At 36.9% G+C, this 267,475-nt stretch overlaps 6 protein-coding genes across 9 annotated transcripts; 3 read left to right on the plus strand and 3 right to left on the minus strand.

Moving 5' to 3' along the window:
- Positions 1 to 6,821: 6,821 nt before the first annotated feature.
- Positions 6,822 to 132,952, minus strand: AFG2A (AAA ATPase AFG2A). Of its 3 annotated transcripts, none has more exons than XM_026698006.2 (16): positions 132,730 to 132,951; positions 130,420 to 130,544; positions 130,122 to 130,279; positions 129,834 to 129,892; positions 128,530 to 129,156; positions 127,738 to 127,867; positions 127,439 to 127,495; positions 126,019 to 126,142; positions 124,600 to 124,855; positions 111,242 to 111,396; positions 110,040 to 110,249; positions 106,028 to 106,081; positions 104,913 to 104,992; positions 94,115 to 94,241; positions 24,078 to 24,242; positions 6,822 to 7,920 (listed from the first exon to the last, which is right to left on the minus strand). In XM_026698006.2, exons 1-16 carry the CDS (start codon positions 132,860 to 132,862, stop codon positions 7,744 to 7,746), a joined length of 2,637 nt encoding a protein of 878 aa, XP_026553791.2. In that variant the 5' UTR covers positions 132,863 to 132,951; the 3' UTR covers positions 6,822 to 7,743. The 3 variants fall into 3 exon arrangements, 1 of the variants encoding a protein (XP_026553791.2); XR_015744127.1 differs by lacking the exon at positions 6,822 to 7,920 and adding an exon at positions 73,660 to 73,773 and having other exon boundaries at positions 24,133 to 24,242; positions 132,730 to 132,952; XR_015744128.1 differs by lacking the exons at positions 6,822 to 7,920; positions 24,078 to 24,242 and adding exons at positions 71,088 to 71,224; positions 73,660 to 73,773 and having other exon boundaries at positions 132,730 to 132,952.
- A 2,398-nt stretch (positions 132,953 to 135,350) lies between these two features.
- NUDT6 (nudix hydrolase 6) lies at positions 135,351 to 153,367 on the plus strand. Of its 2 annotated transcripts, XM_026698001.2 has the most exons (5): positions 135,351 to 135,617; positions 137,900 to 138,103; positions 144,524 to 144,579; positions 149,657 to 149,711; positions 152,235 to 153,367. In XM_026698001.2, exons 1-5 carry the CDS (start codon positions 135,386 to 135,388, stop codon positions 152,630 to 152,632), a joined length of 945 nt encoding a protein of 314 aa, XP_026553786.1. In that variant the 5' UTR covers positions 135,351 to 135,385; the 3' UTR covers positions 152,633 to 153,367. The 2 variants fall into 2 exon arrangements, with proteins under 2 accessions (XP_026553786.1, XP_026553787.1); XM_026698002.2 differs by lacking the exon at positions 137,900 to 138,103 and having other exon boundaries at positions 135,360 to 135,617.
- FGF2 (fibroblast growth factor 2) lies at positions 151,330 to 167,724 on the minus strand. The gene is made up of 3 exons (XM_026697837.2): positions 166,614 to 167,724; positions 154,363 to 154,466; positions 151,330 to 153,302 (listed from the first exon to the last, which is right to left on the minus strand). The coding sequence occupies exons 1-3, from the start codon at positions 166,795 to 166,797 to the stop codon at positions 153,117 to 153,119; spliced, it is 474 nt and encodes a 157-aa protein (XP_026553622.2). The 5' UTR covers positions 166,798 to 167,724; the 3' UTR covers positions 151,330 to 153,116.
- Positions 167,725 to 193,468: 25,744 nt separating this feature from the next.
- BBS12 (Bardet-Biedl syndrome 12) lies at positions 193,469 to 200,486 on the minus strand. Its single transcript, XM_087936173.1, has 2 exons — positions 200,347 to 200,486; positions 193,469 to 196,834 (listed from the first exon to the last, which is right to left on the minus strand). The coding sequence occupies exon 2, from the start codon at positions 196,819 to 196,821 to the stop codon at positions 194,683 to 194,685; it is 2,139 nt and encodes a 712-aa protein (XP_087792299.1). The 5' UTR covers positions 196,822 to 196,834; positions 200,347 to 200,486; the 3' UTR covers positions 193,469 to 194,682.
- An 81-nt stretch (positions 200,487 to 200,567) lies between these two features.
- Positions 200,568 to 208,811, plus strand: LOC113434700 (uncharacterized). The gene is made up of 5 exons (XM_026698003.2): positions 200,568 to 201,820; positions 203,015 to 203,170; positions 205,134 to 205,262; positions 205,354 to 205,491; positions 206,739 to 208,811. The coding sequence occupies exons 1-5, from the start codon at positions 201,818 to 201,820 to the stop codon at positions 206,826 to 206,828; spliced, it is 516 nt and encodes a 171-aa protein (XP_026553788.1). The 5' UTR covers positions 200,568 to 201,817; the 3' UTR covers positions 206,829 to 208,811.
- Positions 208,812 to 233,209: 24,398 nt separating this feature from the next.
- Positions 233,210 to 238,087, plus strand: IL21 (interleukin 21). The gene is made up of 5 exons (XM_087936836.1): positions 233,210 to 233,477; positions 233,627 to 233,662; positions 236,317 to 236,484; positions 237,664 to 237,741; positions 237,847 to 238,087. The coding sequence occupies exons 1-5, from the start codon at positions 233,343 to 233,345 to the stop codon at positions 237,898 to 237,900; spliced, it is 471 nt and encodes a 156-aa protein (XP_087792962.1). The 5' UTR covers positions 233,210 to 233,342; the 3' UTR covers positions 237,901 to 238,087.
- Positions 238,088 to 267,475: the final 29,388 nt, after the last annotated feature.

Below are 267,475 nucleotides of genomic sequence, written 5' to 3' on the forward strand. Positions count from 1 at the left end.
AAGGACATCTTCACCAATATAATTATATGCATATATACAGGAGTAAAATTTGTGGTGCTGCATAATTTTGCAATCTTAATTCTGATACACAGGTCTAGTAGTCATTTTTAATAAATCTGGAATAAAATAATATTTAATGCTATATTTGTAGTATTTGCTGGTAATCTGTATTTGTAGATTATACATGTTTTTTGTTTTTCAAAGGATTTATGTACACATTTGTTGCATTTATTGTTATATACAATTCAAAATAGGTGTTTTATAAAGTAAAATCTCCAATTAAATTTTATTAAGCTATTACTGATTTTATCATTGTATGGCACCCTTAAAATCTACTCTGTCAACCAGTTTTCCCCCAAATTCATGTGCTAAACAAACAAGTTTCTGTGAGGGCTCTTCTGAATAAGATTGCTTTGCATTTATTTATATAGCTTGTAATAACAATTCTCGAAATAGTCCAGGAAAAAAGAGCTAAAAGAAATTAAAAGGGGACAATATATCAAAACAGCATAAATAATAAAGTCTGTAAAAGTTTTAAAAAGTAACATACAAAAGGTTTGCAAAACCTAATAAAAAGTTTGAAAATTCATGTCTGGGGAGGACACATTGTTAGCATCATGATCTAAAGTTAAACATCATCTTTCAGCTCCCCATTTTTGTGGCCAAGTATGAAATTTTAGCAAGGCAATGGCAGAAGGATATCTGCATGAGTACCCTTACAAACTTCTCTTCCTCATCTTATAGCAAGAACAACTTAACCATGTTCAAGTATGCCATGTCCAGCTACTGTTGATCATTTTGCAAGGCTCTTTTGCTGAATATAATAGATGATATTTGGTCTATCACCAGTCCTCATGCTAAATAATTTTTTCTTTTCTCTCTTTCCTCTCTCCAGGTAAAGAAAAGAAACATTTTTTTCTGAAAGTTTGTAATCAGATTATCCAAAGTCTGAGTGAAAATTTGGTTCTGAATTATTTTGAATTATTGTATTTCAGCTTTCTGGAAATAGCTAAAGATGGAGCTTTTTTCAGGCTGTTTGGGTATTGATGCCAGGTTTTGGAGGGAATCATATCTAATCCATTTGTTATTTGTCATTGTGTGGCCTTTATGTGATCTCCTGAAAGTTTACTTATGATTGTAACAGGATATAAACTTGATTAGTAAATAATTGACAAATCATTCAAAATTCAGCTTAATGTAAAACATGCTACGGTACAAAATCGTATATAAAATGCTACTGTTAAGTATATATAGTGGTGATGTGGCATGATTATATAAGTTATACCAAGTTTCTTTCACCATATGTTATTGTTAGAAAATTAAAGAAAAATAATAGCAATCACAAGAGAACATTTGAGAACATTTCTTTGAACATCTCAAAAGTGCTTTTATTTTTAAGCACACATTTTCAAGAAATTTAGATTATCAGTCTGTCATTTTAAGATGCATTGTGTCATCCTGAATTGCAAAAATTGGTGAACGTAGTTGAGGACTGCCAATTTTAATGTACTTTGGTATATTGTGTAAATGATTAAAATAGCTGCCTCTGTTGATTACATTGATAAAAGTACAAAGAGAATCTATTAAAATTGATAAATAGAACATTGCTTTTAAAACAGCTGTAGCCAAAAATTTGTTCCTGAAGTAGAAACCACTTCTTGAATATAAGGAATATGATTTAAAAAGTAGAATTAACACTAATGCATTCCTCTTATATTCTCAAATTGTCCATTTACTTTTAAAGAACTGGATCTAAATCTTGCTAAAGAAGAACAAAATATAGAAGACTTCTTTGATGATGTAGACAATATCAGATGAGTAAAACCTGAAATATATTTCTAGTTCATTCAAACCATCCATTTACTGTATGAATGCATTAGTAAACTTGATTCAATGGAAAAGCCATAGTGGTAGCACAGAGGTTAGAAAAGCCATAGTGGTAGCACAGAGGTTAGAATGCAGTATTGCAGGCTAATTCTGATGACTGCCAGCAGTTTGTTCCTGACCAGCTCAAAGTTGAATCAGCCTTCCATCCTTCGGAGGCTGGTAAAAATGAAGACACAGATTGAAGACACAATATGCTGACTCTGTAAACCGCTTAGAGAGGGCTGTAAAGCACTATGAAGCTGTATATAAGTCTAAGTGCTATTGCTATTATTATTTATTTATATGAATTTAGGTGGCAGCCATCAGGTGAATAACAAAAATTAGAATACAATATAAATGCAATATATACTTTTAAAAAACACATAAATTAACACAAAGTTGGTCTCAAACTCACCTTTCACCAATAGTTTTAAATAGAAATTATGGCAATAAGGGTCCTTCAAATTCCTCGGCCTTATGCCATGTAGGGGTTTATAGGTTGAATTGCACCAAGAAACATCCTTGAAGCCAGTATAGCTTAGAGTCTTAGATCAAAAGTGTAATATAGGCAAAGCAAGACATTCCCATAATTGCCTATATCTCTGCATTCTGGCCCAACTGAAGTTTCTAGAAGTTATTCTAGAATGCCCATGTAGAGCACATTAAAATAATATACTTGAGAAGTCACCAAAAAATGAGAGTCCATGTACAGTGCTTCCTGATCTAGGATAAAAGGGAGCTTGTACACAATAGAAATGCTCCTATCTGCTCTTTGAGCAAGAGAATCTCCAAATTATGTAGCTGTTCTGACTGAAGTAGTGTAGTCCCATTCACTACTAAAACTAGAAAATTAGCAGATCCAGAGGCCCAACAACAAAACTACTGTATTTTGCTAGAGTTAACCCAAAGCCTGTTCATCTCAATCCAGATCCTCACTGCTTCCAAACACTAGGACCAAATCTGTACAGATCACTTGGCCAACAAGGGCCATATAGGTACAGCTGAATACACAGGCACAATCCAATCCAAAGTTCCATTAATTCTCTCATTCCAAGCAGCAACTAAGGCTTTAGCCCAAGTGTACACCAAATGTTTGGGAAAAACTCCAACTTTCCCCAAGCACTTGGAGCAGACTGTGGAATAGCTCTCACCATCTGCAGCAGAGAGCAATCCTAGAGTGCTCTAAAATACTTGGTAAGTGATCTAATCATAACAGTAAAGTGAGGGAGTCCTATTCCTCAACTTAAAATCATATTGCTTCTGCCCCAATAAAAGACCAGGTTTAATATGTGGTCACTGCTATGTGTCATGCTCTTGATTATCAGTATCGGACCTACTTGGTGGCCATGAGTTCCCGAACTGCTTGACTCTGTCTTAAGTCCCCTAAGATCATAAGTCTGGGAAAATCCCATGGCTACCTTGGCCACAGAATATAAGAGTTTAGGCAGGAAGGTTGCTATGCAGCAGGGTAATTGGTGCAGAAGCAACAAACTCTTCTAATTTCTAAAGCACAACTTAACAAACAGGAAGTTACATCCAGCCAACTGGGACAGTATTTCTAAATGCTACCAGAATCCTGAATGATCAGAGTAACTCCACCATCCCTGTCCCAGGATCTCAGCTAGTGCTACACCTAAAAACCAGATAGGCACATCTTTGAGACAGCACTACTACCTTGTACCTACCCAGGCCCCAATAATCCATGTTAACCCTGCCCTCATATCCATAACCATAGATGAGGGAGGCATTACTGGTAAACCTGGCATTCAACAGCAGCAGAGAGAAGCCTGGGCCTTCAAACATCAGTGACCAGGGTATAAGGCACAAGTACCAAAGGCCAGAAGACCAAATGTACCCATACTTCTTTCTATCCATCTATCCAGCCATTGATATTCCTTTTTGTCCTCCATCCCCTTCATTCACTATTACTTCAACCCTGCTTAGCCTTCTCCAGGATTGGCGAGTCCTTAGGCCATTGCACTGATTCTGTTTGTAGCACTCAGCAGATCCTATTGCCTTCCCCACTGCAACTTCCATTCATACACTCACACCTATCCAATTCCTCCTGCTCTCACCAAACCGCAACTGCTAGGAAACCACATCTCCCAAAGCAGAGACAGATCAGAGACATTTGCTTTTCCCTTATCTTATTCTCACTGAAGTCCAAGTAATGCACCAAATAAGCCCATTCTCTTCATTCAGTCTTATGCCATCCAGCCAAGAGCCTGCCAATTCAAAGTCTTCTGGGAGAGATGGAAAATCCCTCTAGCCAGGCAGCCATCCAAGGACAACAGAAAACACTTCTGGTCACCAAAGTTTTATTATAGAGATGAATAGGCAAGATAAGACACTTATTTTATACTTTATTAAAACTCTTTTTGTCTCCCTCACTTAGGAGAAATTACAAAAGCTGCTGGGATAATAAAATGGTTGACATTTTAGATTGGAATGACATTTCTACACCATAAAGCTATTTATTATTTCTTAAATATCAAATCAATTTATCAATTCTCCTGAATACCCTTCGTCCTTCGTTCCCTTTTCTTTGCTATTTTTCTGTATGCTTCTGTTCTAGATGATTATTTTCTCCGCTGTTTATCATAATTGCATAAAAATCATTGCTACTAAGTCAGCAATTGCATTGTCTCCCAGTTTTCTCTGGGAAAAGAGGAGAGGAGGGGGAAGAAATCTAACAAAGCATTCTGTGGTCAATTGTGTTATCAAGGCACTTGGCACTACCAGCTGATTCTGGCTTACTATTAATCTTTCAGGCAAATAAAACACTCCTTTGTAGTTAAATGCCTAACCAGCTACTACTATATTTTCACTTTACCTTACCAAAAGCATTTTTACAAAAACTACGTATAAAGCTTCAAACAGAATCAGTCTGTGCTAACTAGTTGGTTCCAATATTGCAACACTATTTAAATGCACATTATCCCAATTAAGCAATATTAAGTAGGCCTAGAAAACTTTATGAAGAAAAAATGAAGTTTTCTAGAACTGCTTAATCTTGCTTACATCTTAAATGCAAACTGAACTTAAATCTGGTGATTCAATTGCACATTCAGTTGTATACAAAACTTCAAGTATACCTGATCAAACTGTATGTTTCTATATATTCCTGACACAGAAGTTAACAACTTGCATATATATATATAATTAACATATATGAAAATCTGCATATAACTGCATATGATGATTTCTAAACTCATTTATGAACAAAGTATTGTGTATATTTGGCAGTTTTAAGTCTGTAAAGAATCTCAGTCTTCCAAGTCATGGTTGTTCCAAAGGTGCTTTTTCAGGAGGCAACTGGACTTTCTTGTTTTTTCCTGTGAAGATGTTTCGCTTCTCATCCAAGAAGCTTCTTCAGCTCTGACAGGATAATGGGGAATGGAAGGATTTCTATTCCTTGCAGACAGCTGGTAATCTGCATCCTTTAGAGCAGTGGTGACCAACCGGTGGGCTGCGCCCGACTGGTAGGCCGCAAGAAAATTTTGGTGGGCCACAGAGAATTCTCACTCCCAGAGCACCCCCACAAAGCAATTAATCCAGGCTGCACAGAAACACAAGGCTGCACCGCCCACATGGCCCACGGGAACCTTCCCTGCCCACTCACTCCTTACCCGGTAGACTTGCCTGCTAAATTGTTTTTTTCCTTTTTCTGACCATCATCTGTTCTGCTGTGCCAAGAGATTTAGATTAGCTAGGAAGCAAGAAATGGTTGGATTTCTTGCTTTCTACCTAGTCTTTAGATCTTCGGCTCAGCACAGCCGAACCTGCTTGCAAGCAATTTCAGTGCAGACTCATGGCAAGCAAATTTGAGAGACTGAGCTAGCTGATGGCAGATAGATAGATCACTGAATGATTCTTTGAGCAACTCAATCTGCCTGCTTTGCCTGATTTTGGGTAAAAGTTGCTCTTTTTTAAAATAAAAAATTCAATATTTACATGCATGGTGTGTTGTGAGTTAATTTTGTGAGTTTGCTTGCTAACAAATTTTATGAGTTTGCTTGCAAGCAAATTTTATGTGACAGACTGAGCTAGCCAATGACAGATAGATAGATCTCTGAATGAATCTGTGATTCTGTGAGCAACTCAATCTGCCTGCTTTGCCTGATTTTGGATAAAAGTTGCTCTTTATTTATACAAAATTCAATATTTATATAAATATTTATAATATTTACATACAAGCCATGCCCAGCCAGTCACATGACCACCAAGCCACACCCACAAATTAGGCCATGCCCACAGAACCAGTTAGTGGTCCCTGGGATCTAAAATTATGAGTGTGGTAGTTTGGTGGTCCCTGAGGTCCAAAAAGTTGGCGACCCCTGCTTTAGAGGGTAGTTGAAGTACTTGGAGGTTTATCTGTATCCTCAGGGTCACCTGAGTAGTGCTCCTGGTTCCTGTAGTCTGCAATTTTTTCCTCTGGAAATCCATTCCTACTCCCACACCATTCAAAGGTGTTCATCCCAAATTGTATAGCTAAAAGTCTGGAGCAGATAACCCAAGGGAGCTAATATATTGCTTCCTCCTCCTCCTTTCTCCATAATGATAATCCTGAGAGGTGAGTTGGTTTGAAAGAGAGTGACTGGCCCAAAGTCACTAAATTAACTTTCATGCCTAGGGCAGAACTAGAACTCATAAACTCTTAGTTTCTAGGCTGGTGCCTTAATCACCAGACCAAATAGGATATCTTGTATATTTAAAAGGATATCTGGAAAAGGGATCTGGAAATTATGGTCTAAGTAATGTAACTGTGGAAACAGAAGTAAGCATTATTTTTAAACTACTACCAAGAATCTGGAAAAGAAAACCTTTCACGAAGAACGATTATCATGGCTTCTGCAAATGTAAATTAAATTTTTACAATTATTTGACAAAGAGTTAACTATAATGGCAATCTGGTTCATATACTAAAGACCTGTAGAAATGAAGAAAGTAGCACATTTAAAAACAACCAGCTTTATTTGGCATATGTTTTTGTAAGCAGCAGCTATTCCTAATACAGTTGAATAGTCTTGAAAAAACTAACAGAACTATTTTGTTCCACAGTCTAACAAAAATTTCATCTACCCCATCTCCAGTATGGTAGATTGATATTCAATGTTTTCCAAATAGATTTTAATCAATTTGTTGAGACATCTTACACAATAACAACTTATGCAAGAACTAGAAAGGCAGAAAAAATTAGAAGGACATTATACAAATGGTTTAGAGAGCCATTTAAAACTAATTCTTTGAACTGGTTTAAAACATTATCTGAAATTAGGTATGATCTATGTTCATTGGTGATACAAATTTTTTTATACTGGGAAAAATAAACACTTATATAGAACTCCAAAACAATCCTTATAAATTGGAGAAGAATAGAAAACATTAAAATCCATTTTTAAACTGATATAATTTGAGAAAAGCATTTCATAGACAACCAAAAAACAACCTGTACTCTGTACATGACAGCTCTGAAAAAGGTAAGAAAATTTAGATTATATGAAACCTTTAGTTAGTGATAGTGATGATGGAGAAATGAATGAGTGCTACTATGGCACAGGTGTCAAGCTTACCATGTCACATTGCTGTCACGTGACATTTTGCGATGTTTTCCCCTTCATGGAGCTGGGGTGTGCATGGCCTGGATGTGACACATCTGGCCCCCAGGACGCCATTTTGACATTCCTGTGCTATGGGCAAGTTGCAGTATTATGATGTCATCAGAAGGGAGTGTAGGATTTTAAGCCATTCCTTCCAATCCATGTACACACACCTCTTTTGGCACGATGATGCACTAAAGAACATATTTCTTTGAAAAAAAATCCTACTTATTTTCTAGAAATGAAGTTGTGTACTTTACGTTTGTTAATCACTTTCTCACAGTGAATGCAATCCACTCCGCTGCTGATACTCTTCGTAAAATTTCTGTAGGGAATCTGGGATTCTAGGAGTCACAACAACCAAAGCTTGTTGAAAATGCTCTTTCATTATATATTTGGCCTCAATATCTTCTTGAAGTGCAAGGAGAGCAGCTTCTCTACAAACTGCAGTTATCTGTAAAAGAAAAGCACCAATTACTTTTTAAAAAAAGAATTTTGTTGGAATAATTTGTTGAGAATTAAAGGCAAGAAAGTCACAAATGCAACAGACTGTCATTTTTTGGCCTTCTTTTGTTGAACATCAGTAGAAAGAGTTCAGCTGCAATAATATTCAACAAATGATTAGAACAACAATGCACTCTGCTGTCAGAGCTCCATATACCATAACTTTTATGTATCCAAAATAAACATATGTCAAGATACTCAGTAAAAAAGCTGAGCAGCACATAATCCTAAATGTTCAAGAAATAAGTGAAAAACAAAGTTTGTAATAGTGATTTTCTTGTTTAAAATTTACCTGTGTATCACTCTCACACTCCAAAACAACATGAGAACAGATGGTTGGTTAAGAAATAAGAAATATAAATAATTAACTAAACAAAGAGACAAATAATTAAAATTCAAAGAAGAAAAAGTACAGAGAAAAGGCTGGAATCTTCAAGGTGACTTTAGAAGTTCAGGAAGCAGCCTCATGAAAACTTCCTTCCAAAGGTACATTACTACTGTGAAACGCATCGGTGGAATGAGTGATCATTATTTCAGAGTAGGAGAGAAAACAGTGATTGATACTGACTGCACCCTTATGGGCAGAAAAGAAAATGCCAGCTGAAATGCATTTGTGTCAGCCATTCAATGTTTGTTCCTTGTTTGTTCACTTGCTGAAAGGAGTTACACTGCTTCCACCAGACTAATGGCTGCCAAAATCATTTAGGAGCTTTCTAGGGGATTTAGCAAGTGTTTAGTAAAGGCTTCTGAAAAGGGAAAAATTTGGATGTCTTTGTCACGTTACTACAATATTCTGTTAGTACAATATTATGTTAATAATTTCTGTTAGCTCTGATCAGTGCTCTGATGCTGTGCATTTGAATTCTTTACAGCCCACTGCAGATCACTGAGGGAAGGAAAGAGGAAAATTGCGCACAGCTACCTTATAGGTAACATTTTGTCAATTCAGGGAAGGGAATCATTTCCACCTTAATTCTTATTTTTTAAAAGAAATACAATTTCTTGAAAAAAAAAATACTGGTTTTCTGGTACATTTTCCCAACAGCTGATTTATCATTTGGCACATTCTGCAACAGAACCCTCTCTCTCAGATATATAGCATAAAAAGAACAATAGCAGCCTAATTCAAATTTTAAATTAAAATGAATCTTATTATTGAAAACAGTAATTAAATATTAATAAAATAGATCATTACAGATGCCAACTGAAATCAGATTTGTGAAGCTCTGCTAAACCTATGGTAACTCCTCATTAGTTAACAATATCATTAAGATATGGCAGAAAGAACTTAAATGCACATTTCAAGACAACATTCTAAAAGAGTCACAAAGCAATGGGGTAGGAAGGAAGAATTAATATTTCAGTTTAAATGTATTTAGCCATATCCTGCATGTAGGATATTAAATAATTATATTTCATTACAAAATGAAAGAGTAAAATATTTTCCTATATGCTCAAATCCCTATTCATATAAATCTAGGTCAATTGATAATACTTATATCACTATCACAAGTGATTGCCATGTAATCTGTCTTAAAAATGAACACAATCATTTGTAAATTGGGCGGATATAGGGGATTTTTAATGTTTTGTCATTGGAGTTGGGCAGCTAATAAATTCAAAGGTATCAGTAAATATATAATCACTGTGTATTATACATGGATTACCAGCTAGCGTATGGGAGTGGTTTGAGGTTATTTGACTGAACTATGTAATATCATGTATACATATTTTGCTCAATAACAGGAACTTGACAACACATGACATAATCTGTATTCCTGAAAGAAAAGTATGCCCCTTGCTATAAAACTCTAATCCTTTTGGTGCAGTGTTGAACTCTGCCAATAAACTTATAAAGAAAAGCTATTTTTTTTCAAACAATACTTTGTAGAAAACAAAACAATATTTTTTTACAAATTTATTTTAAATTACAAACTGAAAATTAAAGAAACAGCAATCTTATTTTGGATTCTCACATGCATAATTTGTGGTTCTTCCTTCAATTCTAGTATTCTACTCATATACAGAATATATGAAAGGATTTTTTTGCCACAACACAATTGTCATGAGTATATAACAAAGGGGTCAGAAACACCAGTAAGGAGTTGTTCATTTATTTTACTTAATCCTAGGATACTTCTTAGCAATTTTGACTTCTGATTGATTTTAACCACTCAGATTCTAAAATTAATATTTAGAGGCAGGATTCAGTGTCAAACAGTTTCCCAGATGAAAACCTTCTCAAATATAGCTTATTTTATTGCATAAACCATAGGCTTATAGACCCAGGGCTAATTCTATAAATCAGATGAAGTGAATGGCCAATTCAAATGACCCTTTGTGATTTTCAGCAGTTAGTTTCTTCCAAAAAGCTGAGTCTCTTTCAGCTTTTGTGTATCTGAAGTACTAGGGAAAAAACTTTAAAGAACCTTGAGAAAGAGAAGGAAAGCAATGAGCTTCTGTGTTAAAATCTTAGGTATTTTTGTTTTAAGTAGCTTTGTTAATGCATCGTCTGCCAAGAACACCTGTTAGCCATTGAATTTAGTCCGGCTGCAGCTGGGGCTGAATGTGTGTACAGGGAACTGGCAGCCTGCTAGGCTGGTCTTAAATTGTGCTTCCTTTTTCCATGCTTTTCTTTCAAAGTTATCCCCTCCTCCCCGTAGATGGTTACAAGAGACTATGTGAGAAAGAGATTAGGGACCTGGAGCAGATTGGCATCCTGTGGTGGATAGTGAATAGTGCAAACGTGGAGCTTTCCTGGATGACAACTACCTGCAAGCCTAGGGCTAGCCTGTGGTATGCACCCTCCTAGGCACTTCTTAAAGCAGGATTAGGGAGTGGAAACTCCAACTTTCCCACTCAGCATGCAGGACTTTGAAAAGCTTCCAAAATGGAGCCCTATTAAAAAGAAAAAAAAGGAAACCCCAAGAGTCAAATCTTTTAAAAAGCATTTACTCCTTTTCCCTAACTTTCTGATGTGCAACTCCTACTAAACCAGTCCCATGGGCCAGCTTAAATCATAAATAAGGCCAACTCACAAAGACCAAAAGGCATCCTTGCATCAAAATATGAAGGCCACCAAGGAACAGTAACTGTAATTTATATCTCATTCACTATCTATGAAAACCTAAATAATTACAGAAAAAGATCAACTCTAATTTCTATTTTATTATAGTTTTCTATTTATAAATGCTCTGCTTATTTAAATCTTGAATAGATTCTACTAATCTTAGACTGACTTACAAATTAGCTTTTTCTCCTCTTCGGAGTGAGCATATAAATAAAAACTATAGCAAGTTAAAACTTTCAAAGCACAGCAAAAGCATAACTGAGACTCAATAGCCAATTCTTTTTTTGGGAGTAATACACCTATCTCCAAAAAGAAATAAATATGTAAATAAATATGAAAGAAAAAAATATGGAGAGGGAAGAGATAGAAATTTATTTCATCCTTCTTGAGTATTTTTTCCCCTTATTCTGCGAAGAATTAATTTAGGAACTGTCTTATTAAGAAAAGGAGTTCATTTATCAAAACATAAATTGTTCTAAAATTATGTGTAAAATATCTGGGAAGAAAAGTTTATACACAGTATCATTTATAAATAAGATCTTATACATAACTATCATTATTAATGCTGAAAACAAACAATATTTACTAGAACAATGTATCTTTCTATCTACAGTGAACACTGAAAACTGCCCAGAACCATTTGGAAGTGAATGGCTTATATATTACCATTTTTTAAAAAGTCACTATATGAGGGAGAATGTGGTTCCTTTCCCCCCACTATTGACTATCCTGCTTTTACAGAAATTAGTTGGTTAGTACCTAGCCTCTGTAAGGAGATAAGCCTTATGCGCCTGGGAGCCTAATAAGACTGGAAAGCCATTCTCTTTCCATTCACATTTCAAATGTGGGACTCCTATCCACCCAAGGAATTCTGGGCAGTCAACATAAATAAAACAACTTATGAAAATCCAATTTTAAAATGTGGAACGGAGGCCCCTAAAAATCAATTTAGCTCCATTAACATCTAAACCCATAGTCTCCCCAAAGGCTAATATTTGTTTATTTATTAAATTTGTTTGCCACCCAGCTCGTAACAAGGATTGAGTCAGGGAGGAGGCTGCTTCATATTACACAGATGGCACACCTCCTGGGTTCTTGGTAGGACCAAGAATATGTGCACCCTGCCAAATCTAGCAGATTGGCAGAACTATGGTATAAGCACTTTCACAAGTAAGTGGGATCTTGAACTGCCCACTCGTGGCATCTTGAACTGCCCACTGCAAGCCAACTCACATAGCACTAGTGTGACATGGGTTTTTGTTGTCAGTCCAATATTCTGTGTGTGTCACTGTATTTTAAAACAGCTAGAGTTTCCAATTGATGTTCAAGGACAACATCATTGCAACAGGCCAGGTGGATGGTGATTAAGGCATACGTGACTATGAACAGTTCTTCCCTATCAAGGAATTGATGCAACAAGCATCAAAAAGATGCCTAAAGTATCCCTGGAGACAGATAAACAATAATGTTAATCAGACATAAATAAAACCCTTTATTAGCACTTTGTGGCAATAAGACTGATAAAGCAAGCTTATTTCTCTGTTCTCAGTAGGTCCATAGATGGCCAGCCAGAGGTCCTCTTATGAGAAACCAAATCTCTTCTGAGGGAGCTCTTGCAGGGCTGCTGTCAGGACTATTCTAGGCATCTGTGAAATAAAGTCACTTGGCTTTGTCCTAAGTTGGACATGAGCTAGGCAGACTTATGTAAGGTCCTATGTAAATGATTGAGGTGTATTTTAGATTGCTTACGGGGAAGAGCTCGTCAGTTCTGAGAACAGAGTCCTTATTAATATAAACTCTGGCACCACTGTCCTGGATCTATATTTTTCCTAGTTGATTAAGGCAAGTAATTGAATCCAAGCAAAGATCAATGCTGTTTTGCAAGAGTGAGTGGTGCTTCCTACTTTGGTGGTACACTCCCTTTCAAAAGGCTATCCTTGAATGTAATGGTGATAGACAACTTTTGTCCAATCTCCAAGCTTTCCTTTTTATGGAGGTTGAAAGAGAGATAAGTACTCAGTTCTGGCAGGCCCTAGATGAAATAGATCAATTAGGTGTTTTGGGCTCCAAAAAGCTTACAGCTATTCAACTCACTATATCTCTTAATCACCATTTAGTGGTCATCTGATTTCTATAGTCTAATGAATTACCGTATATTGAAAACAGAATTAAATCTGTGCTGTACCAACTTACTTGGAACCAGTGCCTACATTTAACTACCGCAGTCCCAAATGATTTAGAGAATATCAAGACAGAATAGGTTGTATTTAAGGCTAATAACTGGGGCATCATTCCATATAAATCAGTGCAGTTCTTGATTGAGTTCATAAGTCCAGGAGGGAAAAATATGTTACTTTTTATTTAATTTTATGGCAACTAGAACACTACTATGATCTGTAAGATCAATAAGAAAATCCCTGAAGCTTATACAAGTTAAAACAAATGCAATATTTTATGTTTGTGTATCTGTGTCTGTGTGGATGCATACTAGATCAGATAAACTGCCATTAAAAAATTTTTAAAAAGAGGCTGGGAAGTTAGCGAAACCATCATAAAGCAGCTTAAATTAAGTGAATATTAAATGAAAAGAATATCTACCAGGAGAATAAATACTTGCATATGCATGCCTCCATTGTGGCTGGCTAAGTAACAATTTCAAAGCAGAGGCCCTAGGATAGTGATCAAACAGATTATATAGTTTCAGCTTGGCAAATATCTAGGATTTATTTAAATATCCATTTATATTTATGGTACCTGGTTTAAGTATATTATTTCTTATTTTTTTATACTGTTATACTAGACTCATATAGAAGGTGTTTTAAGATTTATTTGAATGGGGAAAAGTGTGTTATGTGGTAAATTGTCAGTTTGATGAACTCATGATATTTTCAGGACTATATGGACAACTGGGTATGTAAAAGTGCAAAAAGTCTCCTGAGTGACTATTTTAGTAATATAGTAACAAGGTATTTCGCAGTCATCAGTCATCATGCCAATATTTTACTGTTTTTGTTGCAAAGCAGATAGTTTTCTTCAGCCAAAGTATTAAAACTAAGCTTTGCTTTCTGAAAATAAAACATTTATATTTAAGAAGCATGTGCCATCTGTTTTTACTTTAAAAATTAAATGTATCAGCTATATTTTAAACATGTCTAACAATTTGTGAAAGTAAAAAAGCCTAGAGTGATTCAATATTAATAGTTTTTTGTTTTATTAAAGTGATAATAAACCTATTAACTAGGCTAAACCAATTGGACATATTTAGAATAATTAAACAAAGAAAAACATTAGCAAATGAAATTTCATTTGGAGAACAAAGTTATTAATAATAATATAACTTATACAAGGTGTTTCCTTCCATATAGAAGACTAGCTGGATACTTGTGCTTTGCAATGAAACTATGTGATCAGGCTATGCAGGAGCCCAGGCTTTCCTCCTTTCCTTTCCTTTCCTTTCCTTTCCTTTCCTTTCCTTTCCTTTCCTTTCCTTTCCTTTCCTTTCCTTTCCTTTCCTTTCCTTCCATCCATCCATCTATCTACCTAGTACAACTCTCCAACTGTTGTCCCAAAAGTGCTTTTTTACAGGAGGCAACTGGACTTTCTAGTTTTTTGTTGAAGATGTTTTGCTTCTCATCCAAGGAGCTTCTTCAGCTGTGACTGGATGGTGGGCAATAAAAATACTACAACCTTTGATCCCTAAGTAGCTTCCTATTTGGAAGTAGTTTGCATCCTTTTAGAGAGTCGTTGAGGCTACTTGGAGGTTTGTCTGTGTCCTCGGATCACCTGAGTGGCTGTGAAGTTACTAAGGTAACGGAATGCGAGGCAACTGGCAGTTGGAACAGAGTTCTTTTCAGGTGGGGAGAAGGAGTAAAACTCCTTAGCATCAGAGCATGTTAATAATATATGGAATACTAATGCACTAAAGGTCATTTCGAAAATCCTTTCTTAGTGAGCACCTAGAAGCCAAGAAGGACATATGTGCCAAATTTCAAGTTTGTAGTTTTATGAAGCTGGAAATTTCATGATGCTGCTTGAGTGGTATTTCACTTTTATATATATAGATTACTTAAGAAAATGGCTAGGAAAACCTAGCCCTTCTTCCTCTTGTTATTTTCCATTTAGCATACATTTCCTCACCATCATTATATGTTTAGGAAGTGTGAATGGCCATTGCTGTTGTCATACATTCTTGTAATGTTCCATTTCTGATGCAAATTGTTTAATTTTCCATTTCCTTTAATGCTCTATTTCACTGTCAATTCATATAATAAATAAGCAAGTGAAGAATAATTCAGATTTTTTTCAGCTCATTGGGAATATCTATGCAGTCATTTCTAGCTTTAGTAAAAGTAATTCACACCCATATGATTTTGACACCTAACATTGACATTTGGGATATATATAAATGATCACTGAGTGATCTTGGGTCAGACATACTCTTTCAGCCCTGGTAAGGAGACAATGGCAAACCACTTCCAAAAAAACTTGCCAAGAAAACTGCAGGGGCTAATCAGGGCAGTTGCCAGAAGTCAACACTGACTCATTGGCATAAAAAAAAAATTACAGCATTTGTGATCAGATATTCAGATATATCACATTTTTTCTAGAATTTTTTCTAACAACAACTGGAGAAAATGTATATGAAATAAGATTAGGGCAATGGTGCTAAGAAAATGTTTTTTTTAAAAATCATTGCCTCCTTCCACATGCCCAACATCTCATTTTATCTAAGTTACCTGAATTTTATACTTTTTAAATTGTTAATAAGTTTAAGGAAAAAGGATTTTAAATGGAAGAAAAGAAAATAAGAATGTCAAAACCTTATCCAACTTGACTCTAATAGCAGCTTCATTTTAAAGATACACATTATATCATCCTATTTCTGCTACCTTATCTAATTTGGCCCTGTGATCAATTCAAACTTTAACCTATAATAAATGCACACACCAATTATTTATGTAACAATTGATCATTAACAAGATATGAATTCTAGCATACCATATTTACTTAAATTTGAATGTTAAAATAGTTGCACAAAACCTAGGAGTTAAACTACGAATATTATGGTATCTGATTCTATAGATAAAAAGAATAATTCATATTTTCCTTTGTAATAAGTTTAGGGCATGTACTTTGAAAAATAAAGTCAACTACTCAATTCCATTAAATGCTGCATTCTGCTACTTATATGTTTTTATATGGAGAATTGACTGTAAAAATATAATTTTCTGTCATTGCAAATGAAACAACCAGGAGCATAATAGGATGTGTAAAATATAGATTCTAATTCTAATAACATAAGGAGGATTAACTGAAGATTCCAAGCATTTGTTCTCTGCCCATAACCAATCTCCACAGTGCATAAAGTATAGTATTGCTAGTGAGCTGTATACTGAAGTAGTTCCTTATAATTAATTGGCATTTAAAGATTTCTACTTAACTTAGAATAGAGCATCAACAGAAACAAGAGGTAATTTTTTGCCGCAATATTTGGTTTTTCGCTGTTTCTATTACTCTAATTTTCATGTTCTATATTTACATGTTTATTAATAGTCATTTTTTACTGTCCGTGGAGAAAATATATTGACCCTTGAATCATGTACAGGTAGATGAATGCACAATTCATCTAAGGATCTCTCCCATGTTCATGATCTTCCAAAAGCAGGTAAAAAGATAATTCAACTACATCATGCAATGATTTCATATAATCATTCTTCTGTAATTTTACTACATAGGAAGTTTGCAAACAGCATACAAATTCATTTAATGTCTTATGTACTTGATGCATAAGACATTAAATGAATTTTATGCAGAAACTTCTACACTGATTAAAATTGTTATGAATATGAATAACAAAGTTAATACCAGATATTATTGCAAGACGGAAGGATTAAAGATGTAGTTTAAGGAACAACAGATTGCTTCCAAAATCTGGTAGGTTATAGGGGGAAAAAGATGTTTTATCCATCTTACACATAATGATTTTCAGTTTATGGTTTCAAAAGTCACAATTCATAACTGACAAAGATGAATAAATGCTACTGAATATTGCACTAATAATGCACACTTGTCTGTTATCATAGTTCTAATATTAGGGTATACACATTTGCCTTTGCTAACAAATGTTATCAGGTCACTTAAGGAACACATTTTCTGCACAGATAGTACCTGTCAGAAACAATTCCAAATTATCTTCTTAACATTGGTAAGGTAACTTAATTAATTATGGATATTTATAATGTAGATGCTGATCATCTGAAAATACTTAAAAATACTTGGCAAACTTTTGGTTTTGTCTTCAAATCAGAAGCAAACAGGATGTGGAAGGTCTCAGAATGCTTTGTATTGTTAAAATATTTGAGGAATGAAATGCTAAACCTGTGTTATTTAAATACAAGTGTCAAGGACAGTGAGATAATATTATACTTCACATTGTCAATCAACAAAGTGAACCTGATTTGAAAAGACAGATACCTGAAATAACACAATAAGTTACAACTTTGCAAAATAGCACATCTATTTTACTAAAGAAGATAAAGTAAAAGTCAGTGATTATCATATCACTGGTTTACTTCATCTAGAATTATGACATTCTGAAAAATGTAAGTATTTACTGATCAAAATTCTGCTGCCAATAGTTTATAAGGGAGGATCCTTACTTGTGGTTATTCTGCACTGACAGATATGTGTGTATAAGCAGACATATTAATTTCAGATAGAATTGACAATATAGCTTTACAAAGTGGAATACAAGTAGTCCTTGATTTATGACCGGTCTCTTAATGACCCTGCAAAGTTATATAAGTCCTTCCAAAGTGATGGAATGTGCAGCTGGAATACGAAGGGGGAATTCTAGAAAAAGCATCACAATTTCCCACAGAGGAGGCAGGACATTCCAGACAGGAGCCCAAAATAAATGGAATGGAATTTGGGAGGGAGGAAGAGCTTTAGGAAAGCCACCCTAGAATCTCCCAGGGTATATCTATTAGATTAGAAGGTTACAGATAGTACTCGATTTACAATGACAATTGAGCCTCAAATTTCTGTTTGTTAAGACAGTTAAGTGAGTTTTGTCCTATTTTGTGACATTTTTGCCACAGTTGTTAAGTGAATCACTGCAGTTTCAAGTTAATAACACGGTTGGTAAGTGAATCTAGCTATCCCATTAACTTTGCTTATCAGAAGCAAAGGGTGATCACATGACCCTGGGAAACTGCAACTATCATAAATATGAAGCATTTTAATTTTGATCATGTGACCATGGGTATGATGCAACTGTCTTAAGTGTGCAAAGCGGTCATAAATCACTTTTTTCAGTGCCCTTGTAACTTCAAACAGTCACTAAATGAATGGGGGACTACCAGTATAGCTTAAGTCTAGTGAGATTTTGTCTCTCAGATATAAACAAATAGAGCTCTGGACTTATTTGGATTTCACTGTGTCATCTTTGGGCTTGGACCTGGCACCAAAATTTCTGACCGTTTTCAGAATTATGATGGCTGCACACACTCATGGGGTCATGTGCTCACATTTTGGGCACTCAGATCACTTTATCTCTACAATTTACAGAATTGATTGGTCAGCTGATGATTTTGGCCAACATGATACTATCAAAAATTTCTACATATAAATGATATAATGCAAATAAAAAACAAATGACATATCAAATACATCAATGTACTCAATAAGACCCTTGAAATCATTCAACATTAATTAAAATCTTTCTAGATATCTATTTTTATAGTCTCCATATTTTTACTTCTATCTTTGTTGTATTTAAATATCATCTGACATCAGTTTCAATTAACTGGCACAGAACTAGAAATGCAAGTAGGCAGCACAATGTGTTCCTGACTAAAATTGTTTGGAATAAACATCCTATCAAAATATGTCTTCAGGTAGATATAATTTAAATATACCTAATGCCAAGCAATTAAAAACTCAGTAGAATATGTATGTTGATATCCATGTAGCACTTTTTATGGGCAAAATTTTTAATAAGAAGTGACAAATAATAATTTCAATGTCCCAGGTTATTAAATTAGATTGCAAAAACAGAAGCAATAGAAATGCCACTTCAGTGACATTGAATTATGTAGCTAACAGCTATTTTCACTGGATTCAAAACTAAAGTAAAATATGAACAATAAAATGTATTAAAAAAATATAAGAGCCAGCACATTCTTCCCAATCTTTCTGATTTTACTGTTTTGGGGGGCACTCTCTTTTAGCTTTTGATTCCACTTCTTTTCCTTTTTCCTTAACTGGCTACAATCTCAATCACATAAAGGTTTTCCAAGCAAAAAGGTTTACCTAAACCAGATTTATATGGTGCAGGTTTCCACAAAGCAATATGTCATTTTAACATATTATAAATCACTAACTATTTAAGTTATATGTAGTAGATATCCAGTTTTAATTAAAGCTAAGCTGTGCAGTTGTAAATTGTGCAATCAGTAACTTTTGTAAAATTAAGAAGAAACACTGATAAAATTAGGCTAAGTTTATTTGCTACATATGTAGGCTTTGTTGAAATTGATATTTTAAACATTTCATTTCATTTTGGTATCCGATAACTAAAATTCTAAGGCTCTAATTGTTTATGAAGATTACAATCATAATAATAATTATAGTAATCTTCTTCAATAAATTTGTAACCAAATGGATGGATAACAGAACAAATTAGCCCAGACTTCTCACTGAAAGTACAAATGACCACTCTCAAATTTTATCCTACTAATGCTAGGAAATATGGTAGAAAGAGAAGAACACTACAAGGAATAGATGGCTTGACTCAATTTCAGTGGCAATGAGTGCACTGTTGCAAAAACTAAAAGTTCAAATTATGGATAACTATTCAAATTATGAATGGATCCTCAAGAAGAAATCCTAACTATGGGTCATAAGTTCCAACAACAACTTTGACACATAATAAATATATGTATATATTGATTACAATGGTGTATGTTTTATTATAATCTAATTTGATTAAATACTACAATTAATTTGTAAGAACAGGTTTCCTTAGAGCATATTTTTAAAACTAACCTGAAGAAACAAATCAATTTCAGTTCTCCAGAAGACTTTCTATTTCCTTCCAGAATTAAATTCCTAACTGCTTGTAAAAAGCAACATATTTTTTCTTTACCATAAGCCATTGCCAAGAAGAGAACAATAAAGAAGTATGGGCCTAGGGAAGATTGGAACAATGAAACAAACAAAATGTTAAAAAGTTATGATATTTATGTAGTTACTTAACCAAGCGCACCTAAATTACATTAAAATAACCAAAATATCTTTACAATTCCCAAGACATGTCACAAGTTTGGAGCATACCCCTAATGTTTGGAAGTTGAAAGTTGAAAATTTTGACATGCCCTTCGTGGAAAGAGAAAAGCGATGAGAAGCACAGCTGAGTGGCAGAAAGCTACTTTCTCTTTTTTGCAGGTGGTAAATGACAGTATGCAGTTTCCTCTCCCACATACTTTATATGTAATTTATATGTATATACACATCATACAATGACCAGCACAAGATGGTGAAAAACATCCATTTCTATTTCCTGTCCTTGCTCTCCATATATTAAAATGCAAATGAGGCATATTAAAGAAACAAGAAAGAAGATATGAAGAATATATGGAAACAAAGATTTATGTGTACACATCGGTTTCTATGTCTATATTTACACATGTGCATGTCATCTGCATGGAAAATATTGACTTTATCAACATTATGGGAAAAGAAGAATAACATTTCCAGGAGATATTTAGATAAACTATTAGTGTGCTGTTGTATTCACTGAACTGACGACAGTTCCCAATCCGGTCCGCATTTCTGGCGGGAGCGCCGATAGCTCCCATTGGTTGATGCCATTTGACAGCTGGCTATAAAAGGAGCTGTCAAACGGCATCAGCTGTTGCCGCCAGCTGACTGCCTGTTAGCCCCGGCAGCCGCGGCAACTCTTTATTCATTGAATAAAGCCTTTTCGGTGTGCCATCATTGGCTATGGAGGTAGAAAACTACAAATTCAAACTAAGTTTTCAAGACAGCTTGGTTATATCTCTGCACTTCAATGACTTCTTTGACTTTTAGATATGTGAAATGAATTTGATGCTTTTCATTGTAAGCCACTGAGTGGCTCTGGATAATCAGATGGGTACCATATAAATTTAATAAACAAATAAATAAATAAACAAATTTGAATTTAGGGGACTGCTCAGGAGTCACTTTGTAAGTCAACAGTCAAAGCTGAAGAAAGTTATTTCTTTTTAGCTAATCTATAAAATTATCCATTCGGTTATTTATTTATTACATCTATACACTGCCCATCTCACCTAAATAACTATGGTGGTCACATTGAACTGCATTTCTGAAAACATTTTTAGGTCATTTTTAGAATTCTCTTACTTTCTACTTTTATTAAGCATACTACTATAATGTTAATACAAAAAGAGTTAGGATATATAATATTCGTTTTTACATTATTGATCAGCAAGCATTCTTCTATTATGATAGCATGTTAAAAAATTAGCCTATAAAAATTATTTTAAAAGGAGAGATGCCTATATATTTCAGTCATACACAGTTATTTAATATGGCCAGTGCTTTTGATTTTATGATCATGCACCTACCTATACAGGCATTTTTTTTTCCAGAATTTGCATTACACTTAAATGGCTTACTATTTTTAATTATCAAAGCTATAGTTGATAGAAATGAATTTCACTTATGAAATTTGAAAAAAGAAACACTGTATTGATGAATAGGAAATAGATTTTAAATTATTCATTCTGGAATATTTAGGAAAGTTATACTTTAATTTCTTTGAAGGTATATACATATATAATAACTTGTATCCATTCTAAAAAATGCAAAATAACTTGTAATAGCATTCTCAAGCATTTACTATAGTGAGCAGCTAATCAGATACAACGTTCCACAAACTAGACAAGAGCATAGATTATTTTTCTTCCTAACATGCTGGAAATCTTTTCTCCTTTTAATGAGAAAAGAACAATAATCTTGACCCCCATCCTGATATAAACTAAGTCCAGTGCCACCTTGTGATAACCTATATAATGACATTTATTGAAATGTTTAATCGTGGATCAGGCAAATCAGTCAATTAAGCAGGAATCTAAATATTCGTAATTCAACTGGAAAGAGTACAAATAATTTTCAGGAGACTTTGGGGTACTATACCCTTTCTGCATTTTCCGACAATAAGCTTCCCTTAATAGGACAGTGTTTAAACTTTCTGTTAAGTATTTACAAATACATAATCAGAACATAAACAAAATGTTACAATTTTTCTTTTATCTTTATTTGTTTCAATAAGCATCCTTTTCTATTATTGTCTGGCTATAAATGTGATAATTCTCATACTGAATTGTTATAAAATACCCATAGTTCTTTTATTTACTAGAGCTTTACTTAGCTTACTAGATACTTTCCAAGTCATGATACACAATTATTCCATACACTGGATTGGAAATGCTGATTTGTCTTCTCATTAGCAATTCTGATAGTTTATACCTAATATCTGTCACACATAATTTTGAAAGACAATTTGTGGATAATTCTTTCTTAGATTTCGTCTAGGCATGCAGTGTGCTTCACTACCAGCTTGAAAGCAGGCTAAGATTAATACAGAAAAAATATGGCACATGTTCAGAGTGATTAGACTTCTGCCAAAATTGGTCAGTTTCAGCTGGTATGCCAAAATTAGTTTGCAACAGACAAAAATCAAGCAAGGAGAAATCTCATATATCCTGAACAAGTTTAAACAATAAATATATAATTTTTTTGGTTTAAATAATATACTAGCCTTTGTCAAAGACTGACAATTATCTTCCATGGAATGCTAATTTAAAGAGGTGTCTCTTAAAACCAGCCCTAACTTTTTTTCAGGTTTGCACAGAAGCTATAAAAGTGACAAGCTGTTTTAACAAAAATCAATGAAGTGCCGTGCTCCTGCTCACATGAAATCGGAAGCACTGCTTCTGAATTATTTTCAAAGTATGCATGGCCCTACTGCACATCTTTTTAAAAACAATAAAACTGCCAATATTCTTTTATTGAAATCATTAATACTGTTCTTGATCATTTTAGTTAGATGCTTTTAAGATTAAAATTTAAGAAAATTGGAATAGTGGTGCTACTTAGTTACACTCCTAATTTAAAGCCAGAACTGAAAAACATTTCTTTTCAGCATTGTATTGGAAAGAATTTAAAAAGGATGTCAGCTACTGAATTCAAATTTGTAAATCAGTGTGACTTTAAAGTATTTTAAATTAAGGGAAACATTGGAAACCAAAGTTAGAGTGTAACATTTAAAGTAGAAATAACTACAAAAGCTTCTAAAATACTTACACTTGGATATCTTATAATGCAAGTTGCATTTAAAAAAAGAAAATCAAATATTGGAAACCCTGAAAATAATAAAATATTCAAGTATTCAAATAATTATTAATTAAATTAGGAGGCTCTGGTTTAAAACATATATTCATTGATATAAAAATAAACAATGATTGTACTTTTTGTATGTGAAATGTTTAAACAAGGGTAAAAATTCTACGCTTGCAAAATACCAATGTTTAAAAATGTTTTAAGCTTTTTCTTTAGACATTTATTTTTATTTAGATTTTCCTTTGAAAAGAGATTACCCTTCTGTTATAGGCCTGCAACAGTCTGAAAACATAAATGTCAGTTATGCATAGCCCACTGAAGAATTTATGCAAAAACTATGGACACTACTATACACACTGAACTCACAGAACAAAGCATTGCATACATACAGCATTTTCATATTATGTTTCTAGTAACTGCTGTGTGGAAATGCTGTCCACATAAATGGCAGTTCCTCGAAGAGAATAGGAAAAACTGGAGTTATGCTGATTAAGATAAAATAGATTTTACAACAATTTTTTAATGCACAAATATCTGTTTAACTCATTGTATTACAAGGAAGAATACAATAAAGTACAAAGCATAACAGGTAATGATGAATTTGAAGTTTTCATTTAGAAAAATATTACCTCTGCTCCTGAATACTTTTCTGTTTGTATGACAAGCTCATCCAAATTGACCTCAGAAGATATTGGCATGTTGCAAAACTGAATTTTAAAGATTTCTCTGCGAGTGGCTTCATCAGGCAAAGGAACATATATAATTCTGTCGAATCGACCAGGTCGTATCAATGCCTATAGTAACAAAGTCAGATAGAAGACTTATTAATACATCAGAAAAGGTTAACAAATAAAATGAAAACATATACTATTTATGAAAGTAGTATTCACTTTAAAATAGATACTTCTGTAATATAATGTAGCTTAAACTCAAAATGATACAAAATAAAATATATAAAGGGTGTTATGTGTCTGGTGTTTGTCTGTTTGAACACTATAATAAAGCCCTAGAGTTCTATAGTTTCTTCATTTTTATCACTATCTATTTTATAGTCCCACCAGTTTTTACTTGCTGGCAAATTGTATTTTTTGCAGATATTCCAATGCATCGTCATTGCTTCTTTGTCATACTATTGGTATTGTATTAGTCTGCATAATCTTATTGTAGCAATTAGCAATAAGCAGTCCACTGTTTCTTCAGCTTCTTCTCAGAGGCAGCATTTTCTGCCTGTTGTTATCTTTTAAATTCCGGCTTTGTATGCACTTATTCTTAGGGCATGGTGTTATGCAGCCAGAATTAGTCCATCTCTTTCTTCAACTTTCCTGCCCTTAGTCATTGCCAGATCTTCTTATCTGTTTTGCCTGCTCTCTCTCTCCCCCCACCTCTCTCTCTGTGTAGAGTGACCATGTAATAGTTTTTGAATGTCTCATTTATGTTCCTCACTTGGTCTTTCTTATAGGCCAATTTGCATTCTTCAATAGCCAGTAATCCTTCATAGTATACTAGTTTCAATGCATCTTCTTCACTGTCCTTAGATATTCTTCAAATGTCCTTTTGGTTCTTTAGCTCCCTGGTAAACTTCACACCTACCCAAATTCCTTGGTAAATAGAGTCTGTCAATGTAACCGCATGCATAAAGGGCATAGTTCATTGTCATCATTTTTCTGATCTTGGTATCCAAGGCTTCTAGTTCTGCTTGACTTCAGTCTACTGTTCCAGATGTTTACCTAATGACTGGAACTGCCGAGGTGTTAAATTGCTTTGATGCTATTTCTTTCACATAGTTTGGGCTTTATGATATTTTAACTCAGATAATATATTCATTAGAAAATTTCTTTCTGACTTCAACATCAAGTATGCTTGATGTTGTTAGCTTGAAGGATGCCCAGCTATTTCTAGTAATGTTCTTCGTACATATTCTTGATGTTCTTCCTATAGGTCATCTTGATTACTTCAGTTTTCATTATTTTCCCCCTACTGGTGGTAAGTTAATGTGACACATTTGTTTAGTCCAAAGCCCACTGCAATATCTTGGCTAGATACGGTAGATAGACACTATCGATAGATAGTGTCGATTACTGCTTCCATTTAAGATGGTGTTTTTCTATACAGCTTCAGAGAGCCCATATAGAGAAGCTGAGATAGCCTGGCAAATATTTTTGATGTTTGGTAGCCATGGCCTGACTTGTTCAGTATTCCTTGTTCAGAGGAAACAATGCAATGACAAACATTCTGAGAAAACCATTAATGAGTCATTCTGTGAGATTTTAGAAAAGAATTCATTGCTTAAAAGGAACTAAAAATGGTTTATCAATATGTGCTAAATCATACCAAACCAAGTTGACATTTCTGGATATATTGACTGGTTTCACTGATCACAGAACAGTTACGGACACAGTGTACCTAGACCTCAGCAAAATATTTGACAAAATGTCCAGTGAGATTTCACTAGAGAAGATTAAAAATGTTGGCTTATAGGAAAAAAACCAGTTGAAATATAATATTGAAGAATAAATCAATTATTCTGAAGAACCTAGACAAAAGTTTCTACCAGTATATCACAGGGTTCAACATAGTTAAGCTAGGTGTTAGGAAATATAAATATCAGTTTTGCAAATGATATAAAAAATAGGGTGAATTTACTCTAGAGAAGAAAGGGTACACTTCCCAATTCAGAAGGCTTTTGAAGCCACTATTTATTAGACAGATCACAGAATGTTAGTTAAATTTTGAGTTCTACATATTCAACTACATACCATATTCCTAGTAGAAACTCTTATTTAATCCTTAGAATAACACCAAAATATGGCTATATTATTGGCTAACAAAGACCCTTTTCAATCATTAATATCTATGTAACAAAAATATTTTTCATTGTCATTACATTGACATTTAAAAAAAAGCTTGCATGCAGATTTAGACTTTCCAAATATATTTTCAGCTGGATGCATTTAAGCCACAGTATGTAACCCAAATTGTTTTTTATGCTCTACGTTTCCCTTAGGCAGTATAGTTTGAGTTCCAGTTGACTACAGATATTGCATGGTTGTCCTGGGCTCTCAGCCAATAAGACTTTTCCCAGCCTGATCATGTCAGTGAAAGTCATGCTGAAAAATAGTAGGAAGAAGCCTTCCTTCCTGCACAGCATTGATCAAGTTAACACCCTTCCTTGAGTTTCTTTAAAAAGGCCATTGTGAGCACTTTCAGGTGGAAAAAGAAATCTATATGGCATGTGAAGAGATGTCCTGTTATTTTTAAAACAAAAGCACACATATTTTTGTAAAGAAATTAAACAAGAAGAACAGTGTAGACACCCATCAGAATGTTTCCTTAAAGTCTCAAAAAGCTGGAAGATACAACTGCCAGTTCATTGTTCAGTCAGATCAGTTATATCAAGATGCTGCTTGGAATTCTTGAGCACCTTGGGCATTATCCAGTATCCCTCCAGAAATATGTTGGATTCCACCCCCCACCAGCAGCAGCAATAACATCTCTAAAAACTTATAGGAGAAAACCTGCAATTCAGTAGCAGAGCGTAAATGCTGTTCTAGTATGGTTGGGAAACTGGGTAATGAAATATCTGCAAGCAAACAACCAAGCTCAGAGAGTACCAAGAACTCCAGAGTTTAACAAGGAGTTACATGTATTCTCTTCTATTAGGGTACACTAAAGTCAACCCTTTGAGGCAGGCCAGGTAAACAACAGACACTGTGGAGATTCCAGGAATGCTGCATTATTGTTGTTGGTTTAATAACAGAACATTGAAATCTGTCCAAGTTTCTTTATTCATTGTATACTAAGGTTGGAGTTATTTTGAGTTTCTTTTTCATTATTTCTTGGACTGTGTAATCTCTTGCCTAAGTCCCTCCTTAACAGTAATTTCATACCTTAAGGTCAGCCCTAAATTCATTTATATCTGTTCACTTAAATTTCAATGGAATCTTGTTGAGAAGAGTCCTATTATCACATTTGCCCAAGAGCTCATCAACCTTCTATATAGGCCTGTTTAATTAGAGTCATAAATATATTTTATTCTTCTCAGTAATGTCCTGGCTGACAATTGAGAGCTATCCAAAAACTACATGCCATGAAAATCCACGACACAGCTGGAAATGTTATTTTCCTTTATCAAAACTCAATTGTCAGAATGTACCAGTTTATATTACCACCAGAGAAATAAACATAGAGATACATGTATTTTTAGTAGCTAAACAAACTAGTGCTGTTGTGCAAAATAGTGCTTAGCACCATGGATGGATAAGAATAGTCTGAATCTAAATTATGTCCCTGGAATTGCTATGAGAGCACTAAATTATAGCAAATCTGATCTTACAGATGAGACAGAACGTTAAGCATATGAGACCAAGAGGTAATGTTGAGAAATAATTATTCTAAATAGCAATAGTTATAAATTCTGTTTTTAAGAATCAGGCCTCACAACATTTCTATCATATCACACTTACTCAAGATCTGAAACGCTGTGCAAGCTGACAAGAAAAGACATGATGAATTTGACAGCAGGTGTTCAGGAATAATCTGCAATATCAAGTGGCAGTACTTTGTAAGGCACAGACAAGGCATAAACATTTATATGGATATTATCCAGAAAATTAATAAAGCAGAAAAGAAACTGATAGGTTGCAGTCCCAACAAGATTTGACAATTCAGGAGGAAAGGATATTTCTTTGAAGAGAATCCAGAAAGGTCAACTTACATGAGATGAATATGAATACTAACATATAAATTAAATATAGTTTTCTTTTGTAATGCATAAAATTTGACATCTGACTGGAAGGACAAACATCTAAAAAGTATGAATTTGGCTTGTCCCAATGTAACATAAAAATAATTTTTGTATCTGAATTCAACCTGGTGCTCTTCAGACTTCAATTCACATAATTCTATGTAAATACAACCTTTGACCAGTATGCAGGAAGCATGAAAACAGAGGATGTCAATTTGATGAGCACTATAAAAATTCACAGGGTGTATTTTTCCCCTCTCTCTTTTTTCTGTTATATTTACAGCAGTAAACAAAACTGCTCCCTTAAAGTTATCCTTTCAACAATAACGGAGTAAAGTGTTTTGGGCTAAAGGTAATTGCTAGCCAAAGTTGTCCAATCCACAGTTGAATAGAACTCTCACCGCACCCTCCTGCCCAGTCCAAATCTAATATATTAATTGTTATACCACATTTGTGCTCAAATGCTATAACCAACTGTTTTTCTCTTTGGCTCCAACTAGGAAGTTATAATTTATAGAATTGACACTTTTCTATCACAAGTTTTTAAATTTCTTACTGTGTTTTGGATTCTGAATTTAAAAGATGTTCAAAAGTTATCAATGCAATGTTTTTTTTAAAATCATCAGGACATTTTACTTCAATTTTAAAATGCTTCTTCAAATTACATGCAATAATTTTGAATATTTTGATTTTGATTTTAAATACATTTAAGAAACCACAGAGTTCCATTTAAAAAACAGATACTTATATGCAATTTAATCTGCTGCTGTTCCTTTACTTCAGTAATTTTTTTTTCAAAAAGCATAGCAGTGCATTACTAAAAACTGAAATGTCCTATTAATGTGCCCCTCTTGAATAAAATAGGCAAATTAATCCTAACTGATTTCCCTATATATTCTGGTTGTTTACCTCATCCTTTTTTACCTACTATTTTGCTGCTGATTTGCTGATGGACTAATCTTCAGGCAGGTACATTTACCTAAACATTTCCCATGCATTTTGTCATTAGAACAAGCACTTTGTTCTTCTGACCATCTTATCCCCAGGTCTTGAGCTTCTGACAAGCTGACAAGCCCTGTGTCTTAATCATACAACCATCACGCTGCCCCAGTATTATATCCTGGGAAGATTAAAAACATTTTTATTCTAGTGGATCAAATAAAATACTATATTTCAATATAAATTACACATTAAATTCTCTTAGCAGCTATAGTAAAATATCAGTATTTCAGTTCTAAATCTATGTACAGCTTACAACCACAGGTGAGCCCAAAATTTATGTTGCTAAGTGAAACATTTGTTAAGTGAATTTGGCCCCATTTTATGTTTATTCTTGCCATCATTGTTAAATGAATCACTGCACTATTAAGTTAGGAACTCGGTGGTTAAGTGAATCTGGCTTCTCCATTGACTTCGCTTGTCAGAAGATCGCAAAAGGAGATTACATGCCAGGACACTGCAACTGTCATAAATATGAGTAGTTGTCAAGCGTCTGAATTTTAATCATGTGATCTTGGAGTTGATGCAATGGTCATAATTGTGAAAAATTGTCATATGTCCCTTTTTTCAGTGCCGTCGTAACTTTGAACAGACACTAAATGAACTATTATAAGTTGAGGACTACCTGTAGTAACTGTGTCACTGAACACCTATATCACCCTTAGGGAGCACATAAAGTATAAACATACATTTAACTTTAAATGTAAAATACAGCTAGAAAATATTATTTGTAAAACTACAGCTACCAATTTGAGTGGATTTCTTCTCTTTTTTGTTTTCTAAAAATCTTAAAGGTTTATTTAGAAACTTCAGTTCCTATCTCCGAGAATTCCATATTGGAATTAGATTTCCTTGTCTCTCACCATACAGTTCATTTCATTTTTTATATAATAACTGATACTCTTCTATCAGTTACACTACAAATTGCCTTATTGAACTCTATCACATTCATTTTTATCTTTGATCATTCCTTCCAAATCACTGGGAAATCAGTGATTTAGCTACATTCTGATTTACCACCTTTTCATTTTCCTGATTAATATTTTGCAAGCTAAAGAATCTGACAGACAACTTTATTTCCCATGCTCCCCCAAGATATTCCCCATGCCAGGATCAGCAGACAGTTGTTTGACTATTACAATATATATATATATATGAAGGGTCCTTCCTAATGTGGATTCATTTAAGTATAAATTTAAGCAGAAGTGGGACACTTTCAGTCACATTTTGTATATAAACAGAAAAGTATCAAACAATACATGTTTATAATTTAAAAACCAAGCCAAATTAAGGGAGGGCTGGGTATCTGAATGAGTGCATACCAAATTAAACTGCCAAGTTTTTCATTTGTTTGTTTCAAAAAACTTAAGCTACCTGTTATAATATTGAGAAACTTATTAGGCCAGAAAATCAAATAATGTCCCTTCCATTCTCCATTACTCTCTTTTTACTCTTAAGCAACAAAGAAAAATGCTAGTTTAGTTAAGTTACTTTACAGGTTAGATGATACACTTTTAAAATGGGAACGCTATGCATTTTCCTTCATTATATATACATATAGACTATGTATTGTATAAGGACAGTGGCTAAGCATAGTGGGTCTTTAGACATATCTGATTGTACCATAGGCTTCCATTAACAAAAATAATATGTTTAGTTTAGTTTAGTTTATTGGCACTGCACCTCGTATAACAAAATTAAATACCATCTTCAGTGAACATTATGACTATGAAAATAAACACAAACACACATCCTTCACATTCTATACATTGAATTGAAAACCCAATATTGCATTAATATTGCACTATACAGCAGAATTCAATAGAGTTATTGCCCTGAGATAGAAGCTGTTTTTCAGCCTATTTGTCCTTGTTTTTATTATTCTGTACCATCTGCCAGATGGTAATAGTTTAAAAAAAGGGTTCCCAGGATGAGAGGGATCTTTGAGAATGTTTTGAACTTTCTTAAGGCAATGGGAGCTATAAAGCTCTTCCAAAGAGGGGAGAGGGCAACCAATGATCTTCTGGGCAATGACATTAATGCTCTGGAGTGCTGTCCTATCTGCCACTGTGCAATTGGCAAACCATACACAGGTGCAGTAAGTTAAGATACTCTATATGGTACAGCGGTAGAAGGTCACCAGCAGTTTTTCATTCAGTTGTTGTTTTCGGAGAAGTCTCAGATAGTATAATTTCTGCTGGGCCCTTTTGACCAGTGCTGCAATGTGAGCATCCCAGGTCAGGTCCTCTTTTATGGTAACACCCAGAAACTTAAAACTGGCCACTTGCTCCACTCGGTCTCCACTGATAAGCAAAGGCTGGATGTCTGATCTGTTCTTTCTATAGTCCACTATAAGCTCCTTGGTCTTATTGGTGTCTTATTGGTTTAAGTAGTCATTTTAATTTGGACCAACAATGCAAATATATTTTTTAAAAGTTCTCTACAACTGGAAGGATTTTTTAATGTTGTTTTGTATTAAAGGAAAACAAAGGCATTCAAAACATCACAAGAATATTGCAGAAACAACCATGTTGTTGATCACTACCTAAAATTACCATTTCATCTCATCTTAAACTGTCCTACCCTATAAGTCTGAAAAAACTTGTATAAGTCCTTAGGTTTAAAAATTGCAAATGTACAGGTAAAAAAAAAAAGCAAAAAAAACCCCAAACCAATCCAACTATGGGGACATAAGTGGTCAGTGCAATGCAGCAGTGGGATTCAATTTTTTTTACTACCAATTCTGTGGGCATGGCTTGGTGGGTGTGGCAGGGAAAAGATACTATAAAATCTCCAATCAAAGGTTGTATTTGACGGTTTTCCGAACTACTCAAAATTTCCGCTACCGGTTCTCCAGAACTGGTCAGAACCTGCTAAATACCATCTCTGGTGCAATGTATAAGGATATACATTTCCAGAGACTTATGATTCAGCTTCTTTTAAAGCAGCATGTCTTCTTAGCTAATTATCCTAAGCTGCTTCATTTTAATTAGCAGCAATTAACAGAGGAAAGAAATCCGAACTTGCAGTTCTTGAAACAAATCCATTCCTGACTTCTCAAAAATGATTTTAAGTATTTCAAATGAACTCAGTAGGGTGGAGTGAATCTATTAACAGCTAAATAACAAACTGTAAAAAAAAAACCCTTCATTTACATAACAAACTGAATCATCTAGTTTCCTTGCAAAGAAGTACTAAACCCCAGGAATTTGTTTTTTACACTTTTGAGATGGGGGGTTTAAAGAACCCCTCTGAGAGAAAGCAACAATTATATGTAATGAAACCTGGAACCAGACTTTTCTGGTAATTAATCACTCAGGAGCCGTTGCAATCCTGCAGGCAGTTTCTGACAGATTCTGAGTGCTTTACAGGAATCACCAAGGATAAGATGTGTCTGGGCTGGCTTTTGACAGGGACTGCTTGTATATAAAGTGCTGAAATTTTAGTAAAACAAAAAAGCTAAATGGATTCACAACATACAAGTACACAGATACATGTATGATTGCATATAAGAATTCTCATCCAATATTCTTAATTATAGAATACATACTTGTTAAGAATTATTAAACATTCTTTTATTCCTAGCAGCAAAGCACCATCATTTAACAAAGATACTTCCTGTTTTCAAGCAGTTGGGAAGGTATGACTTCCAACCCAAATACTTGGCTTGGCAAGCTCTTGCTGTGTTGATAGATGCTTTTATAACCACTTCATTCCACCTGAAATTTCAGTATAAAAGCATAGTCTTTGCCTTGTCTATACCTCGAGGGAGGGGAAAAAAAGAAGGAAAAGGAAGAAATACATCAACCACAGCATGATACTAAAGATTACGTTAGCTACAGCAATATGTGAAATCATAGCTGCAGAAATGAATTTTTTTGAATGAGAAAAATTACATCATTTATATGGAAAGAGCAAATAATATATTTGTATCATCTATATACTACCAAAACTCCAGTGGCTTTATTTATATGGAAAGAGCAAATAATATATTTGTATCATCTATATACTACCAAAACTCCTGTGTCTGCTTAATACTTTGTAACCTTTGAGCATAAGACAAAACTTGTCAACAAAGGAACCTCAAGTGGGCTGACTTACAGAATGCTTGGGACCATCTGCTCTCAAGGGAATGCAATTTGGGAAATACTTTGCCATTTCAGCACTGCAGGGCTGCTGCTGTTCAATGCTACCACCGTACCACTGCACTCAGGCATGGTCATGTGATCCCTGTTTTCAATATCCCTTGGCATTTTCTTACAAGTCAATGGGGAACCTGGAAAAAAGTCGTATGATGCTCCTTGCCACCTTCCTTTTTTTTTTTTCCCCCTTGTGGGAGGTTTGCAGGAAGAAAGCCACTGGAGAAATAGTGCACTGTCCCTGTGCCTCTGCACTCACATTTCACCAGCCATTTGCACACTCCCTTTCTCCTTTCCCATACTCTCCTCCTCCTCATTACAGCAACCATTTACCTGCCTGCTGGGAATGGGAGGAAGGCAAGGAAGCGAGGAAGGGAGGGAGAAAAAGGCAAGGAGAGAGAATAGATAAGGGAGAGAGGGAACCACTATCTGGTTGGGATGGGAAGGGAAGGGAAAAAGAGGAAGGAAAAAGATTTTAAAGACTCACTGGGGAAGCTAGCAAGAAATCATTCCTGCTCCCAACATTGGGAGCACTGACATTGTTGCCTATCAGTGTTCATTCCACTTTTCTGTTTGAGTAAGGAAATAGCTCTGAACTGATGATCAGATGGATCACGGGTTGTTCAGTGGTAAATAAAAATCTCAAAAATGCCTTGTATATATTGATTTTAGTCCTATATGGTTTGAATTAAAACACTCCATGATCAGTTCGGGCTTCCGCACATAAATACTATTCATCATCACTCTCTGTCTCTTTTTCTCTTAGAACCCCCCCCACTAATTTGTTAGAGCTTCCTATCACAAATCCTCTTCTATTAAAAATAGCATACATTATCAAAACAAAAGAGCCTTCTCTCTTCCCAAAATAAAATTGTTTGTCTCTCCATTCACCCCTTCTTAAGTCAACAGGCTTGTCCTACGAAATGCTGTGAGAAGATACTAACTGCATTTTTAAAACCCAGGTATAAATGTATCACCAAGTTTATATATTTTTTCAAAAATAGACATCATTCTTGACAGTTGATATGATTAATTTTATATGGCTTTCCTCTTTTTTATTTTTATTTTTTTCTGTTTATAAGAACAGAAGGAAAAAGTGTGGCCATTGCTTTTTCTGTTACTAATTAGAAGATACAGCTTACTATAGAGCTATCAATTTGCTTTTAAAAGAAGGAAGTGAATTTTTTATGACATTGCCAAATTTGGAATTTTAGGAGGATGTTTCACTTACCTCAAGAGTTATTTCAAAGTTTTGATGTACAAATTAGCAATTGGCATTCCCAAAGCAAGCTTAGGTTCTTATTAGCAAAAGTAAAAGAGATGTGAAGAGAATAAGATAATACGATTTCCTGACAAATTACTTGACTTAGGGCCTTTTCTGTTACTTTTTATTCTCTTGTAACAACTTTTTGAAAAACCCAATTCTGATTTAAGGTTTAAAATATTTACAGAAAAAACTCCTTTGATAGAAAGTCTGTAAAACAGGAATTTTTAAGATTTCAAACAGACCTTTAAAATACATTTTATTAAAGGACAGGTAAGCAGAGGTGGGATTCAAGTTTTTTAACAACCAGTTCTGTGGGCATGGCTTAGTTGGTGGGTGTGGCTTGCTGGTCATGTGACAGTGGGCATGGCCAAGTCAACATCACTCACATCAAGGGGTGCTTCTCCTCACCTGGCCTCTCATGACAGTGAGAGATGCTGTCTCTCACTGGGGATGCTGCAATGGTCGTAAGTGTGACAAATGGTCATAAGTCACTTTTTTTCAGTGCCATTGTAACTTTGAATGGTCACCAGTTTTAGATCAAAACTCAAAAAGGGAATGTAAACTCACATTTGAATGTCAATCTTTCTAGCTAGCCAAGAAGCCTTGCTGAATGTCACTCATCTTGGTTCCTTGTCATTAAAAGCTTCTTTCTGGCAGCTCTGCTTCATTATTCAATTATTTCTTCAAAGTGCTAACTCCAACAGGAGTATTTTATCCCAACAGTGTAAAAAGCTTAAAACAACCCTTCCCCTCTAAGAAAGTACCAGCAAAGGAAAAAAACCTCCTTCGGAGACAGTAAGTCTAGGCATACTGCCAAGAATGTAAGAAGGGTGGAAAAAAACAAAAGGAGATTTCTTCTAACAACCGGTTCTTCAAACTGCTTAGAAAGTTAACAACCGGTTCTAGCGAATAGGTGAGAACCTGTAGAATCCGACCCCTGCAGGTAAGTGTATGCACATTCACCAATACAAGTTAGCCCCTATAGAGGGAGGGAGGGAGGGAGGGAAGGAAGGAAGGAAGGAAGGAAGGAAGGAGAGAAACTTAAAAGTGGAACTCGCAGAAAGATGTGGGAGCTTTCTAATTTCTATTGTTTCCTTTGCTTGTGCTAAGCAATGATATGATTTAGTTTTGTTTGCTTTAGCAATATAGGCAATATACATGCCTATATTTACTGTAACCTTATGGTTCTCATAAAACTGCACCATCTTCCTATGCACAATATATGACTGTCATCTGTCATGCAATATATCATATTTTATTTCATAGACAAAACTGATGATCTATTTAACCACACGCTAAATGCAAAAGGAATTGCTAGAACTGCAACTGTGTATAATAATGGAGTTTTGAAATAATTTTGAACTTTGCATATGAGACTTTACAGCTAACCAAACAAGAGAAATAAATAGGATTTAAGCATTCATGGCATATCCATACCTTTAGGATTCGCATATTTTCAAAATTACTTATACTGCTTTGGAGATGAAAATAAACTTTGTCCTTTTAGGCAGTGGAAAGTGTATTTCCTTTACATGGTACTATACGGTAACTACTACTGACAGCCTTGTTCTTGAACATGCTCATCTACCACCACCACGGCTATCAGCAGCTGCGGAATTCAATTATTTTGTTTTTGTCTAGAAAGATCTTCCCTCTACTTTATAAGCCATAAATCTGTTGAAACACACCACTTTGGAACAATATCCATTCCAGACAATGAACATAGATATGTTTGAAAAGGAAGGGATTGGTTAACATATTCCTTATGATTACTTACCAAAACTTTAATAGACATTATAAAACGTTTTATAAAACAAAAGTAACATCCTATTTTACTATTTTTATTATGTATCTGAGACCTGAGATAACAGCCTACATAGCAACAAATTATAAAGTCTCAACTGAAAATCAATCAACAAATATTAAAGATGTGTCTAAGTAGAGTAAGGCTTACACCCCCATTTTAATAAAATCATTGTGATAATAGGCAGTTTCTAACTTACATCCAAAAATAAAAAAACACTTCCAAAATTATTGTTTAAACCCACCCACCCCCCAAAAAATACAATTTATTCCTCTATTACAAAGACAGGTCAAGGACACAATCGTGATATAAAAGTCATATTTCAGTAAGCTAGTTGTAGAAATTTCCACACTTAGGCTATTTTATCTTCTCTTTTTTTATAATGGGAGACAGATGAATATGTGCTTTTTATCTCGCAGGTAATATATTTATAAACAGGACAGTATGATTTATCCAAATGTTTATACCAGGTAAACATTGTACATATATTTTCAACTTTTTAAAGAATATAATATATGTGTAAAAAGTATGCCCTACAAGGAGACACTGAGGCAAGTATTTATAGTAAGTCTTTAAAAAGGCAATTTTGCAGGTTATTTGGTCACTCATTTATCTTATAACATACTTCCCCCCCTTCCTCCCCCCAAACACTTGAAAGAGTGTTAAAAATGGGGGAGGGTACCCAATGCTGAAGAAACTTCTTGGATGAGAAGCAAAACGTCTTCAAAGAAAAACCAGAAAATCCAGTTGCCTCTTGAAAAAGCACCTTTGAGACAACCATGACCTGGATGACTGAAAATCTCCATAGACATTGGGGGTGGGTGGAGAGTTACATAAAATACAGATGTTAAAAACAAATTTAATTGCATATAAAATTAATGAAAAATCATAAATTTAAGAGAAAAATATTTTCCAAACATGAGAATGATTCCAAATGCAACACCAGCAATGTCTATGTAGATTCTCAATCATGGTCATGGTTATCCCAAAGATGCTTTTCAAAAGGCAACTGGATTTTCTAAGTTTTTTTTCCCTGAAAATATTTTACTTCTCCTCCAAGAAGGGTCAAAATTGAAGAAGCTTCTTGAATGAGAAACAAAACATTTTCAGGGATAAAACTAAGAAAATCCAGTTGCCTTTTGAAAAGCATCTTTGGTACACCAGTAATTTTGGAGAAGGCCCACATGCCAGAGAGATGGGTATCTCCTTCAGATTTTAATAGCCAGAAAGAATAATAACAGGAAAGGTGGTATTTTCTTTAAAATAACAGTTCAAGTGTTTATTTTAATATACTTTACTTTATTACTGCACGAATACATCTCTATAGTTTTTGGGGCAATAATATAGATTATTTTTCTATTGCCTTCTCAATTATTTTTCAGTCTAGTCTACAGCCCTGCTACTTCCTGATTGTCTTTTCTCCCCGATACTAATAGAATGCACCCTGTTTAGTGTCTTCCTTTTTTTTTAAAGAGCAGCCAGGGTCGGCTGGATCTTGGTAAAATAATTGGCACTTCTTGGCCTCTTTATTTTGTACCAACAGCAACTTCTGGACATTTTCCAAGAGTATTGCAGTAATCAAATAGGATGCAACCAAGCTATGTATAATATGTATAATAATCATCAAATCAATCTATCTCAGGAAACTCATGGGTGCAAACCAGGTGTAATTATGTGAAAGTTACCATTCACTAGTTACCATCTACCAATTCAGTGACAGATAAAAATCAAGTACTGCAAATCTGCTCTTTCAATGGGAGCAAATCCAGTTCCAAATGCAGTCTGTTTTATTAAAAGCATTTCTATCTTTTCTAGATTTTGATGGCAACCTGTACCAACATTCTGGATTACCTCTTGCCAGTGGTTCCTGTAGATGTTGAAAGCAAAATGGAACCTTGTAGGGCATCTGAGGTTGATGACCTAGATGTCAAACACTTCCCTTTGTTGTATGTATTCAAATAGATTCTAGACAGGAAAGTTAATCTGGAACCAAGATTTGCATTCAATGGCCTAAATGGTTTTTTCTAACTTTGAAACAAAGTGGATGTCCCATTGGGTAAAGATTCCAACTGACTTCTCATTATAGACAACATTTGCACAAATAACATATAGTTATTTTTAGAAAAACTATCTCTGATTAAAAATTTCTCTGAGCGGAATGTGCACACCTGATTTAGGCAGTTTCTCCCCCGATGGTTAGTGAACATTTACTGAATTATCAAAATTATGAGCAATGCATAATTGTGAATAAAGCTAAGTATTATTAATAAATGTCTTTAACAGCCAGAAAGGTAGAGCTTGCTCCAAACAAACAATTGAGAAGATCATCTGAAAGATGAATTGACAGAACAATGCATATTCTCTCGATTTCTTTTATAAACACCTTGTTTAATCCTTTAAGGCAAGATGCGCAGCTTCACTGTCTGAACATGTTATATTCTAGATGCTTAAATGTCTTCCACAAATAAGAGCACTATAGGTTCATTTTGGCCACCTGACTACAGATTTAGAAGCAAGGACTGGGATACTAGCCAAATACTTTAAAAGTTGAATCCTGAACACATTAAAACATTTCCCACTGCTTATAAATAGCATTTGTATGTATAAAACACTTTTAAAATGTTCACATTGATTTAATTATTGCATTTTTAAAAACAGCATTTTTTTTCAGATCCAGTGAACCAGAACACTTTCCTAAATTTTAAATGTCATAGAATATAGGCTATGCTACTGAAATATATGTGGCACTTAGCCAGTATGAATATAGAAAGTTTCTCTTAATTCAAAGGGGCTGGAGCAAAATGAAAAACCCCAGTGCCCCAGCATAAAGTTTTATGAATCCTTGGTTAAAAGTAGATGTTAGTAGGAGGGATGCTAAGGAAGGAAATAACAGCAAACAACATGGACTTTTTTTAAGGAAAAAAAGGTTGAGTTTCTCTTATCTTTCCAAAAGGGCTTAAATTACCCCCCCCCTCCAAAATACAGCTACTCCTCAACTTATTATCACATCTGAACCCAAAATTCCTGTTGCTAAGCAAGACAGTTGTTAAGTTATTTTTGCTCCATTTTATGACTGGTCTTTCCACAATTGTTAAGTGAATCACTGCAATTGTTAAGCTAGTAACAGGTTGATAACGGAATCTGGCTTTCCCATTGACTTTGCCTGTCAGAAGGTCCCAAATGGTAGTCAAATGGTCCTGGGACACTGCAACTACCATAAGTACATGCCAGTTGCTGAATTTAAATCACACCATCATGGGGATGTTGTATCTATTGTACAATAGGTATTGAGGAGCATATCTGACATAAAAATTATCAAGAGTCATTTGGTACTTGTAATTTGAGCAAGTATGTTTCAAATATTCAGACATTACTATCTGAATTTGAAAAGTGATTTGAAAGAATCAAAATGTGTGAAAACAATATTTTATTATTCAGAGCTCCAATTTCTTCTAAAGTTGAGAGGCTGAAAAGTAACATTCAAATGGAACTTGGTGAAATCAGTGTAACAGAGTGCTACAATAAAAGTGTAATGAAGTTCATGTTTTAGATTTTTATTCTTGCCAAGGCATTTTGTTGAAATCATATTTAATGTAAAAATCTTAGCAATGTTTGGTGAATACCTTTGATGATTATTAAAACTTTACAAGAATAACAAATGAGCATTTATCATCCATATTGAAAACTGTGCTGTCACAAAATCTTATATCTAATATTGATAACAGTTTCAAAAATAGTTTCTGAGAACAATGCTAAATTTTTAACAAAGAATATTAAATTAATTTTCAATCTTTTGTAATGATAAATTTTGTAATGATTTGGAATTTATTCAAAATTGAAATATAAAATTGTACTCGTTATTTTGACTAGTTCCAATCTGATTTGTATGCAGATATAAATGTACATAATAAATTGAAAATAAAACAATTTTATTTTATAATTAAATATATATGTTTATATATTACATCTAGTCCTTGTCTGATGTTAATGTGTTGATGCAGCAATAAAAAATAAACATATGCTTTCTTTTTTAGTTATAATTTTTAACTAAAAATAACTAATTTAAAAATAACTTTGAAAGACAAAAAAATGCAAATTAAGAAAAAATTAACAAAAAAAGAAAACAAATAAACATGTGATTTTGTAATTAATACATGGTCCTCAAGGATCATTTTGTATAAATTAGTGACTCCTATTTGGGCTTACTATTTAATGTTCTTTTTGAGTTCAACATCACTGTTTTCCAGTATAGACAAGTATGTCACTTTATAATAGTAACATGATTATTTTCTAATTTATGATTATGTTTACATGGAAATCTGTAAATTCACTTACCCAGTTCCACTGTTGGAACTTGGCTTGGCTCTCTTACATGCATCTGTATATGTTTTTAGCAAAAGGCAAATTGTCCAAAAGTATTCCTGTCATCTTTCTCAACTTAAATCACCATATGAAATATGAATTTAACATTTAGTGCTTTATTGCAAAATTGTTTTAATCAAACCAGGAAAGTCAATGTTTATACATACAATACAGACATAAAATCTAGACCAGCAAAAGCAAAAACACGGGATATGTTATGACCAAATAAAATGAAATAAACATTTCTGTTGCTAAGCAAGACATTTGTCAAATGAGTTTTGCCCATTTTACAACTTTTTCTTGCCACAGCTGTCTCACTGCTCTTGTTAAGTTATTAACATGATTGTAAAGTGCATCTGACTTCTCCAATGCTTGTCAGAAGGCCACAAATCCTGGGACATTGTAACCATCATAAATATGAGTCAATTGCCAAGCAGTTAAATTTTGTTCATGTGACCACAGAGAAGCTGCAACAGCCATAAGTGTGGGAAAGCAGTCATAAGTCACTTTTTTCAGTGCTGTTATAACTTTGAACAATGACTAAACGAATGGTTATAAGTCAAGGACTAGCTGTAAGGCATCCAGAAAGTATCCATGATATCAATCACTCCAAGATGTTATCTCTCCAATTGATTTATTAGAAACAGATCTGGCATGTCAAAAGCAATTTCCCAAGTGAATTACACAAAATCCACCTTCTCTCCTCCCACTTCTACACTTCATAAATCACAAGAACCAATTAATGGCAACTGGAAATTCTTAATACGATATACAGAATAACCTTGAACTTTTCAACTCCACTAACTCTCAAAAAAAATGTGGCAGCTGAATTTCAAAGCTGACAGGTTTCCCCCCTTGAAAACTCCTCCTCCTAAAAGAAAAGAAAAAAAAAACACATACATGGGGTTAATACATTGTCCTTAACCCCTCCTCCCCCCATGAGGACCCTTCGGTTTGTTGGGAAAATCCTCATGGAATTGGTTAACCAATTGATCAGCATGAACATCCCAACTCTTTACCCAACTAGCATCTGAGAAGGGGTATCCTTTTCATAAGACCAAATATTGCAATTGGCCACAATGTAATCTAGAATCAATAATTTTTTGAATCTCATAATGTTTCCACATGTACCGTTAACAGTTTAGGGGGAGCGACTGGCAGTGGTCTTATCATCGATGTAATAGCTGGTTTTAGTAAGCTACAATGGAACACCGGATGAATTTTCCCCAATAGTCGAGGAAGACTTAATTGGAGAGTGACTGGATTGATTATCTTTGAAATTGGAAACGGACCCAAGAATTTTGCACCCAGCTTCTTATTGGCAGATTCAACCTAAGATACTTGGTCGACAAATATACTTTGTTCCCTACTTTAAAAGGCGGTTGAAGGGAACTATGTTTATCCGCCTGTTTTTTATAATTTTTTGCAGCTTCGGTCAAAGCTTTTTTTATATCTTCCCATCCTTTCTTTAATGAGTTCATCTATTCTGTTAGGGACATGGATGAGGGAGGTTGTCTAGGTAACTCTGGCATTGGGACAAAATCCATTCCAGTGTTGATTTGGAATGGGGCTAATCCCATGCTGCTATGTACTGCATTATTGTAAGCAACCTTGGCAAAAGGTAATAACTCAGCCCAATTTTCTTGTTGATAATTTACATAGCATCTAATGTATTGTTCAATCATGGTGTTAGCTCTCTCTACTGCTCCGTTACAAGCAGGATGGAAAGCTGAGGATAACCCTTGAGATGAACCAATGGATTTCAGAAATTCCCTCCAAAATTTTGCAGTAAATTGTGCCCTTCTGTCTGATATTATTCTATGAGGTACTCCATGTACTCTATAGATATGTTTCATGAACAGCTTTGCAAGTTTCTTCGCAGATGGAAGTCCTTTGCAGGCTATAAAATGGGCCTGTTTAGAGAATAAGTCAATTATAGTCCAAATGATCGTATTCCCTTCACTCTTAGGTAATTCAACAATAAAGCCCATTGCAATCTCTTCCTAAGGTTGGGTTGGTTCAGCAACTTGTTGCAAGAGGCCAGGGGGGTTTCCAGTTCTGTGTTTCATTGTGGCACAAATTGAGCAACTTTTTACATAGCCCTCGACATCAGGTTTCATTTTTGGCCACAGAACTGTCTTCTCAGTAAATGTAGGGTTTTTAGGAATTCGAAGTGGCCTCCCAGCCGGGAGTCGTGGCTATGCTTTAGTACCAGTGGTCTTAGGGTTGTGGGTACATAAAGCTTAGTTCCTTTCCAAGCTAGTCCATCATTCACTGTCAACTCACTTTGATGGTCCAGGAACCAAGGGTCGGTCAATAGGGCTGTTTTCAATTCTGTAGTTAGCTTATCTTCCAGGTGTTTGGGGTTGCAGTTGTCTTGGGCTCGAATGGTCACTTGGCCTGCCGATTGAGCTTCTGAAATTAAGGCTTGTACTATTTCCTCTCGGTGGCTGTTGAACTGAGGTTTTTTGGACAGAGCGTCTGCCAGTACGTTTTTCTCTCTGGGGATATATTTAATGTTAAAGTTGAATCATTTGAAATATTGGGCCCAGCGGACTTGTTTGGGCGATAATCTCCTAGGGGTCTTTAGAGCCTCGAGGTTCTTATGATCAGTCCATATCTCAAAGGCCTCTGATGCCCCTTCTAAAAAATGCCTCCAAGTCAACAAAGCCCATCGTACGGCAAATGCTTCTTTCTTCCAGACCACCAACCTTCGTTCTGTGTCTGTCAGCTTTTTAGACACAAAAGTGCAAAGCATTAGTCAGCCTTGAGAGTTCTTTTGCAGCAAAACATCTGCCACCGCTACATCACTTGCATCCGTTTGGACAATAAAAGCCTTGGTAGCATCTGGGTGCTGGAGGATGGGCTCAGCTGCAAAAAGTCACTTTAAGGCCTCAAAAGCTTTCTGACAGTCCATAGTCCAAGCCAGGGGTTGACTTGGCTTTGGTTTGGTGGGCGATGGGCCCGTTTTTAACAGCTCCATCAACAGGAGGGCAACTTCAGCAAAGGAAGGAATGAATTGTCTATAGAAGTTGGCAAACCCCAAGAAACTTTGAAGTTGTTTTCAGGTTCTGGGGGTTGCCAGTCCAGCACCGCTTTCACCATTCCAGGGTCCATTTCAATCCCCAGGTTGGATATTTGGTAGCCTAAGTAGTCTAACGACTCTTTGTGGAACTCGTATTTTGAGAGTTTCACATATAATTTGGCGGCTAGAAGTTTTTCTAGAACTTGTCGGATTAATTGAACATGTTCTTCCATGGTTTCGCTGAAGATAAGGATGTCATTCAGGTACACGAGGATCCCCTGGTAAAGGTGTGGGTGTAGAACCTCATTGATGAGCTGCATAAACACTGCAGGAGCCCCTTGGAGTACAAAAGGCATGACTTTGAATTGGAAGCTACCCAGAGGGCAGTTAAAAGCAGTTTTCCACTCATCTCCTTCTTTGATGTGGACCCGGTAATAAGCTTTTCTGAGATCTAGCTTGGTGAATATCTTGCCCTTCGACAGGTGGTCCAATAAGTCCTTCATAATGGTGAGAGGGTACATGTTTTTGATGCATTCGGCATTCACGCCTCTAAAGTCAACACACAATCTCAACCCGCCATCTTTCTTCTCCTTGAATAACGCACATAGTCTTGATTTGGCAGGCTCAATAAAACCTCGTTCCAAATTGCTGTCGATGTATTTCCTTAATTCAGTCATTTCAGCAGGCATCATGGAATACATATTTGGTTTTGGTAATATCGCCCCAGGCTCTACTTCTATGGTGCAATCAGTGGCTCGATGGGGAGGTAAGATATTACACTCTTCTTCACTGAATGCTTCAGCCAAGTCTTTGTATTGGTTGGGTACCTGGGGGTTATCTGGGAGAAGGTGGGATGCCATGCATGCTGGCTCAGGCTCTGGGTTCAAGTTGACTGGTGGCTTTGTAATGGGTGGAAGAGGGGGCAATGGGCCCGGTCCAATGAGGATATTTCTGAATCCATCCTCCCATTTGATCATCAGGGCCCATTTGTCTAGCCAAGCAAGTCCCAGTATGATTGATTCTGACATCCTGTGGGCCACTATGAAGCGTATGAGTTCGCGATGGGGGCCTAATTCCATCTTGATCAATTCAGTCATCTGAGTGGCTGCTCTCCCCAATTAAGTTTCCATCCACTTGCTCAAATCTGATTGGGCATTTTATCTGGTTAGTCTTTATGACGAATTGTTCAACAATGGGGAGTCCGATAAGGCATCTAGAACACCCAGTATAAATGGCAGCTTCTAACTCATTACACAGAATCCACCTTCTCTCCTCCCAGTCTACACTTCATAAATCACAAGATCCAATTAACTGCAACTGGAAATTCTTAATACGACATACAGAATAACCTTGAACTTTCAACTCCTCTAACTCTCAAAAAAAATGTGGCAGCTGAATTTCAAAGCTGACACTAGCTGTATGTTGTTCCTACAACACCTTGAATCTCCAAATACCTACGCAAGGCTCCTCTTTGTAGACTTCAGTTCAGCATTCAATACCATCAGTCCAGACATTCTTCTAAATAAATTAAACCAATTAGCGGTACCATAAGCTTCCTAACAGACAGGCAGCAGCAGGTGAAGCTAGGCAGAATCACACCTGATACCTGTACAATTAGCACAGCCTCCCCCCCCCAAGGCTGTGTGCTTTCTTCATTTCTCCCTATATACCAATGACTGCATCTCAAATGATCCATCTGTTAAAATATTGAAGTTTGCTGATGACACAACAGTGATTGGTCTCATTTGAGACGACGAATCTGCATGCAGACAGAAGGTTATACAACTTGCCTCGTGGTGTAACCGGAACAATTTGGAACTGAACACACTCAAAACCATAGAAATGGTGGTAGACTTTAGAAGAAACCCTCCCATACTACCACCTCTTACAATACTAGACAACACAGTATCAACAGCAGAGACCTTCAAATTTCTAGGTTCTACTATATCACATAACCTAAAATGGACATCTAACATCAAAAACATCATCAAAAAAACACAACAAAGAATGTTCTTTCTACATCAACTCAGAAAGCTCAAAAAGCCCTCAACACTGTTCAACTATTACAAAGTCTGCGCTACTATTACTGTTAATCTTCTCATCATTCCTTATCACCCATCCCCTCCCACTTGTGACTATATGACTGTAACTTTGTCACTTGTATCCTTACAATTTATATTGACTGTTTCCTAGTATGATTTAATTGCTTATTGTACCCTATGGCTATCGTTAAGTGTTGTACCTTATGATTCTTGACTCTTGACGAATGTATCTTTTCTTTTATGTATACTGAGAAAATTTGTACCGACAAATTTCTTGTGTGTCCAATCATGCTTGGCCAATAAAGAATTCTATTCTATTCTATTCTATTCTATTCTATTCTATTCTATTCTATTCTATTCTATTCTATTCTATTCTATTCTATTCCTTACTGACTTTTTCTGAGTTTTCTTTCTCTGGATTTAGATACTGTAATTTTGCATTATTCACTGGAATCAAACTTTACCTCAAAGCAGAACAAATTTTACAGGGGAACATTATTGTTCACGTTCTTTGAATTAATAAACTTATGCTTGTGTAATTTAAAGAATTCTGCCTCTGTAAGGCACCGATACATTATTAGAGTTCATAAAGAAATTTCATCCAATGACATAGAAACAGTTTGGTACATGAAACTTAAAACTCATTTTGTGAATGCATTTGTGCAAGGTTAACCACCTTTGGATTTAAACGTCTATTTTGATGTACTGAGGTTAACGCAGTTCATAATTTTTTGCTGGTAGCTTGGAAGGATGTCAACATTCATCTGCCTTTGCATAAGTATCAACTCTGTTGTGAGGGGGAAGAGATAATGGGTGTGGATTAATGTGGTGAGTCATATGAACACCCAAAGCAAAAGTGTTGAGTTTTTAAGAGGTATGTGAAGAATTACTCACCAAAGTAAAACAGATCTTTATGGCCAGCATCCTAAAAGATAGAAAGGACATGTAGCCAGTTTTTTAAAATGAGGGCATTGGATTACTAATGAAAAACAGCATTCAGCATTAGCATTAAGTTCTTGTATAGGTGTTTTTTTTAAAAAAAAAAAACTTTGGCAACATCCTTCCAGCAAAAAAATAGCTACCAGCAAAAAAGTAGTTTATAGATATGGCGTAACTACCTATAAATTTAAAAGAGCAAAAGCTGCAATCTAACATATTAATAGCAAATGTACTAAACCCTGAATAAAAATGCATTACACTGAAAAGATATTTATAAGATTATTAAATACTTTTTAAAGTGTATATTCAAATATTGTCAAAACTGGATAGCGTCATCTTGATGTCTTATCTAAAGAGAACTTTATCATCAATGAAAACATTTTCACCCACAAAATAAACATTTCAGATCACTTAATTAAACAAAATTCAAGACAAATGTTTTAATGGAGAAAAGTGTACTTTCCTTGCTCAACATATATAGCAGGGGTGTCAAACTCACGTCATCACGGAGGCATCACTTGACATATTGGGATTTTTTCCCACTTCGCTAAACCAGGTGGGGGCTGGGCCAGCATGTCATGTACCTGGCCCGCGGGCTGTGAGTTTGACACCCCCGATATATAGTGAAAAATGAATCTGCATCACCATAAGTACACTTGAGAATTTGAATTGTAACTATAGTATTTCATGAAAAATGGGTTTTATATACATATACATACATACAGTCAGTCAGACAGACAGACAGACAGACATATTCCAGGGTGAGTGTGTGGGTGTGGGTGTTCATATAGTGCTAGCAACAAGGATGAAAAATGGGTTTATACGTGTGTGTGGGTGTGTGTGCGTGTTCATGTAGTGCTTCCAACAAGAAGAAATCCTAACAGTTGCAAGTGGATTTTTGTACATTAGCTTATGTTTAAAAATCAAAGAAATTGATTTCTAACCTTAGATGATTAATTTCTAATGTTAGATAATTCCATTAGGATATATGGTAAAACACATATGATTTTATGGACACATATCATTAAAAAGCCCTGAGCTAATTAACATCATAGCATAATTTAAGTTTCAAGGTAAAACTTCAAAAAGAATTATAATAATTTTAATGCTTCTCATCTGGCATCATGCCTTTTGCAATTTCACAGAAGAAAAACAAACGGTTCTAATAACCTGCAGTACTTTCATGCTATTGGCTCAGCAAGACCTAACCCCATTCCTTTAGTAGGTAGAGGAAGACTGCACTGAAAGCCTTTTGCAAAACATTTACAATTTTGTCACTGAAATTCAATCCTTCATGAAACCAATTTTTAATCCTATTTTAAAAAAGAAATGAAGTTTACATATACAACAGTAGAATAGCCACACTAAAGAAATATATATGAATCTCTTTTTTTTTTTTGTATAGAGAACAATAACAATGAACTAAATGTTGAGAAATTCAGGACAACTATAATCAGTTTAATTTACTGCATACCGAGTACTGGACCTACCAGCACTGTATATAGAGTTTATCATCTACCTGAGCATACCCATTGAATAGAGCTATAAATTAAAAATACGATTCTAAGGGGAATAAAAGTTTCTACTTGACTCCAAATACAACAAAATTACAGATAATACAATTAATAAAAGTTACGAGCCATGATACTCAAAATTTAGTAAAAGCATACTTCTGAGCTCCTAGTTAATGCTTTTGGAGCAAAATGCTAATATGAACAAAGTTTTGTCGTAATCAGCTATAATGTCTATCATCCTCTTCATTCCTAGAATCTATTTTTAGATTTTAAAAAATTAAAAGATTTATAAAATGAAATATACAAACACACACCATATTACATCTGTTTTCCAAGTCTTGACAAAATTCCATTTATTTTTCTTACTTTTTTCTTTTTCTTCTTATACAGTTAAAAACTTTGGTCACCTCTCCCAGTCTTACATACTAAGCAACAAGAATTCTCAGGTGCCTGGAAGCCACAGAAGTCTGGCAACGTATTTGGCTCTGTTTTAAATATTATGCTGATTATACAAAGTACAGAGAACAAGTTCTACTTTGTAAATACAATTAACAACTCTTAAATACATACCATTGACACTCGAGTGTATTATTTTAAAAATGTATTCTTTAGGTTTTGGGGGTATTCTTAATGGATTTTTAAAGCCCATTTACCAAATAAGGGAATCTTTTTCACATCTTCACATATAACATGTGTAATAGAGTTTGTAAAGGAAGGTTAAGACTGTGAAATGTAAAAATCCACTTTTAAGCTTAAAACAATGGTTTAGAGATATAAACATCCTTATTTTCCGAAGGTGTCATTTGTAACTATGTATCATCACATACCAGTAAATAGCTAAAGCCTAAGCTACAATAAAGCAATAGTAGTTATACAATTATAGTGTTGGAAAAATTATTTGGGTCATAGAGTCCACCAAAACAGGCACAATCATACATTAAAAAGAAAACCCAACATGCACATTTGGCTGTTATGAAGGAATTCCAGATATAATTATGTATCAAAATCGGTTTATAATGAAATCAAAGTATAAATAATTTTGTGTTTTCTTTTTGTCTGTAATGGATAACAGCCTTCAAGACACTGTTCTTGGGAAGAAAGGATGCTTTCCGCCTATCCCTTATTTGGTTTGAGATTGCTTGTCTTATAAACTTGCATGAACTATTTTACAGAGAAATCCAAAAAAGGGTTGTTAAATGCTCCAGGTATCTCAGGGTGGGGAAGGCCATGGGGAGAGCCTAGTGATGAAACAGGCCACCTAAGACCTCCCAGACGCACTAAGATACCTCATGTCCCCCCCTCCCATCCTGCTGTGCTGGACTCGCTCGCCTTGGAAAGATCTGTGTCTTCTCTGCCGCAGTTTGTTTGCCTTTGAGGAAGAGGAGAGCAGGACGATTTCGTTCCTAGTGTCTGGTCAGCTGCCAAATATTTTTTGTGACAAGAGTGAAATGTTTTGGGGAGGCTTCATTTCATGCAACTTCAGGCACCCATCCGTTTTTGCAGAGAATAGGCTTCTGAAGTCACACGAGATCACATTCGGAACATTTCACTTCTGGCATGAAAAACATGTGCAAGTCGACCAGATGTTGGGAGTGAAATCGATCTGCTCTCCTCTCCCTCAAAGGCAAAAAAAATTGCGGCAGAGAGGAGACAGATCTTTGCGAGACAAATGAGTCCGGTGCAGATGGATGGGAGGGGAGAAGCAGTTGTGGGGAGAGGGGGGGAATAGGGTGAATGCTGCAGTGCCTCTGCATAAGGGTGAATGACTGCTGTGGTGCTGCAACATTTGTAATTTTGGGACTTCATCCTAAACACTTGGGGGGGGGGTCTTATCACATAACTTCAAACTGTCGCTAAATGTACTGTGGTAACTCGAGTATTACCTGTAACGATAATGAATCATGTCCTTCTTTCATACAGCGAAATTGACAGACTCCACTTATCAATGAACATAGGTTGACATGAATGTTGCAAGTACACCAGATGCTTGAAGAAGAAAAAGGACATTGAAGAATACCTGAAGGATAGTAGTGAAGATGCACTAAGCTAGTGCACTATTAAGGTTTACTACAAATCAGAAAAACCAAAAAGATCTACAAAAACAGACCAAAAGAAGATTAGAAAAGGAATGTACCAAGCCAAAAAATTACATGGCCAGTATACATAAACACACACACACACACACACACACACACAGACACACAAAAGTAGGCAAAACAAGTAACAACAAGACCTGGCAATCGCTAAGAGTAGGACAATTGAAGAAAGAGACAGATGTGCTAATTCTGGCTGCAGAAATAAAGACCAAGCCTTAAGAACAAATGCATACAAAGCCAGAATTGAAAAGACAGCAACAAACAGCAAGTGGCATCTATGTAAGGAAACTAAAGAAATAGTGGACAATCTAGTTAGCTGATGCAAGAAGATTGTGCAGGCTAACTAGAAACAATAGCATGATAAAGTAGTAACAATAGTACATGACAATATTTGCAAGAAATACCATTTACCTGCAAGGAAGTGCTAGTATCATCATAAAGTGGTAAAAATGAAGAACCTACAGTACTCTAGGGTTTTCTAATGCAAACACAAAAGCACCTGCCACATAATACCCTAGACTTAACAATAATTGATGAAAATAAAATTCCTGGTTTGTGGAAGAGAAAAGAATTGAAAAAATTACAAAATATTAAGACCACAACTTAAAATAAAATCCGTGGACAAAGAAAGCAAATGTAGTATCAATAGTAATGGTAAAGCCCCCAAACACCTGAAGCACCGTTTGAACACCATTGGCATTGACAAAGTCAATCAATTGCAAAATTTAGCTTTACTTGAGACAGCTTACATTCTGCAGCAATAGCTTTTGACACGATGAAATAACATGTCTATTCCAGGTCCTTGGGGAGGACTTGATAGGTAGATTAAAATGCCAAATCCAGTCTAAACATCTAGCTGACTGTACAAGCAACCATAATTATTATTTTGATATACCTTAACATTTGTTTAAATATTTTTGTAGACACATCACTGATTTAGTCTGGTATATCCCAAGTTATTTTTGGCTACTATCAAATAGGAATCCTTGATCCTAATCATGGGCATTTGATTTCTCCTTCCTATGTGAAGAACTTTGTTACGTTCATTTCACTCCTTTAACCTAGCTTTGCCATCCAATGTTGTGTCCTCTGGATGCGATATAGGGCCCGTTGTCCCACTTTAAATTCCAGAATGAGGAGGAAAGGAAAAGATGTTAGGTAGATGGAAAGGTAGGTTTTAGAGAAGCTCAGAATCCTAGCCTAAGAAATTTTTCTAACTGTCAAAATTGACAAATTTACGAACAAATATTTATTGTCAAGGTAAGGTAAATATCATCACCCTACATTTTATAATGTAAATTATTCCAAGTTGTTTTGCTGTAAGAACTGGGAGAATATTCTAAAGGGATTAATTTGAATTGTAATTTTAAAGGTACATGTTCATAACTTTTTAAAGATAATAACAAAAAGTTACTTTTTTGCTCAAACACACAAAAATTGGCTGTGGTTTTTATACATTCCCATGTTCCATCAAGTCATATTGTCATAGGTATTTGCAGCACCAATACGAAATCAAAAATATTAATTAATTTCAAAATGAGAAAAAGGTTTGGTAGTGACAATAAAACCTATAGTTCTTCTAAAACTCCCTGGATTATTGTGATTACATGCTGAAGAATAAAATTCTCATAATCAGGAAATTTCTCCTCACTTTCACTGAATCTTACTTTGGATCTATCTCTATAAGGAGTTTTCAACAAGAGGTATCTCCACATTTATAATTCTAAGTTAAACAGGGTGTTCTGTGTTCCTGATACTTTAAAGTTTTAATTTCTACCATAGTCAACTGCAACTATGAGCAGATTATAGTCTAACAGCTTCTGAGAGGCTTAATATTGCCAGCAAAGAGGTTTTTTAAATCATTAATACAGTAATCAAGAAAATATTCAGATGCAAAAAGGACATAGCATGTTTCTGCATATCCAGTAGCATTTATCTGAATTCAGCATACCTGTTCCTTTCTACAAAAAAGAGTTGCATCATGTAATATTTCCCTAATCATTATATCATAACTTAATTAACTACAGCACTGCAACACTGTTACATATGCCCTAAATTATCTTCCAACAATACAATCACATGAAACAAATACATCATATCCTAGATAAATATAGTTGGCTGAGAGAGTGAAGTGAATTACTAATACTTCCGGGTTTTAAAGAAGACAGCAACTGTATTCGGCTCACTTCCATGTCAGACTGGCTGTCGCCAGTAATACTGACAGGAAAACAAGCAAGATGTTTTTGGGGGAGATGCATAGCTAGACTGACAGAGCCAAGAAAAAAATAAACTAAAGCACTAGATTGGCCATAATCACTTTTCTGCCTTTTTAAAAAGTGTTGGTTCCAAAATATTCATTTTGTTTTCAACATTACCATGGATTTAGCAACTATATAAAGTTCCTAATATTTGTTCTTGATAAAACAGAGGACTATTTTAAATAAATTTTCAAGCTAATTCTTACTCATTTACCCTCCTTCATGTGTACTGATATTACTACATTCTTCGATGATATTCTTTATTGAAGAAACTATTATTTGGCAAAAGACAGAATGCTTCATTTTATTCATTTATTTTATGAAAAACATGCTCTAAGAACTATACTTTTAATGGAGGAATGTAACTTTTTATATCCTTGGTATAACAATTATCTTTTAGATCTTGGGGCTTAAGAGTTCAAATATTAAATATCCAGAGTTAGTTTATATTTTGCATTCTGCAATAGATGGATAGAAAATAGTGTTCATACAGCATCTAATTTTATTTTGTAAATCTATAAAATTATATTTTTCCAAACATAATTTTTGTTAAAAAAATTAATTAGAATAGTAAAAAGTAATACAAACTAAATTTAGAGAAAGATAATTGAATGGAAATAACGAATAAAAAGTACAAGAAAAGAGAAAAATATATAAAGAAGTGACTTCCAACCTTTATCTCAATATATATAAACAGATTTAATAACTTTTCACTTTCATAAGGTTAAACAAATCTCTCTTCATCCCAAACCTTATCTATAAGACCATAACATATTTCTTGATGTCAGAAAATCCCAATGAAGGACTACCTGAACATTACAACAGGTTACTTTAACCTTGAAAAAGACCAACTTTATATTACTTGCTTTTACTACTAACAGTCTTAATCTTTAATTAAATCAAGTGTTCCAAAGCCTCTAATAGCTTTAGAATAGTTAATAAGCTATTTATGAAAGTGATTAGAAAGTGAGATTTGTGTACTGAGTGTCCTTTAAAAGGCTCTGGCAAGGTTGCAAGCAAAATGGCTGATCCTATTATCTCCCATGCTGTTCTGCAGTTTCTTTCTGAGGAGTAGCTGTCCAGAGCACATGAGAATAATCTCCAGTCATCTCCTTATCCAGAGACGTTCAAGGAACTGGTCTATTCACTAGTTCCTTGGTCTTTACCATGATTATTGACTCTACTTTTGCAGAACTATCTTCAGTTTACCATGCCTTTCTCAGAAGTTCGTATTTCATTTTGTAAATCTTGACATAGCTAATGGCAAAATCCTTTGATACAATCAGCTCTGCAATTAATTGCACTGCATTTATCAGCTAGCTGAAGTTGTATTACAATATCCAGAGCAGATATATACCATAGATTCTATTGACCACTAGTTTTCATGAATGTATTACAAAACATAGAGTTGTACATAAAGAAATAAATAAGTTTTTTTTCCTGATTATGGAAAATCATAATGCTGAATATATTATGAGTTATTGCAATTCTTCATTCTTTGTATTTCTGGATTCTATCAAACTAGGTCTTTAGTACTATCATAGAATCTAGGGCTGAAAGTGGCCATGGAGTTCTTCTAGTCCAACCTTCTGCCCAAGGCAGAAATCCTTTTCCCTCCTGAACAAATGGTTATCCAACCTTTTCTTGAAAACCTCCAGCAATAGGGCACCCACAACTCCATTCTCACAGATGGAAGGAGGAAAGGGAAGGAGGGAGGAAGGAATATGAAAACTTGAGATGATGCTGGCAAGATTAAAATATTTTAAAAAGTAATCCCAATTTGAATAAATCATGAACAATGAATACAAAGATAATCCAAGTGGAAATAGCAAATTAAGATATAACAACGCTTAGGTATGGTTCATTAATTAACGTTTTAACATAACATCCAAGTAGCAAAAGCATTTTAGTAAGCTATTTTTTAAGCTTAACAGAGTTTATTAAAAATAGAATTTTGCTGGGGCTTGTTGGATTTCTATGTTGTTTTCAAATTGCAATGATCTTGTCGGTTTAAAAGCAAGTCATGTTGCCACATGAAATATTAATGTTCTCATTTTACATTGGTGAGCAAGTTTTATTCCAACATGCTACAACATGCTGTCCTTGTTCTGCAGGAGAAATGCTTCATTTTAAGATCAAGATTTGAAAGCAAAAGAAAAATGCTTAAGGTGGTTTCTGTATTCATGGGACACCCTAAAGCTACCTGACAACAGAAACTAGTTTCATTAACTTTTCAGTGTCACTAAAATCTCTGCTGAATGCTCTGAAAAAACTTCATTCAGAACAGATGATCTTACTAACAACTTCATAGCAGTTGTACATAATCATTTCCTTGCTACATATAAAAGGCAGGAGAAAATGACAAAGTAATAATTTCAGTTTTTAATCCCAGTGTATCCTAAAAATTGTAGTTCATTCCTAAGAATTATATAATTTGAAAAAGCTAAATCTTTAACAAGGGAGGCAGGGAGAGAGATTCACCTAGCAAATAAAATCTGTCATGTTAACTATAGAGGTCTTTGATATACAAATACAATTTCCAACTCATGCCAATATGAATACTCTCACACTTAATATTACACAAGATCGGAAGATGTGCAGAGACCCAGCCCAGAGAATTGCCAAGAATCGGACATGACTGAGTGGATAACATGATCAATTAGTAATTTAAACAAACATGTGAATTTGGGTAAAAGTGTCACACACAGAGCTCTCCCCTAAAACTATCTGCCACATTTCACTCTCTCCGTGTATAGTACAACTTTATGCAAAGAAAAAACTTCATATGTCTAGATGCTGGTTTAAAATAATCAGGCTCAATTATTTATTTATAATATTTATTTCCTGCCCATGGAGCCATAGTTGCCATGGAAGCTATAATTTCACAAGCAATGATAGAATCATCACTCAGAATATGGAAATTGAAGTTACCCAAGACCTAAAGCCCTAGAAATTCCAGTACCAGCTGCAAAATTGTCAACCTTACTAGATAGACCAGACAGGAAACACTAGAGATGAGTTATTTCTTTTTTTAAAAAAAAAACAAATTTTATTAATTTTACAATTAAAAAAAACAAATCTACAACATATACACAAATAACAAAGCCAAGAAAAAGGCCAGAAAAGGAGAAAGAAAGAAACACAGAAAGAGAGGAAAGAGAAAGAAAAAAGAGAAAAGAAAAAGAAAGAAAAAAGGAAAGGTGAACATTTAAAAACATTTTCCTTTTTGATCATGTATAAGATAAACTTAGTCGAGGGTAATTTAAATATAGATACCGATAAGACGTGCGTATACGATACAATTTAAGAAGAAAAGATCCTACAGACTGTCAAAAAAGATGAGTTATTTCAACTTTATTGTAAAGCTATGTCAAAAGAATCTTACAAATGTGAAAGTACAATTGTCATTCCCCTCCCCCTGCCACCCTCTGTCTCCATTATACCCTGAGAAAATAGGAAGGGTTTCTTCCTAACCTCTTGCTCTGCCCACTATCCAGCTGTGAACTATGCTGTGTCTAATCTGTCCATTTCCTTGGCAGCAACTCTTAGCCCATTCTATCAAGGCCTTTCCCACAAACCATTACAAAGATTAAGTAATTAATGGGTAGTTTCTGTTGGGCAGCTGTAATACATTATCAGAACCCCAAGTTTATCAAGATGCCAAAGTGCATCTTCACAAAGATGTTTTCATAACTGATCACATTCAGGCACAGCTAATAGGACCACAAGTTCTCCTCCTCCACTTGATAATGAAACTGTTGTAGGGTCTGAAAGTTGACCAGGTAGATTTCTGCCAAGACTATATTCCAGTTATTCCTAGCTAAATCTCAATAACACACTCCAGGTTTGTATATTTGTCTAACACCCGATAGGATGGATTTATTCCATAAAGATCTGGTGTTTGCCCAGAATTGGATATTAAGGTGCACAACAATTCTGGCATCTGAGGTCAGGACAGGGCAACAAGCTTAATAAAAATGATTGGCACGAATGCAGAGATATCCTTTCTCTTATAAGAGCCTATATTGCCCTGCCCTGCTATACCTCTCTCTGGCAATCACAGTATTAATTTCAATTCAATGAAAACTCCTAACTATACAGAAGTACCATAAATGCTTAGAGAAGGAAATAATAACCAAATTTTTGCTAACCAAATTGCTAACCAAAATTTTAAAAATGAACAAGGGCTTCTCTTTAGTTTTCGGGTTCAGTTGAACATAGTTTAAGTGAATACTCATCTTGAATAAAATTAGAAGGCATTGGATATACCAGCCATTAAATACAATACACATAATAGAAGACAGACTAGAATTTTAGAAAGTAAACTAAATAAATCTAAAACTGTGCAAGAAAGAGAATGTATTAGATTTTAAAATGTAAATTTATTTAGTTGATTTTTAAATATACCATACAATCAGAATGATCAGAGGCCAAAATAGAGATGTATAAATGTTTGTGCCCTTGCATATACTGTATGTCTCAAAACCTATAATATTGTTCATTTGTTTGTATTTTCATCTAGTTGAAAACAGTTGAATAGTTATTAACTATTCAAACCTGAGAATTTAATTATATATGACTGCACACTATACAACAGGGAGCTTAATAACCTGGCCTAGCAAATATCAAATATTGTCTGGAAAATATGAACATGTAACTCAACAATTGTATTCAGCTATTGGCTATAATTCATATTTATTTCATACATTTGTTTCTTAAATTTTTATTCCATTTACCAAGTGCTATCATATATTCACTGCAAAAATTGGAGTGATCGGTAGATAGGAACAAGGAGTTGGACTTCTGTATCTTTCTTTTCCAATCTCTGGCTGTTTGGATTTTTATAGCTGCAATATGGTAGAAATGTGCATGTACAGGAATCCAAAGTAGAAAAGTAGGACTTAGAGAGTGTGCTTTCTCTGTTGTGGCCCCCTCCTCTAGAACAGTATTTCCCCTCTTGAGACAAGTATGGTACCCTCTCTCCTATGCTCCTGGAAAGCTTTGAAAACCTGACTTCGATTCAGAGCCTGGAGTGGATGTTTATAATTTAAGACCTCTGCTTTGTTTTGTTGATAATATTTGATCAATATGTTTTTATTTTAAGATTCTAATGATGCAATGTGATATTGAAGACAGGAGATCAACATCAGCAAATATGGAAGGTCTGATAAAGGCAGAAGGAGAGGAAAGAAGCAATTTTACGATTCCTGTCATCTCTAAGTGGCTGTTATGATCCATCATACCTTTTGTGAGTGTGTCCCTCAAATGACATCAAAATTCCAGTATGACATGACAATGCATCACATTTTTCTGTTCACTGATACAGGGCCACATGGCTATATAATATTTATGTGCTAATTAGACTATTCCATAAACTGAATGTTCCAAAGAAATCCATATGGAAATCTGCCATTAACTGTCTAATGCAAGTTCCTACCATTGCAGCAAAACAACTGGGGTATTTTAAAGAATTGTTCTTTTATAGTAGTATTATTTTAAAAATGGTGTTTGAAGCAGAATAGTAATTATAAATCATATAATTAAATTGTGAAAAAATGTAAGACAAATTTGAGATTACTAAGTCTGTTGCAATCATCTCAAAGCAACTTGTTGGAAAAAACAAAAGCAATGTAAGGATAATGCCCAAAGTGCCATAATGTATGGTACTAAATGGCTCAGTTCAGATGATAGCTCACTCACAATTTAAATCAATGGTCAGAACTTTTGGGTTCCAGATGTGGCTGAACTATACAGGTAATCCTCAATGTACAACCATTCACTTAGTGCCCATTTGAAGCTACAATGGCAGTAAAAAACGTGATTTACAACCAGTCTTACGACTGCCATGGCATTCTCAAAGTCATCATTAAGCGAAAGAAATCAGGAAATCCATGCAGTTCAAATGAATATAGAAGTTTATGGCAAACTTAAGCTCTCTACAAGAATCTGAACTATTAACAGTCAATGCAAATTGGCAGTAGATATGAGTTAATGGAATTCAAGGTGGGCTGAACTTAGATCTCTTGTAGGCACAAAAAAACTTGAGACTGATAATGCGTTTGACTCTTCCGTCAGGCTCAGTCTGGTTATCTTCTACAGTCACATGATCAAAATGAAGTCATAAAATCGAGCGTGGCACATTTGACAACTGCCTTGCTTAACAATGGAAATTCCGGTATCAATTATGGTCATAAGTCAAGAACTACCTGTAATTCCAACTTCCGTCACCATGGTTATGGTAACTGATTGTGGAAGCTGTCGTTCAGTAACCACTCCGGCTCCAAACAGGATCTGTTACTTTATAGCAGATCCTTCACTGAATGGGGGGAGTAGGACTGGATCATCCTGTTTTATCCTACAGTACTGGAAAAGCAGAGGCAGCAAATCTTATTCAATTATCATTCAAATTGAAATTCTTCACTAGGAAAAAAAGATTAAATTATGAGTTTATTAATATGAGAAGGCACTGAACAACATTAAAGTTTAGAATTTTAAGAATGTTGCAAAGGTTGATCACATTATTCTGGGATGCTGCAACTGTTATAAATACAGGCTGGTTGCAAGCACCAGAATTGTGATCACTTAACCATGAGAATGTTGTGACTGCCATAAGTGGGAAAACTGGACAAAAGTAATATTTTTCAGGACCATGTAACTTCAAACAATTGCTAAACAAATGGTTATAAAGCAAAAATAAAAGCAAACAAAAAATAAAATCTCACTACTACCAAATAGGGAGGATGGTAGCTGCAAAAATAAAGATGAGCCAGAGATATTTTAAAAATGTACAAAAATGATTGTCCTATAAATGTCAATGTCCAAGAAAAAAATACTGAAAAGGAAGTCATGACTGCTGTGAGAAAGTTTAAACATTATAAAGGATAAAATTTAGGTGGTAAACTAGAGAAATGTTAAAATAATTTGCATTTGGAATCGCTATGAGAAATATTTAGCATGTCCATAAATGTTGTATCTTTGCCTGAGACTGTAACAACATTGTAAGCATTACTTTGGTATGCAAATTATTCCTGTTCACCAAGAACTTAAATCAACGTAAACAAATGTTATATTTATTTATTTATACTTCCTATTTCTTAACAGCCCATTTCCCTCAGATCTACAGATACATTGTATTATGTAGTAAAGAGTTTAGATATAAAAAATAATGTATCATAATGTATTCATGGTAGTTAGGAAAAGTGGAATAACAAATTTCAAGTTATTCTTAAATGCTGAAAAATTAGATTAAGTAAATTTGTGAAGCTTCCTTGAAATTCTATCAGTTAGGAAAATAGAGAAAAATTTTAGATATGAAAATGCTGAGAGAAAGGTAGAAAATAGTGTTTAATCTATTACAAGGAAGGAACATTTTGTTGAAAGGAGCAAAAATCACTATATGCAAGAACGAGTTTCTTCTCTTTATATTCAAACTAGAGAAAATGTAACTTAATAGTTTGAAAGAGAGACTAGGGTCAATCCCTGCTGTATTCTTCTGAAATAAGAAAAGTTTGAGGAACTACAAGTTTCAACTTCAATACCCAAAGAACTGAAGTTAAGGATTATAGAACACTTGAGGCATCATGGGAAACAAACATAGGCAGGAAATTTTTCATCCTTCCCTTCCATATAATTCTGAGCATTGTCCAAAACAGATCAAATTTGATTTCCAGCAATCCTAGCACTATTTTTATATCCTTGCATAATATCATTTGAAATCAGACAGGATGTTATCAAAGTAACCTGGCGATACATATTTTGAGTTTATATTAGGTGTTCAATATGACTGTCAGGTAGTTTACCACCATTCCTTAATCTCTAGACTATTAATTGTTTTTGTTCTAGAGGAGAGGCATAATTGGAACTTACAGGAATATCTTAAGTTAAAAAATCATCAGAGCTTTTATAGTGAAAAACTGATCACCACTGGGAATCGTGGATGCTTTGTGTAGTACATAATAATCAAGAAAATTGTACATTAACTTTTCTTTGTTCTTAATTTTAAAGGTTAGTTCTACGGTTGAATCCTACTGGAACTTGCTAATATTTAATTTTAAAAGTAAACCCCCACAATTGCAGCCAATCTTGTTTATAGCTAAAAATGCATGCATGAGAAATAAAAGCATCACAATAAGTTTGCATGGAATTTAAATATGTCAAAATAAACAGATTTGCTTATTCAATTAAAATATCACATTAAAAATGCCTGAGTAGAGGAAAAATAACAGGAATCAAACAGCATTGACCCTTAGAGATGTAAAATCAATTTGAACTATCAACCCTATCAAAGATATCTACTATCTTTCGCATTCACTCATTTGAGCAAAAAGAGGGATCTGATACAGTATTATCTTACACACCAATAAATTTAAAATCCAAAATCTTGGGATTGAACATACTATTTTACATCAAAGATTATTAAAATTGCTATTGATTCAAAATGATAAAATTGTTAATGATTTAGGAAGAAATGATGCACTTTCCTTCATAAGAATTTTCATTTAGAGTCAATACTCAAGTGACATTTTTTTTTAGAATAGAAGCCACATTTTTCCTTTGGAAGCTATTCTGGAGCTTTTTAATGTCATGAAGGCTTTTTATAAGCTTTGTAAGGAATTTCATAAAGTCTTCGGTCTACAGTTGTAAACCTTGGACCTATCAGTACACTATCATAGTAAATTTTGTATACTTGGAAGAGGCTGGACTCTATACTTATGATCTTTAATCATCAGTATTTCTGAATAGCATCAAGTGAAATTTCAGTGGCTTGAAAACTGCAAACTACTTGAATTTTCTTTTGAAACCACATATACACCTTTTTGTGTACGATCTATGAATTGTATAGCTACCAACAAACATACATCCTCTCTCATCACTACCATGTTAAGACTGAAGTTGTCACATCCATCACAGTATTTTTGCAGTATCTGTCAAAAAGCAAGGCATTTACTAACACTGAACAGGATTGGCTTAGTTAGGCCTTCAGCTAATGGAAGTACTGAATTGTAAACAGGTAGTGCTCTAGGACAGAACTTGTCAAAACAGCAGAATTTAAACAATGATATGCAAAAAGAAAATGAAAACCTAATCACTTGGAATTAACTCTAAACCATTTCAGAGATTTTTTTTCTCTCCAACAAAAAGAACTAACTTGAAAATTATTAATGCATAGGATATTTTACTGAAATATAGAGCTAATAATAGCTTTGAAGTTAAAGCTTATATGATATATAAATGCTATGAGTAGAAAACGGTATTGTAGTAATTTTTAAAATACTACAATATTTTTAAAATATTTTAAAAAGTCAAAGAGCATCTGACGCCTTGATATCAAAAATATATCCAAAAGACTTTCTATTTACCTTTTTCATATTTGATAATAAGAAAATATTTCTCAGATGATTCTGTATGATTTCCCAAATTTCTAAACAGGATTCCTTTAAAAAGTGGAGGGGAGACAGAGAGAGAGATCATGCAGGGGAAGATAGAATAGAATAAATAGAATAGAATAGAATAGAATAGAATAGAATAGAATAGAATAGAATAGAATAGAATAGAATAGAATTCTTTATTGGCCAAGCATGATTGGACACACAAGAAATTTGTCTTGGTATAAATATTCTCAGTATACATAAAAGAAAAGATACATTTGTCAAGAGTCAAGAATCATAAGGTACAACACTTAATGATAGTCACAGGGTACAATAAGCAATCAAATCATATTAGGAAACAGTCAATATAAATCGTAAGGATACAAGTGACAAAAGTTACAGTCATACAGTCACAAGTGGGAGGGGATGGATGATAAGATGTGATGAGAAGATTAACAGTAATAGTAGTACAGACTTTGTAAATAGTTGAACAGTATTTGTTTAGGAGAGTGATGGCGTGCGGGGAAAAACTGTCCTTGTGTCCAGTTGTTCTGGTGTGCAGTGCTCTATAGCATCATTTTGAGGGAAGGAGTTGAAACAGTTTATGTCCGGGATGTGAGGGGTCTGTAAATATTTTAACAGCCTTCTTTTTGACTCGTGCAGTATACAGGTCCTCGATTGAAGGCAGGTTGGTAGTAATCGTTTTTTCTGCAGTCCTAATTACTCTCTGAAGTCTGTGTCTGTCTTGTTGGGTTGCAGAACCAAACCAGACAGTTATAGAGATGCAGATGACAGACTCAATAATTCCTCTGTAGAACTGTATCAGCAGCTCCTTGGGCAGTTTGAGCTTTCTGAGTTGGCGCAGAAAGAACATTCTTTGTTGTGCTTTCTTGATGATATTTTTGATGTTAGGTGTCCATTTTAGGTCTTGTGACATGATAGAACCTAGAAATTTGAACCTAGAAATTTGAACCTAGAAATTTGAAAGTCTTTACTGTTGATACTGTGTTGTCTAATATTGTTAGAGGTGGTAGTATGGGAGGGTTTCTCCTAAAGTCTACCACCATTTTTACGGTTTTGAGTGTGTTCAGTTCCAGATTGTTCTGGTTACACCACAAGGCAAGTTGTATAACCTCCTGTCTGTATGCGGATTCGTCATTGTCTCAAATGAGACCAATCACGTATCATCTGAAAACTCAGTATTTTAACAGATGGATCGTTTGAGATGCAGTAATTGGTATATAGGGAAAAGAGAAGTGGAGAAAGCACACAGCTCTGTGCTAATTGTACAGGTATCAGATGTGATTCTGACTAGCTTCACCTGCTGTTTCCAGTCTGTTAGAAAGCTTATTATCCTCTTACAAGTGTGTTCAGGTACCCCTAGCTGGTTTAGTTTAGTTAGAAGAATGTCTGGAATTATGGTACTGAATGCTGTACTGAAGTCTACAAAGAGGACCCTTGCTTAGGTATTTGCAGATCCAAGGTGTTGTAGGATGAAGTGCAGAGCCATATTAACAGCATCATCTGTCAATCTATTTGCTCAGTATGCAAACTGCATGTGATCTAACAGCGGATCCGTGATGTTTTTTAGGCACTAGCCTTTCAAAGGTTTTCATAACTATAGATGTTAGAGCAACTGGTCTGTTTTTGAAAAAATAGTTAAGATCTAAGCTATCATGCTGGGTTAAAAGTATAGGAAATGAAATAATAATATTCTGTTTAATCAAAGATTACTATTACTGCATACTAATATGAATGAACTGTCTAAGAAACTGACATACAGAGTTGAAACAAAGAAACTTGACACGAGTAGCTAGGAACTGTTAAACTGTGAGTCCTAATCTACCTTCCATGGAGTAAATGCCTCAAGATCTTGAATATCAGCCATAAAGGACAATAGTATCACTATGAGATCATCACATTGCTGAATTTGTATTATATATAATTCTTCACTCTCTTGGGTTTTATAACTTTTTAAGTAAAAATTTATCTCTATTCTCTTTGGGGACGAGACAGGAGGAGATAATCGTATTTGCTTTTAGCAATAAAGTATAAAAGTCTACTTTAACATTAATTCCCTCAAGTGGTCTCTTGTATATGCCTTTAAAACATCCAGAATCAACTTCCAGTGGTGGTGCCATGCTGATGCAGTGCAGGGGAACGGAGCTCCATTCTTAAGGCCCGAATTTCATGATCGGTAGCCCAAAAGGGTGAAGTTGGATCCTGGAGGGACCGGCAATAGAGAGAAGAAGATTCAGAGGCATTGGGGTGAAATGTGACACCACTACCCCACTGCTGCAAGAAGAAATCCCAAAAGCCAACATGAAAGAGATTGGTCTTCATGATTTGATCCAGAGACGTGGCAGCCTGACCGATTAAAGCAGGAAGCAAAGAGCGGTGAAGCAACGCAAGTAACAGTGAGGAGTAGGACGAAGGAAAATACAAACTTCTTCTTGACATTTGAGAGACCTGTAGCTGTGGAGGAACAGGGAGAGAGGCTTGAATCGAGGCAGAGAGATAAGTGGCGATTTGGCAGTAGGGCGGCTAAGGCGGAAAAGAGTGAGTGAACAGTGACATTGAGAGATTTAGAGACCGAGGGAAAGGTGAAAGGAGAGGTGACAATCTTGAGTTTTTGGACAGTGTAACTGGCGGGTAAGAAGAAGTTTTTGGGGAAAAATATCTGATTGTTGGTGGTTGGTTGAGCAGTACAATATCAAGAAAGACTGGGTACAGCAAGAAATGAGAAGGAAATACGACCGGAAGGAGAAGTGAAAGTGACTGTGTGATTTAGAAGGAGACATCTTGAGAGTAAAAGAGACTGAATATTATTGACTACAGAACTTTTAAGTAAATCACTACATAATGGTGATTTAAAGATTTTATATTGAATGATAGAATGTTGTATTGAGTTTGACAAGATCTTGGGAATGATTGAAGTTCTATAATTATATTTGAACAGGGATAAAACAATATAAATCTGGAAAATTAATTTAAGAACTTTCTAATTGCTTTATGAGACTATTAATTAACTATTTTGTATAAGTAAATATTAATTATTAATTATAGATTATAATTTATAGATAAGACTTTATATTCTATACTGTATAATTACAAAGCTTAGCTAGAAGGCTATTAATTGATGTACTAGTGATCATTGATTATTGATTATATTGATTATAGAAAATACCCCATGATATAACATATCTATTGAAGAAGTTTTATTAATTAATTGTGATATACTATTAAGTATTTAATTACTATCAATAGATTATCAATTTAAAAGGTTGTAAGTATTATAGAGAAGTAGGAAGAGGAAAGTATTCAAACTAAATAGCACATTGGACAAGACAAGGAGCAATTTCAAGTGCATCACTCTATAGTAGATTGGAAGAGTCTCCTTAGGATTTTGAAAATGACAACAATGACAACCACGAAGATGAAAAAAAGACCACAGTGACAATATTTTCCCCATCAGGACAGAGGTCATTAGAAACCATGTTTGGTGCAGAGAAATCAGGATCTTCATTAAACTTAACTCATTCTTTGCATCAGTCTTCATGCAAAAAGAAACTATATCTCAACCCACCAAAAACATAACTGTAAAAGACAGACCAGAAATAAAAGTTAAAATAAGCAAAAAAAATAGTAAGAAAACACCTGTCTGATCTTGATGAAAACAAATCACCAGGGCTTGATGGATTACATCCCAGAGTTTTAAAGGAGCTGGCAGAGGTCATCTCAGAACCACTGCACCATATCTTTCAAAAATCCTGGAGCACTGGGGAATTACCAGAGGACTGGAAAAGAGCTGGTGTGGTTCCCATCTTCAAAAAAGGGGAAAAAAACAGACACAGGAAACTATAGACCAATCAGCCTAACATCAATACCTGGGAAGATACTAGAAAAAAACAGGTCTTCCAACATCTAGAAACAAGTAAAGTAGCAGTCAGAACAGGTTTGTTACAAACAGATTATGCCAAACCAATCTTATTTCATTCTTCAACATAGTGACTAAATTAGTAGACTAGTAAAATACTGTGGACATAATAAATTTAGATTTCAGCAAGGCATTTGATAAAGTAGACCACAACCTACTTCTTGGTATGGAGACTAAAACATATGAAAAATGGTTACAGGAACTGGCTATAGTGAAGAGAAGGACCAGGGGAGACACGATAGCAATCTTTCAATATTTGAGGGACTGCCATAGAGAAGAAGGGGCAAGCTATTTTCTAAAGACCTGAAGGCCAGACAAGGAATAATGGATGGAAACTGAACAAGGAGAGGTTTAACCTGGAAATAAGGATACACTTTCTGACAGTGAGAACAATCAACCAATGAAACAACTTGCCCTCGGAAGTTGTGGGAGTGTCATCACTTGAGATTTTCAAGAAGAGATTGGACTTCCATTTGTTAAAAATGGTGTAGGGTCTCCCGCTTGGGTGGGGGGTTGGACTAGATGACCTACAAGGTCCCTTCCAACTCTGATTATCTGATAAATCTGTTGAATACAAAAGATCTGGATAATTCGGCCAAAATACAACTTTCACTATTGGTACGAATAGCATAGTGCCATAGTCATTAAAGAAAACCATAAGAAATTTACTGTTAAGAGTTTTAATTATTATTTGTTGATGTTTGTGAACTTCAGTGTGGAACCTAAAGACTAAATAATAAATTACTCCAATCTATGGAGTTTGGGTGGGATTTCATCCTGAGAAGCTCCACTGCAGACACAAATACATTGTAAGATTTCAATTTGCTATGTTTAACACTACATATGTGTTTCATCATCAACTTGTATTGCCTTCAGGTGCCTATAAATTCCTCTGTCTTTCTATATAGCACTTGTCTATCAGACCATGTCATCAGTATTACTGGAGGCAAAGTCAGCCACACCTCTTCCTGAGACATAGACAACACAACAATTATCACAGTCACTGCTACTTTATTGTTTCATATCGGTTCATCACTAGCTATTTATCACTCATGCTTACTATAGAAATTACAAGCTTTCCTGGATGTTTGTTGGTTTACGCAATGTTTTAATATTTCTTATGATACGAAGGTAACTCAAACCCAGTTGGAGTATCCACTGTCAAATGTGTACTATATTAATTGTTAAGGAGTTCCAGTACAGTTCTCCAATAAACATTGGACATAATACAAACCTCAATTACAGACCAACATTTCTTGTTCATCTCCTTGAAACAAAATATTCAAATTATGTACAAATATTTGCTGGTTTAAAGCAAAGATATTACTTCTTACTAAGCAAAGAAATTATTTACTTCTCAATAATGTTAGGAAAATCCTGAGGCAAATAATACCACTGAAGCACCAAAAAAAAAAAAAACCCAAACCCTCAATTTGCATATTTACAAACTTTCCATAAAAGAATGGAAACTGTTGGACTAACAGGGTATGAACTTCAGCCACATTTTCATTCCAAAAATAACTTGATTTCATATTGCTTAATAAAAAGGATTATTAGTATATTGCATAACAGGGACATGAAAGAAACTCCCTTGGGTGTCCCCTGGGTAATGATGATGTTTTGCCTAATCCTTTCAGCCTGGAAGTGCCTTGAAAGGTGCTTCCAACACAAATGTAGTAGTAGCATATTGTAAACTAACTGGTCCAATATGTACTTATTATACTAGGTTATGTATGAACATTGACTTTAAATCTGTGCTTAATACCAGTGGTCCTCATTTAATGATTTATTGTTCAGTGCTGAATGAGTGGTACTTGACAATCAATCATCATAGTTCCCCCATGGTTATAGGATTGCAATTTGGTCACTCAGCAACTGGCCCACAATTACAACATTGCTGCATCCCACAGTAAACATGATCACACTGTGCAACTTTTGTAGCTGGTTTCTCATGCACAAAGTCATGGGGAAACCAGCAGGAAATTGGAAGTCAGAATTGCATGAAGTCCTGACTTAATGATTCCCATAATATATTCATTTACTATCAGCAAGTGGGACTACTGGAACTACTGTTGCTAACAGTACAATCATGTGGCATTGCACTTAACGATCATGTCATTTAATGACGGGATTCCTATCCCAATTTGTCAACACTAATTAAGGACTATCCATATGTTGCGACTTCTGCGAATTTCATTGGTTACTCTCTTTTAATTTTAATTTCAACTGAACCTCTGTGAGAAAGATCATAAGTAGTTATGCTTGAATGACAAGCTGATAAACAAACTTCCCACTTTTAAGGGGGGAGGGAATCATACTCAACTTAAATGGAACTATTTTTGGCAATTCTCAACATTTTTCAAATATACCTTGACACTTCTAAATATCAAGAAAAGATAGAAAGAATAACCACCAGTGAATGCAGAGGCCCACTTCTATGAAAAGGAGCTGTTTTTCTCTGAATTTTAAGAATCTGTAATAGCATTCCTGTAATAGCACTTATAACAATAGATCTTGGTGCCACTATTGTAGGAAAAGCTTAAAAGCAGAAATCAAATTAAATGGATGTAACATGGCAGGCCTAATAAAGTATAAAATATTAACCTTTTCTCAAGTTTAATTTAATTCCATCTAATTAAGAACTCACCAGCCACCTGTAAGTCTAGCTACCAATGTTTCTATAATCCTATATAAACAAGGTGCAACTCCCTCTGAGACATACACAAATACCACTAAACATTTTTAGCATTCCAGGAATTGGATCTTTTCCCCCCATCTCTCACAACATCCAACATTTTTTCCTAACTCCTACTTTCTCCTACTGTTGCATCTCACCTAAACGTGCACTTAAATAAACGTATATATTTTAGTTTACTTTGCCATTGTTTTCTCTCTACCAAAGCTTTGATATGGTTACCTAAGAAGGAAGAAATGATAAACCAATCAGAGAATAAAATATGGGAGCTGCTTGGTAGATACTTCCAAAACTACTGACAAATCATTTTCCACCCCATTATTAAACATAAATCTTCTTTCCCTTTAGAATCTGCATTTATAATCTCAACTTAAACAGAAATTAATTTAGTAGTAGTAAGTGGAACACAACCTATTGTGAAAATATTTAACTACCACTCATAATAACTTGCCTGGTTGGTACTCTTCCTCATTGAATCATACTGAAAAAAGAATAGGAAGGAAGAGCTGAAAGAAGCTATAGTGGTGCATTTCCACATGTGTAAAGCTACGTCTATGTCTTTCTATATTTGGGATAATGTGTTGGAATTAGCTATGACAAGCTACCTGAGAGTCTTTTTTATTTTAATATGATTTTTAGTGTAAAAAAAGATAAAACTGATATGAGCTAAACCTGAAGAAAAAGAAGCAAAAATGGAGAAAAGCAGAAGAGAAAGAAAAGAGATAGAAAGAACTGGCTTTCGATGTTCTTAGAGCACTTAAAAGAACAATTATATTTTAATCTTTTCATTTAAATCAATGTAAAGCAATAGCCAATATACATATAATATACAACATTGTAGATTTCTAGGTCACAGTTCTCATATTATGATTAGATAGTATACAATTGGGAAAAATATTGGGAAAATAAAGTATTTCTCACATGTATCTATATTAGTGCAAGTACTAATCAACACTATTGCAACACTAATTAGCGTTCTTTGCAAGTACCAAGTACTTAGTACTAAGTACTATGTCAAATCAAACTATATTTCTAGGCTATGTTCCAGTAATTCTCATGCCACAACAATAATATATGAAATTGAAATGCTGCAGTTTTAAAGATTCTAGTGTTTTACTGTCAGAATCTTGAGAACATGTGCTTTTTTGCACTCAAGTCAGAAGCACTGAAGTGCTCCCAGGTTGAAAAGATTAGCAGATGACATCATCATGACTCTGGGGACGTCAAGTGGGGGACTCCTCTCATGTCCTGGGCAGGAGCTGGAGTGAATGAGAACTCAACCCCGCTTTACAGCAGTTCTTGGGTCTCGAATGCAGGCTTGCTAAACTCTTGCCTAGCATTTGAACTACTCAAGTCTCCGTACTCCTTTGAGAATTATGGGTGCCCATATTGGGGGTACTATTCAGGGAGATAGTTTATCTACATAATAGTCACCATAGTAGAAGATAAATGGAAGTTGCCACTCTTCCACTTCTCCCTTCCTCCTCATGCCAATATTTAATTGCATCTCTGTTTTCTAGGGGGAGAAACAGCTTATTTCCAAATAAAGCACAAAGCTGCAATCACCCATTATTTTTATTTTCTAATAATGTTCACAGGGCCTATATGGGATTTACTTTCAAACAAACATGCTGTTAATTGTACTATTGTTTTGTAGCATGCCAGCTTCCTGTTATTATTGCTACACAAATTAATTAAATAGAAAATCAGATAATAATAGGAGTTATATTGTCTCAAAAATCTCCTCAAGCATAACTTGGACAGTCTCTGTTCTAACTATTGCATCACATTACTGTTAGTAAACAAAATGGAATTTAGTTCAAAACATATATGTTCAGTTAGTCTAGAATAAAAAAAATATTGGTGTAATGAAAAGACATTCTGTTTTGTTTAACCATTTTAAACTTTTCTGCTATAGAAATATTCCACAGGATCTATACTCTAGGAATGTGTGTGTGTGTGTGTGTGTGTGTGTGTGTGTGTGTGTTTGTGTGTGTAGTCGTGCATACATATATAAATATATGTCCAAGTTTGCTCTTTTATCCAATTCAAAGCAATACAAGAATTCCCATTAAATAGTTCTTGCCTTCAGATTCCCTGTAACTCTTTCCTGAGAATAATGCATTGGGATCCGAGGAATCTTTCTATTAATTTATAATTTTAAAGGAAACAATTATTGCAAAGCACATTTAATGCATAAAAATGACTATCAATTCCAAATGAAAAGATTGCTAAGATCAAAGCTAATATTATAAGGAAAGTGTTTTCTGAACATATAATTTCAAAACTATTTTTTAAATATCTATACTTTTTACTGGAAAACCAACAGGAAAAGCTAACTGTTTTTTTAATTTCCCTTCAAGTAAACAATCTGTTCTTAAATCACAACTATCATTTAAAACATACATAAGAAAGAGAGGCCACATCTTTCTAATTATGGACCTTGATAATTACCTGGTGGTTAGCAGAAGATCCATTCTCAATGCATCTTCCTGTGTCTCTCCCTTGATAATGTAATCTAATCTCTTGGCTATGCTTTCATCTGGCACCCAATACTGAATGCTGTTTATAAAACAACAATCTCATCCTGGGTAATGACAGGAACAAAGACAGCTTTTGTAATAATGCAGCACTTACTACTTCAAAAGTAGCTAAGTTGGTATAATTTAGCCGGCTTTTCTTTTCTTCATCTTCTTCTTTTTTAGTTTTTGAGTAGGAGACCTGATCTACATTGAGCCCTTTGCTATACAGTATAGAATTTACCACACTGTGGTGCAAATTATTAGTTATGTCAGTTAAAAGTATAAGAGGAAAGAAATTAAAAGGTACACATATTAAATACTCTAATATACCATTTGTAAGTAATCTATACAGCATGATTTTTAATCGTTAGAATTTTTATTAATTGATGTAATTCTTAATTATTCAGTCATCACTGTGGCAACAAAAAGTGATAAGTACATATTAAATAGTCATAAATTTCCTATTTGATTAGCCAGCAAACAAGAAACAAAAGTGTGGTTCTTTTTCTGGCCTACTTAAGATTCTAAACCAATGACAAAGAAGCATTGGTTTGCACAACATATGAAAAAAGCAGCATACTAAATAAAGCTGTTAGGTTTCATTATTCACATTGGATAATATGAATAACAATAAAAATTACTATTACTAAATTCATATAAATCATGATATTGCTATTCGATTATTGTACTTATTGTCACAATCCTAAGAATATTGGTGTTTACATATAATAAAACTGCCATATTAAAATTGCATAATTATAGTGTGATAAGGCCAGATATGTAATAGTTATTTATTCTAGATATCATGCATTACCACGAGCCTTCTGGTAGTTTCGGGCCAATTTTTGTTAAAGAGAGAAGTTATTTCATAGCATAAATAGCATCCTGAGCCTCTCTACCATATACCTTGTGGGAGACAAGTACAAACAGGAGTTTTTCTTACGACAAATAAGCACAGCAGATATATTCTGACTGAAGAAAATGGTTCTGAACATATTTTGTTGCCAAGCAACCATCATCTTGAATTTCAGTCAAAAGCTAACTGAAATCCTGTGCAGAGTTTACAGCACAGGTATAATATATTTAGGTTATTAATTTTTAATTACAACCATTCATTGTACTGTAGTAGCCATTTCATTTAAGTTTGGAATGTACTCAGAAAAATGGAAATTCCCAACATCCCATTGTTCTCATGAGAAGCCTATGCACATAACCTATTTATCCAACTTATATGCTAATATATATTTTTTGCGGGAAACTGAAGGAAAGAATATCAATGACCTGTGCTGTACTGATAATAATTCTGATAGCTGAAAATGCAAATGGCCTGCCAGCTGTAATGATGAAAGCCAATGAGTATAATAAAAAATAGAATGAATGTTAGATATAAAGGCAACCAAACTAATAAAAGTAAATACAGCAATGGCCTTAGAACTAACAATGAAAATATTAAAAATAATGAATTGTTTCATCAATCAGGACTGACTGAAGGAAATAGCAGTCAAATAAATACAATAGACTGTCATTTGGTATAGTAGTCATAAAGGTATTGGAAAGTAATCAGTTTGGTGTAGTGATTAAGGTGCTGGCCTAGAAACCAGGAGACTGTCAGTTCTAGTCCTGCCTTAGGCATGAAAGATTGGCTGGGTGTATTTGAGCTAGTTACTCTCTCTCAGCCAACTCACCACATAAGGTTGTTGTAGTGGGGAAAATAGGAGGCAGGAATATTGGGAATGTTCAACATTTTCAGTTATATTTAACTATATTTAAAAAGGCTGGACAAAAATCGAATGTGGAATGTGTCTATATCTACAGTCAAAGGTTTCCCCTGTGAAATTCAATAGAAGCAAGCTTAAGGAAGTACTGATGACTTTGAATTTTGTTATTGGAGAATAACATGTTCAGCCAAGAAAACAAATCCAGAGTTCTCACTTGTGGCACAAATGACTAGGCTAAAATTAATCTCATTTTGGAAATATTATGCAGATATACTATAGCATTCTTGTTATTTCTGGGAAATATGGAAGGAAATAGAAAAGGTCTGACTCCTGCAGCAAAATTAATGGATTCAATGACAGCACAGATAGGTGCTCTATTGGAATACAGGTAGTCCTTGACTTACAACAGTTCACTGAGTGACCGTTCAAAGTGTTCAACACTGAAAAAAGTGGCTTATGACCATTTTTCCTGCTTCTTCTATTTATGATCTTTGTAGCATCCCCATGCTCAAGTGATCAGAATTCAGATGCTTGGCAACTAGTTCATACTAATGATCGTTGCTGTGTCCCAAGGTTATGTGATCATCTTTTGCAACTTTTTGACAAGCAAAATCAATGGAGAAGCCATGTTCACTTAACAACTGTGTTATTAATTTATCAACTGCCGCGATTCACTTAATTATGACAAGAAAGGTCATAAAATGGGGACCACTCATTTATTAAATGTCTCACTTAGCAACAGACATTTGGGGCTCAATTATGGTCAGAAGCCGAGGACTTACCTGTATTAAAAGGACCAGACTGGGGACAGATGTTCTTGAAGACATTCTATCTATTTGGTCATCAATAGACAACAATGATTTGGTGGGACAATCAAACGAATACTAGAGAAGACTCTAGAAACAAAGGAAAGCTCTTCTAAGAATTAATAGTCCATATCTTTTGAGATATTTTGGCAAATAAATTCACAAGACCACAAGACAGAGAATTCCTGCTTGGAGAGCTTTCCTTTGAAATATATGCAAGTGTTTATCAATGCACAGATAAAGCACTGATAGGCACTTATTTTGGAAATAAAGCAATACTTATGATCAGCTTTATTTTACAGTGTCAACATAACAATTGAGAAGCTTAAGACTATTAATTTTACTATTGTAAGATATAAAATGTTGCTTGTATTATCTGTTTTTAAATCCCCGCAATTCATAATTCTCTTAGGCAGCTTGAAGAAAAAGACAGTTAATTCCTCCTTCTCTATTACCCCAAGTTCTGTGAGGAAGTTGTTATGACATAGAACAGATGTGAAATGTTGACTCAATTAAAATGCATAACTTCCATGAAATGCTTGTCACAAAGAAGCTCATTTATATTGTTTTCTGTCATGAAGATTGGCAGGAAGTTAACGGAACCATGCCACATGCAATTAATTGAGCACTTCACATCAAATATTCTTTGTGCTCCTTGAATGCAAAGCAAATACATGTGCACAGTAATTTGCCATTTCTTCTCTCTCTTTCTCTCCCTCCTTCCCACCCTCTCTCTCTCTCCCCCTTTCCGTCAGAGATGAAAATGATGATGAGGGATATCACAAAACAAACTAAAGACTACAGAGATGTAAGTGATACATTTTAGTTATGAATAATACCTGCAACAAATGTTTACAGTTGTGGAGAAAAATTTACAAATGGACTTCACATTTGGGATATAATCTTGAGTGCTTTTAACAGAAGAATGATTTAAGTAGCTGTATCTTCAATAAATTTGCTGTGCATAAACCATCCTTTCTAGTATAGCCACGCTAGATCCACAAATGAAATTTGTGGAGAAATAGTGCCTTTTTGGTGATTTTGCCTCATTTGTGACATTTCCAAGATTATTTATCAACAAGAAAATATACTTTTGTTTCTTCAGGTTTTAAACATGAAATTCATGGACACACATACAGATACAGAAAGAGAGAAAGAGATAGATCTGTTGTATTATAGGATTGTTTTCACTGTATTAACTCCATCTTTAGTTGAACCATTAAAAATTTGAACGACATGACTAAGCAAAAAAAGTAATGAATGGTAATACACAATTAATTACAGTAAAGGTATTTTTTTAACTTACTGCTTCTCTTTGTTGCATCAGTTGAAACTTACTGGAAGTTTAGTTATGTTTGGTTATCTTTCCAAAATCATATTTACAGGTGGCATAAAGAACACTGTAGGAAGAAGGAATCAGCAAAAAAAACCCACCAGCCTGTTCTTCCTAATAATAACCGGCTTCAATTCAGAAGGATTTTTTGATCACAAAGGATAAATTCTAGATTAACCAATTAAGCAACGAGGCTTACTGCATGATTACTTCTGAACTGGCTACCAATTCCGAAGATCTGATTAACTTTAATGACTGGTAGCCATCAATAGTCTTATTCTTCTATGAATTGTCTAAAGCAGGGGTGGTCCAACCTTGGCAAAGCTGGCTGAGGAATTCTGGGAGTTGAAGTCCACAAGTCTTAAAGTTGCCAAGGTTGGACACCCCGGTCTAAAGCCTATTATGCCTAATCTGGTGATAGTGAGTTTAATGGTTTCAATATGGATTATGTAGAGGTCCTGCATTTCCATTATCCTTTTTATTGGTAGACATTCAATATGCTAGTACAAGTAGCCCTTGACTTACAACAGTTCATTTAGTAATCATTCGAAGTTACAACAGCATTGAAAAAAGTGACTTATGACCATTTTTTCTCACTTATGACCACTATAGCATCTCCATGATCACATGATCAAAATCCAGCCACTTGACAACTGATTCATATTTATGATGGTGGCAGTGTCCTGGGTTATGTAATCACCTTTTGTAAGCCTTCTGACAACCCAAGTGAATGAGAAAGCCAGATACACTTAACAACCGCAGTGATTCACTTAACAACTGTGACAAAAAGGTCATAAAATGAATCAAAATTCATGTAACAAATGTCTCACTTAGCAACATAAATTTTGGGCTCCATTGTGGTTGTAAGACAAGAAATACCTGTAGTAGGAGGGGAAGTAATTTTGTTTGTTTATTCTACATCCGTGATGGCAAACCAATGGCACACATGTGCCGGAAGTAGCACACAAGCGGCATACATCTCCGGGCATGCTAGCTGTCACGTGTTCCTCTTCCAGGATCCGGTGCATGCATCTGTGCTGGCCAGTTGGTCTTCGCATTCACAGGAGCACCGGAAACCGGAAGAGCAACACCCTGGTGTACATGTGTGCACCAGGAAGCTGAGTTTCTGGTTTCCAGCACGCACATGCATGCTGGCCAGCTGGTCTTTGCACATGCATGCAGCCAGAAACTGGAAGAGCATGCATGTGTAGGAGCATTGGAAACCGGAAGAGCAGCTCCCCAGCATATACACACGCTCCCATTTCAGCACTTGGTGCTGAAAAGGTTCACCAACACAAGATAAAGAATTTGAAATTTTATATTAATGTTTTCATGATTAGCAACATAAGTAAATGTTATAATACATGTTTTCATTTCATTTTTAATTCAACACTGTTTATGTTTTTCAGAGTAATGTAAGATATGTTATCTTACAGTACTGAAATGAATATACATATTTTGGATTGTTTTGAGTTGAGATGCCTGCAACTAGCTGTATAATGCTATAATACGGCTTTGGAAAGATAGAAAACTATTGAATTAATAGGAAAAAAGTAGGCATTAATTTATTATTCTTAATCAGAAAGTCACAGATCATCTAAATGCAGTTCCTCCAAATACCCAGTTACAATCCTGTTATTTTCAATGATCACTGATCCTATACTTGGTCTACCCCAATCTGTTTATTCCCCAAGTATTTACATTAGTTGCATTCTAAATAGATAATTAGTCCAAGCACTTCCAGTGCATTCATTAAAGGAATGTGCAGGTCATCAAGCAGAGCTCATGGGTGGAGAAGATTCTAGGACGCCTAGTGAATGTGCAAGTCCACCTGCCTTAGGCTTCCCAAGGCCCGCCCCATTCTGAGATATCCCATGCTCCACTTCCCGTATCTTGGAAGTCTGTCACATGTGCCTACCACCCAGCTAGGGAGAAACATATGTGGAAAAAAAACATTGGGCACACTTGTCTTTCCTGGTTCTGCTGCTTCCTTCTTCCTGCCAAGGTGCCCCTATCTTTCTGGGGCAAAAAAAGGCCCAGTTCCTTATCCTTTTAGAGCTTTCTGCTTCAATCACTGGCCCTCAGGAGACTCCGAACCTCTTCTTGGTTCTTGCTAGGTTTTCAAAAATCAGATCCTGCATGCTTTGGGATGCGCTTCCTAAAGCCTTTCCCTTGCTTTGACCTCCTCCCTATTCCAGAAAGCTACATTTCTTCAATGAATGAAACAAAAAAGCATGGAAAGACAGACTTGTTGATCTTTCTCCCCCTTCCCTCTTCAGGTGCTAAAACTAAACTCTCTGCATCTACTCTCCAATGTCAATTCCTTTTAAAAACCTTATCTTGACTTCAGGCTGAAGAACAGAATAAAGGTAATAAGCAAGCAAAGAAAATCTTTCTGCAGCTTTTTTCCTGGAGGAGCTGAAGAGAAAAAAAAATCAGCACTCAAAAAGTTTAGCTAATACAGCATGACATGTGCACAGAAACTAGGTCCTTGCAAAGGTTTTTGCTATTCAACTGACTGCCTTTAAGAATCAGCTAGGTAGGACTTGCCAGAGTCCTAGCTGGGTCCTAAAGGCAGTCAGTCGAATAGCCAAAAAAAAAAAAAAGCCTTTTAGAGATGTCCTAGCTGCCTGCTTGCCAAGTTGGGAGGGGGGGGGTGTTTGCTGCAGAAATATTTTCTTTGCTTGCTTCATTCCCTGCCTTTACTCTTCCGCCTGGAGTCAAGGTAAGTAACTTACACATTTTGTCATCCTTTCTAGGCATGCAATAAATTTAGCAAATTAAGTTGTTAAAAGAGATAGAGATAGGAGGACAGAGGCAGGGAGCTTAGTTTCAGCACCTGATTGGGGAGGGGGAAGATCTGTGTTATTTATTCTGTATCACTTTTCTTCTGTGTACTTTGCTGTATTAAAAAATATTCATGCATTTTAAGAGGAGTCTTTGTATTTTTCCTCTAAAAAGATAACAAGACATAGTTCAAATATTTAACTTGGTTCTTCCTTAAAATTTAATTTGAACAAATATTTTAAAATTAAGTTTCACGTGCATGTTGTAGGGCAATCCACTATTTCTACAGACCTAATAAAATAAAATAAAAATATAAACCTAATAAAAAGTACAATTTGTATATTGACAGCCAAAGACAAAACAGACTGTTCTATCATAGCTTAACAAAGACAAAATTAGAATCACTCTTAAAATAAAAAAATGTTTTTCTATGTGTTAATATTTCCAAAATATTCATACACAGGAATATAGGTATTTGTAAATTGTTCTCCAGAGGGATGTTGATCTAATAGCAAAACTCTAATCCAAGAGTTCAGAGACAGAATGTAAGACTAGTATAGTTTTCAGTCCTATGCATTAGCCAATATTTGTTGAAGAGTTGAAGGAAAGGAGAGAAAGTTGAGGACAACTCTATTACATCACGTAGAAATAGTCTTAAACCTCACATCCTTTGCTGCAAGTGAAGAATCATTTGTCCATTTTTAAAGTATAAAAAACTGAAATAAACACTGACTTGATGCACAGTTCTTTAATTAATTATATTCTTTGGGGGTGCAATAGCTCAGCTGTTAAAGACACTGAGCTTGTGACAGCCTGGGTCCGAGACCCAAGTGCAGTGTAACAGAGTGAGCTCCCATTCCTGCCCCAGCTCCTGCCTATCCAGCAATTCAAAAGCAGGCAAATGTGAGTAGATTAATAGGTACCATTCAATGGGAAGGCACAGTATTCCATGCGCCTTTGGCATATAGTCATACTGGCCACAGGACCACAGAAAATGTATTTGGACAATGCTGGCTCCCTTGGCTAAGAAATGGAGATGAGCACTGCGCCCTGGAGTCGGACACGACTGGACAGGCAAAACTTTATCTTTTAGTATTATTTACTTTGCATCCTAATTTTTGTTATAGCTATTACTGTAATTAACTATGCTCACAAAGTGTCCGTTAAGTTGTCAGACTGAAATATTTAAAAAACTTAATGCAGAGAATTGAGAGCTCCTTAATAAATGTTCAGGATTAAACAACTTCTAATGTTCTATGCACATTTCACTTGCAAACACATTCAGGTTTCACTAACAACAGAAATCATGCATGTTTTAAAAACATATTTCATACCCTCAAATCATCACAAAAACATCACATGGAGTATAACTTACATTAAATAATTTATTCAATTTGTAATTGATTTGTTTATGTACCCAATTTTCCATATCAAGTTATGTTTCTGGTTTTACATAATTTACAAAATATAGGAAAAACATAAGAAAAAATATATAAATGCTATAGTGAACAGTATTCCCTCATTATGTTTTTTATATTGCTTTCAAACCCACATAATGAAAAAGAGAAAAACAAATATACAATGATCATTTCCAAAAAATATTCTTATGAGACTTTAAGGATATCATTTACAAAGTACAACCATTCCCTTCTTTAGAAGTGTCCCAATACATCATTCTGTTTGTATTTAGCTCAAGACATGAATGTACTTGCCTAGAATGTAAGTAAGGTATTTACACAAAGGGAGCTCTTCAGAAATTTATTATTGTGAACCCAAAATGGGAAGTACAGTAATGCCACCAGTAGATGTTAAATAACCCTTAGTGTAAACTGTGCTATTTAGTTTAATATGAATAACGTTAACTCTTAGGTATAACTTGATGAAATGCATGCAGTAAACAAACTGCATTTAATTCATTTGAATACCTATAAGATTTAGCACAGTTTTTTCTTCTAAATAGTTTATATGACCCAGCATCAGGACAGAAGTAAATTACTGATAAACAAACTGAAGAAAAATGAGTTCTGAGCTTGTACTAAGGATAAATATATAAGAACTGCAAGACTATCAGACTTACAGTACAAAACTATGTTATATATAATAAATTTTGTTAAATGTAGTATTTTGATTCTAACCCAGCTATAATTGGGTTAATGGTAGGGAATAATAAAACTATGATTATTCCAGTATGTATTTTACTAAGGCTTCTAGTGATAAACATTACACTGGGTGAAACCAGGCTCAATAGCAGTAACTCTGAGAGGGACCTTGGAGTCTTAGTAGACAACCAGCTAAATATGAGCCAGCAGTGTGCAGCAGCAGCCAAAAAAAGCTAATGCAATCCTAAGTTAACAGAAGGATACAATCAAGATCAAGTGAGACCATACTTAGAGTAGTACATCCAGTTTTGGTCACCATATTATAAAAAAGATGTTGAGACTGAGATAGCAGTCTTCCAATATTTGAGGGGCTGCCACAGAGAGGAAGGGGTCAATCTATTTTCTAAAGTGCCTGTAGGCCAGACAAGGAATAATGGATGGAAACTGAACAAGGAGAGATTTAACCTAGAAATAAGGAGAAACTTTCTGACAGTGAGAACCATCAACCAATGGAACAGCTTGCCTCTGGAAGTTGTTGGAGCGCCATCACTTGAGACCTTCAAGAAGAGATTGGATTGCCATTTGTCAGAAATAGTGTAGGGTCTCCTGCTTGGGCGGGGGGGTTGGACTAGATGACCTATAAGGTCCCTTCCAATTCTTTATCTGTTACATTATTGTATACTGTTTTCCTATTTCTAGTCCTAAGTAATAAATAACAATTCATTTCTATTTTAGCTATGTTCTCTTTGCATAAATCATTATTTAACCAGTTCACTCTAGCCATTTTCAACATCCGTATATGATAAGAATCAAGACAGTCTTAAGTCAAGGATTTATTTAATAACCACTAATTGACTATGCTGCCCTTTTCATATATATAATTATTTTGAGCTATGGGAAGCATCAGAAAACTTTCTATGCACATTACATCATCATTACTCTGAAAAAGCTTTATGTCAAAACAGGAGCTTAATAATATTAGCCCAATATTTTCATGATTATCCTCTCCTTCCAATGCTTGCATCTTGGAGAGAATTACAGTAAGACAAACATAATCACATATGCAGTCATGGTATACTCAATTTCAGTGAATTAAACTAAATACATACGGTACCAAGAATTAACTGATACTTTTACCAATTGCAGGAAGGATAAAATCTGATCTTAAGAATGAAGAAGTGATATTAGGAAAAATGACACAGTTTGAAATGTCTATGGAGATTCTCACTTATCCTGGTCATGGTTACCTCAAAGGTGCTTTTAAAAAAAGGTAACTGGACTTTTGTTTCCCTTGCAGATGTTTTACTTCTCATCCAAGAAGCTTCTTTAGTTCTCATGAACTGAAGAAGCTTCTTGGATGAGAAGCAGAATGTCTTCAAAGAAAAACAAAGTCCAGTTGCCTTTTGGAAAATAAAAGACTTTGGGGACAAAATTTGAAATGTTTATACAAAACCAATACCATTAGGGCACATATACAAAGTCCTAATCTGATAGGACACAGACAGAATAAATACAAAATTGTATAATGCAAAAATTTTAAAGGAATAGTAACAATGCTACAATAGGAAGAATTATGGATCAAATCCATCAAATTTCTTCCAAGGTACAATCTAAAAGAAAATTAGTACAAAATGTTTTTAAAATGGTACACAACTCTGGAATTGAGGATCCTGAGGAAAAGTGAACTAATACCTGCATTTTTCTCTGATCCACACATTGTGGCACATTGCAGCCAAAAGGCAGCTGAATCGACTGAGATCTAGACTGCTGACCTTTTCTGCACAGCTGATTTTTGTGAGTAGACCACAATTTTTGCAGCCATTTGTGAACAGCTGGGATTCACGAATTCTATCATGGTTTAATCAGTAAATGCAGTCTTTCATGATTCAAGGTTCAAACAAAACTCCTCTCTTTAATCACTTTGGAGCTTCATTTTTTAAAATTGCTTCTTTAAGATTGAAAAACCTTTGAAAGTCTACCTTTCGCTGGGGGAGTTTCCCTTCAATCCATTTAAAAAGAAGAAAAATTACATCTTCTTGGCATTCTTAACTATTTTTTTCAATTCTTTGCAATATTCAGGAAAGGATTGATTTTATTATTTTATTTATTATTAAATTTATTTACCATCTATCTCGCCACAGAGCTACTTTAGGTGGTTTACAACAATGAAAAGGAAGAAATTAAAAGAATGTAAACAAAATAGAAGTAAAATGATAGAACAATAAAGTATACAGTGAAAAGAAACAATGAGAATATCATATTGATATTGATCATATCATATTGATGACAATATAACAAAAAGATGGAGGGGTGGAGAGGCGAGCAGAAAGTGGAGGAGCTGAAATCTGCTATCAATTCAGCAGCCAACTCCAGCATGGAACTCTCTCCCATTCGGTCCCCAACCCAACCAGCAGAGCCCGGTCTTTAGGCTCCTGCATAAAGATAGAAGGTTGGGCAGATCTTAATTTAGAGGGTGGGGTGTTCCAAAGAGTGGGCACTGTGGCAGAGAAGGCTCTTCTTCTGGATCCCAATAATCTGAGTTCTTTGACCCATCGAATCCATAGTAGGCCCCTCAGTACAAGTAGAACAGGTTTGATTTAGACTCATCAGGTAGTCTATCTCTATGTCTCTCTAAGTCACGTCTACCACCTATTCTTCAAGCTGGGGAGGTAAGACTAGAGAACCCCTAAGATGCAGCCCTGTCCAGAACTAAGGATGACAAAAACTCAGATCTTGAGCCTTCATGCACCCAAAGCCAAGTCTGTTGTCCCACATCCAGGTCTGTATAACCTCCTGGCATCATGAGAAGGCACAAACAGCATTATTCAGATCTTCAGATATAGAGAAGTAGAGATGAGTATCATCAGCATATGGATCTCAACTCATGGTGATGGATCTCACCCAGTGGCTTCATGACCAGACGAAGACGTAAATGATTTTAGAATTCTTTCTGGAAACTTTGTAAATGCTAGGTCCTCAATAGAAAATAGGCTGATTGCAATTGTTGTTTTTTCTGTAGTCTTAACTATTTATTTAGTTGGTTAGTTTAGTCTGTCAAGCATGTATTAAAAGACAAGTATAAGTATGAACATAACATATACACATATAAGTATAAACAGGTATAAGTATATGCATAATACATGAGTGTGAATAAATGGGAACAGTAGGACAGGGACGGTAAGCATGCTGGTGCACGCCTCCTTACAGACCTCTTAGGAATGAAGTGAGGTCCACGGTAGACAGTTTAAGGTTACATTTTGTGGGGTTTGAGGATGTAACAATAGAGTCAGGAAGTGAGTTCCAGGCGTTGACCACCCTGTTGCTGAAGTCATATTTTCTGCAATCAAGTTTGGAGCGGTTTGAAGGCTGTGTGTTTTGTTTGGTTGCTGTGCCAATCAGACAGTTATAGAGGTGCAGATGGCAGCTTTAGCTGTAAAAGCTTTAACATTTGCATTTGTAAAATGCTAAAGCTTTTCTAAACGTTAAAGCTTTTACAGCTAAAGCTGCCATCTGTATCTCTATAACTGACTGATTTGGCACAGCAACTAAACAAGACAGACACAGACTTCAAAGGATAGTTAAGACTACAGAAAAAGCAATTGCTCCCAGCCTGCCTTCCATTGAGGACCAGTATACTGCATGGACCAGAAAGAGGACTGTGAAAAGATTTACAGACCAGACCCCTCATATCCTGGACACAAACTGATTCAACTTCTTCCCCCAAGACAACGCTATAGGGCCTTGCAGGCCAAAACAACTAGACACAAGGGCAGTTTCCCCCCCCCCCCATGCCATCAATCTGCTAAATAACTAATTCCTACATTACTTTCCTATGCCCTAGGACAGTGATTGCATGCCGAAAATGTGTGTGTGCGTGTGCACACACGTGCCTGCACCCATAATGCAATGCACGTGCACCCCCACCCCAACCCCTGCATGCACACCGCGTGCCTCTGCACATGCACGTGCAACTTGCACCGCGTGCCTCTGCACATGTGTGTGTGACCCCCCCAGCGTGCCCCGCCTCCTACACATGCGCATACATTTCCTACGCAGATGTCTGCCCCCACGCACATGCAGCAGATGCCCAACAATCAGCTGGCTGGCAGGGAGCACGTGCGCATGCACAGTAGCTCAGTTCTGGACAACAACTCGCGTGCCAACAGAAATGGCTCTGCGTGCCACTTGTGGCACGCATGCCATAGGTTTGCCATCATGGTGCCTTGGATATCAAACCACAGAGTAGGGCTATATTACTATTATCCTCACTTTTTCTATTACCTGTTCTTTTAGCATCTTATGAACTTGTTTGTACTTCTGATTTATATTTATTGCTTTATTTAGTATCTATGACTATCACTGAGTATTGTATCTTATGACTGTATTTTATGATTATCATGATATATCACTTGTTGCTGGCATATACATTGAGACTTATGATCCAGAGACAAAAGTTTGCAATTTTTAATTATGAAGAGAGGGATGAAGGGATTAACCTAATGGAAATGGGAACTATATACTTATGTTCTTAAGTATTTTGGTTAATTTTTACTGGAAATCATAGTTAATACTGACACTAACTTTTTCTCTTTGTCTTTAAAAGTGTAAGTTTTCTAAACATCAATGTTAATAATCTCCAATCAGACACTGTATAAATACCACTGTACTCAAATAATACAATGTACTTCTTATATTTTATATTAAGAGAATAAAACAATAAAAAGGAGGAAAACAGAAGTTTAATATAAAAAATATTTATCCGGCCACTTAATGGATGCATACTCATCTGAACATGCATAAATCCTGAGTACATTCTCATTTGAACATTAATAGGAAGAAATTAATAGAAAGAAAACTTGATTGTACTATGAAAAGCCAGCATTAATGATAGACCATTGTTTTATTTCAAGTATTTTAAATATCTCAAAAATTTTATTTATTAGTATTTTATTGATTAGATTTATATCATGTCTTTTAAACAAAGGTTCAAGGTGACATATATTGCATTCCCTTCTCCTGTTTAACCCCACAACAACAACCCTGAAAGTAGGTTAGGTTGGGAGAGAGTGACTGGCCCAAAGTCACTCATTGAACTTGTGTGGCTGAGGGTTGGTTAGAATCAGAGTCTTCTTACTTCTTAGTTCAATACCTTAACAACTATACCAAATTGGTGTTCCTTCTAATTCCTCAATATTTATTAATTAAATGTATGCAGGTAGCCTTCAACTTACAAACACTGGGTAATGGATAAGTGAGTTCTGTCCAATTTTACAACCTGTTTTTTTTGTTGTTGTTGCCATGATTGTTAATTGAATATTGTAGTTGCATTCACTTAATGTGAATCATGGGGTTATTAAGCAAATATGGTTTCCCCAATTGACTTTTCTTGTTGGAAGCTGGTGAGGAAAGTCACAAACACTGTAGCAATCACATCATCCCAGAACGCTGGAACTATTGTAAATATCTGCTGGTTGCCAAGCATCCTAATTTTGAGCATGTGACGATGAGAACGCTACAATGGTTATCAATGCAAAGACTAGTTGTAATTTTTTTTTCAATGCTATGGTAACTTTGAACAATCACTAAACAAATAGTGATAAATAAGCATGTATATCATTACCTATTTCTACACAAGGTTATGGGCAGTTCAATAATTGAAAAATAAAATACAAAAACATCAAACCAATACAATAAGTAAAAACTGTTGACTCTTCCCCAAGATCGCTACTGAATAGTAGGATTTTTTTTTTCCCTGCCAACAATCTGCTGGTTTTGCTGCCAAAGCTGTTTCTCTGAAAGTGCTTCTCTTTGGATTTGAGTGGAAGCACGTAAGAATAACCCAGGACAGATTTTAGATGGCCATGGACCCATCTGGAAAGGGGAGTCTTGAAGATTCCAGTTCCCTGTGGGAGTAGTTGGAAAATCACTGGTTATCCATTCATCTTCCTCTCAGTTCATTTTCTTAAGCATGTCTGAGCTTTTGAATTTTTGGTTTCACTTTTATTTTTGTCTTTAAAAGTTGACTGGGTGGCTGAATGCTGATTTCTTTTAACCCTCTGTTGGACTTTATCTGCTCTTTTTTTCTTTTTCCATTTTATTTATGTGGTAGTTTTGAAAAAGTTTTGCTTTTCCATAAGGAAATAGAGCATGTTCTTGGATAGTAAAAGTACTTTCATTTCATTTAAAATTATATTGAACTCTCACCACAGGGTTTCTGCATTTTATTAATTTGCAAAATATTTGAAACCTTTTTAAATTTTTTCTTTTAACTTTGAATCAAAATATCCAGAAAATATCTTTCCTGCTTCTTGATCTACTTCTTCAAATTGCTTCTGTGTTGTTTCTTCCCTTCTGTATCATTAAGTTATACAAGCAACAATGTATCATATTACAGAGCCGTGATGGCGAACCTTTGGCACACGTGCCACAAGTGGCAGGTAGTGCCATTTGTGGCGCCACGTGAGCCACAGGCAAGCTACCTCACTGAGCATGTGCGCACCTCACATCTGATTTTTGGCCTGTTTGAGGCCTTTTTCAGCCTCCCAGAGGCTTGAGGAAAGCCTTTGTAGGCCGAAAAATAGGGCATTTTGTCACTTCCTGTATTTCTGGAAATACCAGAAGTGACAAAACGGGCCCATTTTTTGGCTTGCAAAGCCTGCACCAGTTTTCCTCAAGCCTCTGGGAGGCCGAAAAAGGCCTCAAATGGGCCAAAAATCAGATGGGGGGCACAGTGCAGGTAAGGGAGCTGCAGGGGGATTGCATGTACATGTGCAAGGGGCGCAGGATGGGCGCATTGCCTTCTGGGTGCTCGCACAATTTTTGGCACAGGAGCCCAAAAAGGTTAGCCACCACTGCTATAGAGAGTAGAGTAGAGTAGAGTAGAGTAGAGTAGAGTAGACTAGTCTAGACTAGGCCAGTGATGGTGAACCTTTTCGGCACCAAGTGCCCAAACCAGAACTTGCGTGCATGCGTGTGCATGTGCGCATGCCAGAGCACCAGAAACCCGAAGACCAGCTGGCTGGTGCACACATGCCTGTTTTTTTCACTGTTTTTAGGACCATTTCCTGGGCCGTTATTGAAATACAGATGACAGACTCAATAATTCCTTTATAAAACTGTATCAATAGCTCCTGTGGTAGTCTGAACTTCCTAAGTTGATGCAGGAAGGACATTCTTTGTTGTGCTTTTTTTAATGATGTTTCTAATGTTATGTGATCATTTGGCAAACTGTAATCCTTAGTTGAATTTTTTAAAAAAGTTTTATGAAATGAATATTTGTGGAAAATATTTAGATTCATGTAGCTCTAGATAAATTAGATTCACAAAAGGACTGTAATTTGAAAGCAGCAGATGTTGGAAAAAAATATGGACAGTACAGACGTAGAACTAATTGAGTTGATTGCACACATCTCCCTGAAGTTCAAGCCTATATTATTTTACAACAGCAGAAACCTGACTAAGTGGAGAAGTGATAAATTGGTTTTCCTTATGACTGAGGGACATTGGGGAATGGATTTATATCACTTAGCTAAAAATCAATGTCATCTGAACTTTTTTGAGAAGATAGACCAAATTTGGAAATGAAATTAATTATATTTAATCAGACAATTGAAAGAGATGGCATTAAGAAACAAATATGGATATATTTACTGTTAACTCTTGGAACAAATTGGAATAGATAAATGCAGTGGTAAATTTTCTAAGAGTTGATTACAATAACAGTTTGTTAATGTTGCTTTTTATTGTTGTTCTTTTTGTAAGTTATTCTGTCATTAATATAGTTTATAGATGACAGATTAATAATGGAGAGATAATATGTGGATATGTGTTTGGTTTTTTTTCTTTTTTAATGCACTTTTTAAATGTCTTGTTTGTTTTGTGTCTTTTTTTAATTGGAGTTTTGTATTTTATCTTTATTTTAATAAAACAAAAATAGTAAAAATAAACAAAAACTGTTAAAGAAAATATAAATATAAAACCTTAAACAAATCCCAAGATCACAATTAATTGGAGACAAAATAAATACAATCTATATCAGAACTATCACATTCTTCATGTGATAAGGATAGGGGAAAAAGAAACACAAATTTAATTTACTAGATTTTTCCCACACATTAACATTTATCATTATCATAGAAATGCAGTTGTAGATTTAGTGATCCTATTCAAGTCTTTTGACTCTGTATTGTTTAGAATATTTATCTTAGAAAACAAAATAACTCTTCTGTAGTTACAACAAATGTGTGTATTTTCTTTCTCATGAAGAATGGACTTTTAAAATATAAAAACTGAACTTCAAACTTCAACATTCAAGCAAAAAACTGTGATATACTGCCTCAACAGCAAACATATCCTATAACTACTGTATATTGAAGTAATTTTAAAATATGTACATTTATCTGTTTGTAAATAAATACATAGAAATTTAACAAGCCTTGCCATTTTCCTTACTTTGTTTCAGTCTCCGTCTTAGAATTCTTGTCTATATGATATGCATAGTACATTGTAAACTAATACTAATTATACCAAAGCTTGGCTTGACTGCCATCTGCTGATATTAAAAGAACTTCTCCAATGCTCAAATCATTAAACTGGTTAATTCTTTAAAAAATGATATTTATTAATAACAAACAACAAAACAAAATACATGCAAACATGAATTGATTTTGCGCCTTGCTATTGTATTTATTGTGTAAGAAACAGCAAAGCCATTAAATAAAAAGGATATTTTGTGTTTGTGATTTTTCTTCACAGCAAATCTACTGTTACACTCAGTTTTATCTTAATAAACTGTATATTACATATGGGAAACCAGACCCAGCATGCCTTTCCAGGTTTTTTTTTTAAATAGAAATATGGAGTGCATGGAAAAACACAGAACAAACATTTTGGATTCTAGTTTAAGCTATTAAATCAAACATGCCTTTGCTTGCAGCTTTTTTCTGTTAAAAATAAACTGGCTTAATCTAATTAGGTCCACTGATACTGACAAAACCTTACTGTACAAATAAATCAATCTCTTTTACTTACTTCTTTAACTGTTGTTATGGGGCCCGCTTAGTAAGAAAAATGGTTACCGCATCAATATTTGCTTTCATTGTGTCACACTATCCTTTAAGGTAATTTGAGGAATCGAGGCCTTCTTTTTTCTCATACAATTTGAGAACAGAAAGGCAACTGCTTGTTTGGACTAAACATTAAATTCTGTTGAAATGAAAGTGCATTTAAGTTACTTAACAAGTGTGGAAACAGGCCCCTTTGCACCTCATGATTTGACAGAAATTGAAGGATTTTTTTTTTTAAAGGTAAGGTTAGTAAAAAATGTTCCAAGGGGAATGAATGCTTCTCATATACTGACTGATGAACACATGTTGTTGTTCCCATTTTTGCTTACACAGCCTATGTACTTGCTTATGAAGTAACGGAATTAGCCCTGCTTCAGCAGATAGACTAAAATGATATTTTTGCTCTGTAGACTTTTAGAAAACATGCATTAGAGATAAAAAAAGGGTGATACACATTATCTTTCCTGATATGCTCATTTTTCCTGAAATCAACAGGCTCTTTCTTAAATCTAGCCAAGTATAAGATGTTATCCATAACCTGTATATTTCAGAACCTGCAAGAAAAGACTATGAAATATCCATTCATGAATGAACAGAAGTGCACTTTACTCCAGGTAAACACCAGTGTGGGTTCACTTGTTTGTTTGTTCAGAAATGGATAATATTGTGACTGGAAACAATGCCTGGCCTGGTGGGAATTCTACTCCTTTGAAAGTAAAGGAAGATTTTACTCTGTCAATTGCAAATTTAATTCAAGGCTTCATATTCTTACATTGTGGGTATATATAATAGAAACAGCATGACATTTTAAAGACTCATCTAATGGTAGCATGTCTTTTTATTTGGAATTTCCTAAGAATTGAGCTTATAAAGCAACTATTATACATAATAGGCAAACATGTTTGTTGCACATAATTAATAATTAAAGCAAAATATTTAATGTTTCTGAAATTAAATTAAAAGTGAATACAGGCAGTTCTCGACATGCGACCATAATTGGGAACAGGATTTCTATAACTAAGCAAGATGGTTTCAAGTGAGTCATGCCTGATTTTACAACCTTTTTTGCCATGGTTGTTAAGTAAAGCATCACAGTTGTTAAGTGAATAATGAGGTCATTAAGTGAATCCAGCTTCCCCATTGATTTTGCCTACTGGAAGCCAGATGGGATTCAAAAATGGTAGTCACATCACGCTGCAACCATTGTAAATACATGTTTATTATCATTTACCAAACTGAACATGTGAATATGGAAATGCTAAGAGGACCGGCTATAAGTCCCTTTTTTCAGTGCCATCGTAACTTCAAATTGTTTCTAAATGAGGACTAGCTGTACTGCGTTTCTCCTAGGTGACTTTTTAAAAAGATCAGCAGAAAGCTTGTGAATCTATTAAAGCCAATTAATTTAAATTTATGAAAAGAAACGAAGAAAACATTTTAGGTATGATATATTTTAGGTAAGAAATTCAATTTTCAGTAGATAATGTTATTCCACATTCCTATTTTTAAGGAAATAAAATGGCTTTTGTATTCACCAACACCCCGCCCCCCCCAAAATCCCACATTCTTAAGTTTCAAATTCAAGTTGTTTAAAATAAATGGATTATTTTTTAAAAAAATGGAAAAAAAACCTTAACAAATAAAAATAAGTTTAACAAAAAATAATTAGCAAAATATAATTATTATCACCAACTTAAATATTCTTTGCACAGTCCTAACAATTTTATGACAACAAGTTGAAAATTTTTCCATTATAAAATTTTATTTATATAGGGGTTATAGACAACAGCATGACTATTTGTCTCAGTCTTGGTACAGCTGTGAAAAACGCAACCCAACAAGTTCATCTATGCCTTGTTTTGTCAAGCAAGTAATAAATCTTTAGTGAAAAATTCACAATGCTCCTCAAACTGTCACAAACTGGATTGTAAAGGGGAGCTAACTCAGGAGCCTCAAGGCTGATCTACCATTCTCAATATTTCCTGACAAATGAAGAGCTGGAAACAAAGAACATTTCAGCACACCTGGAAATATTTATTTACTGTATTTGGCATTTAAAAAAAATACTCTGCAGATTCCTTTGGAAATTCAAGTATCTTTATAAATGTCAGCTATAAAATCAATAAATTAAAAGCATGCAAAGGCAAATTTGCCACAATTCAGGAAAGTAAGTAAACTATTTAATGTGAAGTCTTTCATCCAAAATTAAAAGCTAATAATTTAATAAACCTAAGAGTTGGACACAACAGAATGGATATCATCATCATCATCATCATTTTTTTTAAGTAACTGTTTAATATTGCCAAAACATTATCCTAATACATCCCTTATTTTAAGTAAGGCAAGTTTTAACTATTTTCTTAACTGTGAAGTATTTTTAATTAAAATGAATTGCTTAATTCAATCACCATGATTAAAAAGTATGTTTCCCATCCCCATTCAAGGTACCAGATTTAAAAGTTAAGTTGGACCTAACCAGAAACGAATCTAATCTATATTCATACTACCAGGAGCCCAGAAGTAGGAGCATTTTCTGTTTGGATAGCCCAGCACATATCCCTAGATAGTGACAGTATTAACAAAGCTACAGATAACTTCATTTTGTTTTTTAATCTTATAATCTGTATAAATGGCTAGCTACCCTCTTGTCTATGTAAATTCCATTATATATGTAATGTGCAGAATATCACTTGAATAGAATACTATCCTGAATCTATATTCCTGAACCTAAAAATAATACATTCTTATTCTATTACATTTTTTCAAAATATAGCAACCAGTATTCTATACCAGTTTCCACATGGAGATAAATGTTAGCAGGTTTGTATTTAATCCCTTTCCTATCATGGAATTTGTTTTTTTCCCTCTAGGTCTATGATGGCGAACCTATGGCATGCGTGCTACAAGTGGCACACAGAGCCATTTGTGCCGACACGTGAGCCACAGGCAAACTTACCTCACCGTACATGCGCGCACCTCACAGCTGATTTTTCTGCTGATTTCAGGCCTTTTTCGGCCTCTGAGAGGGTTGCAAAAAGCCTCTGCAAGGCTTTTCAGGATGAATAGGCCCGTTTCGTCACTTCCTGTAATACCGGAAGTGACGAAACAGGCATATTATTTGTCTTGAAGAGCCTTGCAGAGGCTTTTTCCAAGCTTCTGGAAGGCCGAAAAAGGCCTCAAACCAGCCAAAAAAATCAGCTGTGAGGCAAAGTGCAGTTAAGGGGGTGGCGGGGGGTGGGGATTGTGCATGCATACTCATGGGGCGTGCACTGCATTCCAGGTGCTGGCACGAGAGTGCACGCGTGCTAACACGCATGCAATTTTTGGCACAGAAGCTCAAAAAGGCTAGCCACCACTGCCCTAGGCACTGCTTATTGAAATAGTATCGTCACTGAATTATCCACTATCACCACAAGTTTTTTCTTAGGTAACTATAGACAGCTCACACTCTATAGCAGGGGTGTCAAACTGGAGGGCCGGATCAGCATTGTAGTTCTCCACAGGCTGGTGAGATGGGATGGACGCCTCCTACAGCACTTTGCCAACCAAAATGGGGTATGGGAGGACCACGGATCCGGCCCATGGCCCTTGAGTTTGACACCCCTGCTCTATAGTATTATATGTGAAGTGAGAGCTTAGTCCTGGTATGCAACATTTTCTTTTTCTGATGATTACTGATCGTTTGTTCTATTTAAAGAAGTCTGTGATGACCCAGAGCTGGGCACGGAAACAATACAGCCAGAATGAAGACTTAACTCCCTTTTATTGTTCCAACTTCAAGTCCAGGAACAAAGCTCTAAACACATATCTCCAATAGTTCCTGGCTGCTATTAGTCCAGAGTAGCAGCACAGTTCTGAGAGTTTGGTTTCAGAGTCCTTGTCGCAGCACCACCCGCAGTATAACTGTGTCACTGCAACCTCGCACGTAGCCAGGCAGCATGGCAAACAAGACAAACAAGACAAAACACAGCAAAGTATCCGGATGTCGGTAACAGCACATGAGGTTTGTCCTGACAAATGCCCCTCCCAACAGTGTCACTTTAAATCTAATTCCCCAGGTGAGGGGCGGAGAACCCTCCTCCCGAGTTGTCAGGTTGCCCTGTGCTGATCCTACCTCCTCTCCATTCTTCATGCTCAGAGATCGGGGGGCAGGTGATTGCTCATAAGTGGAACTCTGTTGCTCCTCTGCTCCACTGCCTGCCCTATCCTCTCCTCTCACCTGATCCTCCTGTGCCCCCTCTCCCTCGCTGGTGACACTTCCCAGGCCCAAGGGACCCAGGACTGCCTCATCCTGGTCCTCTGGTCATTCCTCCATTGGCCCTAGCTCTGTTTCATTCCCAGACTCAGGCTCCAACGCAGTCACGACAAGATCCTTCTAAAGCAGGGGTATCAAACTGGTGGCCGCTGGGCAGATGCATCACGTGGAGGCTACACCTACCCCAGCTCCGCAAAGGGGAAAAAACATTACAATACATCATGTGACAACAATGTGACGTGGCAAGTTTGACACCCATATTCTAAAGCCTTACAATCACCTTTGATTTTCATCAGCCTGATAAATTTACCCTGATTATCTTCTGCATATCTCCTGCAATGATTGATGTAAACAATTCATTCAATTTCTCTACAATCTGCTGTGTAGATTGTTATTTGATGATTGACAATATTTTTTTATTATGTAAAGCTAATAAACTTGCTAAAACTTAGGAAAGCCTACATTTAAGCTCACTCTAACTAAAAAGGCAAAAATAGATTTTTATTTTGCCACTTTGGACTGAATAAATTTAAAGTTTAAAGAAAGAATATAATTTCACTTGTAAGAAAAGGTTTTCTTTTTTTCTTCTCATCAGTAGCAAGCTAGGTTCAGTTTTATTTGTTGCTTTTGAAATATAAGTCTAGGAGACAGTTCAAAACTTTAGAAGAGCAGGTAAAAGTGTGGAAGAAACTTAACTGTAAAGAAACTTAACTGTATTGATCTGCATGCAGATCAATAATCAATTAAAACATCATCCATGTCTTGGCTTGTTTAAAAATAATGAATTTTAATAAACATTTAAATTCTCCACTGCCTGTAATTCTAACAAAGTCAAATGATCATAAGTCATTATTTGGCACAAAAGTAGTAACGAGCCACAACCATCACTTACCTTGTCTATCATATCTGGCCGGTTTGTAGCTGCCAAAACTGTCACATCCTTTAACTGTTCAATCCCATCCATTTCGGTCAACAACTGTGCCAAGACACGGTTCGTAACATTCACAGAACTTGAAGTACTAATGAAAAAGAAACCCATAACAGTTTATATTAAAGCATTTAATACTAGAAATTTGTAAATTCTGTTCACATCAATTTGTCTAAGTTCAAATTGAAAGTTCTGTGGAGCAAGGGTCCCAGTTACATTACTTTAAAAAATATCTATACTTTGATGATGCTGGGATTCACTATTTTTTTTCTCAAAACTTTATGACCCAAGGATAAAAAGGAAAAAAAATCAAAGATTGTATCTTTCTAATCTACACCTGGAATACTGCAACCAATTTTGGACACCATAGCACAAAAACAATGTTGAAACTTTGGAAAAAGTTCAGGGAAAAGCAACTAAGATGATCAAAGGCCCAGAGACTAAAACATGAAGAATGGCTGTAGGATTTGGGTTTGGCTACTCTAAAGAAAAGAAGAATTAGGGGCAACATGATAGCAGTATTCCAGTATTTGAGGGGCTGCCACAAAGAAGAGGGAGGTCAAATTATTCTACAAAGCACCAGAAGGCAGGACAGAAACACTGGTTGGAAACTAACCAAAGAGAGAAGCAACCTGGAATTAAGGAAAAACTTTCTAACAGTGAAGACAATTAACCAATGGGACAGCTTGCTTTCAGAAATCGTGGGTATTCCATCACTAGAGGTTTTTAAGAAAAGACTAGACTTGTCTGAAATAGTATAGATTCTCCTGCTTGAGCTGGACTAGAAAGACCTCCAAGGTCTCTTACAGCTTCTATTCTATTCTATTCTATTCTATTCTAATCCTAAAAGACAAAACAAGAGAACATTTTTGCCGCAAAAATTGCTTTAACGCTATTTTTCAAACTTGGGATGCTACATCACAACACAGAAGTGTTTGTTCAGTCTTTAAGTCAGCATTTTTTCAAAACTAAACGACAGCATACTAGGCATTTGAAAACTATGCTTCCTTACTGTCAAAAATGCTTCTCTGAATCTCTACTTTGATTTTATTTTCAAACCCTGGCATACCATGAAGACATGGTAGACAACTCTCTGGTTCCTTCAACTTCTGAAGTACAAAGCTATCATTTGTTTTAAAAATGAAATTGTTATTACCAAAATTGAGTCCAAAATATGCAAGGGCTGAAACTCGTATGGAGTCATTTCAGTCCTCTAAAATTCCCAGTCAGTATGACTGCAAATATATCACAAACATCCCATATGCCTCTGTGTACTTACCCATACCTTTAATATTTCTGATTAAAGTACCTGCAAACATTGTATAATAGAATGGCTTGTTTAAAGCTTTATTTCTCAGGCCTCCTTATTGCAAAATAGTGAATTATAGTACACCGCTAAAGTTTCATTTGCAAGTTCACATTCCACAGATAAAAAAGCTAAGTGGTTTAGCTGTGCAGAAATGCCTATAGTCTTCTTTCACCTTCCGGTATTGCTATAATAAAATGCTTTCAGTATTTTTCAGTTGACTAGGTAAAATAAATATGCAAGGCATCGATACTTTGTTAAAAATTACAAACTTTTATTATATTTGTTTTATCAATTTCTTTTAATAATACAAATATTAATAAACTGTTTCCCCCCCAAAAAATTTCAACCTTTCCTTCAGGTGCAAGATTTCACAAGAAAATTTTTAAAAAAGAAAAAAATTGATACATTTAATGAAGAAGACTATATACATTTGGGTCCTGATATCTGCTTTTCCTGGATTAACTGCCCAATTATTGTGGTGCTCCACCTACCCCAAACTTTCCTGCCTGTTTAAGCACAAGTAATTCTAGGACCAGTCATTATATCACATAAAGTAACATTGCCAAGAAGCTCAACTCCTAGTGACCTCATAGACATAACCATGTAGGCTCTTGCCAACAATGCTGAAATGTTTGGGGAATATTCTTAATTATTGTGATTTACTTTTCTTTTTTCTTCCTTGTTTAGCTACAGTCCTGGCGATCTCCCATTTACATACAATACATACATACATTTGCAATTGTAGCATAGCAATTCGGTCTTCTATTCTGTTCAAACATTTCTCATAAATACTGCTTCTCACTAGCACCAGAAAATCTCACTAGACTTGGATAATATAGACAGACAGACAGACAGACAGACAGACAGACAGACAGACAGACATATATATCTATATATGTGCGTGTGTGTGGATGTGGATTTACATATACACATATAAATACATATGGAAAGCATGTCATATTTTGATGCATGAACAATACTATAGCTTTGATTATATTTTCCATAGCAATGGGGCTATCATCTGTATCAACCTCCCATTGGATCTTTTTTTACCTTTCCATTCAATTGTGTCTGATCCTTGCAAACTGTTTGGACAAGTCCCTGAAGATTTCTTAGAAAAGTTTTTTCAGAAATGGTTTGCCTGCTTCTTTGGGTTGAAAGTGACTAGCCCAAGGTCACCCTGATGGCTTTGTGCTTAAGGTGGGACTAGAACTCACAGCCTCTGAGTTTCTAGTCTGACCCCTTAACCCTTACACTAATCTGGCTACTCTTATAGAATAGATACTATTACAGATATGGCAGATACTATCAAGACACAGTAAAATTAATTCTTTTCACCCAACCACAGCCTAAGGGTCCTTAAGTCATTGAAAGATTTATAAAATAACTTGTATAAGTAAAATAATAAAACAGTTGTTGCAATTTTAGGAAGAAATGAAAGTAAGTTTAGTTCAAGGGTCTTCAAACTTGGCAAATTTAAGACTTGAGGGCTTCAACTCCCAGAATTCCTGAGCTAACATGACTGGAGGAGGAATTCTGGGAGTTGAAGTCCACAAGTCTTAAAGGTGTCAAGTTTGAAGACCCCTGGTTTAGTTCCTATTATCATTACAGATTGATCTAGATTGGGCCTGTGATAGCTTTTATACTAATATAAATAAAGTCTACAGCTTTACAGTTTAACTTTATGCAGCATTAATCTTAAAATGCAATTCTATCAAAAAGATTCTTAAACTGATTACTCAATAGTAAGTTCAGTGGGGTAAATATGTCTCTTAAGTAATCAACTCCAAAACTGAATGGTTCCCTTATTTTCCCAGTTGGCACTATTTACATGGATAACCTGATGCAAAAAAAAAAAAGTCTAGAAGAATTCAAGGAAGGATTCCCTCCAAAAGCTCTCTTGAACAACTGTTAAGTGGAGCTGAAAATTTTGAACAGGTGGATGGGGGTACAAGAGCAAAAAGACAAACACTTAGTCACAGAATTTGGTATTCAGATACTTATACATGTCAAACGTATACATTCTCAACGGGAACCAAATTAACAAAGATTATAGAAAAATCAATGAAAATTTAAACTAAGTAAAATAAAAATAATTTATTTTTTCTTGTTCATCGGTCAAGATCCTAAAATGCTATGTTACATGCATAATTTTAATTATATTCTATTTAATGTTTTATTAGCTTTTCCTCAAGGAGCTTTCTTACAATCCTTGGCTTTGTAAGGCTACTACTTTTACTGAAATCAAAATAAATTTCTTTATGTTCCTCCAAGCTGTCATTGATTCCCTTTAGGCATGGAAGTCAGCTGTCAGATTACACACCATATTTAGCATGACTCTTACAAGTAAACAAGCCTCTATGGCTTAACAGGATATCCTATAAAAATGCAGACAGATAGACATTTACAACAGGAGATTTCTCCACCAGCTGCTTCACAACTGCGTCAGCAGCATGTGTGTTCAGATGTTTGAGCTCTGAATAAACTGTTAATCTGCAGGATAAGATAGAAGCACATTTTTTCCATTTTCCCATGATTTTCTAGCAAGATTTTCAAGTTAAATCAGTCAATGCTTATTAAACATGCCTGGCTTTTTGACACAAGCATAAGCAAAGACCCAAATTATGTTGAACTTTCCAGTCTAATTTACAAAGCAGTAAGCAACTGAGCCATACTATTTCCGATTTATGAAATTTTGATGTCATCATCCAAGCTAAAAAGAAACAGCAATTGAGCAGACACTGATGCAAAATAATTTTATAACAAATTGATTACCTGACAAACCAGTATTCATGCAATATCCATACACACTTGTAGAACTTTCCAAGGAAAACAGTAAAAAACTTAGGAAAAAGTAATAATAACAAGTCCTTTAAAATGCAGAAGACTGTTGGTCCATGTTAATGAAATTACATAAAATTCTTCCATTAATGAGATGTATCAAATAATTTCCTATCTATTTTATATATCTGGCTTTTCAAGTTTATATTTATTTGTAACAATAAATTAAAAAAAAAATTGAGAATCAGATCTGGGTTTTTTTCTTTTTTAAATCGTAATGAATGTAGATTTTAACAAAGTTGCTGTTTTCCAATATACTTAAAACTCCTACTCAGATAATTTTTAAAAAAATGTTAATTTCTTTGAAAATGTAAGCAAACTAACATTGGCTGTACTTGATTTCTAATACAGGTTGAACCCTTTAAAAACTAAATTATTTACATTTTGTGCAAACTTTAATTATTAAAAGCCTTTATCTTGCTACTGGATTAAGTAGTAACTTAAGCAGAGAAGTATTCAGTATTTCTGTTTTTCTGAGGTAAAACACTTCTGAGGTGACACTTCTGAGGTAAAAACATTGCTAAAATTCAGGGATGGGATTCAACCGGTGTTACTACAGGTTCGGTGATTACGTTTTGCGCACTGTGTGCGCGTGTAATAAACCTTCACCTATGCCATCAGACAATTGATAAGCACTGTGCACGGGTGAAATAAAGGACAGGTAAGAGCCCAGGCAGGCAGGTGGGCCAAACAGCAGCAGACACAGAACCGGTTCGGTGTCTGCTGCTCTTCAGAGCTACCGGTTCTATAGAGCCGGGCAGAAACGGTAGCATCCCACCCCTGCTAAGATACCAAAGTCCTCTGCTCATCAATCCTCCCACAATAGTACCCCAATCACACTAAGAGAAAAAAAAAATTGTTCCTGACATTTGTGTCAAGGTTTCACATGGGGTGGGATTCAAGTTTTTAACAACCAGTTCTGTGGGAGTGGCTAAGTTGGTGAGCATGGCTTGGTGGTCATGTTATTGGCTGGACGTGGCCGACTCAATATCATTCACATCGAGGCACGCATCTCCTCACCTGGCCTCTCATGACTATGGGGATGCTGCAACAGTTGTGTGAAAAATGGTCATAAGTCACTTTTTTCAGTGCCATTGTAACTTTGAATAGTCACTCCACACAAGCAAAATACCAGCAAAGGAGGGGGAAAAAAACTCTAGAGAAGTTCCAGAGACAGGAAGTCTAGTCCTGCCAAGAATGTAATAAGGGTTAATGGTGAGGCAGTTTCTGCAAGCAACACCAGAATGTTTCCTTCCTGCCTTCCTTACAGGATTAGGCCAGTAATTTCTTCTAACAACCAGTTCTCCAAACTGCTTAGAATGTTAACAACCAGTTCTAGCGAATAGGTGCAAACTGGTAGAATCTCACTCCTAGTTTCACAGGATGAAAGTTTCACAGGATGAAAGCAAGGCAACATCACCAGATCAGGCTTTTCAGTCCATGTACCATGTTTGTAATTAATTGTCATACTATTTTATGTCCTTTTCCTCACAACTCCTATTGAAATATATCTTTGGCCAACTTAGGTTTCCCATGTATTTATTTTTAGAACTGTGTTTCCATAACAGCAACAAAATGTAGACATTTGTGAAGAAAGTAGCTAAGAACATGTTACCAAGCCTTGATTGTGGTGTAATTTTACAAATAACAATTTCCCTAGGTAAGGATATAAGATAAGGCTCCGACAATAACCTCTGAAACACCTTCCCTATCCCAAGACTAGACGTCAGTTAACCAGTTTGAAATACAAATCTAGTATGGTGCTTGCACACACGTTTTGTACAAGCACACAAAATAAGCCAATTGCGCAATGATGCATATGGACACTGGATCACAGTTTATATGTTATGTTCAAGGTGAAAACAATGCTGAAGTGATTTATCTCTGTCTGATATTTTATATCTCAAAAACCTGGCATTATAACAGGGGAGTGCAGTTTTTTTTATATCTATTATAAACTTCACTGTCCAGAAAAAACCATAGTTGACATGTCAAATAAGTAGACATTTCTAGCAATATAAGTTACTTGAGCTTGCAATAACAATTATGAATCTTAGAAGCATCTCAATAGGAATACAAACTCATTCAGAACCACAGCCACAAGTTTTCTAACTTTTCAGGACTCTGCTTCATTTTAAGTGCTTTATACACCTTGTCACCGAATCCAGACACTGACGTAGACATAAATAACTTCAAGATATTGAGAAATAAAACTGAATGAGATCAGGACATTGATGACACTTGTTGCTTAACTTCTTTCAATGACAGTATGTCATCCAATACTGCTTAGAGGTCATATTTTCAGGTTCTCAAATTAAAATCCCATGCAGTTAGATAAAACAATGTATATTAACATAAATAACAGTTCATATTGAAGTGTCCTAGTCTACATGATTTTTTTCCTCAAAATGTTTATATATTTATCATGATAGGTTTCAAAGAGCTCTATAGTAAGTTTTCATTGCATTATTTCCAGTAGCCCTTAACTACTCAGATAAACCCTGTAGAATGGCTAAGGTAAATTAAACCAGCTTCCATTCAATGTCGATAGTTAATTTTATTCCGTAGCAATCTCCAGCCTGGCATAATTGCTCAGAGCTCCACAGACCCTAGGAGAACTGAAATCAGTGGCCTATTCTGTTTTCTCATTGCACACATTATCAAGGATTCATTAGATCACTGGTTTTGGCCTCTAGAAATTTCCCCAAAACATTTAGAAATCATCAGATTTCATATGTTTTCTGGAGTGGACAATCTTAACATATCTTCCAGCCTTTTAAGTAGCAATGTCATAAAACCACACTTCACCAGATGATGGTACAACTGCAACTTAATCTAATATAATCAAATAGACCAATTTGCAGATTATTGTTTATTTAAAGAATTTCAGGTAATTTTTTTTTAAAAAAACTATGATAACAGAGAAAAATATTGCCGTAGTAATAATGATCTCTGAATTTAAATTTCTTTCTTTCTTTCCTTCTTTCTTTCTTTGTCATATTTAAGACCTGCCCTTCTCCCTCACAGAGGGATTCTGGGCAGTATACAATATTAAAAGTATGAAAAACAGTATATAAAATTTAAAAGAGGCAAGAGATGTTGAGAATTAATTAAAATGTGGGGGAAGGTTTTAGGGTCATCAATGAACCACACAGTTGTATGTTCATCTGCATGCCCCAACCAAGGGTATAAAACCATGGTTTTATGGCTAGGGGAGTGGGGGGGACCACTTCTCCTCTGGGAGGAGAATGTTCCACAGGCAGAAGCAATGGCAGAGAAGGTTCTTTTCCTAGTCCCAGGAATTCTTTGACTGACAGGGTCCGCAACACCTCTTTCCTGCCTGACCAGGTGGGATGAACTGAGGTAATGGGATGAAGCCAGGTCCATATGTTGAATGTATACATATTATATATGAGTACAGATGCTAATTAATTACATCTATACCTGAAATAGATAGGCTGGGTTATATAATTTTATAAAAAACCTAGCTCTCAAAGTGATAATCTCCAGCAAGGAGAGTGAAAGGGTTCAGTTACAGTGGCAGGAAAAGTACTGTTGGAAGACCTGAAAGACCAAATTATGGATAAATCATTATGGACACAATTTATCTATCTATGTGGATGCTAAAAGAGAAAAACAACTGGATGGAAACCAAAATCAGTCATTATTTTATTTTTTTGTCATTGTGCTATATTATCATATCAAAAGAAAGCATAAAGCTATTGCTTTTGGCTTAAAATGGAAAAGAGAATCCTTATATAATTTCAGGCCTTCAATAATGTACATCAAGGGGCTGGATTTTTCAGAATGGAATTTAACAGAAGAGTTCTCTCCAAACTTCTGCTCAAAACTGCTTATAAAAAACACAAAAGAACAAACATGTCTAATGCTGAAACTCCCCACAATTCTACATATATAAACAGCATCCTATTTCCAAAGCTCATATATATCCCAGTTTCAGCAAACAGACTGTCTGAACAGCATTTACACAGAGCCAGGCTCATTCATCACCTTCAAGTTTAATTACGAAGTAATTTCCTCTTGGCAGCCTTTACTGGTCAGTGGAATTAAGTTTTACATGGTCAGGATAACAAGGAATTAGAAGTACCCATAATTCTCTTCAGCTGTACAATTTGTTAAGATCTGAACCTTTGAAAAGGAAAGGATTTTTTTAGAAACAAACATTCCTTCTCGCATATAGTTGCATCTGGAACATTTATGTGGACATGATCTCAAGGGAGACTTTTATTCTGCAATTAAGTTTGAGAAAACACTGCTAAGGAAAGGAAACCTAATATTAGATGGAGCCACAAAGAAATGGAAAGGCATCCATTTCTCGAGCAGTACAGATTGTACCAGTTGTACACTTGAACTGTGGATTGGCCAGTCACATACAATATATGCCAGATATACCCCTATGTCTTATTAAATATTTTAACAAATATTTCTGCCAAACTGATTTTGTGGTAGTCAGCAGGAACAACCACAATGGAACAACCACTTGTACAATTCAGAACAAAACCTCTCATTTTATTTTTTCCAAACTTTTTTATTAAAATGTGCACATTTTGCATAATTCTGTTCTGCTGTGCTTTGTGGTACTTTTCTTAAATCAAAAGATTTCAAAATTAGAAATAGGCAATCTTAAAGAGCAGTTCCTAGAAGAATAACATCTAGGAATATCAGTCTTCCTATTAATTCCTCATGTTTCTTACACATGTTTTGCTATAAAAGTATTTAATGTGAACTAGAAGGGGGGAGGGTAACACCACTCTTTTTCATCTTGCAAGCCAATATGAAGAATAACTACATAGTGTACAGGTAGTCCTTGACTTACAACAGTCTATTTAGTGACCGTCTGAAGTTACAACATCTCTGAAAAAAGTCAGTTATGACCATTTTGTTTTTCTCTTGGGAGACTAGTGGGCTTCCTAGTTAGCCACTGTGAGAACAGATTGTTAGACTGAATGGGTCAGGGGCTTGTATTCTTATGTTCCATGTTCCTGGTCTGGATTTCTGGGGGGAGGGGGTGTATCCATTAAAACCAATAAACCTGATTTTAATTCAGTGAAGTAAATTCAGGGTGAATCAAGAAAAAAAATCAGAGTAATGTTAAGGCCATTACATTAGAGTCTCCAAAAGACTGACCACTTTTATTTTAGAATAGGTAACAAGAAGAAAGAAAGAAGAAATATGCAGCTGCTGGATTTATATTAGCATTATTCGTTTCACTACATACCTGATGCTTCAGTTACAAGTAAAATGCAAACAACTGCTTCATGAGTACATTTTTCTGTCCTGCATATCAATTTTATCCAGTCAACCAATCTATATTGCAAATACTTTTAAATGCTTTCACATGAGTAAATTATAAACAAGAGTTTAAAACAGGTATCATAGGAGAAAAATCTATGGATTATTTAATTTGACTGGTAGAGCAAAATGACTAAGAATAGTATGACAATGTTAACAGGTGTTTTCTTGAAAGTCTAAATCTGGTTATAGAAAAGGAAAGTGGATCTACAGAGGCTGCAATTCATTACTATCTTCAATACATTTTCAAATTCCTACTGTGGAAAATCAATCTGTAAAAACAGTCCATTTCCAATTAGTGCCTCATCTGGTTTCCTACACCATTCAATTTCAGATGAATGTTATGAAAAGCTTGTTATGCATTTTACCACCCATATGGTTGAAATTTAACAATAAAATGTTTACATCCTGCCCTGCTCTTTTCTATGCCCCCCACAACACAATTTACAGATGTCTTTAATGGAATACGACTTAACAAAGTCATATGTCACGTTTTATACCAGCTAGCAAAAGTTCTCATTTTTTCCTCCATTTTATGTCTAATTAGATAATAGGTCAAGAACATCCAGTACAAAACTTAGCATTTTAAATGAAGATATCAATGAGTATACTTTTTCATTTTTTTATTATACTAGTGAGCTTTAAATCTTGTGTTTCACTTAATATAAGTTTCAAATCTGATAATTTAGCTTTCATTGTGTCCAATTTTTCCTTTGTTCAAGTACATAATAAATAACTATACAGATTCAAATCACAATAATCCAGTTAAACAAAAACTCACTTTCCTACCAGGGCTAATTATTATAATTCAAAGTAACGCACATCTTTAGTACAAGTACTGTACTGACAGAAATTGGCTTGATTTCTCCTTTGCTGAGGTTTACTTGATCCGTTTTTCTCTAAAGTTCATATAGTTCTCATAGCAAACAGAAGGAAAAGGTGTAGAATGAATATATCTATCTTATTGTTATAAAACAACCAACTCCACGTAGAAAATTTGCTAACTAAACAGAATGACAAAATGTTTAATAAGGGTCTCCCCAAAACTCCTTGCTACAATAAAATTAGAAGCTGCCTTGTGGCTGTTCGTAAAAGAAAAGAAGTGTTAAGGTTTTTAATGGAAAGGATTTTGCAAGGTACTGCTACTCTAATCAATTTATTACTTTCAACAGCAGATTAAGAAAAGCCATTTTCTTATTCATAAATTATCTCTGCTTTCATGCAGAGAAAGCTATAGAACATGGAACTGGAAGTTTCATATAACTATGAAGTATGCTTTTTATAAATAATTTCTCTTACCTCCCCCGTTCTACAGCCAAGGCATCTAGTTCATCAAAGAACAATATGGATGGTGAAACAGCTCTGGCTTTCCTAAATATCTAAGGAAAAAAAACATGCATTAAGATGACCAAAAGAATCTTAATACTATGTTCTTACAGAGGCTTAACAGATCCATGTAATTTTAATTTACCTACCAATAACAGGATCAGCAATGGTTCTGATAGGTAATATTGTCCTGTATCTATTTGAGGATGCTGCGGGGAGAGGGGGTGTAAAATAGGCATACCCTTCTCTCTCATAATGCAACCCATGGTTAGTTTACCCATTCTATAAGTAAATATGAATTGTTATTAACTTATAAAAATAAAGTCCTACACTTAGGCAAGAAAAACCAAAAGTACACATGCAGACTGGGTAAAACCAGGCTCAATAGCAGTAACTGTGAGAGGGATCTTGGAGTCTTAGTGGACAACCAGCTAAATATGAGCCAGCAGTGTGCAGCAGCAGCCAAAAAAGCTAATGCAATCCTAAGTTGTATTAAAAGAGGGATATAATCAAGATCAAGGGAAGTACTAATACCACTCTATAAAGCCTTAGTAAGACCACACCTAGAGTACTGCATCCAGTTTTGTTCACCAAAGATGTTGAGACTCTAGAAAAAGTATGGAGAAGAGCAACTAGGATGATTAGGGGACTGGAGGCTAAAACATACAACAAACGGTTGCAGGAACTGGGCGTGGCTAGTCTAGTAAAGAGAAGGACCAGGGGAGACATGATAGAGGTCTTCCAATATTTGAAGGGCTGCCACAGAGAGGAAGGGGACAAGCTATTTTCCAAAGCACCTGTAGGCCAGACAAGGAATAATGGATGGAAACTGAACAAGGAGAGATTTAACCTGGAAATAAGGAGAAACTTTCTGACAGTAGAACAAGCAACCAATGGAACAGCTTGCCCTTGGAAGTTGTGGGAGCGCCATCACTTCAGACTTTCAAGAAAAGATTGGACTGCCATTTGCCAGAAATGGTGTAGGGTCTCCCGCTTGGGCGGGCGGTTGGACTAGATCACCTACAAGGTCCCTTCCAAGTCTGATTATCTGTTAAATCTGTTATACTGTTAAGTTTATTATACTTAACCTCTCTGACTGCACGTTCAGATTCCCCAACATATTTTTTCATCAATTCAGGTCCCTGCATGGAAAAAGAAAAACAAACAACTTTCAAGGATGTTTCCTTTACATCATACTTTCTCTTGAATGTTAAAAAAATAGCTTGAAGACAATTCTTGAAAGATTTTTGTTCATTATAAAATGCTTGAAGGTGCACGCTGTTCCCTGATCAATCAACCTAATTAGTTTGGATTTTCTGAATTTCCACTGTCTCTTAGATAATCTTAATTTTCTAGACTCAACGTGCCATCTATTACATATCCCTTGAGGCCTTTTTCTTCTATCACTGTCCAAGCTCTATTTTTATACCCTAAATTCAGGAAAAAGAATTGTACCACCTCTGCAATCAACACAGTAAGTAATATAACAATGTATTATATAAATATTAATTAGTCCTCTTCGGCTTTGTGATTGTGAAAAAAAGAGAAAGCAATTATTTGTACATATATCTTTTTATATGATCTACTATTTAGCTAAAGGATACACCACATTACTTTTGCAGGCTTGATAGTATACATGCAAACATCACTACTAAGGAAGATTCTAGAACAAATGACAAGTAATTAAACTGTATGCATGTTGAAAGCAATGTTCTGATTACAAGATGAAAAGCATGAATTGGTCAGACTAAATCAAAATTTAAAACGATTTTGATAGAGGTAGGCTCAAACCAGAATAATATATGACACCCTGATTTTATCACTTAGAATAAAGAAAAATACACAAATATAGGATGAAAAATACCCAGTTTGTTAATAGTACAGGTGAAAAGAAGCTTGGAATTATGTTCACAACAAACTGAAAATGAATCCACAGTAAAACCTGGGTCCTAAAAAGGGAAATTGTATTTTAGGTCACATCAATAGAAATACAGTTTTCAAATCATGGGAAATGATAGTTCTACTAACATTTATATTATTATTTTCAGTATCTGCTTTGGTCATACTTCAAGAAATACAGTACATATGGTTCTACATTTTAAGACAGATTCAGAGGAAATGGAAAGAAGTTTTGTAAGGAAAGATAGAGGGACCTGGGTATATGTAACCTTAAGAAAATTTATTCAGGACTAATATAATAGCAGTGTTCAAGTACCTAAAAGATTGTCACGGGATCCACAAAGTTAATTATAAGATCCTTTTTAAAAAAGATTTTATCTCCTGAATTTCATGTTACTTATTTAATAAAGAACAATTCATGAGGAACTGTCCAAAGAGCCTTTCAGAACATCAACCAATCTTCTTCCAGAAATGTAATGATCATTACTCATAAAGTCAAGACGCAGGATCTTCCCAAAACCATTAATCTATTTTAACTGCTGCAGCCAAGAAATAGCAAATTTAAACTGGAAAGCATTTTATTGTAATTGATCCAGATGACAACCAGAACTTAAGCCCATGTCAAGTGCAGTAAACCGCAAAGTTTCTGAAGAAAGATACAGGAAGTTAGCAAAGCCAAAGTGAAGTCAATAATCTGCCAACAGAATATATTTTGAAAGTACTGCTAATTGGAAAAAGAAAAGCTAACTGAAATGTCTCATATTTAAGAGGAAAAGAAAGACACAAGGAACATCTCCTACCAAAGCCTTTACCACAATTATACATGCTTGAAACATTGAAATACATTTCAAGCCGCTGCCTCTCTGCCTCATCTGCATAAATTTGTACTTTGAGATAAATCAAGTTTTAAAACCTACAAAGTTTAATATTACTTGACAGTCCTTTAGAAATACTAATTGTTTTACATGTCTCTTCTGAGAACCACACAGCTGACACATGAAGCAACATACTGCAAAAGGTTTTTTAAAATACACATGATACAACCAACCAGTAGTGGGGTTCAATTTTTTTTACTACCGGTTATGTGGGTGTGGCTTGTTTGGTGGGCGTGGCTTAGTGGTCATGTGACTGGATGGGCATGGCCAACTCAGCAAGATATGGCACCTTGCTGCAAATGACATCGAGTTGGCCACGCCCACTCAGTCACATGACCGATGTTGCAGAGACAGGGTGATTTCCTTCGTACCTTCCCCTCCCCTCCTCCGCCCTCGGGCTGACAAAAAAAAAAGCCCAACTAAAGATCACGACTGCCTGCCAAGTCTGCCTGCTGAATAGGTTTTGTTTTGGGGTGGTTTTTGTTTTGTTTTTTGTCAGAAGCCCCTCAAAGATAAATTTGCAACACCAAATCTTACTGTTGCGGTGCTGCCTGTTGCTGCTACAGGCGCTGCTGCGGCCGTCTGAGAGAGCAAAAGTAGCGGCGGCTGGGGCAACAGGTCTATGCGATGGCTTCTCCTGCAGTCCCTTCTTGGGTGACAGCCAGGGCTTTGGCACCTCCTCTTTTCCTCAGAGGCACAGTGTCTGCCTCCCTGCACACTCCTTGTGAAGAGACACACAGACCCGTCACTCCCACCACCATTACGTTTGCTCTTGGTTCTTGGCTTCTTCCATGGGGCCGCTCTTAAAGTTGACGTTTAAGTGTCCAGGGACATCTGCCTGCCTGTCCAGCACCCGCCGTCCCAGAGCACACTTTCTTTCTTCTCCTGGTGGATGCACCTCTTCCAGCCCGGCCAGCCAGCAGGTGAACACATGTCCTGGGGCTTCTCGCCCCCCTTGTCGCGAGATGCCTGCAGCTGCTATGCGCTTTTTTCCGTGCGGCTGCAGTCCAGCAGCTGCACGGAAAAAAGCACACCCTCTTCTATGTGCTGAGCCAGCAAGTCCGAACAGCTGGCGCATAGAACAGGGCAGTACTGGACCGTTGGAGAAACGGGGTGGAGCCAGAGATCAGTAGCCACCCCTTTCGCAGCGCAGAAATCCTCCCCGAATCGGCTGGTTAGTCTCCTCTTTCTCTGCCTGTTTTATATGGCCAAGGGGGAGGAGACCAGCTGGCCAAAGGAGCCGCTGCTGGAGGCAACTCTTTTTTGGCCTCCAGCTGCTTCTTTCAGGCAGAAATCCTCCTCCAACTGAGGATTTAACCTCTTTTATACTCTGAGCTAAGTTACTTTTTCTTATAATAAACATGTAGAAAAGAAATAAACATACTGATACTTTTCAAAAAAACCATTGGCAATTCAGCATTTGATTTTAGATTATATTTTGATTCTAATTTTGAAGACCTTAGTGGAAAGTTTTTTTCCCCCGTTACAATATTTTCAATATATAAATGAGAGCCAGTTTGATCTATTGGATAAGGCACTAGGCTAGAAACTCGAAGACTGCAAGTTCCAGCTGGGTGACTTTGGCCCAGTCCAGTCACTCTTTCATCCATAAGGCTTTGATGACAAGCTGCTCAGTCAATTCCCATTGCAACCAATGGATTAATATTTGGTTTATCTAAAAAAAGTGGGACCTGCATTTGTGTGGAAATGCTAGGAAGAAAATAAAAATAGCAACAACATCTTAAGGAACAGGAAACCATCTGGTGATTTGATGACGTAACTAGAAGAAACAAAGCTGACATCAATTTGATTCATAGCTTCAAAGTCCAAATCATTTAATAAAAAAACAAAGTAGCCGTGAAAGGTGTTATCTCAGCCCATTTTTATGGAACATGGTGAATTTAGGAATAAAAATTGAAACACTTTGACACCCAGTCTTTCTACTCTTATTCTGATTTTTTATTTCAAAAACAAATCATGCCATGAAAATTCAATCATTTTGGCACCAAATTCAACTTGAGGTGTTTTCAATTATTGCACTATTATATATTATAGCTATGAATAAGCCAGAAATTTAGCTAAGCAAATAATGTAACTTCTTTTTCTTCTTCTAAATGTACTATTCTTCCCTAGACTTTCAGTACAGACTAAGTTGATAAATCTTGAGAACAAAAAAATAAAACATTATAAACAAATATATAAAACAGGAAACTAAAGTAATTATTATACACTCAACATATATAGCAGGCTGATAATTGAAAAACACTAGATAAGTATTTTTATGGTATTTGATCACATCATGTTTAAGAACACAGCGATTACTAACCTTTATTGCCAAGAAGTTTAGACCACTTTCATGAGCCAAGGCCTTGGCAATCATGGTTTTAGAACATCCTGGTGGTCCATATAAGAGTACTCCTTTTGGCGGCTGAATGCCCATTCGAATGAAAGATTCAGGATGCTTCAGCGGCCATTCAACAGCTTGCTTTAATTTCAGTTTAACATCTTCCAGCCCTCCTATATCTGACCAGGATATCTATAATGCAAGTCACTTTAATTAATTCACTCACTGATTTTTGGTAGCTCCCATGTTCAGCAGCATAAATACCGCATTATCAAGCAGCTCCTAAGAGTTTAGTACTTAATTAGATCTATTTTAACACTGTCTTCGGATTACTTTTTATTGAATACACACACCACAATCAGTGCCAAATAGGATACAGTAATCAACCTTTATTTCTGGTAATACTGATGTAGTATTTCTTTAGAAAATCTTTCTCAAGTTTATTGTCCTATAAATGCGTAGGTCATTTTTAGGCTAAAGAAGGCAGTTATATAAATACAAGTGCTCAGTTCAGGGTCATCAAATGTTGTAACAAGAAGCTGTTCATTCATGGGAAATGCACAAGAAAAAAAAAACATAAATTTAAACTACCACAAGTATAACAGTCATTTGCACTCTCTTGTTGACAATGGTCAATCATTTGCATGGCTATATTATTATCTACTATAAAGATGTTTCTTTAGCTAAGCTGTATTCATGAAATTCATTCATCATGGATTGAAAGACTTTGCCGAAACAGTAATTTTTGTGTCCATGTGTGGATATATTTCTATTCTACCCATATGCCTGTCTTAAAATAGTCTATCCCTGCACATTCCACAAAAATAAAGAATGATATCAATGTACAATGTGCTAAATTTCCACCCTTGTGAGAAACTTATGATGTTGGAAAATATGCAAGGTTAATACTGACTATTCACTATTTTTTATCATGATGGATATTTTCATAGGCAAGCCTTCTTGACCTCCAGCTATATTGGAACTTCAACTGTAGAATATCCAAACAGCATAACTAGGAATTAAAGGAGTTATAGTTCCAATATATTCTGAAGATATAGAGAGGAAAGATATAAAGACCACTTTATCTACTTCTATGATCAGATGACTGCCTTTAAGCATGACTCTTTTTCTTATTCTCCAATCTCCAAATAATCATCTTAAAATATTGAATAGAGAAATCTTACTTTGGGTACATCAATTGTCACCTCTCTCATGGCACTGGGCCTGACATCGTTCATTGCTTGCAGGAAATCACTGTGATTAATAATTACAGATACAGATACATCATCATCCAGGAGATTCTCTTTCTTACGAAGTATTCTCCGCAAAGCATGCATTCCTGTATAAAGGACACAAAATGCCAAATAACGTATGGATTTATTACATTTCACAAATATTTAACAATACAGTAGTAAATGGTGTGCTGATTCACAACAGTAATAAAGATTGAACTGAATATAGTAAACACAAAATATGAGAAAGTAAGAGATTTCTCTCAATTAGATTCCATCAAGCATAAACAAATGAATGCTTTAGCATTTATAATAGTGATAGTCAACCTATGATACTCCAGATGCTATTGAATTGCATCTCCCTATCCCAGATTCTTCCATCACTAGTCCCCCTTTCCAAAATAACTAAAGGTGTCATACATTAAAATCACATCAGAAATGTCACAAAATCTCTAACTTTATCCTTAAGAACATGTTGAGGCATGTTGAGGCTGGTTGGTACACTTGTAAACAATGACTAGTTTGTATCTTAAACTAGTACTTATTTTTTTAAAAGTCTACCATCATCCCAAGTAAACATCCTTGAGACTATTTTCAAGCATTTCATAAAAAAAGGATTTAGACGGTTATTCATCTTCTTCCATAAGCCTGATTGGGAGAACAAGGGCATCCAAAAAAGGGGGGGAAAGATACCAATTCACTGTCCTCTTTCAACTTGACCAATTCACCAAATTACTTTAGACTAACCCACCAAATTAAACTTTGGGAAACAGCTTTGTACAATGAAGAAAATGGTTCTATATCTCTCAAATAAAATAATGTCTCATTTTCACATTAAGTTATTATACTGTAAGTACTAGAGACGTGATGGTGATCAGGGTTGCACAATATTTTTGTGATAAATGTAGCATATTAAAATATGTTAAAGTTACCCATTTAAAACAGTGGTTATATTCAATTGAAAAAAAACATTTATTTCAACATCTTTAACCATTTCTAATCCAAAAACATATCTTTAACCATTTCTAATCCAAAAAGAAGTTATTGATGAAATCTGATATGTAAAAGGAAACATGTAATGTCTTATTTTTCATGTCTTATTTGCTATTACCCAATATATCAGGGTTTTTTTAATCAGTTTGCTCTCAACCAATTAAAAATAAATAAATAAAGAAGCAGGACCATTTAGTAATTGTTCAAGCAGGCTAGAGCATGCCTTCCCCTTGTTTCCAAGCTAGATTCAAACTTAGAATATCTAACTAGATCTTTCTTCCACACTCCTCTGGCCCACCTGAACCTACTTCTTCCTTAAGATCTGGGGCACTCTGCTATATTGGAAGGTTATTCTAGGAAGAGAAAAGGGCATCCCTCCAAGTTCAGGCAACAGCATGTGGAGTAGTAGAGCTTTACTCCATTTTGTTTAGGGGATGCTTCAATCAGCTTAGTTTTACATCAGTGCAGTATTTGAGAAATGTGGGGGGAAATCTGCTTCTTTCTATGTAGTTAAAAGTTCAGCCCTACTATTCTCCACATGGACAATAAAGAAGTTGAAAAACGGAGATGGTTAGAACTGCTCAAAATAAAATCTGAAGTATATAAAGTACACATTTGCTCAAACCATTACGCAGTTCAGCATTTAAATGGAGCAATGTTTTTCAAAAAAAAAAACAGTAATAAAAGACAGATTGAAGCCAAAACTTTAATCCTTCCTGTTTCCTCTTGTTAGCATCATTTATTTCTGCTGCCCCCGCTGACCTTGACCTTAATCAGTGGTTGTGTTATTTCCAGGAATGGATCTAGTCAGTACTTTACCGAACACATAAATATATCTTCTTTTTCATTAAATGAGGAGGAAGAACTTGGTAATGTGTTTGCATATGTGAGAAGTATGTTCTAGTTGTAAGATAGAGCAAATCCTGAACAATGACCTCACCCTTTGATTAAAGCTGCATTCCAAAAATAGCAGGCATGTGTCCAACACAAAGGAAGTTTAAAAAACAGTTTGCCAGATTACATTTTGGATAAGACCCAGCTTTTATTCATGTACTGAAAGACAGCTTGAAGAACATGCCTATATATCAGGCAGCCCCTTTTTTTCCATCTCCTTAGTAGATAATCATGATCCCTTACCATTAACTATTGTGGTTCACTTTTCCAAAATCCTATTAAAAACAAAGAATTATAAAATATTTACAAATCAAGAGTTTAAATGAAATATACCCATACTTTAATTCATATAAAAAGTCCACATAGCTTATAAGAGGTAATCGAAGTTGGTTGTTGTATATTTTATATATATAATTTTGAATCTGACTCAGCATTTGACTTAATCAGAATGCTTAGTTTTCAAGAACGTATATTTATAGGACAATTTAGTGTTCAAGGAAGGGTATACAATTAGAAAACATAAAATAATTATATACCACCACTATTTTTAGCTAGTATTCAAAGTATAGTTATTAGTTTGAATACGATTAAATTTGTAGCATTGTTTTAGATGCGTACAGCTGGTCCTCAATTTACAACAGTTCATTTAGTGACCGTTCAAAATTCCAATGGCACTGAAAGTGATTTATGACCATTTTGCACACTTACAACTGTTGCAACATCTCCAGTCACGTGATCAAAATTCAGATGCTTGGCAACTGACTCATATTTATGATGGTTGTAGTGGCCTTGGGTCATGTGATCATCTTTTATGACTTTCTTATAAGCAAAGTCAATGGAGAAGCCAGATTCGCTTAACAACCATGTCACTAACTTAATAACTGCAGTGATTTGCTTAACAACTGTGGTACAAAAGGTCATAAAATGGAGAAACATTCACTTAACAAATGTTTCACTTAGCAGCAAAAAAATTGGGCTCAATTGTGGTAGTATGTTGAGGACTAACTATACCATGGTTTAGCTAAAGTAGAGGTGGGATCAAAATTTAGGCTTATGAGTGTAAAAAAGAAACCCTATAACTGGAATACGGTCTTATGTAGGGGTTGCCCAGGACAAAGGAACAACAAAGAGACCATTTTCAGAACCCACTGACGCAGAAAGATCTAAACAGATCTATCCCAATTCAACTGTGTGTGGGACGAAGGATAGCTATCAAACAAAGCTATTCTATCTCCTGTTCTCATCTCTACATATAATCTAATGTTTCCATACATACCTCTACTCAGAATGTGCTGTGTGTTGCAAGTACTTATCTTATTCTTTCCCTGCTCATGTAGAAGTAGGTCTGCGCATAGTTTTCCTCTCAGTTACATATGCAATAGAAGGTACAAATTCAAGGGCCTTTGGTCACTAACTTATCACAAGCTGAGAGGAACTTATTACAATATTTCAATTTTTAAACTTACCGTTATTTAACTACTTATTCTTTCCTTTCTTGCAATCACAGAATCTGGATTTAACAATTATATTTGTACAGCTGCAAAGAATGTTACATAAGAGAAGAAACTTTCCAGCATGTCAACCAGCATACAGCAGTTTCCTTTTTTAAAAAACTCCTTTTGAACCTCTTTTAGTCTACTTTTTAACTGGTGATTTTGGATCATAGGAGCAACAGAGGGCTAAATCCATTGTAAATGTGTCCTTAATGCTGATTTTCTGCTTAGCTTGCCAAAGAGTATATCTAATTATACTACATCCTCACCCAGTAATTTGCATTCATGAACTTTAACTTTATTTATTTATTTTTTGAACAGTTAGTGGCTCTAAAATGAATCAAAGCTAGTTAAAACTGATTTTGAGTGGTTATGTGAGTCAAATATATGAAGAATACATTATTGTAATGGTTACATTCTCTATGAGTGTTCTACCCAAACATCTGGAATGTACCACATGAGAAAAACCTAGTTTTTAATTTGTGGTTTTTCACCAAATTAATCAGTTACTCTGTTCTTCACAATTTTATAGATAAATTGTATTTTGTTAAATTTACAGGTGCTTAGATCTGGCCCATGGGACCACCCTGAAAACAGCGAAGGATTGGCCCACTGTGTCTCTGACAGAGAAAATTACAGAATTAACTAATTACAGAAAAAAGTAGTAATAATATTTATTAAATGTATATCCTATCCTTACTATCAAATCAATTCTAAATAAAGGCATTATAACTTATTTTGTACTTACTTCTTTATTTCATTATTTAATTCATAATCCAATTATCTAGACCCCGTTTCTTCTTGTTATATCACAAACACTTCTTTCCCTTGAATTCATTTTGTGACATATCCTACTTTTGCTTCCATATAATAAAATGGGTAGAAGTAGACTCTCATACAGTGATTTTTGATACTTTGAATAAGCATTCTTCCTTGCATTAGACTCTACCCAAACCGTAAATATTTTGACCATAATTTCTCTCCATTTCCCTGCTTCTTTTATCCAACCAGGCTCCCTTTGACTGGAGAGTTTTCAACTTTATTTTTCTCTATATATGCACTGTGAAATGCGGTTTTTCCTCTTTTTTCCTTTTTTTCCTTTTTGCATCATTCTATGTGATGTTTTTTCTCATTCTCAGCTTCCTTCATACTGTCATTTAACCAAGCCCTTTTTTTTCATATTTTTTATCAATGAAACTCCTTTTTGGCATTCTCTGACATAATTATTTTCACTTCACTGCATTCATTCTGTTTGGAGATTACCTAATCTTCTAAAATATATGCTCATATAGAGCTAGTACCTCTCTTTATTAAATAAGTCTGGTTTTGGTTGTTTCTTTCTCGTTCCTTTTTCTTTCACATCCATTTTTTTCTTATGATCAACACCAAATAAGGGTCTATCTAACTAGGTGGAACCGCTCATTACCTTTACATCTTTCATTAATTATCTCATCTTTACCATAAACAATCAACTCAACTGTACTCTTTGACTCATTATTTTCTCATATGTATACATGAACAGGCATATGCTTAAATCACTTCTTGAAACAAGAAGATATTTTTCTAAACAAATTCATGCCAAATAGTCACTATTCTGATTCATTCTTGGATCTCTGAATTGCCCAGCTACTTCTGCACTTTCATTTCATTCCTGAACATCAATTCATGCCACATAACAATATATCTTTTCTCTGCGGGTCACATTAATTCAGAGTATTGCACACTTTCTGAAAGAGTATTGCACACTTTCTGAAACACCAATTTATAACTTCTGGCATACTGTTCAGCCTTTTCCTTTGTAAATTTATAATTTTATTTTTCTACTTCATAAGGTATGCATCAACTTCATATCTTCTTCCCCTTTTCTCAAATTTTACGAACATACAACATATATAATTTTCTTTCAACTCATGTATTAATTTATACTTTTATTCATATACACCTCTTTTATTCCAAGTGTCTTCAATAAAAAAGGGTCCTAAATATTGATCTCCATTTCCAATAAATGGTTTTTGAACAACATCTTTAGTATTGTAAAAAAAGAATAGACCAGTTTATCATTGTTAATTCTACAATGATATATGCACCATTCCTTTTTAACTGTGAGAATACAAACAATTTGAGCACAATTGGGCCAATATGCTAGATCAGGGGTGTAAAACTTGCATGGTCACGGCAGCATCACATAATGTATCATGACATTTTCCCGTCACTAAACCGGGCATGGCCCTGGCCGGCACATGACACATCCGGCCCACAGGGCATGAGCTTGACACCCCTGGGCTAGATGCTTAATCAAATCCCAGTTTTACACCATGAAGGCTCACACTATTATCTGCAAGTTAGAGAATCTCTATTTTAAACAAACTTGTAAACTAACATACTGTTGCCCAGTTCCCACCAATCAGGAAGTATATAATATATGCTGATGACACAACAGTGATTGGTCTCATTCGAAACAACGATGAATCTGCATACAGACAGGAGGTTATACAACTTGTCTTATGGTGTAACCGGAACAATCTGAAACTACACACACTCAAAACTGTAGAAATGGTCGTAGACTTTAGAAAAAACCCTCCCATACTACCACCTCTTACAATACTAGACAATACAGTATCAACAGTATAGACTTTCCAATTTCTAGGTTCTACTATATCACATGACCTAAAATGGACATCTAACATCAAAAACATCATAAAAAAACACACAACAAAGAATGTTCTTTATGCGCCAACTCAGAAAGCTCAAACTGCCCAAGGAGCTGCTAATACAGTTCTACAGAGGAATTATTGAGTCTTTCATCTGTACCTCTATTACTGTCTGGTTTGGTTCTGCAACCCACAGGACAGACACAGACTTCAGAGGATAATTAGGACTGTAGAAAAAACAATTACTACCCACCTGCCTTCAATTGAGGACCTGTATCCTGCACGAGTCAAAAAGAGGGCTGTGAAAATATTTACAGACCCCTCACATCCTGGACATAAACTGTTTCAACTCCTTCCCTCAAAACGATGCTATAGAGCACTGCACACCAGAACAACTAGACACAAGAACAGTTTTTTCCCAAAAGCCATCACTCTGCTAAACAAATAATTCCCTCAACACTGTTCAACTATTTACAAAGTGTACACTATATTACTGTTAATCTTCTCATCACTCCTTATCACCCATCCCCTCCCACTTGTGATTGTAGGACTGTAACTTTGTTGCTTGTATCCTTACGATTTATATTGACTGTTTCCTAGTATGATTGATTGTTGATTGTACCTTATGACTATCATTAAGTGTTGTACATTATGATTCTTGATTCTTAACGAATGTACCTTTTCTTTATGTATACTGAGAGTATTTACACCAAGACAAATTCCTTGTGTCCAATCACACTTGGCCAATAAAGTATTCTATTCTATTCTATTCTATTCTATTCTATTCTATATGTTGACTCCATGAAGATATATTTGGAAATGTGATGAGATTTATTAGATAAATTTAAGATATGTTTACTATTTATGATGGGAAGGGATCTTTATTATATTATTTAAGTTTGTACATTAATTACAAAAGCAATATAAAATCGTTCCTGTTTGTATAAGTATAAGAATTTGTTCTTTGCAATCCGTACATTGCAAGTTGAACTGGATAAACTATTGGAAGGAGGAATGTGGAATTGTCAGGCTTTGTGAATGCTTAGTACCAGTATTTGCTGAAACATGCCTATTGGCCTAACGATGTTGTGCCAAGGCACAGGAAGCAGAAAATAATATTAATTTCATTTCAAATAAATGAAACTCCATTACATAAAAAGTTGTTTCCTCCTACAAGGGCTATCACATATGTTTGCTTTATTTTCAAGACAGTGTCAGTAAGATTATTATTCTTGACTTTAAAACTATTCACAGCTGCAAACCATGTGAAATAAAATGAAATAGTCCATCCGAAAATTTCAATAATTAGAATATAATTCTTTTGTTAAAAGTTGCGCAAGTATTAACTTTCTACTGAGGCAAAATATGCAAGTACTATGTCATCAATAATCAAATCATCCATTTAAAAAGTCTTTTTTTACAAACATATTTCTACAATTCTCTTATAATAGCCCTACATTCTATCCTTTTGAAGTATATCTTCTTCAACAGCTGTAGTTTTACTATAATTTGGTTTTTTAATTTGCTGTTTAAATATAGATATTTTATAGATATTTTAATAGGTATGATTGAGCAGGATATGATGTGTAGGCGCTGCCTCTCGGTCGCTACGACGATTATCATCAGTCGTTCTGTGAGGCGCTTAACTTCTGCGACGGAACTTTGCCAGCTTGGGCTGACAACCACGGCTATACCGCCGCGGTTTTCCTTACAGCTGGTGTATATGATCTTATAGCCGTCTATAGTCGTAGCCTTGTTGCCCTTCCAGCGAGTTTCCTGGAGGCAGCAGATGTCCAGCTTCCTGTCCCGCATGGCCCTGACGATCTCGGTCGAGCGTCCAGTCAGCGAATCCACGTTCCAGGTGGCCACCTTGAGCGTCTGGCAGTCCTCTGTTCCCCGCTTGCGTTTTCTCACACGGATCGGGTAATCTCCGTGCGCATCGGACCCGGACGCAGCCGCCATAGCTTTCTCACACGGTGCAGGTGCGCCGTGCTTTCCAGCGTGGACCATTTCGTTGATTTTTGGCGCAGGCCAATGGTCTCCTGCGCCCGTCGGTTCCCCCGAACGCGGTAGCATTGGGCGTGTGTTTTGTAGTGGACGTTTCCACCATGTTGATGCGGCAATTGAGTACTCCAGCCGGCCTGTCGCGTGGGCCTGTCGTCGGAGGGTCTGCTCTCAGTTACGGTCAGCGTTTGACGGCTTCGCGCATCCAGGGGACACCACTTGGAGGTGGCAGACCACTCGTCCCCCAACACATCTTGTCCGCCTACACCCCTCAGACCGGATGTCACGAGGAGGAGAAGGATACCTTCTGGGAACTGCTCGACATCCAACTCAGGCAGATCCCACACGAAGACGACATCATCATCTCGGGCGACCTGAATGGTCATGTAGGGCGGGACAAAAACGGACACCAGTGCCACGGTGGGCACGGCACAGGTGATACGAATGAGAATGGCCAGAGGATCCTGGACTTTGCCGACTCCCATGATATGACCATCACGAATACCTGCTTCATTAGGCGAGAATCTCAACTCCTCACCTATCATAGCAGAAACGGGAGCCACCACACACAGATCGACTACATCATCGCACGAAGAGCCGCTAAAACGTGCTCAACGCCAAGGTGTACCGCGCGAATCGAGCAGTCAGCACAGGCCGCTGATGGCGAAGATCAGGATCAGCAAGCCCAAGACCAAGATTGACAAAAGGAATGCAGACCAGCCACGAATCAAGTGGTGGAACCAGAAGAAGATGGCGGGACCCCTCTATCAAACCGGAGCAGTTCCTGCAGATGGTCGACGGGCCACAGGAAGCATGGTCCATGTTGAAGAGCACTGTTCACACTGCCGGCTGCCAACAGCTTGGTTGCACCAAGCCAGGACGGAGACGCATCGAACGAGATACATGGCTCTGGACACCGGAAGTACAAGATGCCGTACACCTGAAGAAACGGCTCTACAAGGCCTTTCTTCAGGACAAGACCAGCGAGAAGCTCTGCGAATACAAGGCTGCCAAAAAGGCAGCCAAGAAAGCAGTAGCGACAGCCAGAAGCTCCCACTACGATGACATCTATGAGAAGCTGAACACGCGAGAAGGCGAGAATGAGATCTACCGCCTAGCCAAAAGCAGACACAGGAAGACCCTGGACATTGACCAGTTTCATGGGATCAACGACGAAAGGTGAAATTTAATCGTGAACCCCAGAGACGCTGCCGAGAGGTGGCGGCAATACTTCGAGAAGATCTCTACCGAGGAGTTCCCACACCCACGAACCCCGCGAGGTGACCCGGTTGAAGGCCCAGTCTCAGGCATTTATGCCAGCGAGGTCACCGACGCCATCAAGGCCATGAAAAACGGTAAGGCAACAGGACCAGACGACATCCCTGCCGACTTCTGGAAAAAGGCACTACCGGGCTCGGCATTGTGGCTGTGCGAGCTGTTCAACAACATCGCCTCCACGGAAAAGTGCCACACGACTGGTACCGCAGCACCACTGTTCCGATCTGGAAGGGAAAGGGCAGCCCAGCGGACTGCTCCAACTACAGACCGGTCAGGTTACTGTCACACACTATGAAGATCTTCAACGTGTCCTTGATAAGCGCATTCGGGACATCGTCGACATCAGCGTCAACCAGGCCGGATTTATCAAGAACTGCGGCACCACCGACGCCATCTTCGGTGTGCGGATGCTGATGGAGGCTCACAGAGAGAAGAAAATCCCGCTCCACACCGCCTTCCTGGACTTGGAAAAGGCCTTCGACTGAGTCCCGCACGATCTCATCTGGTACGCACTGCGAGATCACGGCGTGCCTGAGCTGCTCGTACAATGGGTCCAACTCCTATACAGATGTCACAAAAGCCGTGTAAAAGCGGCAGCTGGGATATCAGAGGAGTTTAATATCACCGTCGGCGTACACCAGGGCTCTGCTCTCTCACCACTGCTGTTCATTCTGGTGATGGACACAATTACACACGACCTGTACACGCCCGCCCCATGGACGCTGCTCTACGCCGATGATGTGTTCCTGGCTAACCTGTGCAAGGCTGAACTCGAGCACCTAGTCCAACAGTGGCACGACCACCTCGAGCACTTCGGGCTCCGGCTGAACCTAAAGAAGTCCGAATACCTGACCACTGACAATGAAATGACAGGCTCCATCCACGTGAACGGGCAGGAGCTACCGCGCGCTCCACCTTCAAGTACCTGGGAACTATTCTTGGGGAAGAAGGCCTACTACAAACTGAGGTGGCAGCCAGGATCAACGCAGCGTGGGGCAAATGGAAGTCCGTCACGGGCATCCTCTGTGACAAGAAGATGCCGATGCGCCTGAAGGCGAAAATCTATAACTCTGTGGTGCGCCCGTGGCCATATACGGCGCAGAGTGCTGGCCGCGACCAAAGAAGTTGAAAGCAGACTCCAGATAATGGAGATGCGAATGCTCCGATGGTCAGTAGGCCTCACCCTACTCGATCGCGTCCAGGAACGAAGAAGTGCGTAGACGGTTCAACGTCGTGCCCATCCCCACGGTCATGAGGCAGTCCCGCTACGATGGTTCGCCACGTGAGCCGCGCCAAGGAAGAATCTATCATCAAATCTGCAATGAAGGTGACTGTCGGAGGAGTGAGACCGCGTGGTAGACCTAAGCAACGCTGGATGGACACGATCAAGGCCGATCTAGAGATCGCGAAGGCAGACCCGACATACGTGGTAGACAGAGAGGTGTGGAAGCAGTACTTAAGGACATTAGCGGACCTCGCCCGAGCGCGAGACAAACGCTGAAGAAAAAGAAGAAGAAGAAGAAGATTGAGCAGGATATGAAGTGCTAAAATTGTCCCCAACTAAATGATGACAATGATATTAATAATCATTTTTGTACCTATCTTCTTGCCAAAGTACCTTAGAAAAAGATTACAAACAATAAAGATAATCTTCAATTAAAAATTAAATAAAGCCAACAGTCCTACAACAAACTGTAACAATGCAAGATTTAAGTCAAAGTTCATTTAAAATGAAAACTACTAGGAAAAAACTATATTACTAAGAAAGTAACGCATAGTCAGAAAAAAAAGGATGAGGTATGAAGAGAGGAAAAAGAGAATTTATCAATGCCTGCTTCAAGTGAGGATTCATGGTGAATTAGATATCCTTGAAGTATAAGGGTGGCACTGTAACAGAAATTGGTTGCTAAATCATGAATTCTGGCTGGTACAGTCTTTCTGGAATACTTTTATTCCTACATAAAAATAATTAAAATGCCAAACCATACATATGGTACAACTTTGACCAACAGAAATATCTCTTCTTGAACACAAATATGCAAATGGCAGTATGATACATACATACATACATACATACATATATATATATAGTTTATTTAATTATAACAAAATTGTAAACGCTTAATCATAACTGGGGCAGAGCGAAGTGAAAGGAGGGACCTCTCTCATCCTTACTGCTGGGACTCAAAAGAAGCCACATGGTGTCTGGAGGCTGGGAAGGTCTAGAGGGGAGGAACTGGTTCCCCCTCAAATAGAAGAAAAACAGAGCCCCCCCAATCTGGTCCCCTGTCATTTCATATCTCCCCCTCTCACATTACCAGGGTCTCAGCCACTCTATGGCCAGCCATGCAGATGAGGCAATAATCACAGAATCCAAAGGAATAACAGTGGTTTATTCCATCACAGCTGTAGCAGTAGCAAGAAGCAGCGAGCATATGTAAGTAAAGTTAGTGCTGAGTGTTTATCGATCCCAGCATTCTATTTATCCCACCCGGTAATCGCCTCCCCACATCCGGCAGCCCTGCCGCACAGGTAGCCAGCATCCCACTCCTATTGGTGACAGCTAACTCAAGATACTCTTAATCTTACATGGGAAAAGACCCGAACACACCTAGTCCTACATACCTGTACCCGTGAAAATCTACGAGTATGTATGTATGTATGTATGGTATTCAGCTTTGTTCAAGTATTTTCCCTCATCGCTATAGTTGTGCTTTAAAAGTTGTAGCAGCGCTTTGGCAGAACCTCATCTGCCATCATCAGGCTTCTGTATATAGAGAAGCCTATTCAGAAGCCTGATGATGGCAGATGAGATTCTGCGAAACATTGCTACAACTTTAAAAGCACAACTATAATGACGTGGAAAATACCAACAAAGATGAATACCATACATATAAAATACCTGTGAAAACTTAAGAAAACAAATTTTATATACACACACACACACACACACACACACACACACACACACACACACACATATATATATGCATTTATATATATGTATATGTATATAATTTATATTTAATATAAATTTAATTTTTCATATTAAATATATTATCTTTTTTAAAAAAAATGGATTAGTGGTCCTCAGGATTTAAAAGTATGAGTTTGGTGGTCCCTGAGGCCCAAAAGGTTGGCGACCCCTGATATGAAAGGTTGTACAGATTTTATTTCTTGGAGTATGATGCACGTGAGAATACATTACTTAAAACTATCCTTAAAGAATTTACCTAGTGTAAGTTTTACTAATGATTTACTATTTTGCAGTATATAATATCCATGTGTTTTCAGACGTTATAATCATCCCAATTTTCCTACTTTTTAAAAATAGTCTTAATTCAGAGATTCCTTTTACATAAGAAACAGTTTTAAACGTATTTGCATGAAATCTTATTTCCTACCACTAGAGGTCAGTTCACTACAGCTGAAGTAGTATTTTAACGAACAATTTATTTAATTCATGTCCAAATTTTAACTGATCTTGATGTATATTTTTAAAAAGCAACTTGAATATATGCTATTATATGACATTATTTAATGCATTTCCATTTTAAACATTATTTTGCTCACTTTATACACAATAGAAAACAAGCTGTCCTCAATATATTCACACTAAATGATATACAAACACAGACTTATGCTTGATATAATGTTTTGTTCTGTTACAAAACTTATGCTAATCTGATCTCATATAGTTTTCAATGAACAAACTTGTCCAAACTTCGTCCACATTATTTTTTCTCTATAGTGTGCTATATTGAGCCATGTTAGTAAAATGCTAAACAGTAGACACAAGTCATGTAAACAGGATACATCCATTCCACTTCCAGTGTTATATAATTTTTAATTAATTATATTTAAATAATCTTCTACTCAAAGTATAAATAGATACCATGCCTTCTTAGTACATATACACAGATAATGATTTATTGTAAGTAAATGCTAAAGTTATCTCAATAACACTGATGTTCAGCATGAAGCACATTTAGCTTACCTGCTTCCATGCACAGTGCTGCTAAGTCAGCTCCTACATACCCATGGGCACTGTCTGCTAGTTGAGTCAAATCTGATGCTGACAATGAGTGAGGAGTCTTACTGAGAACCTTCTCTAAGATGTCTAGTCGATCTTTAGAATTGGGAACTCCAATTTCTATCTCTTTATCAAAACGTCCCGGTCTGCGCAGGGCTGAATCTAGTGCATGAGGGCGATTGGTAGCTCCAAGAACTAAGAGCTGCCCTTCATTGTCTTCCTAAATGACAAGAAAAATTTATTGAAAACAGGTTTACTATAAGTTGTAGAAATGAATAGTACTGTAGAGTAAGCATTGGGATAAAGATGGATAAGACTACTGTATCTTTTTAAAGCAGCCATGATATTTCACAAAACATCAGCAAGAACTTCTCATTAAGTCCACAATCCAGTATACACATAAAGAGTGTTGGTTCTTTTCAAGGTAGCAGTAAACTTACTGGGAACAATGATCTTGCTTTCTAAGAGTTATACAAATACTTATTAAACAAGGCTCAGATAATTTATTAACACAGATTTTACAGAATTCTTGAAAAGCTCTCTACTAGCTTATCCTTATTTGCCACAGATTAAAACTATCAAGGTAATACAGAATTTGGATCAGAAACCAAAAAGGTGCTCTGAGATAGTCACAAAGTCACATCATCCTGGGAAAATATGTCTTTCAGCTAAAGACCCGACATCATGGTGTGACAAGATGTTTTGGTATGGATAGAGTGTCACAATTAAACTCACATGCAAATCTCATGGCTATCAGCAGATTGTATCTTTTTTAAAAAAAAAAAGCAACAGGAGTAGCATGTGTACCCATGGCTTTTCCAAAACAGCCACTGGCTTCAGTTGCAAAGTGTTGCAGATGCTTAAAACAACTAAAGGTGCCCTTTGTTCCTTTTAAAGGGAAAGCTACCTTCTGGCTTGAACCGACGATCTAAGTAATTTTAAGATTTTAATAAGATGTACCATTCACTATGGCACAATTTCCAACCATGCAGCAGTGTGGTGTCTTCACATAATTAACTGGTTCTGGACTCTACCACCTAAGCCATGGGTTTCAAACTCAATTGTGTCACATGACATATTGTGACTTATCGTAATGTTTTTTTGCCTTTGTGGAGACAGAGTGGGTGTGGCCTGCATGTGACATATCTGGCCCATGGGTTGCCAGTTTGACAGGCCTGACCTAAGCAATGTAGCTCCATCATGACACGTTCCATAGCTGGAACAACATACAAGGCACACCTATGTAATGTAAGCTCCCGTTTCATAATATGGAATCATCAGTGAAAAATAAATTTTGCCCCAAAGCATTATTGGGCAAAATGTCTAGTTTACTTTATGTTTCAGAATCACAGAAGGGATGAGCAAAGAGACAAAGAGACTTACTGATCCAATACCATCCAACAGTGTTAACAATGAGGCTACAATTCTTTTTTCAACTTCGTTCTGGGCTTCTTCTCTCTTTGGACATAGTGCATCAATTTCATCAATAAATATTATGGATGGTCGCCTTAACAAAAATGAGAAATAAAATGTTTCTTGGAATATTAAAAGGGAAATAATAGCATACCTCTTACAATAGGTACATTAGAATAAATATGCATATAAAATGAAATAATGAAATAAAATGAAAAGGTAAAGACATCCTCAAATTAAATTCAATGTCTACAGACTATACAGGAATGCCCTACTTTTCAAACCATTATTGCCTTTTTCTAGGGTATGTTTTCAACCTCATCTACTAACCTGTGACTTCTTGGTAGTCTCCATCAAATTACTAACTGAGCCCAACTCTGCTTAACTTTCTCAAGATTAATCAAAGAGTTGGGTGCTGCCACCAGTTATGACACTGAATAACCTCACTGAATAATTCAAATATTCAGCTGATTACAGCATTTCATGGTTCAGCTAAGAAAATAAGAATGTATCTTAAAACAGTGTATATATTCAAACGCTAAATATAGGCCAAAATTAGGAATACACACGCTTTAACCATCACAGAAATAAAGAAGGTATTCTTAAAAACATGAAAGGAAAATGTAACCCCAATGAAAATATAAACCAAAAGACAAAGGCTATGAGAACAGTATGGCATACTGACATTTATAAATTTCTGCCAATTATCCTGGGGGATGGGCTTTTGTTTCTATCTATCTATCTATCTATCTATCTATCTATCTATCTATCTATCTATCTATCTATCTATCTATCTATCTCTCTCCCTCCCTCCCTCCCTCCATCCATCCATCCATCCATCCATCCATCCACCTGGGTAAGCAGTATGATCCTTATGAGCACCAATCAGCCTACAGATATCTCATTGGTGTCCATCAGCTATGTTGACCCAAATAGTTTCAAAAAATATTATTCTAACTAAAAATAGTCAATGGGAATCTAGCATTCAGCAAAACAAATTCCAGCCTTTGGCATCATTTACTTAGAAGAATGCCTCTGGACTAAGCTGCATATTCATTTTTTGATGATTGTAAGTCAGTGCTTTCTTCAAAGAAACTCCATCTACCCCAAAAGAAAGACAAAGCGAAGCTGAAGTGCTAAAAAGCATGTTCTGAAGATAGAAGAGTTGGTAGCAAGGAATTTTAGCAGTTTGCCTTCTAGGAAATAAACACTTTGTGAGCCCAGCAGCCATTTTTAAATAGACAAACTGCCTCTCTTGGCAGCTATTTTATGAAAGCTCAAAAATATTTGCTCTAAATATGCCATTAGAGCAAAAAAGTTACCTGTTCCTTAAGTTAAACCATCTGAAGTAACTTAAACCATCTGAAGTAACTGTGTAATAGAAGCATACCGTAAAGAGGCTTCAGAAAATATCTGTCGTAGCCGGGCTTCACTTTCTCCATAAAATCTACAAGAAAATTAAACATGATTCATTGTCAAAAGTCTGGCCCCCATACAATTTCCTATATAAGTACATTATTGTGTCAAAATCTTGATATAAATACATCATCTGTCCTTCATTTACATTTACAGACGTAGCTATATCCCAACTGGGTAACAAAGAGGCCTTGTATTTTAAAAACAGTAAGTACATTGCCAATTTAAACTTAGATAAAGCAAGTCTGAAATAAATCAATGAAGGGCACTTACTTGCTTATTATTTCTGGACCATTAACTGTACAGAAGTGAGCTTCAACCTCATTTGCAATTGCTCTGGCTAGCAACGTCTTTCCTGTACCTGGAGGGCCATATAATAGCACTCCTCTTGGAGGTGGGATTCCTTCAGTGTCACACATAAACAGCAAAGAACTGAATTTAATTCTTCGACATTCATAATGGCAATAATAAAATTGTCCCTGTGTTAACATTAAATTACTAATGAAAAACTGTATTTTATATGAAATATGTCACAATTATTTTTAGAAACATTCCAAATGGCAGTAAGGAACCGAACAATCAACAGCACAATTTTTGCTACTAAGAGCCCTTTTAACTACTGTTGTGTATTTGTTTCTTTTAACTTAAATAATTGAAAAGAAGGGCCTTTTATAAATTTTATTAGCTTTTAAAAACCATGCAAGACAGTTAACGTAAATTTTTCTACCCTTTCTCCGATATGTACCTTTAAAGAAAGCTGCCCAATTCTAAGAGGAGCTTTTTGGGATGCCCCACCACAGGAAAACTATTTGGAAAAAACTGATTTAGGCCATTAATTCATTTGAGTTTATTTAACAAGCAATGGTTAAGAAAAACATGACAGAAAAAAAAACAACTAAGTCATTGTACAGCACTAGGGCAAGAAAAACAAAATATTAAAAGCAGAATAAGATCTGCCATTTTAAGAAAAATAAATGCATTTAAACTATGTCTTACATTATTTGACAGGGTTACCAAATGAAAAATAGTAATTTATACCACACGTTTATATCATAGATATCCTACCGTATTTCCTAAATAGATCAGGCTGCTTCAAAGGAAGTTCAATCATTTCTTTTATAGTTTTCAGCTGGTTACTGAGTCCACCTATTGAATCGTAAGTAACTTTTGGTTCAAGATTGCATTCTTCTGTCACTTTGGCTTGTGATTGAATGAAATTGATCCTAGTCCTTGACGATATGAAGTAAAATGGTTCCCAATTCTGTGACAGTCCTGTTTTATCAGCCAAAGGTAATCCTTCACCTGCAAAACCTTTCTCACAATCTTGTGATATGATTGATTCAGAATGAAGGTTAGACCCATCACCATCAAGGATCTCTGCTGGATCAGGACTCAATGCTTCATGCCTCATATTATTTAAAGAATCATTCGTGGATATGTTATGATCCTCATGCTTACATGGAGTACTGGTAGATACTTCACTGTCTGTTATTACTAGTTTTCCAAGTTCAATAGATAAATTGAAATGACTATTAGTCGAATTCTCCAGTGGTAATTCCTGTGGTATCTTTAAAACATCTTGCATTTCCAGCAACACACCATCCATTCCTTTCACCTTTGTAACCTTTAGATCACAAGATCGGCCATAGAAAGTAACTTGTAGGAAATTTCCTGGCAATACTATCTTTCCATCTGCAAAAGAAAGATTAAGAAAACCAATCAGATTTCTCACATAGTCTCCATTTAAAATATTACTGCATAAAAGTATCTGTAAATAATAGCAATATATCAGGAAGTACAATTATTTTCAAAACAAAAGCAATGATCTTGATGATTTAACTGCCAGTGCTCTAATTTTAAAAAACTTTGCATTTTCCATAGTCTTGGTAAGCTTTAACACAGTAAAATAATTGTCAGTCCTTTAGAAGGACTTAAATCAAAATGGGGATATCATATTCTACTTTTATACTTGCTTTTAGCATCCAAAATTAATTTACTGTGACAATTTAAGATACACAGAAAATAAGACTACATGGCATAGAAATCCAACAGAAAAGCTCAGAAAGGTTAGTTTTAACAAAGCATACCTATGAGCCTGTTTTGAGGCAGAACAACCTATTTTTGAATAGCAGTTTCCTTCTTAAGAGAATATTCTATGCACTTTTAAAAGGCACCCTTCAAACTGAATAATTATAAAGTTTCAAATTAGTATTTTTCCCTATTCTTGATACTCTTGCTCCAGAGTGGTGTATTGGATCTCTGTAAAACTCAGAAATCCAAAACATTTGACTACAGGACAGACAGAAATTTATATGTATTTAAAATTTAAAACTACAATATAAACCAGAAAACATAAACTAAACCCATACCTAAGTTTCTCAAGAGGCTAATGGACAAGTCTTCAGTACTGATACAATCATCTTTAACCCTAAGAAAAAATAAAATAATCATTGTTAAAATTTAATAAATATCATTATTTCAAAAACATCAAATGTACTCCAATGTAAGAAATAAATTAGACTCCCTCAAAAGTGACTTCTTACAGCAATTCCCATGCAGAAATCTGTTATACTGGTTCTTCGTTAGCATCACACATGGACTCATAGACTATGTCAATTCAATGCACAGAATCTTAAATTGCATGGCTATAAACATACCCCAGTTTAACTTCCACTTCCTCTGCTTGAAGTACAGCACCAGTCACAGGCTGGACAAAGACCGTATCACCAGGTACCACTTTCAGATTCTTCTGTGTAATTGCACTTATGCCAATTTTTTTACCAGGGAAGCCTGCAACAGGCCATGCTGTGCAAACCTAACCAAAATAATAGAAAATATAAGTAAAAAATAATCCATCTAGTGTTACCCCTTTGAAGAAAAATAAAATACACCATTACATAAACAATCCGCCTGCATGCAAAAATACACATAGAATTGATAAGAAAAAAACACCACCTCTTGCTTCCCATTTGTACTGGTAAGCAGCACTGGACGCCCTATGCAAATATTTCCCAGCTTCATCGTGTTGAGTGCCAACTGCACAAAAGTTTCTCTGTATATTTTGGGGACTTTGTCATCTTCTAAAATTAAAGAGAAAAATACAATTACACATTTACTTATCATTTGGTTGATCTAAATTCTTTAAGAATAAAATGCAGATTATTTTCTCAAAGTTAATATAAGAGCAGAACATGATATGCAATATACCTTTGATTTAGATATCTTTGGGCTATTCAATTGACTGTTGCAAGAACAACATTCTGGTGTTCATAAACATTGCCCATGTTGTTCTACAAAGTTCTATTTTATGCTGCCTTGAACATGTTAAAGTTCAAGAAGGAAAAAGAATCGGCTCTGCCCATTCACTATATTTTTGCATATTAAAGGTAGTCCTTGACTTATGACTATAAACGAACCCAAAATTTCCATTTGTGCAATATTTGTAAAGTGATTTTTATCCCAGTTTATGACCTTTCTTGTCAGAAGATCATAAAAGATGATCATATGACCCCGGGACAATGTCATCATCATAAATAAGAGTCAGTTGCCAGACAACTGAATTTTGATCATGTGACCATGAGTATGTCATATAAAAAATGATCATAAATCACTTTTTTTGGTGTCATTGTAACTTCAAACTGTCTCTAAATGAACTACTGTAGGTTGAGAACTACCTGTATTAAGGGATCACTGAGGAACAACTTCCAAACCATGATTACCATTCAAATACTTGGCCATTACAATGTAGTTAAGTCTGAATAGAATTAATAAGAAATGTGATGTATGTTCATTCATTGTAACACAACTTAACAAATTTAGTTACAATGCCCTGCCTCCAAAGAACTTGTGAACACTAGAGTAATCAACAAGAAGTGGCAGAATTCTTGTTAATTTTATTCCAAATCCCAATGTATCCCAAATTGGTTAAATGTTGCAAGTTAATGTGCCTAAGATGGTCCATGAAAGTACACTAGGTGGCAGAATAGTAAGAAAAAGAACTACATCAAGCCACAAATGAATTAAATAATAAAAAGTATACCTGCATGAATTTATTTGAGCTAGGAACAACTGTAAACCTATAATGTAAATTGGGCAACAAGAGCACATTGGTATAGAACGAACTCTTGCCCCCTCTTTTAAAGACAGATCTGGTGTTTTCCAAAAGAGCACTATATGTTAGACATTATGCAGGTAGGTATATTATGTTGGAGCCAGGGGCCTTGTCACAAATTCAAGTCAAAATCGCCATACAGAGCAGTACCCAACGCAACTGGAAGGAAAGGCAGGGGAGATGCTTGAAACAACCTAAGCAGGCAAAAAGGAATTTGGTATATCCTAACCCACAACTGTGACATTCTGTAACTGTGAAATTACAGAAAAATCACATGGCTTGACCTGTTTTGGAGAAATGATAACACTATTTAAAACTGGAGCTGCTAATTACAACTGTTAAGCTACTGTAGTCCTGAACTGAACTGATGATGAATTAAATACACTTTTCAGGATCTCTAACAAAGCAATTTTGGCTTTCCCAAAGGTAATGAGGGTGACATTTGTCCTAAATGTATACTAAAAAAAAAATTGTATTCCATCTTGTGCGGTTCCAGCTACCAGCAATGTTCAATACAGAAATTTTAAAAAAGAATAACAGCTTTATATTAAATGTTGCAAAAGAAAAAGGATGATCACAAACATGCAAACAGCATCTGGGAGCTTCTGCGGCTTGATCGTGTCTGATTTGGACAGGGATTGACATAATTTTGTGTCCCAACTCAACTCATTCCGGAATGAACTACTCCATATATTTCTGTATGTCACAGTTATCTCTTAAGACAGGGGTCTTCAAACTTGACAGCTTTAAGACTTGTGGACTTCAATTCCCAGAATTCCTCCTCCAGTCATGTTAGCTCAGGAATTCTGGGAGTTGAAGTCCACAAGTCTTAAACTTGGCAAGATAACATTAAGATAACATCAATTATGTGATGGAGTGATGCTATAACTGCAGCAAGAATCTTGCAAGAGCTTCTGTCACAACAACCAGAGTGACCATCCCAGGGTCCTTAGATTCCTCAATGCTTTCCCAACCTTGTCTACCTTATAGGCTTGTTGAGAGCACGAACCAGAAGTCTCCAAACTTGGCAATTTTAAGACTTGTGGGCTGGAGAATTCTGGGAGTTGAAGTCCACAAATCTTAAAGTTGCCAAGTTTGGAGACTTCTGGTTCATGAACGATTCCCACGAACCCGCGCACGTTCCAGCATCCTACCCTTGTCCAGAAAGTCTGCAACCGACAACCTCTGCCACCCGAGGAGTTCTTGGGCTGAGCCTCGTTGGTCGAGAGCCGAGTCCTTTTCCGAAGGAGGCCGTTTCTTGTTTTTCTTTTTGCTGGAAGAGGACATCGCAAGAATTCAGCTGAAAGACGGAGGCAGCGCCGCTTTAATCGTCTCTGCACCACGAGCGCGGCTTCTTCCCCGGAAGGCAAAATTCGCTCAAAGAGATACTAAAGAGTTAGAAGAACGTCGATTGAAGACCGCCTCTATGGGCAGATCAAGAACTGAGAAAGTGGGTTTCAAGCGCTACCAAACGCCGCTCTGCTTCCTCGAAGCGTTTTCTAAAAGTTCCTGATCACAATCGTAAAAAAAATTCGAATCCTAATGTGCTTTTCTTTTATTTTTTTTGGAAGGTACACCGAATATCACTCTTCATTTTTAGCGTCTAGGAATGCTCAGTAGCAGGGAGCGGATGTTGTTTTGCAAATGTATCTCTATGGTTAACCCACAGTTGCTAGTTAGCAAGCGGCTGTGTTCAATGTAATGCCGGATGTCCTTCCGAAATGCCCCGTCCCTGAGAGCTTTCGCTTTATTTTCCCCTGCGATGATCTTTTCGTTTAGTCACTTCCTGATTAAACTGTTTATTCGGCTACCCCAGGCAGAAGATATAACTTTAAATAAGATTAGTTGCAGGACATAAAATAGCAAAAGCACTTAGACTTATATACCGCTTTATAGTGCTTTAACAGCCCACTCTAAGCGGTTTGTCAGCATATTGCAATTTGGGTCCTCATTCTACCCACCTTGGAAGGATGGGAGGCATCCGAAACTCATATGATTAGCTTCCCTGTTCCTTGTGGAATTTGTTTCTAGTTAACTTTAATCTTATTAGTATTAAACTAAGTTTTAGAGCAGGGATCCTCAAATTCGACAGCTTTAAGACTTGTGGACTTCAACTCCCAGAATTCCTCCTGCACTCATGTTACCTCAGGAATTCTGGGAGTTGAAGTCCACAAGTCTTAAACTTGCCAAGTTTGGAGACCCCTATTTTAGAGTGTAATCATATACTGTACACTCAATCTGAAACAAATTTCAGGTTAGCTGATGTTAAATCCCAGCCTCAATTTTAAATATTTACTCAAATAGTAACCTAAATATTTTTCCAGGACTCAGTTCTGATCAATTTCATTGGCGTTCTGAGGCATTTGTTTTAGGTTTGGTTCTCTTTCGATCTGCTCATTGTTATTATATTGTTTATTGTTAGAATTATATAAAACAGGTATCTAAGTGCAAAATTTCCCTAGTGTGTGGAGTCCTTGGTGCCCTCTGAGCTGTTGGTTTACTGACATTTCATTACCAAACCAGGCTGATGATATTACCCTGTCAGGTAATGAAAGGTCTGCAAACAACGCAGCTCAGAGAACAACAAGAGTCAGCAGTTTAATTCTAAGCCATATATATTCTTTTCATTCTGCCTGTGTTAAAGGGACAATGCACAAATTTAAAAATACAACTGATTATTCTATTTATAATAGGTTATTTTCAAATACAGACAATATCAATACATTTTCTGGCAATATCAATATATAGAACATCCTACGAGCACCAGCCTTAGCTTTGGTTTATTCTGCAGCTGAATATTGTGCCAGATATCCACCTCTGCCAGACAATGCATATCATTTCTGGTATATTGCATCCCACTCCTGTGCACTGGTTACCAGTACTTAGCAATCTTATATGACCTCACGTTAGAACACAACAAGCTGTCATTTGGCTAAGATCAAAGATGTTGAACAAGGCTCTCTATTCACCAGGACAATGTTCAACCCATCACAATTGCAATTTCATAGGCCAGCTTGGAAAATAGCTATTCACTTTAACATCTATCCAGTTTAAGCCTGAAAATGCTTGGAGAGAAGAATGGTCCAAAGTACTTTCTTGTGATCTCATCATTAGTATCCCTCACCTGGTTATGACCTGCTTTGCTCTAGTCAAAATTGAACAGAATTAGGTATGATAGTAGAAGACATGCCTCTTCCCTACTATCAATGGGAATGAAAAGATTCCTGTTGTTGCATGTATGGTGCTGATGTGCAAACTTTTAAATATATTGTGCAAGATTGCCCACAATGTGCGTTCTCTGGTTCCCTAGAAGATACACATAGCTGAATTGGACATCCAGTATAAGGCCACTGGACTGTGTTTATGTGTTTACTTCTGTCATGTTTCCATCATAAATAATATATAAATATAATAGTATATAGAAGTTTTGAAGGAAGTAAAAATATTGTAAAATCTAAGATCAAATCTAATGCCACAACAAATACCTTTTTCTTAAAATCTGGCACTGTCTAGAAGTGTTGGACTTCAATTCCCAGAATTCCTATGACTGGAAAATGTTGGGACCTAAATCTGATGTATCTAGATTTCAAGAATCAGGAACTGAACCGAACCTCTGATATAATAATTTATTTTACTGTGAAATGTATTTATTAAATTTATATGGCCGCCCATCTCGTGTACAGAGTATGTTAAAATCTTCTCCCGACTGAACCAAATTTTCCAACTGGAGCAGCCGCACGGAAGTCCAGACGGTGAGTAACTCTACATCCTTTTCTCTCGGCGTTCCTTTGCAGCAGCAACGCAGCCGCCATGGCCGGCTGGACTGTTTGGTCCGCTCACAGCCGGCGTTTGCTCTCGTCCCGCTGGCGGCTGCTACAGCGGCCCGAAGTTCGGGGCGGCGTGAGCGGTCGCCGACGCTTCAGCGTGGCCGAACCAGGGTTGAAGCCGCGACGGGATAAGTTCGGCGGAGTGAGCTTACACCTGGCTCAGCTACGCTCACCTGAGAGCCTGGATCAAGCCGCCTTCGGGCGCTGGCTACAGGGCAAGTGCCTTTTGCTGGAAGCTTGTGGGGAGACAGAGGACAGAGCACAGTCGGACCAAAGGTCTTTGCTCGCAGGTTTTCTGAGAGTTCTGCAACTTCCACGGCAGGATAGATGGGGGAAAAAAACCAAAAATCTGTATTTGAATACGTGCAGAATGTATCTTCCCCCCCTCCCCAAATTTCCCTGATAAAATTGGTCCAGAGACAATTTTCGGAGCAAAATGTATGAATTATATTATGGCCAAGCGCTGTTTCTTTCTTGGGAAAAGGGAGCAATTGTCAGCCAAACTAGCAGATACACTCCATTGAACCAATTAGCTTTAATACTTCTTTTTCGTCTACCAAATGATGCGTGATCGTTATGAGCAAAAGGTTTTTTTTTCCCCCTAATCACTCAGTTAGCTATACCGACATAGAGACAGAAGTGTGATGTGATATTTTGCCAACTAGAAATGAACTGAAGGAGTGATGTAATCGTGAGTAACAAAATAGGAGAATGGTTTGTACACATACCAGGGACATCATGCTAGTGAAAAGCTAATGTGATGCAGGGAATTGAGGTTTTAATATGCAATTAAACCAAAATTGCTGTTGCTCTGAATACCGAAATAATCAGGTAGTTATTAATAGTTATAAATAAAAACTTCATAAAGATTCTTTCTCATTCATAAGCACTTTTATTCAGTAAATTACCTTGATTTCAGTTAATTTGAGCCCTAAATAAATGGTATAGTATTGCAGGCTGAGGAGCAGTTCTAATAATATTAGAGGGATGAAGTCACAAATCATTTCTCCGGTTCTGAAGAGCATTTTTCTTATACTTGGAATAGTTTTGTTGAACTAGTCTTTTTTTTAAACCAGAATTGTAAAATAGCCATTTTTAATCATCTAGTTTGGAAGTACCCCTAACAGTATTAATAATATTGAGAAATCTCCAACATTTAACATCCATATTTAATATTTTTATTAAAACATACATTTATTTCATCTAGCGATTTGCACCCCACTGCAATACTAGGGTTTCCCATTTTACAGGGATATGGAAATTATTATTATTAATTTCTGTACTTTGTCAATATAATTTAAAAATTAGACTGGTATGAGGGAAGGATCCTTAATTAAAGAATTGTTATTCTGTTAATTTGTTTTAGCTGTTCTCACATTTTAAAAGTGTGTTAATTAAAAAACCATTTAAATTATGTTTTCAATGTTTGCTAAGCACAAAAATTAATTTCCTAGATTGCACTACTTTATACAGTACATGAAGGAAATGAAAAATAAAATTGCACTGAAATAGCATTAGGGCTGAGTAGCACTTCAGACTGAAAGCCAGAAGCAGTTGAAATCCTGTTGCAATATAACACCAGATTTAAATAGTCCCACCTTGCTTCACTTAGACTGGCTGCACCAAGCTCTAGAATGCTGGAGCTCTTTGGGCTGGTTGCTTCCAGCACATGCTGTTGTCTTCATAAGCCTATTGTGGAGATCTTCAGCTTTTTACTCATGTGTTTATGTCTCTTGTGCAGGAGAGTATGATCGAAACCTGCCTCCATTCCACTTTCAAACACTTTATGCCTGCTGAGCTTTTCTGGCTGCATCAAGATCCCTGGGATATGATCTCCAGAGAGCCATGAGGTGCCTCTGTCATATCCTGTGTTTTTCAGATACATACACTCTCTTTCCAAAAATTTCTACTGAGAATATCTACTATAACTAAATCCTACAATGTTTTACAAAAATTTAAGACACTTTATAATGGAATACATGAAATATTTAAATCATTTAAAAGCAGATTTCAGATTGAACTTCATCTACATAATTAGCTATTTTTTATGTGGTATCTAGATTAAAACTCAAATGAGTGGTATGACCTATAGGTGAAGAAGCTCGCTTCCCATTCAGAAGGTTGAGAGTTTGATCCTAGGCAGTGGCAGTTGTTTCTGTATCAGGGCACAAAGAAAAAATATCTGCTGTGAACTCCGTGTAGGTGTCAGGAAGGGCATCCAGCCAGTAAATTGCTCAGTTCCACTCACTCTACCCCGAAACAAAGGGAGTAAAGGGTCACAAAAAGCAAAAAAAAAAAATCTAGATTAGAACTCAAATACTGAGAGTTTTCAAATTCTGTCATTATACCGGTATCTCAGGCTGAGGAAATTTTGACTAGCATTTTTTTCTCAACTGTTAAAACAATATGAGAGAAATTAAAGGGAAACAGTCAACCACTAATTAAAATGTTTAGCACAGACATTATCAACACCTTGTCCGGTATTTTTCTCCTTTAGGTGCTATCACGCAATGGCGAGCAGAAGGCCACATAGCAGTATGGCTGCATGTCCCTATTCTGCAAAGCAGATTTATAGCTACTGCTGCAGAGCAAGGGTTTACTTTTCACCATGCAGAATCAGACTCATCTACACTGGCTCTCTGGTTAGCAGAAGGATGTAGCAGACTACCAGTTTATGCCACTCATCAAGTAGGTGTTGCAGGTAAGCACTAGAAAACATCACACACATACAAACAAATAAAAGACAAAAATAGGCTTTTACAAAGGATTAACAGTACAAAATACCAGATAACCACATCTTATTACCCCTAGCATTTTTTTTATAAGCAAGTAGAATAAGCATATAATGCAGGCTTGCTATTCCCCCACCTCCTTTCTTTATTTGGACATAAGGAGACTTCTGTAAATTTGGATAATTTTATTTTTATTTGTTATATTTTGTATCCCACCTTTATTATGTTTTACATGGAAGAATGGGATGGAATGGAATAGGAATAGAATTAGAATAGAATAGAATAGAATAGAATAGAATAGAATAGAATAGAATAGAATAGCTTTCTTTGGCCAAGTGTGATTAGACACACAAGGAATTTAAGGCAATGAACATACTTAATATTCCTTCTTCCTATTTGCCCCACAACAATTACCCTGTAAGATAATTTGGAGTCGAGAGAATGACTAGCCCAAAGTCACCCAGCTGACTTTCATGTCTAAGGCCAACTAGAACTCCCAGTCTCCAGGTTTCTAGGCCAGTACTTTAACCTCTACACGACACTGGCTCTTTCACCGTACCTTTTATTTTTATCTACCTTTTATCTTTTATCCTACCTCTCCCACCCACTATTGAAAGTTTTTCGCTGCTTTTCTTTCAGCAAGGTATGTGAAAGGTATGTTTTACACGTTCAAGACAAAAACTTAAGATTGCTACAATTGAATCCTTAAGCACAAAAATATCTATTTGGATTTTAATGTACAGGTGAAACTTGAAAAATTAGAATCTCATGCAAAAGCTCATTTATTTCAGTAATGCAACTTAAAAGGTGAAACTAATATATGAGATAGACTCATTACATGCAAAGCAAGATAGTTCAAGCCGTGATTTGTCATAATTGAGATGATTATGGCTTGCAGCTCATGAAAACCCCAAATCCACAATCTCAGAAAATTAGAATATTGTAAAAAGGTTCAATATTCTAGGCTCAAAGTGTCCTACACTAATCAGCTAATTAAGCCATAACACCTGCAAAGGGTTCCTGAGCCTTTAAATGGTCTCCCAGTCTGGTTCAGTAGGAATCACAATCATGGGAAAGACTGCTGACTTCACAGTTGTGCAGAAAACCATCATCGAACTCCTCCATAAGGAGGGAAAGCCTCAAAAGGTAATTGCAAAAGAAGTTGGATGTTCCCAAAGTGCTGCATCAAAGCACATTAATAGAAAGTTATATGGAAAGGAAAAGTGTGGAAGAAAAAGGTGCACAAGCAGCAGGGATGACCGCAGCCTGGAGAGGATTGTCAGGAAAAGGCCATTCAAAAGTCTTGGGGACTTTCACAAGGAGTGGACTGAGGCTGGAGTCAGTGCATCAAGAGCCACCGCACACAGACAGATCCTGGACATGGGCTTCAAATGGGCTTCTTGTCAAGCCGTTCCTTGTCAAGCCGTTCCTTCTTGTCAAGCTGTTCCTGAACAAAAACAACATCAGAAGTATCTTCTGGGCTAAAGAAAAACAGAACTGGTCTGTTGCTCAGTGGTCCAAAGTCCTCTTTTCTGATGAGAGCAACTTTTGCATCTCATTTAGAAACCAAGGACCGAGTCTGGAGGAATAATGGAGAGGCACACACTGCAAGATGCTTGAAGTCCAGTGTGAAGTTTCCACAGTCTCTGTTGATTTGGGGAGCCATGTCATCTGCTGGTGTTGGTCCACTGTGCTTCATTAAGTCCAGGGTCAACCCAGCCATCTACCAGGAGATTTTGGAGCACTTCATGCTTCCTTCCGCAAACAAGCTTTATGGGGAGGATAAATGCTTTATCCAGCAGGACTTGGTACCTGCCCACACTGCCAAAAGCACCAAAACCTGGTTCAATGACCATGGGATTACTGTGCTTGATTAACCAGAAAACTCACCTGACCTGAACCCCAAAGAAAATCTATGGGGCATTGCCAAGAGAAAGATGAGAGACATGAGACCGAACAATGCAGAAGAGCTGAAGGCCGCTATTGAAGTATCCTGGTCTTCCATAACACCTCAGCAGTGTGGCAGGAACCAAATACTGAGTACATATGCATGCTTATACTTTTCAGAGATCCGATATTGTTCTATGTACAATCCTTGTTTTATTGATTGCATGTAATATTCTAATTTTCTGAGATTGTGGATTTGGGGTTTTCATGAGCTGTAACAAGCCATAATAATCAGAATTATGACAAATCATGGCTTGAATTATCTCGCTTTGCATGTAATGAGTCTATCTCATATATTAGTTTCACCTTTAAGTTGCATTACTAAAATAAATGAACTTTTGCACGATACTCTAATTTTTCTAGTTTGACCTGTAACTAAGTCAGTAGAGGGCAGCAAAACAAAAGATGTTTTTTATTTATTTTTAAGGGCATGTTTGAGCATGTTTTCCTAAAGCGTGAAAGATACAACTCAACATCAATTATCAATACAATTTTAATTTCCAGTTGGAATTCCTAGTTACCTAAGCATGAATTAGTTAAAGTTCAGCCCTTTTAAATTCTGCCAGACAAAATGAGAGAGGTTGAAACAAAAACTTAAATATAGTGACACTATGTGGAAACTGGGAAATTATGTATCAGGTTCCACTCTGTTAATATGGTATGGTTATAATAATTTAGTCCAAAAGTGAGCATCATGTGCCTTTTACATATCTTTACTAGTTGGGCATACTGAGATTTGAAATCCAAATTTGTAAAGTGTTGCCTACTCCTTTTTTTCATAGTGTTAACATAGTGGCTTGTTTAACATTGTTTAAATTGAAAGTTTGATGATCTAGTATATTTGGTATTAAAAAAAATAGAAGAGCCTTCATCGTTCAGTTTATTTACTTATGAATGATTAATGTCATTTCCACACCGCGAACTTCCAAAGGCTCCCAGCAGTTTACAGAATTGCTTAAAACCTTTAAAAAACATGTAAACATTATTCCCACCCTAAATGAAACACTATGCAATAGTGACTTTCTCATCCATTAAAAGCTCTGGATTTTTTTCTGCAAAAGGTCAATCTTCTTGCAAATCCTTTTAAACAATAACAAAAAGCATGGTTCCAATATAAATATAAACAATCTGTTCTTAATAGTACTAATGCCTATGTAATCGTGTATTATAATGAAGAACAGTAAACAGGTTACAAAATATAAATTTCAAACAAGAAAATATAATACACATTCACAAAAAAGGAAAAACTAGAACCTAATTCGCTTCATACTATCAATCAAATTCTTGTAAAACAAATGTCCTATCCTTCTTATCTAATGAATTTCTCAAACTTTCTGGTTCCCAATTTGTTTTCACTGTCTTTTTCAGAAGTAAATTAAATTATAAATTATAATTATAGCAGTGCTATAATACAAACAACCTCTGAACTGCTGTTGCGTCCTGCCTCTGCGCATCGAGGATGCCGAGCAGCTGCCAGCAATGCCCTCAGGTGAAGATGTTGCAAGGCAGACTCGACCCCTCCCCTCAGGAGCCCCAAAGCGCTCTTTGCCCCTCTGGTAGCCATCAAGCCTCCTCCCACCGTGCTTCTCTTTCTCCTCGCCAGAAGCGCTCACATGCCCATCAGGAAGGAGGAGGCTTGGCGGGTGCCAGAGAGGCGGTGAGCACTTTGCAGCTCCTGAGGGAAGGGGTTGAGCCTCCCCCTCACAACATCTTCACCTGAGGGCATCGCTGGCAGCCGCTCGGCCTCCTCGATGCGTGGAGGCGGGATACAACACCAGTTCAGAGGTTCCCCTCACCCCCTCACAGACCAGGGAACACCTGGGAAGAGCTCCGATGCTGCGATTTCCCATGCGCATCAGTCCATCTGCCGCTGGTATCACCCCTGTTTCCCCATCTCCCCGCCAGCCATCTCGTCTTCAGCACGTGGCTCGTCGGCCTCTGGACATCAGATTCCCACCCCCAGCATCAGTTCAGAGGTTCCTTTCCCCCCACTCCCTCGCAGACCAGGGAACACCTGGAAAGGGCTCCAATGCCACAATCTCCTGCGTGCTATCTTCCTTCCCCATGCATCAGTCCATCCGCCCCAGTATCGCCCCTGTTAAAGATACAAGCGTGCTGCGGACCACCAAAATTTTCTCATGGACCACCTCTGGTGACCTCTACTCTAGGAAAGGGTCTACCCTAACCTAAAGGAAAACTATTCCAGAGCAGGGCTAGAACCAGTAAAGCTTGCTTCTAGATTCCTACTCCTTTATATCTCATAGGGGCAGAATTCACCAAATGACTTTCCTACCAACATGAGTGGGATATATGATATAGACCAGGGGTGTCAAACTCAATTTCATTGAGAGCCACATTAGGGCTGTGGTTGACCTCGAGGGGCCATGGGTGTGTGGCTGACTGGGTAGGTGTGGCTGACTAGATGGGCGTGGCCAGCTTGATGCCAGTCCCCAATCTGCTGGCATGTTTCCTCTTCGCATTGAGAAGACCAGGCTGAAGCTATTCTGGCCTAAGTGGCGAGACCAGGCCGAAGCTACATTGGCTTGGCTTTTCTCTTCGCACCAGGTAGACTGGACCAAAGCTTCACTGGCTTGATCTTTCCTCTCTGCATTGGGTAGGCCGAAGTGACGCGAGTAGACTAAGCCAAAGCAATGTGAGTAGACTGGACCAAAGCAATATATACAGACCAGGACAGCCCTGTGCGCCAGATCCAACCACATTGTGGGCCGGATTCAGCCAATGGTCCTTGAGTGTGACACCCCTGAAATAGACAAAAATCATATATATAGATGTTTATGTCAGGATGGCCAAAATACAAAAAAGCCAAAATGCAGCCTGAGGAAAGCTGCCCTTCAAATCAACTTGGGAAAGTCATTTCAGTGTATTTATACATTATATAGTCATCATGTGGTATGAATTATTTTTTCCAAGTGTAACACAAACAGCCGTATTTTAGTTATTTTACAACTGAGAACTTGCTCATTGAATTTAGTCTGGTAATGAGGAATAGTGCTTATATGCCCAATAACCTATTACCTGCTGATTAAAATTTAATAGAGTAGTATGCTAGGTATGTCACTAAATCAAGATTACAGTATGTCTATCACATTGCCACAAACTATTTAGGAAATTAATTGAAAAATCGAGTAAGAAAAGTACAGTTAGTTCTGTACTTAATCCTTTATTATAGAGGTGTCAAACTCGATCACATCACAGGGCAGATCGTGATGTATTGCGACACTTTTTGCCTTTGTGGAGGCAGGGTGGGCATGGCCTGCACGTGATGTATCTGGCCTGCTTTATGACATCTGGAAGTTACTATATTGTTTTTAGTGATTTCTGCATGTTAATGTTGAACAGACAGCTTTGGTTCTCCAGTTGCCCATTTTGTCTCTGGACATTGGAAAACATTGTCTTTTCCAGACATTTTGTACCTTATTCCTTGTCCTGTATTTCTTAAAAATAATGAATGGAAGTTGTCTTAGAATGTGAGCAAAGTTCATAATTCCCACATTTAACTGCTTATCTGTAGTATGTTTGGATAGGAAAGATTGATAAGAGCACCTCCTATGCTTCAAATCCTTGAAATTCCTTCCTGGAGCTTCAAAATGTGAGATGATACAATTGTACTTTTTTTGGTGGCATTACTGGTCCCTACATGGATAAACTGTAAGGTTGTTCAGTGGGCTTGATAGGTTTTAGCAGCTGAGATGTATGTTCCTATAAAGAGACTAAATATAGTCTTAGCATAATAACAGACAAGTTCAAAGTTAGTCCAAACTTCCAGTTTGACTAATAAACAGAATTCCACACCAGCTAGCACATTAACAGTCATATATCAGAAGGATGAAATCATTGTAGAATATAGAAAATTGGTGAGTGCTTTCCAAAGGAATGTCCTTTCAGAAATTTTGTTCCGGATTCCTGTTGCATTTACAAAATATTCTCTCCCACATACAGACGTGTGATTACTCCCTTAAAGAAGGGGTTATTTTTAGTCTCATTCTTCAGTTTTTCCTTTGTTTGGAAATACTTGTGCCTTGTATTAATTTTTTGTATACTTTTGTATCTGAAATAACAAAATCTTAATAATCTGCATACTTTAGTTAGTTAGTTTAGTTAGTTAATTATGGTTTATTAAATAGTCATAAGACCTTATCAGTAACATAACATAAATATATCAAGACAAAATACTAACTAACTAGCATACATTACAGAAACACTTAGCTAGAAATACTTCTAAAATTGAAATAAGGTGAAAAATCAGTGGCATGGATATATATGAGTGAACATAATTTATAGTCTGCCAGGAATTTATGTAATCAAGAAACTAAACTTTGTTCCAGTGGCTTTGATAGAGAGGAAGTTCCATATTAGTTTTGAAGTGAATCATGGCATTACTATTTTTTTGATAAAACAAAAAATATTCTTTCTCCCAACAGGTGCTGTATTGGATACCCACACTGGGAGAGTATTGGTTGTTCAAGACAAAAATAAAGTAAGTATGTCACATTATTTATAATGTGTTTAAATTGATTTGGATTAAGAGGCCCTTTCCTTGAGCAAAAGGCTTTTAATCTGCTTCAGGCCAAGAACTTTTATTTGATGAAAAAAAAAAGACTTGAGATCCAGCAGTGTGCTTTTCATTTTAGCTCAATATGTAATATAATTCTCTACATGGATTGTTGCACACATTCTCAAGTAATGTGTTTATGCCAAGATAGGATTATGCAAAGTGAACCAACTTTAAGTGCATATGTCTTATTTCTATTCCTCTAGTATGAGTACATATTATTTTGGTTAAGCAACCCTTAGTATTCTTTCAGCATAAGTTAATAATAAAATTAAACCATTCCATTTTCATCTGCAGTTAAAATGACAGAAAAAAGTAAATACTCATTCTTTTCTCTCAGTTTCATTCCAAGATCAATTGGAATAGCAATGAGCTGACTACATCGCCAGTTCTATTTTTAGAAAGCTAAGCTAAGTTTTGAAAGTTTCTGAATGTTAAATTTCACTGAGAGGTTTTATTTTTTAACTGAAAGTTGATATTGGCATCTTTTTTGGTCAATGCATTCTAATTGTGTTCTGTTTGAGTTAATTAAGACGTTTGTTTATTTGGTTTTCACTTTATGTGGGAGTATTATTTGGTTTTAGGACTGCAGTTGATACCCTATGTTAATATATACTGTAAAGCATAAAATAGAAACATAATGCATTACTGAACATAATGAAACACTTCTGAGGAAACACTTTGTAGGTAGGTAGGTAGATAGACAGATAGTCGAGCCATTACAAAAGACTTTTGAAAAATATGTCCCGTTATCAACAATAATTTTACATATATTGCAACAGATGAGAATTTGTAATGACCCAGTTCTATAAACTAGAACTATGGGACTCATGTAATCCTGTCAAATAGCTCAAAAGCAAATGGCTCCATTTTTGTGGCTTCAGAAGAAGAAAGCTTTTAAGTGGACAATGGAATGGTGTCTGGGAATTCTCGGAGTTGAAGTCCACCAGGCTTAAAGTTGCCAAGAGTAGAGACCCTTGGTCAAGACAGGGGAGAGAAGAGTTCTCAGCATCAGATAGTTCTGGTCCTGGTGCTTAGTAATGGTTTCCAGGGGTTACATTACAACAATAATAGGAATGGACGAAACAAATCCAGTTGATTGGATAATTGAAATAATTTGTTTGTGGTAATCTGCAACAATTATGCTTTCTGCTACTTTCAGTGAAGCATAATGGCAACTGTGTTAACTGATTGTCATATTTTTATTGTGGTTATGTTACATGATTTTGTAACTTGTCAGCTTTACAGCCACTCTTTGTCTGTATTAAAAGTCAAGCAGAGGTTACACAAGTTTAAAAATATAAATTCAGTTTATATTTTTATAAGTTTATATTTTAATGTTGGTTAACAGCTGGTCAAAAGCTATATTAGTGTATTCTATAGCCCAAGAACCAAACAGAAGAAGCCCCTGCGGAGAATTCAAGCAGTATTCATTTACTAAATATTTTCCCAAATCCTGAATTATTTTTTCATTTTAAGCTTAGAGAAATAATGAAATAAAAATAAAAATCACTGTTCCTTAAAACGCTATGAAATACATTTCTAAATAAAAATGTTTATTAAAAGTCACATCATACTTTCTAAGGATTGGATTTATTGTCTTTAAAATTCACATGCAATTTGCTAAAGTTTGTTTTAGTTTTAGAAATGTATTTTTGATTACATGTCAGTGCATGTGTTTGTGCCCCTCTCTCTCTTTGTATGTGTTTTTGAAACATTACAGCCTTTCAAGGATGTGGCCTAGTGAAAACTCAAAGTCAGCTTGTATTTGCATAATAGTGATCTGTACTTTGTCAGTTTATTTCAAGAGTTGCTTATGTGATGTAAGCAGGATCAAAAGCCAGTTAAAATACAGAACAGTTTCCAGTGGCTGAAAATAAAGTCTTAGAATCTTATGAAACAAAATATTTATTTTATCAGATGGTTTTAAAAATGCAGTAGTCAAGAACTCATTAATATTTTGTGAATGAGGAGCCAGATTGGTATTTACCTAGTGCTGTCACTTGAACATAGTTTTCTTTTTTTTTCTTTTCTTTTTTTTGATAGAACAGGGTATCTGTTGTAGGAAGTCATCATTGTTTTCCACAAGCCAGGCTGTGCTTTTTTTCCACAAACACTTGTTTATTTCATGGTAGGGATGACTGCAATACTGACTAGTTGACTTGCCAAGAACGATCTTGCTTAATGTGGAGTTTTCCAGATAGATTGAATTAACTTTGCCAAATGGAAGTTCTCCTACCGGGGAATTCTGAGATACTGTATAGTACAACATATCTGGCAGGGAAGTTGGCCTACTTAATATCAATAATGACAGTGATAGTGTTCTAATACACATAAATAGCTACTGTTTTTAGAAGGGCAAGTTGAACAGAGGTTAGAGTAAGGATATCCACTTGCACGGTGAATTGGAAGCTTTAGAAATTTGTCCTTCCTGTCCTAGAATAGCATCCCCCCACCCTGGAGGTCCGTGGCTCCCACTCTCCAAGTGTTCCGGAGGTCCCTTAAGATCCGGCTCTGCTCCCAGGCTGGAGTTAGGGCTCTGATGAAACCACTGTCGTGTTTGGTTAATATAATTGTTGTTTTCTTCTCTGGACAGTTAGGTTTTCTTATGTTTTAAACGGGTTTTTAGTTACATATTTAGTTTTTTGTAAGCTGCCCAGGATCCTTGTAGAATCAGATGGCCTTAAAAAATAAAATAGCCTAATGATTTTTTTTTCCCTTTGAAGCTGAAAAAAATATCCAAGTTGTGTCAGAATCTTTTCTTGGTTAACCTCATTCTAAGAGATCTTTATATATCCTATATGTATATGCAGAGGGGTTAAAGCTTTTTTCAGGCTGTAGAACCTCCAAAAAAGAAAAAACCTCAGAATTCCAGATTAAGAGACAAACTGTAATGACATAGAACTGTATGTTTTAATTAATTTGTTGTTATTATTATTTTTCCCTTAGTCTCCCCCATTAATTGAGCCCCATTCAATTTTTGCAAAACTCTAGGTTTGGTCAGAACAGTTTATAAAACCTTGCTAGAAAAAAACCTGGAAATTTCACTAGATTCTAGAAAAGGAATATTCCTGCATAGATGGTCCTCAAGTTACAACTTAATGGAGCCTGCTTATTAGTGAAAATCATAACAGTTGTAAAGTGGGTCAGCCATTTTTTTGTGACCCCTTTTCTAGTGATTGTTGGAAAAATCAAACCCATGGTTTGCTATGCACCAGTTTTGCCAAAACCACTGTAAAACATAAGTCCTATATAACATAAGTGGGATGCTGCAAATGACTCAAATGCTAAGCCCCCAACGTGCGGTCTTTTTCACGGGGGGAAGCGACTGTATTTTGAACCCAGGTTGTAAGTGATCCCCCAGATAGGTCCATTGTAACTTCAAATGGTTGCATAGTGACCAATTGTAAATCAAGAATTACTCCTACTCATCATTATTGTCTACCTCTTGATGTTTCAAATCTCTCTTTTTGCACAGTATTTTAGCCAGTTTGGGTGGATCTTTCCCCTTTCAATTGGGTATATGTAGAAAGAGGTTTGATGGCTAGATACTTTCTGATTTGTCAGCTGATGTCAGAGATGAAGCATATCACTTGACTGGATAAACAACAGTCAACTCCCCTAAAGGGCTGTCCTTACATGCCTGTATTTTCTATAAAATTGGGAAACTATTACTCCAAAACTAAACAAACAGAATACTCTATCTAGAAGCATCAAAATAAAGGAATAGAACATTCTATCAAGATATCATCTTTGAAATGAATCTTCCATACGTTCTAAAACGCAGGATCCTGATTAAGCAGGTAGAATGTTTATTGCTAATTAGAGATTTTATTTATAATGTTTTGTAATAATTGTTTTTTGGTTTTGTCCCCTCATTCCATTTTTAAAAAATAAATATTAAGAGTGCATAATTAGAGCACATTTCTTGTTTCAGGATTTTAAAAAAACAGGTATATATTTCTGTACTTTACACACAATGATCTTTTCTATTTGTTGTTATTGTAGTAGTAGTAGTTGTTGTTGTTGTTAAAGTTGGGCTGAAGAGAAAATTTTGAAAAAGGGGCCAAGTGTACCTTAGCTGAACAAACTGAGATTTATCCTGATTGGTTTTGAAGAAAGGCTCAATAACAGGATATAGCTGTCTCCCACCCTTAAGATACATGACATGTTATAAACCATTGTTTATTTGGAAAATAGTTTAGATCTTTCGTGAACAATTACAGCAGACAGATATCTCCATTTTATAAAACTCTGAGTTATAGAATAAGAAATCGTGATATATAAGAATCTGATTTATTTTTCAATGCATAACAGAAAAGTAATACGCAGCACTTACTGATTTTAACAGACACAAAAGAAAATTTTATATCCAGTGCCGAATAAAGCAGTATTAGATCAATACATCTTTATTTAGAAAAGGAGTGGATTTTGCTTTCAAAAAGGAAACACTGAAATAGTATATACGTGTTTAAAGGTTAGATTATTTGGGCTCCCATCTAATATATAACTAATTGTATTTACAAATTCAAAGCTCTGTTTTAAATACTGGCCACAAAGTCTAAGTACTAAATAACTTCTTTAACGTTATATTTATTATTTGGATAGTTAATGAGCAGCAAAATTGACAATCATTAGATGAATCAGTAGATGTTTTCTTGCAATATATTGTATAGACATTTGTCTCAAATTATCACATCTGAAAAAACAAGAAACAAGTTTATAAATAAGGACTAGTTCTTCCTCGCAAAAAGGACACAAAACAAGCAAGAAAATAGCTAATGTTGTGGCCTCCAACCTTTTGGGCACCAATGTCTGGTCCCATGTTGAGAGATTTTTCCATGTACCAGAGGGGGTGTGGTTTCATGTGCTGCCTGCATCTTGCGATGGTGCTTTGCTTGTTTGCATGGCCCTGTTTCGGGCATGCTGTGGCCCGGTACTGGTCCAACAGACCAGGAGTTGGGGAGCCCTGAGTTAATGAGTTCTTTTTGTTTCTTTTAAGACAAGAAATGCATGGAAATTTCCAGGAGGCTTGTCAGAACCAGGTGAAGACATTGGTAAGTATTTAGCTATATAAATTCAGTTATAAATTGGTTATATCATCAGTTATAAATTGGTGTCAAAACTTGCAGATTTGAGAACTTAGTTGTGATTTGTGGTACCTCGATAGCTCTCTTCAAAAAGAATATATAAGCTCTTCAGAGTAGTCATGTTCAAAATTTAGTTCAAATTTTCTTATGAAGATTCAGGACTTCTAATTAACTGTAACTGAATTAATGAGTTAATCTATACTGAATCAAAATAGCTGGTATTGTTATTATTTAATACAAACATTTTCTTAATTTATATAAAATATCTCATATTTAATGTAGCTGCTATCCAGTTAAATTATGGAGATATCTGTTATTACTTGAATGGTAAAGAGATGTTCTGGTTAAATATGAGCCAAACAGCAATTTGCAGAATAGCTTATTATTCAGCCTTTTTAGAAGTTTAATGATAGAACCGATAACCACTGTCTTATTGGAATGGTTGCTAATTTAGCTCTAAAATGGGAGCAATAGCACACATGAAAAGGAAAACCATGCTTTGCCAATAAAATAATTATATCTGTATATATCACCTTTATTCCACATATAAAGGCAGATTGGGGAAACTAATCTGAGGTTTTAAATTAAATAGCTGCTGAAAGGTATCCTCAAAGTACTTAGGACATACTTTTCATTAGGGACTTCAAAGCTTTGAATATAAACATTTGAGATAATAAATCCCTAGCTAATTTGGAGGCAATACAGGTATCCTCATTTTACAATCACAATTGAGCCCAAATTTTCTATTGCTAATGAGATATTCGTTAAGTGAGTTTTGGCCCATTTAAGAACTTTCTTGCCATATTTCTTAAGTGAATCGCTGCAGTTATTAAGTTAGTAACACGGTTGTTAAGTGAATTTGGCTTCCCCATTGACTGTTTGTCAGAAGGTTGCAAAAGGTGATCACATGACCCCAGGACACTGCACCCATCATAAATATGAGTCAATTGCTAAGCATCTGAAATTTGATCACATGACCATGGGCATGCTGCAACGGTCATAAGTGTGAAAAACGATCATAAATCCCTTTTTTCAGTGCTGTTGTAACTTTGAACGGTCAATAAATGAACTGTTGTAAGTCAAGGATTACCTGTATTCAGGAAGCTGAATCATAACTAATTTTCTGGTTTTTTGTTTTGTAAATGTTTATAATGTCATCACTTTGGTAAATGTTTCAGAGCTGCTGCAAATTTGCAGCAACATATACACAAGCCCAAATTCATCAGTTTAATGGCAGTGTTTAGTTGTTCCCAAGTAATATATTCCTGGATATACATTTTTTGCTATGGCCCTAAATGTTTGTATAGATGCTGTACTGCTTCTATACTGTTTGTACAGTACTGCTTAAGGATGCATCCTAAATTGAAATGTAGCGGTTTCAAACCAAAAATGACAGATCGGAGTTTTGTTGCTCCATGTATCCTGTCAAATCTGTTCTAGAGGATCTTCCAGTCCTTTAGAACAATTCTTGGGAAGGCAAGGGGATAGACAATTAATTAATTGGCTAATTAAAGATACCTCTTTTATCAGTATTTAGACACAAGTAATAACACTCAATTCAATCTGATGACAATTAAATGAGTTATTGCCAAATAGTATATTTATTGCCAAAAATATTTGAAAAGAATAATAATGTCTATTTTTTATTAAGAGCAGTATAATCACATTGCTCTGAAAATAAAAATTGGAAATCATTAAGTTATGCTTGTTACATACATTTATAAGTAATTAAACAATATTATGTTGTATTAGTTTTAAAATGCACTAACTTTGACCATCTGTTTTCTACTAGAAGCTCTCAAATTTCAGATATATATCTTTCTTAAAGTGGTTTCAATGATTATTTTAGAATGTAACTAATTTTAGAGAGTAAGGATGATGACCTTGACAGATATAAGCAAGAGCTGTTGCCTAGAGAAAAGATGCTAAGAGTGAGATAACATTTAAAAGTGGCTCAGGCAGACCCTTCCCTAATTGACTCTAATTAGGGGGAAAGGGCTTATATCATATCTGGACCTGTAAGATTGGAATCAGCTTCATTAGGCGGACCAAACCAGGAAATTCTATAAGAAGCCTAAAACTACTTTTATTGAGGTTGGCTATAATAGTAATCTAGACAATGACTTCTGCATATTTCTTCTGCCAAGGTTATCTTCCTTACTTTCTACAGCAACAGCCCCCAAGCTTTTGGGCAGCAGGGACTGGTTCCATGCTTTTTCTGCAGACTGGAAGATGCATGATTTTGTGTGCTGCCTGCAAACTGCGGATGGGGCTTTGCTTGTTTGCTCGGCCTGGTTGCTGGCATGCCATGAGCAGTGCCGGTGCATGGACCGGGGGTAGGGGATCCATGCTCTACAACAATTGAAGTCTCTGTAATGATTGTTTGCATTAGGGTTTTGTTTTTTTTTAAAAACCTATCTAATATTTTAAAAGCTCCTAAAATTATAATTTCTGATAAAAACTAGTATATAAGTTCATTCTTCCTCTTAGGGAACACAGCAGTTCGAGAAGTTTTTGAAGAGACAGGTGTAACATCTGAATTCAAGTCTATTCTAAGTATACGACAGCAGCATGGGCAACCTGGAGCCTTTGGGAAATCAGATATGTACATAATCTGCCGTCTGGAGCCTTCTTCTTTCCATATTAATTTCTGCCAGCAAGAGTGCTTAAGATGTGAATGGATGGACCTAACAGAGCTTTCCAAGACAAAAGAAACTACTCCAATCACTAGCATTATAGCTAAATTACTTCTCTATGGCTATCGGGAAGGGTTTGATCAAATTGATATATCTATGAGAGAATTGCCAGCTGTTTATACGGGTCTTTTCTATAAGTTGTACCACAGAGAGCTGCCAGAAAATTATAGCAATGTGACAGATATGCAGTAAAATTAATATTTTTTTAAATTTAAGATTATTTGAAACCAAAGTCTGTGTTTGTGTGTTTTGTTCCAGATCAAAATCAATATTTATGTTTATATCTTTAAAAAAGATATTACCCTTAGGTAATAAAGACTCTGTAGACTATGCATATTTTAAAACTTTTTTCACATTCAATGGCCTACATCAGCATGTCTACTCCTAAAACATCAGATTAAAATGATTATAAAATCTAACTGGAAATACTTAACTAACTGACATATTTAAGTGTAACTATGTCTCTGTGCCACACTTCCATTAGTATGCATACACAAACACACTTATATAAACAAAGAATGAAAATGGTTTTCAGTTTTCAGTCTTACAGTTCTACAAAGTAATGGTTTCAAATTAATCAGCAAATAGAGTTGACTGGAAAATATCATATTAATTTGTCTTTTGGACAAGGGAACATCTATTGTTGCACAATATTTTATGAACTGTGACACTCAGATCAACTTTTGGCAGACATAGGAAGGAAAAGAATAGCTTTCTGTCCTCGTCCAGTTTTTGGTCCAGGTTTGTACTGACCAGTTCGTTTCAGTGCAATGTACCAATCACAATATTTACGAGACCGATATGTGTTATAGTTATTAGATTCCAAGCGTTCAAAAAAGAAGCATTCATCTGTTACATATTTCTGTAAGAAAAAAGATGGAAATATTATTCATAGCCTTTGTGAAAAAAATAAAATGATTTATCAGATATGTTCTTTTGGCTGTTAACTATTTACCAAAATGATATAAATCACTTGATATAAAAGATATAATCAAATCTATGTTGAGTTTAGATCAAATCATAACATTATGATTTGCAGATTTCCTCATTTACCAACCTTTACACACAAACATATCATAAATACTACTTAAGTCTAAAGTAACTGCAATTTGCCACTGAAAATCAGCAGTATTATTTTGAGGGCAATGAGAACCACAAGAACAACCTGATGTTATTCTGATATAAAGTATAAATAAATCACATGGAATAGTTGAACTTGCAGCATTTCAGATTAAAAGTAAAATGTTGCTTTGAAATGAATGGAGGAATGTATGTAACACCTGTTCGCAGTGCCCTGAATCCTAAGGTCCTTTTCCCAGGTTTGCATGGCAGTTGCATGATCAGGAAAATACGTTTTGGTTTAAAGCAGGGGAGTCAACAGTGGCATCATGTGACGTATCATGACTTTTCCCCCTTCTCTAAACTGGTCATGAGTATGGCCAGCACATGATGCTTCCGGGCCACGAGTTTGACAGTCCTTGTTTAAAGAGTTACAAACAGGTACTGCATGTGCCTACAAATCTGAAGTGCTACAGAGTCCTATAGAATATCCTTTAAAGTTAAACCTAATTTCCTCATCAGTTTACCCAAAAAGCAGACAAACACAACTTCATTATAATGAAAACTAACATGCTGAAGACCAGAAGAAAGAGCTGTTGATAAGAACTTTAAAAGTGGAGACTATGTTAACCTGTAAGTTCTTCAAAAAATTAACATTTTTAGAAAGCATTCTGCAATACCCTAGAAATTAGTTTCCATAATATATATTTATATATTAAATATAAATATTTAAATTTATATTTAAATATTTATATTTATATAAATTTATATTTATATTATATAAATAATATTTATATTAAAGCTGTTGTCCTAAAGCATTAATTATCAGAAGGGAAAAATAAAATACATTGACAAACGCTTACCAGTGCTAACAATCGTCCATCTTCATTCATAGCAAGGAAACGGTTTGCACGTATCCCTTTGATTGACACCACGCCTCTCTCTTCAGCTTGAAGTATTAACTTGACTGAACAGAAGGAAAAATATAATCATGATATTTCAATCATCTATCAGCCTACAAGCTATTCTTCAGCTTGCCTAAAATTAAGGTCTGGATACATACATGGAAAAATAAATCTAATCTATTTCTCTGTGCATGTATCCTAAAGCCTTTGTAGAAATAAGATACATTATTTAAATAATGTACATAATAAGTATTGCTAAATTAACCAATGTCCCGTATGAGCTAAAATAGAAAAATCTAATAGAGCACACTTTTTGGGAATAATATTTTGTACCCCTATCCAAAAAACTGTAGCAATACTTTGGAGTAATCACAAGTAAGTCATCAAGTTTATTGCTTAAAATGCATGAATACTGAAAGCCACACAACATGGACTTTGCAATACCAACATGGACTTTGTAGTATTTTACTTACTAACTTAGTTATTTTGTATTTTAATTTGGTTTATTTTTCTTTCTTTTGATTGATGTTAATGGTTTACTAAACAATTGCAAACTGGTCTTTGTTTTGTTATTAGAACATTCCTAAACTGCAAGATTAAAAACTTCCTTTGCTCTCCAGGTCAGGATAGGATAGGACTATGTCAGTTTTAATAGGATGTCTAGTTCATCTTCAGATAAAAAGAGAGCTAACTGACATCTAGTCTGTCTCTTCATGAGCCTATTCTTATTCAAATGCCAAATTTTACACTCCTACTTACATTATAGCTCTTTTAAATGTAACATCTTTAACTCCATATAACTGATTTCCTATGCAAAGGGGGAGGGGTGCTTTTGTTCTATCCAATCAACTTTTCTTTTGTAATTTCCTTTGATGTCTTAACTATAAAAGAGAATGTAAGATGGGTGTCAGGGTTCCCTCTTTGAGTGAGATGAATTATTTTTATCAGAACATTCTGAATAAATCATACTAAAATGGTCTTCCTGTCTCAGCTGTTTCATTGGGAAAATATGCATACTGAGGCACAAGCCTAGAACCAGATTTGGCCTTCACTATTGCTCTCACATTTATATTAGAAACATAGGGAAGTAATTGGGAGAAATGCAAACATTCAGGCACAAAATAGTGAAAGGAAAAAAACCCTCTGATCCTTCCATGTAGGTAACGGGAAGAGAATCAAAACCTGGGAAAATCAACCTCTAAACAACATGAATGGGAACAAGAGGTTTTTAAGAGAAGGAAATGAGCCCTATTTTGTTTTAGCCTACATTCCTTTGTATTCATTCATCTCTGGCACTATGAATTTACACAGCAGGCTGATTAGAGTTTATTTTAGGAAATCTGATTTCAGCCTTACTTTAATGGTGTTTGTGTGTGAGAGAGAGATGGGTGGGGGGGGGGGTGTTACCAAAATAGTCCTATTTTTCTTTCTCATAAATAATATAGAGTTGAAAGGAACATTGGAAGTCTTCTAATCCAACCCCCTGCTTAAACCGGAGACCATTATACCATTTCAAACAACTGGCTGTCCAATCTCTTCTTTAAAAGCTAGTGTTGGACCCACCCACAATTTCTGGAGGCAAGTTGTTCCACTGATTAATTCTTTTAACTGTCAGGAAATTTCTCCTTAGATCTAGCTTTATTCTCTCCTTGATTAGTTTCCATCCATTGCTTCTTTTCCTGCCTTCTGCTGCTGTGGAAAATAGGTTATCTGCCTCTTCTTTGTGGCAACCTGTCAAATATTGGAGCACTGCTATCATGTCATCCCAGTCCTTCTTTTCACTAGACTAGACATATCCAAATCCTGGATATAATCTAGTCTAGTGAAAATGAGCATTTACATATATATAACAAAATTTACTTTAAAAACGAAAATGAAAATTAAGATTTAAATAGCTAAAGACACTAAAGATGAAAAAAATGTATTTTACATTCATACACCAAAACTATTCTAAGTAATTTTATAACCAATATTTTCCATTTACTACAGAAGGGTGTTAGTCAAAAACAGGCTCTTCATCTTGATTCACCAAAAATGCTTAATGATCATAGACAATTATGATTGCTTTGAAATTACAGTAAACCCTTGATTTAGCAGGCAATTAAAGTCAAATGGGATTCTTGAAACTCCAAAACATATGTGAGGAAAAACTTATTTTTCAATAACAGTGAATACCCATCCTAAGAAGCAGCAGCACATATTGTCTGACTCTAAATTGATTTGCTTGAAATTAGAAGAAAATTTGGATTTGGTACATTTAGTCATTAAAATCCAAAGTCTCCTAAACTAAGGAGCATTAAATTGAGGATTTACATGAATAAAAACATACCAATAACAAACCAAATGTGCTCCAGAAATGCAAAATAGAGCTTCCTCTTTCAGGTGTTTTACATCTTTTTAAAATGACCCTATAAAGAAATGACCAATTTCTTTTGCTGTTTGAATATGATTAGCAGTTCAATTCTACTTATCATTAAACAAAGCATCTCCTTCATGATGCCAGTTTTTATAATATTAGATCCTCTATTTATAAGTTTGGCTTTGCTATCTAGTTTACGACTGTTGTGGAAAACACCATGTTTATTTGTTACCACAAGCATATATAGTAAAAGTACAATAAATGAATAAAAACATCTTTCAACATCTATATGGAAACCTGAGCCTAATTAATAGAAAGGAAAGGAAGATAACTGTTCCACTGATTGGGAAAACAATGAATTAATACGTTCATGAATTCATGAATTTAATTTCGACTGTGCCTTATTAGATATAGGTAGATGCTGGAACATTCCTCTCAACATTTTTAATATAAAAGAAATATCTACCAATTCCTACAATTAACATGATATAGTTCTTTGTACGGAACTATGGGAAATGTACCATAAATACACTTGCAACATTTTATAAACATTGCTTAGATTTAATTGCATTATGCTAATGAAAAAAAGGATTTGCTAAAGTGTGTTCTCTAGACAGTCATATTTATATATAACCAAATCTTAAAATGTGTAAACCCTAAAACTGAATATAAAATGTATGACTATTCCTTAAAGTAAATGCCTTTGTTAGTGTTTGAAATAATATAAAGAACAAAACAATCATTGGCTTTTGCAAACTGAAAGATAGTTATTTGCATAAAATGCATTGGACAATGTGAAAGAATAATAACTATTTGTTTATTAGTGCCTTCAAACCATTAGTGGTCATTGCTTTGACAAGTCCGTGCAGTTTTTCTTGATTTTTTAAAGTTATCTGCCATTGCCTTCTTCCTAGGGCTACCCAAAGACACCCGACTGATTTTGTGCCTTAGTCAGGACTAGAATTCATGATTTCCCAGGATCTAGCCTTGTGCCTTTCACCACTATTCCAAACTGGGTCTCAATTATGTATCACCAAAAGCATAAATAATATTCTGCAGCCCCTATTTCTCCAACAAAGAACCATTCAAAAAATGACCAACAAAAAATTCCATTAAACTGTAGGCTATTTAAATAGAAGGGGCAATAAAGTTAATAGTCTTAATTTCTACCTTTGCTAAGAATTAAAAATGATGTACTATATTCTTTAAACAATACTCTACAGAAACTAGAGATGACCAATGTTTTTCCAAAGAGTCAAGTATTAATATTTTTACACAACAGGGAAAATATATTTGGCTCCAATCCTTCCTTTCTGCTTTTTCTACTGTTCACCAGTTCTCATGGCAGGAATCCTTCAGCTCATCTGACTAATATACTACCTGCATGTCAAGTGCATTGATCTTATATTTAAGACTGCATTGCAAATATATCATTAAAAAGCAACTAATAGCAATAATTTCAAAAGTAAATATGAGGTTGATGGGGCTGGAATCAGTAGCATTTATTTCAAAGTAAACACATAGGATTGTATTTTAAATTTTATGAAAGTCATAAGTGCATATGCTTTGGTTCGTGGTTTATTGATAATGGTTAAGGGTGGCTAAACTAAGAATACAAAATGATGGTTATAGTGAGTATGAGACTTACTACTTTCTGTTTCCAGAGAGAAAGTGGTATTGATTTGTCAATTTTACAGTTTATACTGTAGATTTTTTTCCAGCTTATTTTCTCCTTTGGTAACAAATCCATATGGAAAAGTTGGGGAGCTTTCCTCCCCGTGTATATACACATTATGTCATACAACTATGTATGAGTAGTGGATCTATCACTTCGGTTAATCAGGAACAATATGTTCATAGCAATCCAAATAGAAAGCTAAGGCTTATACACTATTTGCTCATTCACCACACACACAATTAAAATACTTCTGCATGAGCAGCTAAAAAAGAAAAGTTGATTTTAAGCCAAAATGTGATGTTGTTTCTATATAAATGCATGAAGCAATGGGTTTTTTTACCTAGCCTAACCTTTTTATCTGTCTGTCTTTTTTTTCCCTTTACAATAATTTCCCTAATAATCTCAGGTCCCAACTAATTTAAACAAATAAATGAAATAAAAAATATTTTCATTTTGCTTAGAACACTGCATAAGCCAAATAAAGTAAACAAGCTTACAAAAAGAAATAGAAGGAGGAAATAATACACAGCTTTGGGAGTTTTGCTGTCTCGTGTACATTTAGTTTACTTCAACTGGCTAAATTATCAGAAGAACACTTCTCATTTTCAACGTACAAGAAGGGAGCTTGTGTACTCACTGAAAAAACCTTAGGCTGCACGTCTCTAGATCAATGAGCAGCATTACTACCGTCTCTGCTACGGAAAAGCCAGTTCCGAGCCAAGAGTTCAAGGCTCATCTCCAACATTTTTGCAGAGGCCCTCTGAGGAAAATTCTTTCATGAGGCCCTGCATGACATACTCTGTGGCGAATTTACAGCGCCAAATCCATCTAAATTAAATGTTATTACTGCACATTCAAGTACTGCAGGGCAACTCACAGGAACAATTAATCTTTGACTAATTTATTAGCTAAGTATGAGAAAACAGTCAAATTAACTTATAAGAATTTATAACCATTCAGATGCAGGTAAAACAATGCCAGTAACATCACTGCTTGTATTTCACATCCCTTTCATAAGCTACAGTTCACTTCATCAAATGCATGGGGTAATTAAACTGATACAGGATTTAATTTAGGATACAAGAGAAGGAAGGCAAGGTGATTATGCAGATGAAGGTTACCTGTGGGGAAAAAAATTACAAGTACTGTATTACTTTATCAATTAACAATTACAGCTGACTCTTCTTTGCCCTCATAGTGCACTTTCTCTCTCTCTCTCTCTCTCCCTCCCTCCCTCTCTCCCCCTCCCTCCCTCTCCAATTACTATATAATATTGTTACTGTGTTTGTATATACCAAATACTGTAACATTTGTTTAGTCAGGGTAGGGAATGCTACACCACATTGCATCCACAGTATAAGACTCATCTTTATAGCAAGTTTCCAATTATTCAATTTTAATTCATAGATTTAATTAATAATTACAATAAATCTGTTATGAAGGAATGAAAGAAAAATTGACAAAACACCTTGCTGATTGAACAATGTTTGATGATGCAGATAAATACAGGATTCAGTTATTCCTGGGAAACTGAATAGAATTATATCCTATATAGTTCACAGGGGAAAAGAGAATAGTATTTAAAATAAATTTAATCAAGACACTGAATCTAAAATAAGTGAGCTGAATAATTTAAAAGATCTACACACATTGAAGAGTCTTGTGTAAACTGTAGAGAATAAGGGATTGTGAACATCACATAAGTTTTTTTTTATCAGCAAATAATGATGGATGTAAATCATGAAAGGAAAGTCTAAAACTGGGTGGGTAATTTAAAGCCAACATAATGTCACATCAATACTAAGTCAATAAAAACCGAGAGAGAGAGAGAGAGAGAGAGAGAGAGAGAGAGAGAGAGAGATTGATTTAGTTTTCTTAAAGCATAGATATGGGACGTACCTATGGTAGCTCCAAGCAGTCAACATAGTGCCACTGTGGGTGTGGGTCTAGTGGCCCTACAGAGTTTTTAAGAGTAGAAATGAGAGTAGTTGGTCTTGCACACACCCATTGCTTTTGAAAACTTTTAAAAGTGCTGGAATTGAGAGAGAGAGGGAGAGAGATGCATATGTATGTATGTATGTATGTATGTATGTATGTATGTATGTATGTGTTTGTGTAAAGAAACTATGTTAAGCTGTCCAACTGACCTACCTTTTTCCACTCAAACAGGTGTCCTCTCACTATTGTTTTTCAGGAAGTGGGGGATCACAAGACCTTTATTAACATCTGCTATGAAACCTATGCTAGCATGATGGCTCAACAGTTAAAGACGTTTAGTTTGTCACCCCGAGTTCAAGGCCCAAGTGCCAATCAATACAGTAACCTCATTTTTTTTGTCCTAGCTCCTGCCCATCTAGCAGTTTGAAAACTCGCAAATGCAAGTAAATAAATAGGTACTTCAGAACACCGGTGCTTAGACTAGACATCGAACCCAAGTGTTGAACTCGGCCTCCAGCAGATTTTAAGATTTTTTATACCCAAGGAGGCCAGTTTATTCCTTCTGCTCTGTGTATTTACAAAGCCAAAACTTTGGCTCAAACTCTTTCCAGAATTCCCATATGGATACGGGGCTTCAAGGATTGTATTGAAAGAACCCAGGCTATCTTTTTTAAAAAACTTCTGGGTCTTCCTCCTTGTGTTGGTTTTGCTCCGATGTACCTGGAACTGGGCACTCAATCAGTCGAATGTTTGGCGTGGATTAACACCTTTAAATGGTGGTTTTGGGTGCTCTTTCTGGCAGTTCCTGGTAGCTACCTCTCCCTGGTGATTGCTGACTCTCATATTTCTTGTTGGGAGAGGGAGCTGATGAAGAAATTATACCTGCTATGTTTTACAAGGGATGCCCTGGGAGATTATGGCCTTAACGACGCCCAATTTAGGGTAGTCCAATGGCTTGTGGATATTGACTTGCAATATCTATGAGCCAGAGCTAACAAAACTTGCTCCCCTCTGATCTTCAGCCAATTTAATAATTACGGACTGAGGATGGCTTCCTATTTTTACACTCTAACCATTCCCAAGTATAAAAGAGCTTTCTTCCAAGCTCGCTTTAATGTCTTGCCCTCAGCACTACTGGATGGACGATTTAAGAGGCTCCCGATTAACGAGCAGCTATGCCCCTGTGACAGAGCTGAGGTTGAAACTGTGGAGCATGGCCTTTTATATTGCCCTATATATAACGCAGGCAGATCTAAGTTGCTGTCTCTCCTTGAAACAGAGCCTTCTAGATCCAATGTTAGTAATTTGTTCTTATATTGTCTAGGGGATGGCTCCTCATATATCACTTCTTTGGTTTCCAATTTTTTTTTAAGAGCTGTAACCATCAGAGGAGAATGCTGTAATTCCCCTTAGTCAAGTTTTTGGTGACCAATTGTTCAAGATTAATTTTCCCATGTTCTTCTTTTGTTGTACTTGTGTTTTGGTCTGTGACCGCAAATAAAGTATTATTATTATTATTATTATTATTATTATTATTATTATTATTATTATTATTATTATTATTATTATTATTATAAATAGGTACTACTATTTATACAGATAACAGCATTCTGTGCAACTTGGTGTATAGTCATGCTGGCCACACGATCACTGCAGTGTCTTTGGACAATGCTGGCTCCCTTGGCCAAGAAACAAAGATGAGTACTGCTCCCTAGAATCCAACACGACTGGATGGGGGAAATCTTTACTATTATGAAACATCAAGTACATCACTAAGGATGAGCATTCATTTGGGGGAAGGGGAATCTCAGAAATGTTAAGTAGAATTGGAAAAAGATATGGAGTTTACAGATGTAGTTCAGAGACAGAACACAAGTGTGAGAGAACAGTAAAGCAACTAGCTCTTTTTTTAAAGCAAATATTTGAACATAGTTGAAAGTAGGGTAAAAGCAAGTCTGGAACAAAGGCAAAGTAAAAGTACAGTATGTGAAAAAACACAGAGCAAGAGAATATCAATTGCCTGTATGTCTGTATATCTAACTATCTATCTATCTATCGATCGATCACATTTTTGGAAACACTCATCTCCTTCATAGAGGGAATTAGTTAAAAAAAATAACTGGAAAAACTTTAGGTGAACTTGTTTCAGTATTGGAAATGGAAGAAAAAAAGGCAATGTGCCCAGATGCACAAACAAGTGACCTCATTGAAAATATACGATGAAAATACATTAACAAAAATTTATACTGGAACAATGAATTTGTCTGCTCTTCTTTTTGCCAGCAATTGTAAAGTAAAATATGAGAGAATCTTAGATTGCAAAAAAGGAATAGAAAATAGAAAGTTCTAGAAAGACAAAAATGAATTTTTAGTCCTTTGTTAAATAGAATATCAAAATGGAAATAAGTACCATTATAGTAAAAAATTGAGAGAATTTTAATATTTATCCCTATGTGTTCAGCACAGTAAATGAACAGTAGAAACCATTCAAGAATATAGAAAAGTCTAGAATAGGTTGCAAGTTTTTTGCATTTTTTATTTTAAAAAAGTTCAAATTATGTTCATTACCTTAATGTTAACAACATTAAAGGAAGTAGAAAACAGGAGAAGTTGTGACATACTAACAAAAACATTGAACTATGAATTCTCTTTTAAAATCAATTGCAACCATAAAACCTAACATAAAAAATACAAGAATAAGGTGCAAAAACAAAAAGAACAAAAAATAGAAAAGAAAAATAAACATGTAGTTTAAAAAAAAGTGACTTTCCTCCATCACAATAAGTATAAATAATTTTAGTAATTTGTCACCTTCTTTTGAAATACAGCAAATGATCTCTTATCTATAAACAAATAGTTAAAGCCTCATCAGTTCAATAATGATGTCAGCAAAAAACCATTAATTGTTTATAGAGATAATAACAAATATATTTTAATTATACTAATATATACTAATACATTACAGTATTCCTTTAGAAATAATTTCCTAAACATGTAATCAGCACTGCCAAAACGGACAGCACCAATTCAGCATTGTGAACATATCCATTTAAACCTATATAGCACCTGAGTTAAGGTATTTAGTCACAAAGAATTTTGTTGGATACAGATACTTCAATCTACAACAAAAATATGTATATATAAAATTAAGAATGTCTACTGACTCAATGGCTTAGGCATTCTTAATTGATAGTTATTTCCTAAATGTTTATCTTGTTATGACATTTACCGAGTGGCCAGATTCTACTTTATAAAGGTTTGCCTTTTATAACTAAACAGGTTAAGCTTTCCTTATCATCTAAGAGATTTTACAATCCTTGAATCCTGTTGGGTAAAACCAAATTAAGCATGATAATCAGATTTTAAGACTATTTACCAAGATACATTTCAATTATTGATGCTTCTCTTGGATGTGCTTGAACTGAGAAGTTGTTTGATAACTTTTGCTTTTTAAATTTTGTGAAATGTTCTGGGGGCCGTGATCTCGCAAAAGTGGTTGGGTGCCTGAAGTCACATGAGATCACGGCCCCCAGAACATTTCATTCTCAGTGCAAAAGGCATTTTCAAGCTGACTGGATGCTGAAAGAAAAATTGTCCTGCTCTCCTTTGTCTCAGGCAAAGAAACCCTGGCAGAGATATATCTTTGTAAGGTAAGTACATCTGGCATGGCAGGGTGGGAGAGGGAAGCAGTCATGGGAAGCAGGGGAGGAGAAATAGGGTGAACTGATGCAGTGCCTCTGTGGTTGTTTGTAAGGGTGAACAGCTGCCATGGTGCTGCAACATTTTTAATTTCGGGACTTTATCATAAACACGGGGGGGGGCTTATCATGTAACTTCAAATGGTCACTAAGTGAACTATTGTAACTCAAGGATTACCTGTACTGAATCTTTGGTTCTTGTAAGTGAACCTCTGATAGGTAAATATCATCCTGAAAAAAAATGGGGTCTAAGAAGATATAGTAATATAAAAAATGATTCAAGTAACAAGGAATGAGAACTGGAGAATGTGGTTGGCTGAATGACATTAAGCAATATGAGGAAGTACACTTGGAGTCTTCAAATATAGGGAATGTGATACATATAATGTGGGGGCAGAGCCAGAATTTAGTAATAATATGGAAATGGTATCCATTATAGAAGTAGAATATACTGCAAACATGGTTCTGGTATTTTAGTCCAGGGGTCTCCAACCTTGGCAATTTTAAGGCTTGTGGACTTCAACTCCCAGAGTTCCTTAGACAGCTTTGCTGGCTGAGGGACTCTGGGAGTTGAAGTCCACAAGCCTTAAAGTTGCCAAGGTTGGGGACCCCTGTTTTAGTCCACTCATGATCTTAGAATAGCAGTAAAAACCTACAGCACTAAATAGTGTAGGTGTGGAATGCATACCATGAGACAAGATTCCTAGTGCTATTAGTTAAGAACAATGTATACTATCTATCTCTCTTTCTTAATTAATTTGGATTTTTTTTCCATACATGGAAATGTAAGTTGAAAAGATAAGGGGGAAAGTTGAAAAATACAGATCACAAAAGGAAAACAGTATGTGGATGTCTTAAAAATTCTGTGAATAAGGCTTAACAGGTAAGCAATCTAATATGTTTACCTCGTATTCTAGAGAGTTAGGCACACTTACCAAGTATGCAATAAATGGTCTTAATAGTAACATAATAATTGCTTCAGAGTAAAAGAGACTAAATATAACTGAATTGTTAGAGGAAAAACAAACCCCTTAAAAGAAAAATTTTAAAGATGTATTTTAGCATAAACTTATGTTGACTAATTGTCACTTCACCATCAAATGCATGAAGTGGTTCTAGACCACAAAATGCATATAAACTAGAGAAAAGTATGTGCCAAATAGAAGAAAGCTGTTATGTTAGCTCTTCAATATTAACTGAATTCATACATTATACTAAACCATATAATCATATTTTCACTGCAGATTCTTAAACAAATCAAAGTTCATGGCTAGGATTACCAGACATCTGGCAAAAGGAGATGCTCTTTTTGACCACGTTTCCCATCTGGCAGTCATAAGCTTAAAATCAAATATTGTCCAGCTTTATGAATGTCTTGGGGGTTTAGAATTATTTTTACATTCAAACTTAACTGTCTGCTTCTTTCTTTCCTTCGTCTATCAACAGGTTCAATAGCTTAGATATGTGATATTTATCTCCAGAAACCAGCACCAGCCCCTTCAAATCTATTATCACTATAGTATGTAGATCACATGACTCATCATCATTTCTATAGTGAAATTTGAAAAATGAGCCATCAGCAATTATATTATCTCTAGCATATGTTCTTGAAAATAAAGATTTGTTGGATAAATAGTGTGATGGAAAAATCAGTGTTATTGATGTTGGAAAAAGTAATTTCATATATACAAATAAATTCATTTTTGCAGGGCTTTTTTGCTATACTTTTCACAGGTGACCAGAAAGTTAAACAGAATAGCCTTCTTTTCTCATTCGTTCTCCTTGCCAATTGTCCATGTCCTCCTTTGTTTGTTCGTATATCTGATAGCCCTACACAGAGCAGTAAACCAAAACTGAACTTTACTTCCTGTTTAGAGCACCGTGTCAAACTCATCTCTCATTGGGCACAGCTGAAAATGGAAATGTGAGGAAGATGCTATGGCAGCAGACATTGGGAGCTACTACATAAACAATGTGGCATACTTTGTGAATGGTACAAGCTGCATCTCTTTATGCATTTATATAGTCTGTACGGTACTGCGTACATGTTTATTATTTATAAAATAAATGATAAAGTCACACACAGAAATATGCAACAGTTAAATTTCCCACAGGCAAGCCCCCCTGGATGAAGCAAAGGATCTAATTGATTTAGGTACAATCCTGCTGACTTCTAAAAGTGTTGACAACTTACCCCTGGGTAGACCTACAAAGGATTGCGCTGCAGATAGGAGCAAATTGACAAGGCCGAAACTTCTGTGCCCAAATATACTAAAAATGTGATTAAATTCATATTTACAATGCCTTATTTTTAATCAAGGAGGCATAGCCTGCCATGAAAGGGTCAGGGTTAGGGTTAGGATTTTGGATCGGCTGTTAAGGCTTAGACCAGTTTTAGATAAAACTCAAGAGAGTCTCTCTCTCTCTCTCCCTCCCTCTCGAGAGGGTCCGCGCGATTACCCTCCGAGGAATCTGGGGACGGGCAAGGCGGCTGCCAAGAGGCCACGTTAGGCGAAGCCTGAGGGAGGCTACTCACTGTGCGGGTCGCTCTTCTCTCGGACTCCGTCCACTCGGCCGTCAGGGTTAATCCTCAGAAAGAAGCCTCCGTTTTTGCAGTAGAGCCGTTTGGGATCCTTAAAGTGTCCAGGCGGGAAGGGGCCACCGCTACCGCCACCGCCGCCGTCGTCGGGAAAGGTGGTGATGCTCCCCGCAGCCGCCATCCCGGCCGGGCCCGGCGCCCCAGCCGAGGTCTCCCCTCTGGACGCCCTTCCGCCAGTTCTCCCCGCGACTCGACGGCTCCCTCTGCCAGGGCTCCCTCTGCCGCGGCCCCCCAGTATCGCCTCTCGACGGCTGCCCCGCGGAGCGCCTGCCTGAAAGGGAGCGCTCCCTCGCACGGGAGGAAAGGCGGCCGGGGGCAGGAGAATGGGGCGTCCGCTTTGCCCCGAGTCGGGCCCCCGCTTTTCTTCTTCTTCCCAAGCTTTTCAACGTCGACCCGCAGCTCCAAGCTGGACGCCCAGTCAGTCCTTTTAGCCAGGCGGTCGACAGAGCCCGGCCGGCTAAAGGCTTCGCCGCCTGCTGTCGTCGCCCACTGCAAGAAGCCAAGGAGGGAGTCGCTACCGCCTGTGGCTGCCTCGGGAGGCCCGCTCAGTCCGCGCTATTATTTACTTGTTTGTTGCCCCCGGCCGCCCCCGGTCCCACCTCCTTCCTGCTCTCCTCCCCACACACACACACACACACACACACACACCTTCCCCTCGGTGCTTCCCTGCGCTGGCTCTCTGCCCGTCCCCGGTTCGAGGGAATCGCTTGCCCTGGCTCCGCTGCTGGAAACTGGCAAGGATGGAGAAGCGAAGAGGTTCGTTTCTTCCCGCCTCCTTCGCACGCATCCCTTCGCGTAAACCCTACCCGTTCCAGCGCTCGCTCCGCTCCGGGGCCCTTTTTGGGCCGCCTGTACAAATCCCGAATTTGGCAGTTGTTCCTGCGCGATAGGTCACCACTGCTGCCCCACCATTAAGACGGGCCTCAGGCTAATCTAGAGGCCCCGGGACGACCGGCCATCTCTCAAGGGGTAATTCGCGGTTCTTTCGCGACAACCGATGGGAACGTTTCCAGGGGGCAACGCTTCCTCCTCCTGCCTAATGATACCCAAACCAAAGCTGTTTTGAAAGCTCGAGGTGGTTGTGTAGCGCTAAGGGATCAGAGGTGCCCATTTCCCTAAGAGAGGTTTTAGGGCTTTGTTTACTTATTTATTTTTATGGGGAGGCAATGGAGGCAGTTGTTGTGATCCCATACATGGAGAAGCGTTTATACCGCGTGGTACAGTATTTGTAATCATTAGTTGGATCAATACTTTCTATTCAAGAGAATAAAACTTATAACCCCAACTGTTAATTGCTGCGAAAAAGACAACAAAACCTTTTGAATGTTCGGTTTTTCTGCATACATGTGACTAAAACTATCTCTTTTCCACAGGTCCCTAAAACTAGACAAAGAAAACCCAATTAAACAAATGAGTAAAAAATATCACACTTATTTGATTTATTGAGGAAAATTAACCAAACGAACATTTTCTATGGCAAAAGTATGTGAACTTAAAGGATTATGAATTCATTTGAAAGGGAAATTTGAATCAGGTATTTCAGTCCATGAGAGAATAATCAGGTGACAGACCCTGTTTAAAGAACAGGATTCAAGGCTTTCACTATCAAGCATCTTATCTTCACAACACAGGTATATGGAATTGTGTCATGACTCAAACAAAGGAGTCCGAGGACTTCCCAAAAACTATAATTGATGCTCACCAGACTGGAAAGGTTACCTGTAACCTCGCTACACAGCAAAGCTCTAGATTTCAGTATGCCTTAAGTAAAGCTTGGCAACAGAATAAGTGTTTGGCCAATGTGAAGGATGAAGGAATGACCATGGAATTTTACTTGTTGGGAAATTTTCAGAAGAACTATTCTGGTCAGTTGGAAAGTTAAGTCCCATAAAGATTTGGGAAGAGAGGAGGCCTTAAGAAATCACTATGATCCTAGTTCAGTGAATTTCTACATTGGCCATTCCTACACTAACCATAAGTAAAATAAACATAGACTTAGGGCAGCAAGGTTAGGGGATGCCATAGAGTTTTTCCCCATCATGCCATAACTCTTTCATTACCACACCTGTCTTCAGGGTTTGTTTGGCTTTTTGCCTTTATTTGCTATATTTGACTTTAGTGTGCACTGTTGAAATTTTTTATTGGAAAATTTTTGTGAGTAATTATCATTTAAAAGATAGGTTTGAAGTTGTTATTAAATATTACATTTACTTTCCTCTTCATGAAGTGAGAGTCTCATTTTCCCAGGGGCACCACAATGGCCTGTGGTTGGGGCATCAGTTGGCTTCAATCCACCTATAATCTGGGCACTATATATGTTTATAGCTAAGAATATGAATGGCTTGGTTACCATATGACACTAAAGAAGAATCAACCACAGAACAAAAAAACATTACCTCTTTTCACCATAGAGCATGATGCTTGGAATCCCATAAGATTTTGTCCTCTTTTTAAATTAATGATGTATGAGTGCAGTATTCTAGAAACTATTTGAAGTATGCCTCATTGAATACTATTAATTTACACAAAGCAAAACCTAGTTGCATTTTTGTAAGCGCCTTGTGCTTCAACTATTTCAGTGAGATTAAGTTACATTCTTTCTATAACTGTACCCATATTACAAAACAATCTGGCAACTGAAATGTGCCAGAATTCGTTTCTGTTGGATGATAGAGTAGGGTGATCTGCTTATGATACTATTTATATTTCAGATGTATGCAGGTGATCATTGTGGACCTGTTGTGGACCATTGTGGACCCACAATTCCTGTTACTAAGTGAAACATTTGTTAAGTAAGTTTTGCTCCATTTTACAACCTTTTGTAGGAGATGACCAGTCTGAGCCCGAGGGAGGGGTCAAATGTATCATATGTCATGAGTCCTTGCATGCCCACAAGAAATTTAGGTCCAGCCCACCTTGAATTCCTTTTTAACTCCTGCACATTTCCTTTGACCATTAGCAGTTCAGATTCTTGTAGAGAGCTTAAGCTTGCAGTAAATCTTTACACTCATCTGAATTGCCTGAGTCTCCTGATTCTCCCTGTACTTTCCACCTATCTTGCCACCATTGTTAATTGAATCACTGCAGTTGTTAAGTTAGTAACTGTTAAGTGAATCTGGCTTGATTTTGCTGGCCAGGAGGTGGCAAAAGGGGATCACATGATCCTGGGATGCTGCAACCATCATAAATATGAGTTAGTTGCCAGACGTCTGAATTTTGACCGGGTGACCATGAGGGGCTGCAATGGTCGTGTGAAAAATGTCACTTTTTTCAGTGCCGTTCTAACTTTGAACAGTCACTAAATGAACTGTTGTAAGTCAAAGACTACCTGAATACAAAAGTCAATAGTCAAACATATACAGGAATTCATTATTGGTAACTTTCTAAAGAAACTGGAAACATTGACACCAGTACAGAAAGGCTTCTTTTAAAATCACAGTGCAGTAATAGACTCATTTGTCTTAATCGTCCCATCCTGAATGTGATTCTGCCAAAATTCACACCTTGTCTCATTCATTCAACTTAGACTCACCTTTCAATGATGAGGAGCCTGCTGGGCAATCACAGGTGCTGTGCCAATTTCACGCTGAGCAAAAATGATTGAATCAACTCCCTAAGTGCTAAACAAATAACGAATTTGGCTTATGTTCCTATGAAATGGACAGGAATCAGATGTGCAATCATGTTTATTTGCAAGATATTAACTCTCTGCTGGAACACAACTGGAATGATTAGGTAATGTTATGATCCTGGAACAATGGAGTCTCCTGTTGATTAGGTCAAACCCAAGATTATAAAAAACTAAATGTGTCTAAAACGCAAGATAATTATTATATGGCTTGACTTGAATGTAAATAATGGATTGAATGATGTACATATGGAAACCAAATAATTTTTTTCATCTGAAAAAAGTTACTAACTGAAAATACTATGTATTTGTGTCCTTTAAAGCAGAAAATGTTCTTTCTGAAAACATCATTTTTGGAAATGAAACATTTTCCTACAGACAACACACACTGACGTTGTGATGTAGACTTGAAGATGTTATGAATTAGTTTATGCTATAAAAATAAACTGCAAGTTTTATAAACAAAATAGACATTAGGGCACTCAGGGATGCAATAAGAATGCTACAATAAAGTTCTTATTATTTTGCCAAGGACTATTAATTATACGTAGTTTTACATGGGAAAATACAATAGCAAGAAACATTATTTATGATTTTGTAGATAAAAATATATAAGCAAAATTGGACTGAAAGTAATTTCTTATCAGTTTGGGGACTACAAAACAGTGTGTGTTATAAAAGTTATGATGTAAATCTGGCAAAAATATAGTGTAACCCTGAAAACATGTGGAGTTGCAACATTGACTGGATGTTATAGCATATGATTTCCAAAGGCAACTTGTGTGTCATCACCCTGTATTATAAAATATCACATCTGTAACTGGGCAGCTGCTCACCAGATCAGGACATCTGGGTTTTTTTCTGACTTTATTCTTAAATTTGGTTTTTCTTTCTCAGTCAAGTGACCCCAATGGGTCATAAGTTCAAAGAATTCTGCATTTTAAGTATTGCACATTTCTAATTAATCAGAAATTTACATGACTTTTTAAAAAAATCACGGCATTACAAGAACATTCTAAGCAATGTAGAGATGCAATATGATCATTGCAGACTTTAGTGGTGATCAAATCTCTGGCAAATTTATTATCGTATGATGATAATATAATGATCATACTTTTTCTCTTTTTAAATGATGCCTAAGTGCCTAAAACTTTCTTAGCTGAAAAAAAAACCACATAGTTAATGAATAACAATTTTTAACAGTTGAATTAACAAAGGGCTGAACTCACAACATTTCCTAAAGTGAAATATTAATCAACGCTATGTTTAAATAACACATCACATGAAGGGAATGTTCTCCATTCTTGATAGTTTTCTTCTCCCCAAAGAACAGAGACATAAACATTCACTGCTTTCTACTTTGCTTTCACTTCACTCTACAACTATTGCAGTAAATTCACAGCATGAGGCCCAACAAGGGATTCTAAGTGCTTAGTACTTAAGTCATGTTGCAAGAGACTTGCAAAGCAAGAGCCACTGAGTACATCTCAACAAACAAAACAGTACATAATTACAGCTTATTGTACCATTTATTTCCCTTAAATCTTTCTAACAACGCATACAATGAATTTTTATTGCCCTGGATGAACAAAAGAAAAAAGCAAAGCTTTCTGTGAAAAACTTCTTATCATTTGGTTAATACTTATTAATGTTAATACTTATTTTTAAAGTTTTTTGTGTGTTTAATTTTCAGTGTTCCATATGTTTATCCACAGTACCTTGTTTTCCCATTAACGTGGTGTTTTGAATTACCCTACAGACAAGTGTGAAGGATGTTTGTTTGTGTTTATTTTCATGGTCATGATGTGCACTGAAGATGGGTTTGATTTTGTTGTATGAGGTGCAATGACAATAAAGTAAAGTAAACTAAACTAGTATTGCCTCATTATGCAAAAATTTTAAGATCACTATCACTTCTGTTATGTCCTTATGCAAATGATATAAATCACAACAAATGTAATAGAATTAAAATAATATTAGCATACACTTAATTCTCTCATTCAACTGTAAGTAATTATGATTACTTAAACACAATAGATTTGCAACTATCCAGACAGAAATTTGGTCTATTGTTTTCTAAGTTTCTAAATGAGATCCCATTTAAATTGAAGGTTCACTGTATCTAGTCTTCATATAGGTTTCTGCTTTGTCTTTGCACAACCACCACTTTTGTTATATCCTAGCTTCTACAGCCCCTGCAGTTACACCAACCCAGGTTCCCACTGACTGGACAATCCTTCAGATTGCCATCATAGAGATAGTCTACTCTAGCTGCTAGAATTTTCCAGTTTTGTAAAAAGGTGAAATAATGATAACAGTGAAACAATGGGACTAACTTCCCCTACCCTTTCCTTGTCTCTCTTGAATATAATACTGGAAATCAGCATTTTTTTGATCATATAAGAAAGTAGGTGAGAGACTCTTAATTGAAAGTCTTCTCCCCCAAGATCCACTACTAGAGACTCCATTTGTGATACCTCTTTGTACCCCACCTGATGATGAAGATACGAAAACCATTTGTTTTGCAACAGTGATTCAGAAGCAATACACTACAGGAAGATAGGAATTGACAATGGAACAAGAAATTTCATGCAAGCATTGTTTTCTGCTGATTCTAGATTGGGTGCATAGGACTTTAACTCAGTTGTGGGGGAAAATATCCCACAGCACTAACTTCCAGTTATTGAAGCATAAACAATAGCTGAGAACAGATTTTTTGCTGGAGAAAATCTGGACACCCTTTTAAACAGACATGCATTCATTTTTCTTGTGCATTTAAGAACTGCATATTCTTCCTCCCATCTCTGAATTTCACATAATATAAATGCATATAATACATTCTTGAAACATCAATATTTCTCCTCAGTGTTGGAACTCTATGTCTAATGACCAGGATATTCTTTGAACCCAAGTTTATTAACGGACAAGAATTGGACTGAAGAAAAAGAATGGAGATGGAAACAAATTTTGATTTAAATTTAAATTAGATTTAATTACCAGTAAGTTTGCTCACCAGTTAATGATTAAAAATTAAAATTATTTATACATATTGTAGAAAAGCAGAGGGATACTCCTCAGATTTTGAGGAAGATACTTACCTTGGAATCTAAAGTTAACGAAGCTGAAAATATTCTCGGTCAACAGCTATGAAATCGAACAGTTAGCAGTTTGTATTTGATTTGGCTATCTAATTGGCTGTTCCAAAACCCTTTGAGGATGGCTTTCTTAAAACACTGAAAATGTTAGTAATAATTATAAATAAAATAATTAATATAACTTTAATAATAATTAACCTAATCACTGATTTTATTGATTAGTTCAAGTTGGTCCTCAGACTAAAAAAATATTTTCTCACCTCACTGTATTTTTCTTATTCATTTATTCCAGTTAATAGACAGGTCTCTTATTCCCTACTTTATTACGTATGTGTAGGGTGTGAAAGAATCCAGGGAGAAAAATTAGTCATTTGTACTACTTGGGTGGGTTTCTGTTTGTTAAGGAGTCACTACCCAACAGCAATCTGGCTCACTCTTGTTTTATAGAGCACTTCCATTCCAGTAATATGAAGTTAATCCTTTAACCAGCAATACAATTCTACTGAGTGCAGGGTCAAGTCTGGTTTGCTGAGGTCACATCTTATTCAAAAAAACCAGGATAATATTTTCCTATTTTGATAAGACATTAGTGGGTGGTGCTGGACTTTTCTTAAGTCATAAGTTTTCAGTCAATTTCTACACATACAATTTGGCTAAAGAGAAGCTAATGATTAACAAGATAACTTAGATAAAGGAAAAGGAAATTGTTAAATCGTGGGTAAGAAGACGCAGAAGGCTCCGATCTAGTAACTTCTTTATTTCGCTATTTCAGAACTGGGGTTGGCAGCTGTGGCAGCTGTCTTGTTGGGATATGGGAGCCTCTCCCCAAGCTCCTGGTGATTCCCTGTAGCCAAAATACTCCTCTTTTCTAGCCATCAGTTTGTAAACTAGAACACTGCATCTGTCTCTCAATATCTTCCCATATTATTCTTTCATAAGGAACTGTGCAGTCCAGGCAGTCCATTAAATTTACATAGAAAATTGAATGATTTGGGGGTGTAACTGCCAAGTGCACATGCATACATATAACTTTAATATAAAATGTGTCAGAGGAATGTGCTATAATGACAGATTAGGTTTATGGTATGAACTGGTGAAGAATGCGAATCAGAGTGGACAGAATTTGCTTTTAAAAGACGCACTCACACTGTTCAGTAGTCGAACTGAACTTTGAATGTGTATTTGTTTTCATTTCTTATTTTTATCCTATGGCTACATGAGTACTACTCTTTTATTATATGCTGTAATGTTATGCTTGGATTAAAGACATGTGGGCTAATTGAAAGCACACTTTCACAATCCCCAAAACATATGGCTTTTTGCAGCCTAGCTAACGTAAGGGATAGTGAATAATAATGGCAAAACTCTGAGGAGTGGAAAAGTCTGGAACAAAATTTTTTGCAGTTGGCATTGCTGTCAGGATGAAGTGTCTAAAATACAGCTCTAAATTACTTCAGAGAGGAAGCATGTCCAAACTGTTGTAGCCATGTAATTCTGCTGCACTTAAAAGCTGTCTTAATTGTCACTCAGTTTGTATTGTATCATATTTTACCAAGATAAGACCCTTAATACAATAGCATTTAGACAAAAATACTGCTCCATAGTCTTTTACAGCTCTCACTAAGTGATTTACAGAGTCAACATATTGCCCCCAAAATCTGAGTCCTCGTTTTACCAACCTCAGAAGGATGGAAGGCTGAGTCAGCCTTGACCTGTGGGCAGACTGCCTGCAATACTGCATTCAAAACAAATGCTCTCTGACGGTTGCCACTAAGGCCCTTAATGGTGCATTTAATCCATCATGGTTTTATGGAGATTTTTTTAGTTTTTTAGTTTTGTTCTACAACTCTCTCTGAAATTAAATTAAACCAAATTAAATTAATAATATATTTATTCAGATAAACATTGCTCCTGTTCTTACAATATGTTTAATTGGATAATGGAACAGTACATAGGTGTGTTGTAGAGCCATTACAAAGAGGTCAATTGACCCAATCGAATAACCGTGGTAGAATTATAATTTAATTCAAAACAAAACTCCCTTGACAAGTGTAGTCATATTCCTATACTTCCAAATACAGATAGCTTCCAGAGAGGCCTTCCATAAAACAAGACTCCAAAGCATTCCTCCTCCTGTCCACCCCCCCTCCCCAATCTCTCCCATTTCTTCAGAATGCAACTCCAGTGACTGTTGGGTCCATTTTCCTTTTACTGTTGCCATAACAATGGAATATAAATCACCATCATTCCAGCTTGCTTTCATGGGCTCACTTCAGCTTCATGCTTTATCTTGACTTAGGATTTAAGCTGGGGAGTGGGGTGACAGGGACAGATGCCTAAATGAATGCTACTCCTTAATGGTGGCTTACAGATAGAACCAAAAAGCAAAAGCAAGAAGTCCATTAAGCCATCAGAAAGGAACCACCAGAATTAAACTACAATGTCTATAAAAAGAAATTGCACTTTCTTGTTCACAGAAGAAGGCTGGCCTTTTAATTGCCTTTATATTAGTTGTCAGTTTTTATTTTAAAAAGGGTTGTAAAGGTTATTTTAATTTATGTGTGTTATGGGAAGTGGAATCCTGAACATACAGATTCACTGTTCCTTTCGCATGATTCTTAATTACATAAATGCTGAATCCTTCTCAATCTAATATCGAACAAATCCTAAATTTTACATGGCCTACTGCAAGAGATTGTGGAAGTTATGGTCTAAAGCTGAACTAAGCTGTTTGATGCTCTTCATTATTATTTTTTAAAGCAAACTATCTGGACACATGTGGAGTGCTTCAGATTGGGGAAAGCTATTCCAGGCCTGGGCTGAGGAAAACACATGGATTGAACCAAAGCTGGATACCTAAAATGAGATACAGCAATAGCACTTAGACTTTTATACCGCTTCATGGTGCACTCACAGCCTTCTCTAAGCAGTTTACAGAATCAGCCTATTGCCCCCAAACAATCTTGGTCCTCATTTTACTGACCTCAGAAGGATGAAAGGCTGAGTCAGCCTTTAGCCAGTGAGAATCGAACTGCCATACTGCTGGCAGCAGTCAGCAGAATTAGCCCTCAGTACTGCAGTCTAACCGCTACACCAGCACAGCTCTTAAATTGATATGAGAGCTATCAAGAACAAAGGGGAAACCAGAAGTTAGGATCAAAAATCTGAAGATTCATTTTAGGCTAGATAGAGCAGGGGTCTCCGTCTCCAACCTTGGCAAGTTTAAGACTTGTGGACTTCAACTTGAAATCCACAAGTCTTAAAGTTGCCAAGGTTGGAGACCCCTGAGATAGAGCATATTATCTCAATATAGGCAGAAAATTTTGTTCTTGTCTCCAGGAAGCCAGTTGGGTAAAGTTCATCCCCCAGACCTTGTAGTCATGTGATTCACTACAGGGGCAGCAATTAACAAATCCAGCCCATGAGATTGGCAACATTCTCTGAGACGTCTTCTGAGATTTCGGTTGCTCTCAAATATTGTTTGGGATTCTCAGCACTTTCTCAGAAAATTGACATCCATTTTCAAAAAGGAACATTAAGGGATGCCAATAATTATAATTCATCTCTAACCTCTGCGAATGAATGCTTGACAGTCTTATGGAAACAGTAATTGAAACAGACAGGTTTTTTTTTCTGAAACATACGTTTTTATAATATCTCAAAAGCTATCTGCTTTAAATTGAAAAGTCTTTTGATTTATTGTTTACTGAAAGTACAAATCTGTCAGAAATAGAGGCAGTCAGATGGAAAAAAGATGAGATCTGAAAGCAAAGAATTTGGCACAAGATGAAGTATAAGAGCAGAATATCCTTCTATGTTCATAAACATATATAATCCATGTAACAAAAAAGTATGAAATCATTAATCATATTTTTAAAAATAGGGAAGGTATATTGCCTGCCTAAATCTTGTAGCACCAGAGATGCAGTCTTTGGGAACGTGTTGCCACAAAAAAAGGCTTTAACTCACATTCTCATTATCTGAATTATTTTTATGGAAATATATAAAGCAAGTCTTCAGAAGATGATCTGAACTTAAGAACAGCACTGTAAACTTGGAGAGAGAAAAATAAAAGCTAATGATGTTGATGTAAGACCATTGAAATGGCAGCTTAAAAAAAACATATACATAAATACATAAATAAATACAGAAACAAATAGTCTTTATAGCAGCTAAGGGAACAGTAATTTAGAATAATTTCCAGAAGTGCGCTAATCAGTTTCCCAACCTTTTCAGCTTTGAGGACCATTTGGGGGGAGGCAGAGGGAATGGTCCTGTGTACACAGCGGGTATGCATGCGCAGCTCCATTTACATGAGTGGTGGGCACATGTGCCCACCGCTTGCGCAAATGGAGTGCGTGCACATGCAGTTACCTGCTGTCATGCAGGTGGGGATGCATGAACCTGTGTGCTCGCCCATCACTTCTGTGGCAGAAGTGGTATTCAGCAGGCTCTGACCAGTTCTGGAGAACCGATAGCGGAAATTTTGAGTAGTTCGGAGAACCAGCAAATACCACCTCTGGATGGAGATTTTACAGTATCCTTCTCCCACCACACCTACCAAGCCACGCCCACAGAAAAATTTGAATCCCACCACTGTTCCATGGCCTGGTTTCAAAAGGCTCAAGGCTCAGTAGTGGACCGTGGCTGAGAATTGGGGACCCCTGCGCTAGATACTTAGTCCATTGAGCCAAACTGGGTAGTATTACCTCACACTGCAGGAGATTAAACTCCAAAACATAAAAAATTCCTGATCTTGTAAAATGTCATCTGTCTCTGGGACACTCAGCTCTGGATAGCTAAAATACTTATTTTTCCAGATATATAAAACACAATGAAAGCCATGCTGATGCTCAGGAGGGAAAAAATGTATCAGTTTAACATAATAGGCTTCTGAATAGATACTGAATTTTCTGTTAACTTTAGGAAACAAGCCAGTAATGAATGACATGGAACATTATACTGCAGATTTTTATTCCATTAGATGATATAATGTCTTTGGCTTTTGGAGGTCTTCCAAAATTCTGATTCAATACAAGATAGCATCATCTTCCTTCTAAATAAAGCCTGAAACAGTTGGGTTTTTTAATCTGAACTTTAAAAAGTAACATCTGGTTAACAACCTTGGCAGATGCTTCTCAACCTTAAAAATTGTGCATTAATTGAATTGGAGAAAATATTGGTCACCAGATCCAAAGGTCCACTTAGACCAAAGTATATAGAAAAAAATCTTGAAGTTCTTCATTCCTTTTCCAGCTATAGTTCATCAAACTCAAGAAACCATTCCTAGCACTCTGTGATCTTTAGGAGAATGCCATCTCCATCCTAAGAAGTAAGGCTGATAATTAAAGGAAAGGTTCTCTTTATGTGGAAGTGGATACTAACACATATGAGAAATATGTTGAGTCTTTTCCATTTTGTACAGCCCTCCATGTGATGAAACAATTTGCAATACAGTGATGGGGTACTGAATATTGCATCAATAGGTTAAGAGTTTGCTCTCTAATATTTCATTGAAAACTTACACAGTTCTATTCCCCAAATGCTTGTTTTATGCTATAAAATGAGAACTTTATCATACACATATTGTATATCAAACATTTTGTTATTCTTTCTCTTAACAATCAACTATACTTATGGATATTTGTGTGCATTTGTGCTAGAAGGCTGTCCTAGGAAAGGTTACATTTTTGTATGTCTTCAATCAGCAAAAGACCAGATTTCAAAATGATTTTTAAAATGAATTTTCCAAAGTTCCTTGAATCATAAACAGTATTATCTTTCTACTATTTGTTATTGTGTTAGGTTTTCTATTTGGAAAGTAAATAACACATTTTAACAGATAAATGAGCTTTTCAACAACAAGCACATTTGTCAATCAAAATATGTTGAAAATAGCAAACTGAAGAAAATTGATGTAAAAGCAGAAAAACTACATGAACATTTTTTTAAAAAAAAGTTAGGTTACCTGACTCAGTAGAAGATTACTTCTACTGAAAAAGTAATACTGACTAGCATAAATAATCCCAATTAGAGTTTCATGCAGCTAACTAATTTTCAGCAATTTCTAATGTTCACTTCAAATATATAGTCCACATAACATCAGTTCAAATAATTTAAGCCAAAAATGAAGCTAAGCTTTCAGTTATATTTTCTAGTTCACGGCTGTCAAACTCCCGGCTTGTGGCCCGGATGCATCACGCGTTGGCCCATGCCAAGTTTAGTGAAGGGGAGGGGAAAGTCCCAATACATCATGTGACACCACCATGACAACATGAATTTGGCACCTGTGTTCTAGTTGTATCCTATGTTATCATTAATGGATATGAGGAAGAAAACTAGTTGTGTAAAGATAAGCATCCTGTCTGGAGACGTAGTAACTTCATTTTAATAATACATAAATTGCATTCCCTAGGATACTCCTAATATTTGTAGCAGCTTTCCAGATGGGAAAAAAATAAAGAGGTAGAATTGGCTTCCTTCACCTTAGTGCTTCTGGTAGAATATGTTCTGAAGAAAAACATAGGAGAAAGTTAGGAGGCAAAGAAAATCAGCAAACTTTCTAATTCTCCAACTAACATAATCAGATGCATGGTATGGGAATTTGCGGCCTGAAATAGATCCTCTGACTCAGAACTGTATTGGGAAAGGACAACTAATGTCGCCCCAGAAAAAAACATAAGAAGATGTATCTGTCTAGACTTTCTACAAGAAATTCCAACTAGAAAATCAGAATACTAGGTAATTAAATAAATGGACGGAAAGGGGTGGAGCCATCATTCTCAGAGGGAGATAACTGAATTAGTGGAGGAAGTCATAGGAGACTATTGCATGAGTGCATCAAACAAAACACTAAAGGCTAGAGTCATACAAGAGAAATGTGGTGTCCAAAATACCTAGACTAGAGAATGCGAAAGAGATTCTAAAATAGGTGAGATGTAATAGATGTGGTGTAGGGTAAATGGAACCTGTTGATGTTTAACTGTGAAGAGGAACCAATGTTAGACAGAGAGTAGTGAAGGACATATTTTGAGGTGACACAGTATGAAGGAACTGGAAGGGAGGAGTTAAGAAAAATAAAGCAGTTCGTGTACAGAGAACTCACGTGTTAGGAGTACTATTACAAAATATGACGTGGTGTCAGAAGTTCTGTAACACAGTAACTGAACAACGAGGTCTACCCAAAAGAGGAAAATGAGCGGCAGTGGGGATGAGCAGAATGAGGAAGGAGTTAGCAGAATGGCTGGCACACCCAGTGCTACTTTTAACATACAACCACTGGAGCCCTTTGATTTTTTCCAAACCAAATGATTGGACAAAATGGATACAGCGATTCGAGAGATTTAGGCAAGCAAGCAATCTCACAATAAGCTCCGAAGAAAATCAGGTGAACACTTTGATTTACTGTATGGGAGATGAAGCAGATGATGTTCTGCGTGGCCTGAAACTCAGTGAAGCTGATCAGCGTCAGTATACTAAAGTAAGAGACGGCTTTCAGTCATTCTTTGTAGTCAAAAAGAACATAGTGTATGAGCATGGAAGATTTAATATGCACAAACAAGAAGCAAATGAGACAGTTGATGCATTTGTTACAGCGCTGTATGCATTAGCAGAACACTGTAACTATGGAGCACCACATGACGAGCTCATCAGAGACAGGATTGTAGTAGGCTTGGTCGATACACGGCTATCAGAACACATGCAAATGGAAAAAGACCTAGACCTGGATAAAGCTATTAATATGGCAAGACAATCAGAGGAGATTAAAAAACAGCAAACCACATTGAGAAGTGATGCTAGTGCTGTAAACCTAAAGGATGTGAACTCTTTGGACAGACTGTTTAAAGGCAGGCATCAGAAAGAAAAGCAAAAATTCAGCAGATCAAAGAATGATGGAGCAAAGCCTCAAAGCAGGCAGAACAAAAACACTAAAGACCCCCAGTGTCACAAATGCAGTGGCATGCTTCACCCTAGACAGGAATGTCCTGCTAAGGATGCTAAATGTCATACATGTGGGAAAAAGGGTCACTATCAACGTGTATGTTTTGCAAGCAAGGCTGTGCATGGCATTGAGGAAGAGTAGAGAAGCTTCTTTCTTGGCTTTATGACATCACATGCTGATCCATGGACCATGGAAATCAAAATGATGGATAAAAACATCACGTTCAAGTTGGATACCGGAGCAGATGTCACTGTTGTTTCACAGAAGAATTTCGCCAACATTTTTCACAACACACAGGTGCCAGTGCTGCAAAAAGCAGAGAGACCTCTACTGGGTCCGGGGAGAATTCCACTGGAAGTGATGGGGTTTGCCAAGCTACAACTAAAGAAAGGAGCAAAACAAATTACAGAGAAGGTGTATGTGGTCAAAAACCTGAGTATGCCTTTGCTGGGACTACCAGCTATTGTAGCTCTTGGTCTTTTGGTTCGTGTGGACACTATTGACATGGAAAACCTGAAGTCAAGCTACCCTAAGTTATGCAGTGGCCTAGGGGAGGTTCGACAACCTTATTGTATTAAGCTCAAACCCGATGCTGTGCCTTTCTCTTTGAAAACCCCAAGGAGGATTCCCCTACCATTGATGGGGAAAGTCAAAGATGAGCTTCAACACATGGAAAACTTGGGAGTAATCACTCGTATGGAAGAGCCTACGGACTGGTGCGCAGGCATGGTAGTGGTGCCCAAGAAGGACAGCAAAAAGGTGCGTTTGTGTGTGGATCTGACTGGCTTGAATAAGTATGTGTGTCGTGAAAAATGCATTTTACCATCAATAGAACAGAGTCTTGGAACACTGGCTGGTGCTAAAATGTTCAGTAAATTAGACACCAACATGGGGTTTTGGCAGATACCCCTCACCGAGGATTCAGCAAAGTATACCACATTCATTACACCCTTTGGGTGGTTCCAATTTAACCGTCTTCCATTTGGCATTGCCTCAGCACCCGAACATTTCCAATGTATGATGGCGGAAGTTACACAGGGGCTGGAAGGTACAGTTTGCCATATTGATGATCTACTGGTGTGGGGACAGGACCAAGAAGAACATGACAATCGACTCCATGCAGTGCTAAAAAAAACTGGAAAAGGCGGGAATCTGAATGTGGATAAGTGTGAACTCTCCAGGAGTGAGGTGGTCTTTTTGGGTCACATCATCTCTGATGCAGAAATACGACCTGACCCAAGGAAAATAGAGGCTATGAGAGCTATTAAGGAGCCCTCTAGTGTGAACGAACCGACATGGTAAATCAGCTGGGGAAGTTCATCCCTTAGTTGGCAGAAAAAGACAAGCCACTTCGTGATCTCCTTTCTAAGAAAAACTGTTGGGTTTGGGATGTGGAACAGCTCAGGGCATTTAAGACATTGAAAGATGGTTTGTCTTCCCCTCCAGTGCTGGCCATGTATGATCCGAACAAAGTGACGAAAGTGTCAGCGGATACATCGTCATATGGCTTGGGCGCCGTTCTTCTTCAAGAGTGTGGAGATAAATGGAAACCTGTGGCTTACACGTCGCATTCACTCACTCCAACTGAACAACGCTATGCACAGGTGGAAAAAGAAGGCCTGGCTCTAACCTGGGCATGTGAAAGATTTTGGGATTTCCTCCTAGGAAAGCATTTCTGCCTGGAGACTGACCACAAACCACTTGTCAGTTTGTTTGGAGACCAAGCACTAGATCTTCTACCCTTGAGAATTCAGAGATTCAGGATGAGGCTCATGCGTTACTCTTACTACATTGTGCATGTGCCCGGAAAGTCACTTTGGACAGCAGACACATTGTCACATTCGCCTATGGACTCTCACATGTCCCAAGCAGAACTGGAGCTGATGGAAAGCACTAACATATATGTGGACTGTGTAGTAGACACCTTGCCTGTTAGCCACACATATATGGAAATCATAAAAGAGCAGTTGCAAGCTGATAGTATTTGCTCTCGAGTCATGAAATTGTGTGCAGATGGATGACCAGTGCATGCAAAACAGGAACCTGCACTGAGAGGATACTGGCCAGAATGAGCTATACCCACTGTATAAGATGGATTACTACTGAAAGACACTAGGCTTGTGATCCCATCCACTCTGAGGAATGAGGTGTTGGAGAGGCTGCATGAAGCACACCAAGGGGTGGTGAAATGCAAAGAACGTGCTCATCAGTCTGTGTGGTGGCCAGGACTCAGTCAGCAGGTCAGTGAAATGGTGCTCAAATGCAGGACATGTATTCAAGAGCTTCACAATCCTAAAGAGCCACTCATGACATCTGAGTGCCCGGAAAGACCATGGCAAAAGTTAGGGACTGACATGTTTGTACTTGGAAGGAAAACATACTTAGTTGTGATAGACTATTTCTCCAGATATGTTGAGATTGCACTGCTATCGAACACTAAGTCAACTGATGTCATTGTCCATCTGAAGTCAATCTTTGCCCAGCATGGGATTCCAGAGGAGTTGATGTCAGACAATGGGCCACAGTTTTCTGGCCAAGATTTCTCTCAGTTTGCATCGACATATGGGTTCAAACACGTTACCAGCAGTCCAAAGTTTCCACAAAATAACGGAGAAGCTGAACGTGCAGTTCAGACAGGGAAAAGTCTCTTGAAAAAGGCTAGCAACCCTTATCTGGCCCTGCTTGCCTACAGAGCTATCCCTCTCAGAGTGGGTTCAGTCTGGCTCAGCTGCTTATGGGGCGACATCTTCGTACCACTGTGCCAACTCTTCCCTCTCAGTTAGACCCAGCATTGCCAGATGTTGACCGTTTTGCTCGTAAAGAGAGAGAGAAGAGGATACTACAACAGGAGACATTGTGCAAAGCCTCTTGGTGATTTGGTAACAGGACAGCATGTATGGGTCACTGATACAAAAGAATCTGGGACTGCGCTGCAGAATCACATGAGTCCAAGGTCATATCTGGTGGATGTACCTAAAAGTGTGGTGAGACACAATCGTCAGCACTTGATACCCTTACACACACATGCAAGTGAAGGAGGAACGGTGGAGTTGCCAGAGACAAACAGTGAACAAGTTTCTACATCACCTGGGAAAATACTTAAAAACTTTCCTAGTGTGACAGCTACCCCAAGGACAAGGTCTGGGAGAGCTATAGTTAAACCAGAGAGACTGAATCTGTGAACTGAGAAAGTAAAAAAGAGTTAATGTTGATGTGTAGTTCAGTAAGAAATCTGAGGTACAGAATAGTTTAAACACAGTTAGGTGTATTGGATTAGTAAATAGTTATATGATAACATTTTCTTCCCTACAGGATTTAGATAGGAACAGACCTTCAACAAAAGAGGCAGAATAATCCTCTAAGGTCTGGTGAGAAAAAGGTAGTCCACCCTTTGTTCTCTAGAAAAGGGAGATGTGGTGTAGGGTAAATGGAACCTGTTGATGTTTAACTGTGAAGAGGAACCAATGTTAGACAGAGAGTAGTGAAGGACATATTTTGAGGTGACACAGTATGAAGGAACCGGAAGGGAAGAGTTAAGAAAAATAAAGCAGTTTGCGTGCAGAGAACTCACGTGTTAGGAGTATTATTACAAAATATGACAATAGAGGCCTATCCAAAACCTTTAAAAGTGTTATAAAGCTGACTTTTCAAGGCGAATGAAAAAATTATCTTTCATTGCCTGTCTTAAAGTCAACAGCTGATCTTGATGTTATAGCCAGAGTGAGGTGGAGGTGCTATAAACTGCTGCAATTTGAGAACAGTCTCAGCACCATTTTAGAACTTCATTTAGGTATGCTGAAATATCTAGAACTTATGAATAGACATTATAAAGTATCAACAAGCAATATTTAAATTAAGATTATTAATTGAAAAATGAAATATTTTTCTTCATATATTAAAGCAAGAAAACACATAGGTGCATTTACACTGAAATTATGTTTGATTAATTCTTCTCCAACTAAAGCTTTCTTTTAAAGAAATGCTTTTGGGAGATGAATCACATGTGACATCTGTAGAGTGCATTAAATTATTTCAGATGAACTTCGAGCACATTTAATTAACATGACTGCTCTTGGAAAAATTGCAGCACACTTACTTTGAAATTAGCATTTCAACTTTGTATTTTGGCTGACCTTTCAGCCTTTGATGGATTGCCCAGTTGTTTGCCAAAGAAGAGAAGACAGGGAGAGAGGGGGGGGAGGAGGGGAAGGGAAGCAAAAGGAAGGGAGAGAAGGAAGGAAGAAAAAGAAAGAAAGAAAGAAAGAAAGAAAGAAAGAAAGAAAGAAAGAAAGAAAGAAAGAAAGAAAGAAAGAAAGAAAGAAAGAAAGAAAGAAAGATCTTTTGAAACATTAAAGAGGGGTATGTGTGTCTTTGGAAAGGAGACTCTGTACATTTGCCCAAATATCTTCTGGAACAACACTTAGAAACACTGAGCAGAATACATCTTTTAAAAGTTCACAGGAATGTGCATTAAATATGAGTTGAGAATGCATATATACACTGTACTTTAGGATTTATAGAATATTTTTTTCCTAAGGTATGTTTGTATAATTAGACTATTTCTAAACAGAGATCAAATTTATCAATGTATATATTTTGATTTTCAAACGTTGTAGTACCATCTTCCCCTAAAAGAATAAATGAATTAATATAATTACAGTATTTCATTGGGCAAGAAATATACCATATTTATTAATTATATTTTCATCAATATATTCCAAAGGTTCTTCCATTTTGCTGTGCTGAAACTACATATTGATAGTTTGCACAGGTAAAATGAGAAGCAAAGTTTGAAGCAAGTTCTAGCACCACTCCTACTCATTCTATGCACAACTGATGACTTATTCAAGAAATTAGGACCCATAGCTAACTTATTTGAAGTCAGCTGGTGAACATAGCTCATTTCAGTCATGTCATAACCTACAACAAAGAAACATCACTACGGCATAATATGACATCTGGATTGACAGAGCACCATGGGTTGTCAAAAATCAGCAAATCAAAGTCAGGAGATGTAAAATGGACATATACATCTTGGTATCTGGTACATGATTTTAAACCAGGGATCCCCAAACTTTTCAGCACAGCAGCCCCTTCATGAAGTTTCAGCTTGTTCATCACTCCCCAATCCTTTACTGTAATATATGAAAATAATGTAATAAATGTTTATTTATATCTCACCATTATTATTTCTATGAATAAAAAAATTCCCTACTCAAATTCATTCTTATTCTTCTGTGACATTGCTCCATATATAGTATGCCTTCCATTCTCCAAAAGCAGCTTTAAATTTATTAAAATGTTGGCTAGCAATTAACTTTCATCCAACATTTTTGGAATATACCAGGCTGTGCAAGATAAGCATTTCTCATTAGAGTTTTGAAACCTTGGGGGTGGGGGGAGGAAAAATGTGTTTGTTTGTTTGTTTGTTTGTAATGGAGATAGTAATACTTCTCATAAATGGAAAAGGCTCAGGGAAAGGTGGTCAACAAAATAATTAAGAAGAAGATGATATAAAACTTTTGCCCACTTTTAAATTTGATAGTAGTGTTTGTATCTTTTTATATATTATTAATTTAACATTTTTATTAATTTTAATTCTGCCATGTGGCCTCTATAGCAAACTCTCAGCTTACAACAAAACACAAGTGTATTAAAAATAATTAAATATAAGTCTGCATAAAACCACAATAAAGCAGCAGAACTAAAACCACAAATTAAATAAAACCATATTAAAACATTAGGCAGAAGTGGGATCCAACAGGGTTAACTACCAGTTCGGTCATTTATGAGGTCTGGTGATTTATGATGTGCTTCCCTGCACCCACGCCTGTAAATTGTCATCAGCATGCTGTGTGCAGAGAAGCAGCCTTTCAAAAATCCCCTTTTCCCTGCTTTTTTAACTGCAGCTCTGCCTCACATGGCAGCTGAAGTTGAAAAAATCAGGAAATAAAGGTCAGGTAAGAGCCCAAGTGGGCGGGTGGGCAAAAAGATCAGCAGACATAGAACCGGTTCTATGTCTGCTGCTCTTCAGAGCTACCGGTTCTACAGAGGTGGACAGAACTGGTAGAAACCCACCCCTGACATTAGGCAACTGCAACAGCTAAACAGCAGCTATAGCTTGTAGAAAGTTAGCACCCATCCCTCTCCTACAAGAATGAAATATTCTAGGAAATATTAAAAATGCAGAATATTATACCTCCCTAGATGAGGAAAGGAGAAACATGCTCTTGGAAAGCAGCCCCCACCTTTGTTAATAGCCCCAGAAAGACTGGGCCATCCTATCTATAAAACAGATCTTCAGCTTCAAAGGGATAGGATTAGCCCTCACTCAAGATCCAAACCAGGACAAAGGCATTAAGCCATAATAGAAATTGCCCAACACCCTTTCAGAACACAACCCTCTTCCATTCATCATCACCCAGCAAGATTCAACCAAGCCTAGAACACAGACAGCCTACAAGGTTAGCTGGACCTCCGCATAACCCCCAGGGAATCTAACAACCAATAGGATACATTTCTTGCAAGGCCCAAGAGAGGGTATAAATATAACTCACTCTCCACTCCATGTGGTCAGCTACTCAGAATCACAAGTGCTTGGTGGTTCTGCTTCACCATTAAACCATCCGTCCAAGCAGCCTCCATGTTTCCAGTGTCTTTCTTCCCACTTGGAACTAAACCCAGATGGACATTTCTTCCAACAAGCAGCTGTAATCAGGTTTTAGTATCAAAAGGGCTTCTGAAACTATAATGTTTTTTTTTAATGGAGCATTGCATTGACAAGCATATTTAGAAAGGAAACTCCAGAATAAATGTAAAATCCTTTTATGTAATATACAAGGAGAAAGGAAATTTTTAGTTTACAAAGAGTTAACCCTAACCCCAACAGTTATAATACAAAAAGTACAAAACAAAAATAAGCATCAAATATTATTCAATATTTAATAAATATTGAGAGGTTATGTGTTAATGATTAAGATAAATATATAGTTATACAAAGCTACCTTATTTATACAGTCAAAACTGTATAAACAAGCATGGTATCATTCTGGATCCGTTTTGGGGGTTGGGAGTGGATGGTTAGTTTTCTTCTGTCCTGCAGGGCTTATTCCAGTAGATGTTCATCGGGGAGTGGGGGGAATCCCTGTTTTGCAAGATGCCACATTTTAGGTACTTTTTCCATAGTTTAATATATATATATATATATATATAAGTCACTAGGTAAGATTATCCAATGGTACAGGGTAAGATACCATTGTTGGAGAAGACTCTTGAGAGTCCCTTGGATTTCAAGATCATATCAGTCAATCCTAAAGGAAATCAACCCTGACTCTCAATCTCAAATACTTAGACCACCTAATGAGAAAAGATGTCTCATTGGAAAAGACTCTGGTGTTGGGAAAGATTGAAGGCAAAAGGAGAGGATGAGATGGTTAGATAGTGTCATTGATGCAGTGGGAATGAGTTTGGGCAGACTCAGGAAGACAATGGGAGATGGGGGGATGGTGTGCTATGGTCCATGGGGTCACAAAGAGTTGGGCATGACTTATCGACTGAATCACAAAAAGATACCATTAGCATGCTGATAGTACCTAGCTTTACATCTCCACTCTAGGCCAAATAAATGATGCCATGGAATTCTTGTCTTGATGTCTGGAGGCTGTGGGAGGTTGTATAAGAAATGCCTGACTTCAGTTCAATCTATGCAGCACTGAGTACTTTTGGATGTGGGGGCCCACTGTTTCTGGGCATATACCATCTTTTGTGTTGGATGGGATTGCAGTGGTTGCCTCTTTGCATTTTGGGTTCAATTCAAAGTGCTGGTGATACTAAAATCCTTCATGGCATGGGACCAGACTATTTGAGGGATTACCTCTCTTCAATCAAATCTACCTATCCCATCAGATCCAGCAGGAAGGGCATGCGCTGGATCCTGACAGCTAGAGAGTCTTGTCTGATGAGGTCCAGGAAGATAGCCTTTGGAGCAATATCTCCCAAGACATCAGATTAGCCCCAACCCTGCTGGCTTTCTAAAAGGTCCAGAAAATGCAGTTTTACCATCAGGCGAGGGACATAGCAGTGTAGTTTAGCTGGAGCAAACAAAAAAATTCTTAAGGTAACCCAAAAGTTAATCAACTTCTGCTACAAGATTCAGAAGCAAATCTCTTGAAATAGTTAGTAACCACCTTCAAACATCAGAATCCATGAAGCTCAGGGATGGGATTCAATTTTTTAACAACCGGTTCTGTGGGCGTAGCTTTGTTGGTGGGTGTGGCTTGGTGGTCATGTGACTGGGAGGATACGGCTTGGTGGTCATGTTATTGGCTGGGTATGGCCAACTCAACATCACTCACATCAAGGCATGCATCTCCTTGCCTGGCCTCTCATGACTGTGGGGATGCTGCAACAGTCGTAAGTGTGAAAAATGGTGATGTCACTTTTTTCAGTGTCATTGTAACTTTGAATGGTCACTCCACACAAGCAAACTACCAGCAAAGGAGGCGGAAAAAACTCCAGAGAAGTTCCAGAGACAGGAAGTCTAGTCCTGCCAAGAATGTAATAAGGGTTAACGGAGAGGCAGTTTCTGTAAGAAACACCAGAATGTTTCCTTCCTGCCTTCCTTACAGGATTAGGCCAGTAATTTCTTCTAACAACCGGTTCTCCAAACTGCTTGGAATGTTAACAGCCGGTTCTAGCAAATAGGTGTGAACTGGTAGAATCCCACCCCTGATGAAGCTGATTTGCATATCTAAAAGCAATATAATTTGATTGTAAATGTTGGCCTAGAACTTTTATATTATTTCCAAGAGCAGGAATTATCTTCCAGGTCATTACTCCATTTAGTTGGGCATGACTAATCCCTGATTCCCACAAATTTTAGTAGGAGTATATATTCTTGTCTCTTGTTGATTTCCTAGAGATTTCTGATTCATAGTTCAGCACCTTCTCTCGTCTCCAATTCCTGTCTTCTCATGCCCAGGCAGGTCTCTGCACAGTTCCCTGAAGGTTTTCTTGGCTTTGAGTTGCATTCTCCTAAACTTTAATCCCAGAGATCCGCTTCCCTCCCACCACATACAGTTCTTCCTAATGACCTTTATATTTCTCATGGAAAATAGCTCACCAAATCCTTGCAGCTATTTCCAGTCTTCCCCTTGGTTAAACTTTTCAGCAATCTCTCTACTTTCAGGTGTTCTTCTTTCCTGGTCCTCCTCCCAGGTTATCTGCTTGCTTTCAGATCTTTAACTATTTCTTTCCTTTCCCCCAAGACCAGAGCAGAGAACAACGGGCTTGGACGAGACCATAAAAATTTCTTCTGCTTCATATTCATACCCCCAAGCTTTGAAATTGTAGTCAAAGTGTACACTCCTGCTCTTTCACTATGTTGGGATATATCTATCAACAATTTGGTTGAAAGAGAAGAAAATATTGTGCTTTGGCTATGTGCAAGATCTGGGTCCTTAAACTAATCTCATGTGTATAGACATCTAAAATGTAAATATCAATGAAAACAATAAAATCCCGGTAGAGTTTTAGAATTACAGACTCCAGGTATAGAATTAAGATCATGCAAAGTGTTAATACCTTTTGATAATGATTTGGTAAGACCACACTTGGGATATTGCATCAAGTTTTGGTCGCCACAATATAAAAAATATTTGAGACTCTAGAAAGAATGCAGAGAAGAAGAACAAGGATGAATCATCCTTGCTCCTCTTCTCTGCATTCTTTCTTGGAAGCAGAAAGATATGAAGAACGGTTACAGGAATTGAGTATGGCTAGTTCAGTGAAAAGAAGGACTAGGAATGACATGATAGCATTGTTCCAATATCTAAGAGACTGCCACAAAGAAAAGAGGGTCAACCTATTTTGCAAAGCACCTGAAGGTAGGACAACAAACAATGGAAGGAAACTAATAAAAGAGAGAACCAACCTAGAACTAATTTCCTGACAGTTAGAACAATTAATCAGTGGAATGACTTGCCTCCAGAAGTTGTGGATGCTACAACACTGGAGGTTTTTAAAGAAGTGATTGAGCAACCAGTTGTCTGAAATGGTATAGGATTTCCTGCTTGTTCAGGGGGTAGGACGAGAGTCCAAAGTCCCTTCTAACTGTTATTCTGAGGCATGGTTGTTTTGGCTGAAGACTGATAAAGCCTAGGAAATAATATACTAAATCTATGTTATGTACAATGCTAATTAAAACAGATCTGAAAGTCCAAATAAAAAAGCATTTCATATATACTATTGTGGGAAGAAATATCCATCTGGTTCAGTTCCAAACCAGGAGAAAGGCACTAGAAACAAAATGGAGGTTGGAGGCTGATTGAAAAGAGGTCCATTTGTTGATGAACAGGACCACGTTTGTGGTTCTGGTGAATCTGACCAAAAGGAGTTGAGAGTGAGGGGTTTTTATACCATATTTGGGCTTTGCACTTGAACTTCCTGTCCCTGTGCAAGAACATGTATTCTATTGGCTGTTGTCAGATTCCCGTGGGGCCATATAGCTGGCTCTTTAGGCAAAGTATAAATCCTAGGTGTTTGTCTGTGCTAAGTTTGGTTGAAGTTTGGACTGCTCTGGGCTGCTTCTAATCCTACCATTCTGCCTTTGTTTCAAAATATCCTGTCTTGAATAGATTACCAAATCTGCATTTCTAAAAGCTGGCCTCAGTATCTGCTGGGGGCAGGGAGATTGAGCCTGCTTTGTCTTTTAAGAGCATGTTTCTCCATTTCTGCATTAGGGAAATATAATATCTTGCCTTCTTAATATTTCCCAAAATATTTCATTCTTCTGGGAGGTGGGTGCTGACTTTCTACACCAGGGCTGTCAAACTCCCTGCCCGCAGGCCGGATGTGTCACGCATTGGCCATGCCCACACCTGGTTTAGTGAAGGGGAAAAAAGTCCTGATACATCACGTGACATCGTGAGTTTGACGCCTCTGTTCTGCACTATAAAAAGCAATGTCGAGATGCACATGACATATAAGAAATGGAAGCAGGCAAAAAGGAAGCTGGAAAAATTGTTTATGCATGGTGCAAAACCATATGATTTCTTGATTTTAGTTTGTGGTTTTAATCCAGCTATTGTGATTTGTGAAGAAAGTTTTTTTTTTTTGCAATGCACAAACTCAGTAATTATGTTTTTTTTTTCAAGAAACCGCAATGATCTAAACAAAAATTTAAAATGTATTGCACGGCAAAATAGTCAATTTTTTATATCACAATGTGGATAGGAAGAATTCAGAATGTGAACAGAACTCAGAATGTGGTTTTCCTAGGGTGAAAATAATTGTGCAGTTCTATTTTTGTGTAAAAGTAATTTGTTATGTTCCAGAAATGGTGTGAAAAATTAAAGTAAAGGTTGGCAATAACTTGTAAACATAAATATCAAACTGCACTTTTCTCCTTTGTTTACTTGTTTACTTCAAGGAACGCATCACATAGAAGCCTTGTGTAAGTCCTGTTCATACTGTTGTACACTATGAGAAGGTTTTCCTTCTTGCAAGAAAAAAGTTTCAGGAGGCTGCTGAACTGCCTATTTGCTTTTAATCCCCACTGAAAACACATCCATGGGCCTTCCGGGAATAACGGAAGTGCCCATTTTCAGCCTCTGGAGGCCCTCTGGAGCCTGGGGGAGGCCATTTTCACCCTCCTGGAGGCTCGAGGGAAGCCTCTGCAGCCTCAGGAGGCTGAAAAATTGATCTTCTGGAAATACTGGAAATGGCCATTTTCAGCCTCTGGAGCCCCGTTTTTGTCCTTCCGGAGGCTTGAGGGAAGCTCTGCACCTCAGGAGGCCCAAAAATGGGCCCTCCAGAAATACCGGAAGTGCCGAAATGAGCCCATTTTTTTGGCCTCCCGAGGCTGCAGAGCTTCCCTCAAGTCTCCGGGAGGACAAAAACGGGGCTCCAGAGGCTCTCCAGAGGACCAACTGGCTAAAACATGAACTGAATATGCTCCAGTCAAGTTCATAGGACCTGCCCAGCTGTAATTCAAGATATTTTGGATGTGTGGTTTTTATCTGACAAATGCCTGCAATAATATTCACAAGGATTGCCATGAACCCTTCTTACCAAAGAGGGACCTGTTTATCAAGAAGAGGTCAGCCAGCTGACTATGAGTTGTCTGGAATGATGTACAGTATATGAGATGAGTGGGCTATACATTTATTAAATAAACAAATATATGTGGACACAATAAGAGTGGAGAAGTTTGTTCTCTTCATCACTTTTATTTTCACAAGGTACGTCCTAATGAAGTTGTCAGCCATGTTCAATTGGATTCATTCTTTTTCCAGCAGTGCACTGGGAATCTCATACAGTTTCATCTCCGAGAGTTTTTCCATAAAAGAGTGGACATTACAGGATTCACAAACTGAAAGTGCCTGCACAGATATGATTCAATATAAGACCCACATTGCATTCTAATTTCAAACTATGTAGCAGAGCTTCAGGAATAATCCCAACTTCCTTCTGAAAATTCATAGGGTCCATATCAAGCACCTGGGGCAGGCTGATAGACTAGCCCTTATTTTTCCTATTATTTGCAAATATGGCTTTTATTTGAGTCTCTAACTTTTGTCAAACTGTATGAACACAGTTTGAATACAGTTTTATGTGCAACAAAACCATGTTGTTTTTAATTAAAATGTTTAAGGTTAATTGTATTTAAGGTTGTAGTAAATAGCAGTGTAGGTTGCCATCTGCTGGCTAAAAAGAACAGTCAATTCTTTTTACACCTAAGTATGCTGTGTTTGATCAGTAGATGGAAGTGTTTTTTTCTTTTAAGAACAGTAATAATCTCAAATATTTTAAATCAAAGCAGAACAGAAAAATGAAATATAGTTTCAGATATGTAAAATATTATTTTTCAGAGCTAATATATTGCTTACACATATACATACCATTGTTAAAAACTTGTTTTACTCTAAACATAAATGCTCAATAAGCATTTGTTGAAAACAAATTTAACAAACATGTTGATACAAACATTGCCTTTAAAAGTACCTTTTCTATACTATTGAGCCCTTTAATATTTCTGTTTGATGAAAGACAAAATTTTCACAGAATGGGGTTTAAGTCACATTTAGAAGAGGGGATACAGCTACAATTAAATTTTCACCAGATTATATCATTGCCAACTAAGGAAACCAGAGTTATAATTTATATGGAAATGAGTCTTTGGGGACTGACCTCATTCTCTGAAGGTGAACTTTGTTTTATGAAACAAAGGTTCCATAATTCTGGACTGTATTTTCAGAGACATTTTTGCTCCTGACTTTGCCCACAAATACTATTAATAGCTAATTAATACTGTTAATCATCCATTAACAGCAGCACAGAATCCTATAAAAATAGGAAGTCACATGAGTCTTGTGATTTCAACAATTCATCCTTTTTCGGGCCTGTAATAATTTCAGCATCTGTCTGAAGGACCAAGAGCACCAATTCTAGAGCTCTGCGCCAAGCTTCTAATTTAGCAGTAATATTGTCACACATTTTCAAAGCCTTTCCACCTATTGCAGAATATTCGATGCTTACTCCTATCTTTCCCTTACTAAATTCCTCCAAGATGTAGGCAGATGGTGAAGCATGCATGGCTGCTCTTCTGAGATGCTGCTGTATGACAGTGTGGGTTTCAAACTCTGAGGTACACTTTGCTGCATTACCCATGACAGCAAAAAGGTACTGGCGCCAACCACTTGCCAAAACACTAAGCACTAAAGATTTATATTGTTCTGAAGAGTTTGCGAACCAGGAAGAGGCAACATGAAAGTGGCCTGTAGAGTTTGGGATTGCTGCTTCTAGTTTTTCAAGAAAACTGAGGCATAGGAGCTCAACTGCACCACCTCCTGGAAAAACAGCTTGATCAAGAAGTGCATGGTGTAGACGATACACACAGGTCCAAAACTGATCTTCCATGGCTTGCATCTTTGACATAAAAGGGCAACAGAGCACAACAGTTACCAATCGAAGTCCTTCTGCTGTTAAAGCAAGTGGGATTTGGCCACTGACCTCCACCAAATTTAATTCCAGAGTCCCATAGAGATTGACGCATATGCCTTTGACAATACAATCCTCATTCACTTGACTGATGTAAGTCACTATCTCAGCTCTCATATCACGAAAAGCTCTCAACACATTATGGTCCACATGATTAATTATCACTATTTTATGTAAGAGACATTTTTCCTCTAGAATTTCACATGTGGCACCTTGTACCAAAATTAAATTAATATTAGACTGAATCAGAATGTCCATTATAGAATCAACCCATAAGCTCAAGCTTTCCTTTGAATGAGGCACATTTTCTGAAAATATGCTCATATTCTCTAATCTATTAAACCCTAAATGGTGATAATTTTCAGTTAAGTCACCATCTACAAGAATACCACGAATAGGCATATCCTGAAATTGCTTCACAGCAGCAGCTTTTGCTGGACATACAAGCGTAATATAGCCAGGGTGAACACATGAATGACTTTCGGATATTCCTGATAAACAACATGTCACAATTTCTGAAATATTAAATTGGAAAGGACAGGTTTCAGTTTTTTGATTGGCACCTGGAAGCTGGCATCTGAGAATGTCCTGTATCATTTTGGGGGCAGATTCATTTCCATGGCTAAGAGATAACGCGAGTTGTCCCAAATAACTAAGCTTGTCAAAAAGTTTCGGACATTCATCCAGATGTATTGTTTGTTGTGGTGATTCACGTTTATTTACATTGCTAAAATATCTACTATGGGTTAATTTTGATCTTCTGTTATAAGTCAAGGCATCCAAATGACAATTATGCAAATCAGAGGGTTTTTTAACCGTTGTCTTGCAAACACTGAAAACAAAATTGCTGTTCATTGACTTCGATAGTAAACATTTCATACTGTTGATGATGGGTGTGCCTGGACTGATATCATTTGTTTGCTGGATCATATGATCTTCTGATTTTTCTTCTGATAGTTCATTTTTAAGCAGATTTAAAATACTAGTGCCAGTAAACTGTTTTCCAGAGGGGCTAGAGCTACTATTGATAAGGCTCATGCCTTCATATTCTATAGGAATATCATTTAGCTTTTGCTGTATGCTGTGTAATGATAATGCAATACACTGCACTTGTTCAATGCAAGAATCCAAACTTTCAGACATTATAGCTACTATGAGTGAAACTGGAACATCGTGTTGAAGGCACTCAAGTACAGCATTGCTCCATGCGCCAACAAGAAAAAGCAGAGTGGCCATCCCTGTTTTATAATCTTTGTTCTGTGCTTGGATGGCTTCATTCAGGAGCTGCCCCACAGCACTACTTAAATCCATGTTCTCAAGAAGTCTCAGTGGAGAGCAAATCAACACACCACCAGGAATACTTCCATCAACTATAAATTTAGACGATTTCATGGGTCCTAAAAGTGTCCGTCCAGTGGAAGCCAAAGCTGAAAGATGTTGCAGACCAATATGTCTCTTTCTGTTCACGTTTCTGAAAGCCATGTTCCCAGGACAGCTGTAAATGAAACACATATTTGTTGCTTGTGCCTTATTTGTTTTGGCTTTTATGTTATGTTTTGGACACTACTGACATGTCTCTCTGAGATAGAGCTGCACTCAGTTCAGATAGAAATTAAATTCTATATCCCATATAAATTTGCTGGTTGATGTGGCTAAACATTCGATGAATAAAAACCTAGAATTAGCATTAAAGAATGAATCAAGTATATTGAAATTCATAAAAAATTATTTGGAAAATTAAATTATTGGTGGAGTAATAGGAACCAAATAAAGACCAGATTATAAGAAAAAGAGAGAAGCACTATCTCCAGAATACTGCCATTAAAAAAAAATACAATTTAAATGTGCATATTCAGGCAAATGGGGGAAAAAACTGCTGTGATTTCTGGATTTGTTTTGACTAGGCATGCAGGCAGATTCTCTTTGTACTCAAATCAAGAATCTACAGTCTCTTTTTCTCCCATTCTTCTGGTAAATGAACAGAGTAAATTTATAGAGCCTTCCAAAAACTAGAATTATGCCATGGTCATATCTACTGCATTTGCTAATAAATGATTTGGACATATCTCTAAACTAATCAATTCTTAATTCTTTATTAGTTTGAAGAGTTCTTAGATGTATGCATGAATACAGAAGGAAGAAAAGAAAAAAATATATAGTGCGAAACTGGTTATTTCTTCTAGAATTTTTTTTTGGCAACTTTCTTTGCTCATTATCTATATTTGCTGAGCTACTTATATCAGTCTTTTCCCTAGACCATTTTTTAAAACAGAATCATAAATGCAATTGTTTATGGAACCACTGTTGTCTTAATAAAAGTAATGAAATTGCATTGGTGTTTTTTAGAACCAACAAAACTTATCACGGAATATACAATAAATAAAATTTAGACTCTGTTCCCACAACATTCCACGATGTTGAAATGCAATCAGTTAGTTTGTGGCTCAGTGTGTTGTACAAATCCTCTGTGGTGACTGTATGATTCAAAGTGTTGGGTAAATAATTTTATTAATTCAGTGGACTAGCATTTTATGCATCATACAAGAACATAAACTTTATATTGTAGAGAGCTGAATAAATGGAATAATTCACATAATAAAGCAGCTGTGTATGAGTACAGTCAGCTGTTGCAATCATGCAGAAGTGTCTAGATTGGAAGGGTTTATGTCAGTGTTGCACAACAACAGTAAAACCTTCTCATCATCACTTGGGCTCATCCACATCATTTGAATTTCTACCCCTCTTCAATCCTTTAGAAAACATTACCTAATTGTCTTCATTCCTGCAGGCCATGAATGGAAAAAACATCCTGAGGTGAGTAGTGCTTACTGTCCTTTCCCCAGCTGACCAACAGAAAATCATCCCCCATTGTCTCTATCTCCTACCTGCCAATAGTCCTGCAGTAAAAAGACTCATCTCCACACAAAAGAGAACAAATTGATAACACACCTGAGTCATGGTTTGTACATGTATTTTATTTGTATTTCAGATCTTATGCTGGCAGAATAAAATCTAACGGTCATTATGGTAGGGAGTTTTCAAAAGTTAGGATTGATTGTAAAGTATGTAAAGGACCACACTGAAATATTTCAAAGGCTTTTGGATGTCATTCCTCAGATGCATTTCAAATTTGAATTCTGATGATATGTCAGCATGGTGGTAATTTTGTAACTAAGTGCTTTTCCCAATAGATGGGACCTTGGCTGCACACCAAGGGATGTAATAAATAAGGAAGAGACCAGATGCTATACTCTCTGGAACAGTGTATTTCAACAGCTGTAATTTTAAAATGTGTTGACTTCAATTCCCAGAATTCCCTAGCCAGGCAAGACTTCCTACCAAGGGAAATGATATCACTAAGATCCACAGAACCCAATGATTCACAGGAAACTAGCTATGCTGTGATTACAAATATATTAAAGCAGAGTCACCAACAAACAAGCAACATGAGATCAAACCAGGTCTAAAGTAGGCCTGAACAGTGGTGCCATTCTACCGATTCAGCCCAGTTCTGGCATATCAGTAGCGCCTAAGATCAGTGGAGACCGAACCGGTTCTCTGAGGAGCTGCTGTTGGGCCCACCTGCCTGCCCGGGCTCCCATACTGACCTTTACTTCCTGCTTTTGAAGTGCAGCTGCTTTGCATGGCACAGATTGCTACATCAGCTGCTGCAACTACAGTAGGAGTGCAGGATTGCAGGTGAGTAAGAAAGTCTCTGCACCTGTGTGAAGTGGGTGTTTGGCATGCACGTACGCAAAGCACACCCACCAATCAGGTGGTAACCTACTTTGAAACCCACCACTGGCCCTGAAGTGTGTAGAGCTCTGTTATAGAAATCCTCTGGGAAGTCAGCAGGTACAATTTTCACTTGCTAAAATTCTTTCTGCTGACATAGTCAGAAACATTTCAGGATTGAGCTGAAAAATTTGCTTCAGAACCTTGGATTAGGCTTTTGCTTATTTGATCAGTGCATGATAAAATGGCATTTATTTCACTGGTCGAATGATCCACTGGTATGAAAGGGCAAACTTTTTTTTAAAAAAAGGCCCAGCAGTGCAAGGACCTTTCCCCAACACGAAGATGAAACTATAGTTTTACCTGGTTCCTCTTTAGCGAATTGTGTTCCCCACCATCCCTTAGAAAAGGAAAATGTTCTTGCTTTCTCCTGGGCAGGCAAAGGGCAACAGAAGCAGGGAAATCAACTACTTAAGGACTTGTCAACCACTACTCAGACAGGATAGCTGGCCATCACCACCCATAGCACAGGGGAAGGAAGAAGCCGAAATCTGGAAAAGGATTCCTTCAGTTGGCTTCTCTTCCTGCCCGAGGGGCAACTAGCTGGCTGCCGGCTGCTGGCTGCCACCCTCTTGCTCACCCAACTACACTAGCAGAACCGGATCGAAGTTGGCGTAAAGGACCGCAACACTCTTGTTAGCTGCTTAACTCTGTGCTGTCCGGTCATAACTCTCACACACTCACACACACACATACACCCTTCTCCTTGCCAGCCCAGGAGCTCAGTAAGGCTCTCGGGTTGGTTGCCCATTTCTCTGGGCGGCAAGGGAGAAGTCCCCGAGCAACAGCTATCCCGTCCCGTCTTGCCCGGCCATCTTCCTCTGGGCGACACATGGGAAGGATTTGGACCGCATCCAGACCCGCCCCCAATCCTTGCATTTTATCGCCCCAGATTCAGGATAATACAGAGGAGGAAATAGAGGCGGCTAAATTTTGTTATTCCCAACGCGGCCCTCTGGGGAAGAGGCAGAGAAGTGGTCGAGGCAGATGCTTGCCATGTCACCAGAGGGAGGGGGCAGCGCGAGAGTGTCAATCTCCATCTGCCGCTCCTCGGCCTCCGCCCTACATGCCCCCCCACCCCACGCACCCTTCCCCCAGTAAGGTGGGGGAGGGGTTGGGCAGAATCGGGATGGAGGGTTTTTTGTTTTTGTTTTCCAAAGGAGGGCGTCAAATATCTCCCGCGAACTGAATAGGCTTTAATAAAGCAATTACCTGCTCAGCTTTACTTCCCTTGTGAAAGTCAGAAGCCGCGGCTTGAACCCGAGATAGTGCTAATCCTTCTCCCACAAGGCTCCTAACCTCGCCCCCCCTTTGCCAAGGAGACGCATTTCGAGCAAGCAATAGTCTCTCCGCTGCCGGCCCGGACGGAAACGTCTTCTGCTGAGCATGCTCGATAGCATGTGAAGCTTTTGCCCGTACTCTGCCCTTACTTGAGCGAAAAGATGAAACGGTGAGCGAAATATAAAGAAGTCTACTGAGACTTTTCGACCAGGAGGATAAGCATTAATATAATTCGACTGCAGCTTTAAGTTGCAGCAGAGGACTAAATAAAAGCAGGGAGTGGGTTTTGAGTAAGGATCCTAACGACACACCACGAGGTTGCGCTGCTCTTTTCTATGGTTTTGAAAATTTTGAAGTCTACAATATTACTTATATTCTGACCACGAGCTCAGAAAAAGGTGCAATTTTGGTTACATTTTAAATATTAAGTTTTAATATTCTGTAGTTTGCTTTTAATATTTGCTTCAAAAAAGTCTTGATATGTTTCAGGTCAGTTATTAAAGCTAACTGAAAATCGTAAATTATGTAAAATAGCAATCGACAGGACGTCCGCGAATCACTTTTAACCTGTGATCCTTTTAAGAATTTACTTCGGCTTTATTTGTCGGTTATTTCATCTAGGAACTCATTCAAGTCAATAATTATTTGCCAACTTTGCTTTCCGTTCAGATATTTGCTTGAGCTTTTTATTATTTTCCAATAGTCCTTCAGTTTAAACGATCCTTATAGAAAAGTGTAAACAATAACAAATAAACAAGAGGCTTTACAACTCTTAAGCAATGATTCGGAAGGATTCTATGAAAAGGGTTAGTGTTATGAAATCGCAAGAGTTTCCAATACTATTCTTCTGATCCTGCTGAGACCTTGATAAATTTGCCTTCACTACTTGCTTCTGCGACAAGTAAATGGCTAGACACCAAAGAACCCTGCGTTGTTGCCTTTGAAGGTTTATTTGGTGTTCCTACTGGACCAATTTGGCTACCTTGCAGTTCCGTTAATGAAAGGCATCCCGTGAAGCAGTCAAAAGCCAATTCCCATTATTCCAAATCTCCCTGCCGCAATAACCTCAGCAGAGGTTGAACCCACCCCTGCCACCACGTCCTTCCTTGGCTGATTGCAAAATAATTTGTCAACCAGCAGCTGCCCGCGGGTCTGGTTACTAGGACGCCAGCGGCTCGTTTGTTGTGTATCCAGCGGAAACGGCAACACGAAATGGCGTCACAAAGCTCGCCCACCACTCGCGTTTCTGGATTGGCCTCGGTTAAAACGAACAGAGGCGAACTTTCGCGGGAACCTTTTCCGCCATTGGACAATCCGGGCACGTAAGAGGCGGGACGTAATCCATGTTTGCAGGTGGCTTGGTTTGTGTGGTTGAGCAAGTGAACTGAGCTTCTGTAAGATAATGGTGAGTGTTTCTTTCCTCACGTTTTGGTAAAGGAATTAACATCTGATAATCTCTTTGTAGCCTTTCTCACGCATTCGCCTCTCCTAGATCTAGTTAACTGAATTAAGTTGCAGCGTCATTAAACCTCTAGCGACCACAGTTTGCAATTCATCCTGAACCAGTGGCTTTCGGATTACTTTTCGCGCCAAATTCAGTCTGATTGGCTGAAGTAAATCTATGCCCTGTTTTACTCGCGGATATTTTAAGAACCCGAGCAAAGTAAAGAAAAAAGAAAAAATAAGTGTTGTATCTCGATCTTCTGAATTTCTGCTGGAAGGGGAAAAAAGTTTCCCCATTCCTGGATAAGTGTGCAGAGAGCTGGTGCCCTTTTTGCCGGTGAATATATACCTGAGTCCTAAATCCCGTAAATCAAGAAATGCCTCACGAGGAAACATGAGGCGATTTGAGTAACATTTATTGTACGGTGGATTTTGTTTCCTCTTTGCAGTGTTAATACTTGTAGTAAAAGGGCACCGCATGAGTGGTTTTCAGCCATAACTTGCTGACTAAGCTCCAGCGGGCTGAAAATCATTGTTTATAAAAGGGCTGTATTTCCACAACACACTCAAAAGTAAACATGGCTTAGTGCCATGTATGACTCCAGCTTTCCAGTCTTAATAAAATTGGGAGGTTTTGCAGTTTGTTCCCATCCTTCAAGTGTTTCTGGTTGTTCCCTTTGAGAAAGCATCCAAATTTACACCTATGTGTAAAGTACATGCAATTGAAATAAGGCTTTAAGGAGGAAAATTTTATGTTTTCTACCAATTAATATTTTTGATATCTTCTTATATCTAAGTGCAGTACAATTGAACAATATAAACACCACCTATAGTGAACATATACACCTGAAAGCAACATGGACCAATAAAGAAGAATATTTGTAGCGTTGAAATGAGGAGTCCTTGGTACCCTTCTGAGCTTGATTGTTTTCTTGCAGATGTTTCATTACCCAAATTAGGTAACATCATTGGTGCTAGTAAGGAGTGGGGGTTCTGTGTCAGTTTATGTTCTACTGGCTTGCTCTGCCAGGGTTGGGGAAGGTGGTCTTAGAGGATCTTTGGTTGGGCTGTTTACTATGGGCTTGTTTGGCGATGTGGAAAATAAGTTCACTGAAATAGATACTTTAAATACTATTTTAACTTGCATTTATTGAAGGCATCTGGATACAAAAAACCAGGTTTGAGTGGCTCCCATCGTCGGAAAAGTGGGTTAAGACATGACCTTTCTGAAGATCAGAAGCAGGAGATCAGAGAAGCTTTTGATTTGTTTGATACTGAGGGGTGTGGTAGCATTGATGTGAAAGAACTGAAGGTATATATTAATTTTCCTTGTCTTCTTTAACAATTTAGTTTGAGTTTGATTTTTTTATGCTGCAATATTTTCTTACAACCCTATGATATTATCCAAAGTGGTCTATTAAGGGCCATATCAGGACTAGCATGCAAAATCCAACTTTGCCATATCTGTTCATTATGACCACGGAAGCCCAAGTTAAACAAGTTGCCTTTGCTGTTTCATTGCTTAAATAAACTTTGTGTTAAGTGTCAGAAGAAAATAGTGAAAAGTATAGGTAGTACAGTACTTCAGTAAAAAAATGGTGGTACCAAACCCCAAATGGTCAGATAATTTGACCCAGTGGGTTCATCTAGATCAGGGGTGTCAAACTGGATTTCTTCAAGGGCCGGATTAGCATTGTAGTTTTCCATTGTGGCCGGCAGGATGCTGCAGGAAAGCGTCCCATCTCCGCCCCTGGCTGGCCCACAGACAACTACAACAACTCCCTCCTCGTGCCCCATTTTTGCTAGCAGAGGCATCGCGGGCCAGATTCAAGCATCTCGCAGGCCGGATCTGGCTCACAGGCCTTGAGTTTGACATCCCTGATGTAGATGTTGAAATAGAGGGGATAGAGGAACCTTGCAGCATCTCAGAGAGGAGTCCAGGTCACACTGTCGCAACTAACACCAACTGGAACAGGCCTTGGAAAAAGGAAGAGAATCAATGGCCATAAAATGGGACCCCCAATCCAAAGAGCCAGCTCAGAAGGATACTGTCATCACTAGTATTGAAAGTTTCTAACAGATCAAGGAGCATAAGGATGGATGCACTATCCGCCAAAAGTTATCAACAAATGCAACAAAGGCTATCTCAGTACTAAATCCAGCCTGAAATCTGACTGAAGTGGGTTTTGATGATCTGTTTCTTCCAGAGTTTTAATCAGTTGCAAACAATCTTCCCAAAAAGGGGAAGAATGAAGATTGGTCAATAGTTTTCAAAAACAATTGGGTCTAACAATGGCCTCTTATGGAGGGAGCATACCATACATTTTTTGCTTCCTGGATCAACTCTTGTTTCTTATTTGAATAAGAATTAAATTCAGGAGTTCCTGGAGAAATAGGTATTGTTGTTTCAGAGATTAACAGTTTTTAATCTTCATCTGATGATGTATGCTGGAGCATAGAACTCATCATAAAACAGCAAATGACAAGCATGTGCTTAGAAAAAGCATCTGCTACAGATGAGAAAATAGCAATTCCTCCTGGACAAGGCTCCAAACCACTACTTTCATTAGCAGGCATCTTTAACCTATCATTTTATGAACAGAAACATATACACGTTGATAAGCATAGGATGTTTTTCCAGCCTTTATGCAGCTATCTTATTGGAGAGAAAAGGAGAAGGAGACAGCAGTCTCAGGAAAACAATAGCAAATTGTAAATTAAAGTTAGATAGTAAAAATATATGGAAATGAAATTGCATAGAAATCGTTAAACCAACAGGATATTTAATGTAAGAACAATAGGACAATTTCCATGGATTAAAAAGAAAACAAGCTAATTGCAGGTACCTATTAACTCCTCCGGTGAGACTGGAGGAGTAAAAGCAGTAAAAGATCTAAGACTTAATTATTTATGACTGTATATTCCTTTAATGGTACGTTGTAAAAACTGTATAAAAGAAACAGACATGCTTGAGTTGGAATCTACTCCCAAGCACCATTAAGATATTTAGAGTAGCCTAGAGTAAGCAAAATGGGCAGCAAATAAAGTTAAATAAATGAATACATTATTGTGTATGGAATAAAGCTTTGCAAAGATCTCTGTCTGGTGGAACTCAATTTGGCGGAGCACACCACATTAAGAATGTATAGCATACCTGGGAGAACAATGGGACTAACTTTTCTTTAATCAGGAGCAACTGTTTTAGGTAGAAAAGTTCATAGCTAATTTTTAAGTATGTATTGAATGTGTACAAGTTATTAGCTTTTATATTGCAGGTTGCAATGCGCGCGCTTGGTTTTGAGCCAAAGAAAGAAGAAATTAAAAAGATGATAGCAGACTCTGGGAAAGATGAAAGCAGCACCATAAACTTTGAAGACTTTTTAGCAATGATGACCACAAAAATGGTAACATGGTTTTACTGTCACTATAGAGATATGTAGGTTGCTTGGGGGGTGTTTTTGTTTTATTTTACTTTTTTACCTTTGTTTTTGTAAGAATGAAAAAGATTCTAAAGAAGAAATTCTGAAAGCTTTCCGACTCTTTGATGATGATGGTACAGGCAAGATTTCCTTTAAAAATCTAAAGCGAGTTTCCAAGGAACTTGGAGAAAATTTAACAGATGAAGAACTGCAGGTAACTGTTCAGTTTTGTGTAACATATTGGACTTTTATATCATGTCACCTAAGAGTAGTAATTTCTGCTCTTTATTGGTTTCTAATAAAAGTTTATCTTTTATTCAGGCTTTGATTCATTTTTACTGATTGGTTTTTCTGGTGTTGTTTTCCTGTGTGGTTAAACTATTGAGTCTGTTTTATTTACTTTTTCAGTACACTTCGCCTTGTTCTGATGTAGCTTCTAATAAACAATTCTTGATTTTTTTTACGGAAATGTTATTTTTAATGCTTCAGTTTACAAAGTGGAAGACAATTCAATATATGATCAGAATTTAAAAAGTGAATAAAAGCAAAACAAAAATAAAATAATTAAAAGGGTTTAAATCAATTTTTTATTTGTTTATGAAATTTACTATTTTACTATCAAGCAACTGTGGGTAGGTTATAATGAGATAAAACAATTAAAGAAGATTAAAAACATTAAAACACTGGGCATTAAATTAAAATATTGAATTTAATAATAAAGTGGATAAAAGGAACTCATGCATAGATGTGGTAGAGGTGGAATCTTCTTGATAACTTTTTGATACACAGTGTTACTAACCCACATTTTTGTTGGTTCCATTGAAGGGTCTGAAATTAGGTAGGGACACCTCATTAAGGACCTGATAACACTATTTTGATAGATTTTTAATATGTTAAGAATTAAAGACCTTTATAACCTGCTTAAATGTTGTTCAGTTATGCTTTTTTATCAGAATTTATAGAATAATAAAAAGCATGTGATGCCTTATACAAAATGAGCATGTTCAGTGTGCATTTAGTGGTGACACACTGTTTCAGAATACACAATCCATCTGGACAATTTTCTATTTGTTTCTTTTCCCTGCCTAGTATTTATCATTCCAAGGTCACAAAATATTCTATGAAAAATAGACTGTGTTTGTCCCCTCTCCTTTCACACTTTTTTCCTGAACAATATGACTATTTCTACAGACCAGAGGATTTTCTCAAGCCTAATCTCTCTGTCACTGGTAGAAGGGTGGTGCCATTTTTATATGTTTAAGAGATACAGATACTTATAAATTTATACTTACATATAACTATAACTTCTTACAGTAGATATAACTCCGTCTATAATATCTGAAGTTTAAACATTATAAAAATTATAAGTTAATATTGAGGATGTATTCCATGAAAGAAGTGTCAGATGCTTATAGAACAGTGCCTAATCTTCAGTGGTTCTCTCCTCCCCTTGCTTCCCAGGAAATGATAGATGAAGCTGATCGTGATGGAGATGGAGAAATAAATGAGGAAGAATTCTTGAAAATCATGAAGAAGACCAATCTATATTGATGGTTCTTTACCTTTAAAAATGACTCGAAAATTATAAACATGTTTACTGTTTTATAATGTACAAAAAGGGTATCTGCTTGGGAGGGATTTTTTAAACTAGAAACTTGCTGTTTATATCATTGTGATGAAGTAATGATTCATACATGTTAGAAAGCTTGTTGCACTTAAGAAAACAGGCCTGTTATTTCCTGAATTTGAGGGAGATGATAACAAAACTGTTTTTGAGAATAAAGATATACCATAATATGCATACATTGCATCATATTTGGTATGTAGTTAAATACAAATTTGCTTTACCTGGCCACAAACAGTTTAAATAATGACTAAGCTATAGCTAGTCCTTGATTTACAACAGTTCATTTAGTGACCGTTCAAAGTTAGTGGCACTGAAAAAAGTGAATTATGTCCATCTTTCACACAGCCTTTGTAGCAACCCTATGATCATGTGATCAAAATTCAGATGCTTGGCAAATGGTTCATATTTATGTCGGTTGCAGTGTCCCGGGGTCATTCAATCACCTTTTGTGACCTTTTGATACATCAAAATCAATGGGAAAGCCAGATTTCAATTAACCATGGCACTAACTTATCTAACTTCAGAGATTCACTTAACAACTGCGACAAAAATATCATAAAATGGTGCAAAGCTCACTTAACATAATTTTTAAGCTCAATTGTGGTTGTAAGTTGAGGACTACCTGTAGTAGTTTTTCTACTCTGTATTGCTATAAGCATCGAAGTCAGAACTCTTTATGAAAAAGAATAGTAAAGGGAGATTAAGAAACATTAGGTGAATAGGAATCTGTGTGCATGTCTATGTGTCTCTATCTGAGTCTGAACCCCTTTAAGTCAGTGTTGATTTCTGGTAACTGCTTGAACAAGTCTCTGCAGTTTTCTTAGCAACACTTTCAGAAGTCTTCAAAAAGAGGGAAAAACTGATCTAGAAAACTACAGACTAATCAGCTTGTCATCAATACTTGAGAAAATACTGGAAAAGATAAACAGTGGACTTGTGCACATCTAGAAATGAACAAGGTGATTATTAGAAGCCAGCATGCTCATGTTTGACATGACCTGCTTTTAACCCACCTTATAATGTCTTTGCTAATAACATGGCTAAATTAGTGGATCAGGAAAATGATGTGGATATAATAAATTTAGATTTCAGTAAAGCATTTGATAATGTAGATCACAGCCTACTTGTTGGTAAGATAGGACAATGTGAGAGAGACTGGATCACCACCAGATGGGTTTGCAGTTGGCTGACCAAATGTACTCAGCATGTAGTCCTCATCAGAACTACATGGAACACAGGTGTCAAACTTGTGGTATGTTGCTGTCACGTGATGTTTCACAACATTTTTCCCTTTGCGGAGCTGGGGTGGGCATGGCCTGCACTTGATGCATCCAGCCCGTGAGCCGCCAGTTTAACACCCCTGACATGGAAAGAAGCATGCAGTGGAGTATCTCAAGGTTCTGTCTTGGGCTCAGTGCTCTTCAACATCTTCCTAAGTGACCTAGATGGGGGAATAGAAGGGATGCTCATCAAATTTGCAGATAACACCAAGCTGTGGGAAATTTCTAACATTTTGGAAGATAAGATTCAGAAGGTGCTTGACAGACTTGAACACTGGGTTCTAGCCAACAAAATGCAATTCAGTGGTGAGAAAAGTAAGGCAAGAAAAACCAAATGTAGAAGTATAGAATAGGTCATTGATGGTGAATCTTTTTGGCACTGAGTGCCCAAAGCACAATCAGATTTTTTCTCTTGATGCATTCTATAGTATAGTGCTACTTCATTCAAGATCTTGTTAGCTGTTGTGTAGTTAAAGGATACTAAATTAAGACCTACAACATGTCTCAGATTTCTGTAATGCTGATAATAAAAATTCTTTTCTTCTCTTTAAGCATTATCCATATGGCAACCTGTAATAAGAGTAGTATTTTCTTTACCCTCAGTTATAAAAGATTTCCCAAACTGTTTTATATGTCTGAATAGTCTCATAGGTCTCTTTCAGCTTTGTTTTCAAAAAAGGAAAAGTAGTAAATAATCAATTGTGGGATTCATTTTAAAATATATATATAAACAGACATTTTGGTTATTCAAGTGCCTAATCACTGTTTAATGATCAAACTGTACTAGATTCTAAAGAAAAAAGACTAGAAGTCTCGCAACTGATTAGTTTTTATGTTGTAAACTGGCAGGAGAAAGATTGATTTTAAGTCCCATGGCAGAGAGTCTTTGCTTAAGCCTTCACTTTTTTTCCTACAAATTTCCTGTCAAATCCACCTCAAATTGCTTAATCTTTTAGAAGAAAATTGCTACATAAAATTTTCAACACCAAAAAACAGCTAAACAATTATCTGCCAAACAGTGGAAAACACGTTGAAAGGATGATTCAGAAACTGAATTTAGCATGTGTCCTTTGACAAGTTTTTCATTGGGTTTTTCATCCGATTAACAGATAATTGAGCAGCAAAATTTAGTTTGCAAAGAATTGCCATTGCATTTTCTTACTATGATCTTACTATAAAGCTACAGAACTATTTCCTTGATTTTGGTTCTTGCTTAACAATAAAAAATTACCATGGTCACTATAATGAATAAGCTAGTACAATGTTTTAATATGAAAAGAATTTTAAAGAATCCCACTGTTCTGACCACTTATATCTATGTTTCACCTGGTATATTTGATCTCAAATTTTGCTTAGTTCTCAATTTGATTTAAGCCACTTCTGGGACTTGGATACCACTCCATACGGAAAATGTATGTGCAAAAGTATTACAGCATTTGAGTTTTCGAAATTTTTATATCATCTTTCAACTTGGATTTAAAAAAATTAAACATCTTTCTGGAGGCATGTCCGCATTTCTTATTTTTTAATGTTAGATGTTAATCTAAATAGAATTAACTAAGGTCTTTATTTCTACAAATATCTTATTTTTCCCCCCAAAATTAATATATAATGGCAAACATTGAAGAGTGACTTTGATATTTTTTTCTGCATTTCAAACATGGTCTTATGCCTTTAAATTTGTCTTTTAACATAACAGACCCATATGCCCAAGCAACTGCTTCATTAGTAGTTCTTCTATTGACAAGTCAAAAGAATGCTATATGACCAGATATTTAGTAACCCATTCATAAACCTTGACACTTCATAAGTTCAGAAATTCTAATAGGTCTGAAGATATCAAAGTAATATTAAAAGAAATTAATCTGGCAGCCTAATCAAATATTGCAATAATAATGCAATAGTGGGGACTTCTGGTTTGAAGGGCTTCGGCGACAGACAGAAATCTGCAATTGTGTGCGGTTTCTGTCAGCTTGCCACTGGAGCGCCCCGAGCTGGCTGGTTTCGGGGCTAAGCCACCCCGTAGAGATGGTGAAGAGGGCGGAGACCGCCAGCAGGGTTGAGAGCCGCATCTTTCCTCAGCTGGCCATTACTCCCTTTCCCGAAGGCGGTTGCAGTGGTGGTCAGAAATGGCCACCACAAAGAAGAACTCGACTGGAAAAGAATGTGCAGGAGGAAGATAAGTAAAAGTTTTGGCTGACCGTGTTAAATTGTAAAAGCAACAACTAAGGTACCCTGGAATTTAAACGTACAAAAAATAACATCGCTCCCAAAGAAGAGTCGGAAGCAGCAAAGGAAAGTGAAAAGGGAAAGGTTTGGCTTTTTTTTTTCTTCTCTCTCCTTTCCTATACTGACAACTAAGAGACTTAAATAAGAAATCAGAAAAATCTGCTTTGACATCAACAGGCAATTAAGCTGAAAATAAAACAAAATGCCAAAGAGATAATAAAGATTTCTGGACATTAAAAATTTTCTTTTTCATAAGCAGGAAGGGAGAGAAAAGGAATAAGGGCAGGATCTGGAAGAGGGAGGAGACTGCCTGGAATTAAAAAGAATCTACAGTAAAACTTCAACAAGACTTCTAAAAGATACATTTTAACTGAAACTTTGCAACTAAATAGTAACCCTAGGAAGAGAAAGTGAAAAAAAAGAGCAAAAAAGAAACAGCTTGGGTGTATTTGGATTATTTGGTGATCTTTGGATTCTTGGTTATTATATTTGAATGACTAAAATCAATTGGGTGGTTGTTTAAAAATTTATACAATGGCACCACTTCTGGATGAATTGAAAATGGAACTTGAAAAATACAAAGAAGATGCACAAGAAGGGAAGGGTTCTTTTGGCTTCGTTTTTCAATTCTTAGAAATGGATATTTGGAACTATAAGAAACAACAAGTAAAGACTGCAAAACAAGAAGACTGGGACAAAGAAGAAGCCATCTTTAACGAACAAGTAATTCTATGTGGGGAAGAAAAAGGAAAGAGGAAAGAGAATGGAGAATTTAAGACTTAAAAAAACAACCAAAGAAAAGAAAAATAATTCAAAAAATAAGTATAATACTGGAAAGCAACAGAAAAGGGGAATACTGAAGAAAGAAATAGAGGTAGAGATACAAGGGGGTAAAAAAGAGAGAGAAGAAGAGAGGGAAGAAGGAAAGGAAAAAGTTACAAAGGACTGGAGCAAGATATAGAGAAACGACCTATTTAGAGATAATGGGTGAAATCTAACTGAAAAAGGGATTCTGTAAAGGTACATAAGATTGTATTGTTATATTAGTAATAGAAATAACTTTAGAAAATTGGAAACCATGTATGATTAAAATGAGGGATAAAATAGTGTAATTTAGTGAAATGTTTGTGAATAAAATAAGTGAAATAAAATAAATGAGAAAATTGAATTAGGAAGGAAGGGAACATTTTAATTAATTAATGTTTTATAAAATATAAGTGAAGAGGGGGGGAATTAACTATGGAAAGCTTATAATTGTTCCATAGAAGTATGATATTTAATTGAAAAGTAATGTTAAAGATGTTAAGACTTTAATGAATATTAATATTAATGATTGAATTGAATTGGAATGGAATATTGTTTTAGTTATATACGTTTATAATTTTTTCTTTTTTTAAGAATACAGTGTGTATTTTAAGAATGTACCAAGCCGAATCCGAATGGAAGTTATGTATTAGATTGAATGTTACAACTTTAGGGAAAAGATATAAAGGCGTCATACTCCAATCAGTAACTATAGGAGAAATTTTGTTTAATGAGAAAAGATAATAGATAATTGAAACAGGACAGACAAAAAATATAAATACAATGATTTGAATTGAGATGAGATAATTAAAATAAAATTGAGAAAATTAACTGGTATCTACAGTTTGGTGATTCAGTTAAATTTTTTTAAATTTCCAATAGCATAATAGATACTAACAGTGCTTATTGTGCAGAAAACAAACTCAGAACTAAGATTGTATGAATCATTTATTCCATTGGAGATCATCTGTGTGCTGTATTCATAATGTCCAGCAAATTCATAATTCTTTTGTCTGCCTATGTCTAAGTTAGTATGTTTAACAAAGACTAAACTATTGTAACTTTTATTATGTTTTCACTACTATATTGTTTCTAATCTATCATTAAGGCAGACACAGATTTTCTCTTGAAATGGCCATCAAAGTACAAAAATCATGATCCAGATTGCCAGAAATTAGACCCTTCTGGGCCAGACTGGAAATTAGATAAGTAGAGATAAAAATATGGAAAAGATCGTGCTTCAGAACACCTCATGTGGAATCATGCTAACCAGATGCTCCAGGGAAGGAAGCATAGTACAAGATAAGGACTCTACCCAAGACGAAAGGGGATTTCTGCTAATATAATGCTGTCACATAAGATTAAAGGATAACTTCGGAAAGATGATTCCCACCTACATTTTTTTTTTAGGTTTACAGTAACAATACAGAACATTTTTTTAAAGTTCCATTTTGCAATTCATAGCGAAACTGACCTTGATTAAAAGTTACTTTATGTGCAACTCTGGATTATTTTTCTAAACCTTATATTTACATTTACAGCATAAAGTTATCATCTTTATCATTCAAAACATAAAACACAAAGCTCTGTTTTATTCTTATGTAGTAATTTTAACAGGACACTTCCCAGTCTCCTGTTAAAATTAAGCTATGATGTACAAAATGCATAAAAACAATATGAACTAGAAAATAATAGAAATGGAAGGCAAGCAATAAGGCAAAAGGATACCTACTTTGTTTATACCAACTCCATTCACTGTGCCTTTCCATATCTTTCTACCTTAGAAATTATTCTATATTATTTCCCATGTAATGTTTTTGTTCTCACCCCTTGAGTTCATGAGCAATATCTGACAATGTCCTCTCCATTCTCTTGTCAGATATTTTGATCTCAATTATCATTCCCTAAGCGTGTAAACCACCTCAACAAAGTTCTTTCATACTAGTCCTATCTTTTGCCTTCATGTTTATTCGGTATCCATTTTTATTACATCTTTTCTTGAATTGCCAACACAACTGAACATTCTCACTGTCTTCAACTGCTTCATTTCTCTTGACATGCTCGACCTGTATGCAGAATACAGGCAACAATGCACTCTTACACAATTGTTTTCACATCCTTTGACAAAGATGTATTCCTTTCAGTCAGTGGTGCGATACAACCAGTTCAGTGAGTACGAGCTTTGCATATGCACGCAGCATTTAGAAATTTTTTAGCTGTAATACTTACCTTCTGCTGCATCCCTGGTGAGTAAAACAGCTGATGTGCAGCAAACCACTCTGCCGCACAAATCAGCTGTGCTCAAAAACAAGGAAAAAGCAGAGGATACAGACGGGTGGATAGAGAGGGCCAAATGATCACTGGAACTACCAGTTCACCCAAACTGGTAGAATCCCACCCCTGCTTTTAACAAAACTACATACTAGTCATCACTGTGCCTCCAGAATATCTTCACGTTTCTTATGTTTTACAAAATTAACATGCGAAAAATACACATTAATCTACTTACTTTTGTTTCTTGCCATCCTGCCTTTATTACTTCTTAAGCAACTCAAAGCGGCAAACACACTTAATGCTCCTTCCTCCTATTTTCCCCACAATAGCTCTGTAAGGTGAGTTGAGCTGCCTGTTACTGGCCCAAAGTCTCTCAGACAGCTTTCATGCTTATGGAAAGACTAGAACATGTAGTCTCCTGGTTTATAGACCAGCAACTTAATCATTTCTCCATATTGGCTTTGTATAATAGATAATCATCTACTTCTGTCAAACACAGTTATCTTAGTCTTTGAATACCTTTTTTTCAGAGAAATAATCCTTGCTGCATCAAACAATCTAATATTCACTGTCAGCATTTGCTCAGGTGTGTTTAACAAATTAATCATTTCTATATTTTTTTTCATACATTGGTATTATCTTTCACTTTGCAAATGGAATAAATATGGATGTGGTATTCTTCCAGTTACCAAGCACAGACACTGACGTCTCGTGTATGTCTTACAGGTTGTCACTATAAGCAAACCACATCCATTTTGGCACTAATTACATGTTTCCAGATTCAGCATTTAGAATTTTTCATGGACATTGACACGATGGAATTTATTTTAATCTGCTCTTGCACATAATGGTATAATTCCTATACTTAATCTTTAAAACACCCCTTCTAATATCCCTTGTTTCAGTTTGATTCTCCCGAAAATCATCACTTTTATCCTTGATACCCTTCCTTCTGCAGAAGGTCTTTGTGTATCTCCATTTCCAAAACAATTATTTCCGTCAAATACCTGTTTTTAATTTTTTTCCTTTTTGTTTAATCTTAACTATGCTTTGGTAAAGCAAAACAAAAAAGTCCCTTATTTTGGTCATTGAGCAGTATTTTGTACAAACAAAATTATAAAACACAAAGATTCAAAGGAAGAGAAAGACGAAACTATGAATCAGTTCATAAAAGTACGACAAATATACAAAAATAATACAGATACTGAAATACAAAAAAATTAATAATAGACGACTAGAATTTCAAAAACTTAAAGGAAAATAAATTCACTCATCAAATACTTTATGTTTTTTTATACAACAGCACCTTATCTAAAAAAACTGGCAGCAAAGCAATATAGCTCTATTATTTTTATAGCCAAAATCCAATCAAATATCAAATGTCATCAAACAATACTATTAAATTAATACATTACTGAATTGATTATGACCAAGCACAAAATACTGCATTGGAATTAAACGACCCCTTCATGATATGATCAGCTGTTAGTGTTTAGCCAACAATCTAAATATTTTCCTGGCACACCCTGTGTGGTTACCCAAAATTTGCTGTTATGCTTAAAATTTAGAAATTAGTTTGCTCCATTTCATGTACTCCTAGTGGCACAAATCATTATCTTGGTCTCTCACTAATTTATTTGCAAGTGCTCTTCATTGCAAAATTGGACAAAGACTTCTGAGACCTTCAAAGATCAATTAAATTTTTATGGCAAAAGTACAATTGAGTTAGCATAAATGAACATGCTCCTCTTTGAGAGCTCCTTGGTGGTCTCTGAACTTGTTTGTTTTCTTGTTTCATTACTCAGTAACCCAAGTAACATCATCAGTGTTAGTAAGGTAAGGGTTTTGCTAATGCTGGGGGAACTAATGCGAGTGTTTAGTGAGGAAAGGAGAACTGAGAGCTTCACCACATTACTCTTTGCTCAGAAAAAGATGTCTACTGCCATGATTCTGCCACGTGGCCCAGCAACAGAGTGGCCTGTCCTCCTTCTCTACCCCAATCTCCTGAGCTTTGAAAGGTAAGTGAGCAATCAGTGACATGTTGGGGAGAAAGGTGTGGAACAGCTGGAATGGCAAAGCAGGACCAGTGCCTCTGAGGACAGGAACAAAAGGAAATAGGCAGGGGACACACGCAGCAAGTCTACAATAGGTTGTAACTGTGAACAAATGTAGGGATGCTGCTGTGGACATAATTTCAGGAATGGATCATAAGTATCTTGGGGGGTCTGTTGTAATTTGAATGGTTACTATGCGACCAGTCATAACCAAAAGGCCACCGGTAAAGAAGGCCATGCTAATCTCTAACCACAATTAAATATTTAGCAGTAAAAGCAGACTTTAAATGTCCAAGGGTGGGGGTGGGGAAAGGCATACATCGAAGTCCAAGCTTAGTATAGGACAGTGGTGGCTAACCTTTTTGGGCTCCCGCACCAATAATTGCATGTGTGGTTGGGCGCTCGTGCTCGTGTGCCACCATCCAGAAGGTAATGCGCGCATGACCCCCCCGTGTGCCATATGCCTCCGTGCATGCACACATGTCCCCCCCAAGCCCCCATACACACCAGATACCCAACAATCAGCTGGCGTGTGGGCGGCGCATGCCCTTTTCTGGGCAAGGGCTCATGTGCCAGCAGTAATGGCTCTGAGTGCTACTTCCAGCATGGGTGCCATAGGTTCGCCTTCATGGGTATAGGAGATCAAAAAGCAGCCGTCATTTTCTTGAATGGACAAAGAAAGAAAATCAGTATATGCCAATCTTTTCATATCAATATTCCTCCTAGAGTTATTACTTTCATTGCATTTTATATCAAAAGAGGAAATCTGTTGTATAAATTTAGTAGCAATCCTATAGACTGATTTCAGAGTAATAAATCCCACTAAACTTCATGGGATTATTTCTGAGTAAATTAAATTGGTTTTAATGGCAAGAATAGCTTGGTTCTCTATATTTTTATTCAGAAGAAAATTTTGGTAAGTTTAGGGGAATTTACTGGATAAAAAGTTCTGATTGGAATTTTTCCTTGTACTCATTTGAATGTAAGAACCCTTTAAATTTGAGAAATTAGAGTGAGTGACTCTATTGCCACTTCTATTCATACAATGCATCTTATATGGCATAGCAAAATGACTGACGTAGCCATTTTCTGCATATATTCTGTTTAACAGAAAAGTTTGACATGAAATAGGTTTATACTGCAGCTGCAATTAATATGATTAAATCAGCTAAACTAATTTTTTGCACACACACACACACACACACATATATGGATCTTTGGTTATTCAGGTTTTCTCCCGCGTAAGATTGGCAGTATCTAGGCAACGTTTCGATGAAGTCTCATTCATCATCTTCAGGCTTCTGTCTTTGGCTCTGAGAAGCACAGAGCCGAAGACAGAAGCCTGAAGATGATGAATGAGACTTCATCAAACGCTGCCTAGATACTGCCAATCTTACGTGGGAGAAAACCCGAATAACCAAAGATCCACATACAAATACCATGAGAACCTCAGAAAACAAATATATATATATGTGTGTGTGTGTGTGTGTGTGTGTGTGTGTGTATGTGTATGTATGTATGTATGTATGTATGTAGGTCTAGGTGTGTTCGGGTCTTTTCCCGTCTAAGATTATCTTGGCGACGTTTCGGCGAGGTCCCACTCGCCATCCTTGCCATCCTCAGGTTGGTGCTTTCGGCTTCATGCCAGTGCAAGTTCGAAGAAGTCCTACTCGCCATCTTCAGGCTGGTGCTTTCAGCTTCATGCTAGTTATTACTTTACTTGTTTCTAGATGTTGGCAGATCTGTTTTTTTATTATCTTTTCCAGTATCTTCCCGGGTATTGATGTTCGGCTGATTGGTCTATAGTTTCCTGGGTCTGTTTTTTTTCCTTTTTTGAAGATGGGAACCACATCAGCTCTTTTCCAGTCCTTTGGTTGTGTCAGGATTTTTGAAAGATATGGTGCAGTGGTTCTGAAATGACCTCTGCCAGTTCCTTTAAAACTCTGGGATGTAATCCATCAGGCCCCGGTGATTTGTTTTCATCAAGATCAGACAGGTGTTCTCTTACTATTTTTTTGCTTATTTTAACTTTTATTTCTGGTCTATCTTTTACAGTTGTGTTTTTGGTGGGTTGAGCTATAGTTTCTTTTTGCGTGAAGACAGATGCAAAGAATGAGTTAAGCAGTTCTGCTTTCTCTCTGTTGCCTGTTACTTCCTTGCCATCTTCTCTCTTTGGTGGACCGACTGTTTCCTTGATTTTTTTCTTGTTATTTATATGTTGGAAGAAACTTTTTTTTATGATCTTTGACTTTTGTTGCAAGTCTTTGTTCATGCTGAACCTTTGCTATCCTGACTTTGTCTTTGCAGATTCTCACTATCTGCTGATATTCTGCCTTAGTTGTATGTCCTTCTTTCCATTTTTTGTACTTGTTCTTTTTTTCTTTCAATTTGACAGAGAGATCTTTGTGCAGCCATGCTGGTTTCTTCTTGGATTTCTTGTTTTTCTTTCTCAGTGGTAATGTGCTGGTCTGGACTTCTATGATCATACTTTTTAGAGTTTCCCAAGATTCTTGAGTTGTTTTCCCCTTTAGGATTTTCATCCATGGAATCTTTCCCAAGTTCTCTCTGAGTTTATTGAAATCAGCTCTTTTAAAATCCAAGACTCTGGTGTCATTATGTTCTGTTGCTCGTGTTTGTGTTATGTTGAATTCTAGTATGACATGGTCACTCTCACCCAAGGTTCCTGTAGTTTCAACTCCCTCTATCACTTCTTCTCTGTTTGTAAGAATTAAGTCCAGCATGGCTGTCCCTCTAGTTTCACCCTCTACCTTTTGGACAACAAAGTTGTCAGCTAGGTTGGTTAGGAACTTATTTGATTTGTCACTTGGTGCAGAATTAGTTTTCCAATTGATATCAGGATAATTGAAGTCTCCCATTACTATTGTTGTGTGTTTCCTGCATATGTTTGTTACTTGGCTGGCAAAAAGGACATCTATTTTTTCTGCTTGATTAGGTAGCCTATAATATACACCTATGGCCATGTCATTCTTTTTTTCTTTTATGACCCATATATATTCTAGGAGGTTTTCATCTTTGGTTTCATGCATTTCTGTAGCAATATAGTGGTCCTTTACATACAATGCAACTCCACCTCCTCTTTTATGGGGTCTGGTTTTTTTGAATAGTTTGTATCCATCTACAAGTATGTTTGTAGACATGGGTTTCATCCCACCAAGTTTCTGTTATTCCAACTATATCATATTTACTTCATGTATTCGTAGTTCAAATTCACCCTGTTTGTTCCCCAGACTTTGTGCATTTGTATAAAGGCATTGAGATCTTTATGCCTGAAACTGTGTTTACTGTCTACATAACCTGTGTTGTGCCCGCCTGCCCCTACTTTCTTGCCACCTGTTTGATTAGTGCACATGGAATGGCACTCACTATTAAATGCTTAGTTTTGGTTGGCATCAAGGTTTATAATCTTACCTGCACAAACATCTATTTGCATGCACTGGTATCCTTATTAGCTTTAGGTTGCTGGGGACAGAAATGTTCTGAATCCATTAATTCTCTGTCCCCGCTGTTCAGTTTAAATGTTTATCCAGGAAATCTGTGAATTTAATGCCAAGTAACTCAGTCTCTTTCTTTGATGGATGCAAACCATCTCTTTTGTACAGTTTTTCATTGGACCAGCTGCAGACATCGTGACTAATAAAAACCAAAGCCTTCCCTTTTACACCACTCCTTTAGCCACACATTATACTCTGCTACACACTGCCCTTTCCCTTTTTTGTTCCTTGTATACTGGTAGAGTAAAACAATGGAAAGGCACAAGGTCCAGATGGATTGCCAGCGGAATTTTCTAAGACATTCCAGGAATCACTGAATCTTTCATTATTAGAAATTATGAATGAAGTTATGTTAAAGAAGAGAATACCCAAATCATGGTCAGAAGCATATATTACACTTGTGCCGAAGGGAGACACAGACCCACAGCAAGTTAAGAATTATAGACCTATATCCCTGCTAAATTCAGAGTATAAAATCTTTGCTTCAATATTGGCAGAAAGACTCAAAAGATATTTAATTAATTTTATTCATCCTGATCAAAATGGTTTTCTGCCAAAGAGACAAATTAAAGACAATATGAGAATAATTCTGGATACTTTGGAATATTACGAGGCACATCCTGAAAAACAAATGGCTTTGATGTTTTTAGATGCACAGAAAGCCTTTGATAACGTGAATTGGTGATTTTTGTTATTACAGTTGGAACCGATGGGCTTTGGTAAGAAATTTATTCAAGCCATAGAAACGATATATTATAAACAAACTGCAAAGGTAATGATAAATGGAGAATTGACAGATTTCATTGATATAAGAAAAGGGACTAGACAAGGTTGTCCACTGTCACCTCTGTTGTTTGTGTTAACATTAGAAGTGTTGAATAGGAACATTAGAGAAGAAAAAGACATAAAAGGAATGAAAATTAAAAAGGAAGAATATAAATTGCAAGCATTTGCAGATGACCTGGTTTTCATATTAGAGGATCCACTAGAAACAGCACCCAAATTGATAGAAAAGATAGAAGAGTATGGAAAGGTAGCAGGCTTGAAAATCAATAAAGATAAAACAAAGATATTAACAAAGAACATGTTAGTAAGACAAAAGGAAGAATTGGCTGAAGTTCTGAGGATCCAGGTCACAAATAAGGTTAAGTACTTAGGGATACATATGACAGCAAGATGCAGTACACTCAAGGAGGATAATTACCTTAAATTCAAACAACAGATTGCGACAGATTTGACAAAATGGGAAAATTTACAACTATCATTAAATGGGAGAATATCAACAATTAAGATGAATATATTACCTAGAATTTTATACTTATTCCAAACAATTCCAATTAGGTTAGGGAAAGAGTATTTTGAAGATTTAAATAACAGTGTTGAAGTATATTTGGCAGGGAAAGCAAGGAAGAATAAAACTTAAACTGTTGCAAGATAAAAGAATACGAGGAGGATTTGGCCTGCCTAATTGGGAATTATATTATCAGGCAACAAACTTGATGTGGAGAAAGAAATGGATAATGCTAAGGAACAGTAGATTATTGACTTTAAGAAGGACATGATTTGCTGTTGGGATGCCATGCTTTCCTCTGGTACAAGGGAACTAAAATACAGGGGTATTTTAGAAGACATTATATTCGAGAGGCATTGCTATTAAATTGGGAGAAGATTAAAAAGCAATATTACTTAAAAATTCCACTTTGGTTATCTACTATTGAAGCTTTTTCTTATCCAATAAAATATAAAAAGAAATAAACAGTTAGATATGGTGAGACACTGAATGGAAAGGGTGAACTTAAATCTATGCAAGAATTGGAAGAGCAAGGTATAAGGATGAATTGGTTTTCATATGTGCAAATACATTCTAGATTTGATAAAGATCTTAAAACAGAAGTTGACTGATTTAGATAAAATCTTGACAGGTATTGATGAAAAGGTAATTTAAAAACTTTATGGACATTTACTAGAATTTAAATTAGAAGAAGAACAAGTTAAAGAAATGATGATTGCTTGGGGGAAAAATTTTGGATATGGGATTGAACTAGAGAAATGGCAAAAATTGTGGTCTCAAAATTATAAAATGACAATGTCAGCTGCATACAAAGAAAATTTGTATAAGATGTTTTACAAGTGGCATCTACCCCTGACAAGAATTGCGAGAATGTTTAAGAATAAATCAGATAAATGTTGGAAATGTCATCAGATACCGGGTTCATATTACCATATGTAGTGGCCCAGATGCAAAAAGATATTGGAGTAAAATCCACATATGGCTGGAAAAAATGATAAAACAACACATAGACTTTAAGTCAGAGATATTTTTATTGGGAATCATACTGGAAATATACAATAAAAAACTGAAGTATTAGATTGTAAATGTATTAACAGTGGCTAGAATTGTATTTGGTAAAAATTGGAAAAATGAAAAAATTCCAATGCAGGAGGAGGTCATTAAGAAAATTATAGAATGTGTTGAAATGAGTAAATTGACATTTGAAATTAGAGAACAAGAAGATAAACAATTTTATAAGATATAGGATTTATTTTATCAATGGTTAGATAAAAACACATGGAAATGAAATATGTTAGAAAACTCTAAAGGTAATAGAATGATACAGAATATATATATATATATATATATATATATATATATATACACACACACACACACACACACACACACATATACATGTATGTGTGTGTGTATATATATATATATATATATTCTGTATCATTCTATTACCTTTAAAGTTTTCTAAAATATTTCATTTCCATGTGTTTTTATCTTTATATATATATAAAACCATTGGAAGAATGCATAATATAAATTTATAGCAAATATAGCAAGTATATCTTGTATAAAATGAGTGAATAACATGAGCACCTATATAAGGGGATGTTGGTGTACCTATGTTGTTATGTAAACTATCAGCAAATAAACTTGGCAGAGCTCGTACTTTTTGCAGAAGTGGCTTATAATGACTTGGTGAATAGTGGTACTAGATTCACCCTTTTTAAAGTAACCAGCAGGGTTGAATTAGTACCAGTGCCAGAGTTTTTGAGGAAACCTCCTTCTTCAGTAACAATAGCTGAGGCCCTGAAAGCTGCTTGGAGAAACATGCAGAAAGTTGTGAGTAAGGCGAGGGAGTCATAAAAGAGGCAGGCAGATTGGAAGATAGCCTCTCAGAAGAAGAGGGAGAGTGTTTACCTGTCTACAAAACACCTAAGTTGAACCACCTTGTAAAAAAAACTGGGTCCTAAGTACATAGGTCCATTCCCAATTGTAAACCCAGTTATTGTGGTGTTACAATTGTCTAAGATACTCACTGTAGCTTGTTGAAACCCTTCCAAAACTCTAAGTTAAGGCCAATCAAGGACCAGCTGCCACCTCCAGTGATGATGGTGGCGGGGGGAATACTATGAGATAAAGAGGATATTGTACTCAAGATACTTTAAGGGGAAATTACAATATTTAATGCAATGGAAAGGAAATCCCTCAGCTGTGGAGTGGATAGGTACTCAAGATGTTAGTGCACACAAGTTAGTAGAAAGGTTCCATGCGTAATATCCCAAGAAGCCAATGTGATTAGTGAAGATTAAGACCACCTAAGCAACCATTATTAATCTGTGTTTAATATTTTTCAGGTGCCCGTTTCCTTCAGGGGGTCCACATGTCAAGATTGAATTGCTTTGCTTCTTTCATACCTATTGCTTTTCAATTTGCCAATGGACTGGGGCAGTGGTGGGATTCAGATTGTTTTAGTAATGGTTCTGTGGGCATGGCAGGGGAAGGATACTGTAGAATCTCCAGTCAGATGTGGGATTTGCCTGTTCTCCGAACTACTCAACATTTCCTCTACCAGTTCTCCAGAACTGGTCAGAATCTGTTGAGTACCACCTCTGGACTGGAGGGAGTGAAATGGAATGTGGAGAATGTGCAGAGATCGTGAGAAGTTAGACCCAGCAAGGCCACCGCTTCAGGCGCTTGAGAAAGAGAAGACCATCTTATAATTGGACAATGTGGTCAACGAGGGTGGGGAGGAGAATAGTTGTTTAACCGGGCAAGCATTTGTGCAGAAAACCAGAGATAGTTTCGTTTCTTCAGTACCAATACGGTGTATCCAGTAAAGTTTTACTTTTGGGAATTTAATTCTCCTAAGAGTGTTTCCTTGTTTTGGATTTGCTAATTGGACATCTGATGGTGCCATTTAATATAAAAGCCACTTATTTTGTATTTTTTAACTCTTGTTGAAAATATTCCCACACTACAGAATTGATTAAATAACCAGGCAATGTCTTCTTTTTTATGTACTTAACAGATTCCAAAGTTAACTATTTCCTTGGAGAAAATACGTTTTCATCTTTCACACAAATTTATCCAGATGTTTTATACTGAGTAGTGTTCCATTTAAATGTATGTGCCCCAGATATCTTATCTAAAATACTGATAGGAAATAACATGAATGTAAAAATAATATTGAATGGATTTTTTTAATGTTTTGTTTTAACTGCAGGATGTCTTCTTTTTTTTTAAGTCTTAGCATTTTCTGTGGAAAATGTTTACTAAGAAAAACAGCTTAGCTTTCATTGATGTCATGAGAACTGAGGTAACCAAGCAAAAGGCAAAAAGAAAAGAAAAAAGTCCCTAAAGGCAGCAGACCAGTTTCAAGTAAAATGCAACCACATTGCCAGAATAGTAACCTCAGAATTGCAATGCTTATGATCATGCAAATAGGGAGGGAACACAATGAGAATTTCAACAATGAGATAGTTAATCATACCTATTTGGTTTTTAGTGATCTGGGGAGAAAGGGTGAATCATCTATTTCCGAAGCATTTCTCTTAGATAATTCACAAGATGCACAAGATATGAACAGGCTAAACTCTCAAATAAAACCTCCAACTATCTCTTGAGACTACGGTCCACAAGTATAATTTACCTGGCTTCACAGGGGAATTGAAATTTCACAAGCTAATTTTGTCATATTCTTTGAAAGCAGTTCTTTCCTCAGTCATTTTTAACAGATGAACTGCATCTAACCCAGTAATGACTAAACAATAGGAAAGTAATTTCTTAAGATTAAAAATGGGTGGGTGGGGAAACTTAGATATTATAATGTAAGACAGTAAGATAACCGGGAAGTAAGAGATGGAGGGTAAATGGGAGGAGTGAAGTAAAATTGCCTGAGCTTTCCAGAGTGGAATTAAACTTCAAAGCATGAAAATTGTTGATTTGGCATGCTTCCAAGATACAGGTTGGAAAAAGCATTTGCTGTCATCAGATGAGATATCTGAGGCTTCAGAAAGAATGACATAGTGGACTATGGAGAATTGTACCACTTTAAATCAATACTGACATCCCCCTTGGGAACCCACTTCCTAGGAAGTCATTGCTAACATCACCCATTGCATGTCTAGCATCTGCTAAATACATGAATAAATTTGTGCATTCAGACTTTTAAATCTATTTCTACTTTATCTGAATATTTATTGAGTGATTTTGGTTATATTCTCTCTGTGTGTAACTGATGTTTAGACTTGATTTTAAAATAAAAATATTTGTATTATTTTTTATTATCATTAAATTTTTATGCTGCTTACCTTGTCAAGAGGGATATTTGCAGTGATGGGATTCAATTTTTTTTTACCATGTTCTGTGATACCATGGCTTGGTGGGCATGGCAGGGGAAAGATACCGTAAAATCTCTATTCCCACCCAACTTCAGGGAGAGGATACTGCAAAATCCCTATTCTCTGCCCACCCCACTAACCTGCTTTCCAGCTCCGTTCTCCTGTGCAGGGCAACAAAAGAAGACCCAGCCAATCAGTTGGGACTCGGGAGGCAGAGAATGGATGGGGGCAGAGCCAGTCAGTGGTGGTATTTGCCAGTTCTCCAAACTACTCAAAATTTCTGCTACCAGTTCTCCAGAACCTGCTGAATACTACCTCTGGATGTTTGAATGTTGCCCTGGAAATGCCAAAGAATGCTATTCAATACAAAAGTAAAATTATTTCAGAAGTATTTAATTCACATACATCATAAATACATTAAAATAAAGTCTATAGAAATTGATACAAGTAAGTACATACGTGTTACACGTGCATGGATTAAGACTGAATTTCTGCATATGGGTTAGTGATTTGGCTTAGTATACTCTTAGAACCAAGTTCCCTTATGGTTTGTAAACCAAGATTTATGGCTTCACAGAATATGCAAACTTAGCCAACACTGACTGTTGTAGAGCGGCGGAAGGAAGAGGCAAGAGCCAGAGTGAACAACGAACAGGCTTTATTACAGGGAATAAAGGGTTGCCGCGTCTGCCTTCTAACTAGCAGGTTAGCTGGCGGCAACGGGCTGGCTCTGCTCGACAGCCGGCTTTTATAGCCGGCTGTCAAATGGAGCCAGCCAATGGGAGCGGCTGGTGCTCCCGCTCAAACAGCGGACCTGGTTGGGGACTCCAACCAGTTCCAAAGACATAACACTCCTTTCCCCCAGCTGGGGACATGCGTAGTCCTTTAGGTAAGTCGGTTGTCTGCGCTGGCGACAAGAACGTCACAACCCGGGTAAACTGCTGGCTGGCGTCAAGTCCTTGCCCCCAGGAATTGCCTCGGAGGTTGTTGGGGAATGGGCTAGGTCAGGTGTGGTGTTCTGCGAGTTCGGTAAGTCCCCCTGTTCGGGCTGACCTTGGCGAGTCGTTAGGTCTGGCTGGCAAACAGGTTCGCTTGGCTGTTGGTTCGGTGTCTCTAGTTGGAAACTCGGGTCCTCCAGCAAACTCTCCTGGTTGACGGGGTGGACCGGGTCCTGCAGGGAGCTTCTGTCTGAGCAGACTGGTACCGGCAGGGAGTCCTTGGTGCTGGAAGGTTGGGCTGGGTCGGCATCAGTCGCACTTCTCCATCGCCTTCTGAGTTGGTCCACGTGTCTCCGCCACAAGCGTCCATCCTCCAGGAGGACCCTGTAGGATCTAGGACCTGTGACTGACACAACTTGACCTGGTACCCACAAAGGATCCCCTGCATAATTCCTGGCGTACACCAGGTCATGCAGGACAAAGTCCCTGACCAGACTGTCAGACCCTAAAGGGGCATCTGGGCAGTAGTGGGGATGCAACCTGTCCAGGGTGGTCCTGAGGCGTCTCCCCATCAAGAGTTCGGCAGGGGCTTTATTAGTAGCGGTGCATGGCGTCGTATGTTGGCTCAGAAGGTAACGTGACAGTTTAGTGTGCCAGTTTTCCTGGCCAAATCTGGCGAGTGCCTCCTTGGCTGACCTGACTGCCCTCTCAGCCATCCCGTTGCTAGCGGGGTGAAAGGGGGCTGTAAGTATGTGTCTGATGCCCAAGTTAGCAACGTACATACTGAACTCACATGACGTGAACTGCGGGCCATTGTCAGACACCAGCGTGTCAGGGAGTCCGTGGGTAGCGAATAAGCGGGTCAGAGCCTTAACTATTGCTTGAGTGGTAGTCGAGGGTAGCAGGGCCAAGTCTATCCATTTGGAGTAGGAGTCCACTACCACCAAGAAGGTCCTGCCATGCACCGGTCCAGCCAGGTCGATGTGCAGGCGAGACCAAGGGGCACTAGTACTCTCCCACTTGGTGGGCGTGGCAGCTGGTGGGGCAGCCCTGGTTTCTTGGCAAGGTTGGCATGAGCTTACCCAGCTGGCGATTTGGGCATCCATGCCGGGCCACCAAACGTAACTGCGGGCCAGAGCCTTCATCCTTACGATGCCCGGGTGGCCCTCGTGAAGCACCTTCAGGATGGGTACACGAAGAGTGGCTGGAATGACTACCCTTGTACCCCACAACAGACATCCTTGTAGCTTCGATAGTTCCTGCTTACGGGTTTTAAAAGGAGCAAAGTCAACGGTACATTGAGTTTCCGCCACCCCTTCCCACCCAGTCCAGTACCTGGGCAATTATCTTGTCTTTTTTTGAGTGCGCAGCAATGTCCTTGGCTGTAACCGGTAATTTAAGTTCATTAACTTCAAAAATGGCATGAACCGGTGCTGGGTCTTCGACTGGGACTGGTAGGGGGCAGCGACTAAGGGCATCGGCGTGACTCAAGTTTTTGCCAGGTCGATGCACCAACTTGAATGAGTAAGCCGCCAGGAACAAAGTCCATCTGGTCATTCTAGGTGATAGTACCATGGGGTTTGCTTATCCCCTGATAAGAGTCCCAGGAGAGGTTTATGGTCAGTTACAAGTTCAAAATGGTGCCCAAACAAAAATTCGTGAAACTTTTTAACTGCAGCCACCGCAGCCAGGGCCTCTTTATCTATTTGACTGTAGTTCCTTTCTGCCGTAGAGAAGGTCCTAGAGAAGAAGGCAATTGGTGCCTCGGAACCGTTGGGAAGTCTGTGGCTTAGGACAGCCCCAATCCCAAAAGGGGATGCATCAGCCGCTAGGACCAGGGGAAGTCATTGATCAAATTGAATTAAAACTGCATCCGATGTGAGTAAGGATTTGACTGACTTGAAAGCATGGGCTTCTTTGGGTCCCCAATGCCAGGGAGATTCTTTGTCTAACAGCCTGTGTAAGGGTTCAGCGATAGATGCTTTGTGCGGGAGAAATGAAGCGTAAAAGTTTAGTAGCCCCAGAAAAGCTTGGAGCTCCGTCTTGTTAGTTGATGTGGGCGCCTCATGGATGGCCTTTACCTTGGATTCGATTGGGTGGATGCCAGAGGCGTCTATCCTATAACCCAGAAAGTCCACTTGCCTAGTGGCGATGGCGCACTTCTCCCTTTTAAGTTTGAGGCCATGCTGCCTAAACTTCTCTAGAACCGCTCTGACCCTCTGTATGAGCTGAGATCTGTCAATTGCTGAGACTAAGATGTCATCGAAATAAGGGACAACCCCTGGGAGACCTTGGAGAATCCTTTCCATGAGTGATTGGAATATACCCGGGGCTACACTTACACCGAATTGGAGGCGTTTACACTTGAATGCCCCTCTATGTGTGACTATGGTTTGTAATTCAGCTGTCTGATCATCAACAGGGAACTGTTGGTATGCCTGGGACATATCTAACTTGGCGAAAATGGTGCCGGGTTCGAAGGTGTGTAACAGGTGCTGAATAATAGGGACAGGGTATGCGCTGACCTGCAGGTAACGGTTGAGGGTGGTTTTATAGTCTGCGCAGATTCTTAAACTGCCATCTTTCTTGAGTGGGGTGACTATGGGGGTCTCCCATTTGGCAAAATCAGTTGGTTCTAACACCCCTTGCTTTAGTAACTTATCCAATTCTGCGTCTAACTTGGGACGGATGGCGAAAGGCACCCTGCGCGGCTTAAGGCGCAGAAGAATTGCCTGGGGGTCCACAGAGAAGGAGATGGGGGTGCCAGAATAGCAACCCAGCTCGCTGCTAAACACATCAGAGTAATCTGAAAATAGTGCATCTACGTCAGAAGTTGAGACAGCATGGATCCCAGTTACACTAAGGCCGAGGGAGGGGAACCAATCTAGCCCCAACAGACTGGGGAGGGCACCATTAACAACCACTAAAGGCAAATGGCCTTTAAAGGCTTGGAATTGAACTAAAAACTTGCCTTTCCCGAGGACAGGGATGTTCTTGCCCTGGTAGTCCCGCAGTGTCAGGTGGCATCTCTGTAGCTGCTTCTTCGACAGTCTGGGCTGGATCTTCTTTAGGGTTTCCCAGGAGATGATTGAAAGTGCAGATCCCGTGTCTACCTCCATCCTGCAGGGTTTACCTTCTAGGGAAACAGAAATTTTGATTTTATTAGGAGTCTGGGAAGTATGGTTAGCGTGGTAGCAGGTATAGCAGTCCTCCACTTGCCTTTGGGAATTAGAAGGTGGTGGAGGTCTTTGAGGAAAAGTACGCCCTGCTTGGCAGACTCTAGCGAGGTGACCCTTCTTTTGGCAGTTCAGACAGATGGCATTCTTAAACCTGCAGGATGCCCTAGAGTGGGAGCCTCCGCAGGTTAGGCAAATGGGAGGTTGTTTGGGGGCGAAGTTGTTTCTCTGCCCCGCTCCTACCTGTGAAGACTTCTGTTGCTTTAGGCGGTTAATGTCTGATGAGTCTGTGGGGTCTTCTTCATTGAGCACTTCCTCTGAATGGATGGTGGAACTGCTGGGCTTTAACGGAGTACCTTGAATTTCAGCTGCTGATTGGGCAGAGAGCTCAGCAGCTTGGGCTTCCTCCATGGCTAAAGCTAGGTTCAAGTCCTTTTTTGCTAACAAACGTCTTTGGAGCCTCAGGTCTCTAACCCCACAGACGATCTGGTCCAATAACATGTCTTCTAAGTAGTCTTTGAACCCACACTGCAAGGCAGCTGTCCTCAGAGCTGCCATGTACTCATTGATTGACTCTCCCTCCGCCTGTTTTCTAATTCTGAAGGCGTATCTCCTGGCTATCTGAGATGGCTTTGGCGAGTAGTGGTTGGAGAGGATTTCTTGGAGTTCATCCCACGGTACGCTTCTGATAGTGCGAGGGGCGACTAGTGCTGTAGCGGTGTCAAAAACTGCAGCTCCACAATAGCTGAGGAAGTAGGATTTCTTCCTGTGTTCAGCAGCGTCTGCTAAACCGATGGCATCGAGGAAATAGCTGAAACGATTTTTGTAGAGTCCCACGTTTCCTCGGTTGGTTTGAGTGGTGGGAATGCTGGATTAGCATTCATTTTGAAGATGCAGGGTTCGTCCTCTTCAGTCGTATTTCGAAATTCGCGCTCTTAGAAGAACGCTGACGGTTTGCGCTGACAGGCGGTGACTGTCTCTCTAGGCTACGGAGGCTTTTTGAATTTTGTGCTCTTTGTGAGCGCCGGCGGCTGCGGCTTCAGCGCCCGTGGCTTCGCTCTTCAGTGATCACAGCTCTTTTTGAAAAACACGTCTGGCTAGCCTTCGACCATATCCCTCCCTCGTCGCCAGTGTTGTAGAGCGGCGGAAGGAAGAGGCAAGAGCCAGAGTGAACAACGAACAGGCTTTATTACAGGGAATAAAGGGTTGCCGCGTCTGCCTTCTAACTAGCAGGTTAGCTGGTGGCAACGGGCTGGCTCTGCTCGACAGCCGGCTTTTATAGCCGGCTGTCAAACGGAGCCAGCCAATGGGAGCGGCTGGTGCTCCCGCTCAAACAGCGGACCTGGTTGGGGACTCCAACCAGTTCCAAAGACATAACACTGACCTCTTCAACAAACTATGAGTAAATAAGATACACTAGGAAAAGTTTGGCCCAGTTACTGCATGTATGGTGGTGTTTCCACATTGGGCTTACAGAAATTGGGAGGCCTTTAGATGAAAGCAAAGAGTCCCAAAAGCTCTAATGGTTTGGTGGTATCTAAAGATTTCCAGGAGTTCTGCAGCCTAGATATGATAAACCTGGTAGGCAGGGGTGGGTTTCTACCGGTTCTGTCCACCTCTGTAGAACCAGTAGCTCTGAAGAGCAGCAGACATAGAACCATTGCTGATGTTTTTGCCCACCTGCCCACCAGGGCTCTTACCTGATCTTTATTTCCTGATTTTTCAACTTCAGCTGCTGAACAAGGCACAGCTGCAGTTAAAAAAACAAGAAAAGGGGGCTGTTTCAAAGGCTGCTTCTAGGCTGGCAGCGTGCTAATGACGTGCTAATGAGGCGCGGCTCACAGCAGGCAGGGAAGCTGTAAATCCCGAACCAGTAATTAACCCTTTCGTATCCCACCCCTGCTGGTTGGTATATTTTCAGTATGCCTACATGAAAATAGTGTGTGTAAGACGACATGAAGGGCTGTACTTATTTTTTAATAAAGGGGGACACAATTCTGAAAGGTCTTAATTCCAACACATTCATATGTCTTCACCTTTGCAAGTCACTTTGGGAATCTGTAGGATGTCTAGAAATGCTGACACATATAAGACTGTGATCACTTTAAACCAAAGTGTCAGAAAAATTGTCAGTGAAATCTGTTTCATAGAACTGAAAATGAAGCCAAAGTTACAGCAGTTCAATGAAAGAAATCCAAGAGGTTATTAGTAGGCAGAGTTGTCCTATATTTGTCTCAATTCAGTCCTTAGTCTTATTTATTACTAAGGCTGTGAAGGCAGGGTGTGTGGACTTAGCTTTTTTTTTTTTTTTGCAACTTTTAAAAATGGCTACCTCCTTTCCTGGAATTCTTCTAAGGCACTGGTTTGGAACTTTGAAATTCTTAATAGATATAAATACAAATATAAATACTGATGTTCGAATGGCATGTAACTGACCTCTGATCTGATCTTGAGAGCCATCTTGCCACCACCAAGTTGCTTCTGCCAGTTTACTGCAGCCAAGTCACTGAAGGACAACCTGCCACAGGGCCAACCTGCCACAGGGCCAACTTGCCACAGGGCCAACTTGCTGCACAGCCAACTTGCCGGGACCAGCCAGAGGGAGAGCCAGATGGTGGGCAAGCGCGCCTGACACGGGTCTCCTATTTTCACGTCACCTTCTCTGAGCTGAGCTCCCAGAGCTTGGAATGGCAGTGGCAGCAGGGTGTGTGAAAACAGAACATGCCCAGGCACTGCTATCTCCATTTGCTTGCCATGCCCATTGCCACCACTGCCGAACAGCCCAAACCATGTCACCACTGCCAACCACCCCAACCACCATTGCTGCTGCTGAACGGCCTGTGGCAGCTGCCACAAAAGTGTGTGTGAAAATGGTATGACTTCTCTCTCCGTCTCCTCCCTGCTGCCCACCACTGCTGAACCCCTGAATATCACCGTTGCCACTGAATGGCTCAAAATCCAAATGGCCTGGAGTTCAGTGTGGTGGCAGTGGTGGCGGTAGCAGGGAGTGTGAAAATGGGAAGCCCTGGATACTGCCACCCTGGGTTAACCCACCCCCTTGCTCACCTGTCCACCTGGCTGTCCCTCCAGTAGAAAGCCACCCCCCTAGCGGCCGCCATCGCTCTGCACTTTGCCCACTCATTTGCTTGCCTGCTTACCTGCCTGACTTTCCATCCAGGGTCCTGCTGTGAGTTGTCCCTGTGGTGAATTGGCCGTATGGAGTTGTTCTGTGACAACTTGGCTGCTGTGAGTTGGCAGAGCCAACTTTATGGTGGCAAGCTGGTGGCAGTGAGCTGGCCACACCAAGTTGTCCTAGACCAGTGATGGCTAACCTTTTCGGCACCAAGTGCCCCCTGCACAAGTGTTCACGATCCCACACATGCACCCTGCCCCCATGCATGCATCCTGCCTCCGTGCTTGCGATTCCCACATGTGCTCCCCACGGCCACGCATACATGCATGATGCTGAATGTGCTCCCCGCCCTCTGCGTGTGCAAGTATGACTCGTGTGGGTGCGCCCTGCCCCCCGCACATGCACACACAATACCAGCAGAGACCTGAAGACCAGCTGGCTGGCGGGAAGCATGTGCACATGCACAGCGGAACTTAGCTGGAGCAATGGCTCGCATGCCCAGAAAGAGGGCTCAGAAAGGTCAGCCATCACTGTTCTGGTGGATTATACTGTATATAGTGAAATATAAAGAAGAATTGAGGGGAGGAGAAATGCAAACATTCTAAACACCCAACAATCCTAGGTATCATGCTGCAAAATTGTTAGGTTTATATCATATTTATGTGGTCCCAGTAGTTTCCAGGCTTAAAAATAGGAATACTGTTCTAAACTTTCTTAGACAGGATCTTATGACCCAGTGTTCTAGTCTGTCAAGATCCATCTAGATCTTGAGGCTACCTTCTTGGGTGTTAGCTATTCCTGCCAGCTTAGTATCATCTGCAGATTTGGTAAGTTCCACTTCTATTCCCTCATCTAAGTTGTTAAACATCTTAGGTGATTTAAACCAACCCTTAAAATATTAATTATCACTTTATAATTATGAGTGAGTAATATTGGAATATCCCATCTCTATCATGGTTCCTTCCATGCCAATTTAAGTCTTCATAAGTAGCAGAAAAAAATCCCAAAACCATTTACCCACCTTCAGGTTTAGTAGTTGATTCAAAGTTTGTTTTGTTAGTAGATTTCTTACATCAAGATATGTGTACAGATGTGTTGTATTGCAGTGTCTGACTCATACTAAAAATGGGAATTACCCTCTCACTTTTTTTCCTTTTTAATGTGCAAATGGGACACATTTTCACTAGCTTCATAAATCCTGGCTCCTACGCACAAACTCACTTACCTATATTCATCTAGCCAATGGAAAAGAAAAAGGGTTACTCATTAATCCATGAAATAAAGCTTTCCAAACTGAAATGCGTGGTTTTCTTCTTATCTGTCCATAAAATGTTAATAAATAGGTAGAGTACTTGAGGACAGCTAAATTAATTCAACTCATCAGAGAACACTTAAACATCTGCAGATATGAAACTGTTGTTTGCTTGCTTTTTGTTTTCTGCCTTTTCATTCAGTTTGATAAACACTACACCCATTAATGGTGCTGTTTTGTATGAGGAAGTCATTAAGAGTATAGACATTCTGAATAAAAATGTAAAAGTGGTAAGTACAATATGTATGATATTTTTGATTATAAATTACTACTTTGTTATTATGTGAAAACTCACATTTCTAGAATACTGAAAACTGAAATGCTAAACAATGTATGAAATTGCAAACAATAATATGTGTTTACTTTTGCATTTATTTAGGGTATGCAACGTCTACATTCACCCAGAAATATTCGGGTAAGACTTTATCAAAATTTGCTATAACTTGTTTTGTTATAGGCACATATAAAATCTTTTGAACAGTATATATCACAAAGTATAAGAGTCTGAAGTGATAGATATTTACAACATATCTTACTAAGTCATCATTGTATGGTTGTACTTTATTAGACAAATGGCCCTGGTAGAAACTCCTAATTAATTAGCACTGTGGCTCATAAAGTTTGCCTTCATGCAGTAAATAATTCCATGTAACAAGAATTCTGAACCAGATTAAAAACATTTACTAGATGTTTTGAACATCTGGCTCATAGATAATTAAATGTAGCAGAATAACATTGCACCATAAATCTTCAAATTTCCAGTTAACATCAACAGAAATATTAAAAGAATATTTCTGAAATCTGACATATGCAAAATCATTCACTGACATTTCAGTAGTAGATGGCAATTGCTTTAGATTCAGAATTGTAATCTAATGACAAGTTAAACAAACAAGATAAAGAACTTCCACTCACCTATTCCTTCTGTTTTAGTACATTCAACATTACAGATTTGTTAATTTTCGTGCTAATATGAGCAAAATATATATTCCACTTCTTTGCTTGATGTGCTTCTTTTTTTAACATAAGAATCTCTAATCAGAACCGCATTCTCTGAATGATCCAATGTTTGCATTAAATAGTCTTGTTTATCACTTTTTAAAAATTGCTAGTGTTCCACAGACAAAACAACTAAAGCTAGCAACTAATTGCTTAATCATTACTTCTCAACAAATATGTCAGCCAAATTCAGGAAATTAGTGGTTTCACACACATGTAAGCATCTTTTAAAGACCTGACCAACTTTTCTTCAGCACAGTAGAAACTTCCTGGAGTATTATTTTAATGTAGCTGTACTCTTTTCAACAGCTCAACTATTATGGCAATAGCAAACAAGTTCATACCATTGCTCAAAAACTTACATGGACACAATATATCTGTGAAGTCACAAAACTTGATCTCAACCTTTGAGAGGCTTTAGTTTTATTTTTATACAGATGCAATGACTTCCAAATTAGATTATTTCAATATTGTCCACATGGAACTATTTTTAAAGACAGTATGAAAAATACAATTGGTTCAAAATGTGGAATGTTTATATGAAGATACTCACCATTGTGCATTGATGATGTTACCTAGTTTGGGTAATAAAAGGTCTGCAAGAAAACAACTGAGCTCAGAGAGCATAAGGACCCCTAATATAATTCTGTTTCATGAGAGTCCCCCCGCCCTCCCCGCCAATTCAGTTTCAAGCCAAAAATCATATTATCTTTTATCTTTTTGACATTGCTTTTCATCAGTGAACATGATTTACTAGAGTAAACAATAGGGAACTATTTGCTTATGTGCTATGCTACTACCCCCACCTAAGTTTTAAAATAGGTTCCTTCAGAAGTTATTTTTTTAAAGTTTTGTTAAGAAAAGGATATGGTAAAAAGGATAATTTGTTAAAATCAAGATTTTATTGAGATAATATCCCTAAACGCTGACCACAACAATTGTATAACTCATCTGTGTACATTTACTGTGCTGTGACATAACTGCTGAGTCAGTTTTTAGCCCATCTAAATCTAATTGAAGAAGCTTATATAGGTGAAGTTTTACATGATAAATATACAACTGTTTATGATCCGAGAAGTAATTAAAATATTCTCAGTTTATCTGGAAGATGGAAAGTTTGGAACTAATTTTTCTTTTCACCAGATAAATTAAATTGATTATAATATAGCAGGTGACAGAAAAATAAATTTAAGTACTGATATATTGTCCCTAGAGTTTTTAAAAATGTATATGTGTAGAATTTCTTAACTTCCTTATCCTAGCTTAAAATAGAAAATGGAAATAGATACTCTTACTTTACATTACTAATCTAAATAATTACTACAGATAAATATGGCTACTCTTGCAATCTCTGGAGAATTCCTGGATCCTTTAAAGAGCAATGCATACTTAATATATTTGTAGTCTTCTGAACTCTGAACATCTTTTCTCAATTTCCAAAGCACTGCACATCCCTACTAGATGTTAAACTTTATATTTTTACAATATTCAGTGATAATAAAGCAAATTTGCAGTCCTGTGCCTTACAAAATGTCTGCTACTTCTTGGAAATAAGAGTTTTATTTTTTATCCAAATGCTAAATGTTTTTCCTTAAAGTACCATAATACTATCTATTAAATATAAACATCATATAATAAGTGATATGAGATGCCAACCAAAGCATCAGGAGAGGAAGAAGTCTCATAGATGCCATCTTGCAGCACTGCAAAACAGAATATAAGTTTTAAAGTGTGATAGTAGTGGGAAATACTTTTGACTTTTTTAATGCCGATTATGGAGACATTCAGTAGAACCCTTATTTATTTTGAACGATTTCTTTCAAATATAATTGATCATAGGCAAATCTCTTAAAATTAAATTTTAAATTATCACGCAAACATCAGAAGTAGGAAAAAATACCTTTGAATATTGAAAAAAATCGCTTCTTACTACGCACAGTAATAATCACATTTGCTCAAAAAAATTGGAAGCTGTTTGTGAAGAACATCTATGAAGTTGCTTATTCTATTGTTGAAAATGTATTGTTCAGAAAGATCATGCAACACTGATTTATGTGGTTTTTGTTCCAGGAGCCTTGCTGCTGGTCTGCATTTAAATGCTTTGTAAATGAAACCTTACTTTTAAAGCCAGCGCATAGTCAAAATGAGAAAGTTTTCAACATCACTCTTTCTCGCATCCAATTTTCTCAGCGTAATGTTCAGCTCTTACTTTGTAACTCTGAATCTGATTGTGACAAGGTATGGTTTATGTTTACTATATATTTTATAATAAATTGGTTAACAGTTTCACAGACAACAGATATATTCTTCTTAAACCCACTATATTATAAAAGGAAAGTTTCTTTGAATTTAAGTTCAACTGCTATCAATACAGGTTTCTTGGCACCAATATGCAAAAGGTTTTTCCTTGCTTTTGGTTGGTGTGTTTTGGGCTATTGGATATCTGCAATATCAGCAAACATGCAAGCAACCATGAGATCACTATTAACACATGGTTACTACTAATTTGTGAATATATTTCAAAAGCGTTATTAATTAATTAGCTCTATTTGGTGTGGCACAAGAGGCTTGTTTATACTATTATGTAAATGTTAAAAAAGGAAACCTTCAAAACATGAGACTTTTTATGGATACAGAAAGCCTGGCCTTAGGCAAATTGGTATAACTCAAGCTAAATCAATATAATATTGTTATGCAAAAGAATAATCTTATGAAAATGCTGAGAACTATGTTATAATTTTATAAGCATCTCTGGTATTAAGCATATTTTCAACATACTGTACAAGTTCTATTAACTAGAGATTTTTCATTTAAAAAAACCTTTTTGAATGCTACAATCCAACAACAATGCTTGTATTATAAGAAATTTTACTTTCTAAAAATATCCCAGACATATTTTATTGCTGAGCACTGTATATGAGCTAACAAATTGACATTGTGAATCATGTTTTCATTCCCAAAACTTGGTAGTAGAATCTATTCCAACTCTTCCCAAAATTTATTTTAGTTTTTAAATCAAGCATCTGATTTTATGTAAAAGAAAAGGGGATTTGCTGTAAATCTTTGACATGCTATATATAGTCATGCTTTCATGTGTCCTAGAAATTGGCCATTGTTTTTAATGTCTGGTTCGATTCTGGATCTTCTAATAGTCATTAGATCTACAGAAAGCTACAGAAAGATACTGTAATATTTCTAAAGATTAATGCTGGGAAAGGATATCACACAGTTGATGTTAGAAAACAATGAATGAATGATATTGAAATGGAGCCATTTATTTATGGTTGTATTTGCCAATTATAATACAAAAGTATTATTTTCTTAAATCTGCAAAAATATTGTGTTCCAATGAGTTACAGTATATTGATTTATGTTACCCAATACTGTTAATAAGATGCCATTTTATTTGTCTTCCAGAATTGTTTTCCTTGTGCGAATTATCCAAAGCAACCAGAAACAGAATTTTTGGAAGACTTTAAAACACTGCTACAAAGGGTAATTATTTATTTTTATTCTTATTGACATTTTCTCTTACAGTTTTTATGTGAATAATTTTGTCATGGTGATTTAACATTTTAAATCATTTTTTATGTTTTACAGCTCTTTCGAAGTACTTTTATGAAACCTACAGACAACAGAAGATCTACTCCTTAAATTTTCATTATTATAGACCATTTGTTGTTTCAAGTTGAGGGCATGGTTGTTGTTCTTTTAATTATCTGAATAGAATTTTTTCAGGGTTTTCCACATCAGTGTGAGAAAAAATCTGCAGCTTCCTAAGAGGAAGAGAAATACTTCATGCATACGCTTCCATGAAGCACCCCCTTTTAAGGATCTAACATGTACATCAAAATTATAATAAAAACTGAACATTTGAACTCATTGAAAATAAATTCGGTTTCACGTATATTTTAAAACTTGGATTAATTTATCATTCTATGGAGATATTGTATTTCCTTTTTTAATGTATTGAATGTATCTGTTCAATATCTTGAACAATAAGCTATGCAAATATTGTGTCTTGTATTGGAATTCACCTATAAAATTGATCATTTTTTGTACAAAGCATTTCTTAAGTTTCTATTAATAATATTAATAGTTAAGAAATGTGAAGAATAGTTCAAATTTAGTCTTATCTTTCTTTGCATTAGCTATCCAATAGGTATACTGGGCACTTATGTTTTCATATCAGAGGCTGTTCTATGTATACCTTTAGATAAAAAATCACTATAGATTTTCATCTGTAATAACTAACATTAATTAGATATCCACAATGATACACATTGCATATTCAGCTGTTTTTTTTTCTCATTTTAAAAGTAGCATAAACTAAATGTCATCCAGATGAAAATCCTTTCTATCTTACTTTTTCCTTGTTGCCCTTCCTGAGGTTAATACCTTTTCCCATTAAAATAAAATCATAGACTATATTAGTTTTTAATAGAACAGATTTTTATTCTTAAAGAATATTAATGTTTTTCCGTGTTATAGACCACATTAATAGTAAAGCAACAGTCAGCTGCATCCCAGTACTTATTTTCTACAGAGCAAGACCTGGTAGAAAGTCTGATTAAATGAACCTATGTTCTAAGTTTATGAGACTATGTTCTAAGGATTTATGCACAGCATTCTTCCTGAGTGTATGCCATTATGACCATATATTCAGATTAATGCTATGACTTTTTATGAGTCAATTTTGCAAAACTTGTGTATGTGCAACGGGTTGCCTAAATCAAATTGTTGAAAGAATCTATCAAAATGTATAGTTTAAATCTACCAAGTAGATTAATATAAACTAATTTACCAGTCTGGACATTTTGCAACCATAGATAAAAACTTTCTAATTTCAACCCTTGGTAATGCTATGTATGTGAGGCACAAATGGAAGCAAACAAGAAACCAGAATGGATTTGATCAAATTCAATTCACTTTACATTGTCTTTTAATATCATTTGCTGAGAACAGGTTGCAAAAGACAGGAAGCCGAAGAAAATTTGTACTGTGGCAAATAATGGAAAATAATTTATTCCTAGGGAAAATATTTGTTTATGATAACAATAATAACTTATCAGCAGGTATTTCAATATAGATTAGCATGCCCTGGATGCTGCCTGCACTCTTGTGTCTTTCTAACTATTTAATTTAATATTTATTATGCTTATATAATTCTAAAATATGATTTATTTATATGCTAGTTGAACTAATGTATTTAAAATTTGAAAATATGAAATAAATTCAAATATATGGTTTATTCTTGTACTATATATTCTTTTACAAAGCTACAACTTCCAAGTAACTTCTTTATCATAAATCACGGCACTCCTATTCTGTAAATTATATTACATTCAGAAACTCTTATTTTGCTATGTTTTGTTTAAAGCTAAAGAAATCAAGGTTTCCGTTGAGCTGGTACTGACTCCTGGTATTTCAATGTATATGCTCATGTTTTCTCCCTTGGCAATGATGATTTGCCATTTCTTTCTTCGAAGTTGGTTTTTGATCATTTCTAAAGTTAGCCCTAAAGCCTTACATCAGAGGTCTCCAAACTTGGCAACTTTAAGACTTGTGGACCAACTCCCAGAATTCTCCAGCCAGATACTAGCTGGAGAATTCTGGGAGTTGAAGTCCACAAGTCTTAAAGTTGCCAAGTTTGAGGAACCCTGCCTTACGTTATCCTGGTATTTTTTCATGCAAATAATTGACTGGCTCCGACTCTTTCTAGCTTTTTCAAGAGCAGCCAATGTTGACAAGGTGCTGCCACCTGCTGTGGTATTGAAGCAAAACACCTAAATTATAAATTTATTTTATTTATTTTGTCATATTTAAGAACTGCCCATCTCCCTCACAGAGGAACTCTGAGCAGTGTACAATAAAATATTAAAAGTATAAAACAGTATTTTTAACTGTAACATTAAAAGAAACAAGGGTTAGGGTTGGATGTCAAGAATTATTTAAAAGTGGGGAGGACTTTCAGGACACTAACCAATCTCACAGCTGCAGACTCATCTGTACAACCCAAACAAGGTACAAAGCCTTGTGTTTACCTCTTTATGGAAGGCGAGGAGAGTGGGCATCTCCGGGGGTGGGGGGCAAGGGAGAAGTGTATTCTACATGGCTGGGGCTATAACAGAGAAAGTTTTCTTCCTGGACTCTACCAATCAGAATGCTTTGGTTGATGGAGTCCTAAACATACCTTCCTTGCCCAACTGAGTGGGACCGGCTGCTGTAACAGGATAAGGACCAGAGGTGGTATTCAGCAGGTTCTGAGCAGTTCTGGAGAACCGGTAGTGGAAATTTTGAGTAGTTCAGAGAACTGGCAAATACCACTTCTGATTGGAGATTTTACAGTATCCTTCCCCTGCCACACCCACAGAACTGGTGGTAAAAATGTTTGAATCCCACCACTGATAAAGACAGTTCTGTAGTAACTTGCCCCATGTTGGGTTTTAAAGGTCATAAGCAACAGCTTGAATTGGACCTGAAAGCAAAATGGTACCCCATGCAGTTTGCATTGCAAAGGTGTTATGTATGCCATTATTTGGGCATACAAAAAAACCAAATGACTGGATTTTGTATTAGCTGAAGTTTCCAGAAACTTTTCAAGGGTAGTCCCATATGGAGTGCATTGCAATAGTCAAATAGGAGTTGACAAGGGCATGAGTGGTTAAGTGGATAGCCTCCCTATCCAGGAATTGACATAACTGGTGCACAACACAAAACTAAGCAAAAGCCCTCCTGGCCTTGGTTTCCCCTTACTCTTCAAGTAGGAGTTGTGAGTTTAGGAGGATCTCCAGATTATGTATTGGGTCCATCTGGAGTAGTGAAACCCATCCAAGACCAAAGATGATAAATTCCCAGGTGGAGGGGGGGCTGCCCACAGCCCCTGCATCTTACCAGTTGAAGTCTGTTGTCCCCTATCCAGACTTCTACAGCCTCCGGGAATTGTGAAAGAACATCTACAGCATCACTCATTTCACCTGTGATGGAGATACATACTGGCAATATCTCATCTCATAGGGACAAATGATCTCACCAAGTGGTTTCATGTAGATGTTAAACAGGTGTGGAGAAAGCACTGAGCCCTGCAGCAACCCACAAAGCAGAAGCCAAGAGTTGGACTTCTTGCTCCTTATCCACAACAATTGGCATTGACTGAGGAAGGAGGAAAAATGGCACAAAATTGTCCTACCCAGTCCCAACTCCATAAGTCAGTCCAGAAGGATCTCATGGTCAATGGTATTGAAAGCTGTTGAAAGGTCAGGAAGAGCAAGGATGGATGCACCACTTCCATCCTGCTCCTCCCAGAGATCATCATCCATGAGTGTGACCAATGATGTTTCTGTTCCATATCAGGGCCTGAGACCGGATGAAAACCATTTCCTCCAGGATCTTCTGGAGTTGCAAAGCCACATCCTCTCAACCACCTTTCCTGAAAAGGGAAGTGGACACTAGATAAACATTGTCCAGAATGATGGAGTTCAGCAACAGTTTCCTGAGTATGGATGGGGTACTAATTTCTGCAAATTGCTTAAAGCACAATTTCAAAATGCCTGGTTCCTGTAATAGTAGTTAAATGTATGGTGCTGGACTGAACTCCAATTTAACTATGCAATCATACATATAAAGCTTTAAAACCCTTCAATTATTTTATGTTGCTTAGAAACACTCTTCACCCAACATCAAGAATTGAAAGAATAACAGCAATTCTCTTTTCTACTTCCCTACTTATAAATCAGAACCCGAATGGAAGTAACCTTCTATTGCACTCTTTCTTTACTAGGACTTCCAGAATTTAGAGGCAAAATTTCTGATGACCAATAATCAACTAAAAGAGAACAAAAAACACTAACCTTTTGCTGACATCTAGTGGTTGTCTGGATTTTGCAAATGGGACCTGGATCCTGTCCTGTAATTCAGACCTGTCATACTGAGAATGTCTGTAAATTTATTAAAAAGAAAAACTGAAATATTGCATTGACATAAGTATTCAGATCCTTCACCCAGTATCTTGTTGAAGCACATTTGGCAGCAAGTATAACTTCAAGTCTTTTGTGTATGTATTTCCTCCACACATAATATTTAGAATTGAGGCCAAATAGTTCAAATTTGGTTTCATCAGATCAGAGAATCTTGTTCCCCACAGTTTAAGAGTCCTTCCAAACTCCAAGTGGCCTTTCATGTGTTTTGCAGTGAGGAGAGGCTTCTGTCCAGCCATTCCAGCATAAAGTCTAAATTGGTGGAGGGCTACAGTAATGATTGTCCTTCTGGAAGTCAGTCCCATTTCCACACAGGATCTCTGGAGCTCAGTCAGAATGACCACTTGGTCACCTCTCCTACTAAGATTCTTCTCCCCTGATTGCTCAGTTTGACCAGGCAACCAGCTCTTGGAAGAGTCTTGGTTGTGCCAAACTTCTTTCATTTGAGAGGCCACTGTGCTCTTAGGAATCTTCAGGGCAGCTGAAATTTTAGTGTAACCTTCCCCAGATCTGTGCCTTGAAATAATTCTGTCTCTGAGCTCTGCAGGGAGTTCCTTTGATCTCATAGCTTTTGCTCTGCTACAGTATGCATTGTCGGCTGTGAGGCCTTCTATAGAGATGTCCTATCAATTTAATTTACCACAGGTCAATTTGAATCAAGGTGTAGAAACATGTCAGCAATAATCAAGAGAAATGGGAAACCCCTGAGCTAAATTTCAAATTTTGTTGCAGAGTTTGAATACTTATGCCAACACGATATTTCAGTTTTTTTTTCTTTTTAATAAATTTACAGACATTTTTAAAATTCTGTTTTCACTTTGTCATTACGGGGTACTGAGTGTAGATTAATGAGAAAAAAGCAAGAGCAGCCCTTTCCTGTGTGCAAAGGGAATTTCACGAAGGCAGCAGTGTCACAAAAAAAAACAGGAAAAGCCCAAGGGGAACATCAGGTCAGCCAGAAAACAAACTTACCTAGGAAAAGGAATCAAATAAAAAATATTAAAGAATCCCTATAGACAAAAGCCTAAGTAATTAAGGAAACTAGACAATAGGAAAAGGAAACAAAAGATAGTTTGGAAACCCTTACAAACACAGGACATATCAAATAAGCAAAACAAACAGACAAAAGACACAAAATATAAATTACAAAAGGGACAGACAGGAGATTGCCACAGAACAAATATGAAAAACTATCTTAAAGCTAAAAGAGATTACAGAAAACCAATAATACAATCTGGCATCCCCATGGAGTTTGCCCTCCGGCAGAAATAAGGTCAAACTCAAACAGAATTTGAAACATTAGGCACAAATACAAACACTCACACAAAATCAACTTACAAAGGGAGAAAAGGGTATAAAAACCAGGGAGTTACCATAAGAAGCTAGCTAGCCCAGGAACGCAGACTTCTCACTGTTTCTGCCTTCCTGAAAAATAAAAAGATCCAGCTTTCAAGCAGTTGTCCGTATCCTTGCGCCAGAGCTCTCCCAGCAGGAAAATCGAATCCTCGAAAGAAAGGCATTTTGACACCTTTCAACACCTGTCTCACCCAGGGAAGGTGGTCAGCGGGGTGCTTCCTGCTGCCATTCCAGTTCCACCACCAGTAGCTGTGGCAGTGGCTGGACTGTTCTTGCTGCCACCATGGCCGCTGTCATGCTGCCGCTTCCTCACACTGCCAGCATCAGGGCTCTTCAGGCTGTGCTGCCCCAACAATATCCTTAGCCATCTGTCTGGAGATGGGTGGCCTTGCGGGATGCAAGGGGAGCTGCGGCTGCAGGAAGGATGAAAAGGGCCCTGCGGGAGGCAGCAGTCTCCTTCCTAGTGGGGAAGGCCAGGCAAAGACTGTCTGCCCCACTCTCCATCCCAGAAGCAGGATCAAAGAAGCAGGCTTCTTTCTGGAATGGTGGAGTAATCCAGCAGGCAGAAGGGTGTGATTTTCAGCCAGCTCTTTTTGCCTTTCCTAGATGGGCCTTTTCCCACATCCCAACCACTTTTCTCTTTTGCTTTGTCTTACTTTTTCACACAGAAGGCAACAAGCACACACAGGCTGTGGTGTGGTGCCAACCCCATCCCACCTCCTTACTTCGCCTCACCTTGCCTCGCCTCACCTCATCCAAAAGCACCCCCTTGAGTATGCCCAAATACTTTACAATCCATATTATCATTTATTTTAATGTCAATAATATTGTTTTTTAATATTGATATTATTGTTTTATAATTCAATATATCCATTGTGTGTTGCAACAGATCTCTGGCTGACTATCTGAAATGGGGGTTATTTTTGGCATAGGGGTTATATTAGGCATACACTAAACATTATGCTAGAGCTTACACACACATACAAACATACATACATATACATATATTTACACATACATATATATATTTGACTTACTAAGAAGATACTATGAATCTCACTGTCAAGCTACTAAACTTGATAGCCTTGCCTCAAGCAGACGAAGATATGAAAGCAACTGCAGCAAACTCTGTGTTAATATAATTTACCTCATAACAGATTATTAACTTACTGCAAACCATATTCATCAAGATTATATTTTTCCACTCTAAATAATGCCATTGCAAAGTAGAAACAATGATGCACTACAAAACCATTTGCCTGCAGTCAAGAACTGGTGAGACCACAAAATAGAAGCGATAGAAAATGAAGAGGCTGAAATGCTTTGGAATTTTGGAATTCAAACAGACAAACACTTGCCACATAAAACCCAGACTTAACTGTTGCTAATAAGAAGACAGAAAAAGTCTGAATAGTGGCAATTGCAATACCTGGAAGGAGCAGGTTTATTTATGGAGACTGCCTATTAGCTCTAAGAAGCAAGGCCCTGCTGAGATAAGGAATGCCTTCCATAGCACTTAGAAAAATATGCAATATTCACATTTGTTAAGAATTTTAACAATCAAGGCAAATGGGTAGGAAAGAGCATCGAGGTTTGAGACTATCAAATCACTCTTTCACAGCCAGAAAAACACTGTCATTTCTGCATACTGTTATTGGATAAAAAGCATCTAGAACAGTGGTAGCTAACCTTTTAAGGCTCCTGTGCCAAAACTTGCTTGCGCACCAGTGTGTGCACACTCACATGCCAGCACCCAGAATGCAATGTGCACCCCCCCCCCACGCTCCCTGCACATGCATGCACAATCCGCCCCCTGCCACCTCCTTACCTGCACTGCGTCTCACAGCTGATGTTTTGGCTGGTTTGAGGTCTTTATCAGACTCCCAGAGGCTTTTTCCAAGCAAGGCTTTTCAGGACGAATAATATGCCCGTTTCATCACTTCCGGTATTACAGGAAGTGATGAAATGGGCCTATTCGTCCTGAAAAGCCTTGCAGAGGCTTTTTCCAAGCCTCTCGGAGGCCGAAAAAGGCCTCAAACCAGCCAAAAAAAATCAGCTGTGAGGTGCGTACATGCGCAGTGAGGTAAATTTGCCTGCGGCTCTCGGGCCAGCACAAATGGCACTGGGTGCCTCTTGTGGCACATGTGCCATAGGCTCACCATCACAGATCTAGAACTACAATAGGAAAAAGAACCTACTAACGTAATGTGAAGCAGAAATAGGAAACATCTAGTCTGTAGAAGAATGACTGTTAAAAATTCAAAATGAACACCCTCCTTCAATACTTTAGTACTAATTTTGCCTTAAACAAGTAATAGATTATGCATGATTCTATTCTGTCTCATAAATGATACTTTCTAGAAGTCCGTGGCCATTATAGCTATTCAAGTAACGATTACATGTTTTGCCCAGCTTGTACCATCTTTCTTCATTGGACACTTCAAAATATAGGGACTAAAACCTAACTGACTAAGCATTTATCTATAATTTCCAATGTCCTAGGGGACAGCTAATCTGAAAGAAACGATATCCGCAGTCAGAAGCAGTGAGGTAGCAAGATAAAAGGAAAACCCCATACTTGCCACAATCAGGGAAATGCCATTTCTGGGGAAGCCCCTGTGTTCCATCCAATTTATGCCTCATCCGTGGCACTAACGTTGCTAAACCACAAATAGGTGTCTTGATTATTTATAGACATTATTAAGAATCGGAGGAAAAGGTAGTTATGTTTCAGATTTCACCTGTATCCATTCATGAATGGTAATAGACTAATTAGGAGGTGTAGGGAAATACCCTATTTTATTTGAGCAGACCTCAGTGTCTGATGCTGCTGGACTCCCCATTCCACAAATTTATTAATTTTAAAAAAAATTGATAAAAAATAATTTTGAAACTGACATGATGCAAGACGCAGTGATCAGACCACAAGATCTGATCTCAATCCAAGCTATTTATGAAGATGCATAGAATACATCTTATTTACCCCTTTCACGATTTTCAGCCAAAATCCGTCCCCTGCTTTCTTCAGCTGTTTTAATGAAAATATAAGCGCTTTGGCCCCTGGGTTCACAAACAATTTTAATTTGGAGAAACAGAAAAAGAGTTAGGTCTTTTCTAAAAAACTACTTGGATGAAAAGCTGGGTTTCAGTCCTCTGAATTAATCCCCAGGGTTTCCTTCTTTAATATTGCATTCTCTATTCATCTTCTACAGGGAACAATTTGGAATGGCTGGAGAATAGCCTTCTTCATCTAAAGATGGTAAAAACTAATATTAATTCAGATTAATAAAGGGAAAGGCACTAAAAATAGTAAAAGAAGCAAAATTTACTTTGTGTTCTGACCCAAACCCTTTTCCAATGAAACAAACACAAACCAAAGGGAACAGAAACCTTTTAATGATTCTTACGAATCCCCGGTTAAAAGGCTGCTGCAAACTAATTAACTTTGATAAACACAAGCCTCACCAAAACTGTGTGAGATTACCAAGAATCACATATAAGAAATATTTCACAACACAAGAGTCTTTAAATACCAACTAAGATACTGCAATGTCCACAAAGGCTGGAGTTTCAAAACATCTTTGCTTCCTGCAAAGAACGTCCGATTCACAGCTGGCTTTTATCTTCTTGAAGGAGGGGCCATTACCTTGCAACCTTATTCCCGAGTCACCTGTACTGCTGCAGCTGTTCTTTCCTATGAGCAACCCTGCACGCATGCGCACTTGGCACAGGCTCCTTGGGAGCCTCCTCATTGCTGCTGCCAGCTCCTACAATCTCTGAAGGAAGCAATCCACCCCCCTAATGGTCCTGGCCCCTCATCTGAGTCCTTGCTCTCCTCAGCATCCACACCTGCTGCCAACTAACCACAACACTTTGACTCAAGCTCGTTCTAGGAAATTCGGACATAAATGATAGCTAGGGAGTTCTGGAAGTTGGAATCCACACATCTTAAAATTGCTGAGATTGAGAAACATTTACCAAAATGTTGCTGCCTATTGTCAAAAGGCCAATGCAATGCTCATCTTCATCCTCTTTTTAAACTGTGGTTGCCAACTCTACCTGAAAATCAGTCCTGGTCATTTCCTATTCACTGCCCAGTACGCTTTTGGAAGCAGGGGAAATATAAATACATCAGATAAAATAAATACAGGCAGTCCTCAGTTAGCAATCACAGTTGTGACCAGAAACTCAGTCATTAAATGAAACAGTCACAAAGTGAAAACTGAATTTTACTTAAGATTTTACTTCAGCTTTGCTTTGTTTTAAAGATCTATAAAGGTTGCAAATGTGAGGGCTGGCCCTCAAGTTACTTTTTCAACACTCTGGTAACTGTGAACAATCACTAAATAAAGCTGAATGAAGCTTACTTGTAAATGAATTTCTCCTGAAGCACTAAATAGATACTTAACATATCTGTATGTAACGATCTGCTTATAGACCCACCAAAAGCCATGCTCAAAAAAAGGGCTGAGGCATAATGCACTCACACTAAATATTAATTGAACAATCATTGAATTATTTTCATCTGGCCAAATTATCAGTATTCTCACCAATAAAGGAGAATATTTATAACTCATGGTTGAAATGAGGGATCCTTAGTGTTCTCTAAGCTTAGTTGTTTTCTTGCAGACATTTCATTAAGCAAATTAGGTAACATCATCAGTGCTAGCACTAGCACTGATAATGTTACCTAGTTGGGTAATGAAACATCTGCAGGAAAACAACCAAGTTCAGAGAGCACCAAGGACCCCTCTCCCCTTATCAGTACTCCCACATACAAGCAATAAGCAATCCCATGCAGACATATACAAGTATAAAAAAACACATTTCCATCCTTTCCTCCAGAAGAAACAGTACAAAAAGAAAGGGGAGAGGGTAAAGTTTGGAAGAGAAAAGGAGGATTCTAACACAAAGAACATAAGAAAAGAGAAAGGGAAAGTGAACAAACCTGGATGGAAATGAGAAGGGAAGCAGAAAAGGGGGAAAAGCAGAAAAGCTCCATTTAGACATTACAAGATTTAGGTTCACCATGCCAATAGCCCTTCCTCAGGAACAGTTTACTGAGACTTTGAGCAGCAATGTCTACACCAGTGGTTCTCAACTTTTTCAGTCCACCTCCCCCTTGGTGCTACAAACTCATCCCCCCGCACCCAGGGGTGGGATTCAAATTTCTGTGGCTTAATTTGAAGGTGTGGCTTGGTGGTCACATGACCGGGTAGATGTGGTTTGGTGGGCATGTGACTGGTTGGGCGTGGCCAGGTGACTGGCAAACCAAATACAAGTGGTCCTCACCTAATGGCCAGTTGTTTAGCAAGTCTTCTAATTTATGACTGGCCTCCCCAGAGCTCCTTGACTTGTTTTGGGAGTTTTGACAACCATGCACACACACACTCCCTTCTAACCCTGCTGGAGCAGGTCATTGGACTAGAATTGGCAAAGCATCTCTGATTAGATTCTAGCAGTGAATAGAATCTAATCAGAGATGCTTTGCCGATTCTTGTTGATTTGTTTTATTTGTATTTCTTTATTTTATGTTGCTGAACTGCACTGACATGTGTGTCCCTTCTTGTGCACATCCCAGAAGCTTTTGTGATTCTTTGCAGCAAAAATTACCAACCTCTGGCTTTGCTCTACTTTTCAAACATGCTGCCACTGCTGTGTTCTAGGTGCCTGCCCCGCAGGTCCACCCCATTGAGCCCGTTCCCCCAGAGGGACTGCCCAAGCAAGTCTGAGTGGAGCGGTGCACCAAGTCAATGGGGTGAGCCTGAGAGAGGGAAAAAGAGAGAGAAAGGGGAAAAAAGAAAAAGGGACAAAGAAAGAGGGAGGATGGAAGGAAGGGACAGAAAGAAAAAGAAATAAAGAAGGGGGGAGGAGAAAGATAATGAGATATCTATTCTAATCCAATCACCTGCTCCAGCAGGGTTAGAAGGGAGTGTGTGTGTGTGTGTGTGTGTGTGTGTGTGTTCTCCTTGTAATTTGCCAGTACATTTTGGTTTTGCCTTCTTCAGAATTGGTACTTTAAAACATTGGGGAAAAGTATTTTTTTAGGGTGGAGATTTGGTCCAATGGGTCCTGTTTAAAGCCTCAACAAAATGTGAGGGCTTCCTGATAGTCTTGACCATGTTTCATCCACAAAACCTTTAATAGAGGCCAAAGAGGTTTCAATTTGCTGGCAAAGATGTTTCAATGTGGAAAACGGCCTCAGTTTAAATTAGGTCTCATTCAATCTGATGCATCAGGTCTCTCTCTCTCTCTCTCTCTCTCTCCCTCTCTCTCCCTCCCTCCCTCCCTCCTAGACTGGCTTTGCTCTACTTTCCCGATGTGCCTCTGAATATGGATGGATGGATGGATGGATGGATGGATGGATGGATGGATGGATGGAGAGAGAGAGAGAGAGAGAGGTAGATAGATAGATATATTGGTAGGTAGGTAGGTAGGCAGGCAGACCTTTTGGATGAATGTATGGATAGGTAGGTACGTAGATAGATAGATCTATATTGGTAGATAGATAGGTAAGCAGGTAGGTAGGCAGGCAGAAAGAGGCAGGCAGGTAAGTCGGTAGGCAGGAAGGCAGGCAGACAGACAGACCTTTGGATGGATGGATGGATGGATGGATGGATGGATGGATGGATAGATAGGCAGGTAGGTAAGTAGTTAGGAAGGCAGGCAGTTGATTTGAAAGAACAGGTTAGGAATAGATTGCTATGGATAAATTCTGAATGCTAAGAGTTGAAAACTACTTAGGGCACTATTATCAAGAAAAATATGAATATGAATATTGAAATTCAAGAGAATTTCATCCTTAAATTTTGCAGTATGAAAAGTTTTGATTTTAGCATTATGCATCATTATATTATATATCATACTAATTATACTATATTATTAGTATTCCTAATCTAAATATAAACCAAAAATGTGCGGTAGCAGCTGAAAAAGCCAATGCAATTAATAGAGGAATAGAATCAAGATCACATGAAGTGTTAGTACCACTTCGTAATGCCTTGGCAAGACCACACTTTGAATACTGCATCCAGCTTTTGTCCAACCTGCCGCTCAAGCAGGAGATGTAAGTTACGATTCCAACAAATATGGATGGAAATTTCTTTATGCTGATGCATTTAGATTTTTTTATTTTTTATTGTATGTGTGTGCCTTTGAATCAGTACTAACTCCTGGAGAAGTTATTGCAGTTTTCTTGTGCAAGGTTTTTCAAGTAGTTTGCCGCGGCTTCCTGGAGCTTCCTAAGGTCCCAGAGTTGAATTCGTACACTACGTTGGCTTTGTGAATTTCATTACAAGAAAATAAATCTGAAGTTACCATTATCTGATTATTGGAAGATCTTCCCTTAGTTCTGTCTGTTAAATTTAATGAGTAGCCGATTAAATGGCCAGAGAGGAGGGAAAAAACCAATCATTTTCCACTGCATAAATTGATCTAAACAGCTGTGAAGGAAAGAAAAAGGACAAAACAGGACAGAGCAAAAGAAAAAGAAGTAGCATATGACAGTGTTGAGCAAAGACTAGGAATATGATAAATCAGTAAAGCAGGCTGCTTTCCCCCCACACAAACCAGGTGCTTGCATGCCTTTTTCTCTGGTACTTTCAGTGCATAACAACAATGTGCTGAGTGCAGTGGAAAGTACAGGAGCTCTACAGCTTTCTGCAGTGCTGAACACAGCACTGTGCCGATTGCTTTAGGGAAGCAGAATCTATTGCTGTATTGCATGGCAGCTTGGCATGATTCTTGAAGTGACCACCATTTTCCAAGTAACAACAATTCACTGCAGCCATTTGGGAAACGGTGGCTACTTCAAGAATTGCACCATGTAGCTGTGCAACAAAGTAATCCATTCTGCTTCTCTAATCCAAACTCCAGAACTCTAGAGATCTTTAAAATATAATTGACAAGAAGGTGCTTTTAATTAAGCTTATCCGGGTAATTGGTTGCTGGTAGGGTGATGTTGTGGTCTTTTTGTTCCCTTTTTGGCTTGTTGGTTGTCTCTTTTGAATGATGTATACATGTTTATGTCTATGAATCTATTGATGGTTGATTTGTAAGGGTACCAGCCAGGCTTCCAAGAATGCCCTTGTGTTTTTGGACTAATTGTGTTTTAGGATGGTCACAGTTTCCCAGTTGAAACTATGATTAAGCCTGTCCATGTGTTGTACAATTAAAGTATTTTCATCATGACTTCTGGTTGCTAGCAAATGTTATGGATTCTTTCTGCTAGTCTTCTGCCTGTTTGTCCTACCTAGGGGCTGTTCAGTCTCCATTGTATGTTGTAGGTGACTCCTGCTTTTTCCTTCGAAGCTGCTGGGTCTTTTGGTTTATTTAGGATGTCTTGGAGGCCATTAGTTGGCTTGTGTGCTATGCTGATGCCATATGGCTGTAATAGTCTGTTGGTGGGTTTATGAGATATTTTTGATGTATGGCAGTGTTACACTTCTCATAACTTGTGTTGGTTGTGTTATATTGGTTTATGTGGTCAGGAACTTTTTGGGAAAGTTGCATAGATATCCATTTCTGTTTGTGACATCTAAACTAAATAGTTATCTATACCCTCTTCCCTTGTGGGAGTTGGGTTATTACTTTGCTAGTTGAAAACTTGATTGATGTTGGTGGTTTTTTGGTAGACTTGGGTTTCTAGTTTGCCATCGCTGTCTCTGCCTAATAAGGATATCCAGGAAGAAAAATGTTGATAGTTTTGTGGGTGCTCTCTAGTTAGTCCTTTTTATTATGGTAAAGGTGTCTCAACATCTTTTTGTATCATGGCAACCAAAACTGGATGCAATATTCCAAATAGGCCGTTTCCAAGGCTTTATAAAATGGTACTAACACTTTGTGTGATCTTGATTCCATCCCACTATTAATGCAGCCTAGGACTATGCTCTTTTTTGGTGACTACAGCACACTGCTGACTCATACCTAAGTGATTGTCCACTAGAACTTCTAGATCCTTCTCATACTTCCTACTATTGATCCAGGTGCCCCCTATTCTATACATGTGTATTTGGTTTTTCTGGTCTAGAGCCTTACTTTTCTCGTCACTGAATTACATTTTGTTAGGTAGAGCCCACTGTTCATGTCTGTCAAGATCCTTCTGTATGAGCAAACCATTTCTGTATGAGAAAACTGTTTTTTTATGAAAAATAACCAATGGTAGCACATTCCGCCATTATCTCACCATTTGTTTTTGGTTTTTTTTGAGAAAGTGGTTTTCCCTTTCTCATACTTTTAGGACCTGAGTACCATTTGAAACTACATGGTAAGAGATGCAGGACAAAACAACAAATGGTGATAAAATGATGGAATGTGTACTATTAGTTATAGCAATATTTGTCATAAATTCATAGACAAAAAGGCTATCCAGGATCATGTAATGTATGATAAGCATTATGTTAAAAATAAAAGGTGGCCAGTATGTAGGTCACGATATAGAAACCTCTGAATCAATTTGCTTTATTGTTTTCTGAGAAGAGGGAATCTTAAATATGAATGCTTCTTCTTCTTCTTTTTAGCTCTTGCTAATAATTGGGGGGTGGCGGGTGAGTTGAAAGACATTTGTCCATAAGACAGTTTGGCTATATAAATGTCTTAAATAAATAAATAAAATAGCTTATTTGCAAGAAGCAGTACAGTGCAGAGGTGGTATTCAGCAGGTTCTGACCTGTTCTGGAGAACCGGTAGTGGAAATTTTGAGTAGTTCGGAACAGCGGCAAATCCCACTTCTGACTGCAGAATTTACAGTATCCTTCCCCTGCTATGCCCACCAAGCCACGCTCACAGAACTGGTAGGAAAAAACTTGGAATCCTACCACTGGTACAGTGTCTAGATTTATATGCTAGGCTTAATTCACTGTTTGTGGAAATAGTAGTTTTTTTAAAAAAGAGGTCCTACTTAACATTGAAAGCAACTTTTCTTTCTGTTAAACTAAAAGATTATTTTTAGAGAAACTTTTGTTTGTTTTCTCAATTTATTAAAATATTATATTAAAAGTTTATCACAGGAAAATAATGTACCCAGGGAATTTGTAAATAAACTTGGCATAATCAATTTTTTTAAAAAGGCTGCTGTACAATGGAACAGTGGCCCGCCCTCCACCTACATGGCTCATAGAGTTAAGAAGTACATAGCTCACTACTCAACTGCTTGTCCCTGTCTAAGTAAAGTGAGAAGGTGGGGAAAAAATTGAAGGGAAAAAGTATAGATAGTTTGTTGGCAGGTTTCTGTTACAAGTTTTTCTGCATTCCTTCAGAATAGAAATTCCAAAGTGTCATCAATGGAAGGAAAAAATTATTTTCTAGTCAGAATTTTAAATAGGGTAAAAACCTGTGTCACGTAGTTTTTCTTTTTTTTTTTTTCCAAAATTTTTCTGTGCGTGTCTAGATATAGACAGCTAGATTGACACATATCAACTAGTGAACTCTACTCAAACAATTGCACAATGTATGGAAGACTACATTTATGTGTTATTGTACTAAACTTAGTTTATCTAGATGGAATACCTTTAATCAATCAAGCTAAAATAGATGCAATATTGGCTGATATCAGCATGCTTCTAACTATTTTGCCAGTAAGTATATAAATTTATTATTTAATGCACTGATTTTGTGATATGCTAAATCTATTTTACTTTTTTTACAGTCCAATGGAGATAAATTATACACACCAAAGAACATAGAAGTAAGTGGAATGCATGTATGCATGTTCTGCATTTTATGAATCAAATAATGGAGCTTTGTATTATGTGCCTCTAAATCAAAATGTTAGAGACTGCAGACCTTCAACAATTATTTTTACATTAAATCCCCAGTGATTTCAGTTGAAAAGTTAAATTTTACAGGCTTAAGCTTATCCTTACATATCCAGTGTTTCTTATATGGTATTAGTTTTAATATATAAATATATTGAGTGAAGTGGCTGTGTTCTGCTTTGCAAGTTACGTACATCTAAAAAAAAGTACCAGAAATGATGTGACTTGAATTTCATGTACACAGGTCTGCTTGAAAATTCCAGTTTTGCTTTAATACATGATGTCAACTAACACATGAAAGATGTAGGTGGCACTGTCTAAAAGTAATTAATTTTGTATTGATAGGTATTGTATAGTTCTTCTAATATTGTTTCAATTCTAAGGAAAGTTTCTACCTTTTCACAACATTTTCAACTAAGCTGTGAAGAGAATAGTTTCATGCTGCTTGAATTACAAGGGAATGGCAATATTGAAGAGAATAGGTGAGGCAGAGTTAGATTTTATTCCATCTTCTCAAAGTCCTGTTGATTGTTATGCTGGGGAAGGGAGTTGATGAGGAGAATTGGATTTGTGAACTCTCTTCCCTTGCACAATCTCAGTACCATCAGGAATAGTTTTGGGAAGAGCAGGGTAGAGGATACCGAGGAATGCCTCACTTGGTTGCCTTATTCTTCCAGTGAAAGAAAGTGGAGTGTCTTCCTGAGCACACCCCTGTTTTGTGTCATGTCCATCAACTCATAAATTTACATTAAATTATAAACTAAATGGCTTGGACAAGTAGAGTATACAAGGACATGTCAAGCATTATATTTCATTCAAGAGATACCTTTAATCTCTAGATAGAAGGTAGAACATAAAATAATAGAGTTGGAAGGGACCTCGGAAGTCTTCTAGCCCAACCCCCTGCTCAAGCAGGAGTCCCTACCCCATTTCAGACAAATGGTTGTCCGGTCTCTTTTTGAAAGCTTCCAATGATGGAGTACCCACAATTTCTGAAGGCAAGCTATTCCGTTGGTGGATTGCTCTCACCATTAGGAAATTTCTCCTTAGTTCTAGGTTGCTTCTCTCCTTGGCTGGTTTCAATCATTGTTTCCTGTCTTGCCTTTTGATGCTTTGTAAAATAGTTTGACTTTAACCCCTCATCTTTGTAGGAGCCCCTCCAATATTGGAACAGTGCTAACATGTCATCCCTAGGCCTTCTTTTCATTAGACTAGATTATCCAATTCCTGTAACCATTCTTTCTATATTTTAGCCTACAGCCCCCTAATCATTTTCGTTGCTCTTCTTTACACTCTTTCCAGAGTCCCAACATCTTTTTTATATTGTGGTGACAAAAGCTGGATGCCGTATTCCAAGTGTGGTCTTGCCAAGGCATTACGAAGTGGTACTAACACTTCATGTGATCTTGATTCTATTCCTCTATTAATTGCATTGGCTTTTTCTGCTGCTACCGCACACTGTTGGTTTATATTTAGATTAGGAATACTAATAATATAATATAATTAGTATGATATATAATATAATGATACATAATGCTAAAATCAAAACTTTTCATACTGCAAAATTTAAGGATGAAATTCTCTTGAATTTCAATATTCATATTCATATTTTTCTTCAAATGTGCTCTAAGTAGTTTTCAACTCTTAGCATTCAGAATTTATCCATATCAATCTATTCCTAACCTGTTCTTTCAAATCACTCAATGGTGCACTCTGTGATGTGCGACACAATGTGGGTGTGACACAAAAGCAACAAAGTCACAGAAGCAGGTAAAGTCCCTTTAATACCTCCAACTTGGCCCCCAATGTCCAGTTATCATCGGCTGGAGAAAAAAACTCTCCCAAGAACAGTCTTTAAAGAGGAAAAATTCAGCCCGAACCCAAAGTACATATAGATTATAAATAAAAACCAACACAAACCACATTGCAGCAATTAATGAGACAGGGCAGGATAAGGAATTTCAGACTTCAAAAGATAATGAAACACACACAGTTGGGAGGACACCGGAATCCAGATAAGACTTGACAAAGATAATTCACGCTTTGCTTCCAGCAAGGAAGGTGCTGTACACAAACGCCCTTTTTAAATCCTGTTTTCCCAGCTGCAGCTAATGAAGGGAATCAGGGCTCTTTTCTCCCACCGTAACCCATGTAACTCACATCGGTCCCTTCTCTGTTCCTTCCTGTGTGCCCTAGGATGAAGAGAGGGTGCCCCTAGGTCTTCCTCTGAATGCCCAGCCGGACTGTGCCCTTCCTCAGTTTTTTCCACAGCCACCGGAGCCACACTCCCATTCCCTGTCAGCTGCTCGACCTCTCCCTTGAAATCAGATACCAACAGGGGCATGACACACTCATTGTCACTGATGCCATCCATCTTGCTGTAGATCGTCCTCTTCTTTTCTTCTATCTTTTCCAGAGATCTAGGCCTTCATATGTGTCAGAAGTAGGAAAATTTGAGACTGGTCATTTGTGCTATTGGCTGTCAAATATATCACTACTGTTCCTACCCTGCTTCTTTAAAATCCAACTTTTGCTTTCCTGGAGTGTCACAGAATATTTATATTTTACTGTGGCCAAATAAGTTTGAAATGTGAACATGTACCTAATATCAAATGACGAATTGTAAAATAATTGAGATTCTTAAATTGTACTTTTGAGATATTGTTTAAAGCTGTGGTGGGATTCAAAAATTTTTTCTACCGGTTCTGTGGGCATGGCTTCGTGGGTGTGACATGGCTTGGTGGACGTAGCAGGGGAAGGATGCTGCAAAATCCCATTCCCTCCCCACCGCCCTAACCTGCATTCCAGCTCTATTCTCCTGTGGAGAGCAACAAAACAGAGAATAGATGAGGGCAGGCCCAGTCAGAGGTGGTATTTACTGGTTCTCCAGAACTGGTCAGAACCTGCTGAATACCACCTCTGGTTTAAAGATCCCTTTTTACTATTTATATCTTAGTCTTCTGTATTTGATCCCATTCATTTTATTCAGCAAGACGTTTATTCAGACTGCCATCAATTTTATTTTTTCTTATCAAATACCAAATTGACAAAGGCAAGCGAGCTTTATGATCTCTCTATAATTAAAAAAAATCCTTTGGTCACAAGGAATGAAAGCAATCAAAAGGAAGTAAAGTTGCTCTGGTCACAAGACTAGTTCACATACAGACTACTTTAGACACTCACTTAAATTTATGAAGCTTGAGGGAAAAGATGAACCAGGAAATTTTGTTTGGGATGTAGTGTATCAGGGGTGAAATTAAACCACCTCGGCGGCTTGGGAGGGCCAAGTAGGGACGATTTGAATTGGTAAAAAAATCACCCGTGGTACTATTATACCAAGCCATGCCCACAGCCATACCCACAGAGCCCGTAGGGAAAATTTTTGAATTTCACCCCTAGATTGCATGGTTTGTTATGTTGACTTTTAGGTTTTACTTTTTCTAGCCTTTGAAAAGAAGTCAGAGTATTAGATATAGTAAACTAAAGACCTGAAATTTGTGAGGGCTTGAAAACAAAATGGACCATGCAGTTTGGATTAGGCTGGATTGCATGATTTGATTATAAAAATTGCAATGATAATAAAATGTTGTGCCTGTACTTTCACACAAACAGTGCAGATAGATTTTCTATTTCATTCTGTCTTTTGGATTTTTCTGAATCAAATATTTTTTAAATTATTTTTCTTTATGCTACTTTACTTTCCTATTAAGTAGTTTGAATGGCAACCTACAGAAAGAAAGCCTTTGTAAATTTAATCAAGTTTCTCTCCAACTTCAGTTTAGAAGCAAACTCATTGCCTTTTTCTTATATATTGCCATGAACTCTTATATGTGACTCTTCTTGACACCTCATAGTTTAATGCTTCAAGGCTGGAATTAGAAGGGGGCTAGTTAAGCAAGCATACCTGTTTCCTTGCCCCAATATTCAAGTCATCATATGTTCAGGCAAACACCTGAAGAAGTCTGGATTACTAAGAATTCCCTTGAATGAATCTAAAAGCTTTACTTTAGGACCAACTTTTTATAGTATTTTTTGAGATGAACCCATTACTTTTCATTTGGCTCCTTCTCTCTTTGATCATTGAAGCCTAGGTATTTTCACATATTCTTGCTGTTCTATAACAGCAAAAGGACATAAACACCAAGGTAACTTTTAAAAGAATCACCTATTTTTTTATGAAATGTCTTTTCCAAGACTACCATCACTACAAGCACCAAGCCAGTCATGTAGTGATTAAAGTGAAAATTTGGGAAATGTAAAGATGTTCAAATTGTGTTTTCCAAAAACTAAACAAAACTTAAAATTTGAGGATGACATTGTAGAACTTCTCTTTCACATATTACACAAGTTTCTATTCTATTATGGGTGTATTGAGAAAAGCCATTGATTCCATAGGATTTATTCCTAAATAAATATGCAGAGCACTATATGTAAAATCTCTGATATTGTACATAAAGAAATCCATCCATCCAACTTGAACAAGAATGAAAGGAAAGAAAAATCGGTGGAAATATTTGATAAGAAATTATTTCCTAGGTTGTTTGCAGTTAATGAATTTATATTATTCATGCAAATTGCATATTTTACTTCCTTTTGTAACATGTGATACAGTACTTATTTAAGATGAATTGTGAAAGAATGGCCATAAAATGCTTTATGAAAGAAGTTGAAGTTTTAGAAGAGGAAAATCAAGATAACAAAAGCATCACTGATATTATTCGTCATATCCAAAAGAATATCTATGCCATTTGGGTAAGTATTTTTAAGCATTTACATATTTAAAAGCCAAAATCCATAACTAACCTAAATCTTGAAGAATGTAGGGACTCAAATGACTAGAGCCTAATTCTCATTACTCTTGTAAGTTGCACATGAGATCTAAAGACCATCATTTATATGCAGTCCACAAAAATAAAATTAAATATTTATAATTTAAGTCTTTAATGAAATGTCATATAGGAAAACATAGGAAGCTACATTTTGGTTGCTGGTCCCAAGAAGAATTATGACTGAGGTCATAAATGATATATTAACAGAATACAAAAGAAATAATATATATTGGTTTAAAATTGTGATTAACAAGATATAATCCTGCCGCATTTTGTATTAGGAATTGGTAATAAGATAAAAATTGGGAATGGAATTCATATGTGCAAACTTAATCTTGTTATAAAAAGTTGGGCTATTGAATTCTTTCTGTTTTCAGTATGTTAGCAATTATGTGTAGAAAAATACAGACAAGCTTATCCATTTTCAGTCTGAACTTAGTTATATTTATTTATATGAATCTTGATTAGAGATCAAACACATACTGTTGGGCAGGTTGGCTTCAGAAACAAATTGTACAGACTAACAAACCTGTTGTGGCTATTTTTCCTTAATATTATATTAATTATATTGTTAGTAATATAAATCATATTTGTGACAAGAAAGCCTTCCCTCTAATTTTTCTTCTAGATGAAATAATTGTAGTCTCATATCTTTAATTGCAGAGAGAAGATCTACAAAATGTTAACCAAGAAAATACGTGTCCTCGGTGTGAAATGTATGAAGTGCAGCATTCTAAAGTTTTTCTTAAACACCTGGTTGAATTTCTGCAGTTTGTATATTCCACTAGATTTTGAAAAACACTATACATTTCAATCAAAAAAATTCTACTTGGTTATTTAAAATATACTTTGAATTATTTAAAATCTAATTTATTATTTTTGCATTGCTTAATATAGCAGAAATGATATATCAGAAATTAATAGTTCAAATGTTAGCTGACCTCTATCCATAAAAATATATTTAACATATGTAACATATATGCATATGGGAAAATGACCAATATTTTTAATCAACAATAAGTAGTTACATTATCTTCTCCTAAGCTACTGTCTTTCAAATACAGGTAATCCTCAACTTACAACATTTCATTTAGTGACCACTCAACATTACAGTGGCATTGAAAAAAATGATTTATGACTATTTTTCACACTTATGACAGTTGCAGCATTCCCATGTCACATGTTCAAAATTCAGACCCTTGGCAACTGACTCATATTTATGACAGTTGCAGTGTCCTTCAGTCACCTTTTGCAACCTTCTGACAAGCAAAGTCAGTGAGGAAGCCACTTAACAACTGTAATATTAATTTAACAGCTGCAGTGATTCACTTAACAACTGTGGCAACGAAGATCACAAAATGGAGCAAAACTCACTTAAAAACTGTCTCACTTAGCAACAGAAATTTTGGGCTTCATTGTGGTTGTAAGTTTAGGACTACCTATAAAATGAACAACTCTCAATCTCAATCTTAATTTCCTGATATGTCTGAAATTCACACAACAGTATTTCATATAGTCTATTTGTATCAGATTTTTCTTACTCTAACAATAGAAATATAAAGTGTAAAAAGTAAACTAAGAGGTCAAATCCCCCAAATAATCTGCAAAACACTTTTTTTCCTCCATAATGTATTTATTTTTCATTATTTCTATCCACAACTCTAAGAAATTAAATCCACAAATTAAAATTATTAGGCCGAATATGAAGTATGAGTCATTTTGAATTGTAAGATGAGTGGCGATTAATTTGATAATAAAGAAAACAAAGCTAGCATCAATAGTAATAGGCACCTTGGGTGCAAGCCCAAAACAACTGAAGCACCACTTGAACACCATCAGCATTGACAAATTCACCATCAGTCAACTGCAAAAGGCAGCTTTATTTGGAACAGCTTACATCCTGCAATGGTATCTATGAAGCCATCAAACATTCACATCTGCATATCCCAGGGTCTTGGGAAGAACTCAATAGCCAAACAAATGCCAGATCCAGCCTGAACATTTGACTGTGTGATGAACACAACAACAATAATAGTAGTATTTTAAAACATTTTAAGAAGATACTTGGTTGATACCTAGGATGCTGGTAGCAACCCGTATCAACCATCAGCGCCAGTCAATGATATTTGTAATACATTTTTAAATGTTCAGTTGACTGAGCTTCATGTTTAATGAATAAAAGATATAAAAGTATAATGAATAACTCATAAATAGTAAAGAATATTCCCGTGGGCTGAAATGAGCTGGAAAGTTGAGCCTGAGTTGAGCAGAAACTCTGTGACTGCTGTGGCAGCAAAAGCAATTTTCAAGGATTGTCTAATATTTTTATCCCATACATTTGACAGTAAAACTCCTTGAACACTCCCAACCCAGAACATATTTTTTTTTTAAAAAAAAATTAACCCATGGAAAATAGTAATCGTTTCTTTTCAGTTAAACGTTCTATATGAACAATCATGAAAAATGTTGGTATTTTAAGTGTTGCTTTCATTTTCTTTGCAAAGAATGATGTAAGAAATCCACTGAAGTTTTTAAAGACAGCAAACTTGATTGGACCAGGAATAGCACATTGACAGGCTGTGGGCAACGTGGGGCTTCCTAAAAGCTTTCTTTGAAGACAGCATTGTTGGAGTTTCCTTTTCAGCACTCTGGAAGTTGAAGCTGGGCTTCTCTACCTCCATGTGACCCTAACCCATGGTTCTTTTGTTGGAATCAACTGTCTGATATCCAGCTGTTGCTTGTGGATTTTGCTCTTGGAATTCTGACTCTGGACTGGTTGACAAGCTTGACCTGGCTTTGGGTATCTTGGACTGGGTTTTGACTTTTTTTGTGTGTGCTCCTATTAAAAGCAGAACCACTTGTGCAAGCTACTTTCAGAGTTTCTGTTTTGGTTTGCATTTTTTTGTTGTTATTTTCTTGACTTTGAATAAATTGCCAAGTTCCATAGCAACTATGTATATATGAGGGTGTATTTGAAGCCTGGACTTTCAGTAAATTATAATTCTAAGTTTCCCATGGAGACATTTTCTTAAACTGATTTGCTTGTAAGGCTGACAATGTATCAGTCCCAAGACTTCAATTAATGGACATTTTGCGCATGTAACTTAAGTGCTTTAAATTGAATGTGCCAGTATGTGGAAGTTGGAGATCTTGACTGTTACCTGTTGGTACATGTCATACCAATAATGTAAATAAAGCACAGAGCTCACCCCTATTTCTCTCCATAATTTTCAAAAATTTTCAAAACACTTGCTAATAAATAAACTCTCCCTTAATTCCTATATCATCTTAATTTTCTACATCGTTCTCTTTCTGCTGCAGGAAATAATGAAATAGAAAAGAGCTAGCTGACCTTGGTAGTTCAATATGCAAATTGGTGATCTACTTGAAGAATAATGTCAGTGTTCCACACTTCCCAATGAAAATGCATAAGACCTTCCTCAACATGGAAAAAGAAAACTCAGCACAGCAAAAGAAATTAAAAAAAAAACTAATTCATTAAAGCACTTAAAACAGAAAATATGATTTACAATAAAAAAAGGCCCTTTCCAAATCCTGCATTAATCAGGCCCTCCCTTTCTATATATTCCCCACACTCTAAGAACTTCCACCTTGTTTACAGTGTCAGTAAAAGGTGAGAGAAGCAATGAACTTACCAAAATAACTGGAGAGGATCCCATCTGTTTGCTATATTTATAAATGGGTCACTGCACCCTAAGCCTTAAGGGAACCAGGAGCTCAAAAAAATAAATAAATTCTGGAGTATATACGATTTACAAACTTGTGCTAGGATCCTTATTTGTCATCAAGCTGTCAGGTCTCCTTGGTAACATAGTATTTCCTCTTAGATCAAAAGAGGCCCTATTTTGCCCTCTTTGCCACTACTTACAATACTCTAAAATTTATGTGGTTTTTTTTAAAAAAAATTACAATGTGCTACAAAAGCAATTTTTCAATGTTATTCAGTTGTATCTCTGGTTGATTTTTATTGCAAGTGGATCTATTTTAATCACTAGAAATTTCTTCACAATCCTTTCTATCTTGACTTTTCCACCCAGTGATAGAAAAAAAAAATGTTTTCATTGTGCTTATAAACACTTCCAAATGCCAATCACCGGTCTGAACAAAATCATTGAATTTTGCTCATTCAACAATGAACCTATGGTACGGTAATCCATCTATCGTGTGATGTTGTCCGTTACCTTGTCTGGTAAGTCTGGTTTTATTAGAGTTTTATTACCATCACCTTAAAGGCTCCAAGGGTTGTTGAGTTCCAAGGACAATGCTCTTGAATTTCATGGCTCCTAAAACACTAAAATTAATTTGTGTGACCAATGTAGCCTCATGGAGAAAATGGATGATTTCATTGGGTCTAGGACTACGTAAGAAATATTTTGGTTCAAAATTACTTTTTAATTTTGAACTAATATATTTAATATTAGTTAAATATATTATTTTATATCAAATAAGGCACTGATAGAGCTCACTACTTTGTAAACTTATTTCATTGGAAATAAGCAGTAAATTTATAAAACACCGAGTAAAAATGTATTTTTAAGAGAAAAGAGTGGCTTGCTTATTTTTCAATAAATCTCATGAAATCTGGGTTTAATTTTGAAGCCTGCCACTCTCATATATCAAATGGTGGAGTAGCTGAGGGAGTGTCTCTTTAAAAAAACAACAACCCTTCTCTTAAATCCCTCCTAAGTTTCTGCAAACTGCAGAATATGGCCAGGCTGTAAGTTCCTAGAACAGCCACACTGAGATAGCATCTGCTTTCTCTTCCAGGATGGTTTTTTCTCCTCCCACTCTTGCAATTTTTTTGCTATCTGCTTCCTTACAGACTTTCCATCTTTCTGGTCTATGACAATTCCTTCCAGAGAGCCAGGATCAGAATCTGGGAATGAAACTGCCTCATCTGAAGGCAAAGATAACAGCAAAAATAACACTCTTTTAATAATACAGGATGCTAAAAGGGTTACTTGTGAGATAGTATCTCCCCCAGTTCCGTCTACCCATCCGGTTAGATCTGGCAGAAGAGGCAGGCTTTGTATTCCATCTGCAAAATTGTCACTATCAGGACTCAGAAGGAAAGACTTTTAATCCGTCCTATGGAACATCATCTCTAAAAAAACCAGACTTCCCTCGGCCCTGATGGCTTTCCACAAGGCACCAAAAACCTGCCTTTGCCATCAATCCAAACCCCTGATTTTATGAGTGAACCCATTTCATGGTTAATTTGAATGCTTATGAGTTTTCTTGGCTGCTATTTTTTGTTATGTCTGTTGTTTTTAATTTTGGTTGTATATTTTTTTATCCTATTATTAGTAATCAAATACACAACTGTATCCTATAAACTAAATTGAATGAAGATGACAATGTGGCCCTCTCCAAGATATATCCATCAGGTTACCAAATCCTATAAAGCTGCAACTCTGTGATCAGAATTTGTGTTGGAGTGGTCTAGGCTCTGATTTTTATCCCCTGAATATGAGTTCATAGCTTCTGTGATCTTGTCCTATGTCATATCTGAAACAAATGATCATAATAAACTAACTTTTAGTACCATGGCAGCATGAGGACGATATCGTTATCAATCCACTGCTATAGTAGATCATTATTTTATTCATATAATTATTGAATCGTATGATCACTGCCAAGGGGTGATAGGCCAACCAAGCTGATTTGACACAGGTGTCAAATAACTTGAGTCAAATAACTTAAGAGCATTTATGGATTTCCCTAGTAATCAGTACACCTGATTGCTTACTAAAGTTCAGTGCTGGACTAAGGCACAAGGCAAGGTTGCATCCAATTAACACCCGCAGTCTCGGATCCCCAAGTCTCCTTAGTTCTCTAAAGAACACTGAAAATGAAGAAACAGCTATATTGAATTGGGCTGCTCAGAAAACGATAATAGCACTTCCAGGATCGCACCTGCAGCTCAACAAGAGAGGCTTGTTTAGCTATCACAAGCTCTGCAGCATTCCAAAGCAACAGAATGCCGCAGAGCTTAAGTTAGTGAGCCAAATAGGCTTCTTCATTGCTGGCTTCACACTGCACACTACACTGCAATCCCACATGTGGCCATCATTTTCCAAGCGGCCACTTCTGGGATTGTGCCATTTGGTTTGTGGATGCAGAGAATCACCCCTGGAAGCAGCCACTCAAAAAATGACAGCTCCTGGTGGGATTGCCCTGTGCAATTCAGCAATGGAGAGGCTTGCTTCTGCAATGCCAGAAGTGTAAGCAAGCACACGGGACCATGAAATGTAATACTGGAAGCGGCTATTTTGTAAGCAACCATCATTCCATGCAGACGCTCAGAAAATAGCGGTTTCTTCCAGGCTAGGCCTTCCAGGGCCTCCCCTACTCAAGGAAGCCAGTGCTCCTTTTAATAACCTGTGTGATCTGACATTAGGAAAAGGAAGGGTGGGGGTATTAAATCCATTATCTGTATACTGCAATCCTTGCTAATGGTTACCTATACCCATTTCTTGGAAATGGAAGATATTTCCATTGGCTGCTGTAAAAGGTTTCTGATACTATTTGCGGATAGAATTATTTTCATTCACTCAAGACTTAAATGCCACTGGGGCAGTCTTATAACTTTACCATCCGTTTCCAAGAGCAATCAAGATTATTTTGAGTTCATATAAAGTGGAAGTGGATAATATTCCCTAGGGGTTGGTTTCTTTGACTGGCTAGATAAAGTGTCGGGTAAAGTTTTATTTGATAAATGATCAGTTTATTTGAGAGAGCAGGAGATATCAGGAAGAACATACTGTATATTTCTGCCTAGGGCATTTCTCAATCCATTTGTACAATTCTTTCTTTTTTGGAAGATGAGGTTTCAACTTCAGAAAATGTTAGAGCAGAGTGTCTTCATCCCTTGGATGCTGTTGAGGTCCTCATCCAATGAAGGAAAGGGACAAAGTGGGTCCGTACAAGTTCCAACTCAATTCTTATAAGTTATTGTCTATACTAGGGGCGTCAAACTTGCGTCATCACGGCGACATAATGTAACATATCAGGGCTCCCCCCCCCTTCTTTAAACCAGGAGTGGGAGTAGCCAACTTGGGATGCATCCAGTCCGCGGGCCGGGAGTTTGACAGCCCTGGTCTACATAGTAGTTGACTCATTTGGGTTGATTTTAATCCCTAATTTGACTTTGGAGGAGTGTTGTTTTTTGAAAGAGCAAAACCGCAACTTGAGGTTCTCCTTGACTTACAGCTTCTGCTTGAGCAGAAGATGGAAGACATAAATGGGTCTTTAACGGTACACCACTTGAAAAAATTTCTGGATCAAAAGTTTCATGCAACTGTGTCTCATGCCCTTATATTTAGACCAGGCACGTCCATCTCATGGACCACAGGCTGCATGTGGTCCTGAACAGCTAGTTATCTGGTCTGACATCATCATAAAAAGTATACTAAAAAAGGAAGATTTTATATGTATTAGCTATAGTATATATTTTACATGCAATCCAAGACAATTCCTCTTCAGTGTGACCCAGGCAAGCCAAAAGGTTGGACATCCTTCACATGGACCTTCCTGTGAATCTATCCCAGACCTTGCAGTTGGTTCAGGAAGCGATAGATCTGGTAGTGTCACACATACATTGAGGTTGGTCATTAGTTACTAGTAATTTCTTGACCAATTCAAGGTGCTTGCTTAAGCGTTTTAAATATTACAAGGCTTGGTACTCTGCTTCAGGACTGTCAAAATCAAAAATCAAAATCAACCCATCTGAATATCCATTTCAAGAGACACTGCCTGGGTCTTTAAGCCATTTAACGTAAAAGGACATAAAACCAAGAAGTATGACTATTTAATGATAGTTCTAAGTTAGAATAGTTTATTAATTGACTAAACTTGCAACCTCATCAATAAGATAGTTCTACATTATTTGCCCTATAGCTCAAGGAGCCCCCACCAATGCTTTGATTTTAATAATTTAATATTAGGTTATTATAAATTAATGATATACTTTTCTTTATGGCAATTATCTTTGTTTACTTCTACTTTTGTAGACTGCATTTTGATAAATTGCAGATTGATACTATCTGCACAATTCAAACATATACAGCAGCAGGGGTCTCCAAGCCCTGGGCCACAGACCATTTTGAACCGGGCTGCGGAAGTGGCGGGCACGCATGCAGTTTTATTTGCATGTGCAGCAGGCAGGCAAGCGCACACAGCTCTATTTGTGTGAACGGCAGATGCATGTGTCTACCACTTGCGCAAATAGAGCTGTTCACATGGAACCATCCCCTCTCCGCCCCAGTCCGCAATGCTGGAGAAACTGGAGGCT

The sequence above is a fragment of the Pseudonaja textilis genome, chromosome 6, assembly GCF_049901715.1.
Source record: "Pseudonaja textilis isolate UNSWEBS1 chromosome 6, rPseTex1.2, whole genome shotgun sequence".
Lineage (NCBI taxonomy): Eukaryota > Metazoa > Chordata > Lepidosauria > Squamata > Elapidae > Pseudonaja > Pseudonaja textilis.

Bases quoted from the DNA above. Each gene is read 5' to 3' on its own strand.
- AFG2A (XM_026698006.2), bottom strand. From the start codon at position 132,862: ATGTCCTCTTCCAGCAAAAAGAAAAACAAGAAACGGCCTCCTTCGGAA. The intron at 104,993-106,027 runs GTTAAGTATAAT...TTTTTTCCTTAG, and splicing joins CTGAACGTGCAGTCAGAGAG to ATATTTAGGAAAGCCAGAGC. The intron at 7,921-24,077 runs GTAATATTTTTC...TTTCTTTTACAG, and splicing joins AAAAGTATTCAGGAGCAGAG to ATAACTGCAGTTTGTAGAGA.
- NUDT6 (XM_026698001.2), top strand. From the start codon at position 135,386: ATGGCCGGCTGGACTGTTTGGTCCGCTCACAGCCGGCGTTTGCTCTCG. The intron at 138,104-144,523 runs GTAAGCACTAGA...TTCTCCCAACAG, and splicing joins TCATCAAGTAGGTGTTGCAG to GTGCTGTATTGGATACCCAC. The intron at 144,580-149,656 runs GTAAGTATGTCA...GTTTCTTTTAAG, and splicing joins TTGTTCAAGACAAAAATAAA to ACAAGAAATGCATGGAAATT.
- FGF2 (XM_026697837.2), bottom strand. From the start codon at position 166,797: ATGGCGGCTGCGGGGAGCATCACCACCTTTCCCGACGACGGCGGCGGT. The intron at 154,467-166,613 runs GTGAGTAGCCTC...CCTTCTGTTCAG, and splicing joins AGAGAAGAGCGACCCGCACA to TCAAGTTAATACTTCAAGCT. The intron at 153,303-154,362 runs GTAAGCGTTTGT...TTTTTCTTACAG, and splicing joins ATGGACGATTGTTAGCACTG to AAATATGTAACAGATGAATG.
- BBS12 (XM_087936173.1), bottom strand. From the start codon at position 196,821: ATGGCTTTCAGAAACGTGAACAGAAAGAGACATATTGGTCTGCAACAT.
- LOC113434700 (XM_026698003.2), top strand. The intron at 205,263-205,353 runs GTAACATGGTTT...TGTTTTTGTAAG, and splicing joins CAATGATGACCACAAAAATG to AATGAAAAAGATTCTAAAGA. The intron at 205,492-206,738 runs GTAACTGTTCAG...CTTGCTTCCCAG, and splicing joins TAACAGATGAAGAACTGCAG to GAAATGATAGATGAAGCTGA.
- IL21 (XM_087936836.1), top strand. From the start codon at position 233,343: ATGAAACTGTTGTTTGCTTGCTTTTTGTTTTCTGCCTTTTCATTCAGT. The intron at 233,478-233,626 runs GTAAGTACAATA...GCATTTATTTAG, and splicing joins TGAATAAAAATGTAAAAGTG to GGTATGCAACGTCTACATTC. The intron at 233,663-236,316 runs GTAAGACTTTAT...TTTTTGTTCCAG, and splicing joins ATTCACCCAGAAATATTCGG to GAGCCTTGCTGCTGGTCTGC.